Source organism: Poeciliopsis prolifica, unplaced genomic scaffold (genome assembly GCF_027474105.1).
Source record: "Poeciliopsis prolifica strain line A6 unplaced genomic scaffold, Auburn_PproV2 SCAFFOLD041, whole genome shotgun sequence".
NCBI classification, from domain to species: domain Eukaryota; kingdom Metazoa; phylum Chordata; class Actinopteri; order Cyprinodontiformes; family Poeciliidae; genus Poeciliopsis; species Poeciliopsis prolifica.
In genome coordinates, this window is record NW_026562416.1 from 1,260,566 (window position 1) to 1,540,000 (window position 279,435).

General features: G+C 43.2%; 12 protein-coding genes across 18 annotated transcripts in view; 7 read left to right on the forward strand and 5 right to left on the reverse strand.

Moving 5' to 3' along the window:
• Positions 1–11,612, reverse strand: part of LOC129375919 (sodium/hydrogen exchanger 3-like) — a 12,097-nt gene extending 485 nt beyond the window's left edge. The window contains 15 exon segments of the mRNA XM_055055293.1: positions 1–25; positions 521–551; positions 654–828; positions 907–1,038; positions 1,614–1,759; positions 1,916–2,045; positions 2,118–2,188; positions 2,818–2,907; positions 3,387–3,589; positions 3,667–3,887; positions 3,973–4,149; positions 4,220–4,314; positions 5,169–5,329; positions 5,704–6,006; positions 11,260–11,612. The exon segment at positions 1–25 is cut by the window's left edge and continues 53 nt beyond it. Of these exon segments, the coding sequence (XP_054911268.1) occupies positions 1–25; positions 521–551; positions 654–828; positions 907–1,038; positions 1,614–1,759; positions 1,916–2,045; positions 2,118–2,188; positions 2,818–2,907; positions 3,387–3,589; positions 3,667–3,887; positions 3,973–4,149; positions 4,220–4,314; positions 5,169–5,329; positions 5,704–6,006; positions 11,260–11,488 (2,189 nt within the window). The 5' untranslated portion in view covers positions 11,489–11,612.
• A 19,294-nt stretch (positions 11,613–30,906) lies between these two features.
• On the reverse strand, positions 30,907–40,176 carry LOC129375850 (sodium/hydrogen exchanger 3-like). Of its 3 annotated transcripts, none has more exons than XM_055055197.1 (16): positions 39,842–40,176; positions 37,208–37,510; positions 36,674–36,834; positions 35,736–35,814; positions 35,472–35,649; positions 35,166–35,386; positions 34,886–35,088; positions 34,314–34,403; positions 33,614–33,684; positions 33,412–33,541; positions 33,110–33,255; positions 32,411–32,534; positions 32,157–32,324; positions 32,023–32,053; positions 31,449–31,526; positions 30,907–31,376 (listed from the first exon to the last, which is right to left on the reverse strand). In XM_055055197.1, the coding sequence occupies exons 1-16, from the start codon at positions 40,068–40,070 to the stop codon at positions 31,135–31,137; spliced, it is 2,454 nt and encodes an 817-aa protein (XP_054911172.1). In that variant the 5' UTR covers positions 40,071–40,176; the 3' UTR covers positions 30,907–31,134. The 3 variants fall into 3 exon arrangements, with proteins under 3 accessions (XP_054911172.1, XP_054911173.1, XP_054911174.1); XM_055055198.1 differs by lacking the exon at positions 39,842–40,176 and adding an exon at positions 38,758–39,045; XM_055055199.1 differs by lacking the exon at positions 39,842–40,176 and adding an exon at positions 38,790–38,998.
• Positions 40,177–47,016: 6,840 nt separating this feature from the next.
• On the forward strand, positions 47,017–58,241 carry lipea (lipase, hormone-sensitive a). Of its 2 annotated transcripts, XM_055055055.1 has the most exons (12): positions 47,017–47,085; positions 49,815–50,062; positions 50,970–51,254; positions 51,710–51,800; positions 52,127–52,272; positions 52,366–52,551; positions 53,030–53,182; positions 54,007–54,151; positions 55,454–55,681; positions 56,151–56,210; positions 56,788–57,161; positions 57,634–58,241. In XM_055055055.1, exons 1-12 carry the CDS (start codon positions 47,076–47,078, stop codon positions 57,853–57,855), a joined length of 2,148 nt encoding a protein of 715 aa, XP_054911030.1. In that variant the 5' UTR covers positions 47,017–47,075; the 3' UTR covers positions 57,856–58,241. The 2 variants fall into 2 exon arrangements, with proteins under 2 accessions (XP_054911030.1, XP_054911031.1); XM_055055056.1 differs by lacking the exon at positions 56,151–56,210.
• A 587-nt stretch (positions 58,242–58,828) lies between these two features.
• LOC129375787 (probable ATP-dependent RNA helicase ddx6) lies at positions 58,829–70,955 on the forward strand. Its single transcript, XM_055055058.1, has 13 exons — positions 58,829–58,994; positions 60,129–61,082; positions 61,163–61,267; positions 61,957–62,086; positions 62,161–62,307; positions 64,789–64,883; positions 64,969–65,091; positions 65,815–65,943; positions 66,033–66,149; positions 66,471–66,534; positions 66,974–67,075; positions 67,681–67,903; positions 68,001–70,955. Exons 2-12 carry the CDS (start codon positions 60,861–60,863, stop codon positions 67,896–67,898), a joined length of 1,452 nt encoding a protein of 483 aa, XP_054911033.1. The 5' UTR covers positions 58,829–58,994; positions 60,129–60,860; the 3' UTR covers positions 67,899–67,903; positions 68,001–70,955.
• A 1,772-nt stretch (positions 70,956–72,727) lies between these two features.
• apoa4a (apolipoprotein A-IV a) lies at positions 72,728–74,505 on the reverse strand. Its single transcript, XM_055054905.1, has 3 exons — positions 74,307–74,505; positions 74,081–74,231; positions 72,728–73,398 (listed from the first exon to the last, which is right to left on the reverse strand). Exons 1-3 carry the CDS (start codon positions 74,488–74,490, stop codon positions 72,819–72,821), a joined length of 915 nt encoding a protein of 304 aa, XP_054910880.1. The 5' UTR covers positions 74,491–74,505; the 3' UTR covers positions 72,728–72,818.
• Positions 74,506–82,777: 8,272 nt separating this feature from the next.
• apoea (apolipoprotein Ea) lies at positions 82,778–86,164 on the forward strand. The gene is made up of 6 exons (XM_055055329.1): positions 82,778–82,881; positions 82,946–82,997; positions 83,137–83,191; positions 84,226–84,376; positions 84,863–85,150; positions 85,763–86,164. The coding sequence occupies exons 1-6, from the start codon at positions 82,793–82,795 to the stop codon at positions 86,034–86,036; spliced, it is 909 nt and encodes a 302-aa protein (XP_054911304.1). The 5' UTR covers positions 82,778–82,792; the 3' UTR covers positions 86,037–86,164.
• Positions 86,165–99,882: 13,718 nt separating this feature from the next.
• On the forward strand, positions 99,883–175,134 carry tmem170b (transmembrane protein 170B). Of its 2 annotated transcripts, XM_055055162.1 has the most exons (6): positions 99,883–100,019; positions 101,199–101,281; positions 106,535–106,669; positions 114,591–114,691; positions 171,514–171,684; positions 172,299–175,134. In XM_055055162.1, the coding sequence occupies exons 4-6, from the start codon at positions 114,604–114,606 to the stop codon at positions 172,427–172,429; spliced, it is 390 nt and encodes a 129-aa protein (XP_054911137.1). In that variant the 5' UTR covers positions 99,883–100,019; positions 101,199–101,281; positions 106,535–106,669; positions 114,591–114,603; the 3' UTR covers positions 172,430–175,134. The 2 variants fall into 2 exon arrangements, with proteins under 2 accessions (XP_054911137.1, XP_054911136.1); XM_055055161.1 differs by lacking the exons at positions 99,883–100,019; positions 101,199–101,281; positions 106,535–106,669; positions 114,591–114,691 and adding an exon at positions 169,255–169,935.
• Positions 104,961–134,073, reverse strand: nedd9 (neural precursor cell expressed, developmentally down-regulated 9). The gene is made up of 7 exons (XM_055055160.1): positions 133,876–134,073; positions 119,652–120,020; positions 111,095–111,193; positions 109,822–109,959; positions 107,536–108,693; positions 106,564–106,653; positions 104,961–105,896 (listed from the first exon to the last, which is right to left on the reverse strand). Exons 1-7 carry the CDS (start codon positions 133,885–133,887, stop codon positions 105,387–105,389), a joined length of 2,376 nt encoding a protein of 791 aa, XP_054911135.1. The 5' UTR covers positions 133,888–134,073; the 3' UTR covers positions 104,961–105,386.
• A 14,211-nt stretch (positions 175,135–189,345) lies between the features above and the next one.
• Positions 189,346–190,503, reverse strand: LOC129375781 (uncharacterized). Its single transcript, XM_055055051.1, has 2 exons — positions 190,024–190,503; positions 189,346–189,945 (listed from the first exon to the last, which is right to left on the reverse strand). Exons 1-2 carry the CDS (start codon positions 190,501–190,503, stop codon positions 189,604–189,606), a joined length of 822 nt encoding a protein of 273 aa, XP_054911026.1. The 3' UTR covers positions 189,346–189,603.
• Positions 189,952–230,533, forward strand: hivep1 (HIVEP zinc finger 1). 3 transcript variants are annotated; one of them, XM_055055048.1, is made up of 9 exons: positions 189,952–190,042; positions 190,906–191,013; positions 215,608–215,661; positions 217,086–222,718; positions 223,422–223,555; positions 223,636–223,811; positions 225,859–225,960; positions 227,063–227,523; positions 229,296–230,533. In XM_055055048.1, the coding sequence occupies exons 2-9, from the start codon at positions 190,974–190,976 to the stop codon at positions 230,070–230,072; spliced, it is 7,377 nt and encodes a 2,458-aa protein (XP_054911023.1). In that variant the 5' UTR covers positions 189,952–190,042; positions 190,906–190,973; the 3' UTR covers positions 230,073–230,533. The 3 variants fall into 3 exon arrangements, with proteins under 3 accessions (XP_054911023.1, XP_054911025.1, XP_054911024.1); XM_055055050.1 differs by lacking the exon at positions 189,952–190,042 and adding an exon at positions 190,441–190,534; XM_055055049.1 differs by lacking the exon at positions 189,952–190,042 and adding an exon at positions 190,544–190,775.
• A 3,252-nt stretch (positions 230,534–233,785) lies between these two features.
• Positions 233,786–237,133, forward strand: edn1 (endothelin 1). The gene is made up of 5 exons (XM_055054921.1): positions 233,786–233,884; positions 234,005–234,155; positions 234,853–234,987; positions 235,081–235,155; positions 236,007–237,133. Exons 1-5 carry the CDS (start codon positions 233,836–233,838, stop codon positions 236,146–236,148), a joined length of 552 nt encoding a protein of 183 aa, XP_054910896.1. The 5' UTR covers positions 233,786–233,835; the 3' UTR covers positions 236,149–237,133.
• A 40,851-nt stretch (positions 237,134–277,984) lies between these two features.
• The window catches only part of si:dkeyp-92c9.2 (uncharacterized protein LOC571482 homolog), a 3,918-nt gene continuing 2,467 nt past the window's right edge, over positions 277,985–279,435 (forward strand). The window contains exons 1-2 of the mRNA XM_055055370.1: positions 277,985–278,331; positions 279,414–279,435. The exon at positions 279,414–279,435 is cut by the window's right edge and continues 2,467 nt beyond it. The gene's annotated coding sequence lies outside the window, so the exon portion shown is untranslated. The remainder of the gene's footprint in view (positions 278,332–279,413) is intronic.

Consider the following 279,435-nt stretch of genomic DNA (forward strand, 5'->3'; position numbering starts at 1 on the left):
CCGTCTCCTTCTGAGAACTCAAAATCTGAAAAACATAGCGCTGTTTTTAGACAACATGAACAAAAAGGACGTTACCTTTGAGTTTGAGTGAGAAACTCCTATATTAGTGAGGAGAGACGGCGTCAACCGTCGCTAGGCGCGGTCGACCCGTCGCTAGGCGTGGTCCACCCCGTTGCTATGTCTGGTCTCTAGCGAATGCTAACTAGCATTAGCATTTATAACAGACTGTGCTAGCTGCAACGTACCAGAGAGCGATGAATAGAAGGAGAGAGGACAAGAGGCGCCACACCATAATGTAATTAACAGCATTAAGCCCCGCCTCCTGTCTCTGATGGTTGTTCCCAGTTAGCGCTGCGAGAAGGCAGAGGGGCACTGCGGCTTTAAGGCCTGCTGGCAGGTTAACCTGCAGCACCAAACTGGTTAAACTTCTTCGGTTTATTTCTGTCTCAGGTTGTGTTTGGGTTTTCAGATCTCGGTACTTGAAATGTTAAATCTGGTGCAGTTGGTTTCAGATGCTAACCTTCGTCTCCAGAGTGGTGCTGTTTTGGCATCTGCAATGGAAACAGAAAAGTTTAACTTAAGAGTGTATAAATATACGCAGCAGAGGAGGCTCTTAAATCAAGTTTCCTGTTCAATCAAACTGAGGGCTGGACCTTCGGCTCTCTCTTTGTGTGCTTGGTTATGGTCTTCGGTGGCGCCACGCCCATCTTCCCGGACTTGAAGGACTCCAGGCGGCTCCTCATGGTTCTCTGGAAGATCTCCTGCACCTCGTTTTCATCCTGGTTGATGTCCAAGTGGTTGCGGCTGAAGCGGTACGGGGTACCGGTGCTGTGGGCCGGAAAGCGTCAGAAATGAGGACGGATTTGGTGTTTGGGGCATTGGAGCCGCAGCTCCAGCCTGCTGGACGGGCCGACCTGCTTCCGGCCTTTGTAGAGATGCTGGTCCAGCAAGTGGTGAGAGTTGATGCCCTCTGCTTCTCTGAGGCCCCTCATGTTCTGCTCATGCAGCTCCAAACTGACCGACGGCACCGGCTCGCTCCTGCAGGCACAAACAGGATTGTTACTGGTTTTGTTCATGCTGCTTTACACGAGAAAAAGGAAATTCTGCCAAAATCTGAGCAGTTTTGTTTCTTTCATTACCTTTTTGTAATTGTAGGGTCAAAATAATCAACATTTTCAACTTGGAATACATTTTCACCTGCTAAATTATTGAATAAATAGACATCTAAGCTCAACAACAAATATATTTATAACGTTTAATTTGATATGCAAGTTCTTCACCATTTGTGGTTTATTCTAGACATTCATATTTTAAAAATGGAGGAGATCATTTCTGCCAAAATATTCAGAAGTTTTGAAAATAAGAAATTTTCTAGAAAAAAAACAAGGACATGTCTGAGCTTCAAACGTTGAAAATTCGCTAGAGAGGCTCAGATTTTGAGATTAAATTCAGAAATTTTCTCCAAAAACTTTGAAAAAAAAAACCTGAAAACATATTTCTGCACCTAACAGTCATTGACCTTCGGAGACGCATCGAGAGCATTAGGAGACCCGAGGAACATCTGGAGGTTTGGAAGGAAAACCTGAAGGAAGCGTTTGGAGTCGTTCTCTCACCTCATCGCCAAAGCTCCGCCCTGATCATTGGCCATATCCGTCATGAAGTCTGGCATTGCCTCTTCGTAGTCTTCCCCAAACTTCTTCTTGAAGTCAACAAACGCGCTTTCGTTGCGGATGAACTCCAGTGAGCCTCTGCGTTCACCCTGAAATAAAACGAGAGCGAGATGAAGTTTCATCACCTGCAGCCTCCCTGTGGAGAGCGGCGGATCGGCGCCCCGCTGATCGGCGCCTTACGGATTGGCGCCCCGCTGATCGGCGCCCTATGGATCGGCGCCCTGGGGTCAAAGGGACATCCTCACCTCTTTCACGTACTCCATCGCATCCTGCAGGTTCAGCTGGTGGAAGACGTTGTAGAGGCGGTCCTGCTTCTTCCTCTCAGACGGCTTCAGTAACAGCCTCGACATCCACTTCTCCTCGAAGTTCCTCCACCTTCAAGCAAGAATCCACTGAAACTCCTGAGGTTGGTGTTGGATTTACAACAAGCCTGTCTCCTGTTCTTACTTATTCCTCATGTAGTTGTCTCCTATTTGTCCTGAAATGTCCTCAATAGCAATCAGCATGTGTTCAAACACCTGAAACAAGACAAATGACAGACTTTGTAGCTTCCCAATCAGAGATCTTCAATGTGGGGCTTGTGAGATTTCTCATTGGATTTTTTAAAAAATATTCTTTTTAAATTTCCAAGTTATAATTAAATATACCTGAACATAAATCCAACATGTAACAAATTACTAAAATTAAATGTGACACACATTGTTTTGTTTCACTGAGAATTTAAGAATTTAACACATTTTAACGGAATTAAAAGGGCTGGAGTTGAATTAAGGCGCAATAACCACTTACACCACTGGGTGGCAGTGCTTCCCGCGCATTTTTCCCTGCTTTGCCCTCACAGGTGGATGAAGAAGAGCATTAGGAGTAAATGGCCTTATTTTAGTTTATTAACAGGTTACAACATCCACCAAGCACATGGATATGATCCCCAAAACGTTTCTGAACTTATAAAACACCTTATTTCATTTAATGGTCTTATGTTCACTTTGTTTTAGGAGAGAAGTAATCGTTTTACTGGGTTAGCGTTTCGGCGCTGCTATGCTAGCTCCTATGCTAGCTGCTAGGCTAGCTTAGCGACATATGTTTATATTATTGGGGTCCCAGGTTGAAAAATGTCGAACTCGGACTCTTTCATTCAGATATTTACCTTGTTCTGTACTTTTTCTATGAGTGTGAGCTCAGCGATTGCGGCTCGCTTCACTTTCAGCCACTGAACCAAAGGTTTCATCGTCACTCCCTGCAAGTCAGAAATACACAAAACAACATGAGAATCAAGGCAGCACAAGGTGTTTAGAGATGAATCAATAACATATTTCTAAACTATTTATTAGCCATCTATGAGGGGAGCCATATTGTAAAGTGGTGCCCATTTTGTAAAGCAAATTATCATTTTTGTACTTGCATTTTCCCCCACAGAATAAATTATAAAGGCTGGATTTCCCTTAATTTTTAGTGTGAGGTGAAACTGCTGCGCTAATACAGAAATGTATTGTTTTAATATCTTTTACCACTTTTTAAAATTCTTGTTGGAGAATTACTTCCTGTTTTGTAAGAACTTTCTGTTGCTGACTGGATGGATCAGATGCATGATGGAGTCGATACAGAAAGTTGTGTTTATGTATTTTTGGAGCAGAGAAGATGAAAGTGTCTGAATAAATGATGGTCTGAAGGGACCGTCATGTGACAGGAAACAACCAACCAACCGTGAACGCTCACCTGGAGAATCACGGTGAAGTAGACGACGATGAGAGTCGTGCACACCATCAGGTTCTTCTCCTTTATCTTTGCCTCATCCAGATTCACTGCCAGTCCGTAAGCCACAGCCCCTCGCAGGCCACCGTAGCTCATAATTATCTGGTCAACAAAACTTATGGGGACGAGTCGGTACCTGTTCAGGATCCAGGTGAGGAAAAACACACCTGAAACATAAGCAGGAAGGGTCAGGTCCGCGACTGGTCGATTTCCCTCTCAGACAACGAAGGCCAGAAACTCTCACCGATGAATCTGTAGATGAGGATGAAGAGCAGCGTGAGGAGGATGAAGCCCGTGTTCCAGACCCAGATGGTCTTATCGATGGCGGAGATGCCGAGGAAGACGAAGATGATGGTTTCTGAGCCATTGGCGAAGACCTTCATGGCGTAACGGACTGTTTGGATGGAGTTTTCGTCCATGTTGGAGTTCATGTACTTCTGACAGCAAACGCCACAGAAAACGATCCTTCAGATCAAGAACAAAATCTCCTTAGCTTCACGTCCATAGTGCTGATTTTGGCCAGATTTGATCTATTTAACAGATTTCTCACGAGAGGATGGACGACAGTGACAGCATCTCGGCGGTGAGGTAGGCCAAGTATCCCAGGACGAAGATGAAGCCCGGCTCAATGATCTGGATGTTCTTGGTGCATCTGCTCAACAGAGATATCAGCAGGCCGAACACAAAGCCCAACAGGGAACCGCCGAACGCCACAACAAGAAGGAAACTGTTGAGAAAAATAGAAGAGATTCATGGTTATCCGCCTTCACCAGGTCACATCGTTCCCAGATAAAAACTCTTTAAATGTCTCACTTATTCCCTTGATGATCTCCTTAGCATCGATTGCACTTCCTCCAAGAGACACGAACGCGTCGAAGACGTTGAAAAGCACCTAACAATGAGAAACAACTGGTGAACGTTGATTTAAAGTCCGGGTGTTCGGATCAAGTACAGAAAAAAGAGGCCGAAGCTGTTTACACCTCCTGTGTCGTTAAAAACATATCTCCACTACAATGTTTTAAAAATTAATAATATGCACAAAAAAACAAAGATTATGAGATTAATCTCTGAACGTTTGAAAAAACGTTTGAAAAAACGTTTTTAAAAAGGTTTTTCTAACAATTCCAAAATTTGAAAGTTTTTCCTTGCAAATTTTGGATTTTTCTCAAACATTCTGAGGTTTTTTTTTCACAATTTATTTAATTCTGAAACTTGAAAACTGCTTGAACAATTTAGACATTGGGAGCTCAGAACTGTTAATAAAATTTTTAAAGATTAATTTCAACCTTTCTGAGAGTTTCGAGCAAATTTTTAACTCTTTGAGCTCAGAAATTTTCAAATATTTTCTAGAAAATTTCTGACATTATTCTCAATATTAATGGGGAAATGTATTTTTTCATCTACAAAACCTTTCTATCTACGATGCCATAGAAAGGTTTCTATCAACATGAAGACACTAATGTGTTCCTGAGTGTTGTTTTAAACATGCCAAACCCATAGGGGGCAGTGTAGTGCAAAGCTAAAACCTGTCAGCCAATCAGAATCCTTGTAACAACCCACACGTCAGAGCAAGTATGTGGTTATATATATTATTTCTTATGGGCTGTAATTTTTCTCAAATCTCCACTTCATTCAGAAGTCTTTTAGTGACATTAGACAATGTTCGCATGTGGTTCATATATAAAATCCATAAAGATGTTTTAGTTTCCGCAGCAGGTCTGCAGCTTCGTGTGGACATGTACAAACCACCGTAACGCCGTCGTTGAGCAGCGACTCTCCGAACACCAGGATGAACAGCACCTCGTTGACGTGAACCTGCTCAAACACGGCGATGACGGCGACAGGGTCAACGGCGGCCATCAGGCTGCCGTACAGCAGGTACTGCAGCAGCCCGATGTCAATGTCGCCTGCAAGACAAGAGTCAGGGAAAAATCACATGACAATTATCCATTTAAAATGAGACTTTTCCTCAAATCTATTCAGTTATTTTGTAAGACTTATTATTTTACATTATTTTTGTTTTGGTAAAATAGTTTTATTGAAGATCTTAAAGAAAACTTCAAATTCTAATTTGAATTTTGTTGTGCTAGTTTCATGGCACAAGCTAATTTCAAATTATAAAACAAATGCATGAAAAATATTTGCTTTTTTTTTGTTATTTTGAAAATCTAATCTGAAATCCACATTTCATCAATTTTTCCCACAAAAATAAAAAAGCATAGATTTTATGTTGCATTTCAAAGCAAAAGTCAACAGCTGGTCCAATAGAAACTCTAGTTACCCATGGCTCCGCCCTGGTGGCACCCCCACAGCGACAGCCCCAACGTGGCGGCGTTCCAGCACGTGCCGATGACGGCGTGAACCAAGATGGCGCCCAGGTTGGTGAAGAAGAGCTTGTTGGGCATGGAGTAGCCGGTGTCCAGGATGATCTGCGGCAGCAGGTAGAAGAAGAAGACGGTCGGGGTGAGCTTGAAGGTCTGGGCCTGGTCCGCGCCCCACACCATCCCGCCCAGGATGAAGCCGAAGCCGATGAGCAACGCGCTCTCCGGGATGAAATTGGTGACATTGTGGTTGGCCTCAATGACTGGAGGGGGACAGGTCAGACGGGACAGTCAGTGAAAGCACAACGAGGCCAAACCAGTCAGTATGTCCTCAGCTTACACGTCTTTGTTTAATTATTCTGAACAGAAATCGGCAGCAAACCAGGCTGTTCTTTTAAAACGGTTTCCAAGCCACGTTTAGATGCGCCTTACTGCCACCTACTGGAACGGAGGCTCAGGATGCTGAATATGCCAAACATTTATAAACTACAGTCATAAAACAAAGCAAACAGCAGAAAATAAAAGCTGCATTAAAAAGGCTGCTTGGGCCAGTAGGAGGGAAAAATGACATTCATATAAAAAACAGAGAAATATTTAGATTAATCTCTGATCTTGAAAAGTCAGAAACTTACAATAAAAAAAACTGTAATTTTGAGTTTTATCTCACAATTTTTTGAAAAAGAAACATGGAACTTTCTGAGTTTAAAGGTCAACAACTAGCCAGAAAAACTCCAAAATGTTATGATTAAACTCAAGCCTTCAAGAATTTATTTTATTGAATTTCCTGTAATTTATCTAAATTTCTAAGTTGTTTTCCTAGGAAAATTTTGACTTTACAAAGTCAGAATTTAATTTTTTTTCTTGTCAACTCAAATGTTGGAGCTGTTTAGATTCAAGCTAAGCTAAACACTTAGCTGCCTGTGAATCACCAGTTTACCAGTTTTAGCGAGCTGAAAACATAAACATTTGGAGCAAACAGACAAACGTAGATTTACAAAATAAAAAAGTAATATGCTATAACTGTCAGTTTTACTGTAACCGAAGCGTGTATGAACAACGTCTGTCAGGTTGCAAATCATCGACTGCTGGTCTGAGACGCACCACTTTGTTCAGATTTATGATTAACCAGCCAGAGGACAAATGAAACCATTCAACTTTTCCCTTTGCAAAATATTATTTCACCTCACCAGGTGTGACTCAAGCTTTATTTTTCTAAAAAAAAAAAGAGAAGAAGTCTGAGTATTACAAAAGAAATAGAAGTGATATAAAAAGATGCAGCAGACCGAACTTTACGACCTTCAGGATCCTGCAGACTATCGATCCACAGGAGTTTGGAGAGGACAGATCTGAGGGATAAACGGAGGAACGTCTATTCTGTCTTTTAAAAGCATTTTATTTAAAGTTTCTAAAATGGAAATCATTTTTATGGATTGTTTATAAGAGAGCAAAATAGATGAAAAATATTCTTTTTGTTGATAAGGTAACATTTCGGACCCTTCACTTACGGAGTTTGCCAAAGAAGCACACCATTACCCACAATGCAACGAGGTAGGGGGGCTCCACATGGTGCCATTTAAAGGAGACGATGGGGATTCCGGTGGCGTTGCGTCCGCCGCTGTGTTCATGATGGGATTCCTGCGGCGCCGCAGCCGAGATGCAGCAGAGCAGCAAAACCAGGATCATCATGATGGGGACCAATCAGGAGCCGCTCTGCTGTCCTCCTATCTGCCGTTGGTCATCCTCGTTCCTGAAGCGTCGCGGCTCAGGAGCTTTCCCGACCCGGAGCGTTCCCGACCCGGACCGCAGCCTTTTGTAGTGGAGCCGGCGGTGGGAGTGACGGACCGCTCTGGTTACTCAGTCACTCCTCGCTCCTTGCTCTGTTTGCTCTTTCCGGTCCCTAACAGATTTTTCAGTTTTACCGAGACAGAGTTTTGTACGATGGAGCAGAGGTCAGAGGTCACTGGTGCGGCGCTGGACGTCCCTTCAGGAGGTTTTTAAGTCGTCAGTAATGATTGACCTTCATGTTTCTCAATCTTGGCTAAAGACTCTCCGGATGTGAGTGAAATAATGGAGTCGTCTTCACAGAACAAACTGTAGAGATTTTTCCATTTTAATTTATTCCGCTGAACTTTATCCAGATTTTTATGAAATAAACCAGAACTATTTAAGTTTTAAATTCAGTGTTTTTGGTCCAGTTTCTAGTACAAATGTCTTTTCATTCAGAATAAGACAAAACTGACTTATAAATACATTTTCAGGAAGAAATTAGATTTTTTAAAAGCAAATAATTCCTTAATATTTTAAACAGTTCTAGTTGCATTGGCAGATTGTTTCTCTTTTAACTAAACATTTTCTCATGTTTCTAAGTGACATAATCTGGCTGTGAACTGGTACTCCTTCATCTACAAAGTGCTTCTGATAGCCTGGGTTTGTTGCGGTACCAGCTGGCTGACCCGGTTTGTTCTGTTTGGACCAACAGAGCCGTTCTGTTGGAGCAGAACAAAGAGCGACTCTCTCACCAGACAGACAGGATTTGTTCTCACGCTGGATGGAAGAACAGAACCAAACCTTGAGAACCAGAACAACCGTTGAGTCGACGCACCTGGAGTCGGTGGTTCTGTTGGACCCGGCTCGATATTGACACAGGTTTGGACCACCAGTTAAAAATCATATGATGTCTGATCTACTTGGATTTGTGATCCAACCAGGTCAGTTTTTATTCTTTGTTCCTAATGACATCATATTTTTCCCAGTCGATGGAAAAGTAGAAACTCTGAACATTTTATAATGCAGGTAACATGTTAACTACTCATAACTAGTTGACAGAACCCCGTTAAAATGCTGAGTGATTTATCCGCTGCATCCAGACGGTTCTTAAAGTCACAATTAACTCATTATTCTTGACGGTTTTATAGGAACAAATGAAACGGCGGGAGCAAAAACAAACAACAAACACGACAGGTTAACCTGTAACTCCAGACTGGAACGCCTGAATCCCAGAATAAAGTCACCAGTAGACGGAGGAAGGGGACGAGTGAAGTTCATGAGTTGGACTTATAAATGTTTGAACACGTAGAAATTTGGTTAATAGACCAAAACCACAACAGAATCAGCTTTCCACACTGCAAAAACACAAAATCTTACCACGTTTGGTCTGGTTTATAGTGCAGATCCCTTAAAATAAGATGAAAGTCACTTTTTGAGTTTGTTCTGAATCAATAATTCCTTGATACCAATAAAAAAGTTCTGCACTAGCAGATGATTCCAGTTATAACATGGAAAAATGCCTTTTTAAAATTAGAACTGGAACTTTTCCATCAATATTAACTAATAATTTACTTTAAACAAGCTCCTGTTGCTTGTTGAAAAGTTGCTTGTTAGTTTTTGTTTTATTTTACGAGCTCGATTTCACTAGACTAGAAACTAAACCAAAATTGACTTGCTAAGATTTTGTTTTTGCAGTGCAGAGCTCTGACTCTTCCTTTCACCCCAGACTGGCGTTAATCTTCGTTCATGCAGGAAAAACTGGGAAATAAACTGATATTTAGTCAACATTTAGACTTTTATGTGTCCCTGCAGCTGCTCAGAGTACAGTAGCACTCAGAGCTCCTCTGTTTCACCTTTGTGGCGGTTATACAATGATTGAAAGCCTAGTTAAAGGCCGGCCACTGTTCTGTAGCTTATTGGTTAATAAAACGTTAAAAGCGTTCATGCGCAGCGGCACGAATCGCACCCGGATGATTTACAGCATTTAAATCACATAAAATCATTCATTTACGTTGTCCACAGAAATGTGACCTTTTTACGGCTGTTGTGTAAACAAGGAGCCACTAATGGCCATGAGCCCAGTTCAGACATGGAGGTCCGCCTGCGGAGGGCCGCCTACGGAGGTCCGCCTGCGAAGGGCCGCCTGCGGAGGGCCGCCTGCGGAAGTTATGCAGGACGTTCGACCTTTTGTTCCTGTTCCTGTTCTGCAGACACGTTCTGGCTGTTTTTACAAGAAGTTACCTGGTTTTCTTTTAACCTTTTATGATCTAACGGGCATTCAGCCATGAAATTGGTTCAAAACTCCAGGGATGAGCCACAGTTGTGTCAACACACAGCACAGAAATTGGCAAAGAAACTATGGGGGGTTTTGTTACCGGCAGACTGTCTGAAAAAAACACCTAGTGGTTCTCTACCTTAACAAAACACAGAACAGAAACAAGAACCAGACTGAAAATGATCTATAAGAGCCCAGAGTCCTGAAAAAGACTTTCAAATCTTCCTGGAAACGGTTAGAAGTCTTTAGGCCTCCTGATCAGCTGCTCAGGCCTCTAGACCTTTACAGGACAGTGAAGGACAAGTTGGCACTAAAGGATTTCTGGAAACTCCACAGAACTGCAGCCTGAAGAGAGAAACTCGTTCCTGAATCCTGCAAGATGTGAAACTGGACCAGCTTCCAGCATCTTCTGATTTATAAACCCTGGAGAAACGACTCAGGTGGAGAAGATCAGTTACTCTGAAACATTAGTTCTGCTAATGCCGAAGCAATAATTATAACAGTTGTGCTAATCCTCAAGCAAAATTATAAATATTGGCTGTTCTAATATTTATTCAACCAGAAAGTATGCAGGTGATCTGATTTATCAAAACAAATTTAATGCAGGGAAGATTAGCTGATGCTGTCAGCGCGCTAGCTGTTCCCACAACTGTAACGATGCAACATTTTATTTAATCCAACGACTCAGTTTCCATAATTCAACAAAGAAATATTGTCAAATTAATTAGTTCTGCAGATTGTTATTTATTCAACACTTTATTGATTGAATTATGGCAGCTTAGATCCAAACAGTGAAATGTTTTAGTTATTAGAGAAATGATCGGCTTATTAAAGCAAACATCATCATCCTCAGTGAATGATGAAGGTTCAAAGATCCGTCAGTCATCCCAGAAATGAGTCTTACAGAACCAGAACATCAGAACCAGAACATTCCTGGATTTACTGTGTTCATTTCCTCCGTCTCATAGTGAAACCTGAACATTTATAAGGCCATATTTAAAGTTTAAAGTTCTGCATTTTGAAACTCTAAATAAAAGCTCCTTCATGTCCTGCTTTCAACAAAATAACTCAAAGAATCATTTTGACGCTCAAACTGTTTGTTTTCTCTTGTTGCAGAAACTATGTCAAATTAATAAAAGCAAGTCAAACTTTAAAAGATGCCCTGAAAGTTTAAATGTTATCATAAATAGAATTTAAAAAACAAATGAGCTAAATAAGAAGTTGTTTTGGTTTCTGTCTGGAAAATGTAGATAATTGTCAGTGGAATTTAAGTTTCTGCACCAAAAATACATTTTGTATTAGTAGAAAATATTTTAATTCACTTTAGTTCTGCTCAGTCCAGTTTTTTTAAGCTCTTCTGTTTCATTTTTTTATTCTTGATGATTTTTGACAGGTAGAAAATTTAACTTTTCTTCCAGACCTGATGGAGAAAGTTTTGTGTGTTTGTGACGTTTTCTAGTTTTTCTGGACTCACCCAGTTTGCAGAGCCAGGACACCAGGACCCAAAGCGCCACCAGGTACGGCGTCTCCACATGGTGCCATTTCCACGTTACGATGGGCAGCGTCTGGATGGCCGGCGTCTCGTGCCCGGACCCCGACGTCTCGTTCCCGCTGCTGGAGGCCTCCGAGGTTTCGCTGCTGGCCAGGCTGGAAGCCGCCATCAGCAGGCAGAGGAACAGCGCCGACCTCCATCGCGCCGCCATGTTTGCTGGAAAACGTCTGCTTCCTTTCAGCCGCTCAGATCCGTGCTCTCATTCCTCCTGACCTTTGACTCCTGTCCCAACATCCGGACGCTGTTCCTCAGAGAGCATGACGGCCCGGTTCTGGCGTCCTGCCAGCCGGGATCGGGTTTTCTACTGCAGGTGAAGCTCAGCCCATCCTGATGCTCCACCTTCTCCCCCACGTCTCACCTGGACCGGTTTGTTTGGCCACTCAGAGGCTCCACTGATGCTTTTGTTTCTTTATAAACTGAGAATCCGGGTTAAATTGCTTAGGGTTCTTCATTATGGCCTAGTTTTATTTCATTGTGACTTTTTGTCCAATTCATTTAGTTTTAGTTCATTTTTACAGTGTGTTTGCTAGTTGTCAGTAGTTAAGTATTAAGTAATAACAGTAACGTTATAAGTCTGGATCAAGCAATAAGTCCTTATAAGACTTATTGTTCTCAGTAGAACAATAAGTCTTGTTAGGACTTATTGTTCTCAGAATTTAGGTGGAGATGGAGAACTTATTGTTCACAGAACAATAAGTCTCAAAACTCTGATTCTGGAAAAGATCTGACAGGAACAGGAGGAAACCGGGTGGCAGTCAGAGCCGAGGACATGAGGGAGATTCTTCAGACGCTTGTTTTGCTTTGTGCTGACCTTTGACCTTTTCAGTCTTGGTCGAAGCAGAACATGATTCTTCTTTGTTTGGGTGATAACTGATCGGTAAAGATGATTGAAGAGCCGTAAAACGTTTCCCTTCTACCTGAATGATGATGTTCTAAGCACATATGTCAAAGTCAAGGCCCGCAGGCCACAGCCAGCGGCGTTTTGCCCGCACCAAGTCTACATTCCCCACAATGCAACGGTAGCGCTTGAAGTCACTGCAGCACAAGTGGCTTCATTGTTCATCAGCAATCAGAGCAGAGATCAACTTTCAGGTTCCCTCCTCAAAAATGGCTAAAGGTTTAGTGACGCTGAGAACAGAGAATAGTTACTTTTAATGTAACTTAGTTACTTTCCAAATCAAGTAATCAGTAATCTAAGTTATGTTTTCAAGGAGTCAACAGTAATCTGATTAAAGTTACTTTTTCAAAGTAACTATGCCATCACTGCCTGTGTGTCTTCTGTGTGGAGAAAGTTTGGCTGTAATGAAAGAATATAATCTAAGAATATAATCTGAGAATATAATCTAAGAATATAAACTAAGAATATAATCTGAGAATATAATCTAAGAATATAAACTAATATAATCTGAGAATATAATCTGAGAATATAATCTAAGAATATAATCTGAGAATATAATCTGAGAATATAATCTATGAATATAATCTAAGAATATAATCTGAGAATATAATCTGAGAATATAATCTAAGAATATAAACTAAGAATATAATCTGAGAATATAATCTAAGAATATAAACTAAGAATATAATCTGAGAATATAATCTAAGAATATAATCTGAGAATATAATCTATGAATATAATCTAAGAATATAATTTGAGAATATAATCTGAGAATATAATCTAAGAATATAAACTAAGAATATAATCTGAGAATATAATCTAAGAATATAATTTGAGAATATAATCTGAGAATATAATCTATGAATATAATCTAAGAATATAATCTGAGAATATAATCTAAGAATATAAACTAAGAATATAATCTGAGAATATAATCTAAGAATATAAACTAAGAATATAATCTGAGAATATAATCTGAGAATATAATCTATCAAGTTTCTCAGAAACACACAAAGACAAGAATATGGACATCATAGAGCAGCACAATAATGCATTTTCAGTTTATAATGCATGCACTTTAATTTATGTATTTGTCTTGATATTAAGAAATCAAGCAGTAGCTTGAAGGGTCTTGCCTAAGGACCCAGACTGGATTCGAACCTAGCTCTCTTGGGTGAATAGATAAGGCGTCAGTATATCACCCAAGAGGGCAGGGTTCGAATCCAGTCTGGGTCCTTAGGCAAGACCCTTCAAGCTACTGCCTACCTCATACCATGAGAGATACTAAGTTGCGTAACATGCCGGCTCAGACGTCGCCCGGCCAAACAAGGTCTGCGTCAGGTGTTGGGGAACCAGAGCACCTTGATGACAAATGGGCTACTGGAACAAGACGGAAATGGGCGAGAGATGAAAATGTGGATCTGTTGGAATGCTACTACTCAAGTAACCCTAGTCAGAGGGGTTACATGCAAAGACTGGGGAAGGAATGGTCACTTCGACATCCCCAGTCAACACTAAGCGCTAAACAACTAGTAGCTCAGTGTTCCAACATCCGCAAACGGCAACTGCTATCACAACATGAGATTGATGAGATACAACACAAATGCTACGGCAAAAAGGAGGAACCCGGATGTCAGAACTGTGGGGACTTAACTACAAGTCCCCACCCAGTGAGGGGATACACGGCCCCAATGAGCGAAACAGAGCTGAACGAGACAGCTGCTGACCTGAGAGAGAGAATCATGACCCGAATGACAACCAGGCCTCCCTGGCACCAATTACAACGGCTGAGTGAAGTACCATCAGAAAGTCTCATTGAAAATGTGAATGCAGCATTGAGAACGATCCCTACCAACACCATAACAGAAACCAATGAGCTGATCTACAACTCAGCATCAGTGATCCTTGAGATACTTGGCTATAAGGGCAACCATGAGACCCAATACCCACCATGGAAAAGACAGTTAGAGGCTAAAATCAAGGTCAGAGCTCCACAAGGGTACAATGAAAAGACCAGTATCCAGAAAGTACAGGCAGATACCCATACCTGAAGCACTCGAAACTGCCAAACAGAGGCTCCAAGCCTTGGCCAGCCACCTAAACAGATACACAAGGGAGAATGAATCCAGAAGGATTAACCGGCTCTTCTCCACTCAACCAGCTAAGGTGTACTCTCTCAATGGCAGGGTAAGGCTGGAGACTGAACAATACTGGAAAGGCGTCCCACAATAGTAATGCACAGTGGCTGATCTCTCTACGAGAGGATCACAGCAACCTCCCTGAGCAAGCCCCGGTAACCATCACTGTGACAGATGTTCAAGAAAGACTCTCAGGCATGAAAAATTGGACAGCACCAGGGCCTGACATGATCCATGCCTACTGGCTAAAGAAACTCACTGCTCTCCATGAGCGACTGGCAGCCCAAATGAACCAGCTGCTACAAAGTGGGACTCACCCTGAATGGTTAACTGAAGGGCGGACAATCCTAATCCAGAAGGATCCATCAAAGGGTCCAGTCCCACCCAACTACCGACCAAACCTCTCCACAACCTGGAAGCTCATGTCAGGCATCATAGCGGCCAAGATAAACAAACACATGGATAAACACATGAGCACGGCACAGAAGGGTATCGGTGTAAACAGCAGAGGAGCCAAACACCAACTCCTCATAGACCGCACAGTTGCCCGAGACTGCAAAACCCGACACACCAACCTGTGCATGGCTTGGATCGATTACAAGAAAGCCTATGACTCAATGCCGCATACTTGGATCATTGAATGCCTACAGATGTATAACATCAACAGGATTCTGAGAGCCTTCATTGCAAACTCGATGAAGCTGTGGAAAACCACCCTTGAAGCCAACTGCAAACCACTTGCACAAGTGTCCATCAAATGTGGCATATACCAAGGAGATGCTCTGTCCCCGCTACTGTTCTGCATAGGCCTGAACCCCCTCAGCCAAATTATCAACAAGACTGGCTACGGATACAGACTCAAAAATGGGGCCAACATCAGTCACCTACTCTACATGGATGACATCAAGCTGTATGCCAAGAGTGAGCGAGACATCGACTCACTGATCCACACCACCAGGATCTACAGCATGGACATTGGGATGTCATTCGGACTAGAGAAGTGTGGTCGGCTGATCACAAAGAGGGGGAAGGTGATCCGCACAGAAGGAGTCTCACTCCCACAAGGAACAATAGCAGACATAGAGGACAGTTACAAGTACCTAGGTATACCACAAGCAAATGGCAACCTCGATGAGGCCACAAGGAAAGGAGCCACAGCTAAATACCTCCAACGAATAAGGCAAGTCCTGAGAAGCCAGCTCAATGGCAAGAACAAAATCAGTGCGATAAACAGCTATGCCCTGCCAGTAATCAGATACCCTGCTGGAATAATTAGCTGGCCAAAGGAGGAGATAAAAGCCACAGATATTAAGACTAGAAAGCTACTAACCATGCATGGAGGGTTCCATCCCAAATCCAGCACCCTGAGACTGTACACGAGCCGCAAGGACGGAGGCAGAGGACTAGTGAGTGTGAGAACCACTGTCCAGGACGAAACAACTAAGATCCATAAATACATCAGGGACAAAGCCTCAACAGACAATGTGCTCAGTGAATGTCTCAGACAACAGGGAACGGAGGTTGAGGTGCCAGAGATACCATCATGGGAGGACAAGCCCCTACATGGGATGTACCACCAGCAAATAACCCAAGTGGCTGATATCAGTAAATCCTACCAATGGCTGGAAAAAGCTGGACTCAAGGACAGCACAGAGGCCCTCATCCTGGCCGCCCAGGAACAGGCCCTAAACACCAGAGCAATAGAGGCCCAGATCTACCACACCAGACAAGACCCAAGGTGTAGGTTGTGCAAGGAGGCCCCTGAGACAGTCCAGCACATCACAGCAGGGTGCAAGATACTGGCAGGGAAAGCGTACATGGAGCGACATAACCAAGTGGCAGGCATTGTGTACAGAAACATCTGTGCAGAATATGGACTGGAAACCCCGAGATCAAAGTGGGAAACACCCCCAAAGGTGGTGGAGAACGCCAGAGCTAAGATCCTGTGGGACTTCCAGATCCAGACAGACAGAATGGTAATGGCGAACCAACCAGACATTGTCGTAGTGGATAAACATCAGAGGAAAGCCGTTGTGGTAGATGTAGCAATACCAAGTGATTGCAACATCAGGAAAAAGGAGCACGAGAAACTGGAGAAATACCAGGGCCTCAGGGAAGAACTGGAGAGGGCCTGGAAGGTGAAGACCACAGTGGTGCCTGTGGTCATCGGGGCCCTCGGGGCAGTAACCCCAAACTGGAGCAGTGGCTACAACAGATCCCAGGAACAACATCAGACATCTCAGTCCAGAAATGTGCAGCAGTCCTTGGCACAGCCAAGATACTGCAGAACCCTCAAGCTCCCAGGCCTCTGGTAGAGGACCCGAGCTCAGAGGATAAGAACCACCCGCGGTGGGTGAGAAGGGAATTTTTTTTTTATATATATATTCAGAAAGCTTTCTTAAAACTATACTATTATTAAGTTGGCAGGTGGAAAATGGCAATATAAATTATTTTATCATATTTTTCCATTATTACAGGTGAGGCTCTGCCTTACCTGCCTCACCTTCCATGGTTACCATAGTCACTGGTAACTATGGCAACCAGTGACAGTTTAAAAGCCCACTGACACTTTCTGAAACTATGACATCACAATGTGACTCCAAAGGCAGAATTCTGACATCACCAGCGATTATAAAAGTTCCTCACATCGATCTACTGATGTCACAACCTGTTAGCAGCCATTGGTGATACGTTTGTCTTGAGAGTTCGTTTAGCAGTTCACAGTAAGATCTTCAACTTTGTTTGGTGCTCATTTCTTTAGGAGATTGACATCAAACTTAACTTGAAATTTTACCGAGATTCTAGAAAAGTGATTAACAACCCGAATCAACAAAAGGATACAATGCAGTCCAACCAACAGACAGTAGAAGAGGTCGCATCCGACAACATTGTGGAAAGGGAGTTACAACCACCCAAGCCACCCAAGCGCAAAAAAAGAAAGATGTCATTTGCAGTGTGGTGGGAGCTGCACGCAGCTGAGGAGCTGAAGAAGTCTGCCGAAAATATCGAACTGCAGGACTCTTCAATGCCAGCTGAAAAAGAACCAATCACCAACACACTGGAGACAGTAGATGACAAAGGGGACAAACACCTTTCTAAGAGTAAGCGCAACAAGAAGACCGCACTGTTGTGGAAATCCTTCCCCGAGGAAGGTGCTTGCATTGATCTTTTGTTTATTGCTGGAAATGATGACATCAGTAATGGTACTCTGGCAGAACAACAAAGTCATCAGGCAGCTTTGCCCAGTGTTGAAATAAGAATTTTAAAGTAGCACAATAGTACATAAGTTAACTTTTAGGTTAAGATAAACTTAGATACAAATCCAAACTGGGACAGCTGGTGACTCTTTGAACTTACATAAATTTCTAATCAGAAAGCAGTCTTATACTCCTTAAGGAACATTTCAGACAGGGAGTATATTGGCTATCAGGGCAATAAATTCTTTACTCAGGGTTGAATAGTTCAGGCAAACACTAAAAACTATAGAAGTCTGTTCCAACATATAATCAAACATATTGGTATATTTCTTTAAGCATTAAAAAGTATGTTTTTAATTAGTTAGTTTAGATCCAAACTTATAGTCATTATTTAGCATTACATTTTGTGCAAGCTTGGTTAAAAATACAAACTACTTTCTTGTTGAAGCATCTTGAGGCAGAGATAACGTTCCAGTTCCACGCTGTAAATCAGGTCGGAGCCTGGTACGGAGGTTGGGTCTCAGAGGTAATAAAATTAACATTAAGACAGCCCACACAAAGGAAAAGAACACACCTCCTAATGCATATATTTAAATGAGAAGAATATGCATTCTATAAAAAATGGTTTGTTTCACAGCAGAAGTTGGAATCTCTTTGTGCTGAGTGAGAGTTTCCCAGAGGATGCATCTTCTGTTATTCTTTTGTCTTTTTTTACTCAGTTCTTTGTCTCTGTTTTGTAATGTCTTGGACTTTTGCTCTAGGTGAGATGCTTATTGTAAAGTTCTTCTTGGATTGAATTTCTCTGGATAAAACTCTGAAATCTGAAGTCTGACGTCGTATGATTGCTCTTTTCTCTCTGCACACTTACACAGACACAGGAATTCGGGACTAAGAATTAATTAACGAGCTAAATCAAGTTATTCCTCTTTTTAATTCTTAACAATTGGGGGCTTCGTCCGGTCCTTTTTCTCTGTGTCTCTGTGTGTGTTGCAGTGGAGGCTTGTTTGTTTGTGTTAGCCTGTGGAGCGCAGCTGGAACGTTGCGGAGCGATCTGCAGCGTGGCTTTTCCGCGGACTGATCTTGGTTAGTGTGTGATCTCTTTGTGTTTTTTTGTTTCTTCTTATTCTACTGAACCATTAGATAAGCTGGTTACACACCCGTAGTTGGCAGTGGCGCGCCTCAACCACACTCGACGGAGTGTGGATTTAGCTAGGTTTGCTCGGCCTGAGGGGTTACTACACTCGAACGGAGCCTGTGAGATTGGGTGTGAGATAGGAAAAAGGCCTGAATCGACCTTGGAGTTTTGGTTCGCTCCGAAAGCAGCTGATTATTCGCAGGGCTTATGAGAATTGGCTACGGTTGTATCACCACGTTCCAGTTTTGTTCTGGATCGAAAGGACCTCCAGATTTAAAAGTTGAATCACTTAAGCTATTGCCCGAGCTTGAAAGGACTTATGCTAAATTGGGAGACGGTCTCCTTCCGCAGCAACTAGTGCTGAAAATGAAAGTGATGTGCAGTAAAGTGCAAGAGACATTGGGGCCCCAAAGAATTAAACTCTGTTATCGATAACAATAGGGACTTTCCTTTTGCTTTCTTATCTTTCTTCATTTTCCTCGTTTGTCTCTGTGTGTTGACGTTATTTGGATTTTTTCCTGTGTGTTGACCACCTTGTCTGTTCGTGTGTTTTCGGTGTTTTTTGTCTGTTTGTGTTGTTTCGCCGGCGTGTCTTCGTGTTTTGTGTTTTGTCTTTGTGTTTATGTCAGTACGTTATCTGTTTGTGTGTCGGAGTGACTGAGCCGTTGTTTGTCTGTGTTCGTTGTGCGGTGGCCGTGTGAGTTTTGCAGTTGTCTGCGTGTGTTTTACGGCTCTCTGTATGTTATTGTGTGTATGGGAGACGGCGTTTGCAGCTGCTGAGTGAGTGTTGTGTTATTTTGCCGCGGTTGGTGCTTATATACTATTTGAGAACTTTATAAGAATAATACTCTAATATTAATAATATTAATAATACTGATGATATAATTTTTATCAGGCTATGTGCTTATATGGCGGTTGATTTTAATAATAACGTGTTAGCTTGTTAGTCTGCTTCTGTCTCGTGGCTTACGGTACAGGCGCATGTAAGGAGCTACATTAGCATTTAATTCAGCAGTTGGCTTGTTACGTTTGATGTGACTCCGGCTCGCTTTACAGTTCTCATGGCAGATGTAGTTCGTCAATAAAGTGATATTGTCATTTTGTTTGTCTGTTACACGTAGGCAGGTCGTTGGTTGTTACACGTGTCTGCAGAACAACTGCAGGCTGATTTTTTCCCTGGACAGATGCGTCTGTGAGTTTACAGGAGGCGACACAGGGCAGAAAGTTGTGGACCTGTTTTGGTGAGTTGGCCAGACATTGAACATTTCTTATACAATGATTGTTATCTGTGACTTTTTATGGGGAACCGGTGAGTTGTAGTAATAATGCTAAATTAAAAGCGGTGTCTGAGGTTTTGTCGCACCTCAGTCTACTCCATTCTCTGCAGTGCTGGCCTATATTTTGGTTGTTGATTAGAGTTTACAGGTAGGACCAGTTTGCAGGGTCATTTTTTGTTTTTTGTTTTTTCTCTCTCCTGCATAAATGTTTGCTAAGTAAATGTGTTGGTAGCTTTTCTATGGTGATTAGAATTAAGCCTGTTGATTTGTACAGATCGGATTACAAGTGTTTTGCCTAGTTCCGCCTCTTAACAGAAAAAAAAGGAGGTGTGATTGTCTGTGGATAGGATTGGATTACATTACACCAGTATTAAAATCCCTTCACTGGCTCCCTGTGGCTCAAAGAATATATTTTACAATACTGTTGTTAGTTTACAAATCACTGACCGGTTCAGCACCACAATACATCACGGAGCTGCTGTTGTTGTATCAACTTTCCAGAACCAAGAGAGGGAAGCAGCTTTCAGCATCTGTGCACAAACATTTGGAAGTTAAATTAGTGGTGGTCTTGTTTCGCAGGGCCTAGTTTCACACGTCATAGTCTGGTGCGGTGTCATATTGCAATTCTAATGAATGAGAAATATATAAAAGTACTTGTATAATGACTAAAATATTAGACTCTTGTGAGCAGAAGGCTGTCCCGTTTCTTAGACGTGTCTCCTTTGTCATGCTGATTATCAGTCACACCTCTGGAGAACAGATGTGAAACTTTGTTTTTGGTGTTGTTCCGTTCAAATAGGAAAGTTTGTCTTTTTGGACTTTAATACTGGTGCTGTGTTGTGGATTAATGTCTTTTATTTACTTATGAGGGATTTACAATTGATTAGGGGGAATTACAGGCCCTTTTTTAGGTTCACCTCCAATTAAATATTTATGATTTTGTATTAAGCGCTAAACCTTCCGTTTTTTTTTTTTCCCTGACCACACACATTTTTACTTAGTTTTGGCTGTTTTGGATGCGGACCAGGGGGGAAATTATTTTTCTTTTTTGCCGCGCTTTCAGTGTGTTTTACAGTTATGTGGGATTTTGAGGAACATCCCAAGGTATTTTTTGATAAGGCTGTAGATATGTGGCACAGGAAATCTGGTATACATTCGGCACGGATTTCCAAGATGCAGGAGCATTTTCGGCAAACTGTGTTGGCTGCCGTTCCTCCTTCTGTGGCTGGTTTGATGTCACAAAATCCTGTTTTGACCGGATGTGATCATGCAAAATGGGAAACATATTTGTTGCATAGTTTGCACATGTTTCAAGATATGGAGAGAAAAAAGGTGGATGATCAAGAAGAGTTGTCGCAGCACTTCCTTGGGCTGCAGTTGGAAGATGCTCAGTTCTCAGTGAATACACATAATAAACGGGTGCCAATAGGTGTACCTATTGTTCCTGCTGCCCCTCCGAGGGCTACTTCTTTGGCTCAGGCTCCTGTTGCAGGAACATGGTTTGGTCCACACTTCTATGGTGCTCCAAATTTGCAGACTGAGGTGTCAGCTTGGCATGGTGGTCACAGGCGGGGGCTCAGATGGTCTGGTGTTAGGAGCAAGGGTGGACGACGAAATGCCTGTCATCGCTGTGGCGAAATGGGACATTGGGCTCTGCAGTGTCCTCATAGGCCGCCGTCATCTGCGGACGATGCTGTCCAACGTACTTTCCTTGCTGTGCGGCCTCCAAATGCTGCATTAGTCACTGGCAGTGCTGGATCCCACCCTCACCAGGGAGCATGTTGACACGCCCCACGAGGCCTTTTGATCTGGAGCGTTGGCAGATCCCCTGATTAGCGGGACAGTTGATGGACATTTATTGTCATTTTTGGTGGAAAACTGGAGCTCTTTTTTCTTTCCACTATGAACACTGCCATGCTTTTTACAAGACTCTCATATGAATGCACAAGGGCTGAGGTTCTCTGAGGTGAAACAGACTCTGTCAGTGAATACATCTTTGGACACGGTGGGGGCAGATGGACTGATGGATCATGTCATGTCTGCTCTGTCATTTGCCTTCCTGGACAGTTTTTTGCTGCTGCTATAGGAGGAGCATATGGCTGATATGTATGGGGTCTAATTCAGCCAGAAAACACCTGACAGTACCGGAAACCCTGGATTCTGACACTTGCACCGGATGAGTAGAAGTCTGTTTCTTCATGTCACGCTGTCTAAAAAAACTGAATGAAATCAAGAGCAATTGGATGTAAATTTAGCGGGTGGGGACTGAATAGTAATTTTTTAGAATTTTGTGGACCCAGAAGTGTTGCTGCCGCAGTTTGTCTGACTGTGGTACAATTGGTTTAACATGCAGGACGAAGCAGTTACACATGTTTCTTTGGTTCTGTAACACAGCAATACAGTTCAGGACTTAGGTGGTGTGGTAAAATGCCTTTTATATGTTTTGAATTTGAACATTATAGTTTCTCCTCCTCTATTTTTTCTCTCCATCGACTGACACGTATAAAATATAACAAACAAGAATTGTCTGTGTAAACACTGGTTTTGGGACGTCTTTTGCTCCCTGGTTATCACGGTCTGTTTGACATCACACCAATCACATTTGGTTTTACATCCTCTCCTCCCATTTGATTTACAGCAATTTCTGGAGACAGGAAGATAGGACAACTGGCAGAACACATGATTTGTAGAAGACTGTTTTGACTTTGGTAACCTTGTTGTGCCGGTCAGTACTTTTGGGTTCCTCTCTGACTTATATTTTTATGTTGATTTTGATAGCGCTTTATTTAGTTTTTCTCTTGCCAGGGTTGTAGAGATGTGTTTTCTTTCCCTTACACAAGGTGACCGTTTGTGGTATGTACTTCTCCCACAGACGTTTGTTTTTCATTTAGGAATGTTTACTTGGGTTTTGTAATGGTACTTGGCTAGTTGTCTATTTTTCAGTAGATGTGAATTTGGTTTAGTGTGTTGATAATCTCCTCCTATCTGCTGCTGCACATTTGGCTATACCTCATTATAATTTGCCGTTTAATTTGGATTTTTCTATAACAGAACTGATGTTCTTTGCAGTTCTGTTTCAGAAAAAGGGGGAGAGCAGATAATTCTCCAGTAAAACATGAGATTGAAATGAGAGAACTGGAGAAAGCATTGCTTCTGTGGTGATTCATGCAAGGACTATTGATGCTTAGATATAAAAGTTTGTAAATGGTAAGTATTTTGATTGAATAGGTGGAGCAGAACCACGTGGTAAAATCATTCAACATCAACAGAGTTTCGCCAGAAGAACTATATGTGGAAGGCAAGGAGAGCCATCATGAGATGACATCTAATTAAAGAAGTATGTGCCATCCAGCCCGCACATATACACAAATATGCACAATCAATAACTTATTTTTGCAGCTTAAACGGAGACGGTTCATTGTGGGTGCACATGTGTGTTTCTTGGCTGGCATGCTTTCAAATCTATTTTCAGTCAGAAATTTTATCAAGATTTCTTTTGGAGTGTATTTTAATTACAACTTTATTTATTATATTCTTGTATTATACTTTAATAGTTTATTTGAGTTAGAAGGAAGTGCTTAATTGATTAATTGTTTTGATACACTGAACAGATAGAAAATAAATGTCACTATAGTAATCTCTGGCCTTGGCCCATCATTTTTGTGTGTGGTGGCCCGAGTCATAAGAGAAACCGTCACAGGTCAGGTTGATAAGGTGATTCTCCCCGTAAATATTAGAATTAATGTTTTTCCAGGTATCACAGGGAACGACACAGGTACGTTTTCACAGGTAGGTATTGAGGTGTTTTGAAGCCATTTCTCAGGATTTTTTTATATACAAGGAGTACAATTAACTGTCACAAGGATTTAATTACTTATTAGATTCCAGTGATGGATTCCAGGAACTAATGAGGTAGGTTGATGCTACATTTCAGGTATCAGGATCTCCAGGAAGTGGAACAAAATCCTGGGTTTGAATCATTTTATTTTTGGTACAATATATTATCCATAAGTTGCAGGCAAACGTGGGGATTGAATGGAACAAAATACAAAATTGGCTAAAATCTGTGCACAGACAAAATTTTAATGGGGTAGTTGCAGTGCCTGTTATATTGCCTGTTGCTTTGTTGTCTGTTAGGATGTCCATTAATAAATTTACAGGGCTTTTCTCTTCGTACGAGCATGAGATCAGAAGAAGATTTCCAGGGCCAGCCGTCAGAACTCCCAGATGGACAGGTAACCCTGTACATTTATCTCATAAAATATTTGTTTGATGAGTTACAGTTAATAGCAGCAGAGTTTGTGGAGTACCAGGGGTCACAGGAGAGGTCGGAGAAGTGATCTGCATCAGGATACACCTGGGTGAGGCTGAAGGTCATCAAAACGGCAGTGGTCTGAATCCTGCTTCACTGAGCTCTACCAAGTCATGGAGAGGACGTCTGAGCCGCTCCGACTGACGGTGTGATGAGAGACCAGGGTCTGATGGGGCCAGCAGAGGATCTTCAGTTCGCATCAGACCCAGAGGAGGAGCAACACTCTGGGCCAGAAGGATAGCAGATTTATTCCTGCTATAGGTTCTGGTTCCTGGAGTTCAACGTTTTGAGGCCCAAAACAGGCATAATAATCCTTTTTGGGTTTCTCTGATTGAATGAGAGGATGAAATCCCTCAATTACACTCACGGTGTTGGCATAATAATCCAATATTCAGTGAGCATCGCGTATTCAGGAAGGACGCCTGAAAAACTGTCGGGTTCAAGAAGAAAGAGTTGCCGATTATTGCGAACTGTTGCAAACATTTCTTCCTATTTTTTCTCCAGTCTTTTTAATTTTTCTTCACCAAAGATTTTATATCTTTCAGGAACAATCGATGGACACGAAGCAACATAAAGAAGTAAAGACATTATTGTTTAATATAAGTGTGTGACTGTATGTATTGGTGTGATTTTTCTCTTCACAGCATTGTTGTGTTTTTACTGTTGTTGTTTTTACTGTTGATATTTTAGTGCATAGTTGAATGTTTTTTACTGCTTTTAGGTGACAGGAAGTTTTTTTATGTTTTTGTGATTTTGTATTGATGTTATGTGATGTATGTTTTTCTTCTTTTTGATGTGACTGGGGGATCAAGTCTTGTTATTTTTTGGGGGTTTTGTTTGTAGGGAGAATGTTAATCTTTCTGTTAAATCCTTATGTGTTTGCTCCCAGGTAAGTATGGTCATACTTTAGGTGATCTCTTTTTTTAAAGATATCAAAAGGGGGAATGTTGAAATAAGAATTTTAAAGTAGCACAATAGTACATAAGTTAACTTTTAGGTTAAGATAAACTTAGATACAGATCCAAACTGGGACAGCTGGTGACTCTTTGAACTTACATAAATTTCTAATCAGAAAGCAGTCTTATACTCCTTAAGGAACATTTCAGACAGGGAGTATATTGGCTATCAGGGCAATAAATTCTTTACTCAGGGTTGAATAGTTCAGGCAAACACTAAAAACTATAGAAGTCTGTTCCAACATATAATCAAACATATTGGTATATTTCTTTAAGCATTAAAAAGTATTTTTAATTAGTTAGTTTAGATCCAAACTTATAGTCATTATTTAGCATTACATTTTGTGCAAGCTTGGTTAAAAATACAAACTACTTTCTTGTTGAAGCATCTTGAGGCAGAGATAACGTTCCAGTTCCACGCTGTAAATCAGGTCGGAGCCTGGTACGGAGGTTGGGTCTCAGAGGTAATAAAATTAACATTAAGACAGCCCACACAAAGGAAAAGAACACACCTCCTAATGCATATATTTAAATGAGGAGAATATGCATTCTATAAAAAATGGTTTGTTTCACAGCAGAAGTTGGAATCTCTTTGTGCTGAGTGAGAGTTTCCCAGAGGATGCATCTTCTGTTATTCTTTTGTCTTTTTTTACTCAGTTCTTTGTCTCTGTTTTGTAATATCTTGGACTTTTGCTCTAGGTGAGATGCTTATTGTAAAGTTCTTCTTGGATTGAATTTCTCTGGATAAAACTCTGAATATCTGAAGTCTGACGTCGTATGATTGCTCTTTTCTCTCTGCACACTTACACAGACACAGGAATTCGGGACTAAGAATTAATTAACGAGCTAAATCAAGTTATTCCTCTTTTTAATTCTTAACACCAGCAGCGTCCGTTAATTTTGGAAAACGCTCCCCGACTCAGAGCCTCATGTAGATGTCAGCTTTTTCACTGAGATCATTGGTACAAAAAATCTTTCAATGGTTTCACAAGAATGTGACGAAGGCGCATCCTTGAAAGAGGAAAGATTTCCTGTCAGCACGGCGATCTCTACCACACAGCCGGACGCCAAAGAGCAAAACATCTCCAGCTCACTAAAGAAAGTCAATCAAAAAGGGGACAAACAGCTTTCTAAGACTAAGCGCAACAAGAAGACCCCACTGTTGTGGAAATCCTTCCCCGAGGAAGGTGCTTGCATTGATCTGTCGTTTTTTGCTGGAAATGAAGACATCAGTAATGGTCCTCTGGCAGAACAACAAAGTCATCAGGCAGCTTTGCCCAGCAGCGGACCGAAGACATTTTGGAAAACGCTCCCGACTCAGAGCCTCATGTAGATGTAAGCTTTTTCCCTGATATCATTGGAACAAAAAATGTTTCAATGGTTTCACCTTACCCCTCTGAAAAGGTAACAAGTCATCCAAAGTGTGAGTGTGTAGCCAAATTGATGGAATTTCAACTGGTCCATATTGCAGTACAGAAGTACCTCATGAAACAACTTGATGAGATGTCTGCAATAAATAAGAAACTAACTGCTGAAATTAAAAAACAGAAAGACATGATGAGGAAAATACTGTCCGTAAGAAGACGAAGAAAGAGTCCAATGGTTTCTGTTGAAACTCAGACAGAGTCAGAAAATCGCCCACAAACAGTTGATCACAAGTCTGCTGCAATGGAAACAGAGCAAGACGCACAAGAAACCAGCAATCAGTTGAAGCTAGTCCCTCAAACACTTTCTATGCAACCTGCGATACATGTGTTGGACACTAGATGCCGCCTCAAACCAGTCCGACAAACAATTTATACGCAACCTGAGATACATGTGTTGGACACCAGAAACCATTTGAAACCAGTTCGACAAACACTTTCTATGCAACCTGCTATACACGTGTTGGACACTAGATACCATCTGAAACCAGTCCGACAAACAATTTTTAGGCAAGTTGAGATATTTTTATTTCTAAGAGATCAGCCCTCTGAAACTCAGTGGGCTGATCTGAATGGGTACCAGGATGGGCAGAAAAAGCTGTACAAGATATCTACAAGTCAAAACAGAATAGAATCGACAAAGAAACCTGGCTTTGAATTGGAAACCTTAAATAATGACACGGTTTCTGGAGCAAGCAGTAAACAGGGAGTTTCAGAAGCAGAAGGGCTTCAGACAGCCTCTGTTATAAACCAGATTCTAACTAAAGAAGAAGTGATCATTCAGCAGATCATTTCAGAAGAATTGACTGAATCTAAATGTCAGAAAAAGAAGCAGATGACAATGAGAGCTGAAATGGAAGCTGTTGTCATCCCAGTGGAGACGAATAACAAGTTGATTGAAGACACTAAAATACCAAGAAATGATTTAGACATAGTAGCAGAGATCCCCCAGACGACTTCTGCAGAAATGGGGACAGAAGGGGAGAGAGACCAGAGACCAGAGAGAGACCAGAGACCAGAGAGAGACCAGAGAACATCACCTCCACAGAGAAAGGTCACATTAAATGAAGATACAATACAAACATCAAGTCAGGACTCAGAGACTCATGCTGCAGAAGAGTCAGCTGAGGAGAAGGATAACTGTGATCAAGAAAGACCCATGAAAAAATTATCTCTGTGGAAACGATTTAGGAAGGCTGTATCTCCGTCACTTCTGCGGAAATTCACAAACAGAAATAAAGTCCATCCACTGTAGACATGAAATTATGTCTCCAGCACATTAGATTTCAAAGCTGGCTGATTGGGAATAATTGGATAAAGAGGTTCAGATGATGTTAATTGGACATTTTAATATTAAAAAGCCAGGACTGCACGGGGGGAAATGTCTCCCCGTGTAGGTGTGGGTTCACTCCGGGCGCGGCTTCCCCCCATTCAACAACATCACTGCTCAAATTCATCTATTTCAACATTTTTATTGCTAACTTTAAACAGAAAATAAGACAACCACATTTATTCATTAAAGGCAGATTTGGAAAAAGAAAATGTAAACATGGAACAAAAACAGACTTTTAGAAGTCTGAACCAAAACTAATTGGAAAGCATTTTGAAAACTATATATATATATATATATATATATATATATATATATATATATATATATATATATATATATATATATATACACACACATATATAAGAAAGCTACTAACCATGCATGGAGGGTTCCACCCCAAATCCAGCACCCTGAGACTGTACACGAGCCGCAAGGAAGGAGGCAGAGGACTAGTGAGTGTGAGAACCACTGTCCAGGACGAAACAACTAAGATCCATAAATACATCAGGGACAAAGCCTCAACAGACAATGTGCTCAGCGAATGTCTCAGACAACAGGGAACGGAGGTTGAGGTGCCAGAGATACCATCATGGGAGGACAAGCCCCTACATGGGATGTACCACCAGCAAATAACCCAAGTGGCTGATATCAGTAAATCCTACCAATGGCTGGAAAAAGCTGGACTCAAGGACAGCACAGAGGCCCTCATCCTGGCAGCCCAGGAACAGGCCCTAAACACCAGAGCAATAGAGGCCCAGATCTACCACACCAGACAAGACCCAAGGTGTAGGTTGTGCAAGGAGGCCCCTGAGACAGTCCAGCACATCACAGCAGGGTGCAAGATACTGGCAGGGAAAGCGTACATGAGCGACATAACCAAGTGGCAGGCATAGTGTACAGAAACATCTGTGCAGAATATGGACTGGAAACCCCGAGATCAAAGTGGGAAACACCCCCAAAGGTGGTGGAGAACGCCAGAGCTAAGATCCTGTGGGACTTCCAGATCCAGACAGACAGAATGGTAATGGCGAACCAACCAGACATTGTCGTAGTGGATAAACATCAGAGGAAAGCCGTTGTGGTAGATGTAGCAATACCAAGTGATTGCAACATCAGGAAAAAGGAGCACGAGAAACTGGAGAAATACCAGGGCCTCAGGGAAGAACTGGAGAGGGCCTGGAAGGTGAAGACCACAGTGGTGCCTGTGGTCATCGGGGCCCTCGGGGCAGTAACCCCCAAACTGGAGCAGTGGCTACAACAGATCCCAGGAACAACATCAGACATCTCAGTCCAGAAATGTGCAGTCCTTGGCACAGCCAAGATACTGCAGGACCCTCAAGCTCCCAGGCCTCTGGTAGAGGACCCGAGCTCAGAGGATAAGAACCACCCGCGGTGGGTGAGAAGGGAATTGGTTTTTTTGCCCGAGACTGCAAAACCCGACACACCAACCTGTGCATGGCTTGGATTGATTACAAGAAAGCCTATGACTCAATGCCGCATACTTGGATATACATATTTTTACAGTAAATGTATCGACAGAGAGAGACAGAAAGTGCATAGACCACATATGTGAAAGTCCTGTGAGTCAATTAATCATCTGTGGCCCCTGGATGATATTTAATTATTATTATTAGAACCGGCCCGGTCCGCATCAAGACTACATTCCCCACAATGCAACAGTTGCACTTGAAGTCACTGCAGCACGAGTGGTTTCATTGTTCATCATCAATCGGAGCAGAGATCAACTTTCAGGTTCCTCCTCAGAAATGGCAGAACGTTTAGTGACGCTCGAGGCTTTCAGCCCAGGTGGAGGCACAATTTATGTTTATGGAGGTAAAAGACAAACCCGTGTGCAGTTCCTGACGTTTCTATTTGAAATCAGGTAGTCAGACTGCAGTTAGGCCTGCTTATCGAAACCACTTTATGACTTTTTTCTTTTTGTCATTTTATTTCCTCTTCGCCTCCTGGGGATTGACCGCAGTTGCTATGCGACAGAAACAGTGGCGCAGCCAATTCCGCATATAGCAGCTTTGGCCTCGTTTCTTTCTAAAGTCGCTGCAGATTTAATGAGTTGCGGTTTTTGGGCTTAATAATCAGAATTTGTCATCCAGTCAGTTTTTGTCCATTATTTCCCGGATGATCCCTCCCTTTTGTCTTTGTTCATGTGAATATTTAACCTCTGGATGACGTTAAGCTTCGCGTTGCGCTCCAGAAAACAACAAACATCGAGTCTAATAAGAACAGCAATAAACATGGAAACAGCTACAAATCAATAACTCCCTAAAGTTGTTCAATTAAACGTCATTATAATTATTAATATTAATACAGTATAAGTGTCATTCATCTGTGCAGCCATCTGAGCTGCGGAGCCGCAGATCTGTGCACTACAGGGCCGTAACACACAACCTGGAGGCTGGGGGCAGCATGGGGGCTTTAAAACCCTTCATACAACAGTGGAACACAAAAACACGCACAAATTACCAAGTTTTTTTTTGTACTGTTGTAACCATGAAACAATCTCCCCTTCAATTCAACTGGAAACACATTGTTGATGTTAGCATTATAAAATAACTTGCAATTCAGTTTTGTGATCAACGTGATTTTCGCAGAGTGTCATCAGTTTCAATACTTCTTTAAAGACGTTTCATGCTGAGATTTGAACGTTTATGTGCATAACAAACCGTGTTGGTTCTCAGCTGCAGAGAACATTTATCCAGTTTAAATAAACTCCACCAAAACATTATTCATTTTATTTCTAAAGGATATTTTCATTCACACATGGATTAAATATCAAGCTGTCCTCTGCATGTCTGGCTTTACAAACTGATATAAATACATAAATGTGTCAAACATGAGAGGTTTTTTACAGCATTTTATGTTAAACTCTCAGCAAAAATAATAGACTGAAATTCAGATCATAGATTTGATTTATGTCCCTTTGATCATAAACCCTCCTAAAACCATAACTTCATTTTCAAAGGTCTCTGCGTCACATTCAGAGACAGGAACCTCCAGAAGCACTGTCTGCAGGAAGCTGTTCATCCTCAAAACAGTTTCACTTGATCCTCCGGTTGACATCCTGGCATTCATCCAAAGTCTGAAGTCATTTCCTGTTCCTGTGGCGGCGCTACAGGTGGTCATCGTCTCTATAAGGTGGGGGCGGTGGTGTTGACGGGTCCTGGTCCCGGACGGACTCACCGGACCGCCCTCTCGTCTGAGGGCGGTGGAGGTATCCGGGTGTCCTCACCTGGGCGCGCTCCGACGGCGCCACCGGGTTCACCTCCAGCTCGGCGTCCGCCAGCCAGGGGGGGATGTGCAGCGGCGAGGAGGGGTCCAGGTCCGGTATGAAGGCGGGGTTCTCCACTCCGGCTGCAGGGAAACGCAGAAACCGGGTCAAAATGAGTTCACAACGTAAAGGAATGGATGGTGCCGATGATCTACCTCCGGCTCTGTAGCTGACTCTCATGGGGAAGGAAGCATCGTAGCCTGAAGCGCCGTCTCCTTCTGAGAACTCAAAATCTGAAAAACATAGCGCTGTTTTTAGACAACATGAACAAAAAGGACGTTACCTTTGAGTTTGAGTGAGAAACTCCTATATTAGTGAGGAGAGACGGCGTCAACCGTCGCTAGGCGCGGTCGACCCGTCGCTAGGCGTGGTCCACCCCGTTGCTATGTCTGGTCTCTAGCGAATGCTAACTAGCATTAGCATTTATAACAGACTGTGCTAGCTGCAACGTACCAGAGAGCGATGGATAGAAGGAGAGAGGACAAGAGGCGCCACACCATAATGTAATTAACAGCATTAAGCCCCGCCTCCTGTCTCTGATTGGTTGTTCCCAGTTAGCGCTGCGAGAAGGCAGAGGGGCACTGCGGCTTTAAGGCCTGCTGGCAGGTTAACCTGCAGCACCAAACTGGTTAAACTTCTTCGGTTTATTTCTGTCTCAGGTTGTGTTTGGGTTTTCAGATCTCGGTACTTGAAATGTTAAATCTGGTGCAGTTGGTTTCAGATGCTAACCTTCGTCTCCAGAGTGGTGCTGTTTTGGCATCTGCAATGGAAACAGAAAAGTTTAACTTTAAGAGTGTATAAATATACGCAGCAGAGGAGGCTCTTAAATCAAGTTTCCTGTTCAATCAAACTGAGGGCTGGACCTTCGGCTCTCTCTTTGTGTGCTTGGTTATGGTCTTCGGTGGCGCCACGCCCATCTTCCCGGACTTGAAGGACTCCAGGCGGCTCCTCATGGTTCTCTGGAAGATCTCCTGCACCTCGTTTTCATCCTGGTTGATGTCCAAGTGGTTGCGGCTGAAGCGGTACCGGTGCTGTGGGCCGGAAAGCGTCAGAAATGAGGACGGATTTGGTGTTTGGGGCATTGGAGCCGCAGCTCCAGCCTGCTGGACGGGCCGACCTGCTTCCGGCCTTTGTAGAGATGCTGGTCCAGCAAGTGGTGAGAGTTGATGCCCTCTGCTTCTCTGAGGCCCCTCATGTTCTGCTCATGCAGCTCCAAACTGACCGACGGCACCGGCTCGCTCCTGCAGGCACAAACAGGATTGTTACTGGTTTTGTTCATGCTGCTTTACACGAGAAAAAGGAAATTCTGCCAAAATCTGATCAGTTTTGTTTCTTTCATTACCTTTTTGTAATTGTAGGGTCAAAATAATCAACATTTTCAACTTGGAAACATTTTCACCTGCTAAATTATTGAATAAATAGACATCTAAGCTCAACAACAAAATATATTTATAACGTTTAATTTGATATGCAAGTTCTTCACCATCTGTGGTTTATTCTAGACATTCATATTTTAAAAATGGAGGAGATCATTTCTGCCAAAATATTCAGAAGTTTTGAAAATAAGAAATTTTCTAGAAAAAAACAAGGACATGTCTGAGCTTCAAACGTTGAAAATTCGCTAGAGAGGCTCAGATTTTGAGATTAAATTCAGAAATTTTCTCCAAAAACTTTGAAAAAAAAAAACCTGAAAACATATTTCTGCACCTAACAGTCATTGACCTTCGGAGACGCATCGAGAGCATTAGGAGACCCGAGGAACATCTGGAGGTTTGGAAGGAAAACCTGAAGGAAGCGTTTGGAGTCGTTCTCTCACCTCATCGCCAAAGCTCCGCCCTGATCATTGGCCATATCCGTCATGAAGTCTGGCATTGCCTCTTCGTAGTCTTCCCCAAACTTCTTCTTGAAGTCAACAAACGCGCTTTCGTTGCGGATGAACTCCAGTGAGCCTCTGCGTTCACCCTGAAATAAAACGAGAGCGAGATGACGTTTCACCACCTGCAGCCTCCCTGTGGAGAGCGGCGGATCGGCGCCCCGCGGATCGGCGCCTTACGGATTGGCGCCCCGCTGATCGGCGCCCCGCGGATCGGCGCCCTGGGGTCAAAGGGACATCCTCACCTCTTTCACGTACTCCATCGCATCCTGCAGGTTCAGCTGGTGGAAGACGTTGTAGAGGCGGTCCTGCTTCTTCCTCTCAGACGGCTTCAGTAACAGCCTCGACATCCACTTCTCCTCGAAGTTCCTCCACCTTCAAGCAAGAATCCACTGTAACTCCTGAGGTTGGTGTTGGATTTACAACAAGCCTGTCTCCTGTTCTTACTTATTCCTCATGTAGTTGTCTCCTATTTGTCCTGAAATGTCCTCAATAGCAATCAGCATGTGTTCAAACACCTGAAACAAGACAAATGACAGACTTTGTAGCTTCCCAATCAGAGATCTTCAATGTGGGGCTTGTGAGATTTCTCATTGGATTTTTTAAAAAATATTCTTTTTAAATTTCCAAGTTATAATTAAATATACCTGAACATAAATCCAACATGTAACAAATTACTAAAATTAAATGTGACACACATTGTTTTGTTTCACTGATAATTTAAGAATTTAACACATTTTAACGGAATTAAAAGGGCTGGAGTTGAATTAAGGCGCAATAACCACTTACACCACTGGGTGGCAGTGCTTCCCGCGCATTTTTCCCTGCTTTGCCCTCACAGGTGGATGAAGAAGAGCATTAGGAGTAAATGGCCTTATTTTAGTTTATTAACAGGTTACAACATCCACCAAGCACATGGATATGATCCCCAAAACGTTTCTGAACTTATAAAACACCTTATTTCATTTAATGGTCTTATGTTCATTTTGTTTTAGGAGAGAAGTAATCGTTTTACTGGGTTAGCGTTTCGGCGCTGCTATGCTAGCTCCTATGCTAGCTGCTAGGCTAGCTTAGCGACATATGTTTATATTATTGGGGTCCCAGGTTGAAAAATGTCGAACTCGGACTCTTTCATTCAGATATTTACCTTGTTCTGTACTTTTTCTATGAGTGTGAGCTCAGCGATTGCGGCTCGCTTCACTTTCAGCCACTGAACCAAAGGTTTCATCGTCACTCCCTGCAAGTCAGAAATACACAAAACAACATGAGAATCAAGGCAGCACAAGGTGTTTAGAGATGAATCAATAACATATTTCTAAACTATTTATTAGCCATCTATGAGGGGAGCCATATTGTAAAGTGGTGCCCATTTTTGTAAAGCAAATTATCATTTTTGTACTTGCATTTTCCCCCCACAGAATAAATTATAAAGGCTGGATTTCCCTTAATTTTTAGTGTGAGGTGAAACTGCTGCGCTAATACAGAAATGTATTGTTTTAATATCTTTTTACCACTTTTTAAAATTCTTGTTGGAGAATTACTTCCTGTTTTGTAAGAACTTCCTGTTGCTGACTGGATGGATCAGATGCATGATGGAGTCGATACAGAAAGTTGTGTTTATGTATTTTTGGAGCAGAGAAGATGAAAGTGTCTGAATAAATGATGGTCTGAAGGGACCGTCATGTGACAGGAAACAACCAACCAACCGTGAACGCTCACCTGGAGAATCACGGTGAAGTAGACGACGATGAGAGTCGTGCACACCATCAGGTTCTTCTCCTTTATCTTTGCCTCATTCAGATTCACTGCCAGTCCGTAAGCCACAGCCCCTCGCAGGCCACCGTAGCTCATAATTATCTGGTCAACAAAACTTATGGGGACGAGTCGGTACCTGTTCAGGATCCAGGTGAGGAAAAACACACCTGAAACATAAGCAGGAAGGGTCAGGTCCGCGACTGGTCGATTTCCCTCTCAGACAACGAAGGCCAGAAACTCTCACCGATGAATCTGTAGATGAGGATGAAGAGCAGCGTGAGGAGGATGAAGCCCGTGTTCCAGACCCAGATGGTCTTATCGATGGCGGAGATGCCGAGGAAGACGAAGATGATGGTTTCTGAGCCATTGGCGAAGACCTTCATGGCGTAACGGACTGTTTGGATGGAGTTTTCGTCCATGTTGGAGTTCATGTACTTCTGACAGCAAACGCCACAGAAAACGATCCTTCAGATCAAGAACAAAATCTCCTTAGCTTCACGTCCATAGTGCTGATTTTGGCCAGATTTGATCTATTTAACAGATTTCTCACGAGAGGATGGACGACAGTGACAGCATCTCGGCGGTGAGGTAGGCCAAGTATCCCAGGACGAAGATGAAGCCCGGCTCAATGATCTGGATGTTCTTGGTGCATCTGCTCAACAGAGATATCAGCAGGCCGAACACAAAGCCCAACAGGGAACCGCCGAACGCCACAACAAAGAAGGAAACTGTTGAGAAAAATAGAAGAGATTCATGGTTATCCGCCTTCACCAGGTCACATCGTTCCCAGATAAAAACTCTTTAAATGTCTCACTTATTCCCTTGATGATCTCCTTAGCATCGATTGCACTTCCTCCAAGAGACACGAACGCGTCGAAGACGTTGAAAAGCACCTAACAATGAGAAACAACTGGTGAACGTTGATTTAAAGTCCGGGTGTTCGGATCAAGTACAGAAAAAAGAGGCCGAAGCTGTTTACACCTCCTGTGTCGTTAAAAACATATATCTCCACTACAATGTTTTAAAAATTAATAATATGCACAAAAAAACAAAGATTATGAGATTAATCTCTGAACGTTTGAAAAAACGTTTGAAAAAACGTTTTTAAAAAGGTTTTTCTAACAATTCCAAAATTTGAAAGTTTTTCCTTGCAAATTTTGGATTTTTCTCAAACATTCTGAGGTTTTTTTTCACAATTTATTTAATTCTGAAACTTGAAAACTGCTTGAACAATTTAGACATTGGGAGCTCAGAACTGTTATTAATAAAATTTTTAAAGATTAATTTCAACCTTTCTGAGAGTTTCGAGCAAATTTTTAACTCTTTGAGCTCAGAAATTTTCAAATATTTTCTAGAAAATTTCTGACATTATTCTCAATATTAATGGGGAAATGTATTTTTTTCATCTACAAAACCTTTCTATCTACGATGCCATAGAAAGGTTTCTATCAACATGAAGACACTAATGTGTTCCTGAGTGTTGTTTTAAACATGCCAAACCCATAGGGGGCAGTGTAGTGCAAAGCTAAAACCTGTCAGCCAATCAGAATCCTTGTAACAACCCACACGTCAGAGCAAGTATGTGGTTATATATATTATTTCTTATGGGCTGTAATTTTTCTCAAATCTCCACTTCATTCAGAAGTCTTTTAGTGACATTAGACAATGTTCGCATGTGGTTCATATATAAAATCCATAAAGATGTTTTAGTTTCCGCAGCAGGTCTGCAGCTTCGTGTGGACATGTACAAACCACCGTAACGCCGTCGTTGAGCAGCGACTCTCCGAACACCAGGATGAACAGCACCTCGTTGACGTGAACCTGCTCAAACACGGCGATGACGGCGACAGGGTCAACGGCGGCCATCAGGCTGCCGTACAGCAGGTACTGCAGCAGCCCGATGTCAATGTCGCCTGCAAGACAAGAGTCAGGGAAAAATCACATGACAATTATCCATTTAAAATGAGACTTTTCCTCAAATCTATTCAGTTATTTTGTAAGACTTATTATTTTACATTATTTTTGTTTTGGTAAAATAGTTTTATTGAAGATCTTAAAGAAAACTTCAAATTCTAATTTGAATTTTGTTGTGCTAGTTTCATGGCACAAGCTAATTTCAAATTATAAAACAAATGCATGAAAAATATTTGCTTTTTTTTGTTATTTTGAAAATCTAATCTGAAATCCACATTTCATCAATTTTTCCCACAAAAATAAAAAAGCATAGATTTTATGTTGCATTTCAAAGCAAAAGTCAACAGCTGGTCCAATAGAAACTCTAGTTACCCATGGCTCCGCCCTGGTGGCACCCCCACAGCGACAGCCCCAACGTGGCGGCGTTCCAGCACGTGCCGATGACGGCGTGAACCAAGATGGCGCCCAGGTTGGTGAAGAAGAGCTTGTTGGGCATGGAGTAGCCGGTGTCCAGGATGATCTGCGGCAGCAGGTAGAAGAAGAAGACGGTCGGGGTGAGCTTGAAGGTCTGGGCCTGGTCCGCGCCCCACACCATCCCGCCCAGGATGAAGCCGAAGCCGATGAGCAACGCGCTCTCCGGGATGAAATTGGTGACATTGTGGTTGGCCTCAATGACTGGAGGGGGACAGGTCAGACGGGACAGTCAGTGAAAGCACAACGAGGCCAAACCAGTCAGTATGTCCTCAGCTTACACGTCTTTGTTTAATTATTCTGAACAGAAATCGGCAGCAAACCAGGCTGTTCTTTTAAAACGGTTGCCAAGCCACGTTTAGATGCGCCTTACTGCCACCTACTGGAACGGAGGCTCAGGATGCTGAATATGCCAAACATTTATAAACTACAGTCATAAAACAAAGCAAACAGCAGAAAATAAAAGCTGCATTAAAAAGGCTGCTTGGGCCAGTAGGAGGGAAAAATGACATTCATCTAAAAAACAGAGAAATATTTAGATTAATCTCTGATCTTGAAAAGTCAGAAACTTACAATAAAAAAATCTGTAATTTTGAGTTTTATCTCACAATTTTTTGAAAAAGAAACATGGAACTTTCTGAGTTTAAAGGTCAACAACTAGCCAGAAAAACTCCAAAATGTTATGATTAAACTCAAGCCTTCAAGAATTTATTTTTATTGAATTTCCTGTAATTTATCTAAATTTCTAAGTTGTTTTCCTAGGAAAATTTTGACTTTACAAAGTCAGAATTTAATTTTTTTTCTTGTCAACTCAAATGTTGGAGCTGTTTAGATTCAAGCTAAGCTAAACACTTAGCTGCCTGTGAATCACCAGTTTACCAGTTTTAGCGAGCTGAAAACATAAACATTTGGAGCAAACAGACAAACGTAGATTTACAAAATAAAAAAGTAATATGCTATAACTGTCAGTTTTACTGTAACCGAAGCGTGTATGAACAACGTCTGTCAGGTTGCAAATCATCGACTGCTGGTCTGAGACGCACCACTTTGTTCAGATTTATGATTAACCAGCCAGAGGACAAATGAAACCATTCAACTTTTCCCTTTGCAAAATATTATTTCACCTCACCAGGTGTGACTCAAGCTTTATTTTTCTAAAAAAAAAAAAGAGAAGAAGTCTGAGTATTACAAAAGAAATAGAAGTGATATAAAAAGATGCAGCAGACCGAACTTTACGACCTTCAGGATCCTGCAGACTATCGATCCACAGGAGTTTGGAGAGGACAGATCTGAGGGATAAACGGAGGAACGTCTATTCTGTCTTTTAAAAGCATTTTATTTAAAGTTTCTAAAATGGAAATCATTTTTATGGATTGTTTATAAGAGAGCAAAATAGATGAAAAATATTCTTATTTTTGTTGATAAGGTAACATTTCGGACCCTTCACTTACGGAGTTTGCCAAAGAAGCACACCATTACCCACAATGCAACGAGGTAGGGGGGCTCCACATGGTGCCATTTAAAGGAGACGATGGGGATTCCGGTGGCGTTGCGTCCGCCGCTGTGTTCATGATGGGATTCCTGCGGCGCCGCAGCCGAGATGCAGCAGAGCAGCAAAACCAGGATCATCATGATGGGGACCAATCAGGAGCCGCTCTGCTGTCCTCCTATCTGCCGTTGGTCATCCTCGTTCCTGAAGCGTCGCGGCTCAGGAGCTTTCCCGACCCGGAGCGTTCCCGACCCGGACCGCAGCCTTTTGTAGTGGAGCCGGCGGTGGGAGTGACGGACCGCTCTGGTTACTCAGTCACTCCTCGCTCCTTGCTCTGTTTGCTCTTTCCGGTCCCTAACAGATTTTTCAGTTTTACCGAGACAGAGTTTTGTACGATGGAGCAGAGGTCAGAGGTCACTGGTGCGCGCTGGACGTCCCTTCAGGAGGTTTTTAAGTCGTCAGTAATGATTGACCTTCATGTTTCTCAATCTTGGCTAAAGACTCTCCGGATGTGAGTGAAATAATGGAGTCGTCTTCACAGAACAAACTGTAGAGATGTTTCCAGGTGATATTTAAAGTTTAAAGTTCTGCATTTTGAAACTCTAAATAAAAGCTCCTTCATGTCCTGCTTTCATCAAAATAACTCAAAGAATCATTTTGACGCTCAAACTGTTTTCTCTTGTTGCAGAAACTATGTCAAATTAATAAAAGCAAGTCAAACTTTAAAAGATGCCCTGAAAGTTTAAATGTTATCATAAATAGAATTTAAAAAACAAATGAGCTAAATAAGAAGTTGTTTTGGTTTCTGTCTGGAAAATGTAGATAATTGTCAGTGGAATTTAAGTTTCTGCACCAAAAATACATTTTGTATTAGTAGAAAATATTTTAATTCACTTTAGTTCTGCTCAGTCCAGTTTTTTTAAGCTCTTCTGTTTCATTTTTTTATTCTTGATGATTTTTGACAGGTAGAAAATTTAACTTTTCTTCCAGACCTGATGGAGAAAGTTTTGTGTGTTTGTGACGTTTTCTAGTTTTTCTGGACTCACCCAGTTTGCAGAGCCAGGACACCAGGACCCAAAGCGCCACCAGGTACGGCGTCTCCACATGGTGCCATTTCCACGTTACGATGGGCAGCGTCTGGATGGCCGGCGTCTCGTGCCCGGACCCCGACGTCTCGTTCCCGCTGCTGGAGGCCTCCGAGGTTTCGCTGCTGGCCAGGCTGGAAGCCGCCATCAGCAGGCAGAGGAGCAGCGCCGACCTCCATCGCGCCGCCATGTTTGCTGGAAAACGTCTGCTTCCTTTCAGCCGCTCAGATCCGTGCTCTCATTCCTCCTGACCTTTGACTCCTGTCCCAACATCCGGACGCTGTTCCTCAGAGAGCATGACGGCCCGGTTCTGGCGTCCTGCCAGCCGGGATCGGGTTTTCTACTGCAGGTGAAGCTCAGCCCATCCTGATGCTCCACCTTCTCCCCCCACGTCTCACCTGGACCGGTTTGTTTGGCCACTCAGAGGCTCCACTGATGCTTTTGTTTCTTTATAAACTGAGAATCCGGGTTAAATTGCTTAGGGTTCTTCATTATGGCCTAGTTTTATTTCATTGTGACTTTTTGTCCAATTCATTTAGTTTTAGTTCATTTTTACAGTGTGTTTGCTAGTTGTCAGTAGTTAAGTATTAAGTAATAACAGTAACATTATAAGTCTGGATCAAGCAATAAGTCCTTATAAGACTTTTTGTTCTGTGAACAATAAGTTCTCCATCTCCACCTAAATTCTGAGAACAATAAGTCTCATTAGACTTATTGTTCTACTGAGAACAATAAGTCTCAAAACTCTGATTCTGGAAAAGATCTGACAGAAACGGGAGGAAACCGGGTGGCAGTCAGAGCCGAGGACATGAGGGAGATTCTTCAGACGCTTGTTTTGCTTTGTGCTGACCTTTGACCTTTTCAGTCTTGGTCGAAGCAGAACATGATTCTTCTTTGTTTGGGTGATAACTGATCGGTAAAGATGATTGAAGAGTCGTAAAACGCTTCCCTTCTACCTGAATGATGATGTTCTACAGTAACTCCACTGTCAGATTCCTATGAGCTCAATGACCAAAAGACTCACTTAATGCTCCAGAAACAGACGTGTAATTTATGTCAGAGTGAGACCTCTTGTTCATACTATTTGCCTGTTTTAATATTTCAGTTAAACATGTTTTTTAAGCTGCCATTGTGTTTCAGGGCCATTATAGACAGAAAAACAGTAAATTTTTTGTCAGAAAGCCTTAAAAGTTCTAGAAAACCTTTGGAAATTTCTGAGTTTGAAAATTTGTCAAAGAAAAAAAGGATTTTGACATCAATGTCAGAAATTTTCTAGAAAAAATGAGGAAATTTCAGATTGAACTTTCCATAAAGAAAACTCACGTTTTGAGATTTATTTCACAAACTTTTGAGAAAAAAACTGAAATTTATGTGAGAAGTTTAACATCGTCAACTTTTGAATCTTCTTCGAGGAGAAATACTCTTCCTAATGTTGGACGTCGTATTAAAGCATTGCTACTTGTACTTTACTTTTTAATCTATTTCTGTTGGCTGTTAAATAAAGTACTGACTATTTTCCTCGCAATAAAAAAGGAACATTTTTTTTTTCAGGCTTCATTTTCCCCAGTTTGCCAACAAATATGGTGGCTCATCATCTTTCTGTCACATGCAGAAACCAGAACCGAACTTGGATAATTGTTAAAGCTCAATTCATATCATGCAGAATGAGTTTGTAGCAGGAAATGGAAAAAACTCTTCAGATTACAGAATTTACACATTAAGCTGTACATAGCAATCCCAACAGAACGGACCTTCATAGAGGCAAATAAGGTGATGAACAAAGATCTGGAATGACATAAAAAACTGACATGTTTCACTCTGATTGGTCGAACAGGAGGAAGTTGGCTGATAAATACCAGCTCACAGACGCTGACTCAGCAACTTGAGATTTATTTAATGACCAGTAAAACTGAAAAACAAATAAAACGTGACAGAAACAATTTCCCAGAAAAACAGAGTTTTACCTTCCACTAAATTAGGGGTGACAAAGCAACACAACACTGCAAAAACACAAAGTGTTTTTGTCCAGTTTCTAATGGAAATATCTTAGTTCACTCAAAATGAGACAAAAGTAACTCATAAGTTACAACTTTAGAGTCGACAATTCCTTATTTTAATGAAAAAGTTCCATTGACAGATTATTTCACTTATAACATGAGAAATATCTTATAAGTGGAATAATCTGCCAATTGAGATAATTATTCCTTTATAAATGATTATAAAGGAATAGTTTATATTCCTTTATAATCATTCCTTTATTATTCCTTTATAAATCATTATAAAGGAATAATTAAACTATTTCTTGCTGTTAAGTTGTATGTTAGTTGTATTACCACCAAAATTAAACCAAAGTTATTTGCCATGAAAGTCGTCCTTTTTATTTTATGGACTCATTTAAAGTCCAGTTCCTGCTCATGTAATGAAGGCATATTTGTGTGTAACTGAAAGGTTTCCTGGAGGAACCGGTCCAGGCCTGGTAGGGATTTGAACCCTCGACCTTGGTGCTGTGAGGCCCCGTTTCAAACACCTTGAGCAGAAACTGACATCTTTCAGGTTTGGTTCCGTATTTTCCCAGGAAGTCGTGTGTTTACGGTACAGCTCTGTTGACTGTTCATTAGAGAACCTGCTGCATGCAGCCGGGTGGAGCTGGAATCCGGTGAAGCTGGAGCAAGGTGGAGCAGGAGCCGGGTGGAGCTGGAGTCGGGTGGAGCTGGAATCGGGTGGAGCTGGAGTCGGGTGGAGCAGGAGTCGGGTGGAGCTGGAGTCGGGTGGAGCTGGAATCGGGTGGAGCTGGAATCGGGTGGAGCAGGAGTCGGGTGGAGCTGGAGTCGGGTGGAGCTGGAATCGGGTGGAGCTGGAGTCGGGCCTGGAGGCCGAGGCAGCGTGGCTCCAGTAAGGGTTTTCAAAGTGAGGTGCGGGGGCCGTTTGCAGCTGATTTGTTTTTGAGCCCTGCTGGAACAAAATTCAAGACTAAATTAATAATTTAAAACTACGACTTTTAAAGGATTTACTTGTAAAAAATGTTAACTATGTTGCCACGGTAACTAGTTATTCTCTACATCCAGATCTGCTTTTAATTTCTTTATTAAAAGTTGCTTTCAGACGAACTCTGACCTCAATCCTGATTTAATTGCTGAGGACAAACTAAATATTTTCTAGTTCAACTGCCTTTCATTTTACAAGAAATGACTCAACTTTATTTCTACCATTAGGTGAGAATGAGGGGAATCAGCCTCAAAATGCCCAATATTTTAAAACATATTAAAAAAATTATAACAAAATGTCTCAAATGGAGCAACCTCATTAGGACCAGATAGAAAAATAATAAGATTTTTAAAAGAATTGTTTAATTAAAATGGTTAATATGTAGTTTATTGGGTAGGTTAAAATAAAAATACTTTTGTGCTGATAAAATGTTTGGAGGTAAAGAGGAGAAAGGCTTTTCTGTAGAAACAAGATGGCTGCCGGAACGAGCTCAGCAAATTTGGACAAGACTTGTGGGACAAAGTCCTGTGGACAGACGAGAGCAGAGTGGAAACGTTGGACCAGAATCATTTCAATGTGGACATCAGGAACAGACTTCCTGTGTAGAGCTGAAGGTGGCTAGTTAAAGTAAAACATTCACTAAACATGAATTGATTGGTTGAACAGACGAACGCCGGCTTATGGATTCAGTTCATCCTCAACAACAAACAGTAAAACTCACAAAACTTAACAAATCTATCACACTAAAGCATCCAGAAATACAAACATTTATTGAAATATGAGTTTTTCCTTCCACTAAACTCTGCCTCTTCCACACCAACACGGAGATTTTATCTCTTCTTTCTGGCTCTGTGCAGCATCTACATCGAATATCTGCAACAGAATCCCCCACCAGCAGCATCCAGCTTCTATGCTCCACAGATCTGGAACAAACTTCCAGAAAGTGTCAAACATTTCCTTTAAATCTGGACTAAAACTCAGCTGGAGGCTTTTGAACCACAATAAATGAAACATTGACCAACATGTTCATGTGTATTGATGATTTTGATCATGGCTCTCATCAAAATGTAATGCTTGTTCCTGGTCTCACAGTTGTAGATTATAAGATGTTTTCAGGACTTTGTATTTTTGTATTTTATGATCTAAATCACTCATTGCTACTCAAACTTGATTGATTGATTGAATGAAAAGTGATTAATCAAATTTCTCTGTCCAGCTCATTTTACAAACTAAAATCAACATGATTTTAGTTCAACTTCCTTTGCTTTCAAAATAAGATATTTGATTGTGTTCCTATATTTTGTTGCAGTTTGTGGTTCATGGCTGAGACGTCCTGCGGAGCGGCGCGGGTTTCATTAGAGCGCCAGCATGTTGCTCTGCCATGTTGGATAAACACGGCCTCAACGCCGCCGCCGCCGCCGATCCGGGCCCAACGACTCACATCAGATTTGACAGCTGACTGACTTACAATCAGCTCCGTCATGCTGATTCACTGCACAGGAAACACCTGACCAAGATGGCTGCTGGTTCCTGCCTGGGGTCAATGCATTTCAGCATTGACCTTTAACCTCCATCTGGAGTCTGCATAAATCTTTGCTTCTTGAACAACAAATATCAGCAGACACAAAGTGTTGAACCCAGATCCGTTGTTTACTCGGCAGTTCAGAAACTTAGGCCGATATCTGCGGAAATTAATTCATTTTTATACGTTTGATTCCCATGAAAACTTTGTTTTATACCAGTAAAAACTCTGACCAAAGAGAAGATTTAAAATGAAACTGCATCTGTATTTGTGTGTGCTCAAGGGAAAGCAGAAATTAAATCCAAATAGTCTGTGACAAATGTTGGGCCAATATATCCACATTGACTTGATTCCAAATGGTCTCGTGTTTTATTACATTTATATTCTAATACTCAATTTAAAAGTAGCTTAATGAACCTCCTGGGCAAAAATGAAACAACTTAAAACTCCTAGCGCCGTGTTTAATTTCTACAGGAAGTGGCGGTTATTGGAAGCGATGTGATTGGCTGACATGATGCGCGACACTGCCCCCTGTGGGTGTGGCATGTTGACATCAATGATCTGGCCGGATTGGTTGAAAACTTTCTGAAAAAGTTTTCAGAAAAGTTAAAAAACATTGTATGCTTTGTGTACACTGTTTTTTTAAATGATGTGTCGTGTTAGTTGTTTGTTTTTTTCTTAAAACCAACATGTGCGACACTTTAGGTTTGAATCTGAAGTGATCATATCTGATTTAGTTTTCCTCAAATAACCAGTTTTACTTTTTAAAAACAAATTCTTTAAATGAAAATTTGCAGAAATATTTCTTTTTTGGTTTAGATAATTACAAAAACCTGATACAATTGTTTGTAAATGTATTTATCTGGACTTTGACTAGGCCATTCTGGTGTCATCTGATCACTTCCACATGTTGCTTTGTAGTTTGTGACAAACCTCAAACATAAAAGTCAGATTTATGGAGTCTAACTCTGGAGGCAGTTGGATGTGTTTTATTTAGGGACATGTGAGTAAAAGGGGTGGTGGGTAAACTGAGGTTTTATGTTTTATGTGTAAAAACTTTTGAACTTTGAATCTTTTATTTTCACTTCAGAATAACGCTCTACTTTGTGTTGGTAGGTCATAAAATCAGAATAAATTCAACATCTAGGTTCTGATTTAGATTAATCATAAACATGTCAAGTTTTGTGAAAAAAAAAATTACCATTATTAATAATTTAAAACTTTTTCCACCTTTAATTGAACACAAACACTGTTCAGATAAACTACAGTCAACCAAATGAAAACCGTGTGTAGAAAACATTTTATTAAATAAAGGTATTAGTCAGGAGAAGGAACAAAATTATCCTTTTCATCGGTCTGTTAAAAGATTTTCCATTTTCTAAAAAATAAAATTTCCACTTTTAACCAACTTTATCTGCACAGTTTGACTGAAAAATATAAATTTTTGAGGTAGAAATGTAGGAAAATCAGAATAAAATCCTGCTGCAGCTTGTTTTTCTTCCTTCACTCCAGACATTGTTGAACAAATCTGAAACGAATAAATAAAACCGTCCTGATCGGGCCTCTTTGCTAATAGTTCAACCTGATCTGTTTGAACTACATTCCATTCATTCTGTCTTAAAATAAATCAGTTAAACTTTTACAACCTGCTGCTCTTCACTGAAATCTTCTGCATCTCGTATTGATTATTTCAAATACTTTTCCAGCCGGATCCCAGCCTGACACAAAGGCTCTTCCAGAATAAATCGACAGCGCTGACCCCAGATTCATCCTTCAGACCATCGTCTAATGGCTGCTGGAGAAAAAAATCTGCTTTCACTACAACCTGTCATCCTTGGTGTTTTTCACAGATTTATGATGTGCATATGTTGTGTGATTTTTATCAGTTTGTGTGAAAACAATGTTTAAGTTTCTTTTTATCAGGTTTAGTTGAATTTGTTGAGCCATACAGTGTTTTAACAAACTCTGCATGTTAAAATACTTTAATTAACTTAATTTTACATGACCTGGGCATAATTTTGCTATTTTTTTTATTTCTCTTTCAGATGAAACATGTTGTTTTAAATGTGTCTTTACATAAACATACAAAGTTTTAAATATTAACTCCCAGAGAGATAATTATACATCACAAGAAAAAGTCTGGAATTTAACTTAAAAAAATATAAAAATAATTTTTTAACATGAATATATTGATTCATTGCTAATGTGAGATCTAAATTTTATTAAGGCTTAAGTTATTTTAGTTTAATTTCTTTTTATTTTGATTTATTTGGTCCAACATAATGTAATTTACTTTCATTTTAATTTAGTTTCATTCAATTTTTATCTGTTTAATTGAATTTAATCCCTTAATTTAATTGACTTTTATGTATGATAAACTTTACATTTAATTTTTATTCTTTGATTTATTTTATTTTAATTTGATTGTGTTTTATTTTCCTTCATTTCAAATTAGTTTTGTTTTATTTCTTTTCTTTTTTCAATTTTATTTTCTATTTTATTTCATTTTATTTTAAATTTAATTTAATTTCTTATATTTTAATTTTTTATATTTAATTTCCTATTTTATTTAATTTTATTTTATGCTAACTGTTGCTTCTGTTAGCTAACAGCCCGGGGTGCGCGCATTCCTCCGCACGCGGGAGCGCGCGGACAGGAACCGTCAGAACATGAAGGAAGAAGAAGAAGATGCGGCTTGGTGAGTTTCCACGCGGGTTTAAAACCCCTCAGAACCGCACCGTGTTGCGTTTAAGGGAGGTTTTAACGCGCCAGCTCGACGCGGCTCGGTTCCGTGGGTCTCCGCCGCTTCACGGAGCTCCGTGGGCGAAGTTTCTCCAGGGGGAAATGGTCGCGCTGGTTAACAGTGAATCGGTAAATAAAATGATCAGAACCGGATCATTCTGAACAGGAAGCGGTTCCGTTCCGTTCAGCTCCACGTCATCCATCAGCTGATCGACTGAAGGGACCGCAGCGGCTTTTATTCTGGGGAAACTGGGACTCTCCGCTGGGAACAAGGAGCTCCCAGTCCAGGAAGCGCTCGGGTCAAAGTGGGACAGAAAAACTTTAAACTCGCTGAAACTTTGGAAGCAGAGTTTCAGGAAGCTTCTCTGCCTCCGGTGGACCGGAAGTTAATGACGCCTACAAACTACGTGGTAGTTACGTTTCACAGTGTTTATGAATCCCAGGCCAACTCCTCGTTTCGGAGTGTTTATTTGAATTCTTGAGGTCAGACACTGATGTTGGACCCGGCTTACATTAGGTTTCCCATCAGGTTGAGGTCAGTTCTCTGAATTCACGTCTTGATAGACCTCGTTGTGTTAAACTGTCTCCAAGATGTTGGAGCAGGAAATTGTCCAGAATAAATGAGGATTCCCTTTCACCAGAACTTTGTAGCTTATCAATCTAAATATTTAGTTAGGAAGCAGAAAATGTATCTTCCACCTAAATATCTATTTGGGATGTAAATATTTAGCTCCCAAATATTTGCTAAACATTTAGCTAGTAAGTCAAGTATCCAAATGAAATAAAAGGCAGCTAATTGTTTAGCTTCCTAATTCAATATTTAGTTTGAAACTGACATTTCTAAATGAAGGAATGAATAATAATAATAAGATGAAGAAGATCAGATTTGGTTAATGTTTTGAGCATATGCATCACGTTAATGGAAGGAGCGATTTCCGTTCTAAGAGCTGTGTGTGGCAGGAACATGGATGAGTTCAAACCTGTTGTAAAATATTTCTGCACAGATTATTCAGGATTTAAAATTTAAAAGACATGAATCATAATGTTTTGTTGTGAGAAAATGGTCCCTGCATGGATATTTGCACGTGTTTCTGCAGGAAGCTGTCAGTGTTTCTCAGAAAACATTCAGACTTCTCGTTTGACTCTAATCAAATACTGATTACCCGACATTTCCTCCTCATTTTAAAAGATTAACGCAGGATTTTTTTGTAGCTTTTCTGTTAGAGTTTCAGATGTTTCTCTTTATCGATCTGAGTGACACAACATTCAGGAAAATCAACAGAAAGATAAACCAGAGTCTCTGATAGTCGCTCTCACGCCACGGCTGTCGGATTGTTTACGATTATTTTGCTTCTGATGTTCAGCATCGCAAAAGTTTTCACTCCTCAGAAGCTTTTTCACATCTTCTCGCTTTTCAGCCACAAACTGCAATGTGAAAAACCAACAGCAAGTAGAGAGCAGCTGTCAAATGGAAGTGAAATGATTCGTGCTTCCTCTTGATGTTACATGCAGCTGCAATCGAACTCGGAAACGTCCACTGGTCCGAGTTCGTCAACTAATATTCCTCACCAATTCAGTCATTGATTAATCATTAAATGGATTCTAACAGAAAAAACGCAGTCAGAGGAATAATTGAGCCAAAACTACAAAAATATAAACATTTAAAGAGTCTTTTCTATTTGAAAAGCTGTTCAACCCAAAACTCCTTCAGAGGCGTTTTTAGCTTCACCTAAAAGAAAATCTAATATTAATTTACTTTTTCTATCTAATTATTAATTATTAGTCAGTTAATCAATCAATCAATCAAAATTTATTTGTATAGCATATTTCAGCTACAAGGCATTTCAAAGTGCTTTACATCATAAACACAAAACACAAAGGCATGCAACATAGAATAAAATACCAAGTGTTTTTTTTTTTTTTTGCCCTTTTTCTTCCTTTCTTCCTGTCACGGAATTTAAGCGCCTGTTACCGCCGGACTCCGCCGTCCGTTTAACCACGGGTGTTCGCCGGGCCCCGTTGCCCACAACAGGAAAAGGTCTCAACCTTTTGACACGGAACGTAAGCGCCTGTCATTCATCACCAGATCAGCCCGGTGCTGTATTGATGGAAGCAGAAATGGCTTTTAGACGTTTATGTTAAAGTGTTTTTTAGCTGCAGATGCGTCTTTGCTACAAATGATCAAACATTCATCAAAAAGCTGCTGATGTTTGCAATAAAATGTTTGATTTCTTATTAAAAAAGGAACTAAAATATTTGTGCATTTTTTTATGTAAACAAAAAATTGTAGAATGTGTCAGTTTTTAAATCTAATTAGTATTTTGATCTTCATAATAACGGATTAATGGTTAGTAGAGCTGCAGCCAGAGGACGACATGGTAACATGGTAAATTGTCGAAAGGTGTGAATATTTCCTGTATTCTGCTCTGGAGCAGACCCGGTCCGCTTCTCTGATCGGTTCAAAGTCCTGCCTTGAGAATTCAATCCTTGACCCAACAGATAAGACGAGTTCAGACTAATCAGCGCAGCAGTGAGTAACGGAGATGAGCCCAGCAGGACCTGTGTGTTTAACCTTGATGATCGTCTTCCTCTCCGCAGATACCGACCGCGTCACATGTCCGCCGATAGCGCCACAGGCTGATGTAAACCGCAGCTGAAGCTTCCTTTCTCTGCTTCCTCTCCCAGACTCAGAGATGGACCACTTGGCTCTGTTCACAGCTCTGGATAAGGTCTGTGAGGAGAACATCTGCGTCCTGAGCGGCCCGTCCGAGTCGCCGTACGGCACCGTGACCAAGCGCCTGGTGGCGTGTATGAGGAAGATTCGCCAACATGGCCGCGCTCTGGAGCCGCTGGTGGCCAGCTTCACCGCCGTCTACCATCACTACGACTTCGATGCCCAGACACCTGGAAACGGATACCGAACGCTGGTCAAGGTGAGGCGGCCTTTCAGGATCTGTTGGAAGTTCTGGTAGACTCGGATGGTTGGAGAGCAAAACTGCAACATTTTGAGTCAAATGATCCAAATGCTTTGAAACATCTGTTCCCTTCCTCACCTGTGGGGGCGCTGTGCCAAGAACCTCTGAAGGAAACCATGAAAAATCCTCTGAAGATGACAACAAACAAAAATGGAGGCGTCAGATTTTAGTGATTGGAGGATTTTGGTTGTATTTACCCAGAATGCCCTGCGCTGCAGTCCACTTCCTGCTTTTGGAGCGATCTCCGGTCAGGCGGCGTTCACATCCGCATTCAAACCACACCAGAGTTCACTTGGAGAGGCGGGGTCACCGTGGAGAGGCGGGGTCACTGTGGAGAGGCGGGGTCACAGTGGAGAGGCGGGGTCACTGTGGAAGACGGGGTCACCGTGGAGAGGCGGGGTCACCGTGGAGAGGCGGGGTCACCGTGGAGAGGCGGGGTCACAGTGGAGAGGCGGGGTCACTGGAGAGGCGGGGTCACCGTGGAGAGGCGGGGTCATCGCGGAGAGGCGGGGTCGTGGAGAGGCGGGGTCACTGGAGAGGCGGGGTCACTGTGGAGAGGCGGGGTCACTGTGGAAGACGGGGTCACCGTGGAGAGGCGGGGTCACCGTGGAGAGGCGGGGTCACTGGAGAGGCGGGGTCACTGGAGGCGGGGTCACCGTGGAGAGGCGGGGTCATAGTGGAGAGGCGGGGTCACAGTGGAGAGGCGGGGTCATAGTGGAGAGGGGGTCACCGTGAACTGGTCTCCAGTCGATCACAGAGATAAACAGGACAAGCAAACATGCACACAGTCACGCCTCAGGGGAATATAGAAGATCGATGGAGTTAATTGGTAACTAAAATAATATTTCACCTCTGCTGCCTGCAGGTGTTGCAGTCCTGCCTGGAGCACATCATCCATAAAGGTCGCTACATCGCCTCCAACTGCAGAGGAGCCTTCTTCAGGGCGGAGCACAACGCCACCGAGATAGAGGAGTACTGCAGCGCCCTCTGCCAGCTGCGGGCGCTGCTGCACCTCGCCCAGCGGCTCATCCACGACAACGCCCACGGGCAGCTGTACTTGGCGCAGGACGGCGACCTGAGCGACCGCTTCGTTCAGGAGTACAGCTCCATGCACAAGGCCTGCTTCTACGGACGCTGCCTGGGCTTCCAGGTGAGCCGCAGAGTTACGCTCCCACCTGTCTTCATCGCCACACCTTCATCCCTTACCTGCTGCTGCATTGATTTATTTATTTATCTATTTTGTGTTTTATGAATTGTAGAATATTTGACATTTTTCAACTTTTAAAACTCAGAAAATTCCTCAAAAAGAAAAACGTCCTGAGCAAAGTTTTGACTTTTGGAAACTGAAACTCAAAAATGTCGGAAACTTTCTGAGATTATTCTCAAAATATCTGTTTTTTTTTCTTTAGCAAATTTTTGACTTTGCTATAGAAAAAACTTTCCCAGTTTTTCTGTGTCTAACAGCCAAACACGCCGTCATAGAAACGGTTGCATCAGATTGAGTGTATTTTTATTTTTGGTTATGTTGTCCAGAGAGCTGCAGACTGAATTGTCATTTTGTGGGATAAATGAAGCTTTTTGCTGATGGATTGTCTGGTTTGGCAGTACTCTCCTGCCCTGCGACCTTTCCTCCAGACCATCGTCATCAGCATGGTTTCCTACGGAGAGATCTACGGCAGACAGCAGTCTGGCATCGGTGAGGCTCTCGCTTTATTCCCTGTTCTGTCCACTTTAGTCCAACTCCGGTCCGTCTGCCTATAAAGTCCGGTCCGGTCGGTGAGGCGTGAACGACCTCTGACCTCTGGTCCTCCAAACCTCGGCTGAAGTGAACTCTGGTTCGTGAGATTTAAACATGAATCTAATTATTCTTCCTGCACATAGATTCATGCGCTCAGATCAGTGCAGCTGTCTGGTTTCCGAGCCAAACAGCTGGAAATATTACAAATGTTCCGACTTTGTTCCTGTGTTGATGTGAAAACCGACGCTCCCGTTTCGATGTGATGCGTTTTCCTCTTCCTGCAGGAACGGCCGCTCTGTCCGTCCTCACCTCAGGGAAGTACGTCATCGACCCAGAGCTGCGAGGCGCCGAGTTCGAACGCATCACCCAGAATCTGGACTTGCACTTCTGGAAGTCCTTCTGGAACATCACAGAGTCCAACATTTTATCAGTAGGCAGGGTCAAAAGCTGCTGAGGTCACCAGATCGGCGGAGCGGCTCTGCTGCGGTGCTGACTTTCATTCTGGTGTTTGTTTTCCTCCCAGGGCTTCACTCGGATCACCTCCAACCCGGTTCAGGTCAACCTCACGCTGACGGTGCCTCCAGAAAGCCTGCGGCTCCCTCTGGCCTCCGACCCCACGCTGTCCACCAGCGTGTCGCCTCCCGTGGCCCACTGGGGCCCGGGGCCGGTCCACATGAGGCTGATCTCCTACGACCTGCGGGTCGGCCAGGTGAGCTGGTTCCCCAGAATGCAGCGCTGTGGCTTTAGTTTCCTCTGAACTCCTTGTTGCTGTTGTGGGTTAGCGCCGGCGCAGCTCATGGTTTTGATTGGTTCTTTAGAGTCACAAACCTTTAGCCAACAGAGCCGACCAATCAGAACGTCTCTGAGGTTTGAGGATCTGGTAACAGCTCAACATCTTCATGTGCAAACAAACATCGCGTTTTTTCATTTGATTTATTTGGGAAAGACTTTTCTTTTGCATGTTTCATAAATCCTGATGTGTTGCTAGCAAATCTGACAGATGGCAGATTTGTTTAACTTTTTTTCTTTTAGCGATTTAGAATGTGGATTTATTTTTTTGATAGTTCCATTGCAGTTTTACCAAATACTCGACTTGAAACAGTTTTAATGTCAGACATGATAAATATTTGGTTTTGCTGCTGTTTCTCCCTCCGTTGCAACAACGCGGCGCTCCTGTCATATTTCAGGACAGCGAGGAGCTGCTGGAGTTTTCCGCGGGTGACGTGGCGCCCATCGCCTCGCCCCGTCTGCCATGGGTGCACAGGAAGCCGCCGTCGCCATGGCTACTCATCCACTTCCACGGAGGCGGCTTCGTCGCCCAGACGTCCCGTTCCCACGAGGTGAAGCGAACGCAGCGTGGAGGTTTAGGAATCGATCTGGGCTGCAGTTATTGCTTTAGGCACTCATTCTGATGATTAATCGATTAGTCTGATGATTATTGATTAACCGATTAATTTGGTAAAAATAAAAATTGGCTCATCAAGCAGATTTTTCTTTTATCCTTTTTGTACAATATTGAGAAAAGCTGACAGAGTCTGCAGCACAACAGAACAAAGTTATTGATTATTATAATTGATTATTCTGATCAATTGAAATTATTTTTGTAAATAAATTCAAATGGCAATGCATAAATAACTGCATGATTATTTTTTTATTCTGATGATTAATTGATTAAACAGAAAAAATGGAGAAGTTCTCCATAAGTTTTATGTAACCACTTAAACTTATTGATACAATATTAGAAAAAAACACTAAAGCACCAAATGAACAAGTCAAAACCTTTTTAAATAAGAAAATAAATGTTTTAACAACATTCCTGTAGTGATTTGTAACAAAGGAAGCTTCTGCAGCTGATCTGGTGATTAGTTGTTGGATTAACAGATTAATAATGGGATTCTGTTTTACAGAATGTGAAGCTGAAGCTACACTGGACTTCTGGATACACCAGATTTACAGAAAAATATATTTGTTTCATTTTGAATTCAAATTTTCTACATATTTTTGTAGAGTTTGAGTTTATTTGCAGCTCTGTTTGTGGCGTTATTTCAGCAAGTAGCCTTCATTTCAGTCTGTTTATCCCAGTTGACGATTAATTGTTTGGATGTTGATTAATCGTGATTAACGGTTTCAGATCGAATCACCATGCTATGTGTTTTTTCTTCAGAATTACCTCCGTAACTGGTCGAAGGAGCTGAGCGTCCCGATCCTGTCCGTCGACTACTCTCTGTCGCCCGAAGCTCCGTTTCCTCGGGCGCTGGAGGAATGTTTCTACGCCTACTGCTGGGCGCTGAAACACTGCCACCTGCTGGGTACGTCCTTCACGTCAGGGAACGGCAAGACGTTTCCCCCGACTGCTGCCCGGCCATGATCAATAATACTCCATAAAAAACAAAGTAATCTGTCAGCTCTTCTGTCGATTCATCCAGTAACCAGAAATTTCATAAATTTGTAATTATAATTGTTTTTTAATCATATAATAGAATCTGTTTTTCAATCAACATTATAAAATATAAAGTGACCAAAGGAACCATCCAGAAAAGCTCCTGGGAAGCTGAAATCAGAAGCTGTGAGGAATAAATTTACTCTAAACAAACGTAACCCGACCTCTGCAGAACCTGTGAGGTCAGAACCAGAACATCTGCGGTCGGACTAAATCATAGATTTTCATCTGCTGCTCTGATTAAAAACCCAGTCTGTCCTGTGAAGAACGGCCGGATCTGCTGCAGGTGAAACTGAGCCCGTAAGGCCCGTAAGGTCCGGTTTCACCTGCGGGAGAAATGTGATCTTTGTTGGCGCTACCGGCGCGTTCCGGCCGCCGTGTTTTCGGATAAACTGATAAACAGTTTTCAGAAAATTGTTTGGACCTGCAGCACGGAGAAAGCGGGAGTTTTTCCAGCGCTGGTTTGCAAGTTTCCTCCAGATTCAGTGACAACAGTGAAACCTGCAGCTCTGCTTGTTTTGTAAAGTGCAGATCAGAAACTCTGAGCAACAAGCCGGTTACTTTGCTGCTTTCAGTTCATTTATTAAACTTTACTAAACACCAGATTTTCTAGGAAAGACAGAAATCCTGTTTTTCTTGCTCAGAACCAACTAAGTCTTTTTTTGTTTTTAGTCAAAACCTAAATAAATATAAAAACTTCTTTTAATGAAGCAAAATGTATCTGATTTGTATTTTTTTATTTTTTTTCAAATGCATCTCTTTTGTTTATTCCCTCATTTATTTTGAAATTTATTTCATTTTTAAATTTTTGTTTATTTAATAATCTTTTATTTCTTATTTATTTATTTTATTCTCAACTTTATTTTCTCATTTATTACTTTTTCATGTGTTCTTCTATTAATTTCATAATTTCACTTGTTTATTTTCTATTTTGTTTCATCCTTGAAATAAATTATGAAATAAAGTAGAAAATAAAAAAATAACAAAACATGAATTAAATAAGTTATGAAATAAATTAAAGAATAAATAAAATGTTTGAAGAAATTGAAAAGAAATGATGAAATAACTGAGTGTCTTGTTTTTGTCATCATCATCTCATTTACGAGACAGGCCTGTTTTGACCTGTTGTTTCTGTGTATGTGGTGGAAACGGATGGATGTGTTTGGTCCAGGTTCTACGGCGGACCGGGTCTGCCTGGCCGGGGACAGCGCCGGGGGAAACCTCTGCATCACCGTCTCCATGCGGGCGCTGACCGCCGGCATCCGCGTCCCCGACGGCATCATGGCCGCCTACCCCGCCACCCTGCTCACCACCGACGCCTCGCCCTCCCGCCTGCTCACGCTCATCGACCCCCTGCTGCCTCTGAGCGTCCTCGCCAGGTGCATCCACGCCTACGCAGGTATGTGGGCGGAGCTTCCCGGCTCGTTTAGCCCAGCAGAACCTTCCGGCGCCGCTGGAGCGGAACGCAGGTCAGCGAGGAGAATTATGTGTAAACGGGACGATGAGGGAGGGCAGGGGGGTTAGTACCAGCCTCCAGGGCCGCTCAGAGCTTTTCCCGGGGCCGGGATCCGAGGCCCCCTGCCCACCGCTTTCTGCAACCAGCAGGAAATTAAAAAATATTCACCTTTTTAAAGACATAATTATTTAATTAAACCGGTTCTTAATTATCTTCTTACAGTCATATATGTGATGACTTAAATGAAACTGGAAATACTGAAATTCATTTTAATATATCAAAAAGGTCTTCATTTATTCTTGAATATAAATTTGTGAATCTAATTAAAATCGTTATTTTTAGAGCAGCTTCTTGCTTCCTGTGCTAAAGGTTTAAATGAAATAACTTGATCTGCTGCTCTGTGTTTCTTCAGAAAAACCCAAGCGTCTGATTGGCCAGCTAATTGAACGTTCGTTTGCAGCCATTTTGACAGGCGAGTGAAAACGTTGAGTTTATACTTGCCAGCCTGTAGCAGCTTTTGGATTTAAAGTGACAGGACGCCCTAACGCAGGACTGAGCAGACCGAGAGATTTTGTGTAAGAAAAAAAAAGTGTGCATGTTCTGAGTAGGAGCGATTCTAACCGGCTGCAGGAAGCGTTGTGTGTCAGATTTCTGCTTCATAAATAAAACTGGATTTATGTGATTCTACTGATAATTTAAAGTGGCTTCAATAATTTAAAGTGAAAACCAAACTTAGAGAAGCAGCATTCAGCTTCTATGCACCACAGATCTGGAACAAACTTCCGGAAAACTGAAAAACAGCCGAAACCCTGAGTTCCTTTAAATTCATTAGTTTAAATCCAGTTTGTGTGAGCATCTAACGTCCGCTCACACAAACATCATAAATAAACATTGATGAACTTATTTTATGCCTGTGATTTTGGTGATGACTCATCAAAATGGTCGTTTTTCTCATTTGTGTTTTGAAGCTTTTTGAACGTCCTTGTTGCTGAAATGTGCTAACAGTAGTAAACTTGATTGCTGGTACTGACCCGGCCCTGTCCCTGCAGGTTCGGACTTCCAGACGGTCCAGCCTGCAGAGCGGCGCGGCAGCCTGAGCGCTCTGGGCCGGGACACGGTCCTGCTGCTCAGCGACCTCACCCAGGGAGCCTCCAGCTGGATCCAGTCCTTTCTGGACCCGGCCCGGTCCACGCCGCGCCAAGGCGCCGACCACCGCCGGGCGTCGGCCGGCGCCCCCAGGCCCGCCGCCCCCAGGCCCGCCGCTCCTGACATCCTTCACTACCCGGACGGCTTTGAGCCGCTGCGGTCCGAATGCCTCGCCTACGTCCTGCCCACGTCCTGCCCCGTCATCAGAAACCCGTTTGTGTCTCCTCTGCTGGCGCCGCCCGACCTGCTGAAGGGCCTACCGCCGGTTCACCTCGTGGTAAGACAGGAAGGAAAAGCTCAGGTTATTTCTATACTTGTTGTTTCACAGGAAGAAACTTCCAGCAGAACCAGAACCTGTTCAGAACCAGTTTATGGTCCAGGATCTTACGGTCTGTGCTCCATCATAAAAACCCAAGTGAAAGAAAGTTGGGTTTTGTTTGGGAGGCAGAACTCACAGACCAATAGAAACGCTCGACTTGTCCTGCACTGGCCAATAAAAGAGCTGCAGCTAACGTCCGCTCACACAAAATGCCTTCAGGGGAAGTCCCACCCCCAGAAGTTTTGCAACATAATCTGTTAAATGCTATTTGAAAATAATTTTATAATTTCACCAGTGGGTGTGAGTTTACAGGTTCCAAGCCCACTGCTTGAACATATGTGCACTCCACACTTTTCAGTCCTTCTCCACTCGGTGTTGATGATGAAACACGGTGAAGTTTGGACTGACCGGTTGCCTTGTTTCCCTGCAGGCGTCGGCGCTGGACGCCTTGCTGGACGATTCGGTGATGTTTGCGAAGAAGCTGCGTGCGATGGGCCAGCCGGTGACCTTGACGGTGGTGGACGACCTTCCTCACGGCTTCCTCAGCCTGGTGCAGATCTGCAAGGAGACGCAGTTCGCCTGCGACATCTGCGTGTCAAAGATCCGGACAGTCTTCCAGCCAGACGGCGCCACGCCGCCGCCGCAGACTTAGCGCTGCGTTGTCGGGTCGGTTCTTCCATCACTGGAAGTAAAACGGCACTTTAAACCTGAACTGCACAGCAAAACTGGATCCGAGTGACGGGTTCCAGGTTCTGATTAGAGGAAAATTCAAAACCGCTGGAGAAATTCTGTCCTCAGGTCCTGAAACACTCCTAAAGTAAAAACTAATTCTCCTGTGAAGGTTCTGATTCTGACCCGCCGTGCCTTTAGCAGAACCTCCTGCTCCTCCTCCAGCATCCAGCAGGAAACAGGAAGTTCCTTCCACATGAACTGTGTTGTTATTAATATAGTTTGTTTGGACCCAACATGTAATTTGATGTTTACAGCTGTTTGTGAAGAGAACAAACTGCAGAGTGCAATAAACCAGAACTAGCAGAACCTTTTGGGTCTGATCTGATGTTTACATTCATTATTTTTGTATCTAATTAATAAATAAATTAGGTAAAGTAAGGCACATTTTCAGCAACAAGGCTGCAACCTGCTTTATAAGAGTTATAAAGAAATACAAAGCAAAACTAAAAGACAAAACTACATATTGTTTCCCCTTGTTTAATTCTAAATTAGGAAATTATGTTGTAGTTATTTGTTATTTTTAGCAGAATAAGTCCTCCATATTCTGCATAATAGTGTGGAGAAAGTAATCAGTAAATAAATGTTGCAATTTATAAAACAAGTTAAATAATATTTCACCATCAATGGCCAAGTTTAGCGCCACCACCTGGTATAGATATGCAAAAACGATTATTACACATATTTTGACTTTTAAGTTCATAACGAACTTCTAATTTTATAGCATTTATTCAGTTTGGAACAGTCACTTTGTAACAAGAAACAATGAAATAAAACTGTTGTTACTATAAGTTAACATAACTTGTATAATATAAGTTTTCTTATTCATGTGGGTTCAGGGCGTCATACTCCAGCCTGGCGGCAGGTGGCAGCAACGTCACCTTAAACGGCTGATAATAAGCCGCAGGGTTTCATCGAAGAAGAGGAGGCGACCATGTTGATTTAAAGGAAGAAGAAACACAATAGAGACGAATTATTTCAAGATATTTTCAGCTCATTTAGAAGAAAATTGTTAATTCACCGCACTCAGAGCATCGCTCGGACAGTAACGCAGCTTTTCAGGTATGTTTATCGGACTTTGGAGGGCTCACTGCCGGTTAAAATCCGGTTGTTGGCACGTTAGCTCCGTGCTAACGGCTCGCTGTTGTGTTAGATTTATGAAGCGTCAAATATTCATAACCAAATAAAGGTCAAAGTTTGTACAGTATGATCAAAAAGTAGGTTTTTATAACTTTATCTGCACTTAAATGAGTAAATTGTGGGGTTTTTAATCGAAGTGTGTGCGCTCGGATTTTAGTTTAAGTTTGTTTTAGCCGTTAGCTGCTAATATCTTTCCTGACGCACAGTTTCAACGCCACCTTAAAGCTTCCCGAACCAAACAGAACCAGAAAACCCACCAGTGCCCCCCACAAACTGGAATGTATGTTAATACAAATTTACATATCGATTCAGAGAGTAGTTTTAATTTAGCTGTGGTTGTTAAAGTGAAAGTAGACGTTAAGTTGTGATTAGCCGTAGCTTAAGCAACGTGAGTCCCTCAGTGAATCACTTTGTTTCTGTTTCTCAGTTGTTTGTGTTTCCCAGCAGGTGAATCTGGACACACCTGCCGTGTTTACCTGCGAGCATCAAAACAGCAAACTCCACCGGCCTCATCCTGAAAGGCTAACAGGGCCAAATAAAATCGATAAGAGCAATGATTTGACTATTAAACTGATTTATCTACAGTGCAAACAGCCTTTAACGAAGATACTTTTTCAATGCGGTTTAGATACAAAAATGTGATTAAAATAATCAATTTCTGCATTTTTATGTAGAAATGGCCACAGAACTGTTTTCTACTTAAAAGGTTATTTTAAAGCTGAGAAAAAGTAAAAAAAAAACAAAAAAAAAACTTGTGTTTTTTCACCTGGGAGGCGACCCAGAATCTGTTGATGGTGTTGAATGTTTGCTTCAGGTTTCTGAAAGAGGATCTGAGAAGAAAAATCTTTTTTTTAAAGTTAGTAGACAAATAAAACATCTCAGCACATCCTAAGGTTGTTTTTCTGTTTTCGCTGCCTCTGAACGTTCACCGTTTGGTTTTCAGTCTTCAGCGTTTTCAGACAGAAAGCTGGAGCGCCGTGGCTTTTTGAAAGTTGATTGTTGATTCATCCTGTCCTTTGGAGTCTGAAGATTTTTGTTTGGATCGCTTGTTTCCAGGTGGGACGTTTGAGTCGTCGGTCTGGATCTTTTGGAGGCGAGGAGTTTGCGGCGCTGCACGCTTCGGGCCGACCGGATCATCCCTGCTGTCGACTGAGAGGAGGAGGAATAAACCCGGAGCACAACAGAAACGCACTGAGGACTTTACAAGGGTGGAAAGCTTCTCTGCTTTGGACTAAAATCCTTGTTGGATCTTTATTTTTTTCCACACATGAAGAAACAGAACCTCTCCCAGTGGAGATAAATGAAATACTGGCTTTCTGGAGACGACCGTGTACAAAGTTGGACTTCTTGTTCTCTGGATCAGGGACATGCAGCAGCTCTCTGGGACTGGCAGTAAAAAGCAGAGATATTATTGACGATAGAAACTCATTTTGGTGCAGATTGCCCTAGTTGTTCTGTTTCAGGACTGGAACCACTTCGATGCTTGTTCACGTATAATTTTTCTATATCGTGGACGAGTCTATTTCTGCACATAGTTGCAGATTTCTCTTCGTTTGGAAGAGTTTTTGTGTAAAAACTAGTTTTGTTTTTGTCGGCTGTGCAGCGGTCACTGTGATGAGCTGCAGCTTCGTGTTTATTTGTAAATATTACTGAGCCATTTCTCTGCAAAGCGCTTCGGACACACAGAGAATATCGTTGAACGCTTTATTAAACTTTAGGATTTTTTTTTACTGACGACAGAATTTAAGAGACAAAAATCTAAAAAAAACAAACAGAAGTTCAGGAAAAATGGCAACACCCCGAACAGAAAACCTGGGTCCGGTCATGATGGGACTGAATAAGCAGAACGGGCAGCTCAAAGGACAGACCAAACCTGCCGCCGGACCCCCAGCATCAACTCAAGGAAAGAATCCAGCCGGGAGCAACCAGGACAGCGGAGGAATCAAGTTTGGAGACGACTGGAAGAAATGCCTACAGCTCCCCCCGAAGGACAACAGGGTCAAAACCTCAGTGAGTGTCGGCCCGGCCGCAGCAAACCCGGTTCCTTTTGGGGCGGCCGGTTCTGATGTTGTGTTTGTGTTTTGCTGCAGGACGTCACGGCAACCAAGGGGAACGAGTTTGAAGATTACTGCCTGAAAAGGGAACTCCTGATGGGAATCTTTGAGATGGGCTGGGAGAAACCGTCGCCGATCCAGGTTCAGCTTCAACGCTTCGCTTTGAGAAAACATCCACATGACTCGGTTTTATGTCACTAAAAACATTCATGAAAACTGACCAAAGTGGAGATTTGAGAGAACTCTGATTGGCGAGTGTTCATAGAAAACAGATTAATGGTCCTGTGCATTGCAGTCTGCAAAAAACGATCTGATTGGCTGACAGGTTTTAGCTTTGGGCTTCGCTGCCCCCGGTGGGTTTGGCATGTTTAAATCAATGCCCAGGGTGAATTTGGGGGAAAACTTTTCTAAAACCGATCATTTGTGTACAATATATTGTACGGTCTTGTTTTTCTTTAACACCCGACTGTGTGGAAAAGCCTGGATGCTGTTCTGAAACTTGCTAATAAAGCTGCAGCTAACTAACTGAAGGTTTCGTTATGAAGCTTAAAGTCAATTTATAACATAAAACCTGATATTGTCAGCTGGCTGACTTTAAATTGAGCTGCTCACTTTATATTAATTTGGTGTGGTTTGGATGCTGCAGTTCTCCTCCTGGCCAGTAGGTGACACTAGTGAAAACAGTGGGAGGACTGTTGTAATTTATCTGCTTAAAGTTAGTTGACTGTTTTTCAGTGTTTGTTTTGCTCCGTCACACAGAAGCATGAAGCTGCGTTCATTCAGTCTGAGGTTTCCTCTGATTGATGGTGATGATGTCACTTCCTCTGCAGGAGGAGAGCATTCCCATCGCGCTGTCCGGGCGCGACATCCTGGCGCGAGCAAAGAACGGGACGGGGAAAAGCGGCGCCTACCTGATCCCGCTGCTGGAGCGGATAGACCTGAAGAAGGACCACATACAGGGTGAGTCGGCCCCTCCCCCGCCTGCTGCTGCCCGCGGGGAGCCGCCGCTGAAATGTCTCTGCGCTGTGCTGCAGCCATCGTCATGGTGCCCACGCGGGAGCTCGCGCTGCAGATGAGCCAGATCTGCATCCAGCTCAGCAAACATCTGGGCGGAGTCAAAGTGATGGCGACGACCGGAGGAACCAACCTGAGGGACGACATCATGCGCCTGGACGAGACCGGTAACACTCACTCACTCACTCACTCGCTCGCTCACTCACTCACTCGCTCACTCACTCACTCGCTCACTCACTCGCTCACTCACTCGCTCACTCACTCACTCACTCGCTCACTCGCTCGCTCGCTCACTCACTCGCTCACTCACTCGCTCACTCACTCACTCACTCGCTCGCTCACTCACTCACTCACTCGCTCACTCGCTCGCTCACTCACTCACTCGCTCGCTCACTCACTCACTCACTCGCTCACTCACTCACTCGCTCGCTCACCGCGCTCACTCACTCGCTCGCTCACTCACTCACTCACTCACTCACTCACTCACTCACTCACTCACTCACTCGCTCACTCGCTCACTCACTCGCTCACTCACTCACTCGCTCACTCACTCGCTCACTCACTCGCTCGCTCACTCACTCGCTCGCTCGCTCGCTCGCTCGCTCGCTCACTCACTCACTCGCTCACTCACTCGCTCGCTCACTCGCTCGCTCGCTCACTCACTCACTCACTCGCTCACTCACTCACTCGCTCGCTCGCTCGCTCGCTCGCTCACTCACTCACTCGCTCGCTCACTCACTCACTCACTCGCTCACTCACTCACTCGCTCGCTCACTCGCTCACTCGCTCACTCACTCGCTCACTCACTCACTCACTCGCTCGCTCACTCACTCGCTCACTCACTCACTCGCTCACTCACTCGCTCGCTCGCTCGCTCACTCACTCACTCACTCACTCACTCACTCACTCACTCGCTCACTCCCTCACTCACTCGCTCACTCACTCACTCACTCACTCACTCACTCACTCACTCACTCACTCACTCCCTCACTCGCTCACTTACTCGCTCACTCGCTCACTCACTCACTCACTCACTCACTCACTCGCTCACTCACTCACTCACTCGCTCACTCACTCACTCACTCACTCACTCACTCGCTCACTCACTCACTCACTCACTCACTCACTCGCTCGCTCACTCACTCACTCACTCGCTCGCTCACTCACTCACTCGCTCACTCACTCGCTCACTCGCTCGCTCGCTCACTCACTCGCTCACTCACTCGCTCACTCACTCACTCGCTCACTCGCTCGCTCACTCACTCACTCACTCACTCACTCGCTCACTCACTCACTCGCTCACTCGCTCGCTCACTCGCTCGCTCGCTCGCTCACTCACTCGCTCGCTCGCTCACTTACTCGCTCACTCACTCGCTCACTCACTCGCTCACTCACTCACTCACTCGCTCACTCACTCACTCACTCACTCGCTCGCTCACTCACTCGCTCACTCGCTCGCTCGCTCACTTACTCGCTCACTCACTCGCTCACTCACTCGCTCACTCACTCACTCACTCGCTCACTCACTCACTCACTCACTCGCTCGCTCACTCACTCGCTCACTCACTCACTCGCTCACTTACTCGCTCACTCACTCGCTCACTCACTCGCTCACTCACTCACTCACTCGCTCGCTCGCTCGCTCGCTCACTCACTCGCTCGCTCACTCACTCACTCACTCGCTCACTCGCTCGCTCGCTCACTCGCTCGCTCACTCACTCACTCGCTCGCTCACTCACTCACTCACTCGCTCACTCGCTCACTCGCTCACTCACTCGCTCACTCACTCACTCACTCGCTCGCTCGCTCGCTCGCTCACTCACTCGCTCGCTCGCTCGCTCGCTCGCTCACTCGCTCACTCACTCACTCGCTCGCTCGCTCGCTCGCTCGTCTGCTCTTAAAAAAGTTTTGAAAAATCTGTGAATTCCTTTGGTTTCCATAGTGATGGCAGGGCGGCCATCTTGTTGGACAAGCGTCTTCTAGTTATTTAGACTTTAATTTTTGGTCAAATATCAGGGCCAAGACTTAATTTATTTATTTCAATAACCAGAACAAATCCAGATTTGACCTCTTGAGCTTTTTGCTGTTTTATTATGTTTTGAATTTAATTCTTCTGACTCTTGTGGGATCGTCTTTGTCGCATTATTATTGTTTCCTTTGATTTTTAGTTTTTTGTCTTTTCTGTGGTTTGTTTCAGCTCTGGCTGCTGTTGGAGCTTTCTATCAATAAAGATGAAATTTTGATGTGGAACAAAACTTTTTTTCTTTTAAAATCAATATTAGGAACTATTTTGTTGAAATAGCTCCATTATCCTGCTGTTATTTGTAAGTTAACTTATTTCAAATGTGCCAAGATATTTTCAGTAGAAACTAAACAGAAACAGTTGGAAATATTTTGTGTTTGCTGCGTTTGTTATTTGTTTCAGACGGATTGAGCTGCATTTAGAGGGTTTTTATCAGAATTTTAAGACGTTTTCTCTGGTAATCGTTTGTCATTTCTTCCTTTTATTTTGGCTAAATTGTCGTAGCCTGACTCTAAAACTCACAGAAAAGACAATTCAAATAAAAGCCACTTTTTGAAAATAACTTATTTTTAGAAAAAGAAAGTTGGCAAAATAAAAAGTGGTTTGAAGATGTTTCTGCCTGCAGTGCATGTCGTCATCGCCACGCCCGGCCGCATCTTGGACTTGATAAAAAAAGGCGTGGCGAAGGTGGACCGGGTCCAGATGATGGTGATGGACGAGGTAACCGTGACGACAGCCGTCTGTGTTGCTGCCGCTCGCTCTGGAGCGCCGCGTTGACCTTCCTCCTCCTCTTCTTCCTCCTCAGGCGGACAAGCTGCTCTCTCAGGACTTCGTGGTTCTCATCGAGGACATCATCAGCTTCCTGGCCAAGAACCGGCAGATCCTGCTCTACTCCGCAACCTTCCCCATCAGCGTCCAGAAGTTCATGGTGAGTCAGCAGGACGGGCCTCTCTGCAGCCGTACGGTTTTCCCTGGAACGCCGCGGGAATGCCAGCAAATCTGGGAGGAGTTTGGAGTCAAAGCTAAAAGTTCAAATGTCGAATCCAGGATTCCCAGATCTGGACCAGAATAAAGGAATAAACTTCCAAACTCTCCCAGGAAATAATGTAAATTTTAAATTAATCCCAGATAATTCTGTGAATTTTTCCACCAGCTCTGCTGTAATTTACTGTAATCTGACATTTTAGCACAGGAATGTGTAAATCACTTTAGATTCAAAATGAAATCAGAATGCAGTCCAGATTATTTTAGTTTTAATCGCTCTCAGCGTTCAGACATGAATAAAACTATATGAACTTTATAGGTAATGAAAAAAGACAAAGGAACAAAACAAATACAAAAATCAGTTGCCAAGTTTAATATGGTAACGATAAAAACTCAACGCGTTTCACGCTGCGTCCGCCATTGTTATGAGGTCAGAAATCTCCTGTTCGTCCTGCAATGCATCCTGGGAAAAGGCGGGCCAAGTCCAGGGAAACGATGGACGCAGGTGGAGGAGACGTTTATTTCATTGCTGTGATGAGGCACAAAATCATTCCAGGGGCCACAACTGGCCCCCGCACCGCACTTTGGACATCCCTGCCTGTCTTTGCCTCTTTCTGTGGTAAATTTCTGTCCTGCTCTGATCCGTGTTCTGGTTCTGGTTCTGCAGGTGAAGCACCTCCAGAAACCCTACGAGATCAACCTGATGGAGGAGCTGACCCTGAAGGGCATCACCCAGTTCTACGCCTACGTGACGGAGCGCCAGAAGGTCCACTGCCTCAACACGCTCTTCTCCAGGGTAACCGCCGCCGACCTGCCAAAGACCCGCGCCGTGGCGTTCAGAACCGGGTCGAGCTCTGACGGGTCTACTCTGTGTTCTGGTTGCAGCTGCAGATCAACCAGTCCATCATCTTCTGTAACTCCACCCAGCGGGTGGAGCTGCTGGCCAAGAAGATCACACAGCTGGGATACTCCTGCTTCTACATCCACGCCAAGATGATGCAGGTACTGACCCGGTCCCGACCCGGTCCCGACCCGGTCCATCCCGTTCCGACCCGTTCCGACCCGGTCCATCCCGTTCCGACCCGTTCCGACCCGGTCCATCCCGTTCCGACCTGGTCCTGCCCTGGTCCATCCCGGTCCCGACCCGGTCCATCCCGTTCTGACCCGGTCCTGCCCTGGTCCCGCCCCGGTCCGACCCGGTCCTGCCCTGGTCCCGACCCTGTCCTGCCCTGGTCCATCCCGTTCCGACCCGTTCCGCCCCGGTCCCGGTACCGGTCCAGCTCGTCTGGGTCTCTGTTTTGACGGGTCCCTGTTTGTTTTCAGGAGTACAGGAACCGCGTGTTCCACGACTTCAGGAACGGGTTGTGCAGGAACCTGGTCTGCACCGGTGAGTTTTCACCTGGAATCCTTGAAATGTTTCAAGGTTTGGAAAATGCTTCACATCCAAACGACACAGTTTGGCAATAAAGTTAAATCTATAGTTTGATTTAAAAGGCTAAATTTGTGTGAAAAGATATTTTTATACAGTAAATAAAAATATATTTTCTCTCCATCTGAAGTTAAATCAGATAAAAACTTGTTTTAAATCGACTAGAATCGCTAAAATTATTTCTGTTTAATGTTAAAGCCTTTAACCTGAAGATTTGTTTTCCTGTGTGATGAATATTTCCTGTTATCCATAATGACTCATTGATAACCTTTATAATGTTGTTGATTTTCTTTCTGACTCCAAATGATGTGGGAGACATTTTGTTAGATTTGTTTCTGGCAGCAGATTTTAGTTAATTGAATTTTTGCTCAAAACGTTTTTGTTGTGATTCCTGCAGATCTTTTCACCAGAGGAATCGACATCCAGGCTGTGAACGTCGTCATCAACTTTGATTTCCCTAAAAATGCAGAAACGTATCTCCATCGCATCGGGAGGTCAGGTGGGTGGACGAGTCCGGAACCCGGGTCTGGAACCCGGGTCCAAAGCCCGAGTCCGGAACCTTTTAGTTTTTACAGGTTGTTGGTATCGGATGCATTATTTTTATTTCACTTGATTTTGTCAGCAAAATGACCAGAAGCAGAAATGATTTGGATTCATGTTGAATCTGTCGGTCCTTTCTGGTCGTCACCTTGGAAACTATAAATTGGACAAATTAATTTCTACTTGATGAATGAATGAATTAATTCTGTAGCTACAAACATAAATAAAAATTGTGCTTGTATAAAACAGTAAACATTCATTAAATAGTTCTACTTTCATAACTTTCAAAAATAAAATATATGAACAAATAGTTTTTTAGATAAAAAGACAAATATTCTAATTTCATATTTTTTATTTGATGAATTAAAGATAAATTGACTTTGCTTTTTATTTTATGGATTCATTTTAAATAAACTATAGAAATGGTCTTTAGTTTTCAGGATTTCTATTTTTAGATCATTTTTATAAAAGTGTATAAATGTATTTAACGCCTTTTACTGTCTTTTTCTTAATAAATGATTTTTATTGACGAAATGACGCGGCCCTCCGTCTCCATGGTAACAGGGCGGTTCGGCCACCTGGGTCTGGCCATCAACCTGATCACCTCGGAGGATCGCTTCAACCTGAAGGCCATCGAGGAGCAGCTGGTCACCGACATCAAGCCCATCCCCAGCAGCATCGACAAGAGCCTCTACGTGGCCGAGTACCACTCCGGGCCCGTCACCGACGGCGACGAGGACGACGCGGCCGAGAAGCCGCCGCGCCGCCAGGACAGCACCTAGAACAGGTGGCTAAAGCTAAGCTTCCTGCCGCGGCGCGGCGAGGTCTCCGCGGCGCGGCGAGGTCTCCGCGGCGCCCTGACCCGACTCTTTTCTCCTCCGCAGAGCATCGTGACACTCCGGGCTTCGCCAGACGTTTCCACGCTACTCTTCATCATCTTCCTCTTCATCCCTCGCTTCCAGAACCTTCCGGCTAGTTCCTCACAGTCCCGCTTGTTGTTCTGCACCGGCTCCGACCCGACTCGCCCGCCGCCCCTCGCTCGCCCCTGACGCCGCCGTTCTCACTTAAGTGCCTTACTTCCTCCCTGGCGCACGCTCCCCTCCCGTCCTGCTGCAGCAGCAGAGCACAAGCAGCAAACCCGTCGCAGCGCCCGTTATGCAACCAACCCACAACCCGCCACCTTCTCCTGCCCGGACGCCGCTCTCCCAGGCGTCGCAATAAAAATGGCAGCTTTCTTTAAACGCAGCGCGACTTCCCCCTCATGAATTAGAAGAACGAGCAGAAGCGCAGAAACTTCCTGCGTGGATCTGGCGGCGCTCGGGGAAAAACGGGAGCAGCTCCAGTTTTTACTGTGAACCGCTCCGATCCGCGCTCAGTCGACCCGGCAGTGGTTCCGAACGGCGCCGGCGCAGAACAACAGCAGAAACTTCCCGCTCCGTGTTACTCCCTCTGGTTTTCAGTCGAGACGGTCAGAAGTCCGGACGTGTCACTCGTAGTTGAATGTATTAGATGCCAATGTTTGTTCTGCAGCCCGGACCGGGCTCCTCTGGTCCGGTTCTGAGTCCAGGCCCAGATAACGCCGCAGTTTGTTGCAGTGAATCTGATGAACGTTTGGTTCTGATTGGATCTCCGTGTAAATTTGAAGCCAAACTTGTGAGTTTTTCCAGTTTTTCACCAGAACCGAACTGCGGCGTTATCCATGAACTGGACTCGGCTTTGAGCCCAGAAACTTCTGAACATTTCTGTTTTTTTTTGTTCTGTTTCTTTTTTGCTGCTGAGTGAAACTGGGTCAGGTTTTTTGTTCCTGACGGACCAGGGAGCGATGAAACCAGCTCCGGCTCTACCGGACCACGCTAGACAGGTTCCCCCCTCCTGCAGCAGCAATAACTTTTCCTTTTCCTGCTCGGGTCCGGTTTCTTCGTTTCGGAACAATGTGAGGTTTAGTTTGGACTCGGCAGGATTGTAGCATCTCTGAACAGGCAGCTGGGGTTTCTTTCTGTCCTCCCCTTACAGAGCATCACTAATGATTTAAAAAAAACATAAAAAAATATTTTTTTGCTTTTACGATGACTTTATTTTATTTTTTTTGTTGCTTTCGCTGGTTCTGATCGGAGCCAAATTTTCCAGAAACCAAGTGTTTAATCGGAAGCATCTTAAGGCTCCTCGCTGGTGCTGAAATCAGGACACAAATCGGAAATAGGTTTTACACCAAAACGTTTTTGTTTTAAGTGCCGGACAGAGCGCGGAGTCGGACCAGAGCGGCTCTGGAAAGACGGTTTTCCGTGTTCTGACTGAGGTGTTTCAAATCGAACGGGAAAACCGCAAACTTCCGATTAAAACCAGAAAATGTTTGGCTTCAGTGGAGGAAGAGGAGGAGTTTTAGTTTTCTTGTTTCCTTGAAACTGATTTTCAGGATTGAAGCAAAACCAAAAAGTAAGTGTGAGTGTGTCTCTGTGTGTGTGTGTGAGTGTGTGTGTGTCTGTGTGTGTGGGTCTCTGTGTGTGTGTGAGTGTGTGTGTGTGTCTCTGTGTGTGTGTGAGTGAGTGTGTGTGGGTCTGTGTGTGTGTGGGTCTCTGTGTGTGTGTGTGTGTGTGTGTGTCTCTGTGTGTGTGGGTCTCTGTGTGTGTGTGAGTGAGTGTGTCTGTGTGTGTGTGTGTGAGTGTGTGTCTGTGTGTGTGGGTCTCTGTGTGTGTGGGTCTCTGTGTGTGTGTGTGTGTGTGTGTGTATGTCTCTGTGTGTGTGTGTGTGCATGTGTGTGTGTGTCTGTGTGTGTGTGTGTATGCATGTGTGTGTGTGTCTCTGTGTGTGTGTGTGAGTGTGTGTGTGTGTGTATGTCTCTGTGTGTGTGTATGCATGTGTGTGTGTGTGTCTCTGTGTGTGTGTGTGTGTGTGTGTGGCGGATGGGAATTGCTACACGCAGTTTCCGCTAAGCCGGGAACAAAATCGGAACGACGATAAAAACGTGAAGCTGGATGTCGGCGATTCTGTTTGTGTTTTTTCGGATGTTTGATCAAACATTGGATTTGGCGTCGGATCAGACATGTTGTCGTCAGGGATGTGATCTTTGTCGAGTTTTCCGATCTGCCACCTCCAGAGAAACAGTTTCTTTCTGACGCGATATCTTCCTTCCTTGTTTGTTTTTCCTGATCACATCCCTGCCGATGATTCAATCATCATCATCTCCTCTGAGATCCAGGTCTTGGATCCAAACTCTGCTTTATTCCGATTTGACATAATTTCCAGAAGCTAAGCTAAATATTCCTGCTCAAAGGGCATTCTGGACCATAAAGCGATCTTTTTCCATCCCTGGAGCTTTACAAAGATCCGATTGTTTTCATGGGATTGGGAACCAGAGGATGTCGTGATGAATGTTTCGTCTGTCGACTCGTTTTGTGTTTTTGTGTCGGAGCGCCAAGGGGGGCTTGGGGGGATCTGGAATAAAACTAAATCCAGAACTGGAACTGGATCCGGGTTCATGCAAATTCCTAAAGGAGGAAAATGAACCAAACTAAACTTTTGACTCCATGATGTGAATTTCTCTAAAGCGACGTTAAATTGATTCCCAGACTTGCTGCACTGATTTAAACTCAGCTGCTGCTGGAGGCTTCATGATTGGAAAACTTTGATTCGGCTCCAACGCCTCCAGCTTTTCCTTCATTTGGGACTTTTTGCTCAGGAAGTCGGTTTGTTTTCCTCCTCCAAAACAAAATGTATGAGTTTGATTGGATGAAGTAGAAAAATGTAATTTTGTTTATTTTGACTTGACCAATCTGCCCTCTACTGGTGTAACATGGAAGAACATGCAGACTTAAAAATTCAATAAATTGGCCTGAACATTATTTTGTCCGTTTGGTTTTTATTGCAGACACTTTAATAAACACCTTGAGATCATGAATGAAATTAATTTAGCTGTTTATATGTTGTTGCATCTGTTGCAGGTTTGCAGAACTGTTCTGGAACGGTTCGGTTCTTATGGGAGCCTTTTCTACAGTTTACTGAAACCTTCATCCACAAAGTTGCATTTTCATATCCAGTTTCGTCAGTTTTGTTTGACATTCGGAGGTTTTGCTGCCGCCAATTTTTAAGCTGTTTCTTTTTTCTTTACTTTATTGTTGCTGAATTTCAGCCCGACCAATCAGAAAGCTCAGCGCCTGTGGGGGCTTTGCTACGCTAAGCCAATAGAATTCGAGCATGACGAGCGCCACTCAGCGCTCAGTCGCGCCGCCATGTTGTGAGGGGCAGCGTTCTGCAGTGAACCGGAGGTGAAACGAGCCTTTCGGGGTTTATGACCAGCTAAACCAGCTGTTTGTTTCTGTTTCTGGCGCTGTGGGCTGAAACAGCCTCTGGAACCTCAGAGTGAGCGAGAAACAAAACAGTTTTTCACCTGAGCTGCTGCTTGACTCGGTTCAGCTGAGCTTCGCTCTCAGTGCTGAAGGTCCGGTTCGGTCTTTCTGGCTTTACCTGCAGCTGAATCTGAGTCTCCACCTGCAGGGGTCGCTGTCTGCGGGACAGTTCATTCAGTGTGATTCATCTGGCCCACCTCAGCCACTAATAATTAATGACTATCAATTGTTCTGGTGATTACTTGCAATAAGCAAATACATTAATCCATAATCGATCAAAACAAGCTCAATAGTTTCCTTTTGCATGATTTATAGTTTTTTCTTTTTTTCTACCAAAAACGAGATGAAAAGTCTTCAGTTTGGTGTTTTGGTCTAAACTTAATGTTGAGTCTGTTCTCCTTTTTTGGAAGGACAATTTTGTTTATTTATTTAGGATATTTAAGATGTCTTCCTGTGTTGAATTTGATGCTTCTTGATCTTTGATCTGATGTTCTACCATCAGATCACCTGAAAATGGTCTCCAAACTTCTGGGACAGTTTATCGTCCAGCAGCATTTGACATCATGATATTTGGATCGCAAAGATCTTTAATTTTGTAAAACAAATGATGAACTTGAACATATTTTAAATAGTCTATATAAAATAAAACTCTACAACCAAACAGTGAAACAACTGAAACCATGGATAAAAATTGATACTAAAGTTTCTGCAAATAAAATTACCCTTTAAAAACTAATAATCACAAGAGAAAATTATCAAGCTCATTTTAATTGATTATTGATTAGTTATTGCCACAGGATTGTTTGCTTGGTTCCTATGTTTGTCTTGACCCTCCATATTGGAGCTCTGAACTTTTTCTCTCCTCATTGTTGCACACAAATGTTTTAATTTCCAAATGAAATATTTAACTTGGACCGAAATATTTAGTTCTCAAAATAAACTAGATAACTTACGTAGCAGCTATTTTTAAGCTAACAGGCTAACTATTTAGCTTCCCAGCCAAATGTTTGGTTGGCATGTTAAATATTTAGTTTGTGAACTACATTTTAAGCATGAACCCAAATATATAGATTACCAGCTAAATCTAGTTTAGTTAACAATATATATTTATCAGACACTAAATTCTGGCATTTAAATTCAGTCTTTTATGTCAGGCTTGTGTCGTCTCAAGGTACTGGACAAAAGAACATTTCATTTCAATCAGTGGAAATGATTCAATAAGAACAATTGATAATGTCTAAAAGAACAAGAAGCAGAAACCAAAATGCTTAAGGATTCAGCAGCTTTTATTTTGGTAAATGTAAATAGAAGATAAAGTTAAGTGCCAGAAGCCAGAATAAATACGCGTGGACAGTCAGTTTACTGGGCCTTCTGGGTGAAGGCGTCCCACAGGGCGGTGAGCTGGGCCTGCAGGTCCTGAGCGCCGGTGTCCAGCTTGGCCCGCAGCGCCTCGCCGTTCTGAACCAGGCTCTGCTGGAGCTCCTGGGCCTTCTGGGCCACCTGCGTCTCAAAGCTCTGCGCCAGAGGAACGACGCTCTGCTGGAAGTCCTCCAGGCTGCGCTCCATCTTCCCCTTCAGCTGGTCGCCGTACGGCCCCATCTGGGCCTGCAGCTGGGTGGCGCCGGCCTCCAGCTGGGCCCGCAGCTCCTGGCTCTTCTGCAGCACCATGGCCTTCAGCGCCTCTCCGTCCACCGCCTCGGCGTACGGCGTCGCCTCCCGTTTCAGCTCCTCCACCTGCGCCTGCAGCTTGGCCACCAGCTGCTCGCTGTACGGCCGGACGTTTGACCCCAGGGTCGCCATGTCGCCCTCCAGCCGGGCCTTCAGCTGCTCCGCCTCCTGGGTGAACCGGGTCAGGAAGTCCTGGGTCAGGGGCGCGGCCTGGGTCCGCAGCGTCGCCACGTACTGGTTCACGGTGTCGGCGCTCTGGGAGATCTTCGAACTGGGAATGAGACAAAAAAAAATCAGAAATCTGTCTGCCGAGATGAAACTGAAACCTAAGAAATGTATCAATTGGTCTATTAATCAATTAATCACATGATAAGTTTCATCTTGATATAGTTGAAGGGATATTGTTTTGCAGAGGCATCATAATCCATTTTATTTTATGATGATAAAAATGATAAGAAAGTCATAAAATTGTAAGAATAAAGTCACATAAGAGAAAAAAAGTTCATTTCAAGAATAAAGATGTTTATTTCAACAATAATCAAGATGTGAGAACAACGAGAAACAAGTAGGAAGGATGAAGTCCTAATATGAGAATAGCTTCATTTTGAGATTCATTTTTTAAGTAAAACAATTCAGAGCTCTAAAAAAATCTGTTTAAAACATTTTCAGAAATTTTTGGATAAATATTAAGAAATTTCTAGAAACAATTTGAGAATTTGAGTTTCCAACTTGAACATTTTCAGAAATTTACAAGTTCAAGATTTCTTTTAGAAAATTTCTGAGATTAATTTTAATTTCTGAGTTTCCTGTTTTCATCATTTGTTTCATCAGTAAGTTCACTGCTCTTTATAAATTTAAAGCTTATTTATCTTTGGTAATTTTGTATTATTATCAGTAATTACCTGAGAATGATCTCAGAACAATAATGTTATCGTATCGCGTCAGGCTCTTACTTCACTTCCTGTCCCAGGTCGGAGTTCCGGATCTGCTGCAGCGAGTCCTCGGCGGTCTGCGTTGCCTTTGCAACGTAGTCCCAGAAAGCCGCCTTCACCACCTCCATGTTGCTCTTGGGAGGCTCCTGCCACAGGATGTTGGCGTTGCAAACTGCGGACGAAACGTGACGTCAGCATCCCGATGCCGATCGGCTGAAATCGGTTCAAACCGTCAAAATCCGCTCACCTGAGATCAGAACCAGAACCACGAGGATCTTCATGTTTGGGCCTTTTGGGTCGCAGAGGCAGCAGGTTCTCCTCCAGTGTCGCTGTTTCTGCCCCGGCGGGGTTTTATAGCCCCGTTGGAGGGCAAAGTCCCGCCGCAGCTGCCCCGTTGGACCTGCGCGTCCCGCCCTGCTGTCGCTCCGCATCACGATGCGGGATCACGCACCGGATACCGGACCGGTTCCGGCTGCTTCATTTAACTACACAAGCCCTCAGAAACAGAACTGTTCTGCTGTGTTATATTATTAAAAACACCAAATGTAGCAGCAAACCACCTGCTCACCTGGTAATGAAGCAGCCAATCAGATGCTTCCAGACCTCCTGACGTCACGACTGCTGCAGAAATGAATGAAGAAATGTATAAATCATCCTCTGATTGATAAACTCGTTTTTGGGGGGTTTACACTGTAAACAGTTCTGAACCAGGAATGAGCGACTTTGAATTTAGATCCACATCACCTCAAACAGTTTCTCATAAAGTTATATGAATGATGCTGAAAGAGCCATTCTTTCTAGTTTTAGGTTCATTAAATCAACACGTTTGGAGGTTTGGGGAAAGATATTGGTAGGAATGATCCAGAAAAAGTATTTTTGAAGAAAAAAAGCATGTTTTCATAAATCAAAAGTCTGAGTCTGGTTTTAAAACATTGTGTTGGTTTGTATGGTTTCAGTGAGTCAGAGACTTTTTACATTGTGGTTTTTGACTCTGTGTTCAGTTCAGGTCATAAGTTTCAGTTCAAACAAGAAGAAAAGTTCATATTCATTCTGTCAGTTTGAAAGGAACCAACTTGTTCTCAGATAACCTGGTGATAACTAGTCATAAATAAATGTTTAATCAAGTAAATTGCAGCGTCTATTATTAATTATCACCTTTCGACTGAAATCAACAAAATAAGCAACATTTCAACTCTAAAAACGATTTCTGCTTCAGAATGATTAAATTAATAAACTCAAGGTCATAAACAAATATATTTATAGTTTTTAATCTGTTTAACCATCAGATTGGAGCAAAGTCACGTGGACATTAGCATTAGCAACATGTTTAGCATTGCGATGCTACGTCATGGATCTCGTTGTGCTTCGCGCTGCAGTTTCAGGTTTGTTCCTGAAGTGTTTGTTGTTTTTCTGCAGATCTTCTTCGCTCCTCTTCGTCGTTATCACTGACGCTGATTCTGGCCTCTGGACTTTTCTTAAAGTTCCTCTGGGGTAAAAATGACTTCACTCATTAGAAAAAGTGAAACATGGATGAACAATCACTGCTAGTCAGATTTTAACCCCAATGTTTCCTGAAAATCTCCAAAAAGACATTAAATGTTCTTCTTATTTGTCTTTATGAACACTAACGTTTGTTTGTGACTCATGTCTCAGATTTCTTTGGGTTTCTTCAAGGCTCTTCTGTGGACGTCAGACAGAAACAAGTTTATCAGCAGTTTTCTTTTCCTCTGAGGGAAACTTATCAGGCAGTTGGGTTGTATCGGGACACGCAGCTCCAGAACAGATTATCACAGGGTGAGACGGCAGAACAGATCAAAGTCCAGCTTACATCTCCATGACCCACAATCCCTCAGGACAGGAACAGTCATGGCTGATTACCCGGGTCCAGATCAGAACAAACTACTTTTATCTGCTGACGGTTTTGACAGTGAAGCTGATAAATCTGTTCATCAATCTGTCTCGGTGCCGTTGAAGCCTGGATATTTATTGATTTAGTTTGTTTTCTTTCCTGTTTGTCCCTCATGTCAGAAAGCAAAACTCATCTATTCCAACGATTCTTCACACTCTGAGCGAAATAAGCTGTTATTTTCTTCAGGTCTGATTGTTCTGAATGGAAACCCAACAATATGTGTCTCAGAAAATCAGAACGATTCATCAGATCAATAAAAATGATATTTTAATTGGAAACTGTCCACTGGCCTGGAATCCTTCAACATGAACTTCTGAGGTTCTGATGAGGTTCTGTTAAGGTGCCTGGTTTAACCAAACCACTGTTACACATGAGATCATATCTGTTACATATGAGATCATATGAGTTATATATGAGATCATATCTGTTACATATGAGATCATATGAGTTACATATGAGATTATGAGTTACACAAGATCATATGAGTTACACATGAGATCATATGAGTTACACATGAGATCATATGAGTTACACATGAGATCATATGAGTTACACATGAGATCATATGAGTTACATATGAGATTATATGAGTTACACGAGATCATATGAGTTACATATGAGTTACATATGAGATCATATGAGTTACATATGAGATTATATGAGTTACACGAGATCATATGAGTTACATATGAGTTACATATGAGATCATATGAGTTACACATGAGATCATATGAGTTACATATGAGATTATATGAGTTATATATGAGATCATATGAGTTACACATGAGATCATCTGAGTTACATATGAGATCATATGAGTTACATATGAGATCATATGAGTGACATATGAGATCATATGAGTTATATATGAGATTATATTCGTTATATATGAGATCATATGAGTTACACATGAGATCATATGAGTTATATATGAGATCAGTTTGGCCTTTTAAAAGGAAGCTTACAGAACATATCAAAATAAAAGTCTCAGTCTTTATAACTTTCTTGACACATTTAAATCAAACATTGGGACGCTGCGATTGGAAAGTAACTGACATGCTGCTGATACTCCATGTTTTAATGGTAGCACATAAGCTAACATTAGCATGTTAGCTGAACGGAGTCACTGCAGGTCAACATGCTACTAGAGCCTCCATCCATTTTTACTAACATTAGCATTTTATTTGATATTGATATGAAAGCTCAACTTAATCTACTGAATGGACTAACTCAATATTAGTCAATGTGTTGTGAATAGTGCACATGCTATATGTAGCATTTAAGCCAATATTAGCACTTTAACTAGCTTTAGTTTACGCGTAAAAGCAGGAGCATCTTTTTTAAAAATGTTTTTTTAAATGTATCTGTTAAAACTGTCACCATGTTGAGACAGTTTGAGAGAGAAAATCTGTCAAGAGGTGTATCTCCTCCTGGAGCTGACCGACCAATCAGAGCCAGAGGGAGGGTCTTAGTGCTGTCAATCATGCTCATATAAATATGTTGAAAAAAGTGTTTTTTTAAATAAAAATTACATACTGCAAATGTAATGCTTGCATGCTGAATGGAGTAAGTAAACATTAGCCAACACGCCATTGGTAGCTCACTCTCTGATATCAGAGTCTTTCTAAACATGAGCACCTTTTGGACATTTCCATGACTACCTGCAAATCTGTTGTTTTAGGCTCTTTAGGCTTCAATGCTCCAATAGACCTGACTCACCATCACAACCTTTTAAATATCCCTGAAATTTTCTGATTATAACTAAAATACTTTATTGATGCCAAAGGGAAATTAAATGTTGTAAATCGTATTAATTCGAATTCTTCAGTTGTTTAGATTCTGATGGTTGTTGGCAGGAAAGATCTCTTGCATGGCCTGTATCACAATGACTTTGAAGAAACCTCAAGAAATGATTTTATTTTCCATTTACGTTGCACTGTGTCACAAAGCCTCACATATTCTGGCATAAAACGGATATCTCCATAAACTGTCACTGGGCAAATGATCACCTTTAACAGAAACTCTGTAGGTTAGTTATGTTAAAACCTGACAGATTGATTCAATCATAGAAAATATTCAGTTCCAGTGGAAGAACCTGAAGTTTCTGACCCAAATAAAATAACTGAGCTGAATTACAAATAAGATTCGGAGAGGAAATATGTATAACAATTATAACTTTGGTGCCTCTGCTGATAATTAATCGGCAGTGCTGATTAATTATCAGAGTGTCATCACTGTGTCCTAATGAGTAATATCAGCGTTTGGTTCCTATTATCAGCTCTGTAAGCGAAACGTTCATGGAGCTGTAGCAGCTCTGAGCTCAGCATCTCCTCCATTCAGCTCTGCTGCCTATAAATACTGATGAAGACGCCGTCAGCGTCCATCATCCAGCTGACCTGCTGGACAGGAACTCCAGCTCCTCAGCGTCTCCTCTGGACCAACCCGGACCTGGAAGCGTGAACTCTGGCAGCCATGAAGATCCTCGTCGTCCTCGTCCTCGTCTTCTTCACAGGTCAGACAATCTTGATGCTTTGGTGAAAATCTCAGAAGAAGAAGGAAACGAGGGTTTAAGCTGTGTTGTCTCTGCAGGTTGTAATGGTGGACGGTATGACCATCCATCCAAAAGCCAGGTAAAGATGGCGCAGGACGCTTACTGGGACTATGTCCAGAGGTCAACGATGACCCCAAAGGACAATGTGTGGGACATCAGACATTCGCGTCCAGGACAGTATCTGTGGTAAGAGGAAACCTCAAAACTTTATACATTAAACTGGATGAATATTTAAAGGAAACGTTCATTAATGCTGAAGCTATAGAAATCTAAAATTAAGAAAACAAACATATTTCAGCAGTCACTGTGTTTTATTTTTGGGTTATTATTTGGATATATCATTAATAATGTATTTAAAAAAATTTTAATCTATCATTTAATTTTCATCAGTTATTTTATTCTTTAAAAAACTCTATTCTTTTATTTATTTCATTAATTATAATTTTACATGTTTAGTAATAACTATTATCATTATTATGACTATTTATAATAATAATAATCACATTGTTATAGTAATAATTTTGTAATTATATATATATATCTCTTCTCATGTGTCAAGAAGCGAGTTGTTCATCAGGTTCTGTCTGTGGTTCTGCAGCTTCCTCATCTCACACAGCATTGAGACGGTTCAGAGATTCCTCCGCCTCGTTTACGCTCATATCGTTATGTGGAGCACACACTTCTACCACAGGGTCTGCCAAGAGGTAGATCACCTGCAGCAACACCTGCATGACCTTCTGCACCATTTGGAATATGACATACATTTCCACGCCAAGGAGCTGGTGGCTCAAATCCGCTGGCAGCTACAGAGTATCAAGACCTTGGCAGCCCACTACATCAAAGCCCTGGACCCTCTTGGCCTGAAGATGGCGCTGCTGGAGAAGACCAAGGAGCTGAATGAGCTTTTTAAGAGGTGCTTTGAACTCCTGGAAATTCACCATGATGAACACCATTGTCACCAGCATCACAAACCTCCTGGCCACCAACATGGCCACCAATGTGGCCACCATCATGGCCACCAACATGGCCACCATCATGGCCACCATCATGGCCACCAACATGGCCACCAACATGGCCACCATCATGGCCACCATCATGGCCACCAACATGGCCACCAACATGGCCACCATCATGGCCACCATCATGGCCACCATCATGGCCACCAACATGGCCACCAACATGGCCACCATCATGGCCACCATCATGGCCACCAACATGGCCACCAACATGGCCACCATCATGGCCACCATCATGGCCACCAACATGGCCACCAACATGGCCACCATCATGGCCACCATCATGGCCACCAACATGGCCACCATCATGGCCACCATCATGGCCACCAACATGGCCACCAACATGGCCACCAACATGGCCACCATCATGGCCACCATCATCGCCACCAACATTGCCACAATCATGGCCACCATCATCGCCACCAACATTGCCACAATCCTCCTGGTCACATCGTCCACGGCTGTGGACCTGAGACGAAGAAGAGAATAGATAAAAGCATGGAAGCCTTTAAGACCACCTTGTTCTCCCTAGTCAGGAAGTTTGAGATGGAACTCGCTCAAACTACCACAAAGATCAACCAGAAATTGGTTCCTCAGGGAGGAAAACACCACGGCCAGCTGATTAAAGACTCGGCTCACCTGAAGGACGACCTGGAGAGTCTGTGGCGAGACTGGATACTCCTGAGTCAGCAAAAGGTCGACTGAACGGATTCATCAGTGGCTTCATCCAAGGGTCATTATTTATATAAAGCATCTTATACTTTTAATACTAAAACATATTAATTGAGACATATTTTTCAAGTCAATATGATTCGTTTTTGTTTCTGTAAAATGTCTGTGGTATTTATTGATCAAAATAAAAGATTGATATACAGAAACTTTGTTTTTTTCTTAAACTATTTAAAACTTATTCAGCAGCAAATAAATTGTGCTTCTTCCTTGTATATGTAGGTTTGGAAATACTTGCATTCTCCCAAATATAGCTACAAGAGCCTCCTGTACTACAATAAGGTTCAGAAAAAACAGTTTTTCTCTCAAATAACCAAAGGAACTGGAAGTTATGATGTTCATTTGCCTTCAACACATTCATGTTATTACAGCAGCAATAAAAACATGTTCATCACACAGTAACATTCTGCTCTGAAATCCCCGTCCTCTCTGTGGATCCACTGGAATCTTTGCCTTGCTGGCAAATTGTGTCACATTTTAAACACAGCCTGATGATTTCGCAGCTATTGTTATTATTACTAACCTCAATGAGCTGTGAATGCCTAAAAACATTAGTCCAGCTTTATTTTAATGTCTGAATAATAAACTATTTTTTTATTGCTAACAGTAACCATGTTATTTTACTGGCTAACCAAGTTATTTAACGAGCTATTTGACTTAGCTGGCTAACTTTAAACAGACAAAATGTCCCACTCAGAAATGATTCCAGTGCTTAATAACAGCAACAAATAAATAGATCCAGTCTCTGTCCTAATCTAAGTAAATATTCATCCAGTTTAATGTATAAAGTTTTGAGGTTTCCTCTTACCACAGATACTGTCCTGGACGCGAATGTCTGATGTCCCACACATTGCCCTTTGGGGTCATCGTTGACCTCTGGACATAGTCCCAGTAAGCGTCCTGCGCCATCTTTACCTGGCTTTTGGATGGATGGTCATACCGTCCACCATTACAACCTGCAGAGACAACACAGCTTAAACCTCGTTTCCTTCTTCTTCTGAGATTTTCACCAAAGCATCAAGATTGTCTGACCTGTGAAGAAGACGAGGACGAGGACGACGAGGATCTTCATGGCTGCCAGAGTTCACGCTTCCAGGTCCGGGTTGGTCCAGAGGAGACGCTGAGGAGCTGGAGTCCTTCCTGTCCAGCAGGTCAGCTGGATGATGGACGCTGACGGCGTCTTCATCAGTATTTATAGGCAGCAGAGCTGAATGGAGGAGATGCTGAGCTCAGAGCTGCTACAGCCTGAAGTAGCGACATCAGGACGTCCGTCTCCATGGACGTCATGTCCACATCACAGCTGATGTAAAGTTGCTGATGGGAACAAGCTGCAGCATCAGATCTTTTCTTCTAACTCATAAATAAAAACCTGATGCTGCAGCTTGGTCAGCTGACCGGCTGGATGGTTAAATTAGCGACAAAAAGATTTTTCAGTTTCCTCAGATGTAAAAATAAACCCTGATTTGTACAAATCCAGTGAGAAGTGAAATATTTTATTTGATGAAGTGTTAATAAATAAAATTATATTTGTGCCATTTTAGTTTGCTGTTGGTCATGTTGTCTTGACAACACTCGCCACCCACTGTTGCTAGTAAACAGTAAGAAAAGCATTGATCATGTGACCAAAAAGCCTCATTTGAATGAGTCTGTGCAGGTAGGAACCGCTTTGGTAACCTTGTTTTATAAAAGTAGTAGTTTTTCTGCTCTATCAGAACTTTCATATAAATTGTGTTTCAACAACAGAAGATATTTTTAAGTGTTTCATTTGTGCTGACTTGCTACACAAGGTCAGAAACTGGAGGTAAAGGTGTCGTATTTTATTACCTGTGGGCACAAATAAGGTTAAAATGGTAACTTTGGGGTCAGTTGGGCCATTATAAGTTTTTACCTGTAAGTTGGTTTTTCTATAAGTAAGACCAACTTCAAGCAGCTTGATGCAAAAGTGATGATAGTTACAAATGTCATTTAGTTTAAGGTCAAAGTGTCATGATTTTTATTGGTTAATTATCTGTAAATCTTCAGGTTTTTTACCAGTTCAAGTTATTTCAGTGACCATAGGACTTTTGGTTCTTTAACAGAAAAGCCCTAATCTGTACAAATGCTCAGAAAAAGGCCAATTCAGTTATTTAGTCTTTGTGTGTTTTGTTCTGCTTCAAACAAAATTATAATTTATGCCTTCTGATGTTTCTGCCTGATTAAACTTCATCATATCTGTTTATTTTTAATCATCAACAGGGTTATTCATAAATTATTAGTGCGATAATCTCGAGCCCCCTAATAAAAGTTTATAAATGAAGTCTGCAGCTGTTATGTCAAATCAGGGCAGTTGGACCTGATGATGTGATACAGAAATGACCTTTGACCTTTTCCTTGCTGTGCTGTCAATCAGCTGTAAAATGCAGTTTTCTGCCAGAATGTGAAGTTTCAGTCACAAATTAAAGACGATGTAAGAGAAGAAGGAGGAAGTTTGTTTTGTTTCGGACCCAGCTGGTGCTTTGCAGGTTCCTTGGCGGTTCTGACCCGGTTGCATGTTCAGAGTGCAACGTGGAGCCAAAACAACAAACACAGCAATAAAAGGTGACAACAGCACAGTCCGTGCTGGGAACTTCGGACGCAGGTCAGAAATCTTCCAGACATTTATTGGATCTCATCGGTGCCACCTAATCTGTATAAATACTCAGAGAAGGATTCATTCGGCCTCACAGACGTCACAGATCAAATCCAGCATCTGAGGTGAGAGGCAAGCCTTTTCATTCCTGCAGGGAGATTCAAAGTTTGGTTAACATAGAAGGGATTCTGGTGTTATTGCACAGACGTCTAATCTGTCACACATTTTTCCCCAAATCTCTTTTTGTGTGGCTCAATTTTCCAGCTTCTGGTCATCATGAGGGTGTTTGCAGTGATCCTCGCTCTTGCAGTCTTCTCCGGTGAGTTCGGTTTTTCTCCAGGGAAATTAAAAATGTTTGGGGGTAAAACCAACACTTTCGTCTGGTTCAGGTCAAGAGTGTTAGTATTTCCTGAATAGAAGAATGGTCATTTTAAGGTTATTTAAAAAAAAAAATTCTGGCAGATTTGATCCATTTTCTGAAAACTGTTTTAAGTTTTTTGGGTTTTAAGAGAAACATGTCTGCATTAATAAAGTCACGTACATTCAAAATAATTGTTTTGTTTACACTAAAGTTTGCATACCTGTGAATGAAACACATGAATGTCAAGTTTCAAAACTGTAAGAGTTTCTTATAGCTGATATAAAAACAAACTAAAAGTTCTTCTGACTCTGAATTTTTCACCTAAGATTATTAAAAAACCCAATGAAGATCCAAGATTTGATCAAATAACTGGAAATGAATGAATTACTTTGTTAAAATCTAGGAAAGTGTTTATACACAGTTAATACTTTAAAATCATGTTAACAACAAGCAGAAAAAGCAGAACAGTAAAAACACATTGTGGGCATTTTTCCCAAAACAAACAGCAAAAAGTTCTAGTTTTACAACAAATCATAAAGTCTTTGGGTTGATTTGAGAAACTACAAAACAAAAATAAGATAATCTTTAAAGAGGAAAACCAAAGTATTGATTTTCCCATACTGATAACAACTTGGTGTCGATATTATTGATATTTTGGATCGATCCGCCCAATTTTACTATTTGAAACACTGTAATATTTCAAAAGCAGTGGTTGTTCAAAAATATAAAAGCTGACTCTATTGGAAAGTTTCGCTTTAGCAACAGAAGCATCAACAAAATTAGACTGAACAGTGTTTTGTTCCTTCAGAGCCCAGTGTCGCTAATTAGCATCATACCATCATAAACTTACAATAATGGTAGGTGCAATGTTCACAGTTATAATCTCTAAGTAATTTACCACCTGAATACAATTTTTTTGTACAATTGGACATAAATTTAGGCAGTAAAGAGTTAAAAAGTGACAGATTGAGTTTCTTCGTTGTCCAATCCAGGCTCCCGTGCACGAAGCGTTCTCCAGGACGACTGGCAGGGCACATGGGAGGTGACGGTGGAAAAGTTCAATGATTACATCACAGATCTGAACTCAAGGGCTGATGGAGTGGTGAAGGACATCAGGAGCTCCCAGATCAGCCGAGAGCTCGAGTGAGTGATCAGCCTGTTCCAACTGAAGATCTTTGTTCAGGCACAGGAGGGTTAAAGGTTAAAGGCTCCAGGTCACGTTTCATTCTTAAAATGTGGATTACATTATTTAATGAGAAACTTAGTGGTACGTTTATTTGTTTTTGATTTAATTGTGTCCTTCCAGACTCGTCAGGATCACATCACTGTGATTCTGAAAATCATTTGGGATTCCCCCCCCTTTTTGTATCTATTTTTTTATTTTTGGCATCTGCAGTCCTCCATATTTTTAAGCAGTAATGTACCAGAGTCTCTGTTAGATTCAGTGATGTGACTCTGAGCAGTAAACACTCGTTCTCTGAGCACAGAGTCGTCTGTTCAATCAGCTGAGTTAGGAGTCAGATCTGCTACTTTCTGCTCAAACTGTGCAAAACGCACAAAATGCCTGATTCCTAAAGTGTTTTTCCTGTTTTCTGGAGCTGAGAAGTAAATGATCTGCCTCCTGAACAGCACCCTGATCCAGGACAGCATGTCGGAGCTGGCCTTGTACCGGGACGACTTGCAGACCAAGCTGGCGCCGTACACCCAGGAGGCTGCAGAGCGCTTTGGGAAAGACCTGCAGCTGCTGGTGGACAGACTGCGTGGACACATGACCGACGCCCGCAGCCAGATGGAGAACTACCTGCAGGAACTCCAGACCATGATGGAGCAGAACGCTGACGACGTCAAGTCCCGAGTGTCCACCTACACCCGGAAGCTGAAGAAACGCCTCCAGAAAGACACCCAGGAGATCCAGAGGTGAGTGACGGACGGCAGCAGCCAAAACCTCACAAAGTTCAGGTCATAAATCAACTTTTACAGGCAGAAATTCTGATTGTTTCACCCAGAAAGTCCTTAAATATTCCATGTATTCACTGAACTTTAGTGGGTGGAATCTCTAGAAATAGAGAATCAAATGGGGCGTTAAATTTGGAGCTAAATCGGGGCCATAAAGGTTGTTTAAAAAAAAAAAAACAATCATTTTGAAACTGAAAAAATAGAAACTGAATAAATGTTCCAGCTACTTTTCAGTTTCAAATCTTATCAGATTTGATGTTTCTTTCTTTTGAACAAACTTTATGGCCCCAATTTAGCTCCATAGTTAATAACGCAATGTTGTTAAAAATAACTTTTAATCAAGTTCCAAGTTGGTCTTTTACTTTTTGTAAAAATAAAACATTATTTTTAGTTGCAGGTTTAAACTAACAGATTTTGCTTCTTTGAAAAGCCTGAAAACCATTGAAGCCACAAAACAAAAAGATTTTTGACATTTAGAGCAAATGAACGTCCTGCAGACTCGCCTGCTGCCACTGGAACATTTTCAATCAGATGTTTGTTGAGCTCAGTAAAAGCGTCTGTTTCCCGCCGCAGACACGTTTCCGACTACGTGGAGGAGCTGCAGAGCCGCGCCTCCGACAACGTGGAGAGCATGAAGAGCAGACTGGACCCGTACTTCACTCAGGTCCGGGACAACGCCGAGGCCAAGATCACCACCCTGAACGAGCTGCTGAAGACGCAGGTGGACAGCGTGAGGGACCAGGTCCAGAGCGCCGGCGAGGACCTGCGCTCCGCCCTGGGCACCAAGATGGAGGAGCTGCGCAACTGGTTCGAGCCGTTTGTCACCATGATCAGAGAAAGCATGTAAACTGGGATCTGAAACCAGTTCATGTGACAGAATTCACCAGTAAAACCAGTTACACATCAGATGTTTGTCTCCTCAACACAATTACTGTCAAAACTTCACAAATAAAAGCTCAGAAGAAAAACTCCAAACCATCACAAGTCTGTTTTTACTGAGAAAGATTTACGATTTATTTACATTTTTTCAGAAATCAATCAGCAACTCGCATGTCAAAAAGATTAATTTATGCAAAAAAATATATTCCTCCATCACCAAAACTTCTCCACAAACAGCAGTATTTTAAAAATATATATTATAAAAATAAACTAAGCACTGCCTGGATAAACACAACTGTCTTTTTAAATGACACACAGAACCTGTTTCAGAAGGAAAAAGTGACAAAAAATACAAAATCTGAGAATTACATGAGAAATACAATGTAAAAAATCAAATTAAAATAACTGGCAAATATAAAACAAAACCTGTAAAAAACTGAATAAATGTGAAATAAAAGTAGAAAAATCCTCAAAATGGGAATTTAGAAAAAACATAAATAACTACAAATTACAAAATGAAGTGACACAAAGAATCTAAACCTTAAAATACAATTTAAAAACTGATTTTAAAAATTTAAAATATTTAAAGATCAAATACTGCAGATTGCTAAATGTTTAAAAGTATAAAGCTAAAGAAAATGTAGAGGTGAAAAACCTTTTCACAGAAACAAACACGTTTCTGTGAAACGTTTTTAACGTTTCTGTTTTTCAACGTTTTCATTTTAAATGAACAAATGAACAAATGAACAAATGAAAGTGTCTGTTGCTTCACAGCCAAAACGGTTTTCCTGAGGTGAAAAAGTTCAGGATTTCTTTTCTCCTGGTTCTGGTTCCGGTCCGTCACATTCCTCTGGCGTGGTTCCGGTAATGCTCATGTAGAGTCGTGACATCAGCAAAGGTTTGCATACAGATCGCACAGTTTTGCCGACGGAGCGTCGGTTCGTCCTCAGAGTCGCTGCTGTCGCTCGCTGACGATCGTTTTTCAGGAATCAAAGATTTCACCAGAAGCTGGAGCTGAAGCTCAGCTGAGGTTGGGTTGGCTCCGGACTCCAGGTCCAAACCAAAGACAGGCATATCCGGAATGATGGCGGGCATCTCCGGAATGACGGCGGGTGTATCCAGAATGACGGTGGGTGTATCCGGAATGACGGCGGGCGTCTCTGAGGAGGCGGCGGGAACGACGTAGAGGTGGTCTGGATGAGGATAGCTGAACAGGTCCTTCCTGTTGCTCACCTGCAGCCACCGTTTCGGCCCAGGCGAAGAGACGGTGATCGTTTGCGGGTTGGGAATGAAGGACAGGATGCTCTCCGGAGGACTTTCCGGCCTCCTCCCTGCGAAGGAGTGGCACACCTGATGAGCCTCCAGCAGATCGGTGCTGGAGAACCTGGAGGAGCATTTCCTGCAGGGGTAGGGAAACAGGAAGGGCTCCTCAACGCGCGCAGGCCGCGGCACACGCAGCCGCCGCCGATGAGCCTCCAGGTGAGCCTCCAGGGCAGAGAGGCTGGGAAAGGAACGGCCGCACGGCAGACAGATGTGGGAGCGGGCCGCTTTGTGGAGCAGCTTGTGCTTCCGCAGATTCCTCGGAGAGGAGAAGAGCTTCCCGCATGCGCTGCATTTCAAACCATTCGGCTGCCTGCCTCGGGGCTCCAGCTCTGGTTTATTGCAGGAGAGACAAGCATTCTGCAATTTGGGTACGTGTTCCTGCAGGTGATCCAAGAATGATCCCAGGAAGTGGAACTCCAGCTCGCAGCGGCTGCAGTGGAAAGCTTGTCGATGCCGCCGCCGTTTGTTTCTGAAGCGGCCACACCAGGATTGCAGGCTGAGTCTGGGAGGCTCAGGACTGAATGTGGGCCTGGAGAAACCAAGAGATGAAACATCGACATCAAAGTCTTCAATCACAGACGGGCTTGAGCCGCCAGACAAGGGCGGAGGAATATCGGTCTTCCTGTTACGTTCTGCTTTTCTTGGACTCGCTGACTCTCCCGTCTCCTTCCAGATGTCCTCCAGGGAACCTCGACAAGCCGTCTCTTCTCCGCTGACTCTGCAGCAAACCGAGCAGTGCCGTCTGCTTCCGGCCGCCCGGCTGTACTCCTGCCTACAGGTGGAACAGCGGTGAGGTTTTCCCTTAGCGTGGGAGTGTAGATGCAGAACGTAGTGGCACCAGTGCCGATGGATCTGCCGGCAGATCGGACATTTAAAAAACACCGGGGTGACGTTTGTTGTATTGCCGGCTTCGGAGACGTGGAATCCATGGATCCTTCTTGGCTTTCTGCAGGTTTTCCTGTCATGAATCTGTTGGTGGTTTTCAAATGCAGATTTTTTGGTGAACTCCCTGGAGCAAACCGAACACCTGAAGGTTTCCTCCTTGCCTAGAACCGAGCGGGACGGTCGGCTTCTTCCCGGTTCTGTCTGGAGTCCCTCCACCTCGGCCAGATGGACCTTGAAGTGACGGATGAGTTTGGTTTTGTCCCTGAATGTTTCTTTGCAGATTGGGCAGTGAGTGGCTGGCGGCCCCCTGTGGAGCTTTGAATGGATCTTCAGTTCAGGGAGCCTGGAGAAGCTCTTGGCGCAGACGAAGCATCCGTACGGTTTCCGGCCCGTGTGAAGCCGTTTATGGAGCGTCAACGCTGAGATGTGGCGAAAAGAGCGCAAACAGAAAGAGCACTGGAGATCTTTCTTCTTCTGGAGATGATGAGAAATCTCAGCGCTTCTTGTCATCTGATGCTCCTGATTTTCTTTTTGGATGTTGAAGGTTTGGTCACAGGAACTGGAGACAGCTGGAACATCCCAGGATGAGCAGACCTGAGGTTTCTTTGCTTTTCTATGTCCAGACCAGTGTGTTCTCCTCCTCCTTCGTCTCTTCTGCCTGGTTTTTTTTGGAGCTGTTGATGAAGCAGATTCCTCAAACAGTTTCTCTGTCTCAGACTCTTCAGCGCCCATCTCCATAAAACAGGAAGCTCTGTCTTCCAACTTAATTGTAAAGACATTTGTCTTTCTTCTGTGTCCCATGTTGGACATTTTGGACATTCTTCCATCCCTTTCACATAGATGATCATCAGATTCCTGGATTTTAGGTCTTGCTGAGTTTTCCTCAAATGATTGTTTTTGTCCTTGTACCTTGGAGGAAACTTCACCAGAATCGTCTTTGGGATCGGTTGGCATTCCTTCAATCTGGAGCAGGTTCACCTTTCCTCGTATTTCTAGAGTTGCTCTGGTTTCACTTCCTGATTCTGTTGTGTTTCTTTTATCCTGAAATGAAGACACCAGCTGGGATTTCTCCATCTCTGACTCTTTATTAGCTTCCATCTCAATGACAATTGGTTCCTCTTCCAACTTGATTGTAAAGTCATTTATCTTTCTTCGGCGCTTGACACTGAACGGTTTTCCATCCTCAAGGTTTCCTGGATCTGGATGTTTTTCCTCAGATTCCAGAATCTGCTGGATTTTAAGTCCTGCTGTCAGGTTTTTCTTTTGCACTCGTTTCCTGTTTGGTCCTGATTTTCTTCCTACGGTCTTCACTTCCAGGAAATCCTCTTTCAGATCACATGTTCCTTCGATCCGATCTGGTTCTGGAGTCGCTCCGGTGTGACCTCCTGAATCCTCTGGACTGTTTTCATTCTCAGTTGCTCCAGGATAATCTTGTTCTGGTTTTTCATCAGAATCCAGGATGTTAGCTCTGGTTGTAGAACGCTTTCTTAATATTCGCCTCTTTTTTCGTCCCTTTTTCATTTTCCTGGGCGCCATCTTGGACTTAACGTTCGGAGAATCATCTTTCAGACCCGACGTTCCTTTGAACTGCAGCAGAATTATCTGATCTGGTTCTGGGGTCGCTCTGGTTTGACCTCCTGACCCCATCAAGCTGTTTCTTTCCTGATTTGATGGTTTTCCATCCTCAGGAGTTCCTGGTGCTCCTTCCTTTGGATGGTTTTCATCAGATCCCAGAATGTTTGCTTCAGTTACTGAACGTTTTCTTAACATCCGGCTCCTTTTTGGTCCACTTCTCATTTTTGTTGGCACCACCTCCTGGAAATCATCGTTCAGATCAGACATTCCTTCGGTCTGGAGCAGATTCGTCTTTCCTTGAATTTCTGAAGTCACTCTGGTTTCACTTCCTGATTCTGTCGCGTTGCTTTTAACCTGAAATGTAGACATCATCTGGGATTTCTCCTTCCCAGACTCTTCCGTCCCCATGAGACTGGAAGCTTCATCTTCCATTTTGATGGGAAGAACATGTTTCCGTCTTGATGGTTTTCCATCCTTAGCATTTCCTTCATCTGGATCTTTTCCGTCAGAGTCCAACATTTTTGTTGGAGTTACAGAACGTTTTCTTAAAGTCCGCCTCTGTTTTGGTCTTGTTTTCATTTTTCTGGGCGTTGTCTTGGACTTAACGTCCAGAGAATCGGCTTTCAGATCAGACTTTTCTTTGATCTGGAGCAGATCAATCCGATTTGGAGTCACTCCAGTTTTACCTCTAGAATCCATTAAGCTTCTTTCGTCCTGAATTGACAATGTTCCATCCTGAGGAGTTCCTTGTTGTGGTTGTTTTTCTCCTGATTCCAGGACTTTTGTTTCAGTTGTAGAACGTTTCCTTAACATTTGCCTTGTTTTTGGTCCCATTTTCATTTTTCTGGTTTTGGTCTCCAGAGAATCGTCTTTCGGATCAGACATTCCTTCAATCGACAGCAGATGGATCTGATTTGGTTCTGTGAGTTCAGAGGTCATCATCTGAGATTTCTCCTTCTCGGTCTCTTTGTTAGCTTTCAGTATTTCAATGACGTTGGAAATGTCATCCTCTATTTTGATTGGAAGAACGTTTTTTGTTCTTCCGCGCCTCAAACCTGAGGATGGTTTTCCTGGATCTCCTTCATCTGGATGTTTTTCATCAGATTTCAGTATTTCTGGTTTTGAAATAGAGTTTTTCTTTAATATTTGCCTCTGTTTTGGTCCTGTTTTCCTTCTTACGGCCGTCACCTCCAGAGAACCATCTTTCAGACCAGCTGCTCCTTCAGGCTGGAACGAACTCATTACATTCGTTTCCGGAGTCGCTGCGGTTTCACTGCTTCCATCTTGAACTGATGTTTTTCCATCCTCAGGAGTTCCTGGATGCTTTTCATCAGATTTCAGGATTTTTGCTTTTATTGAGCGTTTCTTTAATATCCGCCTCTTTTTTGGGCCCCTTTTCATTTTTCTGGGCGCCGTCTTGGACTTTACCTCCAGAGAATCGTCTTTTAGAGGAGAAGTTCCTTCGATCTGGAGCAGATTCGTCTTTGCTTTTGTTTCTGGAGTCACTCTGGTTTCTGTCGTGTTGCTTTTATCCTGGAATGAAGACATCAGCTGGGATATTTCCGTCTGATGCTCTTCCTTCTTGGTCATAAAAACATTTTTCTGTCTTGCACGCCTCACACTTGATGGGTTTCCTGGATCTCCTTCATTTGGATGTTTTACTTCAGATTCCAGGATTTTTGGTCCTGTTTTCCTGCTTGCAGTCCTTTTCCTCTCTTCTTCCTGTTGGTTTGCAGTCGAATTAGAAGCAGGAAGAGTCAGAAAACCCAACCTGTCTTTGTTTAACTCCACTGCCGACTCCTGTTTTGCTTCTTTCCCTTTTCGTTTCACATTTCCAGGAACAGTTTCACCGTTGGCGGACGGTCCAGTGGATTTTTTCCTTCCTCTCTTGGTTTGTTTGAATTTTGCCCCGTTTTCTGACGTCAGCTCATCTTTTCCCTTTAACTCCAGGATGTTGCTGGCCTTACAGGAATCTTTCCTTTGGGAACCTTTCAGATATTGGATCAACCATTCGTCAGCAGCTGAGCTTGTTTTGGTTCCCAAAGTGCAGGATCTCCTGATTTTCCCAAATTTCCAGCCTTCCTCCAGTTCATCCCAGTTGGTAAACTCTTGATTTTCCGTGGAAGGATTTGCTGGCTTTGCGTAAGTGGGAGGAAAATCTGGCCGGCTTGTTGGAGCTTCCCAAACCAGTTGGGTCTTACTCTGGAGGTTGAAGGTTTGCTTCTGTATTTTTTTCCTTTGACCTCGACCTTTTGACTTTTTCCAGCTCCGGATCGGATCATCGTCCGGGTTCTGACTGACCGTTCCTGGCCTCTCGTCCCAGTCCATCGTTTCCTCTTCAGCAGGAACGGTTTTGGTGTATTTTTCTCCGGTTTCATTCTGGATGTTTGACATTTCAACAGATGGAAGTTGTTCCCAAATGGATATTTTGTTTGTTTTAGCTCCTCGTTTTCCCAGTTGTAATTTTGGAAACACATCCAGAGATGACGCTTCTTCCTCTGGTTTGGTTCGGTTTTCCTTCGGCGGAGGATCACGTCCTGCTGGGAGCCGCTCGGCGGGCGGATTTCTGCTCTTCCTGGGTTTCCTCTTGCTCTCCTGCGGTTCAGTTTCCTGTGCAGCGGTATTCCCGGCAAACCCTGACAAACCTCCGTCCTTCTCAGAATCAGCTGGAGCGATCTGGATCCGAGCCACAGGACCCATTTTCCTCTTCTGTTTCCCTCCAGGTGAGACGGGCAGACCCTCTGGTTCTCCCATCCTTTTCCGACCGGCTTTCTTCCTGAATTTGAGCTCAGGATCTTTGTCAGTTTTTGTTTCTTCCTCTTTGTTCTTCAGAGTAAAATCTGATCCCGATCCTCCAGGAGTTTCATTTGTTTTCCCCCCAGCAGCTTTGGCAGCTTTTTTCCTGCGTCTCTCTGGTGGGACTTTTGTTTCTTCTTTGTTGGTCTCTGACCCGATTTCTCCAGAACGATTCCTGGACATGTCTTGATTCCCAGGAACGTTTTTCCCCTGTATGGACATGGAAATCTCCTCCTTCAGGTCCAACTCTTCCTGCAGAGTCAGACTGTGGTTTTCCCGGTGATCCCAGCCTTTGGCTGTGACTAGCAGCGTGGCCATCTTCATCAGCGTCTTCTTCTTGTACCTCCTGCCGTGTTTGTGTTTCTGCTGCTGCAGCATCTGGTGCAGAACCGAGCCATAGATGTTCTCCTGCTGGAAAACTGGATCTCCACGGGCGGAGTTCAGAGTTTCAGGACAGGAAGTGTCTCCCTTTGCTCCCTGTGAAGCAGGAAGTTCATCCAGAGGAAAAACTGGATCTGGGTTCACGACGCTGTCCTCGACTTTCTGCAGGTCTGACGCTTCTGTCCTCTGATCCCCGGATCCTCGGCTCTGAATTCAGGAGCAAAAGAATTAAACTTTTCACCAGAGCTGGTTACATTTACCTGAATAACATTTTAGAAAACATTTACTTTTAGGAGTATTTTTACTACGCTGTACTTTTTACTTTTACTGAATTAACTTTATTATGAAGTATTTCTTCTCCTACTTGGATTCTCTATTATTGTGAGGAACTTCATAGAAAACAAACTTGTTTTCACCAAAAGTTCACACAGCTGCAGCTCTTGTACTTTCACAACTTTTATACTGGAAGAAACTGATTTAGAAAAAATATTTTTGTCATTTATATGAACTGTTGTCATCTTGGTTTAATAAACACCAATATTTACCCATAACTTTACATTTCAGTTCATCTGATGACATGATTGTATTTTGATCAGTTTCTCAGTACTTTAGTCACTTTTTCCTTTTACTCAAGTCATTTCTTAAATACTTTTCACTTTAAGTTGAGTAAAAATGTGTTGAAACGGTGCTACTCTGTGGATACCCTCCCCTCTTCCGCTTCACACACTGTCTTTATTTTAATCAGATTAATGATCCAAGCAGATGGACCCAGTCGATTCTTCACCTCCAGAACCGGAGCAGAACCGGAGTCAGGCTGCAGGTTCTGGTCACCCGTCACATCCGGTTTCCTCCCAATATTGGACTCCAGGACCGCAGAACCGTCACGTCTTTCCTCCATGATCCCCAAATTATATTCCTGAAAATAATCACAGGAAAGTTAAAACAGGCTCCAAGTCGGAGATTCCTTCATTTTGACTTTAAATGCTCCCTAAAAGGGGAATTAAAATATTCTAATTAATTGTTATTGATGAATATTTTCATCAATAACATGATGAAGATGCCTGAAGCCTGAAAAAAGGGGATAAAGGTCATGATTCAAGCTGAAGTTATTTATGGTGTTTGTGTAAAATATTTCTCAGTTGAGCTGATTTTTGCAGGTTTCTGTTTGCAACTTTGCACAAAAAAATTAACATTTTGGAATTTCTGCAAAAAAAAAAAAAAATAAATTAAAAATCTGTATTCACAGATTTATGTTTAAAGTGATATTTCCATTTTAAAAACTGAAATCCAAATGAGTGCAGACTTAAATCTGGTTGAGAATCTGTGAGGGAATTAAAGATGAGGGTGATGGTCCACAGGCCTTCCAATGTTAAAGATCTAGAGCTTAAAAATAAATCAGCAAATAACACAGGAAACATACAAACAGCTGCTCCTTTACTGTAAATCATGTAAATAATGATTTTCACTTTAATTTTAATTTTCACAGAACTGAATAATTTGGGGTTTTCTGTCCATGACAAAGAATTTTAGGATAAAATAAAATACAAAAATAAATTACATACACACACACATTCTTCTTTATATAGAAGAATGTTTTCAAACCTATTTTACACACACACACAAACACACACACACACACACACACACACACACACACACACACACACACATATATATCACTTGACCACCTGTAGCCTCAGTGGTCAGGGGGGGCACTGGCCCCTCAGTTTGCAGTTCTCTCCATTGAATCGCCCCTGCAGCCTGAAACCCCGCGGACTGATCCACGGAGCTGCAACATGGAGCTCTGGGGCGAACCGAACCGGGCTGCATCGGACCGAACCGCCGTGCAGGTTTTCTCTCACCTCAGACCGGCTGATTCTCCTCATTTACGGCCCCAGATAAAGATAAAACCATGCGTGTCCGTGGGTCTGCACAGAGAGGTTTCCTACGGGGAGGAACTCCGGAGGGTTGCCAGGTCCTGAGAGGAAAACCCGCAAAACGGGAAGATTGTTGCTGCTTCCAGGGTCCAGTAAAAAAAAAAAAAGTAATAATAATAATAATAATAATAATAAAATCAAATTCAAGTTATTTAATTTTTGTTGTAAAATTCATGTTTCTTTTATATTATTTGTTCTTAATACAATACAGTTTATATATATATATATATATATATATATATATATATATATATATTATATATATATATATATATATATATATATATATATATATATATATATATAATATATATATATATATATATAAATTCCCTTCTCACCCACCGCGGGTGGTTCTTATCCTCTGAGCTCGGGTCCTCTACCAGAGGCCTGGGAGCTTGAGGGTCCTGCAGTATCTTGGCTGTGCCAAGGACTGCACATTTCTGGACTGAGATGTCTGATGTTGTTCCTGGGATCTGTTGTAGCCACTGCTCCAGTTTGGGGGTTACTGCCCCGAGGGCCCCGATGACCACAGGCACCACTGTGGTCTTCACCTTCCAGGCCCTCTCCAGTTCTTCCCTGAGGCCCTGGTATTTCTCCAGTTTCTCCTTTTTCCTGATGTTGCAATCACTTGGTATTGCTACATCTACCACAACGGCTTTCCTCTGATGTTTATCCACTACGACAATGTCTGGTTGGTTCGCCATTACCATTTTGTCTGTCTGGATCTGGAAGTCCCACAGGATCTTAGCTCTGGCGTTCTCCACCACCTTTGGGGGTGTTTCCCACTTTGATCTTGGGGTTTCCAGTCCATATTCTGCAGATGTTTCTGTACACTATGCCTGCCACTTGGTTATGTCGTTCCATGTACGCTTTCCCTGATAGTATCTTGCACCCTGCTATGATGTGCTGGACTGTCTCAGGGGCCTCCTTGCACAACCTACACCTTGGGTCTTGTCTGGTGTGGTAGATCTGGGCCTCTATTGCTCTGGTGTTTAGGGCCTGTTCCTGGGCAGCCAGGATGAGGGCCTCTGTGCTGTCCTTGAGTCACAGAGGCCCTCATCCTGGCCGCCCAGGAACAGGCCCTGGGCGGCCAGGATATATATATATATATATATATATATATATATATATATATATATATATATATATATATATATATATATATTATATATATATATATATATATATACATATATATATATATATATATATATATATATATATATAATATATATATATATATATATATACATGAGCACGGCACAGAAGGGTATCGGTGTAAATAGCAGAGGAGCCAAACACCAACTCCTCGTAGACCGCACAGTTGCCCGAGACTGCAAAACCCGACACACCAACCTGTGCATGGCTTGGATTGATTACAAGAAAGCCTATGACTCAATGCCGCATACTTGGATCATTGAATGCTTAGAGATGTATAACATCAACAGGACTCTGAGAGCCTTCATTGCAAACTCGATGAAGCTGTGGAAAACCACCCTTGAAGCCAACTGCAAACCACTTGCACAAGTGTCCATCAAATGTGGCATATACCAAGGAGATGCTCTGTCCCCGCTACTGTTCTGCATAGGCCTGAACCCCCTCAGCCAAGTTATCAACAAGACTGGCTACGGATACAGACTCAAAAATGGGGCCAATATCAGTCACCTACTCTACATGGATGACATCAAGCTGTACGCCAAGTGTGAGCGAGACATCGACTCACTCATCCACACCACCAGGATCTACAGCACTGACATTGGGATGTCATTCGGACTAGAGAAGTGTGGTCGGCTGATCACAAAGAGGGGGAAGGTGATCCGCACAGAAGGAGTCTCACTCCCACAAGGAACAATAGCAGACATAGAGGACAGTTACAAGTACCTAGGTATACCACAAGCAAATGGTAACCTCGATGAGGCCACAAGGAAAGGAGCCACAGCTAAATACCTCCAACGAATAAGGCAAGTCCTGAGAAGCCAGCTCAATGGCAAGAACAAAATCCGTGCGATAAACAGCTATGCCCTGCCAGTAATCAGATACTCTGCTGGAATAATCAGCTGGCCAAAGGAGGAGATAAAAGCCACAGATATTAAGACCAGAAAGCTACTAACAATGCATGGAGGGTTCCATCCCAAATCCAGCACCCTGAGACTGTACACGAGCCGCAAGGAAGGAGGCAGAGGACTAGTGAGTGTGAGAACCACTGTCCAGGACGAAACAACTAAGATCCATAAATACATCAGGGACAAAGCCTCAACAGACAATGTGCTCAGTGAATGTCTCAGACAACAGGGAACGGAGGTTGAGGTGCCAGAGATACCATCATGGGAGGACAAGCCCCTACATGGGATGTACCACCAGCAAATAACCCAAGTGGCTGATATCAGTAAATCCTACCAATGGCTGGAAAAAGCTGGACTCAAGGACAGCACAGAGGCCCTCATCCTGGCCGCCCAGGAACAGGCCCTAACACCAGAGCAATAGAGGCCCAGATCTACCACACCAGACAAGACCCAAGGTGTAGGTTGTGCAAGGAGGCCCCTGAGACAGTCCAGCACATCACAGCAGGGTGCAAGATACTGGCAGGGAAAGCGTACATGGAGCGACATAACCAAGTGGCAGGCATAGTGTACAGAAACATCTGTGCAGAATATGGACTGGAAACCCCAAGATCAAAGTGGGAAACACCCCCAAAGGTGGTGGAGAACACCAGAGCTAAGATCCTGTGGGACTTCCAGATCCAGACAGACAAAATGGTAATGGCGAACCAACCAGACATTGTCGTAGTGGATAAAATCAGAGGAAAGCCGTTGTGGTAGATGTAGCAATACCAAGTGATTGCAACATCAGGAAAAAGGAGCACGAGAAACTAGAGAAATACCAGGGCCTCAGGGAAGAACTGGAGAGAGCCTGGAAGGTGAAGACCACAGTGGTGCCTGTGGTCATCGGGGCCCTCGGGGCAGTAACCCCCAAACTGGAGCAGTGGCTACAACAGATCCCAGGAACAACATCAGACATCTCAGTCCAGAAATGTGCAGTCCTTGGCACAGCCAAGATACTGCGCAGAACCCTCAAGCTCCCAGGCCTCTGGTAGAGGACCCGAGCTCAGAGGATAAGAACCACCCGCGGTGGGTGAGAAGGGAATTTTTTTTTTTTTATATGCTTCTATTCCATTGTATATGAAATAATTCAGTCAAATTTAGTTCAGTATTTAAATTAGAAAATGGATGAATCACAGAAGACAATGCTAATTACAGAATTAGCATATGCTAAATTAGAAAAAATTGATCAATCTGTCAGTTTTCTATTTGTCAAAAACTAAGATAATAAATGACCGCAGCTGATTATTTTTAGTTCTTTGAATATATCTTTAACAAAATGTTCCTTATCTAAATAATCTTAAATGCTTTTTTCATTTGAAGGTGAACTGTTTTGCTTCTGTAAAATGTGATTTTTTTTTTTTACTTCAAACTTTGTTTTAATTTTAAAAACATATCTATTAAACTCACTGCAGCATTCTGTCAGAGAAAGTCACGTGACTCTAACTCCTCTCACCTGTGTGCAGGTGAAGCTCCTGAAAGGCTGCATGGGGTTTGTTTGTAAAAGTGTAAAATCTGCAGACCTGGCAACCAGAGCGGAGCAGACAGGCCCCGCCCCTTCCTGACTCACATTACACTGTAAAACAAACAGCTGACTGCAAAAACAAACAAACATGACTCGATCCATGAATGAAGGAATTATTAACATAAATCATTTAACTGTGTGAAATCTGGGCTGGATTTCCATGGAAACCAATGCAGTTGATCAGTCTGCTGAGGAAGTAATCAATAAGAATGATTTTTCTTACTAATTTGGATTTTACCTTTTCATATTTAAATAGTTTAAATATTAGCATATTGTTTATAATGTATTATAGGGAGAGGACTTCATAAATTAAAATTATTCAAGCATATATCAAGAGCACTGAAAAGCAACAAAAAGTCAAAAAGTTCACAGTAAAAATATAAAAAACTGAGTTTTATTATGTTTTCTTGTAAATTGTAGTTCTGATCCTTTTATATTTATAAATGTTAAGAAGCAGATGACTGGATGAATAAAGACGCAGATGAGTGGATGAATAAAGACGTAGATGGATGGGTGAATAAAGACGTAGATGGATGGGTGAATAAAGACGCAGATGGATGGGTGAATAAAGACGCAGATGGATGGGTGAATAAAGACGCAGATGAGTGGATGAATAAAGACGTAGATGGATGGGTGAATAAAGACGTGGATGGATGGGTGAATAAAGACGCAGATGGATGGGTGAATAAAGACGCAGATGAGTGGAAGAATAAAGACATGGATGGATGGGTGAATAAAGACGTGGATGGATGGGTGAATAAAGGCGCAGATGGATGGGTGAATAAAGACGCAGATGAGTGGATGAATAAAGACGTAGATGGATGGGTGAATAAAGACGTAGATGGATGGGTGAATAAAGACGCAGATGAGTGGATGAATAAAGACGTAGATGGATGGGTGAATAAAGACGCAGATGAGTGGATGAATAAAGACGTAGATGGATGGGTGAATAAAGACGCAGATGGATGGGTGAATAAAGACGCAGATGAGTGGATGAATAAAGACGTACATGGATGGGTGAATTAAGACGCAGATGGATGGGTGAATTAAGACGTGGATGAGTGGATGAATAAAGACGTACATGGATGGGTGAATAAAGACGCAGATGGATGGGTGAATTAAGACGTGGATGAGTGGATGAATAAAGACGTACATGGATGGGTGAATTAAGACGTGGACTGCTCGGTGGATTACTCTTGGTTGGATGGATGTAAACATACTCATCAGTCGGTAGGGGGAGCGCTTGTGATTTTATAGACTCCGCGCATGTGCTGTTCGAAACAACGAACTGCTCATGCGTCATTTTAAGAAGGAAACGTAAACTGACTAAAAATTGTCCTGTAAAAAGTTCCCTTCGACAGTAAAATTTGACCTAATACAAACTAACCACGGGTTCTATTTGTTTTGTGAGAGAAATGAAGACAATCGTGAGTATTTTCGGTGTCATAAATTTTTGAAAAGTAGCAACAACTCGATTGAAAGTCGTTTTAGAAAAGGATGAAAACCGGCTTAAAAATGTTCGTAAGAAACAGACATTTTCTAGCTAAGAACCCCGATTCATATTGTTGATAACATTTTAACTGACCTGTATAATAAACATTAATGACAGAATTCTGAGGTTTTATTATTTTATTCCTGTTTCTGTCCGCCGCCATTGCGGTTACCGCGACAGTCACGTGCTCCAAGATGCTACGTTCCAGGTCAACTCGAAAATTAGATATTTTGACTGAAACGTTTCTGCTTCATCTCAGTAAGCTCAACATTTGTTAAATTAATTAGATTAATTTATTTTTATCATTATTATTATTTGAAGTTGATTTGTCAACAATTTAATTGAAGTGAAATGCTTCTGGATTATTTTTACCAAGTTCATGCTGGTTTTAATGTGTTTTTTTACTTACAGCTGAGGGAATTTATAAATTTCGACCATTAGAAAAAAATATTTTATAACAGAGATGTTGGCCAAATGAAAATTATGTCTATCACTGTACGATATTCAATAAATTAGAGTATTATTGAAAATGTAGTTTATTTCATAATGAAACACTTTATATAGAAGAATGTTTTCAAACCTTTTTTATTTTAATTATGTTGATTTCCTATTTTTAGCCAATGAAAATACAGCAGAAATGTATTATTCACAACCCCCAAAGGCTGAGGTTTTCCCTGGTGGTTGTGCATGTTTTCTACCAAATATTTTTCTTCCACTCAACTTTTAATGAATATGCTTGGAAAAAGCACTCTGTAAACAACCATCTCCTTTTCACGATTACCATTTTGAGGAATATTGGAAAATGTGTATTTCAGAATTAATTTTCTATTTGTGAAAACTGAATTATGGGCTTTATCAGCTCTGTGGCATAATGATTACATTTATCAGAAATTAATGTTGTTTGTGGACTGAATCTGTATCAAAAAAGTTGATCTTTTTAACTGAGTTATTCAAATGAATAATGTTTGACATTGTTATATCATATTTGATATGGCTGGAATGAGGCAAGCAGGTCCAGTTCCATGCAGGGCTGCTTTCAACCAAACAGTGTTCCTGTTAGCAAACTGAATCCTACATTTGGCTCCTAAATGTCTTTTATTTATTTTTGTTGCAGGTTCAGCACTAAGGCTTCAGTTTGAACACCAGGTGGCAGCACTGTGATGGGAAAAAACAGCTCAAGTGGTGGAAAATAACCAGGTAAGGGATGGACTTGATATTAGTATTTACTGCTCAGATTTCTATTGTTAAAACATTTTACAGAGAAATAACTACACCATCTATGAGTATCTCTGTTTATTTCCCTGTGAACAAGAGGAAAATGGTGACTATCGTGAATTAGATACACAGATTATGTCCAAAATGTGGAATTTCAGTCATAATTTACTTATGGCTTTCATTCTATTAATGAATCAAAAACAGTAATAACTAAATATAACCGTGTATTTTGTATCTTCTTGCTTCCTTGACAACCTTAAAAATCTGGAATTTGATTTCAGTAAAGTAAAAATATTACTATTGATATTTAATTGTTAATTTTCTGTTGTGAATATAATTTAAATTGTAGCAAAATTCTTTTAATTATTCAGTCTCTTTAAAAAATAGAATCGTCCAACAAGGGGTGGATTGTCACACAGAAGTGTTGTTTCAGTATGTCCATTAAATAATTTAATGCTGATGAAAGAAGTTGATTCTTTTTGTTCAGTCATATTTTAGTTAACATCTCGTTAACTTAAATAGCAAAAGTCATTCTGACTTTTTCAACCACAGAGACAAAATCAGTGAAAATCCTGCAGATCAGGGACTCTGCCTCATCCCTGTCAAGTATTTGCAGCTGATCAGCTGAGTGAACTGTCTCAGCTGATCAGACTCTGCTGGAGGATTTTAAAATACTGCCATAAATTATTGTCTCTGAAAAGGGTGAAGGAGTCCACACTGAGTCGCTTCCAATAGGACGGGATTGCTCTCAGTTAAACCCTGATCTGAAGTCCAAACCAGATTTAACACAGACATTTACAGATCATGACAGGGGGTCCGCGCATCTTAAATTCATCTAAAGTTAAAGCCTTAAAGCTGCAGTGTCTAACTTTATAAAAATAGTTTTGACATCCATCCATCCATCCATTTTCTGAGCACCCTTCTCCCTAACGGGGTCGGGAAGTGCTGGTGCCTATTTTGACATATTTATTGAAAATATGTCAAATATTACAGAATTCTGAGGTTTTATCAGACAGTTTGGTAGAAGAGAGATGATATGTGAAAAAATAAATCTAATCTCATTGTGCTAACCAGAAACAACCAATCAGAGCCAGGAGGTGGGACTTAGCACTGTCCTCTACAATCCTCTACCATTCACAAGCCTCTTGTGCAGGGGTGGGCACTCCAGGTCCTCGAGGGCCGGGCTCCTGCAACTTTTAGATGTATCTCTACTTCAACACACCTGAGTCAAATAATGAGGTCATTAGCAGGTCTCTGGGGAACTTGATTGCATTTAGGAGGTGATTCAGCTATTGGATTCAGGTGTGTTGGATCAGGGAGACAACCAAGAGTTGCAGGACACCGGCCCTCGAGGACCAGGAGTGCCCACCCCTGCTCTTGTGAATGGTAGGCTAGTTAGCATCACCCCTGATGATGATGGATAAGCAGTTTTTCTGTAATGCTAGGTTCTTTCTCTGCCATTGGCACATTTAGCTGTGAGTACATGATGTTGATTGACAGCGCTAAGCCCCTCCTCCTGCCTCTGATTGATTGATTTTGGTGCGTTTCTTCAGACGGCAGTAGCAGCTCAGGGAGGTCGATCTTTTCTCAGATTATCTGTCTCATAGCAAACTGTCACAACATGGAGACAGTTTTAACAAATATGGAAAAATGTTCTTTCTAAAAGTTACAAACTGCAACTTTAAAACGTCCTAAACTCATTTTTAGAAATGTATATTTTCAAACTCTGGATCTTTAGTTTTTATGCTGTCAGCTCAGCTTGTTTTTAGATTTAGAAGGTTACAAAAGTTATTCTTTCATTATATGGCTAACAGCTGAGAGCAACTAGCAGCAGCCCTGTGTGTTTCCAGCAGTGACTCGACTGCCTCCTCCCATTCTGGGATCAGATATCGTCCAACAGAAACGTCTTCCAACAATCCAGACTGACTTTTCAGCTTGATGGCTGATTTCCAGCAGGTCAGACAGAGCGCTCTTGATTCCTGCATTTAACCTGGCCAAGTTGGAGTTATTGGAGCTTAGACAAAAAAGCGCTAAAAGAAAATATTGTGATTTGGCTGTAACCTTATATCAATCGCTCTCTTCTCGACTGCACTGAACCTGGTTTAACCTCCAAATTATCTCATAATTTACTAATCAGATTATGAGACATTCATCCTGATAATGAGGTTCATCCTGGATCTCATTATCCACAAATCCACATGAATTTGTTTTGTTTTAATGCCTGAAAGCATCTTTAAAGTAATTCAGCGTAAAGTGGAATTTAGCAGAGTGGAAATCAGAAATTTCACAGTTCAGAGTTTCCCACATCTCTCTGTCCAACTGCTGGAAAACTGAATTCGAAACCTTTCTGAAAGCCGACCGACGTGGAGTGCTGCTGGTACCAGTGAAGCCGCATTTCCCTCAGATTTGGCTCATTTCATTTCCATCTGCAGCTTCTGGAGAGGCCAGGCTGTAATTTCAGAGCCTGCAAATACTTGACAGGAAATGTTTGTGGCAAGGCGAGGAAACGGCAGAGACAGCAGAGCTCTGTGCATGGAGCCGCCTGTCACCTCTCTGATGAGCTCTTTGTAGGGATCCACCTGTTTGCTGCTGATCAGCTCCGGCAGGCGGGTTTCATCGCAGAGAACTGCTGCAGCTGTGGTGAAGACCTGCTGCTACTTCTGCCAGAAACTTCTTGAGATCTCAGCGAGGCTCTAACTGCAACCAGAAGCTGCAGAGTTAACGGCCCTGGGAGAAGCAGAGCGCCCATTAAACCAGCATTTATGTGTTTGGAGTGAGTCACCCTGGCAACCAGAGGAAGCCCAGGCGGGAACAGGAATGTTTATGGGATGCCATTGGAAAGGTTAGAGTGAAAATGAACAGACATAGTTTGGATAATTGAATCTGTCATAAGGGGGAAAAAATGGGGTTAATTTTTCAGTCATATTTTCAACATATTGTTCATACATTCCTAATTATAAAAGTTTCAAACTAAATATTTAGTTTTTAAACTAAATATGCAGTTCAAAAGCTAAATATTTAGTTGGGAACTAAAAAAACAGTTTGGAGCTAAATATAAATTTTCCAACTAACCAGTTAATCTCCAAATTAAATATTTAGCTCACTAACTAAACATTTTATTTGCAAGATAAATATTTAGTTTGAGATTCCATATTTTGTTTGCAAACTAAATATAAAGATCTAAACATTTAGTTGGGAACTAAAAATTTTGTTTGGAGATAAATATTTATTTTCCAAACTAAACATTTAAAAATCAAATTAAATATTTTTTAGTATACTAAATATTTAGCTATAAAGCCATATATTTAGCTTCATAATTAAATATTTAATTTGTCTACTAGTTAACTTGTGATAAATATTTAGTTAAAAATAAATGTTTAGATCTGAGCTAAATATTTAGCTTACAAACTAAATATGCAAAATATTTAAGTTAAAAATTAAATATTTTGTTTCAAGCTAAAGATGTATTAATTTAATATTCAAACTTAATGTTAAGGAAAACCAGAGGCTTTTAACTCTTCAATAAACTGAGTCTTCTCTTCCATCAACCCTCTGTGATGATGGGTCAGATTTCTACCCCTCAAATTGTAATTTGAGTCCATAAATGGCCCACGCACCACACTTTGAACAGCCCTGATCAAGACCTTAAGCTGATGCAAATGCTGTGCTGGAACCTTCAGAGAGCTGAGAAAGAAATATGTTTAATCCAGTAACATGAGGAAAGACGACGCGGATTTCTGCTTTAGAAGAGCCGTTTACTGTGTGGTGAGTCCCACAGACAAACACGATTAACAGAGAAATGCAGCAACACAACAACCAGATCCTCAGAACAAAATGGAAATAAACATAAGGTGCTTTGTATGCAACAGGAATGTTCTGAAAAATGTCCACCAGATCTTAAACACACACCATGACTGCAGCTACGTTAATATCGAGACCATAATATAAAACTATCTACACAGAAAACAGCCGATATTTACACAATGGACTATTTACAGAGCTCGATGGGGAGCAACATATACATATAAATATATATGTATATATATTTGTAGGCTGTGCAGGATGGTGTAAGAATGCTGGAGGGAAGTCACAGAGCAGCCATCTGCAGCAGCTGCTCCTTGAACTGCTGGGCGTGGTGCGACAGGTCAGCCACCCGGTCCACCATGTCCTGGATGGCGGCCGTGTTGGGGTAGTTCAGGGCGGCCGTCTTGGTGGCCGCCACCACCGTCTTCAGCAGGTCGCACAGCACGTTGCTGGAGTTCATCACGCGGTTGGCCACCTCTGGGGCGGACGCCTGCCTGGAAAGCGTGTCCCCAATGAACACCAGCTTGTGCGCGCTGAGGATGACAAACTTGCTGTGCGCGACGAAGATGCGGGGAGGCTGGCCGGCGCCAACGCAGGCGAAGAAGGCGTCGACAGCGCTGAGCAGGGTGGAAAAGTGCTGTTCGCACTGGGCGGAGTAGAAGCCGAGCAGCTGGCGGTCGCGGGCGCACATCTGGGCGGAGGAGGAGTGAGTGGGAGTGGGGGACGTCCACTGGGTGATGTCATTCTCCACCGGTTTGATCACTTCCTGCTCCAGCTTCTTAAACTGGTTGATCTGAGGAGGATGAAACAATCCAGAGTTATTTACGACAATAACTTTAAAGGTGAATATTCTGCTTCGGATAGCTCTATGTCCTATAGAAAACATGTTTTCAGTACAAAATCATTCCTAGATGAGATTTCAGTCTGCTCAGTCCTGCCTTTCAGGATGAGTTGTTTTAGGATCTGTGTCACTTAAAATCCAATTAAACTACTGCTGGCCACGCCTCATAATTAACGTTTTCACTCGCATGTGACAAGAGTTGCAAACAGATGCACAATTATACAACCGTACATCTTTGAAAAGCAGAAGTAGAGCTCCCTCCACAACTAATAAAAAAAGCAGCAAATAGTTTCTGAATGGCAAGACAACAACAAAACGCTTGTCTTTTCTAGCAACCATTGTACAGCGTATACAGCGGGAAAACCAGCTGACCAAACATGCTGGAGCTCAATGGGTGGAACTCTACTGAGCTTTTAGGTAATGGGGGAATGCCTGCTGATTGAAACAGCTCATTTTCCAGGCACCAGAAAATGTTAACTTTTTGCCAAAATCCAAGTGAGTGTTTTTTTTTTTTTTAAAGCTGTAGAAATATAAATGGAAATTCTTGCAAAATGTCAATTTTGCATAATAAGTCCCCATTTATTTTCCAGGTTTGTGCGACGATTCCGCCTGGCCTCACCTGCTCCTGGCCCAGCTGGACTGAAGTCTGCTTGATGATGTTCTCCTTCTCCAGCAGCTCCTTCTGCTGACGCTCAAAGTCCTCTTTACCCTTCGAATGGAAACAGGTGAGGCAAAAATGAAAAGCGAACAAAGAAACATCAGCTCCATCATTACATGATTGTAATAATATGGTGAAAAATATCTGATAAAAGTAAACTGGCAGTAACAATGATGACATCAGCCTGAGAGTTACACCAAACATTGAGGAGAACAATGGAGGGACAACTTTTCACATCGCTTATTGTGTCTTTACACAAAGAAAATGACCTTAATATTATCTGTACTGATATATATTATCCGGTAATGGGGTGAAATCCTTTTTCAGATTATTTGGAAACCTGCAGCTATTATTCCTGATCATTGAGACTATGATGAGGAAGTCAGTTGCATTTTGTCACAATTAGTCATGTTATAACAAAAAATATGGAATAATGTTGAATTACTGGGATGTCACCAAATTGTTGAACTTTTAAATTTGTTTCCTAATTACTTCTTGTCATGTCTGGCCTCTTGATAAATGATATATAATGAAGATGAATTGTCTCAGTTTACTGAAAACATAGACAGTCCATCTGTTTCTTTGCCAATCTCACAAAAATAACAAATCCCTCCATTTGTTTGTGCTAGTGCATAATGATGAGTTTGTTGAAATGGTCTAAACATTGGGGTTTATGCTACGCTAACTCCCACCTACAGGTAGCAATATTTCTTACTTTCATTACATTCCTGTCTCCACCGTACATGATGTCAGTTTATAATGCATCATCAACATTGTGAGTTAAAAAAAGTGACATTTACAGGAGTTCTTGCAAATATTTATTCACAGCAAAATCAATTATGATTGCAGCAAAAATTGTAACAATTGAAAAATTCTGGAGTAAAGAAAAACTGCCCCAACTCAGGGCCCTGACCCAACCTGTTGCTGTTTTACCTGCAGATGGACGTAGTCATAGTCCTCCATCCAGCTCTTCACACACTTCTCGCTGTGGTTCATGTTGTCCTTGTCCTGGTTGGGTTGGACAGGGAAGGCTTTGGTCTGTCCGTTGTAGTTGCCTGAGTCGGATGGCAGCGAGGTGAGCCGGTTCTCCTCCGGTGTGCTGCCGGCGGGGAACGGTCCATCGGCGTGCGTCCGCCTGAAGAGCAGCTCGGCATTGCTGCCTATCGTAGAGACCAGCTGCTTGGCGTCATCGGAAACAGTCCTGGACACCATGACGAAGCGGTCCAGGTCGTCGCTCTTGTTGTGGTGCTGCCTGGAGGAAGCCAGGGCGTTCAGAGCCCAGCTGCAGCTCTCCAGAGCTTGGTAGGTCTGCACCAGAATCTGCTGTGAGTCCTCCAGCCGCGCCAGCTGACGCCTCAGCTTGCTGTGCAGACTGGAATCCGACAGAGACATGGCGTTCGCCGCGACTCCTCGACCGAACGCAATAAAGTCCACCAGAGACGCTCGGACTTTGTCCAGCACCAAGCGAACATCGTTGGTGTGCCGCTCCATGTAGGGAAAAGTCCTCCAGTGGGAGGAAGACGCCATTGAGTGCAAAGCCCCAAGAGAGAGCTCCACGCCTTGCTGCAGGCGGTACAGCCTCTGCACCCCGGCATCCACGTCCAGACAGAGGCGTCCCTCCGAGCCGCAGCCCGTGGAAGACGAGGAGGTGGACATGCTGCTGTGCGAGCTGCCGGTGCTGGAGAACGATAGGCGGTTCACGCCATCCGTCACATCCGCCAAGGTGCGTGCGTCCTGAGCAGGAATGTCGTAGATTCCTTTGCTTGCGTCCCGGTCGGCAGAGCCTTTACTTTGGAGCGGCTGTGCGCCCCGTGGGAAGTCGTAAATGTCCTGCTGAGAGTCCGCTCCGGACTGGAGGGCGGACGGAGGAACGTCATAGATGCCCTCGTTGCCGTTGGTGTTTGGGTGATGGTGGTGGGGCTCGGCGTTGGGCGGAAAATCGTAATGAGACTGGGGGCTGTGAGACGGTTTGGAGAGGATGGCAGGCGGGACGTCGTAGATTCCTTCCTGTTTGTGCTTGAGAGGCTGCGGGAAGTCGTAGTTTCCCTCCTGGTGTTCAGCGTTGATCCTGCAGGGCGGCACAGAGTAGACCTAGAACAGAATAAAGGGTTCAGTTACTCAGACATTGACAAAAACACACACACATTACTGGTGGAGCACCACAGGGTCGTGTGTTTGGGTTTATTCTATATAAAACATTTTCTTCTGATGAACTGATTTATTAATTCCTGAAAAAGTAGGAAATGTTTTTTTTTTTTGGTGTTGGTATTGAAGACCCATTTTATATCATAATAATTCAGTTATAATTTCGTGGATAAAAGTCATAGTTAAAAGTTCTAAAGTCATTATTATGAGCAAAATAGTTACAATTATGAATTTTAAAGTCATATAGATGAGACTGAAAGTCATAATTACAAATTTAAAAGTTTTCCTCTTTCCTCTTTTCCTGTTTGTTGTTTCAATTAAATTATAAATTTTTATTATTTTTAACTTTCTTAATTTTTACTTTATTTTGTACGGTCCAGACTGGCAAGCTCCTGGTGATTTAGATTGTGTTTCTTTGTTTATTATTAAAATAATGGCAGATTGTTTTATTCATTTGAGGTGGTTTAATGCCTGGTAAAGACTGGATCAGTTTGAGTATGTCCTGATCAGCGGTGCGCTTTCTTTTTATAATTACTGTATGTGGAAGTACACAGCAGCCGTTGTATTTAAAGGAAGAGAAAGATTAGCTTATATGTAAACACCTGATCGTTTCCTCCCTCGATTCGCTGCTGTAGCAGAGATGCATATGTGTCTAAAGGTCTCAAGGCATCATGGGAGTAAATAAAGCGGCGCTCCTCACAGCTAGACAAACCAAGCGAACTGTAATTAGGAGCGACGCAAATAACAGCTCAGAGAGCTTCAGGTCGGCCCAAACAGAGCGCTGGCTGTCCGGGCGGCGCTCAGGAATCTCTGGAAATAGAGCCGTTTCTCCTGCTGCAGTTCAAACACCAAGCCACTCGCTCAGTGGCTTCTGGCAAGCTAAGCCTTCATTTTGCTGAGCCGCAGGATCGCCATAAATATGTCGTTTGACGTATTATTCATTTAATGGAGAAAATTAGGAGAAATCCGAGGAGCTGCATCAATAAACAGTTTCCAGTCTCCTGCGTTTGGTTTTATTCGACAGGGATAAGTCGGGCTGATGTGCCACGGAGTCGAGGTTTTCCCCGCACTCACCCCTTGGGAAGACGGAGGAATGTCATAAACGCCTTGTGTCCGGGGATCCATCTGGGATGGAGGAACGTCGTAGATCCCTTGGTTCCTGGCTGCAGCCTGCTGGCCCGGGAACATCTGACCAGGAGGAATATCGTACACCTGGAACACAGAAAGCCAATGTTAAAACCCAGATGAAGGTCAAAGTTCAACCACAACTTGTTGGTGGAGCTCTGAGCTTTGGCTGCTCGTTTGCTACACCAGGGAATGGAAAAGCCTAAACCTGATGGAAAATTTTAAAGTAAAACCAGTCCAGCTGTACGTGTGCGTGTTTTAGATTTTATTTATTTGCAGTGTCTTATTTAACGTTGCACAAAATAAAGACATGGATCTGCTGGGAAGACTAGATGTATCAGATTTTTATTAATGTCATTAATTTTTATATAAGGTTTGGAAATTTCCCCTATTTCCCCTAAAATATCAGAACGAAAAACTTTAGGACAATATAAATAATCATAAAATAAATTCTGGAGCTGCTGGATTTGAAAACCAGGCTGGGATGTAACTGATGACTGCTTAGGCCAACAACTAAATTATTTCAGTTATAAAAAAAAATTGTTCATTCTGCTGATTTTTCACTCAACCATTAAGATTATTGTACACAATATTAGAAATACATAAAAATCAACATGTGAAAATCTGAGTTGGACTGAACATCAGTGCAATGCAGAGCTGAGACTACATATCCGATTAACAGATTAATAACTGGACAGAAAAATTGCTTAAAGACATAAAAAGGTTTAAAACTGCCACTAGCGGAGTTCTGGGTACAACTGATGTGAAAATCAGTTTTCATCTTAAAACCAAATTTTTATGCAGGTTTTGCTTAATTTCTGCTCTGTGTTGTTTCAGAAAACTCTTATTTTTGAGTTGATTACTGAGTTGGCAATCATTGAATAACCCTGGCGATGCATCAGACATCACCTGCATGTCGATGCAAGAGAATGTCACTAATGGGGTGACATTGTGGATTTCCATTTAACCGGCTTGGTAGAGAATGTGCCCCACATGCTGGGTTGGCACGCAGACCGGGTTGCACCTCCGGTCTCATTGGAGCTCATACCAACCCTAACGTCCATCTTTCTGTGAGTTCATGAAAGACCCGAAGTCTCATCTCTGGTCTCATCCTCAGCCTCTCCAGAGGATTCCCAGGCCGGCATAACGCGGCTCAGATGAAAGAACTGGGTCTGGTTTGTTCTGACAGCAGCTAACAGAGTGAGTGGTGATGGACACTTACCCCCTGTGATCTGCTGGGCGGGATGTCATACAGGTCCTGCTGGTTGTGCTGTCCAGGGCTGTAGGAGTAGGCCTGTCCCACTCTGACTGGGGTCACGATCTGTAGGATCGCAGAGACACAAACATCAGAAACAACAACTCCACAATGCTCCTGGGCAGCCATGTTGCTCTGCCTGTCGTTCCTCGTCCTGGAGTAACCCTGTGTAATTCTATTTGAGGCGGATATTTCCTGATAACATCCCTGTTCCGGGACCCAGGAAGCTGACTCATAAACAGATGCCTGCAGCTGCACAGAAGACATCTGAGCTCAGTAAAACCCCCAGCAGCTGATAATTACAGACAACCTGAGACTAATAATGTGTTCATTAACACTGAAGGGGAAACAACCCGCTGCATCCCACAATCGCTGTGGACTTGTGCGAGATCAGGTTTCAACCGTCCAGCCGCACGTTGGAGGTCCAACCACTTCGCCACTACCACTACCAGCAAAACATCCCCCAGCATGATGCTACCACCTCCCTGCCTGATTAGTGTTAGCAGAATTTACATAGGTTCAGCTTTTCTTACAGTTTACTTTCTTTTAAAGCAGAGCGGCTTGTTTCAGTTGTTTTTCCAACTGGACCGTGATCCATAGTGTCTCTGCATCCTTAAAAAGTCTTAAATATGTTTATGACAGTTCTTAAATTTTGTCTGTCAGAGAATATTAAATAAGCCCAAAAATTGACCCAACCAGTTTTTCATGTTAAGTTCATTTAAAGGAAGAGGGCTGCAGGATCTTATCCCCTACTCTAACATCTCTCTGCCGGCTTTCTGACCATACAGCCAGAAAGAGATTTAAAGAAGAGTGGCAAAAGCAAAGGAGGTGGATTAGCAGTGCTACCTAAGAACTGATATTGTCATCCAGATCTTATTGCTGTTGAATATTGTCTCTGCTGTCTGGATATTGAGCTGTTAGTGTGTTATGATGGTAATGAGACTCATACAGCAACAGTCTTCAGTCAGAGGCCTCTTTAGAGTCGCTGCATGACCGACTGCTACTGGAGATCATTCCTGCCTGAAGCATCACATCCACAGCAACTCCTTTAAGATATTTGAATAATTTAAGTTATGACAACATTTAATATTCTATGTTGGACGATTCTTTCAAAGTTGGTTCCCAAGTTTCGTCTTATTTGCACCAGTTTATAAAGACTGTATTCATCATGGAAAAGCAGCATTCAACTTCTATTCACTACAAATCTGGAACAAACTTTCAGGAAACTGCAAAACAGCCAAAACACAGAATGCCTTTAAGGCTAAAACCCAGATGCTTAGAGCTGCTTTTGATATAAATTAAACATTAATCAACAGTGTAACAGAATGTAAAGCTTCAATCATCGACTGTGCGGTCCATGACTTTATATTTGTGTGTTTTAATAATCTAAAGCACTTTGAAATGCCTTGTTGCTGAAATGTAAGATGCAAATAAACTTGATTGATAACACACTGAAACAGTTTTATGATCTTCGAAAGTCACAGTCCTGCAATAATCAGAGATTTGAAACAGAATCCAGCATGTGCAGAAATATCAGCACTGTAATATTACCTCACAGTTCCCTATTTATTTTCTCTTAACAATAAAATATAGATCAGATGTGGGCATGAAAAGATGTTAAAGTCCATCTGATTGGCCAGTTTTACCACCATTAGAAGGCATGATACATGAAATCCTATCGTAATGAAACAGTCCTCTGCTGTCACCTTATCGTCCATACTGAAGACTGATGATTGCTGGGATTCGATATTTTGCAGCTCTGTCATTTTAGCTAGAACGCTGAAGTCGGGTGTTTAGCTGGAGAAATGCAATTCAAGAAGCTGTTTGGACTTCAGCCACAGGCTGCACTGGAAAATGATTCAAGCTAAATCAAACTTTGAGCAGCTGTGATGAATAAAACAAGCACAATTTCAACTTGAGCTTCATTTTATTTAAAGCTGCACATTTCTGACCTGGAGAACAGCTTTATGAGCAGAAAAAAAGCTGAAGCAGAATCTGGAATCAGCTTGACTCCTGCTGAGATAATCATTACATCACTGTTTAAAGATCAGCCTCCAACCAGAGCGGTTCAAAAAACTTCAAGACTTTCATCTGGAGAAACCCATCACGGACCGGTTTCGCTTTCATGTGGAAATCTTTGACCCTGTTAATGTTTTATCACCGTTTCCTGTCTGTACTAATCAGCTCCCCGATACATCCCCCGGCATCATCGTCTCAGAGCCGTTAACAGCAGTGCAACAGACCTTCAGAGGGAAGCCAGGAATGCTAGGAATGTATTTCCCGAGCTCAGTACTCCTCCCCTGCCCCCAAGATCAGCTACCACCGCTCTGGATGGAGCAGGGTTCATTAGCAGGGCTGGAAAATAGGAACCATACGTCTGACTTCCTGGCAGAGGCTCGGGTTAATCCTCCGATAAGTCTCTGCTGTCAGGAGGGAGCATGGAACATGACCTCAGAGCAGGATTAACACTTCTGGGGAAAGTTGGGCAAGGTTTCTGACAGGAACAAGAGGAAGAAATGGAAAGCGGAAAACCAAACTCCTTCTATGGAAAGGAATTTCATTCATCTGCCTCGCGGTAGTTTGTGTGTTTCCAGTAATTCCCATCTCAACCTGATGATTTCAGGAGTTCATTGCATAGGATTCCTGTTGATGCGTCATCCATCGAGCATGTGGGGTCAGAACTAAACCAGACTAAACCATGGTCTCTGAGGTAAACCAACATGATCAGAGCTCTGATGAGGAGCAGGACCAGAGATAATTATTCAGCTCAGCTGGACTAAAGCTGAGTGAGAAGCTGCTTCCCCTAACCGTAAGAACCACTGAATGTATCCAGTAGAAAATATTCAACCAGCAGTGGCCACCACTCTTCACCCTAAAGAACTAATCAGAAACATTCGTTCTGATAACACTGAAGCGCCACACAAACCAAATCAAACTCGCAGAAATCTGAGCACATAAATGAGATCTCCATAAAGTGATATGCTAATATGGTAATGAGAAGAAGCTAATGCTAATTAGCATTAGCTAATGTGCTACACCAACAAGGTATTTTGAGAGTGCTAAAGGTAAAGTGCTAAATTCAACCACGTTGACAGCCAGCATGTTTCACAAAGAGAACGTGAGGCGACTCCCAAAGCAATTCATAAATGTGAATTTTTGCATATATTAGTTTATTTAACACCCCTGGTTTGTTGTTCTATATAAATGTATTATTTTGTATACCTCTTTCGCTCTTTCTTTTACAAACAAAAAGAGGACATGAGAATAGGAAACAGAACTGCTGCGTAAACAGACTTCAAAATAAGAGCTTAATATAACGTCCAGCTACTTTTCCCAGCAGCTTCTGCCTGAATGAAAGCAATAAAAAGATGGCGGCTCAGTCTCTTCTACAGCGACGCGTACGCCATGTTGTTTCCTGTCTGCTCCATAACCTCCCCTTCTCCTCCCTCTGTTTCCCCTGCAGGGTTCATGGAGTGATGATGTCACTGAGACGGGCCGGGAAGGGGCGGGGCTACACATCCTGCAGCGTGGACAGACGCCTTGTGAACTCGCCCGCGTGTGGCGGTGAGCGACTCGAGGTTCTTTCAGCAGCGCCTTGTTTGCTTTGGGCCGTCAGGGTCGCGTTCAGGCAGGTTGAGCTTTTTAGTCATAATTAAAACACATTTAAACGTTACATGACATCAGCGATGACATCATGTTTTCAGTTTAAGCCACTCAGCCACATTCAAACACTCCGTCTGATATAAAAGACTTCGTTCAAGGCTCAAGTGTAAACAGGATGCTGTGAGCTCATCCTCCATTACTCATTTTCTGATGACTCTGCAGTCAGAAAATTAAAATCATAAAGAACTTTAATATGCCAGCAAAACATAAATTATGCGGTTTAAATTATTGAGTCATCTGGTTTTCAGATGGAGTAAAGGGGGAAAAAAAAGATATATTTAGCCTTTATGTAAACTGAGTGATGTAAGTTTCTGATTGAATCGTTTATAGATTTAATTTTTATCCGATTATCTCCCAGTAGTTACTACTTGACTGAAGCTCTTCTCTTCTTTTGCAGCTAAATAACTTAACTTGTGTTTTCAATCTCGATTTTTACAACCTATTGATACTTTTGTTTTCTGAAATCCTTGGAATGAGAAGCACTGCTGGTCAGCTGGCTGCTGCATTTTTCTCTCATTAGCAAAAACACGTAATTTCAAAAATGTTTCCACTTGCATAAAACTCTAAAAAGAGTCGATGTGTGTAAGCCGGAGGATCAATACTATTAAAGTAAGGCTGTTGTTAAACTACAGTAGAGAACTGTGGCTACTGGAGCAGATAGCCTGACTTAAAAAATAGCAAATATCAGTTTGTTATATCCTACAAAATGAAACACAGCTAAAGGAAACTCCTTAGTTTCAATTTATTCTGTATTTTTCTATTAAAATTCACAATGATTAAACTTAAAACATTATTTCTTAAGTTTTTAAAAAGGTTTTAGCAGCACTAACTGTAGTTTAATAAGTGTTTCGAATGTTTTTGCCGTTTGTTTGCCGCACTGTGAGGTTCGTTTCTGCCAAAATAGCAGAACTGTGAACACAGGCAGAAAGAAAAGGACGAGTCGGTCTCACTGAAGCAGATCAGGCGCCTTTTTTCTGCCTGCGGTTGATTTATGTCACCTCCATTCGTGTTTCACCTTTTCATTGGTTTTGTTCTCAATAACGACCACTTCCTTCTTGATGATGGCCTGCAGATATGAATCATGCGGCCGTACCCGTCTGTGGCCTTTAGCCCCCTGTTTGCATTGATCTGGAGGCTAGCAGCGGGCAGCAGTCTGCTTTACTACATCCAGGCTGCAGGAACCTTTTCTGCTGAGTCACAGCTCCATCGTGACTCCAGCCTGTTTAAGCTCCAAACTAATTAATGCCGGAATCCCACCAGGCCGTCTCCAAAAGCCAAACAGCTTAGAGCCGATTTTGGCTCTAATGAAGATCATCTGCTGTGATCAAAGCTGCAGTTTAATCCGTCGCTCCAGTAATCTGTAATGCTACTGGATGTGTCTTACGTCCAGCGTTTAGTTTCTAAGAAATGATGGATGTTTCCAGGCTTTTGGCCTCAGGAGCACCGGGTGAGACTCCTGGAGCGCACGCCGGCTTTACGGCTGCAGGACGTTGAAACAATCCTACCGTATTACCCACAAATCTCTCTTATCTGTGCTTCCAACTCTCTAAGTGACCTTTGACCTCTTACCTCTATCATCTGAGTCACATGCACATTGAGAATTCATGACAGCTGCTAGCAAAAACATCTTCCTCGATGTTCTCTGGACAAACACTGTGCTGCTGATGGGTTTATCGCCAGGCGTCCATACTGAGCATAATAAGGGATTATCATCCTGAATGAGACTCGCAGGAGGAACTAAACTGGACTTTAATTGAGCCATTCTGACACAGAAACGTGCCTGTTTCCCTCTTCTCCCCCACAGCATGATGCTGCCAAGTAGATGGTGGTTATTTTCCTCCATATAATACATTTTCGGAGGGTAATGCTAAATACCCCTGGCTAATTTAGATTTAAAATAACCTTTATTCAACCAGGAAGTTTGTTTCTGAGATAAAATGTGACGGTCTCCTGTAAGACGTATCAATTTATAAAATAAAAAGTGAGAAAAGTCTAAAGTAGATTTTCTTGCGTGTTTTAAAACCGTGTAGTTAGTTTGGGAACTGTTGCAGCGTTGCTGGTTTAGTCCAAATATCTCAGACTGAACTGGGAGAAATCAAATTCATGCTGATATTTTGGTCTCCAGAACCGATCTGGTTTTTGTTTCCTTCGGCATGAGAAGGAATCTGTTTTGGTTTGAGTTTATGGTTAAAGAGGCTGTGAATGCCTTCGGCCCAGCATGCCCTACATTCTTCCGGCTGTCCTCTAATACTTGATCACATTTATTGCTTCAAAGTTTCCATTTGGGGGAAACGTCGCCGCAGAGCGGATTGTTCTGCTGATTTATGAGCTTGAGAAGAATCTCAGACGTCTGGAGGATCTGAAGCTCAGATCATCGCGTGTCATCGTGTTTAACAACCCGTTCACCTGAGGTTTTATCAAACCCGGTGACACGCCCTGGGAGCCCATAAACTTCCTGAATTTGTGCTGCCAATCGTTAAAGCTTTTGTTGCTGCAGTAGCAGCAGATTGGGTCAGCGTGGGGACGCCGAGGAGGAGGAAGAAGTGGAGTAGGAAGAGAAGAAAGAAAAAAGCGTTTGGAAGAGCCGATAAGAGCTGATCTGAACTCTGAACCCGGCCCGTCTGTAGGCGGTGGGCCTGAGGAAATGGAGGAAATCAGAACCCTGGCGCTCTGGGTCCCAGTATGGTCCCAGTATGGAGGTACATCAAAACTTTGGGTCCACATCAGAACCTCTGAACCACATCAAGAGGAAACAACTGGGTGAGCTGGAAGGAACTGGGACACAAAGACCAGCAGAACCTTTCCTTTGTGGCTACTGGGCTTAACGTAAAGACATTACTGGGAAGACTGGTTCAGCTGCTGGGAACCAGCCTCACTCTACTCATTTTCATCCAATAAAATTTAGTTCAGGGCTTTTTATTTTCTGATCCTGTTCAGTTTATTCAGGTCCAATTCACACTATTAAACCCAATCACTTTCCTGCCCAGGACAGAAAGAACCAATTAAATCCAGTTTTCATCAAATACAAAAGGCACATTTAAACCAATTCACTTCGCTATAAGTTTTGTTTCTGTCAAAATTAATTTTAGTACAGTTTGTTTATTCATATTTTAGTCAATTTTTCATGTTCAACAAATTAAAATCCAATTTAATCAGTTGGAAATATTTAAATTAAAATCAATTCAAACCATTCCTACTCCATTCATTCCAGTTTGTCCAAATATAAAACAGTTCAATTCAAAATCAATGCTGTTCAACTCATTTTAAATCAATGTTTATTAATTCAGTCCAATAATATAAGACCTTTTTCCGATCCATTTAATTCAATTCTAACATAGTTTTAATCGAATAAACACTAAAATCCAACTCATTTAGTTTCAGTACGACACAATTACCACCAACTAGAGGCAGTTCTGATCACATCAATTATATCTGGGCTTTGTGTTTTTTTCCATGTTATTTCAATTATGATTCGATTAAAATCCACAACCTTTAGTCAACAGCAATTCATCCATAATCTTAACGTTAATCTGGTTAATTTTCCTATGAATAAATCCTAATTTAAACCTCTGATGATTCACCGTCAGTCAAATCTGAATCCAGTAGAATAACGTCCAGTAGGCAACTGGCTTTAACTGGACTGGTTGGTGGCTTTTCGGTCAGCACAGTTGGCCTTTCTCAGGACTATCTCTTTAAATCACAGGAACAATCACCCTAAACTGATCCGTGGGCCTGATACACGTCCAGAACCTCATCTCATCTGCGCAGTAACAGGATTACAGCACAAAGCAGCCACTCATTAGAGACGCCGTTCATTTTCCACCTTAATACCAGCTCTGGGCCGAACCTGCAGGAGTGATTGACAGACGTGTCCTTTAAGCCGTTGCTGTGCAGTGAATCGAGCGCTAAGCTGCTGGCGCCTGCAGGCTGTTTATTCAGAAACACACCCAGCTCGTTTCTATGACGGCCGCAGTAGATCGTCTTAAAAGAATCAAAAAGAGACCCTCAAGACGCCAACAACTGACAGAGCATCTAATTACCATCCGTCTCCTGGAGGGCTGAATGCCTCTGAGGTGCTGGAACCAGTGAAACGCTTTGATAGACGGGGACATTTTCTCATCATGTTTCAGACCTGCCACTGAATTACGGTTATGATGGATGCCAACGCTGCATCTTTGGATTTAAATGTCTCTAAAGTTTAGAACCTCTTAACTTCTCCCTGAAACACCTAGAAACTTGTCAAAATGCACACGTGGGAAAATTAGATGCAGTTCTTCTACCTTTTGGACCACATGCAGAAAGAGTCAGACTCATTCCAGGGACTCTGCTTGTTCTCTGCTTATTCTTAGAAAGTGTCAAATTCCTTCATAAAAAAAATTAAGGCTTTAGAATATCTTAAATTCATTTTAAAAAATTGAATTTGCCTCAAATATTTTAGTCACAGATCTTAAGTTTTGTCGTGGCTGGACAAAATGTAGTTTATTTTTCTAGTGGGACAAATGTTTGAATCACACACAGACACTTTCATGGAAACATGGACATGTAGGAGTTACTGATGATTTGTCAACGATATTCAGAAAATATTCTGGTAAAGTGGAAAGCCTGTGATTCTGGTTCAATAAATGCATGAAAAAGCAGCCAAAAATAAACGTGTAAAACTTGATGAAGAGCATTTTAACTCCACCAGCTGCTTTTGTTAATGAGACATTTATCAAGCACTAATCAGAGAAATCAGTGGGTCCAGCCACTCGTTAAAATGAAAACCTGGAAATTATCGTCTCCCATCCTGAAGCTAATTAATCAACAGTCAGACTGACAGATTACCTGATAAACAGAGCAGTGGGAAATGAAAATGACTCGCCTTGCTGTGTGTGCTCTCGGCAGCCAGGGTGCTTCTCGGTGGGACTTGGTAGATGTCCTGTCCTGCAGGAACCTGGTAGATTCCCTGCGGCTGCTTGTAGAGGCCCTGGGCCCCCGAAGTCGCCGTCTGTTGGAGGCTCTGCGGTGGTGACTGGGCGGTGGCCGATGGCTGGGCCTCGAACATCGGGCCGATCAGCAGCTTCAGGCGGTTGCCAGGGGCGATCCCCTGGCGGCCGTGCAGAGAGCAGAGCCACCATCCTTCCAGTCCGCCTGTGTTCTGCTCGATGACGGTTAGGATGTCCCCCTTCCTGAAGGCCAGCTCCTCGGGAGACTCCGGCACGTTGTCGTACAACGCTTTGGCCATCAGGTTCTGCAGACAGAGATCGCAGTTCTTTAGGGTCATCGCCACCAAGAAGGAACAGCTTTGGGTTCAACAAAGGGTCAGTATTTTGGGAAATGGCTGCCTAAATGCATCTTTCATTTTAGGAGCTGTTAGGTCAATCAGAGCCCAGCTTGATGCTTTCAAGAGTCCTAGTCCAAGTCTGCGAACAGAAACTGAGTCCATCCCAAAGGAGGGATGGACTCTGGTTGGATATACAAGGTGATGATCATTTGGATCATCAACTCTACGATGGTTCCTGGGCTAACATGATTGAATTGGGACGAAACCTCAATTAACTTCTGTTTTACTGTCATACCATCTGCTTTGTGGTATTTTTTTAAAACAGTTGGACTGATTTATGCATCCAGTTTCTAGCTAACCAGCTCCAGAGTTCAGAATTATCCAAATATGGGGAATAAAGACATTGTTATTCAGAGAAAGTTCACCTCCAGATTTTAAACACCGAACTGACTTCTTGCCTTTTAACCCAAACCTGAACTCGGAGGGCTGCTCTGATCCCATGCACCACTTCAGGAAACGGTTTCTCCAAAGGTCCGACGAAGGTTCAGGGATAATAACTGAAACCCAAAGATCCTGCAGATAGGAGAAGTCCCTGAGCATGGCGCCGCCGGTGCTGCTGGGTCTGAGCGAGGCATTTAAGCCTAATTACTGCACTAAATGCACTAGTTCTTGAGCCTTTTTTTAACCAGTGAAGGAGGGATCTGTGCATGAATACTTCTTTTGAACCTTCAGCTTTCTGCAGCTGCCCGACAGTCGAGCACTTTACCCTGCACGCTCCATTAAGAGCAATTAGGAAATACGGGACTTGCTCAAGGGCACGTCGACAGTAGATATGAAGAGAGAGTACATGTACAGCAAACACTTTTGTATTTAACTCAACCGTAAGCGGACCCTTTGCTGTTTCCTGAAACTCCAAATTAAAACACAAAGTGTAACAGTTTGTTGCACCCTTTTTCCTCCCTGATTGACCAGAAATGTACATTTTTATTTATTGAAGTCAGCTCCTGAGTCAGAAAGACAGGAAAAGGAACATTTTGGATGTGGTAATCAGGAAGCTTTCTTTGTGGCTGCTGCTGGTTTGAGGCTTTCTTGAACTTTCATTGGCCTTCCTCTTTTCTGCCAGTCTAATCCATATAGTTCCCATGTAAAACTCCCGGCCGTTATCTCCCTCTCCGTATTGGGCCAGGGTCGCCCTGCCAATTGTCTGATCCCAGTGAGTAGAATCCGCCCCACAACCACTCTAAGGTGGACCCCGGGGTGGAGGCTGCTGGCCAATGGGGGCAGAGACGTAGGGGTCGTCCATCAGGAAGCGAGTACTGGTTTCTCTGATTGCTGATGCAATTTAGAGAAAAACTGCTTTAACATCAAGATTATTTGATTTAACCTAAGAGTGCAAGGCATTGTTGTTTTGCTCAGACTAGTGACTCTTGAACAGCAAAACATTTTAGACCAGACTTTCTCCAATTTTTGGATTTTAAAACTTATCCTGCTTGGATTACACATGGCAAAGTTGTACTATTTTCAAAACCTAAGAGACTTGATACATGATGAAAATAAAAATCTTAAGTATACCATGTTACGTACAGTTTATGGTGCAACAGTGTGATGCCCAGACGACACTTCATATACAAACCGATTTCACTCACCAACATTCAGGTGTCAGTTAGGAAATTTCACAAGATCAAACATGAGTTCAGAGAGTAAATGAACAAGGCAATAGTTTGTGGTAAATATCTACGTTAGCTGGACTTTCTGGTGCACCATAGCAGTTGTTTTGTCTTCTGTACTCTGGATTCCTAGAATACAGAAATGTCCATGTGTGGTGTCTTTGGGGAACATCACACATGCTGTGATATCAGGCAAAGACAATCACATGTTGAATATTCCTGATTTTAGTTTGGAGAGGTTCCAAAGACTTTCTGAGCACACCGGATCACTCTGAACACATGGAAGAAAAATACTCCCAGATTATGTTGCAAAAAATCCCTGTGGTCGGGAAGTCCTTAAAGTCTGGACAAAAATCGACATGAACCAGACATAAAGCCGTCTTTACTAATAGTTTTAGTAAAGACGGCTTACTTTAGTAAAGTAAGCCAATGTCAGACTTGAGAGGTCACACAGATCATTGAGATTCTTGTCAAGTAACAAGGTGATGACACTAATATTTTTCTGTTCAAGCTGCACCCATTGAATGTGAAGCTGCAGGTCGACTCCTGAAAGTCAACAGAATGCAGTCTGTCAAACCTACAGGTTCTCTGTGCAGGACACTCGCAGCAGAAATAAAATCAAGGAATCCACAGACAGAAGAACAGACTTCACTATGCTTCTGCAACTCTGTAACCTACACCATGCACACAGACTGAAACCAAAGCGGAAAAAGAGCTAAGAAATAAACCCACCATTGTGATTGCTGGCACTGTTTAAGCTCCTGAGATGAAAGCTGGTAGGAGGGAAGGTGTAAAGGAAACTTTGACCCGTCACCCGCCTTGTCAGCCGCAACAATCTGCTCATCTTCTTTATTTAAATACGCAGTAGATGTTAAACCTAAAGGGTGTTAAAGCCAAGACCATCTCTAACCACTCAGTTTACACCACTTTTGACTTTTTTAAACTTTGTTTTTATGCGTGCAGATTACACCATTTTAATTCTTTCTGGAGTTAAATTCACCAAATTTATTAGCCAAAGTTCAATTTATTGTCAGTTCTGAAACTTTTCTTTGGGTATTGAAATGCAAACACACCAAAGATAAAATTTAAAAATAAAAATTTAAACCAGCAGTCTATATCCACGAATGCCACATGATAAAGGACTTTTAATATTTTCTAAACAGGCAGAGGGTGAACTAACCCACACGATTCTCACCTTCTTAACTCAGTTGAATATTACTGCAAAGATAGTGCCAGTTTTCCACCGATTTTAAGTAGGAACCGGCTCTAAATTTGCACTGGAAACAGTTCTTTGGAGAAATACCATTAAGCTATTTTAGATATGATCAGTAATTTTACCTCTTAGGAAATCTGAAGTCAGGAATGAAGCGTATAAGCAAAAGTTTTCTATGCCGTTCTACATGTTGAAGAGGAGTCTTTACTCTGAAGACTTTACAAGCAAATCTTCCAAAAAAAAAAAAAAACCCTTTGAAACTCTTAAGTTACTCCTGAAGCCACAAATAACAGATTCTAATTCAGTAAACCGAAAATAGTGTTTCACAAGAACTTTACAACTGTGCAGATACCAGCAGGGATGTAAACACTTATTGAGTTTGTTGGGAGCACTGATGATTACAGAGTCAAACAGCTGCGGGGAGGAAGGGAAGGACCTGTGGTAATGCTCCGTTATATGACTTCGGATGCAGAAAGATCCTCAATAGCGCCCCCTGCACTCCCAAAACCCTCAGCAGGTGGTCAGCTGAGTCCTGACCAGTTTATTGTTCAGGCGAACACCCAGGCATTGATAAGAGTCCAAGAGTCATATTTGCAAGATTTATGGTAAAACCTCAAGTAAGCACCTGAAAGATCCATTACATTGAACCTTCTTAGGTCTTTGTTGGTCCACTTGGTAAATAATCCCAGTAAATGTTCTGGTTCTGGACTGAAAATTAGTAACCGCCTCCTCACAGTCCACATAAAAGGCCCTCATAAAGCTCAAGAACACAGGAAGGAATATGCAGTAAGTATGGCTATAGTAGATTATTCATTGGCAAACTGGCAGAACAAAAGTAGTCAGTCTCTGAACACCTTCATTATCTTTGCCCCATAGTGTGAGAGCTTTTTGATGAATTTCTGAACCTCTGTGACATTGTCCAGACCAGCCAGTTTTGTTCAGAGTTTATAGAAAAACTTGCCCACCAAAACGTAGGACCTCATCAGCTGTGATGAGTCCGGAGACCGCAGAGATCCCAAAAGAAATGGTCTGACACATTTTCACAGCTTCTCACTGCGGTTCTTTTTTTTTTATTAGGGAGGTAAACAGAACAGACGACGTCACTTGATGAATCATCGTCACTTTTATAGCATCTCTGCAGATGGTGAATGGTGGATTTCAAAGATGATATCTGAGGCTTGGTGTCAAGCAGTAAACATGACCTTTAACTGGTCTGAACTGGTTGTTGGCTGTAAAAACAATATATCTATCTGAAGATCTATCGATTTGAGCTGCTACGCTGACAAACCTGTTTGGGTTTGAGTCCAGATTTTCAAATCAGAACTGAGTAAACAAGCCAATGTTTGCATGGTCCTAACAGTGTTTAGATCTCCATCTACGGAAGCCCAAACTGTTGGAGACAAACCAAACTAGACCACCTAATGGGTCAACTACAGAGAGGTATCTAGATCAGGGTCAATCTTATGGTTTTTCAAATATTTGACAACTCCAACAATGGTTCAGTGGTTCTGCTTTAGCGAAATGAATGGCAAGAAGAAGAGGAAATGAGAGTATGTGGTGCACCCTGGTCAGGTCGTCAGTCCACCTGGAGAAAACCCAGGCATGTAAACTTCTTGCAGAAAGACCCAGGTTCAGCAGCCACTGGATAAATAGAAAATCTACCCATGTAGAAATGACTAGAGAAGAAACGGCACACCTCTCTGCTTTTTAAGATTTTAAGTTTGTCGGACAAACTTCTGGTTTTCAGAACCAGAACATGACAATTAAAATATTGTAGGAATTGCAGATTTGGTCCTACAGTTGCAACATAGCACACATTAACCACTTTCAACTATATTCATCATGTCACCATGTCTCCATAGCAACCATTAGACTCCTCTTTGGTCTCCTACCATCACAAAAACAAACAGGCGGACTTTGCTGAACTGGAATGGGGAGGTATGGTCCTTTCTGATTGGTCGAGTTTGTAGTAAAATCAGAAAACAGTGGCAGGATGTAGAGTTCAGTCGTGTTTGATGAAATTAATCTAACTGAAAAAGAAATGACATCCCCTCCTTTAGTACAGGAAGAAATGGACCTGGCTCTGATTCGATGTCTGCGTCAACACTGACGGCACTGATGTGTTCTGATTGGCTGCCAGCTCTGCTTGAACTTTTCCAGAAATAAAGGCTGGCCGTTACGTAACAAACCCCACCTTTTTCTTTCAGTAAGCGTTTTGGGTGTTTTCCTCTCATCAGGATGAAGGCGGCTTTGGCTGAAGATTTCTCCAAACACACAACCCAGGTTCCCCTGGCAACCAGCGCTCATCTGTTTTGAGCCCAAACAAACAACCTGCTCCTAAAAGCGGCAGCCGGTTCTGCCGAGAGGGAGGGGGGCGCGTCGGCGGGACGCAACGGGCCGCACCGCCGCAGCACATGTCCTGGTGGTGGTTCACACACTCTCATCTGGCCTCGTTTCTGCGCCTTAATATAGAACATAATTATAGTAATGACGGTAATGAGGAACTGATGACTTTTCCGAGCCGCTCCTCGGAGTGAGGCCTGCTGCGGGTGAGAGCCGCTTCAGATAAATGGGCCGTGTGAAGGTTCTGGTCGGGCAGGCTCTTGGGAAGCTGTTCCGAACTCGGACCATTTTCGTAACCGGCTGCCATGTGTTAACATCTTTACACCACAGAGGCTTTAGAGAGGACGTGACACAATACAGTCAATAATGCTTTACGCAACCAACCATAAATCAATACAGCACAAAGAGTCGCAACCGGCCTTAAACAAGCAATGCTTTATCTCTGAGGGCAGAGCAAAGTTTCTGGCTACCTGCTCTGACATCACACAGGCTCTGGAAGCACACCAGAATGAGGTTTTATCAAGCCTCTGTCAGTTATTTACATTCAAATAATGAGACGTTATTCTAAAGAACATCATCTGATAGCCTCTTAGCACCCGAACAGCTTCTTCACCGTGTTGTTCATAACACCGGCACGCCCAGAGCTGCAGCATTGGGTTAAAACCACAGAAATGAGAACATCAGTGGAAGATTTAGTTCATTCTGTGGTTTTAAAGCCTCTGGCTGCAAAAGAACAGTGAGCTGACAGATAAACATCAGCAGTGACTCAATTATTATCTGGCTTGTTTTTATAAGTCACACTGACTTTCATCAAGAGTGCGCCAGATACCTCACTAAGTAATCTTATCCAAAAGCTTTTTGTACAATAAATCCAGCACAAATGTTCATATAGCATTCACAATGTTCTAGACAATCTAACAAGACTTTCTTCTGGAGTTCTAAAACATTAGATATTTAATTAATTAATTGTCCCTCGTTTGCAGATGTTGCTTGTGCGTCAGATTTATGGGCATACCAGAAACATATGAATATGGAGGTACCACCCACGTCTCTTTTATGAAAACAAAAAGTGATTAATTGCAACTAATTTTTTAACAGGTAAAATCTTTTAAATTTATCACTTAAAATTAACGCGGTAGAAATGCATCACATTTCTAATCACAGGCAGCTGTTTCCATCACACACACTGTCATGCAAATTTTGGGCAAACTTTTAAAATATTACAAAAAAGAAAAGCAAAATAGTTTTGATTCCATCTACTGGAAACAAAACATCAACATCATCGGATGTAGATGTTACGTGTGGCAGTAATAAACAGGAACTAGAGGTTGATAACTGGAAGTGTGGGGCCTCTGGTAAGGCACTGAACCACCAGTGAATGGGAGCGTTTGCAATGTTTGAACTTATTCAGCAGATGTGTTTCCTCCTCTCCTTTAGCACATTCTCTTTTTCATAAAGGCTAAAAACCATCTCAAGCAAGTCTTAAAACGTCTTTTGCAAAATTGAAAAAGTTCATTTGAATTTTGCCATTTCCATCAACTTTTTCTAATGCGATACTTCAAAATGCACGTTAAAAATGATGGAAGCATGGTTAGAATGGATATCAATCTAAATCGGGTGTGATCAATGCCTTTCTGCCAAATGGTGCAAACAGTAAGACTAGATGATGACGGATAGCAATCTGCATGAGTAAAACCCCCAAAATAGAGATGTGTGATATTTACAACATGTAATAAATAGATGGTAACTTCAAACCTGCAGTAAAAATTAAATATCAGCTCCTGCAGAAGGAAGAGCTGTTGCTGCTCAGAGGAAATCACTTCGATGTTGGTCTTTGTCACTTTTGCCCTTTCAGGCTTTTGAACTGGTGAACAGAGAAAGCCCCTATCTATGTGAGCCTAAAAAGCCGCCTTTGTCCCCAGAGTAAACATGACTGGGCCCCGCTGGTTGCAGAGGAAATCTCCACGCCCTGCAGTGTCAGAGCGGCAGGTCCGTAGCAGGATGTGAAGCCGAGCCACAAACTGATCGCTGCAGCGTAATCATGACGAGAGGAGGGAGTTTCCCTGGCAACACAGCAACATACGCAGCTGCAACCTGTATGTTCAGGAGCCAAGTCATGACGTGGGTAAACTCTCTGTCCCACATCTTCTTTACTCTGAATCATTTATTTACATCCAGTCTCCTGCCTTTAAACAGGCAGCAGCAGCTTTTAGCTCAGTTCAGCTTAAAACCTTCACCTGCAAAACTGCTTCAGTCTCTCCAGATGTTTCCATCTGCAGCAGGAAAACCTGAAATATGAAATATCTCTCCTCATCTTCAGCATTTATCCAGATTCTGCTCCAACTGTAAATTACCATGAGTATCAACACATATCAGACTGTGCTGGGTTTTCTAATATCTTACTAAATGTAACAGCAATGAAACATGATGATCTGTTCTAAATTAGAACTTCAGACTTTAAAAGCCCATACAGATCAGCAGTTTATGCAATTCCATACAATCGTCTCCAAAAACCAGAAAGTCAACAAATCAGGAGAAACTGAGTAAAAAATTAACTACAAATAAAAGAGCTCAGAGGACAGACGAAGAAAATGCACCGTGCTTCATTTTCTGGTCATTCTTCTGTTGGTTTGGACTTTTTCACGCCAAACATATCAGCTTTTATACGCAGTCGGACGTTTTCTATTCACCTTCAGGAATTTTTCATTGAGACATTTTTTTGACGCATAAGCGGGTGGACATTTCAGATCCACTGATATTTTCTCTTTCATAAAATTTATCATAAAATTCTGGTAATGTGATATTTCTTCAGTAAACAAAAAAAAATATTACCATATCTTGGATTTTAGTGGCCAGCTGTCATGTCACCCAATAAAATAGTAACCTACGTTCAGAACATGTGCCTAATCTCACTAAACAATTTATCACTGAATGGTCAAACTAAAGGAAGAATTTCTGTTTGCTCTTTTTGTAAAATGTTTTGAAATTCTTTGCTGTTGCTGAATTCAGGTTTTCAGACGGGAACGACTTTCAGATGTGTTGTTTTATAAAAAGTCCCTCTGATGGGCTCCTGCTGTCAGTCTGGAGCCGTTAAACTCCTGATGAAACAGGATGTTTGCTCTGCTGCAACTCCTGCAGTCACAGGAAACGATCCAGGCTCAGCAGGTTCTTCTTCCTCTCATTTTGAGTTTTTCTGCTGATTTTACAGCCACATAAACTCCAATGTCGTCTTCCCTCCTCACCCTGCAGCTCTTCCTGCAAACAGACCGGACTCTCCTCTCCTCTCCGTCGCTCTAAGCTGTCATTAGGTCCTGAGGAAACAACGATTCATCCTGGGACTCCAGCGGGAAGACATTAAATCTGCGACAGACGTCTGTCCTGAAGTGATTTACAGCTTGGATGATGATCTGAGAGCCTCCCAGCAGGATTATTTCCCAGCTTCGCGGCAATGCCAGGCGAGGTTGCGCCTCAGCATCGTGGTAACCCTTGGAGACCAACAGTAATCCCCGTGGGGGGGCATTAGCTGACATGTGAAATATGTTGAGTGGTATCTCCGCGGGGCCACATTGGATGGTTTAGCATACAGGAATCCCCAATGAGCCGGAGATTCACTGCAGTGTCCCTCTGATTTCACGCTATGCAGAGATGTCAGAGACACAAAGACGAGTCGCAGAGACTGCCAAGTCCGTCTGGGATGAATCCCTCAACATTCCCACTTTTATCAGGACAACAAACAACCGGCTCTGTAATCACTCAGAGGGAGTTCAGGGTGTTTGACATGAGACGCATGGAAAACCACAGGGATATGGCTCAGTATCTGAAGCTGGACAGAAAACATTTAAAACCATCTACAACTTGTAGGAGACGCATAAAAATAAAGCTAGAAGGAAATGGGTTGGAGGTTCCTTTGCAGAGTTAAGCCTGGTACACTTCACACAAGATTTAAAAATTATCGGCTGATTTTCTAAACCTGACAGACAATAAAAGATTATCTCTATGATCCAATCCTGGGTAAACAGAAAATGAAACTACTCGTGAATAACTGGAGAGGAAACCTGCACACCGGTCAGCTTTTTAAGATTTTAAATTGATCAATTGATTTTCTAAACCTAGAAAATCAATTTCTAGACCTGACACATGGTGATAAAATATTATAAAAGATTAGTTTTACAGTTGCAGCACAGAACGCTCAAACCGATTTGACATTAGATGAAATCTCCCAGAACTTTGAGACCAAATGCGAGTTCAGAGAAATAAATAGACCAATCAGGAAGAAGCTACAGTGATAGTTTGTAGACAATCTTTAACGGAGAAAAACGTGACCCGTTTTGGTCCGGTATCAGAGCCTACAACTCAACAGAACCTGACTGTTGACCTAACGCACCTCCGTTATCATCCTTCCTTTTCTGTAGATGAGCTGAATGATGCTGCTTGAAGGAAAATGGGTCAAACAGCAGCAGGAAACACGACTGGTTAACCTGCAGGCAAACCGCTGTTCATATATAGACAGAAAATTTGCATTTTAGTCCAGTTCTGCTCAGGTTTCAATCATGACACCAAACAGTCCTTCTAGGCACCTTTAAACCGATCAGAACCTCTAAACCCTATCTGCTGTTCTTGTCACTCTCACACAGGAGCTGAGATGCATCTTGGCCACATTACAGGTTAGACTATGCAATGTGAAACTGTGGGTTTGGAGGGTCGGCCTCTGATTTCCTCTTAGCTGAAAACAAGCGCCTCATTCAGGAACCGCTGCTCCAACACGTAAACACAGGAGCAGAAAAGAAACGGCTCGTTAACAATGTAAAGTGGGGCACCTTGAAACAATTGGTGCATCTTCTGAACCAGCCTCCCATGAACCATCGCCTGGAATGCTCTTATTCTCCCAGGGAGCTCCTCGACCTCCCACCCCAACCCCCTCTTTCATTTCTGCAGCCCCTTTCAGCACCTCCTCCTCGTTCTCAGAACAATGTCAATGCTCCTCCAGCTATGTTGGCCCACTGCCTGAAGTCTGAACCCAAGAAACTCAGAGGGAAACACTGAGTTTGGGTTCGCCTAATCGCTCCTGGCTGTGACTGTGCAGCTATTTCTGCAACACTTACATCATCTGCAGAAAATGAGAAGGTTCCAGGGAAACCAGATCCCAACGTCACCTCAAACTGAATCAACGAACTGGGCCTCTCAGCAGCAGAAACACCCAAAATCTGGGCTTCAAGTCATGTTTGGGTGTTTTCAGTGATAAGTGTGGTGTGACCTTTCAGCTGTCATTTTTTTGTCATTATACACATATTTTGAAATATTGCTTCAAGGTTGATGGAAATGGAAAAATACAAAATAGTTTTCTCAATTTTGCTAAAAAGTTTTTATGCTCACTGAAGATGGTTTTTGGAATTTCTGTAAAAGAGCTAATGGAAACACATTTGCAGAATACGTTGTGACAATAGTGACCTTTCCCAGTTGGGGAGAGCTGCAGCCCAGAGAGGCTGCACACACTCCCATTACAGCGGCTGTAATGGGAGTAATGGGATGCTCCCATCTTCTGGTGGAGCTGTGCCTTACCAGAGGCATGAAGCTCTGAAAAAGTCCGAAGTTCCGGTTTGCAGGGGATGGCTCTCTGGCCATTGACAAGTTTGCAACTTCTACTTCCTGTTTATTACAGCTATATATGGCATCAACATTGTTGCTGCATTGTTTTCATTACTGCCAATGAAATAACCATTGACAATTATTTCAAAAATTGATTAATCATGATTTGTAGTTTCATCCCAAGAAAATACAGCTTGGGAAGCTAAAATACCAATACAAAATGCTAACTGAAACACCATTGGCTGATATTTGGAAACATCCAATCCTGGAGTGCCTTTCATTATGCTTCACACTGATTCGCTGAACCCGAAGATTAGCAAGACTGTAGATGTTAGCTTCTTTGGTTGTGCCAAGATGGCTCCCACTGTGCGTATTAATGAATATGAAGGTATATTTGGTGTTTTAACTGTTAAAGTAGGCAGAAATGTTTTTAGAAGTTTCAACTATTCACAGATTTTAGTAATTCATGGGCAGCTATCATCCCAAAAGCAGTTTTTTTTTTTTACCCATATCCATCTTTAAGGTTTCGGTTGGTTTATGGTTTTATTTCTGGATTTATGGATCGATTTTCACTGAGAAAATGATGAAATGGAAAATACTCAGAAGAAAACAAAGGATTCAACTTTTATCTCCTTCACTTTTTGTCTTTAATTTTAGTTTTGCAATAAATACAGCCACAAACATCCAGCGGTTCTGACTGAAACTAGGCCTGGACGCCACCCGGTTATTAAGCTACGATAAGTAGAGGAAGCTTTTTCACAAACAAGAACTTCGCGTTCTCATTTGCAGTTTTATCTATGTTACAGTAATATGTATGTAATTGAAAATAAATTTCATGTCTTCTTTTAATAATCGTCTTAATTTTAAGTGTTGCTCACATCCCTGTTTTACAAAAATATACGTTTGTTATTTGTTTTTCTCTAGTGGAAACCAGTGGAAATTGAATTTCTAATTTCAAATCCATTTTTGGCAGCTCTGACAGCTAAAGGCTATGAACTGCAGAAACAGAACTTCCTGTTATGCAAACACCAAAGATGCATCAAGCTAAGACAAGTGGATGATGAAGACAATCAGGACAACGTCTTCATCATCCACGTTTCCTCATAGAAAAATGGCCGACATGCATCGACTGCTGCCATCTTCTGGGCCCGCCTGCTTCAGTTGCAGCGGCTCGTTTAAACCAGAACACAGTTGAACTGTGATCCAGTTCAGCTGTTGAACTCTGATGATAAGGATCCGGTGCAGGAGGTTGAGCTGAGCTCTTCTGTAATGAATAATTATATGCACTGATAAATCGGCCCAGATTTCCTTAATTTGGGAGACTGGCGATCAGCCGGTACTTACATATGAAACTGATCTTATCTGCCTCCGTAGGGTCTTGAAGTCAGTCGCTGACCCGCCCACCTGGCCACGTCTGCACTGTAGTTATTTAGTAAAGAATTGTAAAAACTACAGAATTCCTCACTGCACTGGATTAACACCTGAGACAAAACCCAGATACTGGAATCCGATTCGCTGAAGAGAAACATCAACATTTCTCCATAAAACATGGCCACAAACCTGACCAATCACAGCACACCTCCCAGAGCTCTTCTCTGAACGGCTCCGCGCCTCTTACCACGTTCTTATGTCGCGTCAAGCCAGTAAAAAACCCAAATGAGTCCAAATGTTTTCCTTCAACAAAGACTGATCCAGTTAAACCATCTCCTTTGTTTTGGTGCTTTCCCCGTAGCTGTACAGTAGCGTTTCCATGGCAACGTCTGAACATCCCATCCTGTAACAAAATGGAGGCCAGCTGACTTTTGATATGTTTAAATGGTAAAAAGTCTTGTTTACTCTGAATCGTCGTAAATAAGAAGTGTGGTTGTGAAGTGGATCAGTTTTTTTTTGCGATTGTTCTGGATGAAAATCAGGATCGTTGCATCAGGTTTTTGCAGATCTGTGATCGGCTGCCTGGCCTGAACAAACTGTTTGTTCTGCAGCATTTAGAGTGAGACAAATAAACAATTACAAACAGGATGTGGATCATTTCTAACGACCCTGAGAATAGCATGGCAAGCTAACAAGCTATGCTATTTTAAATTTCACAGATTTTAATCTGCTGCACCTGCAGGCCGTCCTCACCGTTTGTAATATTTAGCTAGAACAAACCTATTTATATCTTCAAACAAATTTGCTTTTAATTTTCAATCTTTCAGCTGTTTACATGGAAATGTCATCATAATTCAGGTTTTTTGTGTAATTTAATCACAAATATCAAAACAGATCAAGTATTTTTACAAATATTTGTCCAGAACAAGTTTTAATGACAGGCAAAAGTTTAAAACATAATTATTCGTTAAGATAAAGAACTGTCACATTAATATAACACTTGTCATATTAACTGTTAGCTGCAAGAAGTATTAACCTAAATTTAATCTGGATTTTGGAAACAAATAAATAAATAAAATTATTAAAGCTATTGATGAAAGCCACTAATGATTATTAAACTGCCATCACTGTAGTTTTTCTGTTTTGTATTGTCTGCAGTGATCTTTGTGTTTTTCTTTCACCAAAGATCTAGAAGTAAGCATCAGTTTGATTCACTAACTTAAAACAACAACATTTTTTGCCTCTGCTGCAGTTTACTGAGGTTCTGGATGGCGTCACATATATTTCTGGGCTTTGACTCTCATCATCCAGCCCACATGATTATAGGTTCGTTCCTGCAGCTGGCCACGCCAAAGTAAAACCTGAGTCCAGGCCCGGACTCTGCTCCTGCCTCCAGTTTTCACCGTGGGGCCCCTGGTGGCTTCAGCTCCAACTGGGCCAGTTTTTTCATATTTGCGCCTCTGCTGGCAGTAAACGTAACCCTCCATCAGCTGCAGTTTGAAAAGCTGTCATCATTTCCTTTGTGAAGTTCCTCCTTTGCTTTGAAACACCTGCTCGTATTTTAAAGGTTTGGGACTTTAAAATAAAAACTCAAGCAGAAATGTTTCTGACAGAAGCAGAAAGTAACGAATCGCGTACTTACTTTATATTTCATGCCGCTTCTTATCGCTGTAAATCCAAACAACAAATATCACAAATATCCGCTTCAAGACGACCAGCAGCGACTCATGTAAAACACAGCAGGCCGGAGGAAGTTCGTCTTTCAATTACCGATCCATCCGGAGCCACATCCACGGAGAAACACGCAGCGGTCCGTGTGGAGGCGCAGCACCGCTTTCTGCTCTGCTCCGGCAGGACTGTTCCTCCACACCGCCCGGCTGCGAAGCTCCGCTGCTCTCACGGCCGCTGATTGGCCAGCGGGACGTTCTGATCCCGCCCACTGCTCCGATACGCTACAAATATGACGTCACCCTAAAGTAAGCCCGTAAAATTAACAAAATAAAAGCTCACAGTAAAATCCACCGTATAAATCGCTTTATTTAGAATAAATAGACACATTATGTGAATAAAAAGTCAATGCACAGCTTCAGTTATTACACCTAAAAACTAGCGATCAGCCTGAAACCTAGGAGTAGTGATGACCTCTGACCTCAACTTTGCAAGCCACATAAAGATGATTACAAAGTCGGCCTTCTATCACCTGAAGAACATCTCCAGGATTAGAGGACTAATGTCTCAGCCAGATCTAGAGAAACTCATCCATGTGTTTATCTTTAGTCGCATTGATTATTGTAACAGCGTCTTCACAGGCCTGTCCAACAAATCAATCCTCCAGCTGCAGCTGATCCAGAAGCTGCTGATCCAGAAGCTGCTGATCCTGTTCTCACTAGAACCAGGAAGATAGAGACAGTTTTAAAGTCCCTCCACTGGCTCCCTGTAGCTCAAAGAATAGATTTTAAAATACTGTTGTTAGTTTACAAATCACTGAACGGTTTAGCACCACAATACATCAAAGATCTGCTGTTGTTGTATCAACCTTCCAGACTCTCAGGTTCTGGTTCTGGTTCTGATCTGCATCCCCAGAACCAAGAGAGGAGAAGCAGCTTTCAGCATCTATGCACCAAAAATCTGGAACAAACTTCCAGAAAACTGTAAAACAGCGGAAACCCTGACTTCCTTCAAATCTCAACTAAAAACCAGCTGATTAGTTTTATTAGAAATGTAATATGTAACAATGTATTGTTGATTATATGACTTTGTGTTTATGGTGTAAAGCACTTTGAAATGTCTTGCTGCTGAAATGTGCTATACAAATAAAATTTGATTGATTGATTGAATGAAAATATGTTGGAAACATAAAAGATTATACTAAAAAAAATAAAGATGAATTAGTTTACATTTTAAGTGAATTTTTAAAAATGTTCACTTAAAAATTTTTTGCTACTTTTTATTTATTAATATTAATAATCTTTGTATTTTGCACACTTAACGAGGCAAATTTGTTTGTCTCGTTCAGTAAAACATGTAGATTAACTCTACACAAATGTTTTAAAATTTTCATTTTTTTAATATTCTCCTTACAACTATGAAAGCGTTATAAAATAACATCAGATCAATAAAATATTTAATCACAGATCTGCAGCCATAATGAGATGTTTAATATCTGCTTAATGGTTTTCAAAATGTGCTTTTAGTCCCCCAAATGGACCCCAGCACAAAGCACAGTTCAATTTGTCGAATGTAACTTTTATTTATAATAAAATATATTTATAAATCATAATATTTAAAACATATTATTGGCCAGAAGAGCTTAAATGCATAACTGTTTAAATGTAATAGCAAACACATATTGCACACATTAACATGACATTTGTTTCTCAAGATAGTTTACAGCTAAAATAATTATTTATTATATTTTTATCTTCTTGTCTTGCAATAAAGAGCTGGAACTTCAACTAAATCATGTTAAATATAACACAACATAACATCTGTTATTATTGTCACGATATTTCAACCTTATAAATAATTAGCCATTAACCTCCAACATGGTCACTCAATGTTTTAATTGTTTTTGTTATTCAGGAGTCAACAGCCAAAGTAAAGATGGACTTTATATGAAGCTGCAGCAGCTGCAGCTGCAGCTGCTGCTACTGCTGCTGCAGCTGCAGCTCCTTTTGCTGCTTTATATGAAGTCACTGAAGTTTTCAAGCTCTTTGCTTCTGCTGAAAAACTTTTACTCCAAAACTAAGATGTTATTTGTAACATAACATCTTCTAATTATCTGCAAAAAACGAGCCGACAGTCAGGAAGTTCATTAGGTTTATTTCCATCTATGAAGGAAGTGAGTATATGCAGCGCATTTCATCTGCACGGAAACACAGAATGATTTCACAGAAACCTGCAACACCAGATAGCTGCTCCTCACACTTCTGTTATCTGCTGCTGCTACTGCTGCTGCAGCTCCTGTTGCTGCTGCAGCTGCTCTGCTGCTGCAGCTGCTGCTACTGCTGCTGCAGCTGCTGCTGCTGCAGCTGCTGCTACTGCTGCAGCAGCAGCTGCTGCTGCTGCTACTGCTGCTGCAGCTGCAGCTCCTTTGCTGCTGCTGCAGCTGCTGCTGCTGCAGCTGCTGCTACTGCTACTGCTGCTGCTGCTGCTGCTGCTGCTGCTACTGCTACTGCTACTGCTGCTGCTGCTGCTGCTACTGCTGCTGCAGCTGCTGCTACTGCTGCTGCAGCTGCAGCTCCTTTGCTGCTGCTGCTGCAGCTGCTGCTACTGCTGCTGCTGCTGCTGCTACTGCTGCTGCTGCTACTGCTACTGCTACTGCTGCTGCAGCTCCTTTGCTGCTGCTGCAGCTGCTGCTACTGCTGCTGCAGCTGCTGCTACTGCTGCTGCAGCTGCAGCTCCTTTGCTGCTGCTGCTGCTGCTGCTACTGCTGCTGCTGCTGCTGCTGCTGCTGCTGCAGGTTTAACCTGCCTTGATAACATCCCAGGTTTTATGCAGCTCTTGTCATTTGGTGTCCAGTTTGTCTCTAAGGTTTTGTCAGCCGCCTCTTGCAGGAAGTTCAGTTTTAGGCTCTGAACAGAAATTTACCAGAAGCTGTAAAGCTGATTTTTCTAAATTTGAACTTCCTCTTCCTCATCTTTCCACTTCCTGAAGATGAACTTGTTGGAAATTATGTTTATTTTTATTACTGACTGGACTTGATTATCATTTTAAAATCTAGTTAATTGCAGCATCATTAATTAATGAAGCACAATTTGAATCAAAATCTACATATAGATAAAATAAGCAACATTTGCAGTTCAAAACCCTCTTCCTGCTTCTCAGTTACTGAATGAACAGCAAAGACATTTATAGTTTTAATTTAACCTTCAGGCTCTTCAACCATCAGATTCAAGTTCAGCTTCCCAGAGTTTCAGAAACTCCTGATCATTTGTGGAGATTCTGCAGAAATGTTGTCTGAGGAGACTGACATTAGCGTTAGCATATATGGTGCTGCTACATGTTTAGCATTCAGATGCTACTTTAGACTTAGCTTCGCCAACAGGCTGTCTCCTTTTAGCACAACTTGAACACAACAATGGTCTTTTCCAGCAGCCTCAGCTCTGTTTGAACAGAAATGAACCCTCAGTGGGACCAGAAAAAATGCTGCTTCATTAATCTGATGCAGAAAAGCTTCTTGTTACCGTAACCGCACCACATTTACCAGGAACAAGCAAAAAACAGGCAGAAATTTAGTAAAAAAGAAAAGGAAGTGATTCATTTTTAACATGCTAATCGAAATCAACATGCAGCTATCCAGTTTTATTTTTTATTTTAATTGTCTTCAGTTAATCAACCAAATCCACTTTTTGCTGGATATTTATATTTAACCTGAAAAAAAGAGAAACTGTAAAGTACCAGGCTGAGATCTGGACTGTCTACTATCAGCAAGTCCTGACCTAGTTATTGGACCCGGTCACAGATTGTACCAGAACGTATCAGCGTGCGCTGGCATCATTTACATCTTGTTTAGTCTTTGACACCAGAACTGCAGTTTCTCTAAACTGTGTGTGTGTCAAACTGAAGTGAAAAGAAACGCCCATCTGATTCTGCAAAACTCTGTCTTTCTGCTCATGGTCTGCCGTTTCGGTTTGGGCCGGTTCTGCTGCGCTGAAGGCACGGATCTGTAATTATCCTGTTTCCCAACGTTCTAATTTCAGTCTGCTCATTTATCACAATCACAGAGATCCAATCCAATCACATCCTCTGATGAAGGGCCGCTGCCTGGCCGCTCTAAACAGTCGTTTGTGTAATGTACACGGTGCCCAGCTGGGGCCCATTCTCTGGACCACAAGTGGGCCATTGCTCTCTGTGCCATGTGATTATACTCATGTGAACACCTGTTTCCTTGGACCGACTCATTTTCCCATCTGTTTACACCAGCGAGCGTCTGGCCGTCGCTAATCCGCTCCTCATCGTCCTTCTGGATCTCACCGGAGGCGGCGTACGTTCGGCGGCCAGGAAGGGATTTCTGCTGGCGTCTGGGCCGAGGCGTCGCTGTGACAACAGCTTCACGCCCGGCCTGTTGGACGAGCAGAATGTCATCCGGTGTGGTGTGAAAGACGGGCCGGTCCTCTAACATCCCAGAGCCGGGTGGCCCCTGGACGCTCAGCTCAGGCTGGTTTCTGGAACCAAATGTTTCGGACCCGTCCCGGTCCCAACATGTCTGGTTGGTGGACGTTTCATTATAATAAGCTACTTAAAAAAGGAATTTTGTAATAAACAGATTTACTGTAATGAAAAGTTACATATAAATTTAGTTGAAATTGACAGAGTTTCTAAGACCCAATTTTAAAGTGTAATTTTGCAGTGGTGCCCCCAAAAGGGGGGCCAGTGAGGGCCATGGCCCCAGAAGATACATGTTCAGTTCATTGAACGGCTTGCAAAGTCATGTTCTCAATCAAAGTATAAATGTTAAACACAGAGGAAGAAATACACAAACATTTGTTTTATATATAAGGACCTGAATTATTCCTCTTATTATTCATCAAAATAAATAGAAGCAAAACATTTAGTCAGCCACCCTGAAGCCTCTCCTGGCCCAGTCTGACCCGTCCAATGAAAACCTTTCTGATGCCCATGTAGTTTAGAACATAGAAGTTATTAAAGTAAAAGATTTATTAATTTAAAAGTCTTACATATTATACACCCTCTTGGTTGTTCCCTAATTGTCATATTTTTGAAAAATTTTGGGACATGCAATTAAAATGACTACTTTCAAATTAAGTTAATGAAGTTTTTTAAATGTTAGTTTAATTTATTTTGTTATTGTTATTATTATTATTACCATCTTGGACACGCTGTTCCTATCTTCGCGTTGTTAGCACACCTGTTGCTCCAGAGCACAAAGGGTGTACTTAGTTTTCCACTCAGTGTTTCCATCATTCTAGAACATTTCACTGTAAAGAATCAGAGTTGAATCTGTTGAGTGTTTTTCTTCACCTGAGATTAGATCTGATGAATAATTCATCAGATTGCCTGATGAATAAAATATTCTCTGGTACTGAGCAGAACAACACGAGCTAAAAGATCAATTGTTTTATGTTTTTAGTTGTTTAGTTTAACATCATAAAATCTGTCTGGATTTCAACACTAAAGTTCAACCATCACAGCCGTTTTGCCTGAGTGTTTTTACGGTTTGTGTAAATCATGGGGGTTTGTTGATAACGGTCCTGAAAGCAGCAGAAATCCTCTGAGATAAATGGTGGATCGGTTCCTGTCAGGAACCTTTCAGCGTTCGCAGGGATCCGCGCGTCGCTGGAATTTTAAAAGCGCTGCCGACACTGAGGCATTATCCTGCAGCAGCCGCTGACAGAATGATGGACGGTCGGCTCCGCTGCCCGACGCCAGAGCCGACCAAAGCCCGGCGACAACCGGCAGCCGGGCCCGGAGACACAGCCCACATTGAACTGGGAGCTTTTAAAAACGGCCCAGTTCATTCACTGGGAGCCTGTGTAGCACAATCTAGACTTTACAGCCTTGTTCTCCACCGCCTCCGGGCCACTGGTATCGCTGGGCCGAATAAAGCCGGGCCTTGAGCTGCACAAGGAGGCTTTCATCTGGCTGAAATACGACCGAACCATCAGAGCTTCATGATGCCTGATGGTGGAGGGGTCGGTCCGTCTGGAGCGCCGTCTGGTCCGATGGAGGTGATCCGATGTTCGGGATCCACGTTTTCCCACCCAGTGGTTGGAAAGGCGAATATTCCAGCTGAGTAACTTTGAGCTGCGTGGCGGCTTCACATCCAGTCTTGGCTCGGTTCGATTTTATTTCCAACGACTGTAAAGGAACCAGATGGACCAGCAGAGTTTTTAGCTTTAGTTTCTGCCATTAAAGAGGAAATAAAACCCCAACAGGAAGTTATGTCACAGTGACTAATCATATCTACAAGAATAAAAGTCAGACTTACGACTTTTACAGTGATAATCTTGACTTAGTCATAATTATCAATTTAATGTCATCATCACAAGTTTTACAGTTATACTTACTAGTTTCAATTACAGAAAGAAGTCATTACAAGTTAAAACACATATTTGAAAGTTTTATACTTGTAAATCCTTAAAATAAAAGCTTGAATTATCAGTTTAAAGTCATATTTTTGAGAATAAAAGTCATAATTACAAGTTTCATAGTCTTAATTATCAAAATAATAAGTTATAATTATGAGTTTAAAGTTGCAGCATGACGCTGCCTCTTCCGTGGAGTTGAATGGAAATGTTAACTCTCCTCCTTCTTTATGTTGGATTGTCCAGTTCAAAGGTCATTGATACTGAGTGATAATACTATTAATGCTATGATGTTGCGCTGCAGGTGGATTTTTATTGAAGTCTGAGTGGATGTGGGATGTTTGTGGTGTGGCAGTCAGACGATAAGCTGTCCACTCTCACACCTGACGCCCTGTGGAGGTGGCAGACAGCAGCTTGTTGGTCGCTGCAGCCTGTTCCTGACAGATTCGCCCCGGCAGCGCTGCACTATGAGGAAGAGGTGTGAGGAAGAGCGAATCTCCAGCTTTAATCAGCTCAGTAAGCGCCAGCAGCTCCAGAGGCTGAAATAAATCAGTGAGCGGCGATGGAGACGATGATGGAGATGCTGGTTGTCTCTTTGTCTCTTTAGCGCCGATTAATGAGCCGTTGCAGCTAAACATGCGCTGCAGATTTGAATGTCGCTCAACATAAATTAATTTCAACAAAATGCAAACATGAAATATGATCCTCTTCAAGGTTAAACAAGCGGCTCTCTCCTAACGACGCGTCAACGGTGATGGAGGAGCTTCTCACTGTGTATAAATCTTCAGATTGGCCCAGATGGCGGCTCCATCGCACACAAAACACATCACCACATTTTAGCTCAATGTTTGCATGAGCTTTGAAGATTGAAGGACAAGAATGAGGACATCACACAGCAGCACCGTTTACGGCAGTAATAATGGCCGCCGCTGTTTGTTCAGCAACAGAAACCAAGAGTGACATCAGAAGACAGAGGAAGACAAAACTGTTTAGGTCCAGATTTACTCCGTCTGCCTTCTTCCAGTGTCGAGTTGTGGACCAGATGTCAACGACTAACAAGTCAGATAAAATGCAACATGATCGTTCTGAATGCAGGTGCTTTGAAAACATCGAACATGATTCAGTTCCACATATGGAAGTAGAACAGGTCAGACATTTTTAGGGGTGAAAAGATTGTTATTATGATTGATTGACTGATTGATTGACTGATTGATTGATTGATTGATTGATTGATTGACTGACAAATGACTGAGAATCCCAGTTCAGCAGTAAATGCTAACATGGATGCAGAAGAGAAGAAACTCCAGAATAGAACCCTGTGGAACCCCACATGTAATTTTGCTCCACTCAGATGTGTGTCAACACAGTCAGTTGTTATGAGTCTCATTAAAAGTGGCTGAAATATAAAATATAAGTTCTGCAACACAACATCTGAGTGACTTTTCTATAAAGCCAGATGGCTTCATAGCTGGCTGCATCGAAAGCAGCTCTAAAAACAACAACAAACCAGACAATAGACTGAAGTACGTTAACGGGATGGATGGACGATGGATGGATGGATGGATGGACGGACGGACGGACGGATGGCATTCTGTTGACTTAGTGAAGTTATCAGCTTCAAGTTGCTTTAAAGGTTTTCACAGATTCCTTCATGTTTTGAGTTTAAATCATCAAGTTGAGTCTTGCTCCCCTGTTTTTATTCTCGTGTGCAGAAACATCTGTGGAATCTCACATCTCCTCTTACGCTCTATTTACCCAAACTCCACGCTCCTGGTTTTCCTTTATCCCAGTGTGTGCCAAGGATTTGCGGTCCCGCTCGGTGGATCCAGCAGGTTTGGACGCGGCCGCTCTCTGTCCGGGCTCTGAAACAAAGCGTGGAGGGGAAAAACATGGTGGGGGTTTGGCTCCGCTCTGCTGGTTATTTATGGAGAGGATCCATCCATCCATTCTTGCTCTGCAGCGGGGGCGATGCGGGTGGGAATTCTGGGAATTGAGGGATCACAGCGAGGCAGCGACCCGACTGTGGAGAGCTTTGGGGAAACGTTGCTGCAGAGTTCTGCTGAGATATGCAGCAAAACAAACACAAGGAGAGTTTTAAGAGGGAGACTTGACCTCCGACTCCTCCTGCCGTCTTTTCTCTTACATTGACTTCAGCTCCTTCTGACCAGCCCCTACGAACGCCTACATACCCTCACAGTTCCATCAAACCAAACCATGAGCAGAACCACAAGCACTAGCTGCCATAAGATTGTGTAAACTGAAATTACAAAAATAAATCGGCCAAATCGGAACAACTCTAAAAAAACCCAGATGAGGCGTTTTTTTCAGCCACATCGCATTAAGTGTATTTTACAAAACTAAGATGGGAAAACATTTTTTCATCAACAAGTTATGTGATCAACTGCGGAAAAAGACAAATACGACAGGAAGTTGATTTTTAAAGACTTGCAGTGTGAACAGACTTGTGCACATTTGATTTTTGATTTAATCACAATTCATTTTGCAAAATGTTGTAGTCATTGGCAGAATATTGACCCACTCCAGTAACGGATCGTGATGGGTTCTCTGTGCCCCTGGTAAGGCTGCAGTGTAGGCATCTCATTAACAGGCTCTCAGCAGAGTGCAGTCTGCGCTGGCATGTTGCTCTGGAGCTCAAATCTAATTGTGGGTCTGGACGACAGGCTGTGACGGTTCTGATTGGGACAGGGAACAGTGCCCGGGGTCTGCGGCCGGGCGGCCAAACGAGCGCTGGCTTGGGTCCGGGTTTGGGTGGAGGAGACCTGATGGGGCGAAGACGCCGCTGGGACTCAAACCTGCTGTGTGTCTCCATCCAATCAGATGACAGAGTGTTTTCTCAGGTAGGAAACAGCCCAGCCCAGTTCAGGCTACGGTGCCGGGACGTCACTGCGTGTTGGAAAGTTTTGCAGAGATGGATCTGATGGTTTACAAAGGAAACCTCAGGATAAATGATGTCCTGACTGCTGGACGGCTCGGGGCTGCAGACCTCCACTGTGTCTACATAACCCAACGTTCTGGGTTTAAACTGCTCCTGACTCCTGCTTTCTCAAACACATTAATGCACAACCAGACGTGTGGTCAGGAGAACGATCCAGTTTCTGCTCTCAGCCATCCGGAGTGGTTTGGTCTTAATGCCGAGCCTCCTTCCTCCTCTTCTTCCTCCTGATGCAGTTAGTCGACCACACAGAACTCACTTTAATATGAACAGATTTCACAGAAAGTGAGCAAAACATCTGACTTCTGCTGAAAAACCAAACCGTGAAGATGGAAGGAAAAAACCTTTCAGAAGGTTCCTCACTGAGACGAAGGGAAACAGATCAACCCAGGAGAGAGAGGAGAACCAGAGAGAGGAGAACCAGAGAGAGGAGAACCAGAGAGAGGAGAACCAGAGAGAGAGAGAGGAGAACCAGAGAGAGGAGAACCAGAGAGAGAGGAGAACCAGAGAGAGAGAGGAGAACCAGAGAGAGGAGAACCAGAGAGAGAGAGGAGAACTAGAGAGAGAGAGGAGAACCAGAGAGAGGAGAACCAGAGAGAGGAGAACCAGAGAGAGGAGAACCAGAGAGAGAGAGGAGAACCAGAGAGAGAGAGGAGAACCAGAGAGAGAGAGGAGAACCAGAGAGAGAGAGGAGAACCAGAGAGAGAGAGGAGAACCAGAGAGAGGAGAACCAGAGAGAGAGAGAGGAGAACTAGAGAGAGAGAGGAGAACCAGAGAGAGAGAGGAGAACTAGAGAGAGAGAGGAGAACCAGAGAGAGAGAGGAGAACTAGAGAGAGGAGAACCAGAGAGAGAGAGGAGAACTAGAGAGAGAGAGGAGAACCAGAGAGAGAGAGGAGAACTAGAGAGAGAGAGGAGAACCAGAGAGAGAGAGGAGAACTAGAGAGAGAGAGGAGAACCAGAGAGAGAGAGGAGAGAGAGAGAGAGGAGAACTAGAGAGAGAGAGGAGAACCAGAGAGAGAGAGGAGAACCAGAGAGAGAGAGGAGAACCAGAGAGAGAGAGGAGAACTAGAGAGAGAGAGGAGAACCAGAGAGAGAGAGGAGAACCAGAGAGAGAGAGGAGAACCAGAGAGAGAGAGGAGAACCAGAGAGAGAGAGGAGAACCAGAGAGAGAGAGGAGAACCAAGGATAGGGGGGCGTATTGGGGTTGAGGAGATTCTGTGTTTTCTCCTCTTTTGTTTGTTTTTTATTTATGTTTGTTTTGATTATTTACTTGTTAATTTATATTCCATATTTCTTGCCATAGTCAGTTAACTTCTCTGTTCTCATTATTGTTCGAAAGGTGTTGCCGTATGGTTGGTTCCATTGTTTCTGCTGTCGTGTTAGTTGGTCGGTTTACCTGCAGCTGTTCCACATCTCCTCTGATTCCTCCACCTGGATCCTCCATCTCTTCCCACTTTACTCCCTCCTGGTTTTTGTTGTACTGGATTATTCAGTCTCCTGATCTCTTCGTGCCTTTATATTTCCTTTATTTTATGAAAAATAACTAGAAATAAAAATATGACACTTATGTGAAACGGATTTAGCAGAACGTCTGGTTCTGGCAGAGTTCTGTATCTCCTGTGTGCAGGAACATTTAATTCCTCCCCACAACAAAAGAACATTTCCAACCTGAATCCGTCCTGCTCCTCATCCATCGCCTCTCTCCTCATGACTCTCAGTATCTCAGGATTCGTTCCCTCCTCAGGCTAATTTATATTTATTAAATGCAGAAGCAGAACCCTCAGAACAAATGAAAAATCCATCGGTGGAAGAATGCGGCTCGGCTCGGTTCCCGACCCGGCTGGCTGTTTGTTTTTGCTGCTGATGTTTGCGTTTGAGGAGCTTTTAATGTGGCTGAATACGGAGCGTAACTCACTCCATGTTCCTGCACAGAAGAACTGGAGCTGCACATGTTCTGGTCCAGAAACAGTTTGTACCTCTGCTTGTTTTCTTCTGGAGTGAAAAAACTTATTTTCTGCATCAAAGGTGAAAGACGAGCAGCAGGAACTCCAGGCTTCCTGCCTGCGATTCAGGAAATATGGATTTCTCCTCGGAGCGAAAGCAGCTCCTCCGGAGTGCTGGAATGAAAACAGGGCAGCGATTCTGCCGGGCCGCCGCAGGGCGTGCGGCTCCGATCTGACCCGATCTGACCCGTCTGCACAGAACCTCCCAGGAGCCAAAACGGGCCAGAATCCACTTCATCTAAACCTCGTCTAGTTCTGGTTGTGATGTTTGTTTACGAGTTCAGGTCACGCTAACGAAGCCTCTGGAGGATTGGAGCTCAGTTAAACGTTTTCAGACACACAGGCTTTTATTCTGAAGGGAAACATTTCTGACAGCAAAGAGGAGAAGAAAGTGGAGGAGATTCAGAAGACCTGATGGAGGTTATGGTTCCTACATCCATCCGACATCAGACGTTGCTCTGTCCATCATTATAATACGGGGAAATGTTCCAGTGGAAATGAAACCTTTTATTAATATTCTTGACTTAATGCAAACGTCTACGTCCTGTTGGATAGTTACTTGTTCTTTAGTTATTATTCGTTACTGTTTTCCAGATAATTGATGTAGAAATTCGACAACAGGAAAGATTTGTTTGTTTTTTAAGTGTTGAGACTTGACTTGAGGCTTTTCTCTGTTTTGGGACAAATGACTTGTGAACATCTGATCTGAATCTGTTTCTGATCCCAGAACCGGTTCTGGTGAATGTACTGATCTGTTCGGACCGACCGGTTCTGTCTGAGCCGCTTTCATTCTGTTTAAATGAACGAAATACATTTGACCCATTTCCAAGCAGGGAGATGTTTTGTCCTGTCTTCCCTCCCGCTGGCGGATCGGGGAAGTGGGTCGCAGCGCAGCAGCAGCAGCAGCAGCAGCAGCAGCAGCAGCAGCAACAGCAGCAGCAGCAGCAGCAGCAGCAGCAGCAGCAGCAGCAACAGCAGCAGCAGCAGCAGCAGCAGCAGCATTCCCACCGAGCAGACGGCGTTCCCGCCGGCATCACATCCGCCAAGCTTTCCCACCGCTGCTCCGTTCTGGGAGGAACAGCCTTTGAAACCAATCCTCAGCCTTGTCACAGAAAAATCAATGAAATATGAGATTTAAGAGGAAGCCTGGCGGGATTCGTACCTGCCTCCCTGCTGTTAACACATCCATCTCTGCAGAACAGACCAGGCTTTGTTTGGCTGACACTTTTTAAGAATTTCTCTTCACTTATTGACTTGTTTCTGCTTTTTTTCTGACTCCAGCTGTGAATGCTGCACGGATTTTGACTCTTGGCATTTTTAGAGCACATCTTCCTGAAACCCAGAGCCGGTTCTCTGGTGCATCTGGTGTTGTGGGAGAGACGGTTTGTTTGCGTGGGCGGCAGACATGTTGAAAAGCTCCGAGTTGGAGGAGAAACCAGATGAAGGATTTATGGTGATGGATGTTGGAGAAGGAAAGCAAAGAATCCTGCAGGAAGTGTTTTTTAAACCGATTATTTCTAAAAATGTCAAGCAGACAAACAGAGCTGGAGAAGTTCTCATCGGTTCTCCACCATGCGAGCCGGCTGGACGGAACCGGCTGGACGGAACCGGCTGGTCGGACCCGGCAGGTCGGAACCGGCAGGACGGAACCGGCTGGACGGAATCGGCGGACAGAACCGGCAGGACGAAACCGGCTGGACAGAACCGGCAGGACGAAACCGGCTGGACAGAACCGGCAGGACGGACCCGGCAGGACGGAACCGGCAGGACGGACCCGGCAGGACGGAACCGGCAGGACGGACCCGGCAGGACGGAACCGGCAGGACGGACCCGGCAGGACGGAACCAGCTGGTCGGACCCGGCAGGTCGGAACCAGTCGGACCCAGCAGGTCGGAACCAGCTGGACGGAGTCAGACTTATCCAGACTTCACCTGCAGAATGAAAGCGAAGCTTTGATGAAGCTCTGGATCTGCTGCTCCAGAAATGTTCCAAACCTGAGCGGGGATCATCTGGACTGAGGGAACCCGGAAGGAACCCGGAGATGGACGGGTGGATGGAGGGAGGAACTCGGTCCGGTCCGGTCTGGGGGGATCTGGACGGATGGAAGGATGGAAACTAAAACTTTTGCATGTAAATTCTCTTCCAGTTTTTCATGCGACTCAAATATTTATTTGTTTACTGGCTGATAAGAACCAATCAGAACCAATAATTATTCTGTCCAGGTCCAGCCAGATTCTGACCCGGTCCGCTCTCAGGAACCCTGACGGCCAGCGGAACCATAAAGCGTGTTTCTAAACCCAGACCCGGTCGTTATTTCCACCCAGCAGCCTCTGCCTGAACTCTGAGATGCAGATGATTTACGGATCTGTCTGCTCGGCCTGCGGGTCCGGATCCGATCATAGGTGTGTTTTTCCTGGGAAATTCCTGCTGCCTCGGGCGCGGGCTGAGGTCACCGACACCAGGAGGTCAATAAACACCCTGAACATGTCAGACCTGGCATCCATCAGCAGGTCGGATCCGACGCGTTCGGCCATGTTGCTGCTGAACTTAGGAAACTTCTGAAGCTGGTGAACCTGCTGCTCTGAAGTCAAAGACGAAACCAAACAGGATCAGAGTCCAAATAGAGATTCCTCTAAATATGAGACAAACCATTCAGAACCTTCAGGTCCAATTGAGCCAGAACCATTCAGAGGTGAAATCTGAATGGAAGAATGACTCTGATTGGACAGAAATCTTTCTGACCTCCAACAGTTAGAAACACCTGGCAGGTAGGAGATAGAAACCCCCGACTCAACCGGGTCAGAACCTGTGGGCCATTTTTAAAGTTACACAATCAAAAATGATGTAGAATCTTATTGTTCATTCATTTATAAATGTCAGTTTCAAATTAAATATTTAGTTAACAAGATAAATTCTTTAGCAAGCTAGCTATTGAGTGTCAGATGAAATATTAACCTACATTAATATTAACCTTCTTCATGCAGAACCGTCATCCTGGGGGAAAATCGGAGAAAAATCCTGCGGCTGAACTGTGGAAAACTGGAAAGTGGATCAAAATGATAACTGGGTCGGGTGACGTCCATCCACCTGAGGTCGGTGAACGATGGTTTTGATCTGCAGAGGTCCGAACAGAACCGGGTTTCTGCCAGGATCCTGTGCTGGGACACAAACTGGACCATGTGATCCATCGGGGTTGACAAGTATAAACTGTGACGGAAATGGAAAAATAACCTCAGTGATCGTCGTTAGCAACACATTGGAAAGTTAAAGAAGGAGCAAAGTCAACACATGTTCAACAACTACTGACAATCTGCCAAATATACAAGAACTGATTGGGTTTAAACATTGTCCCTTACTGGCAGGTAAAGGACTCCTGTGTTGGCTTCATTCACACAATTTGCAATCACTTGATACCAGAAGAATACAAAAGAGGCTGGGCTCACACTGGGCTCTAAATGTTGCACATCTTCAATACTTTCTGCTCAATATGTGATGAAGTTTCTGGTGACGAAGCAAAGAGGAACAAGCTGCTGTTGGTTTTTACAGGCTCCTCATTAGAAACAGTTTCCTCTGCAGTTAGCAGGTTGCTTCTCCGTTTGTAGGTCAGCATCGTTTGAAGACTCACAGAACTGGACATCGGTATCAGCCCGTTCAGAAGTTGCTACCACAAGCTAATTTTCCCATGTTAATAAATCTCCCGCTCCGAGTCTGCACCTCCACCGGAAAATAAAACATCTGCATTTTGCTGAAGCATGAGATTCCTCCGGTGTGAGGAGCAGACTGCTGCTGCGACGCCGGAGGGGCTCGTTACAGGCTGTAAATCCTGCACACATGCACTGTCAGCACACACGCAGCGGGACGCAAACACACTCACAACCCGACCAGCACATGACCAGAACTAACCCAGATACAACCTAAACATTTAGTCTGAACAAGTTCAGTAACTTTATTGGTAAAGCATGAATCACATCCTGCTGGGCTGAAGTTTTTTCGGCAGAAAAGAAGCTGAACGGCCTGATGACAAAAACACCTGCTGACAAAATCAGAGCAGCTGCTGCCAGTAATCCATCCGCTTCACTCCATCACGACCAAAACCTCCAGATCTGGCTGAGAATCTCTGAGCTGACCTGAATTTTACCCTCTGTGGCCCGTTGAGTCCCTCTGCAGCGGCTCCGCGTCGTGTTGGACTCGTGATTCTCCAGCCTCACAAAAAGAGAAGTTTTATCTGTTTAAAGTGTCACTTCTGTTGTTTTACCTTTAATTTGTATTTTCAAAGTATCCAGAAACATAACAAATCAGAGAACCTTTAAAAATCCATCAAAAATATACAAAAAACAAAAAGATTAAAGAATTTTAGCTCAAACAAATTAGGCATAAAAATTGATTTCAAAGTCATAAATGATAACTTTAACATTTTGTTTTCTTAAGGCTTGTAGCTCATAATAATCACATTCATTTCAGTAAAATAAATATGTATAAAACCAAAGTGAAAGGAAAGTAGCACAAAGCTGAAAACTGTCAAAGAATGAAGAATTTATGACTGGAGATGCCAAACTTAACCAAATAAACAGGAAATAATGTACAGACAGGAGACTTAGCAAACCAGCACCCTGTGGAGGAATTTAAACCGCATCTTGTTATGAATAAAAGGCCTTTGGACTTTTAGCTCCAGTTGTTTTTTGCTTCCCTCAGCAACATGCTGTTTGGCCCTAAGACGTTGCTTCAAGCTAAAGCTACACATGTGTTGGATGGGAAGGAGGGCAAGATGCTGATACACAGATAGTCAGACTGCAGCTGTAGTCAGATGTTTACTCCTTCATTTGGCTCAGACACGGAGAAAAGAACCATCTCAGCTAAAGCTAACCATGCAGGAGGAACGCTCACAGTAAGGAGCTGATGTCAGCAACTGTCCAGCCAGAAAACCTGCAAGCAGAGACATCCAGGGGCCCATGGCATGGGGTCATCATCAGGGTTTGTGCTTCTGTTCCCTTAAAAAATAGTTAAAATTCCTCAAACAAGACTTTTTGGGGCTTCTAACATATTTTTAAGATATTATTTAACCAGTTTGTTGACCTTTGAACCATGAAGTGCTTGTGTACAAAACAAGTCTTCACAGAGTCAAGTACTCCTCCAGCATGAAGCTCGGTGATAAAAATGTCTCAGCTGCATGTTTCTGTTTAATTAGTGGGATTAGTTCTCCCACGCTCCACATGGGAGGCAGACGGTCGGGAAAGGTCGAGGATTAAACGATTTGAGCTGGAGATGCTCCTACAGGCCCGAACCTGGAGCCAGCCGCCTTCAGGTGCAGCTGAAAGACGATCTCCCTGCGTGAACCCGAGTCTCTGATCCAGGCTGAAGGACAGAGGAGTGTCCGGTTTCTCCGCTCCAGGGTTCTGTGAGAAAACAGGGAACCAAATGTGGCAGCCAAGAGGAAACCTGAGATTTACACAACACAACAGAGATCAGGTGTCCCCCAGCCTGATAAAAGACCTCCTCAGGGACACCAGTGGGGACTGAGTGGGACATCTGCCACCGTCTACCTCACAGAGACGATGACTCACATGGCTGAAGAGGAGAAACTCCGGTCCTTTATCTGGTCACAGGATGACTGCATCCTTTATGACTCACTCACCCATGAAGCATCGCAATCTTTGACATATTACTGGACAAGCACCGGCCTGGTGGGCCCCACCAGATGTTGAGGCCCTGGTGGGGCCTCACCAGGCCGGTGCTTGTCCAGTAATATGTCAAAGGTCAAAGGTCTGCCCCACCAAATCTGGGCCCCACCAGAACCCCACCAGGTCTGGGCCCCACCAGAACCCCACCAGGTCCTGGCCCCACCAGGGCCTCACCAGGTCTGGGCCCCACCAGAACCCCACCAGGTCTGGGCCCCACCAGAACCCCACCAGGTCTGGGCCCCACCAGAACCCCACCAGGTCTGGGCCCCACCAGGGCCTCACCAGGTCTGGGCCCCACCAGGACCCCACCAGAACCCCACCAGGTCCTGGCCCCACCAGGGCCTCACCAGGCCCTACCAGGTCTGGGCCCCACCAGAACCCCACCAGGTCTGGGCCCCACCAGGGCCTCACCAGGCCCTACCATGACTGACAAAAATAAAATGACCAAAATGAAAACCCCCCCAACATATTATAAAACACAAACAGATTCCAAAATATTTTGAAATACACTAAACTAATGTGACTCTTAAAAATGTCACAAAATACGTAGAAAATTTACAAAAAACAGAAACAATGTGCAGAACAAAAAGTAACAATAAAATGACCAAAAATGGAAACAATGAAGTTTGACCTCAGTTTAGTGTTTTGATTGCAACTTTCAGGTGAAAAACAACATTTTTTCTGTTGCTGCTTGGAAACGTTTTGCATTCAGATCCAACACCAACAATTTAAAATCTATGACTGACTCATAAACTGCTATTTTATGACAGAAATGAATAATATCTCTGCAGAAGGTCACTCTGAGTTGTTTTGGTTCATACATTGGTCTTCTAAAGCCGACCAGTCGACATGGAGATCAGAACCATCATCAGACAGGAACCGGGTCAAGCAGGAAGTACGGCTGGAGCCAGCGATAGTCTGGGCAACACGTTAACAGAATTAGCACATTCTGCTAATGTGTTGGTATAATGTACTGCAACATTGAAATCCAGAAGAGTTGTAAACTAACTTATTAACTAATTAGCCAGAACTTCCCGGACACATTTCAGCTATTAAAGTCTCTCTGCCTCCAAACCCGGCTGCGGAAGGCTGGACCGCGTTGGACCGCTGGAGGCACGCTGTGGGTTCTGGCTCGGGACGTTGGGAAGCAGAGCCTCCATGATTGATTCTGGAGAACTTGGAGGCCAAATCAAACCACTTCTGAGGCATTTCTGCAGCAGTTGGTAGGGAGCGTTATCCCACCGGAACGTCTCCACGGAGGCTGGACTGGGTCAGCTACCATGTTCGAATTGGCGCCGCCGTTGAAAGTATCATCCACAGGAATGCTGGGCCTCTGGGCGAACATTGTCCAGATGCCCCTGGTGCCTCTTCTAGATCCTGAAGGACGACTTGTTTCAGTTTTTCATCGGTCGTCTGATCACCAGATCATTTTTACCGAGTTTTCTGCCTCCTCCAAATCTCAACGCTTCCTTTCCCTTCCTTTGGACCTCTGCTGTCAGCGCCATGTTGTTTCTGAAGAAGAACCAGAACCTCCCACACTCCGAAGGCTTCATCTGTGGAGCAAACAGTGTCAGTATGCAGCAGTCCCCACTGGGAAAATCTCGTCCTGCTGTGGAGACCCTGCAGACCCCCCTGACCTCTGACCTCTGCTCTCCACATGTATCTGAGTCTGATGCGTCTTCCGGACCCTCCAGGGAGGCTCTGCCTCAGACGGACTGACAGCGTTGTGTGTTCTCGGAGCCGACAGCATGCACAGGGAGCGTGTTTTCTCAAGGCCTCGTCTCCTGTTAGAAAAACAGTCCGTTTGTTGTGCGAGCCGCTGGGGGTTCAGTCTGTGCTGCTGAAGGTCGGTCAGACGGCTATGAAAGCTGAAGCGGCATGCAGATGTTGAATCTGACACAGATCTGTTGATGGTGAGAGCAGTTTCTGTTTTTCACTGTCCTGGAATCATTTCCCTGGAGAGTTAGGACAAAGAGAGAGGACAGACTCCAGGACAAATTATGGCTTAGAAAATAAACCTAAGCCCTTAGGATCCGACAAAACATCTGACAGCGCATTTACCATCAACAAACATCGCCGGAATGCTCTAATCTGAGGATTTACCAGATTCTTTGGCAGTTGTGAAACATAGAAGATCTGCTTATGCTCCTGAGATGATTGCATCAATTATCTTCCTCCAACTGTCTGCAGAAGACAGAAGCTTTACCTCTGCAGAGTTTTCATCTGGCACTGTGGGTGTTTCCTCCAGAGATGGAGCTGCTTCTGTAAGAAAACTGGATTTTGGAAGTTTCTCAATTCAACTTTTATTTTTCAGTTGTACTCCAGATTGTAGATTCGTCTTATGTTGGTTCACCTGTTGTGCAGGTGTGAATCCATCAGCAAACCTCAACCAAACAACAGATTTAGACCCACGTTATGAGGCCGTCCGCTTCCAAACCTACTCTGGTAGGATTTGTTTCTGGTGTGAACACAGAACGGCCTTGATCCAAACCCATTACTGGAAATGTTTGTGTCTTTGGACTTCACAAGCTGCATCAGAGCAGAGACCCTGAGCCCTTTAGTGTTGCTGGTACTGTGAGTATCTGATATTGTGCCTGATCTTCAGTTTTCTGCTTCGCAATGCTGCAATCAGTCTGTTGCGGGTCCGGGGGCGCCGAGCTTCGGGTTTCATTCGCTGCATCGCTGTGATCCTCATCCCAAATGCTTCCCACTCAGCAGGTGAACACTCTTCCATTCTGAAGTCATTCCCACTTTGAGGCAGACGATCACACTCTTCAGGTCCATTCATGGTTCTGGAGAGGAGAGTCTGCCAAATGGGCAAGCTTCAAATTCAGGGGCAACAGTGTGGTTCTGGTTCTGGTTGTGGAAGACTGGACCAGCTCTGCACAGTCCATGGAACTTCACTCAACTGGTGTTCTTGTTTTATGGAGTTCGGCCCGTCCCTGAGGAACCGGAGCCTGTGGGCCCCTGTGAGACCCTGTAGAGGGCGCTTTAGTAATACGGGTCATTTTGTTCGGCCGGTGTCAGAGCTTGGATCGCATTGTATGCAGTAAGTGTTTCTGGTGACAGTCAAACTCCGCCAAAGTTGGCCTTTGTCACTGATTTTGATCATAACCTTCATGACCAGTTTCCAGGTGCAGTCAAGCAGTTGAACCACCTGCTATTTGCAGGTGGTTCTGTTGGCTTCACTGGACCATAATGTCCAGTGTCCTGAAGCAGATGGAGGTAAATCACACACCTTCTGGCTGAGATGTCTTGGCACATAAACTGTTAATGAAAGTTTAATCTGCCACAACGAAACATCCATCAATAACCTGACACATTTCTCCAGTTATTCACTGCAGTGGAAACCTTGGAGTTGACTTGTTTTGGTCCTTTATTGTTCACGTTTGTAAGTTTTCCATTGTCTAAGCAATGAAATATTAGAGGCGAGTCAGAATCAGTCAGAATGAAACCAGTTCAAATCCGGATGAGAAGTTTGTTTTTTAATGTCTTCAAACTCCATGCACATCTGTTTTCATCCTAATGAATAAAAAACTACCAGGAATATTAATATAATTCTGAGATTAAGCCAGAAAAAGACAACAGCTTGTAGAAGGATTTCAGCTGCCGCATTTTAATCACAGATACCTTTTTGGTACCTTTTAAACCATCTGACACGACGCTTAAAAATGTTGAACAGCAGCTGATGAACCATGGAATAAGATGCTGTCTTTATTTAATGCTGTTCACATTTTTCTGAGTGAAGATAAGTTCAGGCATGAATTACCTCAACAGTTTTTTGTCTTCTGTTTGGAGACGGTGCTGTCATCCAGCAGACGTTTATCATTCGACACGCGGCGAGCCGCTGCCTCATCCAGAGCTCTAATGATGCGTGTTGAAGCCATCGGGGATCTGACACAAAGACTGCTGGGAGAACTGGGAGAAACATCCAGAGCTGTGGTGTCAGCACCTGTCAGAAGCAGAAAAATGATCTGGAGATGAAAGCTGAGCCTCTTTTCTGTTTCTGCATCATCAGAAATTCATTTTTCTATTTGAATGGGGCAGTACTGTGTCTCTTTGTATAGCATGATCAAGTTACTATGTTGCCTTTAATTGTTAAAAATTCTGTATTTATAAATTTTTATTTAAAAAAATTACTTCCTGATTTAACGCCTTGAAATTGGGTCTCTGTCTCCTTAAAGCTGCTGCTCTCTCTGAAGCTCCGCCTCCAGGAAGTCTTCCCAACATGGTTCCTCTATTAACCCTTTAACATTTTTACCAGCGTTGCTCTGAGCAGCAGCTGTTTGCTAATTGCTACTGGCTAGTCTGAAGGAGCTGAGTGGGGGAAGAGCTACGTCTCAAAGGCGGGGCGTTTCGCAGCTGAATGGCTGCCATGGAGATAAGAGGATTTCTTAAACATACATGAAAGAATCAAAGCAACCCTCAAGGAAACAACATGAACACAATGGAAAGCTTAAAAAAGTTGATTTGATACGAGACTTTAAATAAATGGCAATATAGTCCACTTCCTGCCTTTGGAGCGGTCTCTGGTCCGCTTGGCGTTCACATTGAAACCGAACCCAGACCGAGGTCTGCAGGACCAGAGGTCAGAGGTCAGACCAGGAGCCACTTTTGGGCAGAGATATGGAAGCTGGTCAGATGGGAAGATGGATGGTGCTAAATTCATGTCCATCCTGGAAGGAAACCCGACAGTCTGTGCCGACGTAAAGTCCCAGAACGCCACCTTTAGACCACCTGCAGGATGATGTCATCAGGCTTACCTGCAGCGTCTGGCTAGGTAGCCATTATCCTGTCTGTTGTTACTGCAGAAACCCGGCGGTTCGGTCCGATCAGCAGCTCCTCCGTCTGACACGTCAGAAAGTGACAAACAGAAACCACGTCTAAAAATGGACCTGAAATTATAGTTATTTCATTTCTCAGCAGCTCTGAGCATTTCTAGCGTCTCGGTTTGTTCCTTCCTCATTAGTGATCATGGTAATTAATTCATCACAATTAATCACATTGTACCTGAAAACCACATAACAGAATAATCAACATTTTGATTCAAAAACTTTGAAAATAAAAACGAGATTTCTCATTTTGCTCATAATCTTTGTAAACTCATTGCTGAACTGTTGCATTTTGTGAAACCTGAATAACAGTAAATTTGTCTTCTGTCTACTGACTAACATCATAATTCAAATTGGTCTAGTCTGTATTTAAAGCAAGACTTTAAATCATTTGAGGTCAAAGTTCAATAAAAGTTCTTTTATTTAAGTTTTTTTAATATCATCCTCCATCTGAGCAGATTTTTTGGGCCAAAACCTTGAATGTTTCCAGGACTGACTGCAACCCGGTGAAAACGCTGCGCAGGCTTCGCTCGTTGCTGCAGCATCTGCTGGAGTCCAATCTGAATTTAATTTCACACCCGTCTGTGAAGAAACGACACTCTGACTGGCAATCAGCGAAGCTTTACTTTGGCACGGATCGGTTAATGAGTCGTCCTCTCGGGGTAAATGTTGTCTGGGAGAGAAACTCACAAATTAAACCAAAACACACAAAGAATCTCCAAAGTATTTGTCCTGCATCAGCAAAGCTGTGCCGATTTGCATTTTTAATTTGTGTCGTGGTGCGGGTGGAGGGATCGCTATCTGGTGTGTTTTCTTCCCACCAGAGGATAATCCCAGTTTGTCTCACAGAGCAGCATAATGTGATGCAAATGAGTTCATCAGGCTGGGAGACGGAAATTAACTTGATGAGGAGCAGATAGCTGGAATTTCATTCTCAGAGCTTCGACTCATTTAGGAGACAGATGAGTTTTTATTTCAGAGACAAAGAGACGATTCCCAATCAAACATCGGCTGGTAAATATAGAAACCCGCTGTCAGTGTCCAACGTTTCTGCTCTTTGAGATAAAATTTAACAGCTTTTTTATCGTTTGATGGAATAATCCAATCACAAAAAGACCCACAAATACCTGAGATCTGCTTTAAAACTACTAGTAAGACCAAATATGAGTTGAAGTGCATTAGTATTCCACTGGAAACACGTCTTAGTGCTAATGTGGAAGCTAACGCCCAGTGACATAAATACTCCTCCTTTAAAATTAACTTTTTATGCCTTTTTTATTCTAACTGTCCAATAATAAACTAAAAATGCACTATTTTATTTCAATAAAATACTTTTATAAATCATTGAATATGATTCAACTGATAGCGTTCTGATTAACGTCGATGTTTGTGATTCTAGACGACGATTATTGAGAATCTTCATGACTTTTTTTGATAAGGATCTCATTGATCTGTAAAAAATCTTCCTCTGCTCGATCAGAAAGTGTCGATGTGCAGCAGCTATCAGATTTACTCCAGGTGAGACCTGAAGGGCCGCACGGGGTCCTTCAGAGGGCCGTGAACGGCCCCTGAACCGTACCCTGGACCTCCTGCTGCGGTGGAGCTGAAGTGACCCGTTCTCTGCAGTGATCAGAGCCGGCAGAACACGGTCGGTGTGAAGGTCCAACAAGCGCCACCTGCTGCTTCCAGAGCCAAAATGACGGGTTCCTGAGCGACTCGGTGTCTCTGCCGTGAGCCCGTCTGATGTCGACCAGAAACCCGACCGGTCCTCTAGATCCGGCTTTCATCGCCGGGCGTTCGGTTGGACCTTCCTCCCCACGGTTATCCAATCACCATCCTGCCACGACCACACGGTCCAGTCAAAGTTTTCCATGGCCTGGGCTGGTGAGAGCTGTGGTTTGGGGTTCAGGAGTTGAGAGGTTCTGCTGGGTTGGTGGATCCATGTGGGACGGGTTAGCCTGTTATTACGGCCATCTGGGAAGAGACTTACCGCCGCGGTTCTGGATCAAACACAGGTTCTGTTGTGGACCTGGAATCTGTGCAGCTCAGACGCATCAGAGTTAAAGTTTATGATCTGCTGATGAAGAAACGGTCGGTGACCCCGAACATCTTCTGGTCCTCAGGTTGACCCAACGGGCTGCCAAACCAGGAAAGACTTTGAACTCTTAAATTCTTGGATTTTGTCTTTTATTTGCATCCAGGGGTTTGAGGGTTGGAGGAAATATTAGGCCCAGACTAACTCATAATCTTAGCAGAACAAAGATGCAATAATGCCAGATTACAGTTATTCAATAACAAGAAACAGTCATTTAAAAAAACAAAAAGACTTCTGCTGTTAATAATAATCTGATGCTGATGTGATAAAAGATCAAATATCTCCTCATCCGTAAAACTCTTAACTTCAATAGATGCTCAACGTTACTCATTTTAATTATTTTATAGAACTAAAGTTACTGTTTCATTCTTCTAATATTAGATTTCATCCTTGTATTTTTGCAACTTTATTCTGGTAATATCATAACTTTATCCTCATATTGTTATTCTGGTATTATTGCGACGTTATTTTACATTTTTTATGACTTTATGACTGTACTATTATAACTTTATTCTCTTATTATGACTTTATTCTGGTAATAAAATGACCTGACAAGGCTACTCACTGGTAAACATGATGCTATTTAATGCTAGCTTAGCTTCACTGAGAGGCTAACTACTGTTAGCACTGCAGCAGTTCCTGATTCCTGCGTCCAATCAGATCGCTTAGAAGCAGAAATTAACCCCCGATTGGCCGAGAGACGCGACGCTTTACGAAACCCGCTCGTTTACTTCATCATTCATTACATCCTGGTATTTTCACGGTCTTTGGGAATCTGACAGCATTTCTGACTCATCCGTCAATAAAACCTTTGGTTTGGACGTCCAACCATCTTTCTGTGTCTTGATGTCAGAATCGGGTTCTGTCCCTCAGTCTGGGTCGGCCCCACGCTCCCTGTGAGTCAGCTGAGCCCAGATCAGACCTGCATGCCTTCCCCTTGAGTCAGCTCGGATCCAGGACCCACCGAGGTTCTGCTAAATATACCACATGTTGGAGCAGAAAGCTGCGTCCTGGTATGCTGCGCCGCGGCCAAGCCGGGCCGCCAGGCCCACAGCCAGGCGCTGATACTCTCACAGGGAGGCTGGAAAAGCTCGGCCTGATCCGGTCCGATTCACGGTCTCAGGCTCGACCCGAAACATCCCAGAGAACTTGGTGCTGTTTAATTATCGAAGACAGAATCAGCCGAGCTGACTGGACCAGACGCCATATTTATATCGAGAAATGGACGAGAAGACGAACAAAAGTTTCACTCTGAAGTCCAACAACCTAAGTCATGGTTGGGTGTCCAAAGCGCGTTTGTGGCCCTTTGGATAATTTAGTTTGGGCCCCATCTGAGTTTTGGCCCTTCTGGAGTTTGGAGAAGATGCACATGGAGGATTTTTGTATTAGACATATTTTTTCCAGATGTTTGTATTTTAATTCAACAAAATGTGGAAAACTTTTTCAAAAACTGGTCAGTTATGAAATGAAATGAAAACAGAAAAAGAGTCGAGGATTTTTAACGTTTTTCAGAGAACATTTGTGAACAGCTTCACAGTTTGGTTGGTGTGACCAGAGGAAGGAGAGCCGCTTAGATTCTAGGAGGCTGTTCATGTGTGAGCCGGTTGGAGGACAAGGACAAACTGGCCCAAACTGGTCAGATCAACACCAAACTGGCCTACATCAAGTGTGGCTTGTTTTAGAGAATGAACTAAGAGTTTCCGCCTCTCAGAGCAGCCCTCCCCTCTCAGCTCCTTCAGACTAGCCAGCAGCAATTAGCAAACACCTGGTGGAACTGTAAAAATGTTGTCAAAGGGTCAATAGAGGAGCCATGTTAGGATGACTTCCTGAAGGTGGAGTTTCAGAAAGAGCAGGAGCTTCTTAAAGCGACAGAGACCCAATTTAAAGAAGTTTAATCAGGAAGTAAATTTTCTATTAAGTGATATATACATACTTTTTAATAACTGAAGTAAAGACAGTTGCTTGATTGTGCTATAAAATTAAATCTTGCTGCCCTTTTCCAAAAATAAAATCTGTATTCATTCGGTCAGGCTTTTGAAGATCTGCAATCCGCCAGAAAACTGCAATCAGTTCAGAATTTCAAAAAGCTCCACATCACTTGTTTACAGTTTGATGATGTGCAGTGGATCAGAGCTGCAGGACGTTTTGATGACGTTCCCTCTGGGTTAATGAAAGGGCAGGAAAACATTGTGTCTTTCTCCAATAAAGTCCTGATGTTTGAGTTTTAATATACAGGAACGCTATGCATGACAGGCATCCAGGGTTTCAACATCAACCCTGATTTTACTTTATGTGCTCATTTCTGGGTGTGAACAGTCAGAAAACCCGGGTTTGAGACGTGCTGGACCCAAGCTGCTGCTTCTCTGTTTACGTAGCTATTGGCTGACTCGGGTTGGCTGGCTTGTGCAACACATCAGTTGTAACGGCCTTAAAAGGAGTCACCTCATGGGGAATCTGTCCTGTTCGTACTTGCCTCCTGAGGCCTCAAACTCAGCAGAAAGGAGGGGAGATGGATGTGGAAATTTACCCCAGAAGAAGAAAGCAAAAATACCACAAAGATACCAAAAGCATCAGATCTCTGAGGTTCTGGATGTCGGACCGATCTCAGTCGGTGGATTCTTACCTACGTCTATAGCTACGTTCTTCCCCTGTTGGTAAATAATTAACCTGAGTTCTTTCTCCATTCTTGCTGCAGTAAATTCCCGGCTCACCTGGAAGGCTCCACTGTTTGCACCTGTCCCGTTAAACTGTCCAGGCATGAAAGGAAAGCCGATCAGGAAATGAAATCACTCCGAGGAATGATTTACCGAACTCCTTCAGCTTTCAGTTACTGCTGAATGGTTTGTTTCCAAGGAATTTCCCCACCTTCAGGGGATGACTTCAGGAAAACACTGTGACACAATGCAGGAGCTTTCAAACCTTTGGGATTTTTCCAGGTTTTGACACTTGAAGCTCAGATGACGTGGATTCAGAACCCAGGAACCCATCGGATCAGCCTGGATCAGTTCAAAGCACAGTTAGCTTCTACCTGGCAACGTCCCAGGTTCTGGTCGGCCATCATCTGAACATTTTACTGTGAAAATATTTCAACTGGACATTCAAACATAAAAATTAAGGCCGTATTTTTTAGTATTTCCCATGAGCCACTTGGATTTCAGGATGATGGCCATAATGATGAATGGCGGCCATGTTCAAGATGGCCGCCGTTTTTTGATCCTTTTAATCCAATCATTGCCATTAAGTGTTTTTTATTTTCATGACTTGGATTGAACTTTGTGTCACATTATCAGGTTCTGATTTCATTCATATCACTTCTGGTCCTGAAGAGCCTGACAGGTCAAAGTTCAATCAAACTCCAACTCGGATCAGGAGTTTGATGGTAGAGACACGATTTTTTATCAGCGCAGACAAAACAGATAAAAGACATCAGTAAAAGATTTGGGTTATGTGTTCCCAAACACAAACTCGCCACACTGTTTATGTCATGGATTTAAAAATAAAAAATTTAAATGTCTTAAATTCATTTTAAATATTGAGTTGTTGACAAAAAGTCTTAAATTTGTCGTTGCAGGATAATTTAACCTCATATAATCTGTGTAGTATGGAGCCACATTTAGACATTTTCACCAGGTTCTGTGAAGGCTGAGGCTACCGCTAACTCACTGCTAACGTACCCTTTCTAGCTAGCTGCTGGCTGCTAGTTGTTAGCTGCTAGCTGGCGTTCACAGCCTCCCCAACACGATGTTACAACTCTGGAAACATTTGGATACTTTCTCAGCTCCTTTCTCTTTTTTCTCAAGGCATATTTCTTGATTTTGGTCATGGAAATAAAAGTAACTAAGTCAGAGTACAGTGGAAAAGAAACAGTTGTAAACTGGTGATAAATATAGTCTGAATGTGAAAATGGTGAGTAAGCAGCAGTGTGTGTGTGTGTGTGTGTGTGTGTGTGTGTGTGTGTGTGTGTGTGTGTGTGTGAGTGTGTGTGTGAGAGTGTGTGTGTGTGTCTGTGAGTGTGTGTGCGTGCGTGTGTGTGTGTGTGTGTGTGTCTGTGAGTGTGTGTGCGTGCGTGTGTGAGTGTGTGTGTGTGTGTGTGTGTGTGTGAGTGTGTGTCTGTGAGTGTGTGTTTTCAGGATTTTATGGTAAAGTCCAGAAGTGTTTGTGTAGGTGACTGATTGTGTCCATGTGTGGTGCAGGAATCCGGAGGCCACATTATGGGAAGAGTGAACAGAAATAGCTCTGCGGGATCCGGGCCTCGGTGACCTACTACGTACTACGGGTTCTGTTTAGTCTAAACGTTGCTGCGTTTCAGCGTGACTCACACCAACTCCTCCAGTTCACAGGAAAACCTCTGCGTGGGTCTGGGGATGATCTTTGCATCGTCGTTTTGCTCCGGTTAAGGATGAGCGGATGTTGTCTGAGGGCAGGTTCTGTTTCCGACCCGTTTGCCGTAAGCATCCCTTTTATCCTTTCATCCAGGAATGACTAATCGATTAAACGGTGATTTATGTTCCCTCAAACTGCCCTCAGTTCAGCCTGAATCGAAAGCATTTATCCACTCCTGACAACAAACAGAGAGTTGTCATTTTTATGTACAAGAACGTCGATATTTCATGTTCTGGTAAACAAATATGCAAACCGTTGAAGCTGTGAGATGTTGCTCGTTCTTTTTCCAGTCAGCAGTCGGTTGTTTTCTGGGATCTTAATGTTTTCCGTGTGTTTAAACTCCAACATGAAGCAGGATTACGTGAAAATGTCAGTTGTGTTTTGGTTGCTATGCCAGAGTTTTTCCTGTGGGTGGCTTTGTTTGTTTTCTGCTATATTTCTTCCTAAATAAAGTGTAAAAATAAACTCAGAGGGCTTGTTTCATAAATCGCATTTGGTCTGTCACGTCTCACCGCGGCACATAACAACAAGGCAAACAACATTCTTTCTGTTGCTAAAATAGCTTCTCGCCACAGATTTTTCTCTTCTGTTGTTTTTTGCAACCAGATCTATATTTTTTTACTTTTTATTTCAGTGTTTTTGTGCGTTTATCCAAGAAACTGTCAACTGCACCAAAAAGCTGAGCACATTTCTCAGCAGGAGCTGCCATGCTTCATGCAACACAGAGCTCATTTTATTGCTTCTTGTTAGAAAGGCAGTGGAAGAGATTCAGTTGTCATGCTTTTAACACTCTTAAAACTTATTCAACGATATCCTGATGTGGAAATAATGCTAAATTTACTTAAGACGTCTTTACAGAATATTCAACCTTATTTGAAAGTTTTGTGAATTTAGGACGTTTACTCAAAACATCTGATTTTATGGAATATTCATACTTATTTCAATGTTTTGATGCAGTGAAACAGACAGATGTACAGCGAGCTTTAGCCATAGCAGCGGTTCCTAAATTCTAGCTTCTAAAACAGAAAAGTCAGATCCTGGAAAGCAGACGGCTCACGGTGCCAGTCTGTCTCTGTCTGCAGGTTTTGGACTCAGTGAGGAGATAAGATGGGCAGATTGGAGTTCCTCAGGTGTGTGTCCTCGGTCCCGTCTGTTCGGTCAGGATAAGGATCTGACATCAGCTCATCTGGAGCTGAACGGCAGAGCAGTGTGATGTAAACGTTCGGATCGGGACGAGCAGATCCAGACACCGATAGTTCTGTCGGGACAGACGGCTTTGGCTGCTCCGCCGACTCAAAATATTTCCGTGTTGGACTCGTCCGCATACCGCTGGCATCTGCTCCTCTGGTTCCCGACTTCCAGACAAATTGCCGCAGCGCTGAGATGGATACGGGTCTCCTGGGGGAGCCGGCTGGAATAAGCGAAGTTTCAGACTCGGTCCCTTCCACTGGCTGCATTTCTGCTTCTTGTAGGTATGCAGCCATTTTACAGATGAGCTTCCTGGTTCCTGCAGGCTGGGAGGCTTTTAGCAGAACTTTATCTGTTCTGATGCTGATTTAATTCAGACTAGAGACTTTTTTTCATCCAGTTCAGGAAAATGATAAATTATGCAAATGGAAATTATTGAGCTCGTTTTAATTTGTCATGTGATTAATTGTTTATTAATTGATTTATTGCGACAGGCCTACCTGTCTAGTTATATTTGTCGATGCTGTTGCAGTGATCAGTGCAACTAAAGATGGATGAGCTTCTCTAGATCTTTTGGGAATTTCGTCCTTTAATCCTGGAAATGTTCTTCAGGTGACAGAAGGCCGACTTTGCAACCGTCTTTATGTGGCTCTGCAGGTTCAGGTCCATCATTGCACCCAGATGTAAGGTTGTTTACAGGTGAAACTCCATCAGAGCGTCTATGGACGCGACTGGGTTTACGACTCAAAGGGTTGAAGAAGCAAAAATTTTAGCTACTCTTTAAAAATGCTAAAACGTTTAAAATATGTTTTAATAAATGAAATAAAAGCAGATTTGGGTTCTTTAAAGTTTGTCTCAAAGTAGAAGTCAGTTGATAAATAAATAGCTGCTATGAAACTAAAGAGAGATGTTTGTTGAAATACTTTTTATTGTGCTCAATATTTTCCATCGTAGAAACTTTTATTTAGTCAGTAGTAATTTTGTCTCCACCTGCTGTGGCCACAATCAGTCAGTCAATGGGCCAAAAATGGCCCCCAGCCCACATATTGGACACCCTTACTGTAGGCCATAATGTATCCTTTATAAAACATTTATGCATTTTAATTGATCTCATGTAATTCAATCATTTTTGAGTCGTACTTGTGTGTAAATCTTTGATAAATACAAACTTTAAACCTGTTTGTTGGATGATCAGGGAAAAGTTTGGTTCATATAAATCATTAAAGGTCCAGGATAAACAGGAACTTTCTGCCAGCGATGAGGGAATGTAAACTTGTCAGGCATTCGGTTCTGGCCGCATCTAAGCAGCAGCCGCTCATTTCGTTACCACAACATTCTGGTTCTGCTGCTGCCTTCCAATAAAAACCCATCAGAGTAGAACGTTATTAACGAGGACAAGTAAATTACCCGACAGACCAAAACAGAAACTCTGGGCCCTCAGGGAGCCGTTTCCTCAATGAGAGAGCCGACATGAATCAGCTCGTCCTCTCCTGACTGGAGGAGCTGAAGCTCATCATCATCATCGGTCACGTCTTCAAAGGGACGTCTTCCCTTTAATCAGGCCTTCTCGCTGCAACAGATTACCGCCTCCACTGCTTCCCAGAGAAACTGGGACTGTTTTCCAGACCAGCAGCTCCAGATCAACCTGCTGGTTGTGGTCTGGTCCTGGTTTTACCTCCGTTGCTCCAAATGGATCCGGGTTTGTTATGAACACCTGCCGTCAGCCATCAAAGCGAGCAGAAACCCCCGGCGTGTGATCCTGCAGCCGCTCAAAGGAAACCGCAGACCACCCCCAAGACCTCCCCCCAGACCTCCCCCCTCCTCCCCCCGCAGCAGACCGGCTCTGCTCACCTGTCAGACCAAAAGCATTCCTAGAACCAGCCTCCAGCCTCCCAGTCCGCTCCAACTGGGATTCAGGGAAACAACTGGTTAATAATCTGAACTGAGCACCAGCATCCTTCATGTTTTAGATGTTTCATCGCCCCTGATCACCTGTTTATCAGCTGCTGAACCAAACCAGCGGTTTTGTCCTCTGGGTTTTCTCGTTCTGATCCACCTGAATGTAACGAATAGTTCTGTACCGGACCTCTCCGGACCCGATGCAGAACTCAGGGACATGTCGAAAGCATGAAGGACAAATACCATGTTAATGTAGCACATTAGCATTAGCCTCTGCTACATACCATGTTAATATAGTGCTTTAGCATTAGCCTCATTAGCTAAGTATCATGTTATTTAGCTAAAGCTATATTAATGCTAAAGCATTTATATTGTACTTTAGCATTGGCCTGTAGCTAAATACCATGTTATTGTAGCATATTAGCATTAGCCTCTGCTACATACCATGTTAATATAGTGCTTTAGCATTAGCCTCATTAGCTAAGTATCATGTTATTTAGCTAAAGCTATATTAATGCTAAAGCATTTATATTGTACTTTAGCATTGGCCTGTAGCTAAATACCATGTTATTGTAGCATATTAGCATTAGCCTCCACTAAAAACCATGTCAATGTAGGACTTTAGCGTTAGCCTCTGCTAAATACCATGTCAATGTAGGACTTTAGCATTAGCCTCTGCTAAATACCATGTCAATGTAGGACTTTAGCGTTAGCCTCTGCTAAATACCATGTCAATGTAGGACTTTAGCGTTAGCCTCTGCTAAATACCATGTCAATGTAGGACTTTAGCGTTAGCCTCTGCTAAATACCATGTCAATGTAGGACTTTAGCGTTAGCCTCTGCTAAATACTATGTTATTGTAGCAATGTGCTAGATCTGGTCACTGTGGCAACCGCTGGGCTGAAGGGAACCAGTTCAAGACGCCAGTTTGAACTGGACAGAGAAGTTCTGACCCGGTCAACCCCAAGTCACCTGAGAGGAGACACACCTGTCTGAGGGGGGCAGGAGGGTAAGAGGGGCAGGAGGGTAAGGGGGGCAGGAGGGTAAGGCAGGAGGGTAAGGGGGGCAGGAGGGTAAGGGGGGCAGGAGGGTAAGGGGGGCAGGAGGGTAAGAGGGGCAGGAGGGTAAGGGGGGCAGGAGGGTAAGGGGGGCAGGAGGATAAGAGGGGCAGGAGGGTAAGAGGGGCAGGAGGGTAAGAGAGGCAGGAGGGTAAGGGGGGCAGGAGGGTAAGGGGGGCAGGAGGGTAAGAGGGGCAGGAGGGTAAGAGGGGCAGGAGGGTAAGAGGGGCAGGAGGGTAAGAGAGGCAGGAGGGTAAGGGGGGCAGGAGGTAAGAGGGGCAGGAGGGTAAGGGGGGCAGGAGGGTAAGGGGGGCAGGAGGATAAGAGGGGCAAGAGGGTAAAAGGGGCAGGAGGGTAAGAGGGGCAGGAGGGTAAGAGGGGCAGGAGGGTAAGGGGGGCAGGAGGGTAAGGGGGGCAGGAGGGTAAGGGGGGCAGGAGGGTAAGAGGGGCAGGAGGGTAAGGGGGGCAGGAGGATAAGAGGGGCAGGAGGGTAAGGGGGGCAGGAGGGTAAGAGGGGCAGGAGGGTAAGGGGGGCAGGAGGGTAAGAGGGGCAGGAGGGTAAGAGGGGCAGGAGGGTAAGAGGGGCAGGAGGGTAAGAGGGGCAGGAGGGTAAGAGGGGCAGGAGGGTAAAAGGGGCAGGAGGGGCATCAGGGAGACAAAGAGGAAGACATCAGGACTCTCAGATTCTCAGCTCAGATTCAGTTACAGAAAAAAAGAAACAAAAAGCTGAAAATCTGAGGGCTGAAGAGAAAAGCTTTGTGAACCGGTTCCAAAGAGCCGCAGGTCCGAACAGAACCTGACCGATTCCCGCTGGGATCCAGTTACCACTAAAATCCCCACGACCCAGAGCCACACAGAACCAGAACCAGTTTTCCTCCGTGGAAACGTTTCCTCTGGAAAACAAGGAGAAGGAATCCACCTGCTGGCCGAGCTGGGAATCGCTCCGACCCAGACGGAGAACCATCAGAACCATCAGAACCATCAGAACCATCAGAACCATCAGAACCATCAGAACCATGGACACTTCTGGGCCTTCACTGCAGTTTAGTTTTATTCATCTGGGACTTTTTGTCTAATTCAGTGAGTTAAGTTAAATATTTAGTTTTTATTGGTTACAGCAGTTTTAGTTTTTTTCATATTTGATTAATTTTTAGGTTCAGATACTTTCTTAAAATATGGATCAGTTATTGTTCACTATTGTGATAAACTATAATATTGCTGTTATTTCCAGTATTACTATGGTAATTATGGCACAATAATGCTAGAACATTCTCAAATTAATAAACTTTAGATTTTAATGAATATTTGACACTGAAAAACATTTTAAATATGCAAAACAAACAAAACAGAAACGAGTCATAAAGTCTGTAAACATTATCCTTAAAAAGCGAAACCAGTTGAGACCAAAACACCAGTATGGAAACTTTTATCACCCAGTTTTTGGTAGAAAGAGAGAAATTAGATGCAAATTGAACTTATTGGGTTGATTTATTGATTATTCTGACAGGCCTCATCAGTTCTGGCTGCACTGGGAGGAACGTCCCAAAGAAAGACGAGACGAAGAACGAAGGTGTTAAAGGTCACGGGGTCAGCAGTTGTGAGCTGGAGGTCAATCTGGTTAGACACATTTTGCTGACGGTTTCCCAGAATCCTCCTGTCCTCAGAAACATCCAGCAGTTTTTCACCTGTGAACTCGGGACGGTTCTGTCAGCGAACAGATTCTTGGTTCTGACTGGGTTTTCCAGACGTCGAGTCCGGAGCAGCAGAACCTGAAGCTGAACTCTGCCTTAGAGGAAGCTGCGTCGATCCGAACGGTGTCAGATGTTACGTCTGAACTGGGTCGGCTCTTCTTAAAATACTCGCCGCTCCTCAGAGAAATGATCCAGAACATCTCGGATCTACAGCCAGGTTTCCTCTCCGCTTCCCTCCGGCTGCAGGAGAAACAGCAGAACGCTGCCAGACTTTCCCCTGCTCTGTTCCACAGCAGGACCGGTCCGGTCCGGTCCGGTCCGGTCCCGGTCCCGGTCCGGTCCCGGTCCCGGTCCGGTCCCGGTCCCGGTCCGGTCCGGTCCCGGTCCCGGTCCGGTCCCGGTCCCGGTCCGGTCCCGGTCCCGGTCCGGTCCGGTCCCGGTCCCGGTCCGGTCCGGTCCCGGTCCCGGTCCGGTCCCGGTCCCGGTCCGGTCCCGGTCCCGGTCCGGTCCCGGTCCCGGTCCGGTCCCGGTCCCGGTCCGGTCCCGGTCCGGTCCCGGTCCCGGTCCGGTCGGATCTGCCTCAGTCACCTGTTTATTCAAATAACATTTTATTTACATTTATCTGCAAAACTGGCAGGTTGAATCTTTTCTTAAATGTTTTAATTTTCTGAATTGATTGAATTGTTTTAGTGAAACAAACTAAAGAAAGAAAAAGACAAAAACTGCAGCAGTTTCTCTGTCAAGCCAACCAAACCCTGTTCACATTTACCTTTCTCTATAATAATATGTCTAAAACACATGAAGTTTAACGAATTGGTATGACTATAATTAATAGCAAAATATTTAAACCAAATAAAATAAACCAGGGTTTAATTCAAGCAAGAAAAGTTTCATAACAGTGGATGTATTATTATTATTATTATTATTCATTTTTAAGATTCACAGAATATTAAAATGTTATCTTTAATGCCTTTGTGAAGCAGCGTTTATGAAGGTAAAATTTGGCAAAGGATGTAATATTATTGATCAACTATTGAACTTTTTTATTCCTAATTTAAATTCCATATTTGATCCGTTTCCAGAATAAAACATACAAACATTAACATCACACTCAAAAACCAAACGGCCTGTTGATTCCAACCGTCATTTATTTTATTCGTTTCGCTTCTGAATGACGTCACGGGATTTAAATGAACCGTAAAATTGAGACGCCTCAGCAGCCAATCAGGGAGCTCCTCTGTCTCACGGTCGTCAAGGGCAACGTTAAAGCGGCAGCTCAGGCTGAATGTTAATCAGAAAGATTAAATAAACGCAGATTTACGGTCTTATTATTTATTTATTGTACATTTTGACCCTCTGATATGTTTTTACTCATATTTGTCAGACGCGTCGCTTTTTACGTCCTTGCGTTGCGCATGCGCACCGAGTCCCATCCACAGAGCGGTTTACGGCAGCCGGATCTTGGAGCGGAAGCCGTCAGAGGGCTGCTGGCCCTTTAAGGATGATGCAGCGGGACCAGCCGATGTAGGACGAGCTGACCGTCGGTGCGCCTGCCGCCGCCGCTGCGCATCATGGCCTCCGCACCGCCGAGGACCACCCGACCACCCCGCGGCCCTGCCCTTCCCGCAGCGGAGACGGACGTCAAGCCGAAGCAGCGGCACCGGTAGAGCCGCGCCGCGCCGCTCCGCCCCCTCCGCCCCGGTCTCCTCCATGCCTCCGTCCAAAGCCAAGTTCAGCGATCCGATCAAGAGGCCTGCGAGCCCGGGCGACGGCGGCGGCGGCGGAACCATGAGCCGGGACTATTCCGTGAACCTGTCGGTGCAGCAGGTGCTGAGCCTCTGGGTCCACGGCGCCACCCTGAAGGACTTCACAGGTAGGACCGGAGGGGCCGCGAGCGGCACCGCGAGCGTCGCGCCGCCGCGAGCGGCACCGCGTCCATTTTAAAGCGGAAGATAAAGCAGGGACGGTGAGCCAGAGTGAAACCAGGGATAACATGAGGTATTATGGGATGCAAAACCTGATCCTCCCTTTGTCCAACCTGAGCTCCGGGTCACGTGAGACCATCAGAGTCGCATCATTTTTTATTTTATCGCTTTACATCAAACGACGCAGACCCCCATCTGCGTGAACCCGCCGCTGCAGAAGCGTCAGCGGCTTTATCTGCAGGATCCCGGCTCTCCATCCGCAGCGTGGAGTCACGGTTGGTGTGTCATGTAAACACAAGATTGCAGCAGCAGAGGCGGAAATGTGCTGCCACCATCTCCACCCTGAGTGGAGCAACCAAAGCCTGCCACGCTGACTCAGCAAGAAGCGCATCTGGAGTTTGCGGTCCCGCTGCTGCGCTGCGCTGAGAAGCAGCAGCAGCTGATTGAGATGCTTAAACAAATCAGCTTCCTGTTTATGAGATGTGCGGTGGAGCAGTTTCTCTGAGACTTCCGGAGCCACAACGGACCAAAGCATGAGGTCCAGTCAGGAAACATGGCGCTTTGGAGAGTTCAGAAATAAATGCTCCAAGAAACAGAAAATAAATAAGTCTATCGCACTTGTCAAACTCGAGGCCCGGGGGCCAAATCCGGCCCGGCGTGGCTTCTTGTGTGGCCCCTGAACTCCAGAGGGACTCATAATTACACTACTGCATTATTATGAGTTTATTGCAAATTTTCAACAAAAATGGTGGAAAGCATTGGATTAAATGTCTAACTCCTACCTGTAGGTGGCAGTATTCTCACTTTCACTCCATTTCTGCCCCAGATTTACTTGATGTCAACCGACAGTCTGATTGATGTGAAGCAACAAAAAGTCACATTTCATACTTTAAGCACAAATACTGAAAAATGTCTTTCAATATTTCCAAATCAGCCACAAAATCACAAAACCCTGGAGGGAAAGAAATGTGGAAAAACGTTTCATATTTAATGTCAAGACATTTTACCTGAATCCATAGATTTATTTACCACATTCATATTTTAACAGTTTGTTGATCAATACATAGTTGCCATGAGTGAACAGGCAGTGATCCGCGCCACTGATCCGCCATCTTGGTAGGCCATCGCAGCGCAGATGAACAAACAGGAAGTACCCTGACCCTTCTGACCAACGTACAAGGGAAATCTCTGCTGTTGGGATTTACTCATACCAGACAGAGAATATGGATTGTTTATTGTTGCCATAGCAACTGCCATGAGTTACAGATGCCTACCAAGATGGCTGCAAAGTTCCCCGAAGTGTGACATCACAGAAAACTACGTATTTATACAAATATTTATTTCTAGACTTTATTCCTCGTTGGTAAAAGTTAGTGTCTTTGTTCCCTCCTTTCCTTCCTTTTTCCCTGTGTTCCTTTATTCCTTTCCTTCTTTCTTTGACTTCCTTCCTTTCCTCCTTGTGGTTCAGTATGTTAGATGGTGATGTTTTGTTTCTGACCTGCTCTTCCTCTCTGCTCCTCCTCCAGAGATGTGGTACTGGGTCTTCCTGTGGTGTCTGTTCTCCTCGCTGTTCCTCCACGGCGCCGGCGGTCTGCTCATGTTGGTCATGCTGCAGCGCCACAGGTGGGGCCGCCTCATCACGGTGGTTCTGGTCAGCGTCGGCTTCCTGGCCTCCCTCTCTGGAGCCGTCATCACAAGTGAGTGACGCCCCTCCTGTGTGATTCAGTTCAGGGCCAGCAGGGGGAGACAGAGGGCGGGGAAGGAAACATCACAGAGGTCCAGTTTGATCAGACCCAGAGTGGGAATGTCTCTCTGCTCTCTGATTGGTCAGAAAACAGGAAGTCCTGTAGCAGGGGGAGACAGAAACATCTCTGGAGAACCTGGTATAATCCAGAATGTTCTGAAGACTCTACTGGGTCAGAACCATCGTGATGCTCTGAGCTGATGGTTCTCTGAGAAAACCCCTCAAAGTTAAACTGGGATTGTTGGAAAAACTGGAAACAGGATCAGAATTTTAACTGGGAGGGAAAAAATCCAACTTCCTGTGACCCGGTTAGAGTCTGAACGTCAATTCTGATGGAAAGGAAACCCGAGTCAGGTGAATCCACCAAAGATTTTTCAGAAAGCAGGAAAAATAAGGATCCAGGAATAGTACTGGAAAGTTGAGTGGAAGGAAAAAGTAGACTTTTTTTAAAAGCGCCATGTTTTAGCTTTTAAAGATCATCAGCGTCCTGACTGGTTATCGGAACATCCTGTGTGTGTGTGTGTGTGTGTGTGTGTGTGTGTGTGTGTGTGTGTCTGTGTGCTGCAGGCGCGGCGGTGGCCGGTGTGTACCGCGTGGCGGGGAAGGGCATGGCGCCGCTGGAGGCTCTGGTGTTCGGCGCGGGCCAGACCTCGCTCTCCATCATCATCTCCTTCTCCCGCATCCTGGCCACGCTGTGAGGTCGAGGGGCGGAGCCCGGCGCCGACCCGAGGGCGAGGAGGAGCGCTCACGCTGGCCGCAGCACAAGGCGCCCCCGCTGGCTCTGGAGTGTTACTGCAGCCATCCCTGGACCAGATGGAGACTCATCAGGGAGCTGTGGTTCTGAGGTTCTGGTACCAAAATCCAGCTGCTGCTGCTGATGATGATGATGATGACTCAAACCTCCAGATCAGAAGAAGAGGAAGAAAAAGCTTCAGCACTTTTATGTTAAGTGAGGAGGAGCAGAAACCAGCAAACACTGGACCAGACTGAAGGTTCATCAGCAGGAGTTCCTTCTTCTGGTCCCAGTTCTGGTCCCAGTTCTGGTCCCAGTTCTGGTCCCAGTTCTGGTTCCAGTTCTGGTCCCAGTTCTGGTTCCAGTTCTGGTCCCAGTTCTGGTCCCAGTTCTGGTCCCAGTTCTGGTTCCAGTTCATGGAGATGTGGGCGGAGATTCCTGGAGTTCAAGGACCACAGCGACCAATCAGAAACGCATCCTGATATGATGCAACATGACCCGAGTCATTGACGCGCCAGGATGTCGGCCATGTTGTGAGGGGCAAGTCTGGTGTGAAAGCTGAGATGAAACAAAACAAAAAATGATGAATAAAAACAGAAAATAAAAAAAATCTAGACTTAAAAACGTCTGAAGAACAGAAAACCAGCAGCTGCGTTTCATAAAGTCTGTTGTTTTCCTGAAAGTATTTAAATGCTAAATTTGTTTTAACAGTCTATAATTTATTAATAATATTTAATAGACAATAATTTTATAGTCTTTTTATTAGATGTTAAATTATGAATAGTTTAATTTATTATTAATAATTTTAAATGCAATTGATTAATAGTATATATAAATAATTACATTGACTTATTAAATTACTGTTGAATTAATTTCTCAGAAATTAATTATATTTTATGGATAAATTAATAAACTAGTTGTTCAACTTGTTAAATAGATAATAAAATATCAACAAATATTCAATAAATTGATGTAATTATTAATATAAATCTGTAATTATCCAAATAATCCAAACGGTTTTCGGGTTTTGCACGTCGACGCTACAAGTTTTTCAAAACTTTTTAATGTTTGTTTTTAATCTTCAAACTGTTTTATTTATTATTCATTTGAACTGCAGATGACTTATCACTGAATACAGAAGGAAAAATGTTATTAATTATTAATCTTTGCAGATTTTTACTGGTGTAATGTGAAACTGATGAGCTGCTGTACGCCCCTCACAATATGGCGGCGCGTCACATGACCAGAAGCATCTTCAACATTAAAGCCATTTAAGCAAACAGCGCCCCCTGGAGGAAGCAGGACCCGCAGCACGCCCAGCAGCCGCAGATCAAATCAAGTCTTTGCCAACTGAACTTGTTCAGTTTAAACGTAAAATCAGATTCCAGTTAGTGAAGGAGTTCCTCAGAGCTCAGCGCTCGGCCCACAACCGGTCAGCCCACAACCAGTTCTGATTCGTGACGTTATTGGACAGTATTAGGAAACAGAAGTTTGAAATCTGAATGATCTCCAAGCGAAAAAGTTTTCACACCCATTTGTCCCATTCTGAGCACAAACTTTGATCAGTTCACTGGTTTTATTTGATAAACCTCCACAAAACGAAAACTAGACGGAAAGTCTTAGTTTTTATAGTGTTTTAATGAATGTAAAAATCTAAAAAGTGCGGCATGTTTTCTCTGTTTGGGTCTTCTGTAGGTTTTGTTCCAGAATCATTCTGGGTTCTCCATCCAGCCTCCTCGTCCCACAGCATGATGCTGCCAGCGCCGTTTCTCACTACAGTCTATAATCACAATTAATAAACATTAATTAGTTTTTGTGAAGCAGATTCTCCTGCCTGACCTGGACTGCTGTTATTTAGGGGCATCAGAGTAAAGGGGGATGGACACAGGCTGATAAAATCCTGTGAAGTTTTATAGTTTCCAGCAGGAAGTTTAAGGAGCTGTTGCTGTGGAAATGTGCGAAAGAATCCCAGATTTTCCAGACATCCGATTGTTGGGGTCACCCAGGCTTCCTGAACACGGTTCTGTTTCGCCGGGCCGGGCCGGTTCTGGATCAGAGACGTCCCGTTCGGGTCTCTGAACCAGAACTTGGAAGCGGCTCTCCTTGGCTCCTGGACACGTTTCCTTCTGCGACTCGGTTTGTAAACCTTTACGTTCGGCCTGCCCCGTTCCGGGCCGCTCTTCAGGTTACACCAGGGGTCAAAGGTCACAATGCCAAAGCTTTATTCATCCCGTTTCATCTGGACTCTGCAGGCAGTTCTGAGTTTAATCTGAGGAGGTTCTGCTGGCTCTGCGTAACGGACCGGCAGTACCGGCTCTGAGCACCAGAGGACAGCGTTGCGCCATCATGCAGCAGCCAGTGCTGCAGCATTCTGACCAGAACTCTCTGAGGACGTTCTGAACGATGCTGCCGGTTCTGGCGACCTCTGCAGCATGACCATGACTGAGGCATGGCCGGGGGTCAAAGGTCACCTGCAGCAGGACATCTGTCAGACGGACAGACAACCAGAGATGAGCCAGCCGTGTTCATACTGTAAAATATTCCCTTTTTTAATTTTATACCAGCCAGACCTCTGATATTTATAACTACTGCCTATTTATGTACAAACTGATCTGTACTGTAAAAACTCTCCAGTCGTTGAAATAAAAACCTTTTGCAATATGAAAGCTGTTCATAATCCGTTCAGAGTTTGATTGTTCAACTTCTGCAGTTCCCAGAAATGATCATTTTCCATTAAATACATTTTTTCACAACAATCTGAAGACATTTTGTGAAATATGATAAACCGACTGAAACTCATTTTATTTATGTCATTAAGTACTTTGATTCTGTTTGGCTAGTCACACTGGGCTTTCAGAACTTTATTAAGGTTCTGATGAACTGAACCATCCAGTTAAAGTTTTTAAAAATAAAAATCTAAAAAGTGTTTTATTCATTCATCCCCAGTGACTCCAGTCTAATCCATCCCATAATATCTCCTCCAGTCTCTGCTAGCAGGTTTTCTGCTCCCCCACAGCATGATGCTGCCACCACCGTGTTTAAAGTGAGGATGGTGACTCAGCTGCTGCGTCCTGCCTGGTGAATCTGACCTTTAACCTTTCTCCTCGCCCCAGGGCAGATTAATCCTCCCAGGATGTGAATCTCTGCAGCTCCTCCAGTGCCGCCGCAGCCTGACTTGGTAGGTTTCAAGTTGAAACACGCTCTAATGAACCATTAATATTCACCAGACGTGAAACAGTTGTGGAAAACACAAATTCTCAAATTAGAATCAGATATTTGGAGTGTTATTTTGGTGGCTGTCTGACTCTCAGCCAATGCAACTCAACAGATGTGTTTCAAATGGTTAATATTTAACATTTCAACATAAATACTTGAAGCACATCATCCACAGAACACAATAGTGGGAAATAGCAGGTCCTAAACGCTACCACAGCTGTAGCATATAGAGGTTTAACATGGTGTGCGTTCAGACTTTATGAAGTTCCAGATGGAACCTTTGTATTCATGTGTTTCTGGTACACCTGTAATTCAGACGCACATCTGCTAACAACAGCAACGGTTGGATAAAAACGTCAAATGAATGAATTAATTTCTGCTTGTAAGAGATCTGATTGGACGCTAGGAAGGATTATTGCTCTGTTCAAGTTGTGCTAAAAGGAGTTAGCCTAGGTTACTATGCTAGGTTAAGATAGCATCTCAGTGCTAACATCAGCATCCACAGCCCACATTTCTGATAGTTGAAAAACCCAAAGAAAACATTAAAAACTATCTTTGTTGTCGAGGTCATAGGTCAATTTATTCCTTAATTTAGCAGTAAAATGGTTTCTGTAGTGAAAATGTTGCTTGTTTTATTGATCTATGATTTTAGATTTTAATTAATTCCAGACTCTAAAATTAACTTGATTAAAAGCTTTATTCCCACGTCACATTTCTAATAAAACTCTGCAGCTTCAGGACTTTAAGCTCCTGGTGAAAGGAGGCGGCAGTGTCATGCTGTGGGGTTGAAAAATGTAATGTGGAAATATTGAAGCAAGTCTGAAGACATGAAACAGGAAGTAGATGATGGTCTCTTAAAGGGACAGTAACCGTCTGTGGTTCGGAGCGCGGGAGCCGTTTTAAACATGGAGGACGTGATTCTGGACTCGAACGCGCCGTCTCACATCTGACGTGACCTTTGGTCTTGGGCCTGAATGGACCGCCCGGGGTTTCGCTCCCTCCCTCGGCCGGGGAAAGCAGGTCGCCGCTTATCAGCCTGTTTTTTGTTATTTTGTTCTTTAGCAGCGAACACAGCATGTGACAGCGGCGGCGGCTTTGGTCCAATCAGAGCCCAGGCTGAGACGCGCTGATAAGTGGCCAGCGGCAGGAAGTGTTTCATAAGAGGCCAGAATGTGGCGGAGGAATTTCTGCGTGTTTGATGGATGTTTGGTGAGCCGAGCCGCACAAACAAAGACGTTTTCCCTCCGATCCCAACATTAATCACAGAAACGCTGCAGCGGCATCGACTGGGAAATCTGATTACTCAGACCGGGAAAATGTGGGAATTCCTTCCCAGCTCTCTGACTGGAATGTTGTTTTTCAATAGTTCTCTCACACAGGAAGAATGTTTGCTCTGCAGATACTTTCACTGCCTTTCTACCAAATTACCAGCATCAGGAAATGTTTTTAAACTCATTTCCAGATAATATTTGCTCCATGTTTCTCTAAATCTAGGCTGAGATGCTGAGTCACATTTCCCTCCATAAAATCTGGGAATAAATCAGTTCCTCATCATACATGGACCACAAAGTGTTTAGTGAATATAATAAACCTAGTTTTTATTGATCCCAAAGGGAAAAGCCTGCAAGCTAAATATTACCTTCAAATTAAATATCTAACGTGCAACTAAATGCTAAGCTTACTTTGGTATTATAACTTCATGTTTAGTTTCAAGCTAAGTATTTAGCTTGCTAACTTCATGTTTAGTTTGAAGCTAAGTATTTAGCTTGCTAACTGCATGTTTAGTTTGAAGCTAAGTATTTAGCTTGCTAACTGCATGTTTAGTTTGAAGCTAAGTATTTAGCTTGCTAACTTTGTAAGTATAAATGGTTGCCCGTTTCCTCCCTGTGTTTGTTCTGATCTATTTGGTTCTGTCCATCCCGGTCCATCGTCTCGTCTGTCCAGAGGACATTGTCCCCGTAGTTTTGTCCTCCCTTCAGGTTCAGCTCTGCTAACCTTGGTCTGGCGACCATCTTGTTTCCAGAGAGAAAAGGTTTTCTCCTTGGTCCCTTCCAAGGTGGTTTAGTGAAAGTTTTTCCTGTTTTCTCATGAATCATTTCATGAACATCATGACAGAAGCTGGTTTCAGCTCCTGTTTTTATGAAAATACAGAAAGTTTGAGACGTTCTGGCGGTGATGTGAAGCCCTCCTGATGTCCTTCAGGCCGGCTCCGGGCCGCTGGCTGCTCCTGTTTCCTGGACAGGAAATACTCCAGAGTTGAGTGTGAGTGGAGACGAGGCGACGGCTGCACGCCTGCTCACAAATAACAGCCGACCCTCCAGAAGCCCCAACAATGGCTGGCGGGCGGCCGAGCCTTTGACCCAGCAGGTCGCTCCGCGGTGTCGGCCGACTCTTTGTGCTGCAGCTGTTCATAAAGTGCAGCACATAAAGATCAGACGGCGCACAAACAGTGAGGACTCGGTCCGATCAGCGCCGGCCGTCTGGACCGAACCGAGCCCAGACCTTTGGGATTCAACGGTTGGTTCAGAAATACTCTTTGTTCCTTTGTTGATGTTCCTGATTTGATCTAATGTTGATCTAAACCGTCTGTTTGATCCATCCGTCTGACCAGCATGACGCTGCCACCACCGTGTCTCGCAGTGGGGCACGTGTGATTACAAGAGGGGGGATATTTTATCAACTCGATTCAAAATGATCTTTCATCGAGATTTCTGCTTCATCTGTCGCTTCGCGTCGCAGAATGGAGACGTTGAAGACTCGTTTTCATGTTCATGGAGTTTTCAATGTTTATCTCTCCTCTTTTCCTCCATTTTACTTTTACGAAACGAATCGTAGTGAAAAATTATCCACAATTTTTTATCAATTTATTACATGGGCTAAACAAAATGCAGTGGAAGAAAAATATCTGCATGGAAGACGAACACAAACGTCTTTGTTGCTCTGCTGCCGTAGTGAAGCTTTCAGACATTTGGAGGAAGCGAGTTGACTGAAAACAGCTGAAAAAATCTTCCTTGAAATCCACAAAGTTAGCATTTATTTGCTTAATTATATGTTACTAATCTACAGAATCCAGCTGTATCGTGTTTCTCCATGTGTTTTTCTTAAATCCTCGTTCACAGTAAGTTCAGAACTCCGTTACTTTTCATACTTTGCATACAAAAACATTTTTGGCCTTCTTGGTGTTCCATACTGGAGGAGCAGAAACAGCTAAGTGGAGCAAGTTTCAGCAAGCAAGTCTAAAATTCAAAAAAACATAAGTTATTATTATTTTTATGAATATTTGCTCGCATCAGTTTCACAGCAGAGTGAAACGCATTTGTTTTATTTTTTGCATCTTTGACATTTTAGGTCAATTGTGAGTGAAAATCCTCGCTGTGACGTTCCCAGGCCGTCTGCAGCTCCTCCATCCTCTCTCCAGGTCCAGATGACGGGTTGGTCAGAACTCTGGCAGATGTTGGTAAAACCTTCACATCTGGATTTGACCTCCAGAATCTGCTGCTGTGTCTCGTTCTGTCGCATCAAAGACGTTAAAGTTTGGGCTGGAAGGAGAGGACTGACTGACCGTCCTCTGGATAATCCTGATCCTGTCTGATCCCATCTGATGATGACGATGATGATGATGATGATGATGATGATGATGATGATGATGATGAGAGCAGCCTCTCTTCGCCTCCATTGTTCTGGCAGTAACGACCCGTCTCAGTTCGCTGCGGTTTGTTTCTCCTGAACTTTTGTCCCGACCCGAGGCGGTCGCGTGCGAAAACAAAGATATGTAAACAACGATCAGCAGACAGGAAGGCCTTTAACCTTTCACCTCTGAAGACCAGGAAACCCTTAAAACACTGAGAATAGCAACAAAAACCTCGGCGTGTTTTCCTTCCTCTGAGCTTTAATCCCCGTTTGTCTCTCAGTTTTTCTCTCTCTGAAGATTTGAAACTTTTTACTGATCATCTGAAAAGTATTTATTTTTTCACCTCAGTGAATCTGAATATTGAAATGTTCTGAAACGTACTGGTGGAAAGTTAAGTGGAAGGAAAAAGTGGACAGAAACTTGTAGAGGTGATGTTTCTTCAGTGAGTGAAATCTGGAAAACAAGATTTTCTGGTTCTGGGTTGATTTTTATCTGCTGCAGTCATTTCTTCTTCTTTTTGTTCTCTGTTCATTTTAAATCAGTAAATCCCCCCCTGTAGGGGGCGCTATAACCCCGACCTGAAACTTTTTATTCTCTTTACGCATCACTTCATCAGATTTCTAAACCGTTTTACATAAAGAAACAGCACAACTGTTTGCATGACATATTTTTACATTGATATTTTGGTCTAATGTTTGTAAACATTTAATTATTGTTTTAATCCACATATGGATGCATTTTAATAATTACTGACGAATTAAAGGGTCTAAAACTATTTAAACAAGTTTCACCAAACAAAATAAATTTTTGATGATAAACAGCAATAAATTAAATGAGGAAAGCCTCCATCTGCTGAAACATAATTTATAAAACATGTTTCCAAATGCAGATTTCCAGGATAGAATGAATCCTGGGTGTACTTCCCTATAACAGCCACCAGATGGCAGCATCACACGGCTGCAGGTTCTGATGAGCCTGTCGCTCACATGACCACAAACACAAGATCCAATAAAACAATGTAAAAATTAAATAGCTTCAGTATAAAAGTTGCTTGTGCAGGGACCGACCCAGTGGAGTCCATCGCCGAACCGGGTCGGGATCCGAGCCTGGCGCTGATGATCCGGAGAAACTGAGGCTCTGAGGAAAAACATTTATTCTGTTTACTATAAATATTCAGCCAGAGATCCAGAGATCAGGGAATCGATCAGCGGAGATCAATAATCACTCCGTGTTCGGCTCATCCACAGAACCGGACCGGTCCAGACTGAAGGGAACAACTTTTACAGGTCAAAGGTCAGAAGAATGGCAGCAGGTCCCACACAGATCCACAGGAGCTCAACTTTTTCTTCTTCTTTTGCCAAACCTGATGCAGAAACTCAGTAACAAACAGGAAGAGTCGCCTTGCAGCTGCAGCGTCAGGTATAAAACGATAAACTTCTGGTCACTGGTTCTGATGACCCGGTCAGGACCTCTCTGACCCGGTCAGGACCTCTCTGACCCGGTCAGAGCCTCTGGGACTCTGAGTCCAGTTTGACAGCAGTGGTTTAGGGTCCGAACTTCGGTGTCGGTAGTGGTTTCACATTCAGTACCGGTGTTTCAGCTCAGTCAGCGTTTCCGGTCCGGTCCGGTCCAGTGGTAACAGCGACACCGGACCTCCATGGGTCCGATCGGATCGGTGACTTCAGTACCGGAGGCAGAACTAACATCTCAAAGAGCGTCCAGCTCTGACTGTCTCAGCACAGGATTTATTTCAGCTCGTTAAGGAACCAATCAGCTGTCAGAGGTTCTGCTGGTATAAATGAAGGTCCAGGTCCAGATCAGGTCCAGATCAGGTCTAGATCAGGTCCAGATCAGGTCCAGATCCAGATCAGGTCCAGATCAGGTCCAAGTCCAGGTCCAGGTCCAGATCCAGATCAGGTCCAGGTCCAGATCCAGATCAGGTCCAGGTCCAGATCAGGTCCAGGTCCACATCAGGTCCAGGTCCAGGTCCAGGTCCAGGTCCAGATCAGGACCAAGTCCAGGTCCAGGTCCAGGTCCAGGTCCAGATCAGGACCAAGTCCAGGTCCAGGTCCAGGTCCACATCAGGTCCAGGTCCAGATCAGGTCCAGGTCCAGATCAGGTCCAGGTCCAGGTCCACATCAGGTCCAGGTCCAGATCAGGTCCAGATCCAGATCAGGTCCACATCAGGTCCAGGTCCAGATCCAGATCAGGACCAAGTCCAGATCCAGATCAGGACCAAGTCCAGATCCAGATCAGGTCCAGGTCCAGATCAGGTCCAGGTCCAGATCAGGTCCAAGTCCAAGTCCAGGTCCAGGTCCAGGTCCAGGTCCACATCAGGTCCAGGTCCAGGTCCACATAAGGTCCAGATCAGGTCCAGGTCCAGGTCCACATCAGGTCCAGGTCCAGATCAGGTCCAGGTCCAGGTCCAGGTCCAGATCAGGTCCAGATCAGGTCCAGGTCCAGATCCAGATCAGGTCCAGGTCCAGATCAGGTCCAGGTCCAGGTCCAGATCAGGTCCAGATCAGGTCCAGGTCCAGGTCCACATCAGGTCCAGGTCCAGATCAGGTCCAGATCAGGTCCAGGTCCAGGTCCAGGTCCACATCAGGTCCAGATCAGGTCCAGGTCCAGATCCAGATCAGGTCCAGGTCCAGATCAGGTCCACATCAGGTCCAGGTCCAGATCAGGTCCAGATCAGGTCCAGGTCCAGATCCAGATCAGGTCCAGGTCCAGATCAGGTCCACATCAGGTCCAGGTCCAGATCAGATCCAGATCAGGTCCAGGTCCAGATCAGGTCCAGATCAGGTCCAGGTCCAGATCAGGTCCAGGTCCAGATCAGGTCCTGCATCGTGTTCTTCTCTTTTCTTTCATTTTCTTTCATGTTATTCAGATTTGCCTGAATTTAAATGTTTAAATCACAGCTGATGGCGACGCAGTGCTGCATTCTGTGAAACGATAAAGTTCCTTCCTGTGTTTCCTTTGCAGACTCCAGTCCAGACCTGATGACGTCATCTGTTAGGACCTGATGATGTCATCAGTTCGGACCTGATGACGTCATCAACCCATCAGTGGAATCATGGCGTCCTCCATGGGCAAAAACATAACAAAAGATGTAGATTTTTAAAATAATCTGAGTCTTGGTGAATCACGAACAGCAATTTTTTAGTTAAAAGGAAATTTGCAGCACATTTCAGCCAAAATGTTCAACCTGCATCACTTTAAGATGTTTTCATGAAAATCATCAGTTTTTCTCTCAAGCTTCAGTTTTCTTCTCTCAGCCGGAAACGACTCGACATGTTTTCCAGCAAAGAGGGAATCATCCCTCCATCATCCCTCCCTCATCCCTCCATCATCCCTCCATCATCCCTCATCCCTCCCTCCACCTTTCCCTCATCCCTCCCTCATCCCTCCACCCCTCCCTCATCCCTCCCTCTGTTCAGCTGCTGCGTTGCGTAACGGCGTGTAGCTGCAGCGCCGCCTGCTGCTCCTTAATGGATCCATGCAGAGATGTTCTGTCTGCAGGATTCTAGCGAATGGTTGCATAAGAGCAGAGGGTCAGAGGTCATTCAGGGGGGCAAACATGTCAAACTGCCTCAAAGGTTCATGATTATTATTATTTTTTCCTAACATCAATAAACGGCCTCAGTCTGATGTTTTCTCTTTCATTCTGAATTTTGGGGTCGATTCGTCTGTTTTAAAAGATTTTTCTTTGATTTGTGGATAAATTGGGATTTTTCTCTTTTTGTTCTTGTTCTCCATAAACTTTGCTGTTTCTCCTCGGATCAGCACCAGATTGTTGTTATACTTTCTGGTTCTGTTTCAGTCGGTTTGAAATCATTTTGAATTGCCTGGTTGTTTTTCAGGTTGTGTTCTGTGGTGTTGTTGATGTGGCTCTCTGCCCAGGACGCCCGTCCACGAGGGGCGGCTCGTGTTTCTGTTTTTAAAGTTCTAACATCTTTTTCTTCAATTCTGTTACCTATGAATAAATCATTGTAGCCTGAAAAACGCAATTACTCAAAAAGACATTTGAAGGTCTATTTGAGTTATTTCTAAGTCTTTTATTGTGAAGGGCAGTTAGTGCTGGTTTGACGCTGGTGTAACTGCTTCCTGTCGTCTAAGCCTGCGGTTGGCACTAATAGTTTGTTTCTGTGGTTTGTTCTGGAGTTTTTCTCTTTTTCTGCTCGACTTCTTTCTCCCTTTGTTTTCTGTCTTCTTTACATCGGAAATGAACTCAAAGAAATTTCTAAAACAGTTTATTGAGCGCAGCATCATGATGAAAGCTGTAATGTTCTTCTTGTGAAGTAAAGGCTTGGACAGATTGTACTTTTTAAAGATCTAATTAACAGTCCGAATGAGGGAGCAGTGTGCCTCATTCGGAGAAATCAACTGGACCTTTCAAAATGGCCACTGCTTGCATCATCATCAGGAAGCTGTGGCAGAAACCAGTTTATTTTACTAACTTGGAAGAAAGCGTCTAAAATCAAAGCTGCACTTCAGAAGTGATGTTTGGTTTCGGAGAGAAAAGTTTAAAGCGATGCGACGTCGCCACGTTCAAATCCCAACCTCTGCATACAAAAGCACACCGCACTTTTCAGATTTACCCTCCACGTCTGTTTTGCTTTACTTTGCTGATTAGCCACATAAAATCCTAAAAAACAGATTATATTTACTGTTTTTATGAAAAGGTGAAATTCAAGTATGCAGAGGATTTTATCTTCCTAATTTCCATCCCGGCTCAGTTTGTGTGGATGAAGCGGCGCAGAGGGGGAACCTTTACGCCAACATGTCAGTGTTTTTGTTCTCCATCTTCTGTTCTTGTTGTCCTGCGGTGGGCGGCGGATTGTGGGGTAAAAATAAAGAGCACCCAGAATGAGTCACGGCTCCCTGAATCCCAGTCTGGATAAAAATACTTCCTCAGACACGCGTGCAAACATACGCTGCTGCACGCGCGCCGCGCCTTACATAAGCTGCAGCGTGGGAGGCGGGATGCGAGGCGTGCATAATGCATCGACGTGGGGAGGCTCCCAAACACGCAGAGGACTGCATGGACGCACCGGGGAGAGCGAAACCGGATCAGAACCGGATCAGAACCGCACGGGAAGCAGGGAAAAACTTCATTCATCAATCGATTATTCTAACGATTAATCGATCCCCAGAATTTTAAACCATTTTTACATAAAACTACAAAGATTAAAATATGCAAATGACTTCAGTTCCTTTTCTGATTGAGAAAACAAAATTCCTTTCATTGAGTCTGAACTTGCTGAAGACAAAGTGACGCCATTTTGGCTGAAATATGTTTGCAGATAAATGTGTTTTTAGCTTAAATGAAAATTTTTTATTTTACTGCGCTGAATATTTTAGTGTTTTTTTTCAGTAAATAACCTTTTCTGAGTCTGAATTCTAGAGTTAACAATTAATCAATTACTAAATTAGTTGCTGATTATTTCAATAATATGATTAATCGTTTCACCCCTGCTGTGAAGTAAAGCAGAAGAAAAAATCTCCATCAGCTCCCGAGAGAATAAAATGTCCTGCAGCAGTTTAACAGGATCGGCTTCAGGATCCGTTCCTGGAAAACCTGCAGCCGAGCCCAACTTCTGTTTGATCCCACCGGTTCGGTTCCGTTTGGTTCTGGAAAAACTAAGTGTGGATGTTGGCCAGTGAGTTTCCAGGGAAAACCTGCAGACTTTTAGGATGTCAACCTTTCCAGTGACGCAGTCCAGAGGGAAAATTCCCGGTTGAAGCTAATGAGGGAAACTTTAGACTGTTACAGAAAGAGCAAGAGAAAAATAAAAATAATAAAAAAACAAGAATAATAACATGGGAATAATCAGGAGAAAACTAAACAAATCCACTTTATCAAGCTGAAATCAGCCGTCTGCAGATTTTCTGTTGAATTCTTCCAAACCTTCATAAATTTAAAATTTAAAATTGCTATGAAATTGACAGATGAATTTATCTGGACTGGAGTTTAAGATGAGAAAAGTTTAAATTTTTGAAAAGGAGACAGGAACGCTGGAACCTTTGACCTTACCTGACGTGAGCCAGAATGCTTCCTCTGTTGACTCGCTCTGTGTGTGTGTGTGTGTGTGTGTGTGTGTGTGTGTGTGTGTGTGTGTGTGTGTGTGTATGTATGTGTGCGTGTGTGTGTGTATGTGTGTGTGCGTGTGTGTGTGTGTGTGTACTGGTTTATCGATCCTAATTGGGACTGTTTCTGTCAGATTGTTGATCTCTGCGTTTCGGGGACCGGCGCCCAGCAGTGATCCAGATTATTAATGGTTTTGGAAAATGTCTGTTTGCCATTCAGTTTGTTTAAATTCACTTCTTGAAATGAATGTTAGTCAGTATGACATCATTCTGACGTCACACTTGGTTTTCACTGAAGGCCATAACTCAGATTGTTTGCATGTGAACAGTGTAGTGGTTATTTCATGTGTCTCTGATGTTTTCAGATATTTTCCCTCTGTTCTCGGACAGATTCCGTCAACATCCGGGATCCGGATCAGTCCTGCGATCGGAGAACGCTCCATCCGGCCGACTTTGCTTGTTTAAACGTGAGTGAGACTGAAAGGTGCGGTGGTGGGAGGATATCTTGGTGTTTCCATGGCAACAGCCTCAGTTATGCAACAACCAGTGGTGTGGTGTAAACAAATCATCCAGCTTTCATCAGATGTGTGATCGATTCAGCAAAACTGAATTTGATCTGGATTTATCTGCGTTACGGGGTCTTCCGGGTCAGTGGAGGTTCTGCAAACCAAACAACATGAATGAAAACATAAATGCTGGAGCGGCGCCGGTCTTCACCGGACTCCCTGCTGCGAGCCAACAGGAACAGGTTGCGCTCCCTGCTGAATGCTGCCTTTCTCTGGATCTGGGTCTGTCTTGAGCAGACAGCACCAGGAAACCCCGCAGACTCGGGTCGAAGCGGGATAGAGGATCCGATTGTTCTGGTTTGGCTCTGCTGGGCATCTGTGCTGGTAACCCGTGGTACCATGGAACCGAACCATCACAGGGTCCATTCAGGAAGTCCGCTTTGATTCATGTCTGTAAAGTTACAGTCAAAAATTAATTGGATTATTTAAACTGAGACAAACATGATGGTTAATTTTTATGTAAAAGTTTTACTGAGCCAGACTAAATATTTACTAACTAAATATTTAGTTAGAAAGCTAAACATTTAGTTTACTAATTAAATATTTAGCTCTCAGATAGGTATATTTACCAACCCAGTTTACCAACTAAAGGCTCAGCATTAACTAAATATAAAAAACTACTTCAGAACTAATGATTTAGCAAATATTCAAACTGATTTGCATAAAAATATTGATGATCGAGTTGACATGAAGATATTTGAAAGCAGAAGTGTATAAGAAGTAAAATACTGATGAGTTTAATAGCTTCAAATTAAATATTTAGTTGATTTATTAAATAATTAGCTTGCAAGATTTTTGAAGAAGTTTAGTGTGGAAAACTATTGCAAAAATCCTTGATATTATTCTTAAAGAAGCACCAGAAAATCTAAAACATTGTGACATCCTGGAGCGGCGGCCAGAATTACCTCAAACAGCGCCGCTTCTTCTTGGGCCCCGTAAGGACCAGTCGGGCCTCACAGCAGAGTGTGTGTGAGGAGAATGGTGCTTATAATGCATCAAATGCAAGGCCACACAAACACACACACACACCACACACACACACACACACACACACACACACACACGCACACACACACAGACACACACACACAGACACACACACACACACACAGACACACGCACACACACACACACACACACAGACACACACACACACACACACACAGACACACACACACACACACACACACACACAGACACACACACACACACACGCACACACACACACACACACACAGACACACGCACACACACACGCACACGCACACACACACACACACACACACACACACACACACACACACACACACACACACACACACCTACCTTCCTGCATATTCCACCCTGAGCTGTAAAAACTATAAATCTGCTTTTATAAATGCAGCTGCTGTTAATTGTCACACAGAGGAGCTCTGTCCTCCACCTCCCTGCTGCACCAATCAGATCTCTGCCACGGCTGCTTCCTGCACAGTAAAAAGTTTCAATATTCAAATGTAGCACTTAAAGTTGCTGCAGTTGGCAGAGGTGAGTCATAGAAACCCACTCTGCTGTCTGCAGGAAGCCGTGGAAGTGGGCGGCTGTCACACGCCGGCTTCTTAACGGGGACATTTTTCTTTGCTGCAGCAAACTTTCTGCAGGTGACACTGGCTTTCTCTCACACACTTTCTGCAGCTGCTGCAGCAGCCAAACTAAAAACAAAAAACACGGAACCAGGTTTAAAATGTAGCTTAACTTCTCCATCAATACTTCACAATCTTCTGTAAAGAATGGATTATCTCTGATGAAAATAGCATTTTGTTAAAAACTCCCTCAGAAGGATCATTTACATATCTAAGTTGTATACATACAATGTATTACGTGACATTAAAATGAAAAACCTGGAGAAGTGATAGAAAGTAGTGCCACTTTCCACTAGCTTGAAAAGAAACTTCCCCACAGCATGTTGCTGCCACCACCATGCTTCACCATGGTGAAGCTCCGTTCAATTTCACTTAATTACACAGATTTTAACACGCTAAAACTAAAAATGTTAATTTTTCAGGGTACGCACAAAACCTAGAGGCGGGACCATAGAGCACAGCATAAAGGGGTCTGAGTACAAAGCACACCGCACTTTTCAGACGTGCCAGTTTCCTTTCACTTCAGCTTTGCTCTACATTGCATTGATAAACTCCCAGAAGAGTTTAAACTTATTTTATGAAAATAAACATAAAAGGTAAGTATTTTTTGCAAATAAACAATCTTATTTTTTGCATATTATGTGCTCTGCAGATTTTAACTATAAACGGCCTCTATGCAGACATTAACCACAAAGAGCCCACAATTCTGTATTAAAATGTTTTCTCATTGGTCTGATATAAAATTTTAATCTAATTTTAATATTTAAAATAACCTTGATGATGTTTATCAACGTTCTGCAGAATTCAGCATGAGATCCAAACCTTCTAGCCTGGGCTAGTAGCTTTTATTTTGAAGGTCGCGGGTTTCCCAGATAAATTTGTCCTGTTTTTTGGAGCAGGTTATGTAATCTGCATGTGAGCGGGTTGTGACTTTATCTCACATCGTTCAGAAGAAGCTGAGACAGTTTCCCAGCATGCAGGCTGGTTTCTCCTCCTATCAGAGCTGAAACGGTTTATTATGACGAGCCTGCAGTGGAAAGTGTGAGGCGCAGCAGTGAGAGTGTGAACTCAAAGGTCAAGGCAAACACGACTGACGACTGGGAGGAGTCTGACCTCTGATGTGCAAATTAGATTTAACCCCTGACTTTGGTTTAGATGGATTTTGCCCTGTGAATGACACAAAATATCCCATAAAACATGATTTCTATATGTAATTATTTGTTGCAGCTTAATCCCATTGGAAAACAACTGCTGGGGTCAAAGGGTGAAGGGGCGTGGCCATAGAGCAGAGTAATTATATTGCAGGTAGGTAAAAATAGTTTTTATTTCAAACTGTCCCTTATTTGTCTCCTTTCTGCTTCATTTTTAATTTAACATCAGAGATGGAAAAGTAAAATGCCGATGCATAAATATGGAAACTAGAGGTGCAACTCAATCAATTTTTCTTAATCCAGTAAATTTCAGGGCCTCTAATTAATTAACTACACATGACTAAAACGTGTCAAACACAGAAACATTTTCTATTCAAAAACCCTTTTTGCTTTTAAATGATTGAATCGACATGCAAAATGTGGAAGAAACAATTTGATGGAGAAATATTGGAGGTAAAAAAGGTAAAATGGCCAATGAAGTAAATATATCAACATCAGTGGTGTAAATAATTATATTAAATAAGTCACTTTATAAAAAATTAACAAAGGAAAATTAATAAAATAATCAATAATACATCATTTAAAATTTTATTTTAATAATGACATCAAAATAAAAATAAATTTTAAGTGCTAGATCTAAATATTAAAACCAATATTTACCTTTATTTTTCAAGGTAAAAATAAAACCAGTTTTATTGTTTTTGTTTAAGTTGTGAGTTCAGTCACTGCAGTGATCTATTTCTGTTTATTCTGGGTTTTTGCATGTTTAGTCTTCCATACTGCGGATCTGCTCTGATGGTGAACAAACCGGATGTTTGTAGAAGTGAATCCATCGCAATGGAACCGCAGAAAGGGGTTTTCCTGGACATTCAGGACCGGGAGAGGCCCCGGTTCTCCGGACGCCGCCCCGGAACCCGTCCCCGCTGTTCGGCTCCTGCTGCGGGGCCGTGTGCAGGGGAAGCCCGGTCGGGGCGGCGGAGGGCGACAACGTGACCTGACAACAAGGAACCTCCGGGAAAACCGTCAGTCCTGAACTCTGAGCAGAGCCGAGGCCGGCGGGGCCCGGTGGGGGGGTTCCAGCCGGGCGCCAGGCCCCTGGAAGCGGGGAGATCCTGCCGGATCGGCGGCCGTGTGGAGCCCCCTCGCGGCGCACAGCGCCCCCTCGCGTCTGGGAGGCGGAGACGGGACCCCCCTGACGTCACAGGGCCTGTCTGAAAGTGAGGTAGAAGGTGAAGCAGAACCAGAACTGACCCCGGCGCCCCGTTACGCGGTACTGGAAGCCGCCGAACCTCCAGCCCGACCGGCCCGGTGAGTACGACCCGGCCGCCGCTCCGCTCGCCGCTTCCCGGCCGCCGCGGCGGGTCGTTCCGCCACGGCGGCCGCACCGGGAGCGGGTCGTCCGGTGTGAAGTCCCAGGGCCGCGCAGGAGCCTGCGCGCTGCCCGGGCCGTGTTTGCGTGGTGTCCACGGAATCCCACGGAGTTCTCCGCGTTCATGAGACACGGTGCTTGTGCGCGTGCGCGCCGCAGGCTTGCAGGAGCAGGAAGGCGTCCCGGCTGTTGCAGAGGGGTTTTCCCTGACTCCGCCCCTCGCTGCCAGGGCGTTCACGTGTTGCCACAGAATCCACGCGCACGCGCCCTGTCGTGTTTTCGTGTCAGGACCGCGCCTCCGCTCTGCCCCCATCTCCGCTTTTCTGCTGAGCCTCCCCAGGTGTGCGTCACCTGTTAGGACGCGGCGTTCCCTGCGAATGCGCAGACGGGCAGTGCGCATGTCTGTCCAGCCTGCAACGCGCTGGCTGCAGGTGAGCATCCAGGCGTGTTTGTGTCATGCGTGTTTTTTGTTGCTGGTGGAGCCGCAGGACGGTGATGTCATAGCGGAGTGGAGACCAACCATCAGCCGGTAGTAAGAGTTATGCAACATGGAGACAAAGCGGGTTCTGCTGCAGCGGATCAGATGGTTCCGATCCAGATTGTGATCGGTTCAGAACGGAGCCACGTCTCTCTGCAGCATCTCCATCAGATTATCCTCCTGTTGCTCCTCAGGTTGCTGGTTTCTGCAACATTAAACTCTGTGAGTTTTATGGATGTGTTTTCCTGCTAACCGTGTGTGTGTGTGTGTGTGTGTGTGTGTGTGTGTGTGTGTGTGTGTGTGTGTGTGTGTGTGTTCCTGCAGATGCACCTAGGAGTCCCTGCGAGTTGAGGAGGATAAAGCGAAGATGCAGCAGTGAGTGGAGGCTGAAGATGCCACGCACCAAGCAGAACAACCCCAGGAACCTGAAAGGTGAGGAGCGCCTACTTCCTGCAGGTGGATTCCTGCTCAGGTCCATTTCATTCCTTTGTGTTTCTCTTTTTCTGCGTTTGGCCTCCAGTAGTTGGTCAACTGAATGTCTGAATTGCGTGTTTTAGTTGCCATTATGTTGGAAGTAAATTCCTATTTTGGAAGTTTTTGGGGAAACTTTGGCTCTGAGCCTCTGGGATTCCAGGCTCTCCACTCCATTAATCCCACAAAATGTTCAGCGGTAACGATGTTGCAGATAATTGGTCGGTAATTGAAGCCAGAAATTTCCCCCTCTGTCGTTTTTCACCTGTTAGCTGTTGACTGATTCTGGAAAAAATCTTTTTTTCCTGTTTTTGCTGTTCATTGAATGCACCAAAGCAGACTTTATGGGCTGTAAATGGAGCAGAAAACAACTTGGTGTTTAAGAGGAAATAAACACCAAATCAACTTTTTATTGCAGATAAACCTCTAAGCTGGCCCTTATTGCTGCCTTCTTCGGTTTCTGTGCAAATTTTCTTCATTTTTGCCTGAATCTGTCTCAGTGCTGCCCTCTTTGGGGCAAACGGTGGTCCTGCAGGTGAGTTTTAGACATAAAAACAGACAGGCGCCCCCAGGTGGCCAGTCAGGAGTTGATTGATGGCGTTTCCCTGCTATGATTCATTTGCGGAGTGGAGGCGGAGTGCAGCGGGTCGCCGCGCCGACTGCAGCAGGTCAGGAAACTATATTGCCAGATTAGTTGCTAGTTGCTGTTCTGGAAGAAAAAAAGTTGCTTTAGTCTGAAGGGATGCTTAAAGTGACAGTTGGCAACAGAGCTTTTTTTATCTTGACCTTCATCCCTCTGCTCATCCTCACATTTGGCCACGCCCATTGCTGTACCTTGGCTCCGCCCACTTCAGTGACTTTTTCAGATTCTGCGAGTTTCTGCTTTACTTTCACTTTAAGTAACTGCTTTGAGAAAGAAAGGAACACACCAGACCCGTTTGTTCTGCTTTGACCTAACTCCAGTCTGCTTGTCTAGTCAAAGTCCGGTTGGTGAGGTGTGACTGCTAATTGACCTCTGACCTCTGGTCCTCCAAACCTCGGTCTGGGTTCGATTGAAATGAATTCTGGTTCAGTTTGTGAACACCAAGCGGACCAGAGCTGGAGTCCACTTCCAAAAGCAGGAAGTGGACTCCAGCGCAGGGCATTCTGGGTAAATACAGCCAAACCTAACATGCTAGCCTAGCGTTAGCAGCAGAAATGGCTCCTGGTCTTCAGCCAAAGACTAAAGAGAAATCACTAAACTGTGACGCCTCCATCTTGTTTCATCTGGTGAAACAGGAAGTTGCTCTCAGTGTCTTCAGAGGTTTTAGTGTCGTTTCCTGCAGTGGTTGTTGGTGCAGCGCCCCCACAGGCCAGGAGGGGAACAGGCTGGTTGGACTCAGAACCACAGCAGCTGGAGGTTCTGTTCCAGATGTTCTGGTTCCAGTAGAACCGGGTTGAGTCCAGATGGCTGATCAGAGCTCTGTGAGACGTTCAGGTTCTTCCCTGAAAGTCTGTTCTTTCGGGCTCTGTGAGGTCATCTTGGTGTTTATAAATAAATCGTGGACAATCTGCATCGTCTCCAGCCTGTGTGTTTGTGAGGAAGCAGCAGATTGGACTCGGAGCGGCGCGTCCTGCGGTGTGAACGCCGACCGGCCCGACGGGTTTCCTGTGGAGCCGCCAGCAGACGGCGGCGCCTCACAGATGGAGAATGTGAGGCGCCGCATGGCGGGTGTGATCAGCAGAACGCAGCGCGGTGCAAACACTGCAGCACAAACAGAACCCGGCCGCACGGAGCCCGACCCAAACAGAACCCGACTCGAACAGAACCCAGCGAGAACAGAACCCGACCCAAACAGAACCCGACTCGAACAGGTGAAGGTCCAACAGCTGGACCTATTGATTCTAATAGAGGTGGTTCTGGTTCTGGTTGATGTGTGTTGGCTCAGAGGTTCCAGAACTGGTTCTGATGGTTCTGATTAACGACCCGTTTTTGATCCAGTTTCCAGATGAAGTTTAAATAAGAAAACATCTTTTGTTTCATTTCTCTAGAGAAATAATCAGTTTTTTTTTGTCTGATTTCAGGTGAACTAAAATATTTGCAGTAGAAACTGAAATTACTTGGTTCGATTAAAGTTTTTGCTGCTGCTGGAGACTTTAGATGAATAAAATCTGAGGCAGGAGTAAATCGATTAAAACAATTTAGTAATCGATTAATCATTCATTATTGAATCTGAGGGTGAAACATTAAACAGTTTGATTCTGATTAATCGATTGCTGAAATAATCGTAAACTAATTTAGTAATCAATTAATCATTTAAGAACAACACAGAGCAGAAATGAAGTCAAATGTGTACAAAAATATAAATATTAAAATTTTAGATAAAAGGTCTGTAAATAGTCACAATAATCAATAAATCGATTATAAATCGCAGAATAAATTAAAACCAGTTCAATAACTTTTGCATAATTTATTGTTTTCCTACCAGAAACTGGATGATAAACGTCTGAAGCTTCAGTTTTATCTTTGGATATTTAAAATGTTTTCTGGTCATAAATGTTCATTAGAATCTGAAGTTTATTGATCTCTGAGTTCCTGCATTATTTTTCCATTAAGTTGTATTAACTGTTTGAAAACATCAATATTAAGGTTCATGTCAGTCACTTTTCTCCACCAGCAGCAGGTTCAGGTGTTTGTAGGAACAACCAATCAGGAAGGAGCCGTGATGTCGCTCCACCTCCACCGGAAATCCAGTCCGTGTTTTAATCCGGTCCGTAAACACCAGCAGAGGAATCCTCTGTCTGTGCATCGCCTGCAGACGCCCTGTGGATTCAGCTGCAGACGCCTGTGGACTCGGCTGCAGACGCCTGCAGACGCCTGTGGACTCGGCTGCAGACGGCTGCAGACGCCTGTGGACTCGGCTGCAGACGCCTGCAGACGCCTGCAGACGGCTGCAGACGCCTGTGGACTCGCCTGCAGCTCGTGACGGAGTCTGCGGTCAGAGCAGCAGGAAGTCCTGAGTTTCTGTTTGCGTTTTGCCGGCTGGTCTCCCAGCAGCGGTTTTCCAAAACATTTACTCAAAGCTGCAGCGCCCTGGAGAAACTCCCGCTCCTGCAGCTAATGATTATATCAGCGATCAATCATTCACATGATTAATTGATTAATCAGAAATAATTTCTTAGTACATTCTGCAGGTTTTTATTGACCACTTTAGCTTATTTTATAGCATATTGAAAATGCATAAAAATAAATAATTTAATCCTTTTTTAAAGTAAGAAAAATAAAAATTTTATTGCCTAAAATACAAAAAGAAATTAAAATGATTCCTTGAGTAAATACTTAATCATTAATTAATTTTGGAATAAATTGCTTGATAATTAGGTAATAAAATGAGCTTTGTAGATTTATTTATAGATTTTGAAGCAGGTGAAGCTGAAACTGCTACTGCAGTAAAACAAATAAATGTTTTTATTTTAAATGAAAAATATTTTTCGTACAGATTTGGCTTAATTACTAAAATGCTTAAATACAGATAAATAATCAAATCCTTTTTAAAATTGAAAAACATTTTATGCAATAAAATTTAAAAACCGTGTAATTCCTTTAGTGATTCATTGATTATTATTTGGTGTAATTTTTATTTTACATCATTTGAACCAGACAAAGTTAAAACTGAGATTCACAAAGTTTTTAATCCTAAATGTAAAATCCTTCATTTTTTTATAGCTTTGACTAAATTACTGCTTTTCGTTTGTTTTTATAAAATGGTTTTTAGTCAGTATAACAATTAATCAATTACTAAATTATTTGACGATTATTTCAACAATTGTTTAATCACAGTTAATCGTTTCAGCCCTAAATCAAATAGTGATTATTGATAAGAGTTTAATATCCTGTTGCAGCTGGAGGATCGTCTCGACAGCTGGACCCGTCAGTCGGTGCTTCTCATAAACTCCTGTTATAAACTGGGAGCTTTAATGGTTCCAGTACCATTAGAATAGTTTATGACAGCATGTGGTCAGTTCATGTGTAGCACATATCGACAGGTCAGAACACGTCATCAAAAAGAAATAATATCAAAGTTTAGGGAAACTAAAACCTTTATTTTATTACAAAATTACATAAATTATAACAAGAACAAAGTTCAGTGCATCCAGAAATGTTTCACAGTTCTTCTGTTTGTTACGTCCAGAAATGATTAACTGGATAAATCACATTAATCGATCATTCAAATAAACTAATTTGGTATTTATATAATCATTAACTGGAGCACAAACTCAAAAAAGTCAATTTGCTGAAATAACACATTCAGATGAAAATATACATGTTGCATTTAAAATAAAAAAAAAAAAGAAACCTTTTAGTCGGTAAATCTGTTTAACACGAAACTCAAGTCCAGTAATTTTCTGTTCATTGAACATCCGACATGCAGAAAGCGGGTTCTGTCCGGCCCGGCCTGCTGCATCGAGGTGCTGTTCATTAATAATGTGTTCAATGAACACATTATTAATGTGTTCATTGAAAAGTGAGCCGTACGTCGTTTTCACATGTTGATGTTTGGATTATCTGTAGATTCAATCTTTGCTGCAAATGAGTCATAAAATGTTTATTTTCTCATTTGGAAAGGAATTATGAAGCTTATTCTCATATTTTCAATATTTTATAAAATTTGTTAAATGAAAAATCTGCAGAATCTGATTGTTAATCTGATTAATCGTCAGAATGACTGATTGATTAGTCTGATGAATAATCGATAACTGAAATAAGTGCTGGTTGTATCCATAATACTGAGATGTCTTAGTGTTAGAATTATGAGCTGGAGAGTTTTGATCTATTTACCATCAGTTAGAAAATATGATTTTACAAAGAAAACTTGTTTTCTCACTCAAGTCTTTTTTTTTTTTTTAGCATTTTTAATGGAAAATATAAATTTGAAGACACAAGTAAAGAAAAGAAGCATCCTGAAACAATGTGGCATCAATTTGTAGAGGTGATGATGAGAATGTGACCTCTTTGACCTTTGTGTGGGTACTTGTGGCAGCAGTGGTAAACAGGCTGCTCAGAAAGGGTTAAGTCCCTCGCCGGATTCCTGCTTGTCGTGTCACGCTCAGGCAGCCAAACCAGTGTTTCCATGCAGGCCCCTTAAATTACAGCTCCACACAAAGGGAACTTCTCTCCCTCCGGCCGGATCGGGCCGGGCTTTAGCAACCGTAGCTACAACAGACGGGCCGAGACTCGTCCGCGGCCGGCGCGGTAACCTCCGGGAAGCTTTCATTTTCTCAGCAGCAGAGCGGGGAGGGGCCCAGATTTCATGAGCAAAACATTCATCAGTGGAAAACAGCTGTTCACTTTCTGCCCTGGACGGTTTAGCCCTTGTTTTTATGACGTTAGCTTATAATTCAGTTATTTCTCTGGGAACTTGTTTTCTACTCAGACAGAAAAATGAAAGTTTGATGCCTGCAGGATCTTCCAGTCGTTTCACTCTGTGGTGTTTGATGGTTTGGTGACGGTTTTCCCTCCTGAAGAGGCAACAGGGAAACGTTCACTTCCATTATCGATTAATCTGAGTTATTAACTGCAGGACATGTGATGCTTTCTGAGCTACGCAATAACATCTGTTTTCAATTCAATAAGAGCTAAAAAATGAGATTTTCTGATTTTTATGTAACCAAACAGTTTATTTTGAATGTTTTCTCTGAATTATTCCCTCTTAGCAACTATAACACAAAAAACACAACATAAGAGTGAATGTAACCAGATGCAGAGAAAAGCCAAATAAATCATCGTTTGAAGTCTGTGGAACCAGAGAGGAAGAGGCGATGCAGGATGGTGATGATTGACTGATGCCGGCGCCGTTGTTGGTTTTTGTCATGGTGTTAAAAAGGTTGACAAATTAATAATGTATCCAATAACAGAAATATTGATTGTGGGACCAGCCTTCTTCTGTAAATGGTCTGTTAAACTTTGTGAAACAGAAACTATGTTTCAATCCAGTTGCTATGAATTTTTAGTAAACTTGTAAAATGTTGCAGAAAAAGGAAATGTGAATCAGTTTCCATCTGTTTGGAGGGAAACAAGCAGTCGTCTGGGTTTGGACTTTTCTGGGTTTTTCATCTTATTTCTCTCTAAATTCTCTGGATTGAGTCTGTTTCCTCACCAGTAAACTGGTCTTCTCTTGATGCTGCTCTCATGTTAACCATCACACACATTTTCCTCGTGGCTGATGTTCGTCTCACGCCGCCGCCTGAACGCCTCGCCTCTAAAGGTCGAGTTCGTGTTGCCTGGTGAGTTCGGAGAGAGCCTGAACTTTTCTTCTTCATAAATGATTTAAAAGGATCTTATTAGGAAAAATTCACTTATTGCACATTTTTATTCTTCCCTTTGTGTGCCTACTGCTTCCAACCCCCCCAGCAGGTTTTGGGGAATAATTTAATGGTTTCCAGTCTCTGTAAAATGAGCCATTTCAAAAACTTCCCTCCATTTTTGAGTCAATTCAATGGGCACTGTGCCGTTACCTAGCAACCCCAGCTGAGTTCTGTCCGTTACCTAGCAACCCCAGCTGAGTTCCGTCCGTTACCTAGCAACCCCAGCTGAGTTCCGTCCGTTACCTAGCAACCCCAGCTGAGTTCTGTCCGTTACCTAGCAACCCCAGCTCAGTTCCAGCACATTTGGTCAGCTGTTTTTTTGCTATACAATGGCTGCTGGAAAACAAGTATTTTGTTGTTGATTTGCCATCCAGAAAACACTTCCTGCTTTCTTCCTGGTTGTGCAGGAGGCTCTGCTAATGCTTTTCAAAGATGTATGGTGAAAATGCGAACATCGAGTTGGGGGCGTGGCCAACAGCAGCTTATTAGGATCCAAAATGACAGAGGCCCAAAAAATGAACTAAATAGACTAAAATCAAACTATTTAAGAATAAATTTGAGTAAAAATGTAGTGAACATGTTTTGTATAGACCAGAGTTTGATCCTAACCTGTTCATCAAGTCCAATAAGTCACCTTCAAGCTGTGAGCCTGTTTCTGTGTTTTCCACTCATAACATCCTCCTGCCGCCTCATCAGGCTGCTTATTGGGCGTAAACGTTTCAAGGCGAAGCGGTGCTGAAGCTCTGAGGAGCTGAAGGTAAATTGGAGCTAACGAACGGTGACCTCCCTGGGTTTCCTGTAAGCATGCGCCGCCACACGCAGGCCGGTTCTGCTGGCCGGTTCTGCAGGCCGGTTCTGCAGGCCGGTTCTGCCTGACGCTGCGGCGGCGAAGACGCACTGATGACACGGCGAGGAGGAGAGATGAAGAACACTCCAGAGGAACCGTGTCGTCTGCAGCCTCTAGATAAACTGAAGAATCCTTCATGGAGGCAGCGCAGGGCTGAACCCTGACAGGCCGGCTGTGTGGGGCTGCGGGCCCCATGCAGGGGTTGCCAGGGAAACTGAGCGGGATGAATGCGGGTCTGCAGGTGCAGCTCTGGTGGCCGACTGCTGGAGCCTCCGACGAGCGCAGAGGGCAGGAAACGGGTCGGAACCGAGGAGGAACGCTGGAACATGTTCAGACTCAGATCTGTTCTCAGATTCTCACTTTCGCTTTATTGAACCTGAAAATCGTGGTTTTCTCAAACTGCCAGGCTGAGAATCACTTCAAACTCACAAACCATCAAGCTTCAGTCGGACAGCAGCAGCATCTGAATGCAGCTCATGTTCTGTGCTCGACCGACTGCAGCTGTTTGGACACGTTACTGAGTCGTTTACAGATTTGGAAGGTGTTGATTTCAGTTTGGTTTTTTTTGAGCTCGACGTAAATCATTATTTTTGGTGTTGAGATGCAGTGAGTGAGCGCGGGGCGGGGCGCAGGGCGGGGCGGGGCGCAGGGCGGGGTGCGGGGCGGGGCGCAGGGCGGGGCGCAGCACTGCTCAGCGCCTCGATGCAGCAGGCCGGGCTGGACAGAACCCGCTTTCTGCATGTCGGATGCTATTCAACATAATTGAGCTCTGAAAACAAACCGTCTGCAACCCTGAGGAACAGAGAAAGACTTGAACTCCTCTGATCATATAAGTTCACCTGACGTTTTCTTCCCAATAGTACCTTTTGCTTTCATTTTGAATGTCTTAAGGTACATTATTACCTTTAAACACAATCCTTTGTTAAGATAACTACAGGCGTCGCACTTTGAGTTCACGCAGATAAACAGTCGTTTACATGCAGTACCTTGCAGACCACCAGGGGGCCACAGAGAGACTTCCTTACTTAGCTTAAATCTCTGGTCATAAAATATTTCTCTGAGGTTTGGAATAAACTTAGAAGTCTAATACTTCTGTGGTTTTTAGTCAGGGAAAAGTGTTTATTTACATAATTTTACTGTTTGTTTAGTTTCATGGGAGGCAGAATCATGTGGTTCTGGAGCATATCGGTTCTGATTCTGATGCATTTCGCATATCGAATCTGTTTTTGTTGGATTAGGGTTAATCTTGGCTGATTTTACCCTACAAGTTTCCACTTTTACATGTGTTGCATGTTTATGGTTCTGGTCCATTTAGTCGTGCTGCACTGTCTGACTAGAACCTTGGGGAAGGTCTGCATCTAACGATTAATCGTTTATTCTAATGATTAATCACTTATGATTAATCTGAGTAGATTCTGGTTAATCATTGGCACCTTCGGCAGATTCCTCTTTTTATTGATGTTTGAAACTTATTAACGATGTAATATTCAAATAATTCATAAAATTACATAAAGAGTCACAAAAACTAAAGAAGAAATAAGGAAAATGTGAATTTCAGCACATTTCCATTTCCTGCTTTGGAACAAATTGAACGGACTTTGCAAAGTTTGATTTTGTCAGATGTTGCTGCGTTTGGCGGTAGTAGACAGGAAGTAGAGGTTGCTAAGCAGCATGGACCTTCAACACATCTCAGCGAAATGATTTGATCTCATTAACCTTTTCTAATGCAATTCTTTAAAATGTGCATTAAAAACGTTGAAACACAGTAAAGAAAAAATCCTGCAACCACATGACAAAAGCAAATTTAAAAAAACTACAAAAAGCAGGAAAGGCGTCAGGCTCCCTCCAGACCAGTTGGACAAAATGAAAATAGCGTTTTGTGCCTCTGGTAAGGAACAGACCCACCAGTGGAAAAATACTTCGCTACATCAGAAATGTGTTTCCATCTTGACTGTTTTTTGGAAAAGCCAAATGCCACCTCGACTGAGCATAAAAATGTTTTTGCCAAATTTGGGAAGCTCTGAATGTTGTGGTTTCCATTTTTTAACTCGATACTTCAAAATGCGCATGGAAGAAAAAACATTGGTGAATCTAGATTACTAACAAAATGCAGTTTAGCTGCAGAAGAAATGCTGCAGCTAAACAAAACAAAAGAAAGAAAATAAGCAAAAATAGTCATTATAAATGGTTGCTAACTCACTCCAGGCCACTAGAGGGAGTCGACCGCCAAATGGTTTGGCACCAGACTGTCGGTAAGGACAGAACGTCTGAAAAACTGGCTGACTAGTTAGAGCAGTGCTTCTCAAATAGTGGGGCGGGCCCCCTTTGGGGGGCGCGGTGCGATACCTGGGGGGGCGTGTGATCCTGGGGAACAGGCTTTTTTTTTTTTTTTGGCCGAACTAGTATTAAGTGTAATTGCGCACAGTAGGCGGCAGTGGCGCTCTCATTGTTACTTCTGTCACGTTTGCGACAGTGCAACATTTTATGACTTACAAGACAACAGGTTTGCCTTGGTTAGCAGTGTTAAGTCAACAAAAAGCTCCGACTGCGTTCTGTCTATGGCCTCCGTTATTCAACAACCCCCAACATGAAAAAGTTTTTTCACAGGGATGAAAAGAAAAGCGGAGAGAGACAAAGATAATGAGACAACAGAAAGTCAACCGAAAGCTAAGAAGAAGAATTACGACGAAGCGTATTTAGCGCTTGGCTTCACTGTGACTACAGTTGGAGAAGAGGAAAGACCGGTGTGTTTGCTGTGTCTAAAAATGCTCGCAGCGGACAGCATGAAGCCAAATAAATTAGCGCGTCACTTAAACACGTTACATCCCAATCACGCCGACAAGCCGCCAGAGTTTTTTCAGCGAAAAAAAATGTTAAGGAAAAATTTTATGCAGAGATGGATAGTCACGGTGGGGAGTGGGGGGCGCGAATAGTTTTCTTCTTGCTAGGGGGGGCGTAACGGAAAATAATTGAGAAGCACTGAGTTAGAGGAAGAAAAGATGTCGGACTTAATCATTTTAGCGATATTAAAGAACAGCAGCATATTTATGTATATAATACCAGACGCCCCCTGGTGGTCTGGAGGACTCTGTTTTTCTATTTGTGGTATTTTCTTTTTACTTTTGCTTTCTGTGGTTGGAGGATTTTTCTGTTGGGTTTGTTTTTCGTGTTAGTGTGTTTTGCATATTTCACAGTTTGCTGTACAGTTTAGGCTAGAAATGTGTTATTTTTCCAAAAGGGAATCCAGGCCTTTGTGCAGAACCCCCTCTGACCCGGGGTAAATGTCCAGAGGGTTAAAGTGGAAATATCTGCAGGAGGAGGAAGAGGAGGGTGCTGCCTGCTGGCTGAGCTTCCTCCTCTTGCGTAACTCTGGACATCTCTTCTTCAGCTGCTGTTGCCATGGGCAGGGATCCTGGAGGGGGGTCTGAGCTCACAGTGCCGCTCGGGTGGGAAAATCTCAGAGGAATTCTGCTCCGTCTGACGCTCTTCCTCACTTTGCTGCTCCGTGAGGAGGAGGATGCCGGTGATTGGCTGCAGCGCTGCAGACCTTCCTCCTGTAAGTCGCAGCCTGTAACTGTACGAGAGGAGCTGCGCGGCTGCAGGGCGTCGGCGTGAGTCACAGCGAGCTTCAGGTGTAAAACTGATTCCTCACTGCAGAGTCAGAGATCCGGATTCCCCTGCAGGCCTGAAGCGATTTGCTCAAACAACCGGATGCCAAATTAAAATGCAACACAATTAGAACCCACATAAAAACGTCAAACAGTCGTTTTTCTTCTGCTGTGGAAACGAAGGGTTGGAAACCTCCGATTATCTGTTGTAGAGTTTAAACACAAAGATTTTCTACAAATTCCACATCATTTCAACTGAAATCTGAAGACATTTCCGTCCAGAACCCAGTTCAGAGGTAGGGATGAGCTGGTTCTGCAGAAGCCCGTTAATAACTGCTGGTTGTAAATCAGGTGCAGCGTTAGGAAGCCGCGTTCACTCAGGGGTTAATCAGGATAGTGTCGCTGGACCTGCAGGGTCTTGTTGGGCTTAAAGTGAAAAATGGCAGAAAATGAAAGTAGAAACAGGAGGAGGCTGAGGATGAATCCCTGAGGAACACCGAGGCTAAAACTGGTTTTTAAATTCTGCATATTTTCACTTAAAAATGGAAAAATACATTAAAATGACTTGAATGCTTTTTTACTCCCAGAAAGATTCATTCTCCTAACATTAAAGCTTTTATATTTGATTATTTTTGGTTGATCAGATGTAATTATTGGAGTTAGTTGGGGCTGAGCTGCAGTTGAAGGTGTGAATGTTGCTGCACATCAGGACAGTTTTTACTGTTAATAATAGCAGAGCTAATTTTTCATGCAGCTGTTCAGTGGAAACATTTAGTGCACTTCAGTTTAATACTTACAGGCGAATGCTAAGACGCTAATTTACTGGGCAGCTTTGTAAACTTTCAGTGTAATAAAGTTTCTGTTGAAGTTTTGATGACCGATGGATAAAAACTTTCGTTAGCTGTTTATATTTGTGCTTTTATTTTGAAGACTGTTTATGCAGCAGCTCATTTTCCTCTCCTCATATTTTCCCTCTGTGATGCGGTGCACAAAAAATGTCTTTTTAATGTTGAAATATTCTCTCGGGTTTTGGGGAAACCAGTCGGCCATTTTACAGAAGAGCTTTGGACTCAACATCTTTTTCTGAAGCTGATGCTGTGAGTTCTGGTGAATCATCTTCCTCCACCAACTTCCGGTCTTCTTCGTAGTTTCCCAGTAGTAGCATCCAGCTGTGGATCACATGCCAAGAGTTTCATCTGGCTGAAAAACCACCAGAACTTTTTCAAGAAAAAATTGCTGTGTTTCCATCCAGCAAATTTATTTTCATAGTTTTAATTGTTGTAGTTTTCTGGTTCCTCCAGACCGGATCTGGATCTGGATCTGGATGTGGATCTGGAACCGGATCGGCCGGTGTGTTTCTGTCGCTGCAGCGGCGGATCGATGCTCCATCAGGTTGATGGGTATTTATATCCTGCTCGCCCTGCAGCTAATCTCATGTTAAAGTGTGTGAGGATTTAAAGAGCTGTGCCGTTTTTAGCGCCTCATCCCGCTTTGCTTGGCTTTTATAGCAGGAGGCGCCGCGGCGCTGGGGGTGCAGGAGGTGCAGGGGGAGCAGGGAGAGCAGGGAGAGCTTTCCCTGATTTACAGAAAGCATTAAAGAAACGAAGCAGGGGGAGGAGAGAAGCAGGGCTGCAGCGATGGCAGAGAGGGAGAGGAGAGCTCAGAGGACGGACGCTCGTCTCGGTCGGCTGTAATTTGGGAATGTTTGTGTCAGGAATGTCAGGGGTTTCCCAGTGAGCGCCCAGCGGGGAGTCTTCCTCTTTTTCTCTTCGTCACATCAGGTACAGTTTTGTGTTTGTGTCTCTGTTCGTTGCTGGGGTAAAGTTTCTCCTCGGTTCCGGCTGATCCGCGACCCGGACACCTGTCGGCCCAAAGTCCTCAGGCTCAGGTTTCGGTTCCGGTTCAGAGGTTTACAAGGAGAAAACAGAACAACAGCGCAGACTTTAAAACCTGGAAGGATCTGATTTCTCCTGGGTTTCAGATCCTCAGGCTGATATTTTAAAAATCTAATGAATTCAGAGGGAAGACGAGAAAAACGCTGGTAGAAACGCACCGATCCATCGACTGGAATGGGCAGATTGTTCCCTGATCAGCTCTGATCGGTGATCAGAGATCAGATCCGATCAGCTCTGATCGGTGATCAGGTTGTTATCAGTAATCAGTTTCGATCAGCAGCCAATTATTGATCAATCAACTTGTTTCTATGTGTTAATTGGGTCGTGATCAGATTGTAAACTGCATGGATCATAAATGGCTCCGATCGGTGATCAGATTGTGATTGGCTCAGACTGGCAGCCAATTATTGATCAATCAAGGTGTTTCTGTTAGTCAGAACTGTGACCATCCATCCCAGCAGTTTGTTGTTTGGTAAAGTTTTATAATTGAATAAAAGTGAAATGTTAATATTTCATTTCGGTTGAGTTGATTTTTTTCTTTTATGTTTTAAAAATAGAAAATTGTCAACTCAAAAAATCATATCGGTGCATTTAATCCAGCTTCTGTTCCCCAGAAGCACTTTGATGATTTAATAACGAGATTTTTATTCATATTTTATTGATGGTCAGGAGAGGAAGGACGAAGGTTGAGGCGAGGAAGAGGAGGATGGGAGCGTAAGGAGGAAGAGGTGCGGTTATGTAACCTCTCCTGCAGAGCGGCGCAGCAGTGAAGGAGGTGAAGGTGGGCGGCAGCTTCAAAATCACAAAACAGAGACAGAAAGAATCCGATTTCAGTCAAACTGGAGCCTCTGGGCTCAAAGGGCTGAATTACCAAACCTGATGATGGATTAATAATCTCAGATTACAGAATATTTCCACCAAACCACCACAGATGAAACCCAGACAAACCCACAGATAATCTGTGGAAACAATCCATCTCCCAGTAACTAGAAACAACCAATCAGAGCCAGGAGGCGGGGCTTAGCGCTGTCAATCACCCTCCATGTGGCACTGCTCATCCCGCTCTCATTCTCCCTGTTTGGGTTTTTATGATGATAATATTTCATGCCATTAGGCGTCGTTTTTTCATTTGTTGGGTGTTTATTATTTATTTGCAGCAACTGTTGCAGCAACTGTTGCAGCAACATGCAATCTATGAGTAGGATGTAACCAACTGTAAAAACAAGAATCGTCATTTCAATGAGCTGCAGCAAACGTTAATCACAATAATAATAATAATGATGATAATAATAATAGTTTTTGTCACCAGTTGGTAATTCAGAAACAAACAGAACAAGCTGTTATAGGAAGATCTGACAAAACGTAACAAAACAAGCAGGAAAAAATGTCCGATTCAGTTGAAATGCGACAAAAACTGGAACAAAAAATAATAATAATAATAATCTGCCAAAACAAACTGAAGCAGCAAAGTTTTACTGAAAACTACGAAAAGAAAGAAAAGTAGAAGCAACCAGTCAACAGAGACAGAAACAACTAAACAAACTTTCTGACAAACTAAACATATTTACAGGAGGGTCCAAAATGTGGCTCTGGGGCCGAACGTGGCCCCTGGAACCGCGCTGTTCGGCCCTGACTCTGATTCCTGCTGACTGAATGTCATTTCCTGAGAAGGATTTGAAATTAGGGATGCTGTATCGGTATCGGCTGCTATGTATCGATACTAATAACCGATATATTTGTCGGTTATATTAATAACTCCTTCTTGTTGCTGTTTGTTTTCGGAGGATGAAGGGCGGAGCTGCTCATGTGATGCAGCACAGGATTAAAGACCAACGATTCATCTGACTAATCCAAATAATCAGGAAATTATTGAAATAAATATCAGCTAATTTACTGATCGATTAATCATTAATTGAAGCATTCAGACTCAAAAACAGGCATTTTGCTGAATGAACAACAAACTCAGAGCAGAAATTAAATCAAAACAGTAAAAAATGAACATTTTGCATTTAGGATAATTAAAAACTTTGTCCAGAACTTTGGCAGTTTTAGCTTCACAATAAAATGTTTCTTACTTAAAAAAGACACTGAGTTATTTATTTGAATACTTTTTCTGTCCATATTTTAACATAATATAAAAAGGTTGAAGTGGTTAAAGGTAAAATTTGACTCTTTCAATCAGATGAAGTGATTAATAGGCCCTGCAGGTTTTTGGGAGGTTAATATTGATAAATCGGATATTGGCCCAAATGTTCGATCGGTGCATCTCTGATGTCACTAAAATGTAAAATACTGGAGGAGGTTTTCCTGTTTGTATCAAACTGGAAACATGATTCACTAAACGTACAACAAGTCAGACTTTGATTCATTCCAGTGAAAACAGATGAAAATTCAAACTTTAAGAAATTTTTTTGTTTTCTTTCAAAAGAAAACAGTAGAATCTGAATCCGTTGTTCACTAAACTACTGCATGTGTTTCTGAATAGATAAAAATGAAGAATCTCTTTAGTGATTTTAATGAAAGTAATAAATAAACCTAGTTGAATTCGACTGATTTGCTTTGTTGCTTCTGACTCATTGCAGTCATCAGGCAGGAATGCATGAAAATAAACGAGTTTCTGTTGCGAACAGAAAACAAACATGTCATTAGCAGTGGTTTAGTTTGCAAAGTGCCGGAACGAGTCGGGGAAGAAACGTGTCGAGACGGCGTTTCCTTCCTCAGCTCCAAACCAGAACGTTTAACTGTGTCAAAACGTTTTCACCTTGTTTTAATTTTATATTTATGGCAACAGAAGGCTCCACATTATTAATCAAATGTAGAGAATCAGAAAGAGAAAGTCAAACTTTAAATTTATTCAAACATTTTGTTGCAGCTGAGTTTTGTTCGTCTGTCCTTTTAAAGCTGCACTCTGTAACTTTTATTAATGTTTGTAAAAAAATGACAGTTTGATCTGAGACAATCTGTGAGCTGATGCTGCTGTCTGGAGAAATGCCCCAAAAACAGCAATCAGAGCCAGGAGGGGGGCTTAGCGCTGTCAGTCATCCTCATGTACGCGCTACTCAATGTGCTGGAAAAACAACTCACTGTTGCAGGAAAAAACATAATCAGTAGCTATGCTAACCAGCATTAGCATCTGTAGCAGGCTATGTTGTGAACCAGCTGTAGGTTAGCACAGAGCAAGCAGGAGAGAGTAAGTACAAGAGTGATTGACAGCGCTAAGACCAGCCTCCTGGTTCTGATTGGTTGTTTTTAATTAGCACAAGAAAGAGGCAGAGATTGATTTTTTTCACAGGTTATTTGTGTCGTATTAAACTGTCACAACATAATGATCATTTTAACAAATGTGTGAAAATATTTTTTATAAAAGTCACGTTCTGTGGCTTCGGGCCCCAGATGACAGTTTAGCTTCTCTAACCTGATTAAATATCAGGAGCTTCATGCTGCAGCGATGGAAAACAAACAGATCACCTGGATTCTCCGTCCAGACGATTCGGGAACATTTCAGGAACAACTTTGTTCCAGCAGCAGGATCAGCTCCAGGCTTCCTGTTCTCTTCCTCTCAACCCTCAGATCTGATGAAGACGCGTCTCTTTTCCTGGAAGCTGGAGCGACACGGGCACCAAACGGAGCTGCCGCTCGGGTTCAAACTGTTACATTCCTCCGCTTTTGCGTCACAGTCGTGTCTCTTGTGGCGAACCGGCATCTAAAAACTTTCCTGGCACAAAATATGAACATTTTCACTTAGACAAAAAACATTCTTCATCTGTAAATGTGTTGGAACCAGAACTCGTCTAGATTATATTTAGATTCTCCGGGTCCAGATTAATGAACCAGCTGATCAGTTCTGCTACAAACGACCGAGCGCTCCCTCCAGGAACGTTCTTACTGCACGTTAGGCAGTAAAATGTTCATTTTTTTAATTAATCGATGGGAATTTAATTATTTATTTGCATTTTCTTATGTTTTTCTAGTACTGTGTAAAATCACAAATCTTTAGAATGTGCCAATTTACAATCCAAATACTTGATCAATTGTTAGAAAAACTGATTGAATAATTGATAGCGAAGTTGATTAATCATCAATAATCAGCACAGCAACTGACAAATAGAAATTGATTAATTGAATAATCGATTTCTAAAAGACTGTTCCCTAATCTGTCTGTGAAAAACTGTCGTTTTTCTGGAAGAAAACTGAAAACATTGAATCTTGAATCATCTGACTTTAACGGATGAAACTCATTTCTGACTCGTCTGAATGTTTCCTGCAGTTCAGAGAAGCTGAACTGAACAGTTCATTTTCTGTTCGATTTACGTGTGACTCATCTGACCTGAAGCTTTTCCTCTGGGAAAAAATACGACGACTTTTGATGATGATAATTAACATTTGCAGCTGTGCAGGTGATTCACCTGCAGCACAGCTGACTCGAGCGTCAGAGGTGGTTCTGTCTGTCAGAGCGGGTCGGGCTTTCAGCGTTTCTGTTATTTAGCAGAACTTGGTTCCATCAGGCGTTTGATTGTTTGTGTTTGGACCCAAACTGGGCCCAGTTCTGATCGGGTTGTGAGGAGCCATGTTTCTGTTTCTGCAGCAGCTGAAGTTCATGGTTCTGTTTGACCAAACTGTGAGTACATGGCCGAGGTTCGGACCGACTCAGAACCGGGATCATCATGGTTTTCACTTCTTCATCTTAGTTCACTTTTATTGTGACGTTTTTATTTGTCTAATTCATTTCGTCTTAATTAGTTTTGGGGAGTGTTTCCTAGTTGGCTTAGTTTAGTTTTAGTTTTTCAGACTTAGTTCATTTTTAGGTGCAGAATTTAAAAAGATCAAAGGAAACAAAGACTCAGTAGAAAGCAGTATTTTCTTGTGTGTAATTTAACTTTATGTTTTAATCCAATCAGATCCAACAGATTTTAGTGCTAATAAACCTTATGGACAACTAATAAATGTCACCATGTGATTGGTTTACCAGAATAGCGCATAAGCTAATTCTTGCCTGAAGTCCGATTTGTATGGACTGGTCCGGTTCTGACCCATAAACTAACATGTGGATCATGATGTTCATTTGAGTCTGACTCACATTCAGTCAGCTAACTAAATATTTAGCTTCTAAACTAAATATTTAGTTTAGAAGCTAAATGTGTCTGAGCTAGCTAAATGTTTAGTTTACAAGCTAAACATTTAGCTAGCTCAGAGAAAATTAAACGATCCATCGTTTAGCTGTGGATCCACTGGTTAACATAGTAGAGTCTTTAAAACAGCTCATCTTTTGTTTGGTAGTCACTTTCAGTTGCTGACAAGTGAATTTGGAAATTGGCAAAATATTTAACTCTGACCAAAACATTCAGCCTGAGCTCCATATTTAGCTTCATCTGCTAACTGAATATTTAGCTTGAAACATCAAACTGAACCTTTAGTCCAGAGTCGACTGAATCGATTCTGTTGTGTGGAAAACGTTGGGGCAGAAGGCATTCCCAACCTTCTGGCCCGGTTTTGGTCTGGTTCTGGTTCTGGTGTTGCCCTGGTCCCGTTTGTGGTCCTGGTTCTGGTTTTGTTCTGGTCCTGGTTTTGTTCTGATCCTGGTTTTGGTCTGGTCCTGGTTGTGGTCCTGGTTTTGCCCTGGTTCGGGTTGTGGTCCTGGTTTTGGTTTTGTACTGGTCCTGGTTTTGGTCCTGGTTTTGGTTTTGTTCTGGTCCTGGTTTTGTTCTGGTCCTGGTTGTGGTCCTGGTCCTGGTTTTGCCCTGGTCCGGGTTGTGGTCCTGGTTTTGGTTTTGTACTGGTCCTGGTTTTGGTCCTGGTTCTGGTTTTGGTTTTGTACTGGTCCTGGTTTTGGTCCTGGTTCTGGTTTTGCCCTGGTCCGGGTTGTGGTCCTGGTTCTGGTTTTGGTTTTGTTCTGGTCCTGGCCTGGTTCTGGACTCCCTCAGCGCGGCTGAGCCATCATTAGCTGATGCGCTGACTCAGCGCTAAGATGCTAAGTCATGGCCCGGTTCTCCTGCCGACCCGGCTCTGACTGCTGGATTACAGAGCGGGACGATGATCCAAACGGCCGTGATGTTGCAGCCGTCGGCGTGTGGCGTAAATATTTAGCTTCTCTGGAACTAAACGGCTAAACAACCCAGAAATCCAGTCAATGGATTCAGGATGTAAACAAACTGAGCTGCAGGTCCAACCGGGTCCAGGATGTTCTGATCCAAACACTGGGTCAGTGTTTTCTAAATGCTCTGTCGTCAACTTTAACCTTCTAATAGAGGCCTAGAAACTGACAGCAGTGGGCACATTTTTGCTAATCTGCTAACAGCAGCCATTATGTCTTGTTTAGCATTTTTGCTCATTTTTAAAACATGGAGCACATTTAGCTTTCCTTAAATAAATTTTTCAGGCGCTAATTTAATTGGCTATTTTATAAACTTTCAGTGGAATAAAGTTCAACATCTTGAATAGTTAGACGTTTATATTCATGCTCTTATTTTGAAGTCTGTTTACACAGCAGCAGCGTTTCCTGTCCCCACCTTGTTTATATTGTTAATCTTATTTTGGTATAATCTTTGGCTCGATGACATCACTGCCGCCGTCTTTCTGCCTCGGCGTTGTGAACACACTCAGTGAGTTTCACTCTGAGTGGTTGTCAGATGCAGCGGATCAGCAGAACCCGGCCGATACTCTCTATAGGTGTTTCAGCGGTTCTGCTTTGCTGAGACCCAGAACCAGTCACGGCCCGGTTGGTGCAGCTCTGCTATAATCCTCCAACTATGTGCAGATGTTGCAAAGTTTGTTTTGTAAGTTTACAGCAGCGTGACGATGACCCAGAGATGATTCATCCGCTCTGGTCCGGTTCTGGCCTGATCGGGCCGGTTGCATAACTCAAGAAAACTCTGAGTTGTGCAGCTGAGCAGAAGCAGCTTGGTGGAGAAACAGGAAGTGAAAGCAGCAGGCCGGGCCGTGGATCCTCCTGCAGCAGAGGGAGGAGGAGGAGGAGGATCCCCTGGAGGTGCCGCAGCCGCTCTCAGTGACGCTGCGGGCCGGGTTCTGCCGGGCCCGCCCCCCTCTCACCGCAGACCTTACAGGAATTCCCCTTCTCGTCACTCAAGAGGAAACCGCGCGGCGCCACCTCAGCTGACAGGCAGGAAACACGGACGGGTCGGTCCCGGGACCGAGTCCAGAACCCAGAGGAAGAGATTCTGCTCTGCACCGGCCGGTTCTGCATGTTAGTTCCTGTTGGAGTTTCTGGGACGGTTCTGGTCCGATCGGTGGAGGTAAGGTTCTGAACAAAGACAGGAAGCAGGCGGTGCTGTCGCAGCGGCTCGGCGGAGCCCCACAGCTCCCAGTTCTCCTAGCTTGTTCTGTCCCAGTGGTTCTGGTTCCAGTGGAGTGGGCTGGGTCCAAAGCTGCTGCAGCTTTGACCCGCAGGAGCTGTTTGTTCTGGAAGCTGCAGGGTCCGGTCCGGTCCAGCGACTGCTACGTTTTTTTCTATGTTACACTTGAAGGGAAAGTAAAATTTGACAGTTGATGGTTTTAATGGGTGAACTGGGAGGCCGTTTCCTGAAACTGGACCTTTATACTTCCTACTGGCTGCCTAGCAACGGCTCCCCGCAGAAACAAACACACAGCAGATAAAATTTACCTTGGCAGGTTCTGGTTCTGACTGCAACGCCATCAGTCAGGCTAATCGGGACAAATCAGTTATTGACACAACTGATTTAGAAATCGATTAATCGTTAACTGGTTTAGTTAAAACATGAAGTCAAATCTGGGCAATTACATTTGTCTGTAAATGTTCTGGTTTGTTCTGCTGGTACCGCACGTTGCTCACAGCAGGGGTCCGGTTTGGGTTCTGGTTCTGCTGGATGTTCCTTCCTGTTTCTCACCACAGTCGCCTCATGCTTGGCATCCGGGTCGATGGATCACGCCATCCCTGCGTCCTCCATTTTGTTGTAGGAAGACAGCGCCACCTTTCTGCCTCCTCAGAGAACATCGTTACAGTTCAGAAGTTTGCAGGAAACCGAACTGCTGCCCAAACAGACTTCAAAATAAGAGCATGAATATAAACGAGCTACTGAAGAACTCTCCAGTTGGTGACCAAAATATTTATTACTTTATTCAGCTGGAACTTTACAAAACAGCCGAATAAAATAATTAGTGTTTTCGATTCATCTGGAATAATTTATTTAGGAGAATTTAAATGTTTGCAAAGTTGGTAAAAGTTATTCTCTATTAGTGGACGGATGTGAACATTTAGCTCAGTTTAGCCAATCATTGGTGAGGGTGTATGGAAAGTTCTGACCTTACGTGGATCAGTGACCATCCAGAATATAATGATAATAAAAATAATCATAATATATACACAGATATTTATATGAATGGTTGCTGTTGCAGGTTTTAATGGTTCCTCAGATTCAGATTGATCCCTGTTGGAAATCATGTCTGCTGGCAGATATGAAGATATGAAAACTAATCCCACCCTGAAAACTTCCTGCTCTCACATTCAGAGCCGTAGAAACGCTCTGACCTGTTCGCTGCAGTGATGCTACAACAGCAACTCCTCTACGAATGTTTCATAATTGTGGCAGCTGCAGTCAGAGGGAGCTGGAGGAGTAGATTTTCATTTTCTTCCCCCACACTCTTCTCGCTGCTCCGCTTCTCGTTATTTCAGGTTTTAACTGGGAGCCCACGCGGCCCCATAATCGGCGGCCTGCAGCTTCCTGCGGGGGCAGCAGCGCGCGTTCAGCGGCAGACCTCTGCAGAGGAGCCACAACCAGATGCCTTCTTCTTCTGCTGCTGCTGATCGGGGCGCCGCCCGGACCCGGACCCGCCTCTCGCTCTCTATGCATTATTGAGAGCTGCAGGTTTGGGCCGGCGCTCTGCACTCTGTTCACGTCCTCACAGCCGAGCGAGATCGGCTCAAACTCCAGCGCTCCACTTTTTATTCTCCTTCTACATTTGTTCCCACCTCGTCTCTGAATTATTTAGCAAATATCATCCTGCAGCCGAACCTGACGGGAAAAATCCAAATAAACATGAGAAGCTGCAGATAAATGAGATCAGCTTCCAGGTTTTAATCTGTTATGATCTGCGTTTGATCCGTCCACCAGAATCTGTTCTTCAGCTTCTTTCTTCATCCAGGCTTCAGCTTGGCTCTTTGAATGTGTGAACTTTGACTAGGCCACATGCTTGCATTTTTAATGGCAGCTTCAGATTGATGATGCTGCTTTAACAACACGCTGCTGTTTGGGTTCCTGGTTCTGCTGACGACCCGGTTTGGTCCGAGCTGGAATCCTGCAGGACAAGCCCATGGCATCATTCCTCCACCACCGTGCTTACAGCTGGTTGTGCCTGTCCTGGTTCATCGTCTGTCCAGAGGTCGTTGTCCATCGGGTTCAGCTCTAACCTCAGGCCGGCAGCCATCTTGTTTCTAGAGAGAAGAGACTTTCTGCTTCAACCCTTCCAAGAAGCTATGCGGATTTAGGGCAGTGACCTTTGACCTCTAGCCTGCTAACTGAGGCCTGTAGAGTCTGATTTGAAGCTGTGGGGTTTCAGGTCATTTCTCTGAGCTTCCTGCTCTGATGTTGGGCTTCTGGGAAGGTTTAGATGTTTCCTTGCAGCCCGGCGTTGTGTTTACACACCTGCTGGTGGAGAAATGATCCCAGGTGGTTCTGACCTGCAGAACCAGCCTGGTTTTTATTCTGCGTCCAACATGGAGCCAAAAGAGACTCCATGCAGACGGGGAAATGTGCATGAAACTGTGGTTTTCAATTTTAAACTCCTTTTCTCTCAGAAGTTTTATCACATTTTGTCTTTTTGGTTATTTTCTTATCCAGAGAATCTTTGGTTAAAGGAGCAGATCCACTGTGTGCTTTAGGGATCCACTGTGTGTTTTAGGGATCCGCTGTGTGTTTTAGGGATCCACTGTGTGTTTTAGGGATCCACTGTGTGTTTTAGGGATCTTCTCTGTGTTTTAGGGATCCACTGTGTGTTTTAGGGATCTTCTCTGTGTTTTAGGGATCCACTCTGTGTTTTAGGGATCCGCTGTGTGTTTTAGGGATCCACTGTGTGTTTTAGGGATCCACTGTGTGTTTTAGGGATCCACTGTGTGTTTTAGGGATCCACTGTGTGTTTTAGAGATCCACTCTGTGTTTTAGGGATCCGCTGTGTGTTTTAGGGATCTTCTGTGTTTTAGGGATCCACTGTGTGTTTTAGGGATCCACTCTGTGTTTTAGGGATCCACTGTGTGTTTTAGGGATCCACTGTGTGTTTTAGGGATCTTCTCTGTGTTTTAGGGATCTTCTCTGTGTTTTAGGGATCCACTGTGTGTTTTAGGGATCCACTGTGTGTTTTAGGGATCTTCTCTGTGTTTTAGGGATCTTCTCTGTGTTTTAGGGATCCACTCTGTGTTTTAGGGATCCGCTGTGTGTTTTAGGGATCCGCTGTGTGTTTTAGGGATCCGCTGTGTGTTTTAGGGATCTTCTCTGTGTTTTAGGGATCCACTGTGTGTTTTAGGGATCCACTGTGTGTTTTAGGGATCCGCTGTGTGTTTTAGGGATCCACTGTGTGTTTTAGGGATCCACTCTGTGTTTTAGGGATCCGCTGTGTGTTTTAGGGATCCACTGTGTGTTTTAGGGATCCACTGTGTGTTTTAGGGATCTTCTCTGTGTTTTAGGGATCTTCTCTGTGTTTTAGGGATCCGCTGTGTATTTCAGGGATCCGGTGGGAATCAGATCCCTGAAGCAGCAGCTTCCCGTTGTCTCTGCGTTTTGTAAACAAACGCTGGTCGCTGGTTTTCTGCTGGCAGGAAGCCTTTGTTTTGCAGCGCAGGGTGGGGACGGCGTTATGTAATCGCTGGAGAGAGACGGAGGAGGCTGTGCCTGGAGTAACACACACATACGCAGGATGACATAATCCACTGACCTCCACTCCAGAGTTTCCTGGCATGGATCTGGGAATTTGGGAACATCCTGCTTTCTTCCCTCCTGTTGCTGTTTGTGTGTGAAGGAGCTTTTGTTCCAGGAGGTTTTCAGGGTTTCCTGGTTGGAGGAGAAAATTTTCCTCTTTTCTGAGAAGTTTCAGATTTAAATGAAAAGGAGACACATTGTTTCTGGTTTCTCCTGCAGAACTGATCCAGTTCTGAACCAAACTAACACCAGGTTCCTAGAACCTTTGTTGGGTTTGTTGGTACTTCATGAGTCGGGTTGTCAGAACCGGTCCAGTTTAACAAGATGTTGGTTCAAATATCCAACACGCCTTCCGAAAATATCCGGGTTCAGTTTTCATGTTTTACAGAAACAATGAAGTACAGACGGTTCTGGTTCTACAGAACCTACAGATAGAACCCGAGAACAGAGGATAAACGAGTGTAAGATGAAAAGATCTAAGCCTGGATGGAGCGATGGTTTAGATTCTTGCTATAAAGGGTTGAACTTCCTGTCGTAATGGGTCATATTTCCTGTTGGAATGGTTGCACTGGTTCTGGTTCTGCTGCCTGATCTGGACCAGTTGGGAGTTTGAGCTTTCTGGTACCAGTGCAGGTTAGTGTCACTGGAACCAACACCAGTTCAGAACCACAGATTCCAGCAATGGAAGACCTGGAGCAGAGCTTCTGAACCAGGCTGGTTCATCCGTATCCGGTTGGATCAGAACCGCTTAGTGAGCATTAATGTTTTCAGCCCCTGCTTCCTCTTTGCGCCTCACATCAATCATTCCAGCAGGGGTCGGTGTGTTGGTCCGTTTGGGTCAGACAGAGCCAGGCTGCTGACCTGCTGCATGCTGGAACCAGGCAGAACCAGAACCAGAACCGGGTGTTTTCCAGCAAGCAGCAGCAGCATCGTCTCTGCAGCGATGCTGAAAACATTTCTCTGCTTCTCTGTTGCAGATAAAATCGAAGAGGCGCAGAAGGAGCTGAAAGATCCCAAAGGTTCACAGGAAGGTAAGAACCAACAGGATAGACTGCAGTTTCCACACCAGCAGGAGCTAAACATGCGACTGGTCCCAGTTTGTTTACCTGCAGTCCCTGAGTGGACTCCAGTGCTCCCACTTTGTTTTCCCGTTGGGCTTCACTGGTTTCCAGTAGAAGCTTCAGCCTCATCCGAGAGGTTTAATATTCTGGTGGGTAGTGAACCTAAAGCAGCACAGATCCTGTGCTACTTATTCAACAAAACAAGTTTTGAATTGTTGGAGATGTAGTTGCTAAAGTCCCACCACCAGTTTTTCTTTTCTTTAACATCATAACAGGAAACATCCAGCAACTTTTCACACTCACGCTTGGACCAGATAAATCTTGAAATGTTTTGGAGAAAGGTTTTGTTGATGAAAATATTTTATTGACCAAAATAAATGAATAAATAGAAAATGTTGACCCAAATCAGGAACTTGCATTATTATTCATGATTCTCCCAGTGAGGTTAAAGCTTTTAGCAACAGTTGATGGCAGCTGCTGCTGCAGAGGGAGAAACAGCCAGTTATCAGGTTTAGGGGGTGAATACTTTTCCACCCAAGGTCAGGTTGGTTAGGACAGATTTATTCCTCTTTTTTCCACAGTGAATGTTTGAGTTTGAAAAAAAGCTTTTTATTTGACCATCTAATATTTATTATTTCTTCACTTCCTGAACAAACCTTTTTCCTTCATGTTTAGATTTGGTTTATGAAAGAAAGCAGGTATAGGGTCTTAATCTGCACGGCCATCATCCTGAAGGCTGCAGTAAAACACTGACAGACATTTTCTCTTTGCTTGGTGATGAAATCATTAAAACCAGTCCTGTTGGTCGGCGCAGGCAGATGAAGACCAGGAGATGTTTGCAGACATCCAGTTTCCTGCCTGATGCTCCTGCTTTGTGTCTGAAACTGTTTCAGACAGTGTTTATCTGTTGCTGAGGGTTCCTGCACAGCTTGCCTGAAGAACAGATTAACTTAGGGAAGATCAGGCACTCCTTAATCTAATTATGTCTGCAGAACTTAAAGGCCCCCTGAGCTCATCCTGGGAAACACCATCACAGGCCAGGAAACTGTGACGGAGCACAGCGAGCGTTACGTAACCGTGTCCTGAAAAACCCCGGCCCGGTCCGGTGCTAAGGCTGCAGGGTTCTGATCAGCTGCTTCACAGAACCAGAACGAGTGTTAGACACGACAGAAACTATAATAAATGTTTAAAGAGTCTTCTTATAAAAATCTATTTTTCTGATTTTGTAACAAATTAGTCGAGTCAAAGGAAAGAACATCGGTTATAAAGCTGATCTGGAGGTGACTCAGATTTTCAGCTGACGAAGCGTATTTTTGTTTTCTGGTCAGGACTGCAGAACACTGAATGATAGTTGACTTTCTGAACCAACAATGTGTTTGTTTCTGTCTCCGCAGGCCCGTCTGAGAGCAGTCAGAGGGCTGCAGACAGCATAAAAGGCCTGAAGAGGAAAAAAGTTGTTGGAGAAAATCAGCTGAAGAAAAATCCCAAATCTCCTGTGAAGAAGCCCCTGAAGTCAAAATCATGTGAACCTGCAGCCTGCGACTCGTCACCTAAAGACACGACACCTTCCTCCTTCCCCTCCAGCAATCCACCAACATCTCCAAACAGAAAAGAAGAGCCAGAAAATGTTGTACGAACTGCAACATCCCTCGAGGAGGGGTCCCATTTTTCTGATGCTGAGAAGGTGAAGCAAGAGGGGACGTCTTCTAGGCCTCCGTCACGTGGGGCCTCGGACAGCAAGGAGAGCCCGCAGGTTACTGCCGAAGAGCGTCTTGCCAAAGACAGCAAGAGCCCAGAGCCCGGCTTCGTGGGAGAGTCGTACCGCAGCAGCGACCCTCTGGACGTCCTGCTGAAGGCGATGGAGCCTGACTTCAGCACGCTGACTGAGAGGAAAAGCCCCTCGCAGGCCATGGCCATCAATAAACCACCTGCTGCTCTCTATCCTCAGCTCAGAGGGGGAGTAACGCCTCTCCCTGCAGTCAACATAGGTCTCCAGACGCAGCCTCCCCACATGCAGACCTATTACATTGACAAACAGGGGAACGTCATTGGCATTGCTGCACCTCTGCAGGGAAATCTGCAGACATCTCAGCAGGGTGCACCACAGTTTATGCCAGTTGCTTCAAATTCAGAAAAACCCAGTTTGCACATGAACTTTAGCACCGGACCACCAGCTCCAATGGGCACCAATGCTTTGCCCCAAAGCCAACCCCCAGTAGCACAAACATGCCAGTCTATTCCTGCCAGTGTTCCCAGCACCATTCAGGTTCCAGTAACGCTGAGCAGCAACCAGATGCAAATGACCACTGTCATGAACTTCGGTGCTGAGCAGGTCGCCAAGGACCAAAAACTCAAAAAGCCCGGAAAGTATGTGTGTGAATACTGCAGGCGGGCGTGTGCCAAACCCAGCGTTCTGCTCAAGCACATCAGGTCTCACACAGGAGAGCGCCCATATCCCTGCATCACCTGCGGCTTTTCTTTCAAAACCAAGAGCAACTTATACAAGCACAAGAAATCCCACGCTCATGCTATAAAGCTAGGGCTCATGGCACGCTCTGAATCCGGAGGTGGATCGTTGTCTCAAGAATCGGACAAAGCTGCTGGTACACACTCAGAGGCAGAGGACAGTGCGGACAGTGATGAAGATGGCAGCACCGCCGACCTGGATCCAGATTCTACACAGAGCTACACAGCTGCTTCCTCTGAAAACAGTTTGCAAGGTGCAGCCATTACACCCATAGAACTGAACTCGCCAGTAAGATCCTCCCCAAGTCGGAGGGCCCACGAACCTAAAGTGACGGCAGCTCTTCCAAAAGTTGTTGTGTATCCAGTTAACGCATCTCCTCTGAGGGCAGATAGTCCAAGAGTTACAGGTGCTGCACCTGAGCAAGCTGCTGCTCAAAGGCAAAGAGAATTTCAGGCTACAAATCTGAGACCAGGCATTCTGTCCTCCCTGAAGGAGGTGGAAGGTACAAATCCCTCACTGGACACTGTAAGTGAGGATGAAGACCAGCAGTGCAAGTCTCCCCTGTTGGGCGGGCATGCACAACTTCAGCGTCAGCAAGCTACAGACTTCTCTCAGCAGCAGCAGCCCAAGTGTTTGCTCAGTCCCCGCAGTTTAGGAAGCACAGATTCTGGTTACTTCTCTCGCTCTGAAAGTGCCGACCAGGCCATGAGCCCCACAAGTCCCTTTGTGAAGATTATCCCCCCAGTAGACCCTGACATTGCCAAGAATACGCTTCCCAGCATCCCTGCCTCGGCTGCAACTGTAATGCATGTTGCAGCTGAGCAAAAAACACGACCCCCAGAAAGACAAATGCGGCCACCGCTGGAAGCCAGTGCCCGCTCCCTGGAAGAACGCATTTCAAAGCTGATATCTGACAATGAAGCAGTGGTGGATAACAAGCAGCTGGATAGCGTTAAGCCACGGAGGACCTCTCTGTCCAGAAGAGGAAGCATTGACTCCCCAAAATCATACATCTTCAAAGACTCATTTCAGTTTGATTTAAAGCCAATGGGAAGGCGGTCGAGTTCCAGCTCAGACATCCCTAAATCCCCATTCACCCCCACAGACAAGTCAAAGCCAGTGTTTCTGCTATCTGTTCCTTCCCCCTACCCTCCAATGGATTGTCTGCCAATAACACGAAGTAACTCCATGCCCACCACACCTGGACATTCAGCCCTACCTGTCAACGTTGCTCCCATCCCCCACCCTCTGAGGGTCTGTCAATCCTTTGATGATAAAATTGGTTCCCTAAATGATGAGGTATTCTCATCAGCACCACCAACTCCAAACCCTGCCATGCACTCTCGCACTTTGGTCAGACAGGTAGCAGTGGAAGATTTTTCCACAAGTGAGGGTCATGGCCTCCCTTCTGTTCGCTCCATGGATGAGGGCTATCATGGCCCGAGCATCTCTGCTGACTTGATGCAGAGGAGCAAGTCATTTGAACACGGTCAGGACAGAAACAAGAAGCCACAACAAAACAAAGGCACGATGTATGAATGTGAAACCTGTCGGAATCGGTACAGGAAGTTGGAGAACTTTGAAACTCATAAGAAATTCTACTGCTCAGAGCTTCGTGCCCCAAAGAACAAGCCAGTGGTTGTTAAAGAAAGTGATCAAGATGTTTTTCATGTTGGCGTACAACACCCAATCATCCCGAGGTCAACAATCGGCTCAGGGATTCTGGATCAACAGACATCAATCAGGAAGAGGCGGAAAATGAAAAGTGTTGGTGATGAGGATGATCAGTCTCCAACTGACACCAACCCACCATGCTCAGTTAGTTTTGAGTCTCCAATAGATCCTTCCAACAGGACGTTCTCTCGACATGCTCTAATAGTAGAGGTCCAGCCCAAAAATAACCAGCCAAAGCTACCTCAGATCCAACTTGTAGCACGAGGGATGAATACAGATTCCAGACTATCACCAATTAGAGAAACCCAGAACAGCAGCTCAGTGAAGGGAGAGCTACCTAGGCAGGGCAGTGGGACGTCAGTGATCAAACACACTAACTCTCTGACCAGCCACAGCTCATTTGAGACGGATTCTGTGGATAGGGTCTCTCCAGTTATAACAATGGAGAAGGATTCCCTGAGTGAAGCCAACATAGAAGGAGCAGCAGCTGGCTCTGCCGAGACCTACCATGAAAAAATGACCAAATCCTCCAGTACTGATTATGGAAACCAAAGAAACGAACAAAGCAATGATGGCAGGCTTAGTGTTAACTCCACACCTGTCCATCAATCTCGTCTTGTTCGCCAAAGCAACATCCAGGTCCCTGAGATTTTAGTTACAGAGGACTCAGACAGGGAGCATGAGACCCAGGCTGCCGAACCAGCAGACAAGCCTCCAGATCAGTTCAACTGGCCTCAGAGAAGCGAGAGCTTATCAAAGTTACCGGCAGAGAAACTTCCTCCAAAAAAGAAAAGGATTCGGTTGGCTCAGATGGATCACTCCTCGGGGGAATCTAGCTTTGAATCTACTCTCTCACGCAGCCTCAGTAGGGATAGCAGTCTCTCTCGTTGTTCCAGCATCTCTGCCTCTTTCGACAGAGATGAGCTCTCTCGATCTGAAAGTCCATCCAGAGGTGAGAGTTCTGGCAAAGCCCCGGATACCCAAAGTCTGTCAGCAGCTTTCAACACCCTTGGTGTGCCTGGAATCATGAGGCGGGCCGCATCTGAGCAAATCACCTGTACGCAGCCCTCTGTGGAGATTTCAAGTGATTATCGTAGCAAGTCCTTTGATTGTGGAAATGTGTCTCCCAGCAGGTCTCTGTCACCTGTTGCTCAACCAAAAACTGGACAACTCTCCCAGGTACCGCTTATCGAAAGGAGGCGTGGGCCACTGGTTCGACAAATGTCTTTAAAGATTGGCCCAGAAAGCCAGCAGCCTGTGCGGAAAACCGTCATTCCTACAGACAAAGCTCCCATCACAAATGTCAGCTCTTTTCCACAGAACAGATCCCAGCAGATTCACATATCTAGTAGACGCCCTGCAGCTCAGCCATTCATACTTCATCCTACAGAGGCTCCCCTGCAAAAGAATGAGCAAATGGTGCAAAGTATTAATCTAGGAAGTCCGACTCAGCTGCCACAGGTCCATGGTCTTCCACACCCTTGGCATCAAACGTCAAGGGTTAAAATTACCCAGAAGATCCAACAGCCGCTCAGCCAGATCACAGTGGGTCGGGAAAGTGTCCAAAACAAGACTTCAGTCTTTGAAGAGAAGAAATGTTTTGTTCCCAAATACCAACTCCAGTGCCCTCAGAGATCAAGCCAAACATTCTCCTTCTCTTGTGCGCAGGGGACTCAGATTGCGTTGCCAATTTTAACTATTCCAATAGCCAATCCCATGCTGAGCCTTCCCAAATCATCAGATGTAATACAGAATGTTTTTGTTGCCAGTCAGCAAGCCTCTGAGATCAAGACCCAGACAGTTGTCTTGGCAGCTGAGCAGCAGAAGAATCAACCAGGACCTGTTCCACTGCCACAGATTCTAATCACTCATGAGCAGATGCACCCTTCTTGCTCCCTGTCCAATAAAAGCAGCCCATCATCATCTCACAGCATTGTCGAGACCACCCCCCAGGTTGTATTGACAGCAAAGAAAGACGTTCCTCCAAATCATCCAGACCAGGCCCCTTCTTTCTGCACTCACAAATTGGCTTCAGTAACACTTTGCCCCCAACAGGAACCCATTGCTTCCAGTAAGCGCATGCTTTCCCCTGCCAACAGCCTGGACATTTACATGGAGAAGCACCAGAAACGGGCCAAGGATGAGCATGGAGTGGCTTGTCTGACAGATGGAAGATCACTTAGTTACCTCAATTCAAAGATGTCTGAGGTGACACGACAGAGGAAACTGATGCTCGTTCGGCAGGTTTGCACAACAGAACCGGCAGACAGCCCCATTGAGACCGAAGCTCCTCCTTTGCCTGATGTTAAGACAGCTTCTGAGAAGGACTCGGAGGCCACAGATGACGTGAAACCCATGTCACCTGATGGTTCTGGACTGGAAAAAGACAAGGGAAGTGTGATTCCAGAAGAGGCTGTTCTCACTACTACGACAGGGAGTCAGGACTCCTCAGTGCCCAACACCTCCCTAAAGCCCCAGGAGAAAACTGAGGAGCAGAGATGGTCCACGGCCAAATCCCTGATCCGACCTGCTAGTTTCCATTCCGGACAGGGGAAACTGACCACATCGGTATCGATGGTGAACACAAAGGACACCCACCGCCTGTCTTTTCCCAGCTTAAAGACCACTACCACCTTCACATGGTGTTTCCTGATGAAGAGAAAACCTCTGCATGTCCAGCAGACTGGCCTGAAGACTTCAGCTTATGCTTCTTGGACTGTAAACCCCAACAATCCCAACCCCCTGGGGCTACCCACCAAGATGGTGATGTCTCTTTTTGACTCCAAGCAGAGCTCAAAAAAAATCCATTATACCTCTGCTATAAAGACGAGCGGGAAGTTGGACATCCTGTCATACTCAGGCAAACTGAAGGACATCATGCCCCGGGTGAGTCCCTTTTTGAAATATCGCACACTTCCACTAATAGCATGGCTAAGCTTTTGTTTACCGCTTTTGTAACTTTGAAAATGTTTATTCAAATGAAAGTTAACAAAACAGCAAAGGAAAGTATTCTAAAATTCAACATCTGTGCTATTTATCAACGTTATTTCTTATAGTAAGACGTTTATATTTATGTTCTTATTTTGTTTATGCAGGAGTTCCATTTCCTCTCATCACTTTCTTTTGTTTGTAAAGAAAGGGACAAATTAATGTAAAAATTAACCAGTGAACTGCTTTGAGAGCGTTTCTGTTAATATTCCTCAACAATGATGCGGTTCAGAAAATGTTTGTTCTGTACCCAGCATGCACCAGTAAACACATTAAAATCTACTGATGTCCTGCGTGCTTTCTGACCATGCCAACGAGGCTAAATCAGGAACAGAGTTAGCAATATGAAACAACTATAAAACACAAATTATGAGTGAAAGGTCTGTTCCAAAGAATCACTTCTTGAAGCGCAAACCATACTGGTAGATGTGTCAATGAAACATGAATGGTTGAAATTGTCCATTAGCTCCATTAACTCTTTGGTGTTAGCGATGCAAACGTTTATGATTAGTACTTCAGGGTTAGCATAGCAAGCTTTGTAGCTTGCAGTACCCACTATTGATTTTATTCAACTGAATAAAGTTATGACTTTCTCCTCTAGGTTCTGGCTGCCCAGAAGTTTGTGTCAAAAGAACCGAGAGCTAAACTCCAACCAGAACCTCAAACCAGTAACGATTCAGACAAGGAAGTGACCCCTTCAGCAGAACCACGGCGCGTCAAAATTTTTGACGGCGGGTAAGACCTGCTCTGTGATTATCTTCGCAGAGGTTTTCTTGTCGCCTCATTGATTTCAAAGTGACCCTGCAAACCCACAGATACAAATCAAATGAGGAGTATGTGTACGTGCGCGGCCGTGGGCGAGGAAAATACATCTGTGAGGAGTGCGGCATTCGCTGCAAGAAGCCCAGCATGCTGCGCAAACACATCCGCACCCACTCGGATGTGCGGCCGTACCACTGTGTCCACTGCAACTTCTCCTTTAAGACGAAAGGTAAGCGGCTCAGCCTGACGAGATGATAAATGTCTGGGTTTCACCTTTTTCTACTTGTTAGCAAAGCAGATTCTCAGAAAACAGGTTTACATGTCAGACCAATAAAACAATTTCTTATATATTTATTTTTTAAGGTTTTTTTGGCTCTATTTCATTTGAGAGTGGTCAGATGGTTAAAGTGGATAATAAGAGAGGGGGAAGGGATTCGGGTCATCAGGCCAGGACTTGGACCTGTGACAGCCGGGTCGAGGACCGGGCTCTGCAGAACCCCACAAACAGATTTTTATTTCAGAAATGTTCTGGAGAAGAGAATCAGTTACAGCTTCTACGAAGAGGATTAGCTACAAAAGGCCATTGTTAAAGTCGCTTGTTGTTCAGAGTGCTGCATTCAAACAAGGTAAAAAGTTGAGTTGCAGTGTTTATGAAAATACATCCATATAACAGGCATAAATGAATTTTGTCAGAAAAAAATAAAATTATTAGACATGTTGACTGATGTGTTTCTAGTTTAACCTTGCAAGTACATTATGTCACATATAATATGTATCATAAATATATTTCCATTAAAAAACTCCTGAAAACTTCAGCGCTCTCCATGTAACAAATCTGCTGCATTTGCAATTAAAGAAACTGAAGAATGATTTTGCTGATGTGTCCGACAACATTGTGACCAAAGTCTGCGGTAGTTGTGTCGATCTTGCAGACTGGAAGCTGAATCATTTAGGATTTAAAACCGTTTCCATCTGTGTGTGACTTCCCATCACAGTACGGATTGTGGCACAGAGGAAGCAGAACAAACAAGAGTTTGAATTATTAGAGTTATTTATTAGCGCTTGTCAGACGTTTGAGTGAGTTTTAATTTAAAATATTTAAAGGTGCTAATGCCTGAATATTGTTCATAATAAATGCAAACTTCAGACTCCTGAAGCTAGCAGGGTTCAGAAAGTTTTTAAAGCGGGCTAAGTGAGGATCTTTGGGTGTTACCAAAATACAAACCCTGACAAGAAGCAGAGCCGTTATAAACTTTATAAAAGTGAATGACTCAATATATGAAGGTCATAAACATAAATAATTCTGACTAATTTAAGCTTTTTATCTTCTTAAAGGGGCAGTATTTATTGAGCTTGACATCATGTTCTCATTTTATTTCCTGGACTGTTGCCTCCATTATTTTATGCATCTTTGAGAAATCCCTTAATCTCCATTGAGCTGCAAAACGTGTGGGTGGACCTAGCCCCGCCTTCGAGGCACAGCTCCTCCTCACAGAGGCGCCCTCCCCCTGCAACTCAGCTTCTGAAGACTAGCCAGCAGCAATTAGAGGAACTATTGAGCTCAATATGGGAGCTGCTTCTCAGAGCAGTGCTGATAGAAACACTGTTAAAAAGGTTAATAGAGGGGCCATGTTGGAATGACTTATAAAAGAGCAGGAGCTTCTTAAAGAGACAGAGGCCCAATTTCTAGGCCTTAAATAAGGGTTTAAAGCAACTAAAGATAACATAGTTAGTTGATTGTGCTATAAAATGGACCAGAAACATACAGAATAATAAATCTTTAAGTTGTTATTCACTAAAATATATTTATTTTTGAAGACAGTCAATTTTAGACCATAAATTAGCTTAAATTTATGTCCAGTAGTTTTAGGTGTACATAAAGAAGCTTTTATGTTTGTTGTTGGTGCAAACTCTTCAGATCTGAATTAGATTGGATTCGATGAGAAAGCTGGAAAGAGCTGCAGGTTTCCTGCACTGAGCATGTGCAGCAGGAGCCGTGCATCGCCGTTACGTTTACTTTAACGGAGCGACTCAAGCTCTTCCCAACTGTTCCAGGCTGTAAAAATGAAAGATGTGGTTCCACCATCTCCAGCTATGATTCACCGGTCCTGATCAAACTTCCCACGCTGCGCTGCAGAACAGAAGCCAGAGTCAGCAGCCCACGTTCCTTTCAAAATGTCTTCATCAGTTCCTCAGCTTTCCCGAACAGAACGCCCCATTATGTAAGCTCCTTTCCAGCTCTTCCACCTGTAACCTCTCTCTGGCTCTGTCTACAGGGAACCTGACCAAGCACATGAAGTCCAAGGCCCACAGTAAGAAGTGCATGGAGATGGGGGTGCCGGCCGGGGCGGTGGACGACCCGGACGCAGAGGACTCTGGTACGAAGCTCCTGGATGACTGAATGTTCAGACGCCGTGACTGGCTTCTCTAGCAGAACGCTCAGCAGGACTGAGAGGCGGCGGTGTTGCTATGCGGATCAATAGTTTTGCCTCAGTCTAATTAGGAACTCTAAAAGCAGCTTCTTCCTCTGGTAACTCGGAGGCCATGTGGGCGGCGAGCACAGTGCTCAGAAAGAGGAAATTGCTACTTCTAAATTTAGAAAAGGACATCGAGCTGCCTGAGAGCGTTCTCTGGTCCCAGTTCGGTTTTCCTCTCCTGCCTGTAATGGAGCTGAGGGGCTTCCTCCTTCCAATCCTAATCCCAATCCAAACCTTATATCCTTCCTTACAGTTAATTTACTGTTTCATTTAGGCTGAGTTGGTGTGAAACCACAAGTGCAGCAGTCATAAAGCCAGATAAGATGCTGAGTCACTTGTTGCTATGACTCCGCTGGAACCCCAGCAGCATCGCTTGTGCAAAGTCTCAACCTTTTCTTCAGTCAGATTTCCATAGCTTATGAAGTTCGATTGGAACCAAAATTGCAACATTTGTTACATTTTGTGTTAAATGATCCAAATCCTTTCAGCAACCTGTTCCCCTCCTGGCCTGTGGGGGCGCTGCACCAAGAATCGCTAAAGGAAACAACAAAAACCTCTGAAGATGCTGAAGCACTTCCTTCTTCACCAAATGAAACAAGATGGAGGTGCCAGATGTTAGGGATTGGAGGATTTTTCTTTAGTCTTTGGCTAAAGACCAGGAGCCATTTCTGCTGCTAGCGCTAGGCTAGCATGTTAGCTTTGGTTGTATTTACCCAGAATTCCCTGCGTTGTACTCCACTTGATGTTCATGTCCAAATCGAACCAGAGTTCACCATAGGTCAGAGGTCGGTTAGCGTTCACACCTCACAAACTGAGGTGTGGACTGAACAGGGCTGGTGTGATAAAACCTTGAGGTGCTACGCTCCATCAGTGGCCCGGTCCGTTCCTCCGGTCCAGGACTGGAATATTATCATTTTTACCATAAAATAATCAGAATCTGTTTGCATCATTTGACAGGAAACATTCAGTGTTGATGTCGGCTCATGAGGTTTTTCTGCTTCAGGTGACCGAAGTCATTTGAGCAGCACCGACCGCCAGGACTCGGACGGCGACGACTCGGACGGGCCTGACGATGAGGAGAACGACGATGAGGAAGAGGAGGACAGCCAGGCGGAGTCGGGCCTGTCCACCAACCCCTCGGTGGCCGCCAGCCCGCAGCATGCCTCCTCCAAGGAGGCCGACGTCCCGCCCAGCGCGCTGCTCGCACAGATGTCCATCAGCGCCGTGTCTCTCCCGTCAAAGCCCCTCGAACCCTCAGACTGCGTCCCAGTGACCGGCCCCGCCCCCCTCGTCTCCTCCCCAGCCCCCGTCACCACCACCACCTCCGACTGCTGCCTCTCCGACTCGGACTCAGTGCACATGATGAGCCCCGTGTCTCCCTGCAGGCAGATGTCCATCGACTACCCGGACTTCGACGGACCCGTTAGTCCACCGGCGCTGAGCCGCGGCTCCAGACCGGTCCAGGTGAGACGCTCATGCTCCCGCCTCTCAGGCGGCACCGGGTATCAAACCCTCCACCTCAGCGCTCCGTATGGAGAAGCATTAGTGCCAATATTAATACTATGGCAGTGCAAGAGGCTATGTCTATATCCCGGTATCACATCTTTGAAAAGTCTTACATTCATGTTAAAAAGCAAGTTGGCTTCTAATAAATCACAGGTTTTAAAGCTTTTCTTTAATCTTGTAAATTTGACGTATTTTCTACCAGAATTTCTCTGTCAACCAAAAGTTTGAGTCTTCAAATGTTCTGTGACCCATGGTGATTGAGGCTACGGCTAAGTCACTGCTAACACACACTAGCTAGCTAGCTAGTATTACTTCAACTATAAGGAGAAAGTGAAATTTATTACCAGATGGCTGGATGAAGTTCGTACATTTCTGTGGAGATATACGTCTTAAATTTTATTTTCCCTGGGTAACAAGCGCGGCTTCACTAGCGATAGCCCTGGACATGCTAACAATTAGGATGCCTACACTGGTCACTCACTGGTTATCCTTCTTTCTCTGCTGATCATTAGCACAGATATGTTAGCATTAGACTTGCATAGGCTAATACATCTATCTGCTAGGAATGCTAATTAGCCTAACCAAGGCTAATGCTGGTAAGTGCAGGGAATGCATGTATAGGCCTGTCACAATAACAGATTTTGATGGGCAATTAATTGTCTCAAAAAATTATTACGATAAACGATAAAATTGTCTGAAGACCTTTTTTCATTGATTCAATGTAAAATACATAATAATACATGCGATTTCCTGCCAAAGATAGATACACTTTACTTTCAAAAGACACTTAACACTGGAACTGATACACAAAATAAATAAAACCAAAAACAAAAATAAAATAGATTCTTAGTCTCCATTAACAATAAATGTACTTGAATAAAAACTAAACATGAAGCCAAAGTGGAAATAAATACTGCATTCAACCAAAAGAGTGCAGATTATGAAGTCTGTATAGTTTATTGCCCTTCAGTAATCATTAGATTTAAATAGAGAAGAATCCGACTGTCTGATGCAATAGTTCAAACTACAGGATTTTTTACCCCAAACGACAATCTTAGAACATCATTCGTTCTGAGATTGTGTGTTACGGTAGATCGTTGTTCCGATCTAAATCAAGGATTTGCCCAGACTGGGAGAGTGACGCAACCTGTTGAATGTGACCGGTAGCCAATCAGAAAGTGCGGATTCCCCTCCTGCTTTCTGAGGGGAAACACGGAGAGAATCCCGAACAGCTGACACGGTGCAACCCGAAGTCCAGCAGACATCGGAAATTCAACAATTTGTGCAAAAGAAAATATAAATAACTCGGGGAGGAGTTGGAGCGAAATTTCTACCAGAAACCCGGCAACTTTTCAGCTGTTCTTCGTTAACGTGACATAAATAGGTTATAATGGTTTTCATTCAGTCAGACTGACAATAGCCACATGCATTGCTGGTAGATTGTAGTAAGGAATTGATTAATTCCTGGTTTCAATATTAGTGAACTGGACTTATTATTTTGTGTCCATTGTTGGACACAACACGGTTTCGATCGAACCGTTATAGCTAGGCTTTCTGTCGGCTAATGTGTCTCTCAGGTTTTGATAAAGGGTCGACGACAGGCCTATGCATGTAGCCTCCTGCTCCAGGGAAGTAGCCGCCCCTGGAGGACCGTTGCTATTAATTTTGGCGTTTCATTGATCTGAATGAATCCTGACCCCACAGCTGACCTCGGTTCTGATTCTCCACAGGATACTGGACCTCCAGCAGTGAACAGTGAGTCCAGCACTCCGGTGGACCGCAGCACCCAAACGTCCTACACGCCTCAGCTGCAGCTCCCCCTGCAGGCGGCGCCGCAGGCCGCAGAGACTCACCTGTTCAGCCACCTGCCGCTGCACTCGCAGCAGCCGGTCCGGTCGCCCTACAGCATGGTGCCGGTCGGGGGTATCCAGTTGGTTCCGGCTGGTGTGACAGCCTTCGTCCCGCTGCAGACGGGGCAGGTCCAGTTGACCATCCCGGCGGTGGGGGTCATCCACCGGGCCGCCAGCCCGCTGCCGGCGCCGAGCTCCCCGGGCCAGGCGGAGGGCGGGCCGGCGGCGCTGGGCGGCATGGTGCCGTGCTTCCCGCTGGGCCCGGTGACGGGCCTGGAGACGCTCAACCTGATGGGACTGGCAAACGCGCCCGGCCTGACGCTCAACGCTGCGCTGGGCCTGCAGGTCCTGACGCCCGGCCCGGCTCCGCAGGGCGCCGCCCAGAACCCGGTGCCGGGCCTGCAGATCGTCAACATCGCGCTGCCGGCCATCATCCCGTCACTGTCCGCCCTCAGCCCGCTGCCGCCCGGCGCCGACGCCCAGCCGCCAGCGACACCGGAGCCGCCAGTGGAGAAGGAGGAGGGACGGATCCCCGCCCAGCAGAACCCAGCAGCCGGCGCCGACAGACCGGAACCGCCGGCCGGCCCAACCAAGCTGGCAGACGAATACAACGAGGCGTCCAGCGACGACGAAGACCGACTCGTCATCGCCACCTGAGGCCGCCGCCGCCTCTTCTTCTTCTCCTGTTTTTGTACTCGTCACTTTTAAGGACTGAAACACTCGAGCCGCGGCTCGCCTTCCAAAGCACAGATGCTGATGTTGTTACGTGCAATCATCGTCCGACGACCAACCGTTTGTTTTGTACATGCTGTAAAGACGATCGTGCCTTTTTGGAGTTCATTGTAAATAATCCGCTGGTTGTTTGTGTTTATTTCAGATTTATTTTGGAAAATTTGACCGTAAACGTCGACAGACTTCTTAATGTTTGAGTGAATCTCTATGGATTATGGGGCAAAAATGTTTGTGTACAGATGTTGTGTTCAGCTATTTATTAAAACTCCATCTAGTGCACATTTTGATCCATAAGTCTATATAGGTATGTGCATTATGGTAGCTTTACATTGCTGTATGAATATTCTTAACTGTATCAGTAAATATTTGTTTATGAAGTTTTTTGACATCTTGCTGCATCTTTTAGAAGAAACTGAACGAAACAATCATATTTAACTATTAACTACCCCTTATAAATGTGCTGAACCACATTTTTTGATTTAGTTTCATCAGCCACACAGAGGCCTGATCTATGGAAAGCAGTTTCATTCAAAATCAAATAAATATTCTTTCAAACATATTTAAATAAATGGTTACCTTATTTTTTAAGTTATTAATCTCATAATGGTGTTTTTATTTTCTGACTTTTAAATAGTAAAGCAACTTATTTTGTAGGCTTTAGTGAAATGGAGATAAAAACTAAAAGTATATGAAAGATTCACAAATTAAAACACCATTATGAAATTAAATAAAAAATAAGGTGAAATAAGGGAAATATTTGAACATTTTACATTGTTAAAATATTGATAAATATTCAATAAAATACTGAATATTTATCAGTAACAGTGTTTTATTTTAAATAAAACTGCTTTCCATACACGTCTGGATTCCAGCATCAACCTGAACAGAACCAGTCTGACGACATGAAGTAGGCTGCCTCAGTAGGTTGTTTTTGGAGATGCCTAGTCAAAGTATGGACTTCAATCTAATGGATGTGCTGCAGAACAAGAGGTTGTTCCTGCTGGAAAGCCCCCCAAAGAGTCTGATTTAGTTGTACAGGTCAAAGTTCATCCAGAAACAGAAACGACTTCATTGGTGTCAACCTCTGACCTCTAGGGGGGTGATTACTTTTTCACATCACACTCATTGCGTTTGGATCAGTTACTGAGTTAAATTGGTATTTAAAAACAGATTCCTGTTTTTCTTTGGCTAATTTTGATCTAAAAATTTAAATGTGTCTGAAAATCTGAACCAGGAGAAACCTGTGAGGGTGTAAATACTTTTTCCAGCACTACATTTTGTTAAAATTATTCTGAATGATGACTGGTCCATCAGCATCGAGACAATTAGTGAAAAAACATTTTTACTCAACTTAAAGTATCTAAAAAGTAACTAAAGAGAAAAAAGGTATTTGGTAAAAGTAGAGAGTAACTTATCAACTGTTTAATATTTTAAAATTACATCAGCAGACGGATCAAAATATAAGGAAAATATATGAAATTCTTGGTTTTTTAGAAGGAAAATAATTATATAAATTACATAAAATCTGACAAAAAAAAAAAAAATTCCATATAAACTTATTGAACTTTCACGGAATTTGGTGAATTTTTGGTGAAAAAAGTTTGAAAATTATTCAACAAAATTAAAACGCAAAACGTAGTAAAAATACTCCTGAAGTAATTTTCTCCATAAAAGTGGGAATAAATAAAATGCAACAGCAGCTCCTGTTTATGAGCGGACAGTCAGGTAGGTACAGCTATGGCAGGCCATGTTATCATATAATCACTTTTGTCTGATTTCCTGTTATAACATTGCAGACAACTAAAAATGAGTTTTGACTCGACAATCACATTCTGACTCTTCTGAACGGTAATTAAAGACATCATTAATCACTTATTGATAAATAAAAATTCCTTTCAAGATGGCGTCACCAGATTCACTATGTGACAAATCACACATCCGTAAAAACGATTCCAGTTAACTTGACATTTTCGAAATCTGAGTTTCTAAAAATCTAAACATTCACATTTTCCTGATGTGTGGTGTTTAGGTTCTGCAGCTGACCTTTGACCTCTCTGCATCGCTTCAAGTACAACAGCTCGGGTTGTTTACAGCTGATTGCCTCGTTCTGCTGTGACTCATCCATCCAGATCCAAACCCAACAGCGACCCCGACAGGAGGACATGTGTAACTGCAGGTGACAATCTGAAGAAAACTGCAGCAGAACCAGAAATTAGCAACAATTTATCACTTTAATCTCACATTAAACTCTTCAGGACAGTTTAAAAGCTAAAAAATAACATGAAATAAAACAAGTTTTCATAGCTGTGTTTGTATTTCTCCATCGTTTTGTAAACGTTATAGTTTAAATGCTGTTATTGATTATTAGTATTTCTGCAAACATTGAGGATGAGGAGTTAATTTTCTGAGATGAGACTCTCTTGAGTGAGTTCCTCCCAGCACAGGCAGGGGGCGCACTCCTTAAAAACACCTTTATACACAGAAACAACTTCATCCAGTGACAAATTGAAACTCTTCTGAATCTAATTTAAAACCTTTTAAATGTTTATTTTTCCAAATTATTTTTTGGAAAAATAAATTTATTTTTTAAATTTAAAGTTAAATATTAAACTTTCAGGAAATAGACAAATATTTCTGTCAGCCCTGGTTGTTGCATTTTCTTTCTAAGCCTTTTGAAGGTTGAGAAAGGACCGACTCTTTAGCTGAGAGCGCCCCCTGCTGGACAGACAGAATAAAACTGACTCTTAAATGGAGAGAAACCAGCAGCGCTGGAAAAGTTGCAACTGTACAGAGGATCCATGTCTGATGTTCTGCTGGTTTGTTTGCAGAATAATTTTCTCCAGTGTGACGATCACAGATAAATGGATGAAACCAAACTGGTTTCAGTGGTTTTACCCCAGTAAGGATGACACTGGTCAGCTTGCTGCTGTTTGTACTAAACCAATGATCTGCACTGCAAAAACACAAAATATTATGAAATATTTTAGTCTAGTTTCTAATCCAAATATCTTATTCCACCTAAAATAAGATAAAACTGATTTATAAGTAACTTTTCAGCAAGATATAGTTGTTATAAGTGAATAATTCCTTCATATTGAAGAAACAGTGGCAGGCTTTGTGTTTTTGCAGTGTGATCCAGATGCATGTAAAAGCTGCAGGATTGCAGCTTCAGAGGACAGAAACTCTGCATGTTTATACATATTTTATTTTTAGCATTAATTTGTACCTTTTGCACCAGAGGAGTTCTGGTCTGTGAACCTGTTTACTGGGAATGGCAAGAACATTGGGACTTATGGTTTACATAGTTAAGAACAGTCGTTTATTTCTAGTTTTTATTTTTTTATACTTTTTTGTTCTCCATCTTTTCTAAGTGATGTTTAAAAGTGAAATTGGTTTACTTTTAGCTTTTCATTCCATCTCCTGAACATAAATCCACAGGTTTTTGGCTGAATGGCCCAGAATGAAGCCTGCAGGTTCATAAAGTCTGTGACAGTGCGCCGCCTGCCGGGTGGAAGCTGCAGCGCAGTGGAAACCCCAAAGAGACAAACAAACTTCAGAGGGAGGAGGAAGAGGAGGAAGAGGAGGAAGCGCTGCTTATAAAGCCGCAGCGCTGCACATGTGGAGCCACAGAACCAGGATTCACGCTCCGCTCAGGTTCCTCTGCGGATTATTCCTCATTTCACAAAAGATGGATTTTAAACTCTGGATCTCCGCGCTGTGCGTGACGCTCTGCGCAGGTAACTGGCTCCCACTGAGCATGCTCAGTACACCGAGCGGGTCCGGACGGCTGAAACGGTTCCGACACGCAGAAAGCAATCAAAACAGAACCTCACGCCGTTTCTCTGCTTTCCTTCCAGCTCTGTGTGCGCCAGCCGCAGAGACGCGCTCCGCCGCACCTGCCAGTGCGCAGCGCCATGTGCGCAACAAGCGCTGCTCCTGCGCAACGTTCCTCGACAAGGAGTGCGTCTACTTCTGCCACCTAGACATCATCTGGGTCAACACACCTGAGTGAGTGCAGCTGGAGGTTCGGACCGGACCAACCTGACGCTGTTAGCGCCAAACTCTGCTGCGGCACTTTGAGCTGAAAGCTCCAGATAAATTTTTTTTTTGAACCGAACTTCGGTCGGAACATCTCAGCTCCTCAGTGAAACAATAATTAACAAAGTGGATCAAGAGATGCACGCAGAAAAAAAAAGTTAATTTCTATTTTAAAAGCTGCATGAAATACTTTAAAAACCCTAATCATTGTTATTTAGTCAGACTCTTTATGTGACCGAACCGCAGTCAGTAAAGAAACTATTTCTCTGTAATTTTCCTCTTATTTCGTTTTTTTCTTTTTCATGCCTTTAATCTTATTTTTCATCTTATTTCCTTTATAATTTCGCTCTTCGAGAAATATGAAAATGATCATTAAATTACTGAAATCTGAAGTATTTTCAGTAACTGAATTTTAACTTATTACGATTTTATAAAGTTCAAAACAAAAATAAGTGATTTTGGTATAAAATTATTATTATTATTTCATATTTTATATAAACTTGAACAGATGATAAAAATTTACTTTAAATCTCAATAATGGCAATAAAATGTTCTGCGCATGCGCAGGAATGTTGGTGATAAGAAGCAGATTTATTCCTCCATGTCTGTTCATTTCATTTTTATTTCATTGTGTCTCATTTTAATCTGAAATCTTCTCTCCTTCCAGGCGCGTGGTCTCCTACGGACTCGGGAACGCGCCCCGGGCCAAGCGCGACCTGTCGGTCTCCACGGCAAACGCGCGCGCGCCCAGATGTCGGTGTCTGAGTGGAAATGACAGCAGCTGCGTGAAATTCTGCCTCAGGTATGTAAAAAAAAAAATCATCACTCAGGCACCTGCGTAACCGTGGGAACTGGTTTGTGCGCGTGACGCTGACTGGAATGTGATTTCGTGCAGATCAGAGTTGGCGACGGGCGCGCGCATGCGCTCTCCAGGTCACGCGCGGACAGAAGACACGGGCGAACCCGACAGGTGAGTCAAACAGAGCACAGGTTGATCGGGAACATCCGGGAACAGGTGACGTTCCCGCAGAACTTCCAGGTTCTTCCCGGATGTTCCCTGGGGAACCTTGATGTTCCGTCATGTCGTCAGTTCCGGTTCGGTCAGGGAATCTGGATCCAACCAGAACTGTACCCGTCTTCTGGACCGGTTCTGGTCTCAATCACGTGACTCTAATGACGACATGAAGAGGAATCAACAGCTGCAGCTTCAGTGACTTAAATCCCTAAAAAACACGCTGGTTCCGATGCTGACGTCACTCCATGACAAATATACACAAAACTAAGAATCTGGAAAATTCAGAAGAAAACCCTCCATAGGAAAGAAAATCATAAAAATAATTAATTCTGGGTAAATTTGCAAAAATTCCAGAATCAACAAAGAAAAAAAATATTTTTGTACCATGAATCATTTATATTTTCTTGATCTTGTGTTTCCTTTTTGTGATGGACATTTTTCAAAATGGCCACCATGGTTTTAATGGAGAATTTAGCGCTGAAATCGGTTGTAGCTAATAGCCACAGCTAACCTAAAAGTTAATTTGGTTAACTGCTAATTTGTTAACCATTTAACTCCACCAACGCTCAACGACTAGACACAAAAAAATGAGTGGAAGAAAGAAAAATCATGGAACCTGAATTTTCCAGTGAAAGGATTTTTACAGTAGTACATCAGAACAGAGAGAATGAAAAACTGAGTCTTCCTGAACTCCTTCCTGTTTGGTTTTGTGGGCGGAGCTTAGACTTTGTGCACTCAGTTTCTATAAATATAATTTTCAGTAAAGTTTCTGGTCCTGGTTTCTGATGACTGTTGTTCCTCTGCAGGCCTGAGGGTGTCAGCGCCGCTAGCCGGGTCCAGCCCGCCGTGTTCGGAGCGGTCCGGCGGATTCGCCTGCTGCTGGAGAAATGGCCGGCGCGGCGGCGTCACCGGGCCAGAGCAAGGCAAGGCCACAGCGCCGCATCCTAAACGGACGCATCCCCTCAGAGTTCAGACTGAAACACACGGCAGCAGGGCCGTAACGGGAGCTGAGCGGCGCCGGGGGCCGGGGGCCGGGGGCCGACACCACCTGGACCCGATTCCCACAGAGCAAACAGAGACTCACACCTTCAGGGATCCCAGCCGCAGTCTCACGGGAAACATGGAGAAACCTCAATATTTCCTGGTCAAAGACACAAATCGTCAATTTTTATGACTCAAAAGAGACAAAATAATAATAATATTTGGAATAATTTCATCAAATGTTTGAGGAAGCCAAGAAGTGAGAGCCGCACCAAACGTAGGAGAAATCGAGATTCAGAGAAGAAAATCTGATTTTCATCCTGAAAGCTTTTTTTCATCTACTTGTTATTTTTACAGTGTGAATCATGTTGAAAGTTTAAATAGTTTGTATTTTTTTAAAACAAAAGCTGTTTATTTAATTTCTTTTTCATTTTGTCTGAAATGTATTTAAAGTCTAAAAAATGTAAAGTAACTGAAGTGTTTAAATCTAAAATCTGCTGGAAACTGTTCCACATTTCCCCGATCCGCTCCATGTTTTCCCGATCCGCTCCATGTTTTCCCGATCCGCTCCCTGTTTTCCTGATCCGCTCCATGTTTTCCCGATCCGCTCCTCGTTTTTCCGATCCACTCCCCGTTTTTCCGATCCACTCCATGTTTTCCGTTTTGAGGCCATTTTTACCTGGAAAACGACTCGGACTTTGAAAGAAGCATTTCAAAAGAAACGCAGGAAGAGGAGCTGAGGTGATGATGATGATGAAGGTGCTCCGGGTTTCCTCGGACTCGACTGAAACCAGAACCGCTGGACTTTTTTCTCTTCACTCCTGTAATTTATGTTTTCCTCTGTTTATTTATTAATTCCTGTGGAGGCCATATTGGTCCGTCTCATGTTTGTCGGGTTCATTTCTGTGAAATGGTGCCGAATTCTGGCCAATAAATTTATTTATCACCAACAGACTGTCTCCATGGGTACTGTTGCATGTTTTTCCATCTGGCTGTGGATCCGAACAGGAAATCTGAGCAGAACTTCACTAAATTATCATCAGAAACCAAAAACACATCCAGAAGGACTCAAGTTCTGAAAAGCTCAAAGTTTTTATGAAAACACGTCAAAAAATTCCTTCAATCACAAAAACAATCCTTAAAAAATCCATACATAAGATTTCAGATGATGAGAAGATGAGCATAAAACAAAAACTTCAAAAACATCTAAAAATATCCAAACAGCAGCAGCAGGCCGACCAGTTGATATTGAGGAACAGAAAACAGCTGCAACACGGTATAACTGGGAGTTAAAATCCAAGATAAAAGAGAGAAAATACTAAACAAATATCACCACACGTCTTCACTGAGCCAGACTGACGGAAACTAACATTACCCTCCATATTTAACCTGGACAGAACCAAGACAAGCCGGTTCTGTGCCTCCGGTTCCGTCCCAAAGTTACACCTGGAGCCGTTCTAGAAACCTGAAGGTTTCAGAACAAAGACATTAGTTCTGGAAAAAAAAGAACTTTTTCTTCATCAAAAGTAACCAGTAGATTCTATGAATGAAACTGGGCTCCACTGGTTTGTTCCAAAAAGGATTCAGGAAAGTTTCATAATAAAACTCCTGAGTCCCGGATACAAACAGGATATTCTGGAAAAGTAACCTGCAGGTTTCAGAGCCGCATCATCAAGGAATCTGGACTGTGGATTTGAGAAAAGTAACTTATGATTCCCTAAAAGTGACCAAATGACCATAAAGTGAGCTGAACGTTATGTGAAGGTACGCTGAATGTTTTATAAAGGAAATTAAGTCTGGAAAAAATATACAAGAAATTCTGTAAAGTATCTTGAAAGTGAACAGAAAGTAGCAGCTTGCTCCATGGCTTTTATTCTCTTTAAATTTGTAACCTGTTTATTAGCTTTTTATGTTTCTGATGGAAGAAGCTTGTTGATGTGTCAGTATATGGACTGTATGCTGAGGAACTGCAGATGAAAGCTGACATATGATGTGACATGCATTGTCTCCTTTGAACTACACAACATATAATTTTTGAAGAAAAACCGGGAAGTTTCAGGAATGTCCTGTTTACGATCCAGAAACGCAACCTAGAATTTCCAAAAGTAACTCATTTAAGCAACATGTAAGTTTCAGAAATGCAACCTTAACATTAAAGTATGTGGCCAGAAAACGGGGAAAAGTAATTTGCAGTTTTAAAAAAGTAAACCGTAAATTACTGTAACGTAAGCTGTACAATCTGGGGATGTATCCTGAATATTATAAGAAGGAAACCTGTGACTTTGAAGAATGTTAGCTATAAAAAAGAGGAATTTATTCTCCTTCACTGCTGTTGATGACGCTTCTTGTTATGCAACTAATAATCTGTTAATGTTCATAAAGCTGCAACTGACGCTGCGAGTCCAGACGTGTTTATTTCAGGATTTATTTCACCTCCAGATCAGAGATGAAGCAGCAAAACCAAAAGTGAGAGTTGAGGTTTGTGGAGAAGAAGAGCAGGGTGTCGAGCGACGAGTCGGCCGCCGCTCTTTAATCTCAGAACCAAATCGGAGTAAACAGATTGTCGTGATCCCGGAGCGGAGTCTGTCAGCGGGCAGGATTTAAACACACATCCAGCTCCGTGTTTGTTTCCACCCTGTAATGATGCTCAGAAAAACTCAGCAGTCATTTTCTCAGATCCAGGTCAGCAGCTGACTGCCTCACCGCTTCACCACAAACCGAATGATGAATGACGAATGATGCTTCTCCAGAACTACGGCCTAAACAAATCACGTTCACTTCATTCTTAAAATCATTCTTCGATTCAGGACTAGACGTTTCGATTCAGGAACAGAGTGTCTTCAGTCGGAGGCTTCTTCAAATTAACACAGACTGCTACAGGAGAGCAGTCCTATTAATTAAATGAGTTACAACAATATTTCGCTGCAATAAAGTACTTTTGGATTTGGATTCAGAGGTAAAATCAGCTGACCAAACATGCTGGACCTCAGCTTGGGTTGCTAGGTAGTGAGCAGTGCCTGCTGATTTGTGACGTTACATCTGATAGGATTTTGAAACATTTTCCTGTCACCAAAAACTTTAATTTAGGAAATTAATGTATGAACTTGTTTTTAATCGCTTGGGTTGCTTTTAGAAGCAGATGAGACTCGAATGGAAGTACGAAAAGGTGCAAAATGTGAATTTTTATCACAGGTCCCATTAAGTCAGTCATTTTATCCGTCAGGTGCTGCAGCAGCTCCTGACAAGTCCGGACGCGGCGCAGATTAACGCGCCGGGTCGTTCTGGCTCTGGGACGTGATGTTTGAAGGAGCAGTGAGAATCTGTCCCTCCCGGTTAATGACTGTCATACAAGCTGTTTTTGGGCTCGGTTCAAACGCCGACACGCCTGCGTCTTGCAGCCGTCACTCATCGGGGATCTGCTGCGACTGGCAGCGGAAAACTATCCACCGCTGAGAGCTTCTAATCTGTCCGGCCCATTTAGCAAACAAATCTGCGGAGGATTGTGCGCCGCGGGCGTTATCGTGACAAACGCTGCAGCCTGCAGAGCCTAAACATAATACTGAGGTCATGTTTCCCCTGGCAGAGCCGCTGTTTGTTTGCGGAGCAGCTTGAAGACATGTCTGCCGCAGGAGACGCTGCCTTCACAGACAGAAATGCGCCGACGCATGCAGCAACACAACACAGCAAAGTTACTCAAACACTTCAATATTTACTTTTCCACCACAGTTTAAGAGTTTAAGCTTCATTTGAAAGCAAATGAAAGTTTGCACTACGCAGAGATTTTCTATGCATCATAACTCAGGTGTAAAAACCACCTCAGATTAACAACAACGCTACGAAACCAAAGCTCAGAAAACTGGAGCTTCCTCAGTTTACCAGCAAATAAAGTAACAGCCACTGCTGAGCAAGAGCTGGACACTTTGGTGAGAGCAGCCAATCCCAAGGTGGAGACACATGAGCAATGATCCAGTTATTAACAAAGATTATCAGGTCATTTCAAAGTCAGACATTTGGCCCCAAGTCAGAGAAAACAAGGAGATTTTAGATCTTTGAAACCATCTGATGATCTCCTGTTTGTTTGGCATTCAGTGTCCCGCTGCATCAGGAAAAGCAGATTCAATGTTCTGAGTCCTGAAACTGTAAAGACATCAGCTGAATTACCCAGAAAGTACAGCACTGTGTCAGTTAGATGTTTTTACACAAATATTGATAACTTGAATAAGAAAAAAATCTTTGCTCAAAAAGTTTTGTATTTTTATTTAATGCATCTTTAAAAATAAACTTGATTCCACCAGAAAATCTATTTATTTACCATTAAATGAGCCACATTTGCACAGAAAAAATACTTTAGGTGAGTAATTGTCATCAGCGCAGAGACTGCTGGGTTTTGCATGAGAATACAGAATGCTTAAGTTCTGTTTGGTTTTTGCATCTGCTCTGTTTTCAGGTTCTGCTGGAGGTTTCTTCATGTTAACAGGGAGTTTTTCCTCTCCACTGTCGCCACATGCATGCTCAGTGTGAGGGATTGTCCAGGAGGACTGAATGCTGCAAGTCAACAACTCAGGTTACATTAGACAGAAGTTTTTTCATCTAATTTCAACAATAAGCTGAACTTAAGGCTCTGATTGGTAACTAGGTAAAATCAGGATTTAATTAAACAGAAATTACATTTTTGTCCATGAAACTAAATGAAATTCATTTTATTTAACAAATGTCAGAGAAAACAAAAATATACCATAACAATACTAAAACATAAAAACAAAACTTCCATATTCATTTTGAAAAGAAGACAGAGTTCAATAAATCCCATCAACAACAGTCTCTTCTGAATGTCCTACATCATTTACACATGTAACTTTTACTCATGTCACCATTTCTTCTCTTCCCAGATGATATTATACATTTATTATTATGGGGTGGAAATTATGTTTGTGGTTTATTGGTTCTATATAAATAAACGGAAATAAACGGAAACTGATGATGTAATTCTAACTTGTTCTGAACCAATAATGAATAAATTGATTTCTGCCGGTTTATGACCAGCTGCAGCTTCAGTTCAGCTCCACACCATCACAAACGTTTCTGGATGATAAATTGTTGCAGAAGTTATTGTGATAAAAGTTTTTAGACCATTTTCCAGTAACATCAGGATAATGTCATTATGATCCAGTAAGTCTCCCAGTTCCACAAACCTTAGATTCAACACTGGAAAACATTTTAATATCCAAAATAAATGAAAAACAACAGAAACAACCAATAAAATGAATAAACAAAACAAGAAAGAAACTTAAGAGTTTCAATCCGGTCAGAAACGATAAATCATGTAGATCAAAATGATTGGTTTTATAGATCATCTGATTGGTTGATGTATTGATGAACTGGCCCTGATCCAGTCTGCTTCCCTCTGTGCTGCAGATCGTCCCAGACAGGAGGCAGAACCAGCGCCAACATAATGGCTCGTAACCCGCTGAGGAATCTCCTCGGCTCGGGAACAATAGGAGGCTGTGAGAGGAACGTCTGGGCGGGACCGCCGGCCCGGCTCTGACGTCCAACCGGCCCGGCTCTCCCTCCGCACGCCCTGTTCCCAGCCAGCACTCCCAGGTGTGCCCAAGCATCTCACGAACGCTGGCCTCGGCCCGGCGGGGGGATTAATCGGGACTCGGAGTCCGGCCCGCCAGAGGTCCGACTGGCGATCTGTCACCACGAAAACCAAGAAGCCTCTCAGGAAAATGCCAGAGATATTCAGAAAATGCTGCAGTCTGACAGGTGAGGAATGTTCAGAATGTGAGAAATTATCTCCGCAGCTCCAGAAAGGAAAATTAACTCCATGCAGAGACGATGAAAGCAAAACGCCTGCAGAAACACAGACCGATCCAAACGCTTCAGAACCGCTTCAGAACCGCTAAATATGACCAGGAAATCGTGTCCAGGTTCTACTGCTGGAAAAAAAACAAAAAAGGGTTCAACTCAATAATATATAAAATACAGCAATATTTTATTCTATATTTCATTAGTATTTATTCAAGATGCCAAAGTAAAAAAGGTAAATATTGCTGTAAATGGACCTTGAAAAAAATGAGAAGTAGAAATTTGATTTGATTTAATGCATCTTCACAATAAATCCAATACAATAAGTCAATAAAACATTTATACTGAAAACATAACACAACCACACACAGCAAAAACAAAATCTTAAGTATTCATGTCAAGTTTCTACTGCAAATATCCCAGGATGCTTCAAATGAGACAAATAAACTTAAAAGTAACTTTTAGCAAGAATTAGAAAATAATCAAAACAAGCTCCTGCTTCTATAAGTTAGTTTTATCTAATTTCAAGTGAGATAAATATTCGCACTGGAAGTGAGACCAAAAATCCTTGATAAGATTGAGAGTTTTTGCAGCGCTGATGTCGTCCCACAGCAGTGTGTGACCACTGAGGCTCCGGGTTGTTTCCCAGAGGTTCTGTTTGAGGTGAAAGCTGTTCAGCGCTGGATCGGATCGGCTCTGCCTCCAGAGGACAAGCCGGAGTGACTCCTACTTTCCACCGATTCTGTTTGAGGCGTGTTCTGCTCGTCAAGCAAAACCAGGTCGCTTTTTGTTCCACGAGGATTTGTTGAACGGCGGATTAAACGGATTTCTGCAGTTTCAGTGTTCCAGTGAACCGGTCGGTACCAAACAGACGTCCTCCTTCTCTTCCTCACCCTGAAGTGTCAGTGCTTGTCTTCCTGGCTTCCATCAGGAGACGAAACTCTCCACGTCCTGCTCATCGCTCGGCCAGTTTCAGGCTGGAGTTACCCGACTATTGTTTGGAAACGGGAAACTGATGACGTCCCGTCATAGGTTGGTCATTTATAAGATTATTTTAGGTATGAAATAAAGTTCATGGTCTGTGCACACAGAAATATTCACAAACTTAAATTAAAGCTTTTCTCCCATATCAGAGTCAGCCAATAGCTGCGACTGTGAAACTTTGTAGATTTTCCACTAATGTGAAAAATAATCAACACTTTTTCACAATTGCGATGTTTCCATTAAGAAACGCAAAAAAGATCAGCTCACATCATCCTCCAACCATTTCCTTTTGTCATCTTTGTCGTTTCTGCCAGTAGTAACATCTGGTTGTTGATTATGTGACTCAAGTGATATAGAAAGTCTTTACAACGCAATTTTACAAAAAAAAAAGACTTATTTTGATATGACCAAAAAGACCAACACTTCATCAACACTTCATCGTAGCATCAATGTTTTTTCAAAACGTCAAGGTTTCCATGAAGCTAATTTATGTTGAGAAGTCAAAAAAGTCATCCAGTTATCGGAGACGCAGCTGCTGTTCATGTGGAGCAGGATTTACCTGCAGCATCGAAATTACCTGCAGCATCGGCTGAGCAGCAAAACTAAACACAACCCGAGGTGGAAAAAAAATCTGGACGAGTCAGGAATCTCAGCTGCTAACCATCATCAGATCAGACGATCTAATAGGATCTAAAAGGATCTAAAAGGATCTGCCGAACCCCGACCAGCACCGAACTCTTAACACTGCTGCAGAGAGGGTTTGCGACAGGCCCGGTTCTGATCCGGACAGAGTCCAGGGAAATGGCTGCAGGCCGTGGCGTCTCCTCCTCCTCGCTGCAGCAAACCAAAACAGAAACTGTGGATCTGCTTGTTTCCGTGTCTCATCTCATCCTTATTTCAGTTTTATCTGGGAGATAAACTCCGAGCTATCGCTGCTTGTTTAGCCTGGTTTCAAACCAAAGTTTTTAAACACAATTTTATATGTTAGAACAATATGATCTCTTTAAAGAGAAGATTGTCACTTTAGTCAAAATTCTCTTTCTCTAAACTTCGACCTGGATAATCAGAAATCTCTTGGCAGCTTCAGCTGAGGGAAAGTTTATTCACTATTGATGAACCGATCAGGTTATTTAAACGTTTGATCAATGATGATTTTAGAATTTAGAAGAAACAAAAACAGTATTTTTACAACAGCAATCATTTCCCCCAGGATTCCTGCAGTAAGGAGCGATTAAATATTCATGAGCGGCGCTGAATCAGAATAAATGTTTTTGTCAATTTAACTTTAGTTCTCAGAAGAGTAAAAGGAATCTAATATTGTATTTTAAAATCCAGCTCAGAAAACTTTTCAGTATTTCATTCCAACCTCCAGTTATCTGCTTAAAGGTTGGCTCTCTCTCGCTCTCTGGCAGCCTGAAGGAAATTTGACATCTATTTAAAGATTCATTTATCAGTTTCTGCTTCAGCTGACTTCATCTTCATCTTCTTTGGCGTGTCTTAGATGACACCAAAGAGTTAGAGGAAGGCTTCGTTTCTTTCAGATCACGTTGAGGTAGCGCTAGCATGGGGCTGAACATGCTAAGGATTCTGGCCACCAGCTGCATTCTGAAGCACAGTGGTGGGGGATGATGATCTGGGCCTGTTTTGCTGCCACACAGCAGTTAACAGTTGAATGAAGCTTGGATAAAGACTCCAAACTGGTCAGCAATTCAAAACAGAAAGACTGAAAAAGAATCAACATGCTGATTCCTAGTCAAAGTAAACACAATTTAAATGAATAAAGTATTCCAACAAAGTATTTTTGAATTTGAAACTGTAGGTTTGTTCAGACAGAGTCTGGATGCTCATTTTGTGTTTCTGCAGCTTCTCTGCCACAATTGGCAGAATTTCTGTAAACATTCATCACGTTTATGCAGTTTAGTTCTGTTTGGACCGGACCGAGTTCTGCTCAACGGAGCGTTGGCGGCAAAATCCAGCAGGGAGCCTGAAAAGTATGAGTTCCAGTCCCGTGTTTGTCTGTGTTTATGCTGACGTCCATCTCGTGGTGAAATCGGAGGCCTGTAATTAGGAGGCTGCTGCCTTTCTGTTTACGCACGCAGCCGCAGCGCCGCACGCAGCCGCAGCGCCGCACGCAGCCGCAACGCCGCACGCAGCCGCAGCGCCGCACGCAGCCGCAACGCCGCATGCATGCGGCGCTGCCCCCTGCAGAATGTCCTGCCTTCCTCGCCACTATCTACATGAAACCAAACAAGATTGTGAGCAGCTGCAGCCGAGATGACGAAGCTGTTCCCAAACAAAACTCCAACTGTCAACAGAGAGCGAGGGGGGGCAACCCAAACACGGAGACACGTTATCGCAGTCAGAGGTGAACCTCAGATTACTGATGCGTCAGTCAGAAAGACAGCAGCGGCCGACGGGTTGTGATGTAACACAGAGATGCTAAAATCAGAATCTTCTGTTTCTGACAGGAAGTTCTGTTTTCGTTCACACACCAGTTTCTCCATCTCTTTCTGAAAAACCTTCATTTCAATCGAGTGTCAACGCAAATGTTTGTGTTCGGCGTTTAGGACGTGAAGGTCCATCAAGCCCATTATTTTTCACACAGATTGTTATTAAAATATTGACTGACTGAAAATACTGTTCAGGTGATTATTCAGCATTTCTTAATGAAAATCTTGCAGCAGGAAAACATGGAGATGAATAATAATAAGAAGAATTTAACGAGGTTTTGAAGCAGATCATTTACCTCAAGGAATTTTAATGAGAGAAACTTCAATCATCCTTTTAAACGTTACAGTCTGCAACCTGGACCGCGCCCTCATTTCAGCTGACCTTTGACCTCTGTTGGCAGAAGTAATGCTGGATTTTGTTTCCTCTAACTTTAGGACCTGGTTCATAAATGTTGACCAGGTTTGGTCCAGAACCGGTCTGGATCTGTGTTTGGGTTCATGGTTCTGTTGGACCCAACTGGGTCCAAGTTTCAACCATCGATCTGCTCATTTCAGGGGAAGTTAAAGAGCTTAGAGGCGTCTGTTTTATTCCATTCACTTTGTTCCCCAGGACCACCGGCAGTAAATCGGAGCATGATGCTGCCACCACCATGCTTCAGACATGTTTCTGGTCTTTGTGTCCAAACAGCTCAATTTTTATCAAATGTTCCTGCAGAAGAACTTTAACTCCCCAAGTGAACTTTAAATTATGATGAATCTATTTTAGTGAAATAATCTGAGGCTCATCCAGGTGGAGCAGCTGCTCCATCTGCACATGGTGACCTCTGACCTCTGGATTATCTGACATGACCGAAGAAGATCTAATAAAGGAAGAGCAGCTTATCACTCACACGGTTTCTGTTTGGACCTGGAAGTAAAGGGAGAAGTACACAAATCCTGTTTGGTGGCTGTAGTAAAGTTCAGGATGAAAGAAGCACATGGTTCGTTATCGGCGACACTTTCTGCACCAAAACACGGATCTTCTGGATTAGGATCCAAAATAAACTCACTTCTTGTCAAGTGTAAACACTGACCAGCTTGTTCCCCCGTAATCAGGTTGTTTCCACTGATTGGTGTGTGGTGTTGTGTACACACCGAGTATCTATTTCCAGAAGGATATCAGACAATAAATATAAAACAAACCGAGCTGCAGCAGCAAAACAGAGACGATGCAAACAAATTTATTTCTCTGAATCCACCTCAGCATCACCTTGTTAGGACAATTCGTGCAGTTGGGGAATTTTATTCAACAATAAATAGTTGAGGTAGGAACAAGTTATAAGAACAAGTCAAAATTTGAAACTTGGAACTGCAAGTTTTGAAACATCACAGTTACATGAAAAATGTAAATAATTGACCATGTGTTCTTTTAAAATCTGAATTTATCTCAAATTCAGATGAAACTTGTGGAATTGAACTTACAAAGAATTTAAAAAGTAAACTAAAATTGAACTTCAATATTGTGCAGCTGCAATAAATTTAGCTGGAAGAATATCATGGTCCTGCGCAGAACAGCAACAACAAATAATGCGCCAATTGCTCCACATATTTGGATTAATATGATTCTCAATCAACATCATAATGTGTTTTATCAACTTTAGATTTTTTAAACATAGTACAATCTTTACATCTGTCCTCAAAATGAAACGCCTGGCGCCATTTTTAATTCCTAACAGGAAGTCGCGTTTGTTTTGAAGCAATTACGACAGGAAGTCGTGAGTGCATTTCGTTTTGCGCTACACTGCCCCCTATGGGCTTGGCATGTTTAAATCAGCGATCAGAGGCAGATCAGCGCGAGTTCATGAGGATGAAAACGTCTCTGAAATTGATCCTGTGTACGAAATTTTTTACAAAACAATTTTTTTGCTGCTTTTGTTCACAGAGTCTCATAGTTTGGATGTTTTTCTACCTTCATATAAAAACTGCAATTAGTGTTCATTAGTGTTTATTTGTGTCGTCTTTGATTAATATTCAAATGAGTGAAATCTTCTGAAACACTGAAGTGACAAACATGCAAAAAAGGACAACAGAAAGTAGGCAAACATTTTTTACACCACTGTAGATTATTTATAAGTTCAATGTGTTAAAACAGAAACTGCTGGAATTTTCTGAATATTTTTTCTAGGTCCAAATCTAGAAACACATTTACATGTTTACTGAACTCTGAGAAAATCTAAATACATGAAACAGTGACGGTGTGAAAATAAAGCAAAGTTCAACCTTAACCCTGTGTTCCTGCTGAGCTACGGAGCTCCAAACGGACCGAAAACATGGTTCTATTTTACAGGAAACTCACTCATTTTGGGGGTACATTTTGGAAACACAGAAGTTTCTCTGCATTACATTCCCAGTGAACATTTACATTTTGTTTTACACTTTAATCTTTTCCTCAATGCTGTGACCAGAAACAGGAAAGCAGCATTAGCTCTCCATTATGCTCTGGAACACGTAATTACAGATTTAAAAATACTTAGAGCCGGATTCCTCTGCCTCACCCTCACAGGTACCTGAAGTCATCCAGCTCGTCTAACTGGTAATAAACGAGACGAGATTCCTCAGTGTTTAACTCTGACTCCAGATCAGAAAATTCAGATTTAGTTTTCCTTAAAAAAACACAAAAAAACAAACAAAGAAAAAACAAAACAAAACTGAAAACTGCTTTAAAACTGGAAAAGGTAAGAAAAACGTTCATGTTTGACCTCATAAGCTTCACATCGAGTTCAGTTTTTATTTCTAAACCAGTAGCAGGTTAAATGGTCTGACTGGTCTGTGTAGCTCCGCCTCCAAGCTGTGATGTCATCTGAAAGTGTTTAAAAACAAACGTTTGGTACTGCTGCACATTTAAATTAAAGAGAAATCTTTCAAATGGCCATGAATTGCATTTATCTTATTACAGTTCAGATGATTTTTGATATTTCAGATCAAACGTTATGGAAAACTATTACAACTCATTTAACCTCAAAGAAAGACGATGAAATTGTGCAGATAAAGTTTACAAGCCCAAATTCAATCATTTTTCATGTATTCAAATCAACTTAAGTTAATTTTAATGCAGTTTAATCTTCAAAAACCAAAACCTGATGAGTTGATCAAATCAATTTATCGCCCAGCCAGTTTGTGCTTCATGACTCTTTAAATCCAAAGTGTTTTTTTCTTTTATTTAACATAAATCTGCTGCAGCTCCAGGTCTCCTCACGCGAAGTTTCCCCAAGTTTAGCTCAGTTTGGGATCAGTGTTGGTTTTATTGGGCAGCTGGTGAACAAATGGATGGATCTTAACGTTTCTGGTCCATAAAACCGAAACAAAGAGGAAAAACTTTCTCTGGATTCTGCAGAATCTGGTTCATCAGTGAGTCAGTCCTCATCAGGCACAACCAATCAATCAGCACTCAAAATAAAAACCTCTGGCTTTAGAGGCTTTGACATGATGTAACTACGTATTAAATTGGGCAGAAAGTTGCAGAAATCATTCACCTCGCTCCATTAAACTCTGTCTCTGTGTGTTTTCGTTTGCGTTGGGACAACAGCAGGGAGAAAACCTGAACAAACCTCCAGCAGGGAGAGACTGCGCCTGTTTGACAGAACATGAAACGAAACTTCTGCCAAACATTTTCAGGTGTCAGTTATGGTGGGAATGTCTCTGCACAGGAAGTGGCTCCAGTGCATTTCTCTGCCTTAAACTATTGTTCAGCATGTTTGTTGGTCACTGAACCTGAAAAGAGCGGCGGGTCCTGAAAGGCCGGAGGAAGACGAGAGCCGGGGACAAAAGACTGAAAGGAGGACAGGAATAAAGGGAAGGTTAGAGAGCCTGCAGGACGTCCCACATGGAGACAGCGCCCTCAGCAACCAGGACTCGTTCCAAACACATCGCCACATACATGGCAGGAACAGCTGGAAGGTTGAGAAAAGCATTTTTAAAGCTTTGAAAACCAAATATGTCCAATTCAGAAACGTTTCCAATTTTTCAAACTTCAGGAGGAAGAAAACTCACTCAGAAACGACCAAAGTTCAACTTCTAACCGTTTTCAGCACATTGGTCCTTTTACAAAACTGATTCAGTTATTGCCTGGTCATGGTGCACAAAATATTATCAATACGATGATCTGAAATCAGTAATGAAACAAGGCGAACCAGTTTTCTCCAAACTAACCTCAGAACTAAACTTCTTCATCTGAATCGCTATGTAAGAGAACATCGTTTTGCTGCAAAAGCTTCGCCTGTTTTCAAAAGAATCTGCAGTTTGGAGTGAAAACATTTCTACAAAAACTCAAGAGGATACAAGAACCACCAGGAAACAAACGCTTCCTGCATATTTTAATACTTCAAACACCAAAGTATACCTGAATATGCAGCGATACCCCAGTGGAAACCGTCTCAGCGCTAACACACATGCTAACATTATTGTCATTATCAGGGATCGGCCAATCAGCACCGAGGAAAAGGAGAGACGCTCCTGGATTGGCTGCTTTCCAAACGCCAGCCAACAGCATGTCAGCTAGCATAGCTTGAGCTAAGATGCATTTTCTCTGGAATATTTCAGATCTGCTGCAGATCAAACCTCCAGCTGATGGACTTGATGCAGTGAAAAGTTTTTGGTTCGTTTTTAAGATCTTCTTAAATGTTCAGTAAAACACAAAGTATTTTTTCTTTCATTAGCCTGAACTTGGATTTGAAGTTGTGCCGCAAACATCTGGGAACTGCTGGCTCAACAGACTCTGGCACCCGGTGATTAAACTCGGCTAAAGATGGAAACAGTTTAGTCTCATTTCTGTTCCTGAGATTGAGACTAAAAACATTTTTTACACAACAAAATAGAAAACAAAACGTTAGAAACCCATACATCCTCATTTTATGACAAAAACACAGGAAATTCCATAAATTGTTCTTTGTTTTATGGAAACATTGCATGTGTAACTCACAAAGATTTAAAATAAGCATTTTGAATTGGAATAAATATGGCCGCCGAGTGTTTTCAGGTCGGTGATTCTGAGCTGTTTTGTTTCTTTTCACTCACTCTCCATACTGGTTGCATTTCAACACCTTGATGATGCTATCAGCACCTTGCAGTGAATTGTGGGTAAAGTCTAACTTAATGTGCAGATAAAGCCGCGGTAACGCCGGAGGATGCCGATAGTATCGGATGATACTGTTACCCTGAAGCGAGTCTCAATCCAAACACACCCTGGAAAAACACTTTAGAGTAAACATCGGCGCTGCAGGAATCATTCCATTCGTGCCGATCTGAGCTCCCAATGATCCGACTTTTACTGACACAGAAAATACCTCAAAGTCGCACTAATCCAGAACGCTGCACGCATTTAATTCCCTGAGCTTTACTCATTCTGGCTCATTTGGTTTGCTGAATGGCAGCTAATGCAGGGTTTGTTCCCAGCAGTTCACCTGCAGAAGGTGTGAAGGGCTGCACATCCAACATCACTTTGTTTGTTAGAAACCGTCGAGCAGCTGAGAAGGAACACGCAGCGTTTCCACTGCAGCAGCGTTCCCACCGCCGCAGCAGCGTTCCCACCGCAGCAGCAGCGTTCCCACCGCAGCAGCAGCGTTCCCACCGCAGCAGCAGCGTTCCCACCGCAGCAGCAGCGTTCCCAGAGCAGCAGCAGCGTTCCCACCGCAGCAGCAGCGTTCCCACCGCAGCAGCAGCGTTCCCAGAGCAGCAGCAGCATTCCCACCGCAGCAGCAGCATTCCCAGAGCAGCAGCAGCATTCCCACCGCAGCAGCAGCGTTCCCAGAGCAGCAGCAGCATTCCCACCGCAGCAGCAGCATTCCCAGAGCAGCACTAATGTGACATGCTGCTCTGGCTGCAGGAAGGGGAGCACAAAACAACTCTACCTCATTTTCACAGCTTCATCTGATCACAAAATAAATTCAAAACAAATCAATATTTATAACACGCAGTTGATTTCAGTCTCTCACACAAAGGAGGACGACATAAAGAGCAGCTTCAGTTATTACAGCTGGAAACCAGAGATCATCTGAAATCTGGGTTTGGACCTTCAGAGCCACAGAAAGAGTTACAAAGTCGGCCTTCTATCTTCCTGCAACAGTGTCTTCTCAGGTCTGCCTAAAAAAATCCTCCAGCTGCAGCTGATCCAGAACGCTGCTGCTGGCGTTCTGACTAAAACCAGGAAGTCAGAGTAAGTCACCCAGTTCTGCTGTCCTTCACTGAGGAATAGACTTTAAACTACTGCTGGTAGTTTAGAAATCACTGAGTGGTTTAGCACCACAAACATTAAAGATCTGCATCCCCAGAACCAGCTGAATGTTGATCCAAACCTTCCAAAAATCTGGAATGAACCTCCGGAAAACTGCAAAACAGCTGAAACACTGAGTTCCTTTAAATCAAGACTAGAAACCCACCAGGTTGGAGTTTCTTACGAAAACCTGGACAAACCGATCAGGACCGGTTCTTTAAACGCTTCAAGAAAGAAAAGAGCCAAAATATGTAGTTTTTGTAATGTAGCGTCAGAATCACCCTCGTCTATGATGTCATCGTGTTAAAATAAAGATCTTCATGAGAAACAGCTGCAGAGGTTTTCAGTTTGGCGCCGTTTTGTGACGTTTTACAGAAAGTTCTCCAAGCAAAGAAACATCCAAACACGCGTGTTCGCTCTGGTTCTGCATCATTTTTCATCTACAAACAGAGTTATCCACATTCCTCCTCTGATGCTGGTTTCACTGGCAGCCCCCCAGTCCTCCCAGTCCCCCCCTCCCTGATGCAATGGGAAGCCTCACTGAGCATGAAATATCTTGGCAAAGCTCTGCTGTTACCTCCAGTTTGTAAAACTAGCACCTTCTAATTCCTGACCTGTCACTTAGAGATCGCCTGGCAACAGGATCCTGGTCAGAGGTGAACCCAGGGGTCAGAGGTCAGAGCCCCGGCAGGCTGATTAAACCAGGAAAGACGCAGCGGAACAACAGGAGCACCATAAACTTGTGCTGCTGTCAAACGGCGGAGAAGACGAGTCACTTCCAACGGCTGCAGGCGTCGAGCGACTGCTTCTTCTCATTGTGGACTCAGGGGGGCCACCAAGGGGTCAGAGGTCACAGACCTTAGCAAAGTTCAAAGGGCGCAGAGATAACTAATAACTTCAAAGGAATCACATCAGGATCTTTTCACAAAGTTGTTTCAGTTCATTGAAGTTTGTAGATATGTTCTGCATTTTAATCAATCTGACATCTGGACTTTGACTAGGCCATGATAATTAATTTCTTTTCAGCATTTCTGTGGCTCTGCTCAGGTTCTAAGTTCTGATGATGACCCAGTTTTAAGAATGAGTCCAAATAGATGGGCTCATACTTCCCTATAGAAGACCTTATGGAGAAGTTTGCTAATGCGCTAACAGAGGAGCTAGATAAAGACTTAGCATGTTTTGCTAAATTTGAAAACGCTGAATAACTTCTAAAGTGCTAATTCACATGGTTGAAGTTAGCATTAGCTTCAGTGAAATACCATGTTGGTTTAGCACTTTAGCATTACTTTCCACTAAATTAGTTTAGTGGAAAGTAATTAGGCTATTAGACCTAATATCAGGCCCAGTGCTAAATCAGTAACAGCTATAAAACTGAAACCATGAATGAAAGAATCATTTCCAACGTGTGTAATAATAATGTGATCATGTTGAGGGCGTCAGGCTGTGTTGTAGCACATCTCATTGAAACAGAGTGATATTTAGCATTAGCTTCTGCTAAATATCCTGCAGGTTTAGAAGTTTAGAGTTAATGAACGTATTTATGATTAGTGTTAGCACAGCTAGCGTCTGTTAGCCAGTCCACCGCTGGCTTTAACTTGCCGACTGAGGCCTGGAGAGTCTTGGGGTTTATATAATTTTTGTGACCTCTGACCTTAGGCTGAATGCCATTGACACTCACTCCAGAGGTTTGTGAATAATGATGAACGATGGCCTTCAAATAGTAAATAAAAGTTGGGCTTGAACTAGGACAACAGTGAGTGGAGCGGTGGACATGATGCGGCTGGTCGGAGCGGGTCCAGCTGGGTTCTGTCTGTCGGCACCACAGCAGGAGCAGCATCCTCTTCCTCACCCATCATCATCATCATCATCATCATCATCATCATGTTTTCCGCTTTCAGGTGAAATCAGAGCCTCCTGTTGGACTCTTTCAGGATATTTGACACCTATTTAGTCTAAACCCAAAATGTGATCATGTTGTTCTGTTATGCAGCTCAATATTTTCAACAAACTTTTTCTGTAGGACTGAAATTTGCAGGTTTGCATAGTTACAGAAAGGAAAGTCCAGTTTGCAAATTTTAAAAGACAATACTTTGTGTTCATTTAGATTAAATAAAACTAATTAAAAATAAAATAAAATTACCCTCCTGTTCTGCTGGGCCAAATCAGCAGGTTTCGGACACGCCTGGTTCAAATTGTCCCATTTATCATCATCTTAGTGTTTCATAATTCATCCCAGGGCTGCCTGACTCATCCTCATGAAATAATAACAATAATCCTCTGAAGTCATTACATGTACAGCTCACACACTCCCAGCCACCTGGAGAAGGATTACGGGGAAACATTCCCTCCGCTAGTGGAGTGTGACCTCTCGGTTCACACACCAGCATTCCCGAGGTTCTGCTGGGGGGAAAAACTCAACAATTTCTTTGACTAATGCAACAATCCTGAGTCTTTGTTCTGCTCGCATTCCTCCGACACATGGAGCAGATTTTCCTAACGATGCTTCGACATCTGCAGCGCGGAGATTCGACCCGTCGCATCGTGAGGAGAGAAGATCTCGGCTGAGAACCAATCAGAGCTGCAGGATCAATCCAGCTCTTTTTTTTTTTAGCAATATTCAACAAACACAAAACTAACTAAGACGTAACTGTTCAGGAAGAAATTTGAGCTTGTTTCACCTCAACAAGTTAAAGTTCTAGTTTCCACTTATAATATGGGGAAAATATCAGGCAATAAGTGGAATAATCTCCCAATAAAAATCAAACTTTCTATTAATATTAAGGAATTATTCACTTTTAAAAAGTCCTTATAACTTGCTAAATGGTCACTTTTAAATGAGTTTTGTTGCATTTCAATTTTACTAAGATATTTTCTCTAGGAGCCAAAGTGAAATACTTGGTTAGATTTTGTTTTTACAGTGCAGGCGTCTCATCTGGAATTAAAGGTTTTCTTGTTGCAATGTGACAAAACTTGGTGCGAATATTTGATCCGGTCTCAGTTTTTCAACCAAAACCATGTTCATCTGGACCTAGATGAGCGTTTCCAACCTGTCAACGCGTTGGACCAGAACAAGACTCATCAGAACCCGCCGGAACCGGCCCGCTCCAGGTGGTTCCGGCCCGCTCCAGGTGGTTCCGGCCCGCTCCGGAGACCCTGCCACATGTCGTGGTTTGTTTTGGGTCGGGATGTCTGAGCAAAGCTGCAGGAGGTCTGAGCTCTGAGCCGGGCCCAGACCGGAGAGGTTCCACCTGGAAGCACTTCTCCAGGGGTCAGAGGTCAATGCTATTGAACCTGAGTGACAACGTGTTCGTGTCAACAGAGCGCGCCGAGCGTAATGAGAGAAATGTGAGCAGAAACAAAGGAACCGGTTTTCCTTTTGTCAGAGTTCAGACTCTCTTCACCTCCATCCAACACGTGGCGAACTTTACAAAAATATGATAAATGTGTTTCTTAGGGAAGGAAGGAATTTTTATTTAAATAGCACATTTTCAGCAACAACTCAAAGTGCTTGGCAATTCATTATGGCATTAAAATAGACAACAGTTTTTCACTAGCAATAAATAATATTTTATGATTTTTAAACAAACAATCAGACACACATGGTTCATGTTTAACCACCAGTACATATCTGGGTCAGCGGTTCTGGTCAGCAACACAGCAGAACAAAATGAAGCCAGAAACTGTAGACAGTGAAGAATTTACAGCGTTATGATCCAGGATCCAAACAGCCCGGAGGTTCTGCTGCGCTTTAAAAAGTATTTCATGTAAATTAATGTTTTTTTTATGTTTGGAAAATGAGTCATTTCAAAAACCTGCCAAGTGTTAAGTCACCTACCTGTCACCTAGCAGACCATTACCTGTCAGATGACATTACATACAGGTAACTTTTCAGAGTGTTTTAGAAGTTTTAGGTAAATAATTATTGAATGTTGCCAGATTATTTCACTTCTAACATGGAAAAATTAGATCTAGAACTTTTTCTGAATTTTTAAGCAATAATTTAGTGAAAGAAGCTCCTACATCTGTTTGGAAACTTAATTGTTAGTTTTCTCTCATTTCACGTGAACTAAGACATTTGCACTGGAAACTAAACCAAAATGACTTGGTTAGATTTAGTGTTTTGCAGTATAATGGGTGTCTATTAATGCAGCAGGGCAATGCCACTAACTGGGCCGAGCTCAACACCAGAACCGGTTCTCCTGACTTTATTTAATCCAAACAGACAGAATTTAAGACGTGTCAGATAAACTCCTGTTTATGAAGGAGGTCGAGATGCTTTCTGCGCTTTTTAGCCGAACGAATCAGCAGAACTGTGACCCACATGCAACACGAGTCCTGATTGGACCAAGGTCAGGGCAGCATCTCTGAGTATTTAGTCTGTTGGCGGACCGTTCTTCATAACATCCACGACGGGTTCACAGTCGTCGTGTCTCTGCTTATCGGAGCATGCCAGACATTCCCGCTGCTGCGGGTGAATGGATGCGCGGACGTGTTTGTGTTTGTGCGTGCATGCTCCGACCTGCGCGCCGCCAACCTCAGCATGTGAATTCGCCTCCTCTGAATTCCTGACACTTGTAGCGACCACGAGCCAAAACAAGGGATGGTTTCCTGTTTTGTTCTTGGGCCACCCTTTGAAAGGAGAGACTCCCACCGTTTCCACCGTCCACCTGACACACACACACACACCTACGCACACACACACACACACCTACGCACACACACACGCACACACACTCAGCGCTGCGTTTCTGCAGGACGGAAAGTCCAGGAAGGAAGGCTGGAAAGCTTTCAGAGTCACCAGCGGAGAAGTAGTTTTCCATCTCAGACCATTTACCTTCACAGCTTTTGTTTCTCATCTTTCCCTGACAAAAGGTTGACAGCTACCTGCGGCCCATCCCAGCGTGATCAGATCCAGACTAGAACCGGATCAGTAACGGCTGACTGGCTGCAGCTACAGAGACGTCTTTAAAGACTTTAATCTCCTGTTGAAGGGAACGATTCTTCTTCTCGGTCCCCATCGAGTTTTTCACCAAATGTTTCACTTAAATGCATCTGCTCAGTTCTTCAGATCCAACTTTAAAGGAAACCTATTATGCAAAATTCTGCACATTTTTGTGCTTCCATTTGGGTTTCAACTGCTTCTAAAATCAGATCAAGCACAAAATAATAAAATCAAATCAAATACAAACACCCAGACAGTCTTTTAGCAGTAACTTAATGTTTCTTGGTTTCTGGAAAACTAGTCATTTCAAAAACCTCAAAGTTATAAGGTAATATTCAACTGGCACTCCGCTGTTACCTCCTGTTGGGTCCTTGGCAACCCAAGACTGAAGCCCAGTCCTCTTACCAAGCAACCAAAGATGAGCTCCAGAACATTTGGTCAGCTGGTTTTACTGCTGCACAATAGCTCCTGGAAAAGTGTTTTGTTGTTGACTTACTATCCAGAAACCAGGTGCATTTGTGCTGGTTGCACAGGAGGCTCTACTAACGCTTCTCAAAGATGTATGGTTGTGTATCTGTTTGCGACTATTTTCAAGTACGTGGCCAACAGCAGCTTATTGGACGGAAAGTGACAGAGATCCTAAAACATTTCAGAAAAGGCAGAACTGAGCTGATTGGAATCTCATTATCTCAGGCTGAATTTGTGCAAAAAACATAATCAACATGTTTTGTACAGACAGTAGACCGACCCTAACATGTTCTGGGAAACATAAGTCAAATTTAACAAAAGCCACAGATTTCCAATCGGTTTAGAGTCGGAGTTTTGGAAAATCCAGGAAGCCTGATGTTATGCTACGCTTGTTTGGGTTTGTTTCGATCTTCTGTTGATTTGAGGTGAGGAATTTATAGCTGGTCTTCCTCTTTTGTACTTTGTGCAAAGCACCAGTAGCACTGGCACTGAAACAGACCCACAGCATGATGCTGCCACTGCCTTGTTCCATTGCAGGTATAGCATGCTCAGTGGTCTGGTATGTAGTTTGGTTTGATTTGTTTTCAGTTTAATAAAGATCTTTCTTATTTTTAATAAAAATCCAAGTTTTGCGTTAAAGATTTCTTTTTCTATAAATCTGTTTTACCCAGTTTTAGCTTCACCTGGTTCACAATCTGTAAAAACCTCCTTTATCCGTGTGCCAATGGGAAATTAATTTTACAGCAAGTCACAACAAAAACAACAGTTAATAATTAACTCAAGATTGTGGCTCTAAACTCTCCTGCTTAAAAAACACAAAACTTGTTGATCAAGAACACAGAGGTGTTGGCACAACTAAAAAGGTGAGCAATAATAAACACACTGCCCCAAAAATATTAAATCTCTCAATAAGAGAAAACTCACCATTTTGCATCCAATTATTGATGAGTTAATGTGATAAATCATCACCAGATCAGCTTTGCTCTGTCATTTTCAGTCCAGCAGATGAATAATCTCTAATTTTCTAAAGGAATGCTGCATTCTGGGTAATAAAATGTTTCCTGATTTAAAAAGGATTTAAATTGTCTTGCATCTTTTCATGCATTTCTAATAATGTATAAAATAAATGTAAATGAAAAATCTGCAGAACTGTAACATTTTTAATCAGATTAATTGTCAGAATAATGAATAAATGACGAGAATAATGGTTATCTGCATGCATACTTCAAACAGGCTTTTACATCATGCAGCAGCAGGTCAACATGTTTTGGTGCTGAGTGATGGTGGAGGTGCTTCCTGTCCCAGTGCAGTCTGAGGATCTGATGCTGCCGTAAATAAACAGCGGGGGAGGCGTCTGCAGCACCGGCTCTTTTATTGGAAAGTTTGATTGTTCTCAGAGTCAAAACAACGCACGCTAAAGCCACTGCAGACTGGCATTGTAATAACAAACAATCCTTATTCTGTGCCATCTGAATGCCGAGGCGGCGGGAAGGAGCGGCAGCGCGGAGCTGCAATAACAGGAACCGCTCAGCGGCCCCTGCGGCGCTGCAGATAAGAGCCCCACTGAATGAGGGCCCCAGGCCTTCGCGCGCGCAGCCGCCGTGAATCAGGCTGGAAACATTCTGCGCTCAGGACAATGCAGAGCCTGGAATGTGACGCGTCCCGACCGACACCGGCGGCCCGACCAACGTCAAAACTGACGCTGACACCTTGAGGAGGAATATTTGTCTCCATAGTCAGCGGGAATTTGTCCTATTTTTGTCCCCAGATGGCTGTGAGGTCATGGAAAAGGTGAAGGCACCGATGGATTGCTGATGCTTCACAGACCCAACAGGGATGAGCCGTAACTACCGAGTCAAAGCACAGCGTCGGTCATTACAGCCAGAGACCAGAACCAGGCTGGAATCTGGCTTTCAGCCTTCAGAGACACATAAAGACAGTTACAAAGTCGGCCTTCTGTCACCTGCACAACATTTCCAGGATGAAGGGTCGTCTGTGCCAGTCAGATCACAATTAAAATACAAAATAAAATCAAGCAAATAAAGTCGTGGATTTTTCATGGTAGGAAAAAGACGTTCTGTATTTAAATTCCAAAACTTGTGAACGATTTTGCACTTTGCTGTATTAAATGAAAGCCATCAAGTTTCACATTTTTGGATGGCTTGATTGAACGAATTTATTCTCACACATAAAAACAGGATTTCAGTGACTTTCTGAATAAGTTCTTATTTTCTGAATGAGCTCTTAGCTGGAGCCCCAGACCCACCAAACTAAGATGCTGGTTCTGGTAACTGTCTATCAGAACCAGTATCAACCCAATCAGCAGTTTGGTTGATGATTGATTGCTACCACCTTCATGTCCATCCAGGTGCTGAACCTCCTCTGAACGGATCCGGACGGCCCGGGAAGAACTCAGCTCAGCTCTCATCAAACATGCTAACACCTTTAGTTTACTGCTTCATGCAGTCATTTCTCATGCAGCAAGATGTTCCCTTCCTCACCACCAGCCGGCACTATGACGAAGAGGTGATCACCCTCAATGTGCTTTATTTTGATTTTTATCTGGACTTGTTGATTAAAAGCCGTTTTCTCCATTTATTTGAGGGCATCAGGACCAAATGGAGACAATCCAGCGACCTCCTCCAGCCCTCGGACCTTATGTTGTCCATCTCAGATCTAGGACAGCCTTCAGTGAACGTCTTGGCTGCTGGATGCCCTGAAGGAAAATATTTGGAAAATCCTAACCCATATTTCAGAAACAAACAGGCAAATCAGTTTTTATCATCAGCGAGCAGAGAGGCCCGATCGGCAGACCTTCCTTCCTCCCATGTTTCCAGTTATGTAATTACGATAAAGATTTGCTCTACACTTTATGTCTTGTTTTGTGAACAACAAAAGCAGGAATGTAGACACCACAGTGAAATGGACTGGTTCCTCTGGAGGGTAAACTGGGAGAAACAAACGTGTGGTTTTGATCCGAGCTACGTCTCAAGGTTTCACAATCATCCCAAACTCAGATTAATCAGTTCAAACAGAGATACAGCCTCCAGAACACAAAACTCCTCATGATGGAGGCGGAACAAACCAGCGGCAGAGAAAAGGAGGATACAGCAGTTTATCTGGAAATTACAGGAATCTGACGGTAAACATTCATTAAAATAGAATCTCAGCTAAATCGGAGATTTGTGTGGATAAGAGATGAAGCAGAGGAGACATGGAACTGCAGGTCTGACTATAAATCACAGATAGATGCTGCTGCTAAGTGGGTTTGCAACATACGTGTTAAATGAGGGATAATTGCTCCTCTGATAGCAGCAGGGAAACAAGTTGAGACTAAACGAAGCTCAGTGATGGTTGGATTGTGCAAACCTGGCATGAGAATCGTTTCATGGTAAAAAACGGCTGTTTGATGTTCTCACCAAAGACAAAGCTTCTTCACCAATTCCTGCTTAATTCTGCTAAGCTGCTTATAAAGAAGCAGAAAACTTCTGGAGCAACGGATTGGACCAGATACATTATATGTATCTACATGTATAAACCGTCATCATCAGCATATCGGAGAACTGCAGTTTGTTTCTGTCTGACTCGGTTAAACGCTTTTTATTGAACTAAAATTATTACAGTTAACAAAAAATGACGAAATAAGTCTATCTTTCATTTACATTACTTGAAATGAGTAAAAATGAGTCAATGGGGTAAAACTACACTGCAACTATATTGTGCATTTATAAAACTAACTAAAAACATACTGAAATTATACAAATATTTTGCTTTATGAATCTATTTTTGCAGTTTTTCAAACTGATGTGAAATGAGTTTTTTTCTCCACACAGCGGTTTAGGCGGCTGTCGTTCCATTCTCCACCTGGCAGCAGAGAAGTTGATAAATCTGCAGAGTCAGCTGGTTGATACCTCATTAAAAATGGCATCTTCTGTTGACAATTCATCACCCAATCGATGAATCCTTTCAATTCTGCACCTAAAAATTAACCAAAGTATGAAAAAACTAAACTACTAATGAAACAAAAATTAAACAGACGCACTCTAAAACCTAATAAAATCAACTGAATTAGACAAAAAGTCAGAACAAAATAAAACTAAACTAAAATGAAAAACCCAAAACTACCACAGCCCTGATTTCAACACCCTGCAGGTCAAATTTAAGTGCTGATGATTATTGCGCAATAATGTCTGTTCTACCTGGATGGAGAAAGTTTTATTAACTGAATTAAATATTTAAATTTAGTCCAGCTGCCGGTAAAAGCAGACCTGAGCTCAACAGCGCAGCCTGAACACAGACTTCCTGGAAACACCAAGCAGCATGTGACCTTCAAAATGTCTTTCATGACTTTCTAATGACACATCTGTTGACTGCAGAGCAAAGCCTCAGGCGGGCTTTGACTAGACGCCTGCAGGCTTCAGCTGCTCTCTTTCCACTCAGCATGAGGAGCAGCTGAGTTCAGACCCAGCTGAGGAACAACAGCTTCACCTCAAATAATTTGGTTAAAACCCAGTATTATTTGTGGAATTTGGTTCCTGTGTGACATTTAAAAACAAACGTCTGTGTGATTGTTTGCTTGTGAGTCAAGCTGAGCTGGAACCTCCCCAGAGAGGATGAGGAAGTTCAGCAGGTTGTTACGGCGGGCGGACAGGTTCTGTGGCGCTTTGATCTGAGAGCTACCGTATTTCTGATTCAGACTGGCACGAAGAACAGAAAATAATGTTGCCATGGGCCAAATGGTTTTCACAACAAAACACTCCCTGTTCCTGCTGCTGCTGCTCCTGAGTCACCGAGGGCCGGGAGCCGGGGCCTTTTCTGCTCGACGTCTCACAGGAGACTCAGCCGTAAATCAGTCGCGTGAAATCAATAAAATACGACCTCAGGCTGCAGAAAACAGCAAAGGTACCTTCATATATGGAGCAGAGTCAAAGTCTAAATGTAGTAAGTAAAATGCGTCGTTAGCATCTGAAGCTAGCTGACAGTCATCCTGAAATGAAGGTGAAAGTCAGCAGAAAACGGCAGCATCTGATTTTCTGAAGGATCCGAAAACGGTTGCCATGGCAGCTTCAAACTGGGCCAGAGCTTCACTACTTCCGGTTCTTACAAACCCAAAGATTCAGGCTCCAAAGATCCATTTTCCATTTCAAAATGTCAAATATTTCCAAGACTTTCTGAAGGTTTGCTAACAAAACCGCTGTGAAAGAAAAGATGTGATCCACAAAGACGTTCAACTCAAATCAACACATTCACAAATGAAAGCTGAAAATTATTTAAAGAAAACAGAAAACTTTCAGGTTTAGAAAAACATCCGGATCATCCAAAAGGTTTTTACTGGAGCCTCGTAACTGCACCACAAATATGGAACGCCAGCAGTCCCAAAATACCTAGAGAAGCATTGATTAATGCCCGGTTTTAAAATGAGTTAACTGGAGTTTTTATTTTGTGTTCATTGTTGGACACAACACGGTTCGATCAAACCGTTTTACCAAGGACTTCTGTCGGCTGATGTGTCTCTCAGGTTTTGAAAATGGGCCGACAGTCGTCCGACAGCTCTAAGAGCGTGTAGTGTGTGTTGGGCATTACTCTAAGGAAATGAGGACGGGAGGGTCAGTGGAGAGCACCGGAGTTGAGCCTGTTTTCATTCAGTGTCATCAACAGAAAGAGAAAAAGGCCGTAAGAATCAATAAAGCCGTTAATTGAAATGAGGTTGATTGTTTTCATTTATCGTGCGATTAATTGATTTATCACGACAGGTCTCATTGTGGGTCCGGACCAAAACAAACCTATAAAATCAGTTCAGCAGAGGAATATAGCCAAATATAGTGTTGGTTTGAAATTTTTATGTAATTTTACATGCAGTTATTCACAACTGAAGCAACATTAAACTGCTGTGAACAAATGAAAAATATCAAAAATGATAAAAATCAAAAGCAACAAAGAAATGAGCAGCACTGCTAAAGTCTGCTAATCTAAAATAATATGGAACAATGTGGAGATTTGTGTGATTAAAATCTGATCTTTTAATCACATTAAAAGATCATAAAAAATGCTAAAATACATATAAAATTCCAATCAGATAATTTCAGAAGCTTTTTTTATCTGTGATACTTTGAGCAACAAAAAGCTGCTCAATCAGAACCATGAAGAAAAAAAATCAAATAGATTAGATTGTTACACCAAAAAGACAAAACATCAGTCAGTTTTATGCTGCAGTGATCTGAACAAAACAGTTCAGAGTTACGATTCGAAGGAACCAAACTGTCTGTTTTCTGCTCAGGTTTGAACAAGCTGTTTGGTTTGAGAAGACCGAGTCGATCTACTGCTGCCTCTGAGATAAGACACGACTTCCTGTGATTGTCCCTCCCTAAACTGTTCCAAAGTGGCTCAAACGGGTCGAGTTTACGGAGATGTTTGGGCCTGGAGAGCGTAAGGGAGGACACCTGAGCATTCCTGGTGCAGCGTTGTTTGTGTGTTTGGGGATCGGTCGTGTAGGGGTTCTGTCAGATAACGACCTGATCTCCAGAAAACCCGAGGATTTCCACACCTGACAGGCCGAGGCATCCGCCGTGCCATCTGATACGCTTCAGCCAAACGGCGTGAAATCTGCACAGCGTGAGAAGATCTGGGCTCAATCTCCAAGTGGGAAGAGTCACAAAACAAACAAACCTGAAAAATAACGGTTTGGGTCTGAACGTCAGCAGGTCGGAGGAAACATGAGAGTCTCGGTGTTTACCGGCGGAGGTGTGGCGAGAGCATGACGGAAACATGATGAAAAATCAAAAACGTCATCAAAATGTGGCGAAAAACGACAAAAACATGACAAAAATGTGATGGACCATGAAGAAAACATGACAATATGAAAAAAAGGATGAAAACATGAGAAACATTACGAAGATGAAAACATGAAACATGATGTCACAGATCGCCACCGCCATCCGCTGAAACTTTCTGCTCAACTCCGCAAGCGTTTCTCCCCCACAGACGTTCACAAGAGTTTGAGTTCAAGTCTGAAGTCAAATAAAATGAATCAACAGTTAGTGTGCAAAGGACAAATGAATTCAGATCATTTCTATCAGTTATGGCCACGTTAGCAGATAAATGAGTCTGCAGCTGCAGGCGGTAAACTAAAGCATCAGACATCAGAAGAGCAGCAGCCTGAACGGCGGCAGAGCGAGATGCTGCATCGAGAAGAAAAACTCCCACAAGCAGCTTTACGCCTGGCGAACGAACAGGTGATCTGCACCGATGCTGCTAATAACTTTACTAGCACAGTTTAAAGGGGCTAAATTATTCTTACAGCAGGTGTTGAGGCGGATGATCATCTCTCTTCGGTGGAATGAACAGCAGGCAGAGGAGAGGTTGGAAACACAAACATTAAAAATGTAACTTTTCTTAAACCGTGAGTCCGACTCCGTCTGCCTCCTCTGCTGCAGGAACCGAGTGTTTCAGGGGGAAACGACTCGTTAAGCTGATCAGCATCTTTACAAGTCACTGCGCTTCCTGATTTCCTGCAGAGACGCAGTGAAATAGGAAGCAGCAGCGAACGCCTTCCTCCCAGGCGAGCCGCCGCTTTCCTTCCCCGTTTCCCCAAAGTGAAAGTTTGTCCGAAGCCGACGGATGAACGCTGAGCCGCTGCAGGAATGTTGTTGTACAACAAACAGGGAGCAGCGATTACAGGCTTTCTTTCTCTGCTGGAGGGGAAATCTCCAGGGAGTTCCTCAGGGTTTTAGCGCTCTTTAGCTGAGTGTTTTCAGCCGAGCATCACAACAAACATTTCCTGGGAGGTCTGAGTTGTTCCAGTACAAAACCTCAAACTTTACTGGTGGAACCGCATCATGACGGGTTATGAGCAGAGACGTTTACTGGAGCTCAAAATAAAAACTACAACAAATTGTGATTCAACCAGCTGGTTCACCACTGGACCTGATTTTAGAATCAGATTGTAAAAAGTCAAAAGATTAACAATCAGAAAAATATCAATTGGTTTTAGGTTCATTAGCTTCTGATTTGATCGTTTAAAGACGTTTGAGTGCAAATGCAAGCCACACATTTCAGATTTTTATTTGTAAACAAATCTAAAGTTATGCATAATTGTCCGTCCAGTGCACAGTTCTGCTCGAATTAATGTGTCGATACTTTAGCAATGTTCTGATTCTGACCCGGCATGAACCCGGTTCTGTCCGGTACAAACAGGTTCTGAAACTCCCTCTGATTAGCAGCGGCCTGCAAACGGAGCCAGGAACATCCAGAACCGAGCCAAGCGGGCCGCTCCGCCGGTCCTGCCGCACTGTTTCCCCGTCGCCGTGGCAACCAGCGTGGAAGATGGAGCCGCGCGTTGCAGGAAGCGGCGCGAGGACAACAGGATGTGCCTGGCTCCGCCGCCGGGGTTCGAAGAATTCAAGGAAGTTCTTGTGCTTTGTGGAATGGGCTCAGGAATGCGCGGCGTCTGCTGCATGTTTTGTGTTACTAACGGGCCGAGCCGGGCCGGACCGCGAGTCGGAACCAACAGGTTTTGAAGGCGATGTTTGGACCAGGAGCTGCAGGGAACCGGTCACTCACCCCCAGATTATTCTGCGCCGGTCCGGACGGGTCGCCTGGGAAACGGAACCAGATTTCAGATCAGATGAGCATCAGGATGAATAAAATTATTCAAATGTAACGTTTTAAACTAAAAAAAAAAGCTTCAAAGAATCTTATCAACAATTTTCTCAAAAGTGCAGAAGGATTCGTCCAATCCATCAACATAAAAACTAACAGCTGTTCTTTCTGATTCCCTAGAAATGCACCGATCTGAAAATCTGGGCCAATATTAATATCCAATAATAATATTATTATTGCCAACTCGGCTGCACCCACTGCAGTTTTCTGGCCGATTACCGATCTATTCCCAACAATTAATATTTATTGCTACATGTTGGCCTGTCTTGATAACACATATTGTTGGATGACAAATTGTCCCAGAAGTTATTGCGATAAACGATAATATCGTATTGTTGACTTTTTCCAAGCAACATAGCGGTAATAATAATGCAAGAACACACTCTCAAATATCAAACTGAAAATTCTAATGAACTGGGAAACATTTTAAAAATACAAAAGAAATAAAATCAGAAACACTTAAATGTAAAAACGAGAAAAATATAAATTCTGCATAACAGAATTTACTGTGAGAAAATGTTTAATTAATCCAAACTTGTTGACGGAGTTAAGAATAAAATAAAGATATCCCAAATCTTTGAATGGATCTGTAATATAGATCTGTAATGCTCAACCTTCAAAAAGATAAATATTTTCATATTTTCTATCTGTTTTTAAAGTTATTCCAGTAGTTCTGATGGTGAGAATGATAAAGACGCGTCGGTTCTGTCGGGTCGTTGCTTCCTGACTGTAATCTGTTCTTTAACCAGTGAACCTTTAACAAATCTGAGGCTTTGACCTCTGACCCCTCCCTGCAGCCTGACACGCTGAACACGCGCTGTAGAGCTCTGGACGTTTCTGCCGTGATGAGGCGGCTCCCCGACACGTGGAGAGAGCCGCAGGTCAGAGGTCAGCGGGGGTCGCAGGTTGGCACCACAAACAGGAAGTCCCTGCAACCTGGAGGTCGGGGGCTTCACTTTCAGGCCCATTGGCGCCTCGAACACCTGGAGGACGGGTCCATGTGGACGTCCGTCCCCCGTCTCTCTTCACAGAAAGACGCGATGGAGGGAAACGCGCTGCGACGCTAATGAGGGACAAACGGCTGAGCTGATGAAAGCTGCAGGATCAGGCAGCGCCTCTGCAACCTGATGATGGCTCTTAAACGCCGGGGTTAACAAGTTTGACCTTCAGCCCCCCAGTAGGTCTGAAGGTCGAAGATAGACACACAAACCCGCAGGAAACACATGAATGAAGCTGAATGCAGCCGGTTCACCATCCAGGTGAGTTTCACTGAATCTGCAGGAAACACAAACCTGAATCTGCTGCACGTTTTAAAGCCGGTTTAAAGTTAACATCATACTGTGATGACAAAGGTAAGGTCAAAAAACGAAGAGGAGTTTTGACAGAAATAGTCAAATTTTGAAATTATTTGAGATAAATTTCGTTCAAAATTTTTTTCCAAAAGTTTGACATTTTTGACTTTAGATTATTTCCAAGATTCTTAAAAACTTCAGAGATTAATTTCAGAAATTTGAGTTTTTATTTTTTTTTAGCCAAAATTCTTTTTTTTTCTAGAAAATTTCAGAATTTAATCTCAAAATTTTTCGTTTTTTTGGCAGATATTTACTTCTTTGTTTTTTTCTGTCATCTTTATGTGACGCTCCGTCACATAAAGATGATTATCAAATTCTGTGAATATGTAGTATGTTTAGCTCTGAGCTAACTGTTTAGCTCTGAGCTAACTGTTTAGCTCCGAGCTAACTGTTCAGCTCCGAGCTAACTGTTTAGCTCTGAGCTAACTGTTTAGCTCCGAGCTAACTGTTCAGCTCCGAGCTAACTGTTTAGCTCTGAGCTAACTGTTTAGCTCTGAGCTGTTTAGCTGAAGGCAGCTGGTTGCACTAGATGTATTTTTTTAAACAGGTATCAGATGAAAATTAGCTAAATTTAGAAACACACGATGCAACGCTAATGAATTATTTTTACATAATATTTTTGGAGAAATTGCAAAGCATAGTGAATGATAGGAAGTAAATAAACAATCATGTTCCACTTTCATATTTACTGAACTCAAAGCATTAAACATGTTACCAATCAGCAGACATGATAATTACCTGAGATGTCGTGCAGAGTGATAAACGTTTGATTTATGATGACAGGAGGAACATTACCTGGTGCTTCTCCAGGTTACCTGGTTGATCAGGTGCATCAGGCTGCTGGGAGCCAGGATACTTTCTTTATTCACTAGAGTATTTTATTAAAAATAACAATAAGAATTCAAAAAAAGAAAAGGTTTTCCTGTTTTTCAGATGGCCTGATCTTTTGGCTGAATGACAAGTGTTTCTCAATAGAGGCCCACCTTCATAAGCATGCTCAGACTAACTGAGCGTGCTCAGTAGCTGCAGGGCTGCAGAGTGGTCCTGGGTCGACCCAGCTGATGCAGCACTGCAGCTGCTGCAGCTTTAATGAGCTGGGAAACAGGCTGGATCAAGTCTGAACCAGCAGTCTGTGATTCAGCACCAGACCAAGAATAAAGAGGTCCAAACAGGCTGCCAGGAACAACGCCACCCTGAGCCTCTGCTGCCCTCTACTGGGAGGATGGTGTACAACAGGAGCTCAAACTGCAGAAAGCTCTATGTTCACTTTGTATTCTCCACTACTACTACAAGAAAATGTAATCTCTTTTGTAATACTCTGCATTTCAAACCTTTTTTCCCTTTTCTTAGAAGATATTATACATTTATGCAAATACTTGATTCATAATATCAAGTATTTGCATGTAGATTCAAGTGGGATATTAAAATCTGAATAAAGTAACATGTAGTTAGTCATGTACTTCAATATGCTGAATGAAGCTGGATGATATGACAAGATTTTTTTTCATACCGGATTTTGATTTTAATCAATTCCTCCCATCCTCAAATTCTATAAAAAATAATGACAGAAAATACTTTCCAAAAGTGCCTTTATTTGAGTCATCTCTTCTGTGAATGGTATAAAGGAGCATTTTGGCCAGGTTACAAGAATTTTTAATTACAAAAATGCAGTCATCATAACAACAGAATAAAGATGCAACGTAATAACAATGTCTTTAAATTAAAAGAAGTAATTTTCTCCATAAAAGCTACACCTGGTCTGGTGTTCTGATTGGCTGCAGTTCCTTCCTGAAGGAGCCCATTGGCTGACACGACGCTGCCATCACCCAACCGTTCTCCCTCTCCATTTCACTTCCATGAACATGGACACTTCTCCTGATCTTTGACCTGTCATTGTGTCTCTGCTCTGGTTTTTCTCAGCTCCAGTCGGTCGTGACTGATGGCTGCTGGTTCTGAGCCCAGTTCTGGTTCTGCTGGGGGTTTCTTTCTGGTAGAGGGGAGTTCTTCCTCTCCACTGTCGCTACATGCATGCTTAGTATGAGGGACTTCTGCAAAGTCAACGACTCAACACAAGCGTTTTGTTTTCGCCCCCTGCTGGTCAGGAGGAGTGAATGCCATAAGTAGTGATTCCAAATAAAATCTGTTGGGTTTTATTTGGTACAAACATTATAAACTACCTTATAATCAACTGAACCAAATGAATTGATAACTTGGATCAATAGTAAGCTAACTAAATTGAAATGACTTTTCGTAAAATGCCTTGACAACAACACTGTTGTGAATGTTTTTGGTTATCTACTTTTGGGGTTTTGAACTTTCTTGTATTGGTTGTTGGGGGTTTTGTTTTTTTTAGTTTATTGGTGGGGCCCATTTTTTAGTTTGAAAGTTCAATTTTATATATTGCCAATTCACAACAAATGTCATCTCAAAGCACTTTAAAATAATTTCCTTTCATTCACATGTACTCCAATTGCCAGGTCAGTTGATTATTAAAGTAGTTTACAAAGTTAGAGCATCTAAACTGCATTTGCCAAGTCCTTGGCAGCCATCTTTCTTCCACATCACCACTGACTTTAAGCCAGTAACTTCAAATTGTAGATATCAGATGATAATTACACCTGAACCTGAACAGGTCACCAGACCAACTGCTTCAAACACTAAAAACCCAAAGACAGAAGGATTTACAACAGCAGAATCCTTCTCAGCTCATTGACTCTCAGCAGAGAATCAAACCAAACCAGCACCAATAAACAGCGTTAGCATCAGCAGCTTAGCAAAACCCGCAGCAGCTCCTACCATGAGATGTCTTCTGGACCCGCCATCGGAACAGTTCTTTACAGATTAACAAACCTTTGACAGGTTGGGCGGATCCGCCAGGCACCTTGTAGCGATTCCTCAGCTTGACGGAAGCGATCCTCAGCTTCAGTGAAGGGAATCCATAATCGATCAACTGCCAACAATCCTCAGCTTGATTGAAGTAAATCCATAATCGATCATCTGCTCACTCCAAATACCACATCTCAGGTGTTTCAGGGACGCCAGCAACCAAACAAGCCGCCGCTGAGAGGCCATGGTGGGTCTGTCCTTGTGTACTGCTCTGTTAACACACACACACACACACACACACACTCCCTCCCCACCCCCCCACACACACACACCCACGCCCCCCCACACACACACACACACACACACACACACACAAATGGCGCCACCAACGTCTAAAGTTCTAAAAACATATATTAAGATAATAAAAAATGTTCATCAAGACAAAGACAAAAAAAGTTGAAAAAGTAACTTCCCGAATGGCGATTTCCAACATGGCGTCACTGCGGCCCGCCGCTCGGGTCAAGTACAAGGCGCTAAACTCGACCTCGATGAACAACGACACGATTTCCATCGATCCACAATAGTTTCAGGCAGACGCTGGGCGTCCACTCGGATTCTTGGGAGATCAGAAAATATCATTTTAAAAGGTCCAGGACCCAAATGTCATGAATAGCAGCCGGTAGTGTCGCGTCTCCGCGCGGCCAGGACCTAGCACCATTTTTTAAAAGCTTACGCGGAAGCTGCGTCTATTGCTACCCAACATGGCGCATGCGCGTCAAGCTCATGACTAATAAAAATGGCGCCGTTCGCCACTGTTGCCTGTTTTGACATTTTCCAGTCTAAACACGGTAAAACCCGCACAACTGCAAAAAAAACTAAAAACAGTCCGGATCTAAACCTCTAATAAAACTCACGTTAATAAAACTATATGTTTCATTCATAATCTATCCCTAATATATTTTTAGAAACAGCAACATTTAAAACTTACTTTATATAATGTAGGACTGCAGATTTTTTTTTTAAGTTTTCAAAATGTAAATTTTTCTAAGAACAATTTCTTAGACAATTGTTCTGTATTAGTTATCTGAACTAATACAGTTTTAGAAAAGCTTAGAGAAACAGTATAGATAGATAGCTAGACAGACAGACAGACAGACAGACAGACAGACAGACAGACAGACAGACAGACAGATAGATAGATAGATAGATAGATAGATAGATAGAGATAGATAGATAGATAGATAGATAGATAGATAGATAGATAGATAGATAGATAGATAGATAGATAGATAGATAGATAGATAGATAGATAGATAGATAGATAGATAGATAGATAGATAGATAGACTTCATTTAATCATATGTATAATTTAATACCTTTTATTTGATTAACACATTTCATTTATTTGGATGTTTCTGTTTTATTATGAACATCTGTCAGCAGAACTGATTCAGGATTTTCCCCTCTAATAACTTGACGCATCCAGCAGAGGGCAGCATCACCTCATTCCTGCTTCATACTATAGGAGAAATCCAGAGTCTCCTTGAGTCAGACTGTGATCCAGATAATATTTGTCAGCCAAAACAAAATGAGGAGAAAATTAGATTCTCGTGCAAGTTTGTGACGCGTTAAATAACCGGAGGATCCAGAGAGGAGCTGTGAACCTTGGCGTAATCCCCGTGCGGCCGTCTCCCCTCTGTGTGGTCTGCAGGTCTCTGGGAGGGATTACTGCGTCTGGGCGAGTCCAAGCAACAGATGTGTGATCAGGTGAGCCGGTCTGGGTCCGGCAGTAAACGCAGCCCAGATTATGGACCCTGGCCGACCGTCTGCGTCCTCGTTCTGAAGCCCCGTTCCGCTTTGTCTGCCTGACGACTTCTCCCTGTCCTCTTTACTTATTCCACCCTCCTGCAGACAAAAACACAAATTACAGCAGCAGTCTGGGCCTGTCATGATAACACGCTTTGTTGGACGCTAAATTGTCCCAGAAATTATTGCAATAAAAGACAATATTGTTGTTTTAAGGCCATTTTCGAGTAATATAATGGTGATGGCATAATAACACAAGAATACATTCTTAGAGAAGAATAAGCTTTAAATTCTAATAAATATTTAACACTCAAACATTTTAAATATCCAAAATAAATAAAACAACAAAGAAAATAAATTATGAAGTCTCTGTAAACAAAGTTATCCTTCAAAGCAGCAGAATGCAGAAGTTACTATAAAGGGAAAAACAATAAATCATGTAAATGGAATTACTGAGCTTGTTGTAATTTATTATCCAATTTACTGATTTGTTGCAGTAAATACACTTTTTTATGAAACGCAGAATAAAGATTGATAAATCTGCAGGGTCTAAGGGAAAGTTATACTTTGAAATTAGTAGATGATGCAGACTTTTTTCTGTCATGGAAAAAGTCTTTAACGGTCAAAGTTGGTGCATCACAGCAACAAAGTCCTGGTTTAAAATGCAAACTGGTGCCTCTCTGGATTCTCTATTTCTACAAACAAGTTCTCTTTTTGCCCAAAAATCCAAAAATGTGCACGTTTGGACATTAATGTTTCCATAGTGACTCCAACCTGTGCAGTCAAGATTCTCACCAACTCATCTGCTTGGATAAAATATTTATTGTTGGATTACACAACACGTTATTCCCAGCAGAGTAAGAAATGATTTCATATAGCAGTTATTAAATCAAACAGCTGGTTCTGGTATGGCTCTTTCCCCAGGGTGCGTCTCTGTCATGGGGTGGTACAACGGTCAAACCAAAAATATGAGCTGCCTGTCAGTTGCACAAAAGTAGATGAATTTTTCTTTTTTTTTAAATAACCTGCAATTACCTTTAATCATCTGAAGCTTCAGATTTAGTTTATTCCTGTTCTGTTTGTGAAAACATGCAAAAATTAAGACAACCTTAAATTGAAGCAAGAACAGAAAGACAGGAACCTGGACAACATCTTAGCAGCAATTCAAAATACATTACACAATGAAAACTTAAGGAGCCCACTGCTGTGGCATAATAAAGGAAAGTGGTGGAAAATTGGACATAAGGCCACAATTAATTATCTAATTGTTCTTAATTAAAGGAAGATGTAATGAGGTAAAGCTAAAGAAACTTTAGAGGAACTCAGTGTTTCTGCAGGTTGGATGGATTTCTCTAATCTTGACGCAACGTTGGTCCTTTAACCCTGGAAATGTTCTTCAGGTGATAGAGGACTGACTTTGTAACTGTCTTTATGTGGCTCTGCATGTTCAGACCCAGATTTCGGACCTGATCCCTGGTTCCTCCCTGTAACAGCTGAAGCTATGTGCTGACTCCAAAGATAACCTGCTAACAAGTTTTTGTTTAACTGAACAGAAACCTTCACACGTTGATTCAGTGGCCAACTGACAAAGGTGTGATGGGTGGCCGCCATCTTTGTTCATCCACTTTCTTGGTGTCCAAACAAACTGGACCAGGGGTGACCAGAACCTGGAGGGTTGGACCAGAACCTGGAGGGTTGGACCAGAACCTGGAGGGTTGGACCAGAACCTGGAGGGTTGGACCAGAACCTGGAGGGTTGAACCTGAACCTGGAGGGTTGGACCAGAACCTGGAGGGTTGGACCAGAACCTGGAGGGTTGGACCAGAACCTGGAGGGCTGGACCAGAACCTGGAGGGTTGGACCAGAACCTGGAGGGTTGGACCAGAACCTGGAGGGCTGGACCAGAAGCTGGAGGGTTGGACCAGAACCTGGAGGGCTGGACCAGAACCTGGAGGGCTGGACCAGAACCTGGAGGGTTGGACCTGAACCTGGAGGGTTGGACCAGAACCTGGAGGGTTGGACCAGAAGCTGGAGGGTTGGACCAGAACCTGGGGCTGGACCAGAAGCTGGAGGGTTGGACCAGAACCTGGAGGGTTGGACCAGAACCTGGAGGGCTGGACCAGAACCTGGAGGGTTGGACCAGAACCTGGAGGGTTGGACCAGAACCTGGAGGGCTGGACCAGAACCTGGAGGGCTGGACCAGAACCTGGAGGGTTGGACCAGAACCTGGAGGGTTGAACCTGAACCTGGAGGGTTGGACCAGAACCTGAAGGGTTTGACTAGAACAGCTTTTTCTTATGAAGTGCAGATTTTAAGGAAGGACTGCTGCAGAAGAGACAGAAAATAATTTAAAGTTTCACTTTGGTGCTGATCAGTTAGAAAGAAAAGATCAAGCTGAGCCTGATCAAAGACATTGTTTCATTGATCATTTCTGGAGGATGACGGGGAAATCACAGCTAAATCACAAAAGTAGGTCAGATGAAATGAAAATGTCCTGAGTCTGACCCAGAGAGAAACGAGTAAACAAGTTGTTTGTTTTTTTAAATCTCCCTCTGATGTTCTGCTGAAGGGGAACGTTTCAGGATAACAAATGAGATTCATCCACCTTTAATCTCTGGATTTAGAAAGTGAAATGTCATAACCGGGATTAAGACAACGCCACAGGTCGGTGCTCATGTTTTAGAGTGATGCTGAGCACGTGCAAGCATGTGTGTGTGTGTGTGTGTGTGTGTGTGTGTGTGTGTGTGTGTGTGTGTGTGTGTGTGTGTAGGGAATGAATAATAGTGGGTCAGCAGTGGTCAACAACAGCTCTTTTCATAGCTGTCAGCGTATCCGGGTCAGCTGTGCAGGAGATTCTCAAAGTCCTGCAGCTGTTGGAGAAAATGAGGACGGAGTGTGTGTGTGTGTGTGTGTGTGTGTGTGTGTGTGTGTTGTGTGTGTGTGTGTGTGTGTGTGTGTGTGTGTGTGTGGTGTGTGTGTGTGTGTGTGTGTGTGTGTGTGTGAGAAAGGGCCGGTCCCCGTAAAGAAATCTAGCTCCACATAACTGCACACTGTAAGTTATTTAAAAGGTTTAGTGACGTTTCAAGCATTGGGTCTTGTCACAAGTTTTCTGTCACTTTGTGTTACTGTTTGTGAACTGACAGCGCCCCCCATTGCTTCTGATTGGTATTCCGCCTAAAACGACTTCCCAAATATGGGTGGGTATCATTTCTTCCTCGTCTTCAAAAAGGGGAAATTGATAAGAACATAAAAATTTAGTGTTAAAAAATAAAAAAGATAAAATTCCTCCATCAAAAGGCAAAACAGACACACAGGACAAACAACCAAGCAACAAACACACATACACCATCTGCTCCTACACTTGTATTATTAGTACTTTATTCTGGTAATATTATGACTTTATTCTCATGTTATTATGACTTTTATAATATGAGTTTATTCTGGTGCTATTATAATGTTTTCTCATATTTCTATGATTTTACTGTACTAATATAATGAGCTTATTCTGGCAGGATTACGACATTTTGCTTGTATTATAACAAATTTGTTGTGGTAATATTTGTGACTTACTGTCATACAAGTTTATCCTCATATTATTATGACTTTTGATATTTTGAGGTTACTTGGGTAATATTAAATTTCTTCTGGTGCTATTATAATGTTTTCTCATATTTTTATGACTTGACTGTAGTAATATTAGAGTATATATTATACATTTTGCTTGTATTATCATATGTCTGCTCTCCTGGTATTATGACCTTATTCTTGTAATAAAATGTCATTTTAGTTGTGCTACAGTACACTGCTGCACTCTGTCTCTGAACTCATATAAACATGTGAGTTTCTGCCGGGTCGGCCACTTGTGCTTCACAGTGAGTTTAAAACCCATCAGTAGTTTTCTGCTCTTTAATCCAGGCGCTACGAACCAGTTAACTACTAACCTCTGGCCCTGCTCCAGCAGGCTTACACCTCACACCTTTAAACGGATCCCTGCGCTCTAATTATAAGGATGTTGTCTATTTCTGGACTGAAGAGAAATGAAAAAAGAATAAAGTTAATCTAAGGAGCAGATCAGGGATTAGAGGCCAGGTTGGACCAGAATTGGCAGCCGACAGGGATTTCCTTACATCATGGCAGAATTATCCTCTGTTCACGTAAACATTTTGTTTACAGGTGTCTAAAAATGATCAGTAATTTTGAATTTAACTGAGTTTTCACATTATTTTCCGCCTGCTGCTCTGTGTCTGCACTGTTCTCTTATCTCCTCGGCACATCATGGCTCCCGGGAGCTTCCCATTTCCGGACGTTTCATCTCTCTGGGAATTTCTGGAAGGAAGTTTATCTAACATTCCAGATTCTTACTGATGTGAAAACATCTGAGGCTGCTTTCAGCGTCAAAACTTTTCATTTCTTTTCTGCTCACCTCGACCACTGTAGCCCTTTGTTTGTGTTGTAGATCTGCTGCTGTGCACAGAATGATCCCTCCACCACCGTGTCCTGCACTGTGTCCGACTCCCATCATGCTGCTGTGCTTTATGGCCAAACCCCTCATCTGCTCAAAAAATATCCCAGAAATATAATTATTTCATCATTACTGTTTTTATTAAATTGTTTAATTCATTTTACCTTTTTTAATTTTTATTTTTCATATATTAAATGGTTTTGGAGATAATCTCCATGAATTTATTTAATGCTTTAATCTGTTATTTTATTTAGTTTGTTCATTTTAAATTGTGATATACGATATCTTTTTACTTTATTTCTGAATTGTATTATCTTTTATTTTCATTTTTTTTTAATTATATAGGATATAACCTATTTTTTCAATATTTATGCTATAAATATTTTTAATTATTTTTAAAAAAATATTTTTTATTGTATTTTCTAAACTATTTTTTAATATTTTAAATTATCGAGCAAATAACTATTAATAACTTTTAAAACATTTTTTTTTATACATTATCTTTACATTTTTATTGCATGTTCTTTTATATAAAGTTTTTTAATTATTATTTTTAAATCTTTAAAATTATCTTGTGATTAATCTTCCTCACTAGAAACTGATGGACTGATGATGGTTAGGGTTAGGTGACCTTTGAACTACCAGCTCTGCTGCTTTTGCACAGGAATTTCTTTGCAGTAAACAACTGGAAGTTCTGGGGTCAATAATGAGTATCTGTTTGAGGAGAAACCGATCAGTTGATTGATAAATTTATTGTCTCTCCTACCTTGTCTGATCCTCTTATCCCTGACAGGCGGGCGGCTGCGTGACCCACAACGCGGACGGACTTGGTTACATAACCGGAGCTGACCTGAGAGCAGGTGAGAGGGGCTTAGTCCAGCTGACCTGCAGGAAACTTCGTCATCATTTAATCATACTTTCATCCATCTGCTTTGTGTTTTACATTTCAGACACAACATTTAGATTATTAGTCAGATCTAAACTCTGTCGGTACTTTCTGAGGTCATTTATCTAATATTTAATATTTCTGTGGGTCTAAGTCTGTCTGCATGGCAGCATGTTCTCTGGGTACTCCAGCTTCCTCCAAACATCTGTTAGGTTAACCGCTGGACTCAGACTGCCGGCTCCTTTACACAACGAAGTATTAAAGACATGGTACACAGAAAATCTAGACATTTTCTAAATGTCAAAACAGGAACATTTCTAAGTCTGATAATCTCATACATTTTGTAGAAGAAAACTTGTAAATTTCTCCAATTCTCTCCCACAGAGTTCCTGAGTTTTCTACAGAGCTGAGAAATTATCCTTCAGTTTGACTAAAAAAATTATTTCTAATCATTTGAACAAGAAAAAGTACAAAACTATTTTGTATTTAAATGTTAAATAGAATAAAAGAAAATATAAAAATTTATATATGTTTGGAGCTTTTTAAAATTATATTTAAAAAGTACAACATAATTTTTTGCATTAACTAAAATGCATATTTAAATGTTTTTCTCCACTGTCCCTCAAACAGTACATGACGAAAGAACCTTGCGATGTTTTTATTCCATTATTATTCCCTATTCCAACCTTGTGTGTGTGTGTGTGTGTGCGTGTGCGTGTGCGTGTGTGTGTGTGTGTGTGTGTGTGTGTGTGTGTGTGTGTGTGTGTGTGTGTGTGTGTGTGTGTGTGTGTTGAAGCTCCTCCCGCTCTGCGCGCTCAGACCTCGGACTGAAGCGGCTCTCAGCTCCGCTCATTCAGCCTCTGGAGCTCCAGCAGCGCGGACCGCTGCTGCTGCTGCTGCTGCTGCTGGACAGAGCCGAGCCGGACCGGAACCGGAGGGAGTTCTGGGGGGACTTTTCTGTGGCTCACAGAGAAGATGGAATGCTTTGAAAGGACTCGGTGAAAGTTTGCAGTTCGGTTTGTGATCATGCACCGGAGCCGGCTGCAGCCGCCAGCCGCTTCCGGCTGCCTGTGACGGGCGGCGGGGGATGACAGCAGCGCCGCAGCCGCTGAACAGTCTCAGCGCAAAAGCCGCAGCTTTCCAGTGATTGCGCACACTGTGCGCCCTCCTGTCACCGCCTGGAGCGCACAATCATTTTCTCTCTATTGCTGCTCGGACTGCGGCAGGAACTGGACCGGAACCTTCAACCTCCACAGACACAGGTGAGCTGAGAGTTTCTGTTTCTCTGGACCAAACAAAACCGCTTCAGTCGGAGTAGAATCTGATCTGTGCAGATTTTCCCACATGACTGTCCAGTAGACTCGGTCACAACATTTGTTCCACTTTGTCTTCAAACCCACCAAACCCTTTGAGCGACCTGTTCCCCTCCTGGCCTGTGGGGGCGCTGCACCAAGAGCCACTGGAGAAAAGACACAAAAACCTCTAAAGGAGACACTGAGTGCAAGTTCCTGCTTCACCAAATAGAAACAAAATTGGAAGCGTCAGGTTTTAGCGGTTTGGAGGATTTCAACAAGACGTTTCTCCAGCTAGCGCTAGGCTAGCACATTTGTTTTGGTTGTAATTACCCAGAATTCTCAAACATTCTCTTGATTTGTTCAGTTTTCCTCCATTAAATCCAGTTTTCCAACAACTTCATCTTTGAGTTTCCACTTAATTTGTGTTTCTTGATGCTTTGTGAATAAGGCTGAATTCCCACCAGCCCTGTTCAGTTCTCTTTAGTCCAACTCCAGTCCGATTGCCTGGAAAGTCCTGTCCGTTTCAGGAGGAGTGGATTCGTAAACGAACCCTCCCCCCCAAAAAAAGAATTCTGCACCACCTACCAACCGCAGTCTGAATGCAGTTTAAGTGCAGTTTGAATGCCAAGCTGACCAGAGACGCTCCAAAAGCAGAAAGTGGCCTACAGTGCTGGGAATTCTGGGTAAATACAAGCAAAACAAACTCACTGGCTTAGCGGGAGAAATGACTCATGGTCTTTAATCAAAGACAAAACAGAAATCTTCCAACCATAAAGTTTTACGCCTCCAATTTTGTTTCCATTTGGTGAAGAAGGAAGTTGCGCTCAGTGTATTCAGTGGTTCTCGGTGCAGTGCCCCCTCAGGCCAGGAGGGGAACAAGTTGCTCAAATGGTTTGGTTGGTTTGACAAGGAGAACCGCAACAGCTGAAAATAGAACAATTGTTGCAGTTTTCCCAAATCGAACTGAGTCTAAGGAACTATTTAGTGTGAAAATGTCCTAAACCAGAATAAAAAACGGACTGTGATTTCTTCTTCTCTGCCTCCATCAGCTCTCGCCTTCTTCTCTTTGTG

What these genes read in the sequence shown, in the direction of transcription:
- LOC129375850 (XM_055055197.1), bottom strand. Translation starts at nt 40,070, where the DNA reads ATGGCGGCGCGATGGAGGTCGGCGCTGCTCCTCTGCCTGCTGATGGCG. An exon ending in TCACTGTCGTCCATCCTCTC is followed by an intron (nt 35,387 to 35,471) that starts GTGAGAAATCTG and finishes CTTGATCTGAAG; the next exon opens with GATCGTTTTCTGTGGCGTTT. An exon ending in GCACCACTCTGGAGACGAAG is followed by an intron (nt 31,527 to 32,022) that starts GTTAGCATCTGA and finishes TATGTTTTTCAG; the next exon opens with ATTTTGAGTTCTCAGAAGGA.
- lipea (XM_055055055.1), top strand. An exon ending in CAGAGTCCAACATTTTATCA is followed by an intron (nt 52,273 to 52,365) that starts GTAGGCAGGGTC and finishes TTTTCCTCCCAG; the next exon opens with GGCTTCACTCGGATCACCTC. An exon ending in ACGACCTGCGGGTCGGCCAG is followed by an intron (nt 52,552 to 53,029) that starts GTGAGCTGGTTC and finishes GTCATATTTCAG; the next exon opens with GACAGCGAGGAGCTGCTGGA.
- LOC129375787 (XM_055055058.1), top strand. Translation starts at nt 60,861, where the DNA reads ATGGCAACACCCCGAACAGAAAACCTGGGTCCGGTCATGATGGGACTG. An exon ending in ACAACAGGGTCAAAACCTCA is followed by an intron (nt 61,083 to 61,162) that starts GTGAGTGTCGGC and finishes GTTTTGCTGCAG; the next exon opens with GACGTCACGGCAACCAAGGG. An exon ending in GAAGAAGGACCACATACAGG is followed by an intron (nt 62,087 to 62,160) that starts GTGAGTCGGCCC and finishes GCTGTGCTGCAG; the next exon opens with CCATCGTCATGGTGCCCACG.
- apoa4a (XM_055054905.1), bottom strand. Translation starts at nt 74,490, where the DNA reads ATGCGGAGCGACAGCAGGGCGGGACGCGCAGGTCCAACGGGGCAGCTG. An exon ending in GGTTCTGGTTCTGATCTCAG is followed by an intron (nt 74,232 to 74,306) that starts GTGAGCGGATTT and finishes TTTCGTCCGCAG; the next exon opens with TTTGCAACGCCAACATCCTG. An exon ending in GACCTGGGACAGGAAGTGAA is followed by an intron (nt 73,399 to 74,080) that starts GTAAGAGCCTGA and finishes TCTCATTCCCAG; the next exon opens with TTCGAAGATCTCCCAGAGCG.
- apoea (XM_055055329.1), top strand. Translation starts at nt 82,793, where the DNA reads ATGTTCAGAGTGCAACGTGGAGCCAAAACAACAAACACAGCAATAAAA. An exon ending in GATCAAATCCAGCATCTGAG is followed by an intron (nt 82,998 to 83,136) that starts GTGAGAGGCAAG and finishes TCAATTTTCCAG; the next exon opens with CTTCTGGTCATCATGAGGGT. An exon ending in CAGATCAGCCGAGAGCTCGA is followed by an intron (nt 84,377 to 84,862) that starts GTGAGTGATCAG and finishes CCTCCTGAACAG; the next exon opens with CACCCTGATCCAGGACAGCA.
- nedd9 (XM_055055160.1), bottom strand. An exon ending in TTCCTCCGTCTTCCCAAGGG is followed by an intron (nt 108,694 to 109,821) that starts GTGAGTGCGGGG and finishes ATTCTGTTCTAG; the next exon opens with GTCTACTCTGTGCCGCCCTG. An exon ending in ATGACTACGTCCATCTGCAG is followed by an intron (nt 106,654 to 107,535) that starts GTAAAACAGCAA and finishes TTCCATTCGAAG; the next exon opens with GGTAAAGAGGACTTTGAGCG.
- tmem170b (XM_055055161.1), top strand. Translation starts at nt 169,773, where the DNA reads ATGCCTCCGTCCAAAGCCAAGTTCAGCGATCCGATCAAGAGGCCTGCG. An exon ending in CACCCTGAAGGACTTCACAG is followed by an intron (nt 169,936 to 171,513) that starts GTAGGACCGGAG and finishes CTCCTCCTCCAG; the next exon opens with AGATGTGGTACTGGGTCTTC. An exon ending in CTCTGGAGCCGTCATCACAA is followed by an intron (nt 171,685 to 172,298) that starts GTGAGTGACGCC and finishes TGTGTGCTGCAG; the next exon opens with GCGCGGCGGTGGCCGGTGTG.
- LOC129375781 (XM_055055051.1), bottom strand. Translation starts at nt 190,503, where the DNA reads ATGCGCACTGCCCGTCTGCGCATTCGCAGGGAACGCCGCGTCCTAACA. An exon ending in CCGGGCCGGTCGGGCTGGAG is followed by an intron (nt 189,946 to 190,023) that starts GTTCGGCGGCTT and finishes CCTCACTTTCAG; the next exon opens with ACAGGCCCTGTGACGTCAGG.
- hivep1 (XM_055055048.1), top strand. Translation starts at nt 190,974, where the DNA reads ATGCCACGCACCAAGCAGAACAACCCCAGGAACCTGAAAG. An exon ending in GTCAAAATTTTTGACGGCGG is followed by an intron (nt 223,556 to 223,635) that starts GTAAGACCTGCT and finishes GCAAACCCACAG; the next exon opens with ATACAAATCAAATGAGGAGT. An exon ending in CCCGGACGCAGAGGACTCTG is followed by an intron (nt 225,961 to 227,062) that starts GTACGAAGCTCC and finishes TTTCTGCTTCAG; the next exon opens with GTGACCGAAGTCATTTGAGC.
- edn1 (XM_055054921.1), top strand. Translation starts at nt 233,836, where the DNA reads ATGGATTTTAAACTCTGGATCTCCGCGCTGTGCGTGACGCTCTGCGCA. An exon ending in ATCTGGGTCAACACACCTGA is followed by an intron (nt 234,156 to 234,852) that starts GTGAGTGCAGCT and finishes CTCTCCTTCCAG; the next exon opens with GCGCGTGGTCTCCTACGGAC. An exon ending in GACACGGGCGAACCCGACAG is followed by an intron (nt 235,156 to 236,006) that starts GTGAGTCAAACA and finishes GTTCCTCTGCAG; the next exon opens with GCCTGAGGGTGTCAGCGCCG.